Genomic DNA, 273685 nt, shown 5'->3' with positions numbered 1-273685 from the left:
TATGGGACCAGTAATCCCAGTTTCCTTGGCTCTGGGAAAAAATTAAATGAGGCAAACCAGTTCTTTGCAAGGTTTGACAAATTTGATTTTTCTGCTTCCCACAGGAGCATCATCTTATTTCTTGCACAAAGTAGTTCTGAGGACTGCAGCCCAGCTATTGCTATTACTGTTCGACAGAAGTTAAGGTGCCTTAAGGCTAACAAGGCAGCAGCATCACTGAGGATGATAATAACAGGATCAATCAGATGATTAAAGAGGCTGGCTCTGTGATTGGCCTTACCCCAGACTCACTTGAGGTCACTGTAGAAAAGAGAACAAGGGCCAAACTAAAAACAGTTCTGTACTTTGAAGGCCAGACCAAAGCTCATTCAGTGAGTGATGCCTCAGTGTCCTGCTGAATGACTCAGAAGGTCTTTTGTTCCAGCAGCGGTCAGATTTTTTTTAATGAACACTTTTAGATGTGGTTTAGATCCATAGCACCATTCAGCTGTCAACCATGTCTAAATGGCTTTATGAGGTTATTTATTTGTTGTGTACTGTGAATACAATGTCTTTATTGTTTGCTTCAGCTGGTAATCATGTCTCAAATAGCTTTTATGGTGTTATTTATTCACTGTGTCCTGCGAATGCATTGTCTATATTGTTTGTTGTCTGCATGAGTTGATTTGGTGGCAAATGAGTTTCCCCTTTGGGGATTAATAAAGCTGTCTAATCTAATCTACATAATAAAATTTATTACACAAATATACAGAATGAAAGTTTGAACACTAAAAGAAATCAATCCAAATGTAGTTAGGGATACTCTGAGCTAAGAGGCTGACTGTTTAAAGACCAATGGAACCAAAATATATAGCATTCAATATTAAAGTTGCTTTCTGAGATGTTTTAATAAGGTTTAATTTTCATAGCAACATCACTCTCAGTCTAACCACATTAACTGGTAATATCTAAAACACTGTGGAGCACAACACAGAACGAAATAACAGCAGTAACAATGCAGAAACACAGAAAATCAGACTAATTTCCAGGAATTGCCCCAGTGCATGCTGGGTTCCCAATACACCTACTTCATTTTACTGCAATAACATGGTCAGCATTCAGCCAATTATATGAATGCTGATGATTTTTCCTTTATTACTTAAGATAACTTCATCCAGGATTAAAAATCAGTCCTCAAACTGCCTTCAAAGAACCTAATTAGCAATATGAGTTCACAGGATTATTTTAGACTGACTGACTGCATGTTAACCTGAATTAGTTAAGCCACATTTGAAGAACAGGATTGAGGATGGCATTTAAAAAAAAAAAATCCAATATTGTTGTCTATTCTATATTTCTGTTTTTAGCGGCCTTTAACAAAGCCCATTTCCCACAAGCCTTAGGACATTCCAGTTGAACTGGATAATGTAATAGTAAGTGGTAAACTATTCCAAAGTTTAGGGCTAAGACAGAAAATGCTTGGTCTCTCTTTATTTTAAGTCAGGCTCTGGGAACATCCAGTAGACACTGATTAGACTTCATCATAGAGACTTCAAACTTATATTGAATTCTAACCTCTACTGGTAGCCAATGGAGAAATGCATTGGCTATTAAAAGATCCCCTTCAAATGTGCTTTCAATGTTAGCGATGGAGGCCAAAATCCAGTGTTGGACAGTGTTTCCCTGTTGAGTTGTGGTGGAAGTATAGTAACAAAAAGAGGGACTTTGGCATTAAAAAGACTGTAATGTTGAAAGACATCTACTTGATTTGACTCATTTGGACGCTGAAGCTTCATATTAGCTTCAGATAAACTTTTAAATACATTTTTGCATAGAAGGAGGACTGTGGATTTTGTTCCCCATCACTTACATTGTAAGTGCATTATGAAGGGATCTTCTAATGGTCAGTATGAACAGGAGGAATGATTACAGCAAGAAAAACATGTTTCACTGTTCATTTGGGTTCCTGACTGTTGTTTTAAGACAGACTTGTAAAATTGTGAAGCTGCACTACTACCAATACATTATTGATAGCTATGGGTCAAATGACTATGTGAAATGTGTCGCCCATAGTGATGAACCCGCAAAGAATTATCACCAACTCCCCTCAGCTCTCTGGAGTGTTTTAGCATCTTTCAGTTCATTGTTTTGGTTTTACAGCTTGCAGCTTTACTGTTCTCGTTCAGTCTCACAGCTCTCATTATCCTTATTTCCAGCAGCATGCAGCTGTTTTGTTAGCAAAAAAATACATGCTTTAACAAACTAACTGTACACTAAGCAGTTCAGCACCAAATGGCAGTCAGGCAAAATTAGCGATTTACTGATGACCAGTAGTAGAGAATATAGCTCCAGTCATCTTTAGGAGTCAGTGGATACTGCATTAGAAATAAAAGGAGAGTGAATATAAGACTTAAGTTCACCAGATGACCAGAAACACAACTCCAAATGAATTCAAATGTTGCTCTGTTTGTTTGGTGTGTGGCAACACACACTGATGGCATATAAAACATGTCAGGAGAGTTGACAACATGTCAGCATTTACTGTCTGGATTGGCATCTTGGCTAGTATGCCTTTATGACTTCTTCTGTATGTATGACAGTTTATGACACGTTTAGCAGCACTACAGCTCCGGTTGATGAATGTCATTATTTACATATTTTTTAGGTATTGGGTTTCAAATCTAAGTGCTGCACAAATTAAAATTGTAACCTGTGGATGGCACTGGATTGAAAATCAGGGGATCACCAAAGCCACTGCATAAACATATACTATTTTTAATACATAACAGTAACAAATCTGATTTATTCTACTATACAGTACTTGACAAAACAAACTTCATATTCAATGTCAATTTACTTACTTGTTCTGGGGGCTTTTAACCATATCACGTAGTCTCCATTAGCAGTTAGTAATATAATAGAATGATTTTTAATTGGTTGCACTTAAAAAGAAACCTACAACAAAGCAATAACACCCCTGCAGCTAACATTAATTGTAGGACCCAGTGAAGTCCTGATCCATGTCGAAGGACAGCAAAGAATCACAATGATTTAAAATGATTTTCTTTTGAATAACGTTCATGGTTATATGTGTTTATTGCTGGGTTTATGAAAACCACAAATCAATATTACATTTAAGTGTTTATAATTACAGTTTATTGAAGAACACTTATTCAGCCCACCAGTCTACTCTGTCAGTAGACTGGTAGGCTCATTGCCTCAGGATTCATGTTTTTAGGGCCAGTCGAGTCCTGATTGGCTGCAGAGCAGGAAACAAATGAAGCTGAGGTTGAATTAAGCCAAGTTCACAAAGGTTTTTTCAACTCATACAAAATTCAGCTGCCGTAGGTCTTACCGGTATAAGAAAACATCATCACCTCACTCCAATACTTAAATCACTTCATTGGCTTCCCATTCAACAGAAAATTCACTTTAAAAACCTCCTACTGTTTTTTTAAGGCACTAAATGGTTCAGTTCTCCAGTATATTTCTGACCTGCTCACTGACTATACCCCCCTCAGACCTCTCAGGTCTTCAGAGAGTGGCTTTCTGGTTGTACCCAGAATAAAATCATGGGCTGGTAAAAGCTTTATTTAGTTACTGTGGACCTGCCCTCTGGAATGCTCTGCCTGAAGAACTGCAATCTATAAAAACTGTATCTACATTTAAAACTAAGCTCAAAACCTTCCTGTTTCCTCAGGCCTATGAACAGTGTTAGTGTGTGTGTGTGTGTGTGTGTGTGTGTGTGTGTAGGTAGGTATTGTGGGTATGTAAAAATATAAGTTGTTTCTTTATTATTATCGATTTTATCATTGTTATACCAGTGCGTTGCATATGCTCGATGTTTTTGTCTCTTTTTAAATGTAAAGCACATTGAGTTTCTTTGTAATGATATGTGCTCTATAAATAAAACTGCCTTGCCTTTTACACCATTTCTGTATCTCCTCCTCTCTCCTTCTCTGTTGCTCTATCCCTCGTTACTCACACATTCACATTTACACACATTCTTATTCTTTAAACGTGTCAGGCTGGTGCAGTTGGAGACAGAAAATGGCCGGTAATAAAACGGCAGTGGGACTGTCAGTGTTTTTAATGAGCTGTAGTGTCACATAGATCTGGGGGCTTTCGCTGTCCCCTCTGGGAAAGAAGACCTTGTCCTTTAGTTTCACTAGAAACTTTTTAATGAACAAAGAGCTGGAACTTTATTCTCAGGTAAGACTATGGCTTGCTGTACCCTCCCCTCAGGGAAAGTAGAGATCCTTGCAGTAGTAAAAACAGTTTAACCCGTGTTAGAGCACCAATTTCCTTGAATTCTCCAATGGAAATGTGTCAATATATAACATTTATTTCAAAGCAATTGAACTGGATTGAAAGTGCGCTATCTTCAATTCATGACTCCATTTGTGAAGATACTGTACTACTTTCAGAGCAGAACAAATTAACATGTCACTTTCACTTGTGCTCTCTTTAATCGAAAGGAAATGTTGCATGAAGTCAGGCTGCAAGAACTCATTCTATTCCAAATCACCTTCAACAAAATCATGACAAATCAAATCACTCCTACATTACTGATACACTTACATGTAGGATTTTAAGATATATAACCAAACACAGCTCCTAGATTTTCAGGGGCTGAAAATGAATTTTCCCATGCTGAAGGGAGCATTAATGTGTCACACAGTGTCACTGGCAGGCACAGCAAAGGTCCCACGCCTCAACGCCATGAACGCCAGAGGCCTGAGCTATTCTGAGACTGTAGCTGTGTGTTATTTAGCATAGCTATAGCCTGGTGAGACATCTGCAGACACACTTCAATCACTGTGCAGCTACTCTCTAATCCTAATCCTCGCCCCAGTGTGATGCAGACACATTTCCCAAAATATCAGTCATATGCTTTGGGCAGAGACATCTGAAACTGGATCTGGTACAACATCGACCCTTGAGCACCTGGGTCATGCAAAACAAATACTGCATTTCTAATCTTCTGTTGTTGTTGTTGTTGTTGTTGTTGTTTTTTGCAATTTTTGTAGCATTTTCATTGTAGAGACATGGGGCATCCACAAGTCCTGCTGCTTGTCTGTAAATGACTTGGAGCCTGAAGTTATATCACCACAATACCAACTGCTAGTCCTACATTGCATTCAGACAGCATTCAACAAATAAAAACTAAACCATCACGTAAAGACAAATGGACAAATTAAATGCAGTTTTAATTCAAAGACTTATTATAAAACGAGCTGCATGCATGTGTGGAATCACTGTAGCTGCCAATAATATCTCTTGTTCAGAAGCTGATTTAGCTGTTTGACCTGTTGCACGAGACAATTTAATAAGAAGCATCTTACCTTCAGTAACTGTCTCTGTCAGTAGACTGGCAGACATGAAGCAGGGAAGCTGGACAAACTTGTGAAACATGCAGGCAGCACGCCCACATTTATATAGTTCCTGTTGCCATCAGAAGTAATGAGTCAGTTTCAGGGTTTATGCCAACAGTCAACCATCTAAATCTTCCTCTAGATGTTCACTAAAGAAATATCACTACATTATCCCACATTTGAGCTTCTCCTCTCAAGCTAAACCCAGACAGTGAAGAGGATTTTAGTGAACAGGTGAGAGAATGATCAGCTGAGAGCACAGCTAGCTGTGCTAATGCTAGCTAAACTAAACCAAACTAAAATGTCTTTAGTTTTTGTTGTTGCTGTTGTTGTTTTGTTGTCAAAAGACTAAAACTAAATAAAACTAAAACTTAGCTTCAATTTACTTGAATATTCATCAGGGATAACACAGATTAAATAGAATCAATATGAAGTCAATGTGTCAGATTTAGCCAAAACACTAATTTTGTATCTGCAGTCCCTGGGAATGTTAACATTATATATTAAAAGAAATTAAAAAGACATGAGAGCATCGAAGCGATGAATAGAATTTAGCTGGAAGCAGCAGGGAAAGCGTTGCATTGTTCTGACCCCCTTTGACATCACCCTTCTCTGTTTTTATTACAGTTAGGTCACTTCAAGACCTGTTGAACAATTAAAGTTATATCCTGCCATGCTGTTAGTGCTGCTATGTTAGTGCTTGGAGCAACAAAAAAGGTCAATGATTTAACTGACATAAAGTGTGAATCACTCTCTTTTTCTTTTATTCTTTGTTTTTTACTTAAAGAAGACATATTAGGCACATTTCCAGGTCCATATTTTTATTCTACCTTCCAATGAGCCCACTGTGTTCTGATTGTGCAGCTTCCAACTTGAAATTTGATGACTTTTTCTGGAGTGACCCCAACATTAGAAAAATGACCCCCAGGTGACTCAAGTTCAGACAAAATAAAAAAGTATTTCAGACAAAATAAACATTCAAAGGCTATAAAGGTGCTGTAGATGACAATACCCCCAGTTCTGGCTTTGCCTATGAGCGTGCTGCATTGGGTCAGGTCCCCGCGGGTCCCCGCAAAAAAAAAAAGATTCACGGGTGGCATTTTGTCTTAATTTTATTTCCAGGGTTTAGTTCTGGGTAAAACAACGAACATGGATCGTGGGTGTGTTGTATTATAAATATATTAAAATAAAATTTAAAAAAAAAATAATTCAATTTAATGTTTTAATCCTCTGACCTATGCACCACATCAATCCTTTCTGGGTCAGCTGCCAGCTGACTGGCTGATGAGGAGAATACATGACAGCCCACAACTCTTCTTCAAGAGTCCAACATCCAACATCTGGGAGGCTTTTGGTTGGATCGTAGATGGTGAAAATAACCAAATTTCTGGGTTTGCTGCTTGTAAAAAGTGCAAGTGTTGGCTTATGATAGCTGAAAACTGGGTACCTCATCACTGAAGAAGCATACGGCGTCAAGCTGCGCTGCCAATGCCACAGGTACAAAAACAATTGATCACTTCTTCACGAAAAACAGTGATCTTAAAGCAGCCAAAAGGGAAGACAAAGAGATGGTTACCTAACTAGCAGTAAATTTGCCTGCTGTGACATCAGATTGAAACAGTGTGTGGCAATGGTTTCACTGGATTAGCCCAGAGATTGATCAACATTGATGTTCATGCACCAGCACATATTTTAGTGAGAAATCTTAATTTTTGAAACAGTTCTCCTCTCATTCTCATTCATTGATGCTGAATTGACAAGAAGACTGTTGAGATATGGCACCTTTTATCTTAGTGTTAGAGTTATGTGTTTTTGCAGACATGTAAGGAATTGTTAAAATGTTATATTCAAACTGCTAATGTATTTTTTTTAACGTTTTGTCACCACTACAGAAACACCAGGTAACTGATATGATAAAGTTGTCTGACGTTGACTGCTGTTAGTAATTGGTTTGATGAATGATTTACAGTCTAATAATGTATGTTAGTATCGATTACTGATGGTGGCTGATCAGGCTAATTATCAGCTAATTGAATTCAGTTTCTAACAGCAGTATACATTAAATGGTTGCCTTTTGTGTGCATGTTTTTAAACTACTTCCTAATTAAACATGATGTGTTTGATGGTTCTATTAATGACTCCTGATAAAAGGAAAGCTCAGCATTCTTGTTGCCCTTTAGCTTCCCATTTTATAAGTCACATTAATATTTATTCACTCAGAAAAAAAGCTAATATTTCTCTGTATAATATGACCTTATCTTTCTTTCAGCTGCTGTGTGTCTGCAATGTATTTACTGGTTTGGGATTTTATTTGTTTAATTTTCAGATACATTGTCAACGTACATGAATATAATCATAATTACAGTATAACCATATAACTTCAAACATGAGTTTAACACTACAATTTGTCAAAAAAGTACACATTTTATTGGGGATCCTCTCAATTTCCCTGGGACCCACTCATATGAGCACCTGTGGATCCCAGGGACTCACTACATTGAAAACTTATCAACATCACTGGTAGTTTGATTGGTTTTATTTAGCAGCATACTGTATTAAAATGAAATTGAGGTAGAATTGGAATAAAGTTAGGATTATCCTAACATTACAGTATACTGTTCTATACTGCTGTATTGAAGGCTTATTGGCCTGGCCTATTAGGCTTTTCAGTTATTAGGTATTTTATGGCTTGTCGTTGTCATCTTTGTTTTTATCATAAAAAAGGTATCAGGAAATATATTTGTAGTGTTTATAAAGTTGGATAGACCTAATCTTGCTCAAGCAATGGAGGGATTATCTGACATTGAGGTTTCCACGTCCAGTGATAAGTCCACCACTCAGGATGAAGTGGGTGCATACATCGAATTCAAGGCATTGAGGGAGGAGAATTTCAACATTCTCAACTGGTGGAAGGAGCATGCAACAATCTTTCTGAATTTGGCACACATTGCTCATTCAATTCTTTCAAATCTAGCATCAAGTGACGCAAGAAAAAATATTCATTTAAATTGTATTTCCTGATTTACCTTCATTTTAAAATATATTATCTTAATTTCACATATGAAATAGCCTACTTTAAACGTACTGCTGCCTAACCAAATTAAAACAGACTCTGAAATGATCCCATCCCACACTTTTTGAGCCTAAACGATCAATGTAATGTGATCACTATGAGATGTTTCCACAGCACAAAGTTATTATAGGATATGTGGTTTGGAGTCGGGCTGTGGATCTTGTGTTGACAGGTAGGGTCAGATTGCAGAACTAATTGGCTATATGTGGTGGAGGGGTGAGTACGGTATTGCAAATTGCAGGTGCCGGTTGGGGAAATCAGACCCATGCAGACCTCATGGTGCAAGTTTCGGTGCCCAACAGGTTGTAGAAGGTCCAGAAGGAACAAGAGAAAAATGATTTTGAAGAGGAAAAGGTATCTGAAGAAGAATATGGGGAAGAATACAACCCAGAGCACAATGCATTGTCTTCAGATGAAGAAGAAATCCCCCAAGCTGAAAGAGACAGGTTATTTTGCTGTTAGATATATATAATAACATGGTCCTTGTCACCATATGACAACCAGAGCAGGATGGCTGCACAAAATGTCATGAGGATGACCACAGGGCCCACAAGACATGCAGTTGCCAATACCCTGGACATCGCCTCAACATTCTACATGTTCATCACACCAACCATTGAAAAATAATCATCCTGGAGATGACAAATTTGGCAGGTTTCTGTAAATATGGAGACAGCTGGAAAAAGATAAATGAGATTGACCTGCATGCCTACATAAGGCTGCTAATCTTAGCAGGTGTGTATAGGTCCCAAGGCGAGGCTACATCTAGTCTCTGGGATGCAGAGAGTGGAAGGGTGATTTTCTGTACCATTGTGCCACTGAGAGTCTTTCATACTTTCTCAAGAATGCTGCGATTTGATAACCGTGAATCAAGACCTGCAAGACATGTGAGAGACAATGGATGAGTGGATGAGCAACTGGGTATATGTACTTGAGTATATGTATTGTAATATCATAGATTTATGTTATTGTTTTCTGTGACACTGATACTAATTACTGATAATAATGTCCTTTCCAGCAGTTATACACCCAGTAAGCCAGTACAGTGTGGCATCAAGATATAGTGACCTGTGACACACAATCCAGCTACACTTGGAAGATGCAAGTCTACACAGGGAAGCCAACTAGTGGAGGCCCAATGAAGAACCAGGGGATGTGGTTTGTGCTTGATGTTACAGATGGATGAGAGGACACAGTGTCATGTGTGACAATTTCTTCTCTTCTTATAAACTCAGCCAGCAGCTCCTGAAGAGGAAGGTCGCCATGGTTAGCACAGTTAGAAAGAACAAGCCTGAGCTCCCCCCTGCACTCCTCACAACAAGGGGGAAAGAGGCCTTCTCATCAAAGTCTGCCTTCGCCCCCAGCACCACTCTTGTTTCTTACCACCCAAAGAGGAACAAGAACGCGGTCCTCCTGAGCATACTGCACAAAACAGCTGAGATCAGTGATCATCCTGGAATACAACCACAACAAAGGAAACACGGAAAACTTGGACAAGACTAGACAGATTGGGACTTAATGCTGCAGGAGGATGACTGCCTGCTGGCCCCTGGTCTGCCTTTGTGATATGGAACAAGATCAACCCTACCTGCCTGATAAGCAGAACAAGAGGAGGTGTTCCTGGAGAAGCTGAGAGAGGCATTTATAACCCTACACATTCAAAGAAGGAAGTCCCTCCCCCGCACAGCAGCCTCTGCAGCACTTGTGAAAGCTGTTCAGGGGGCTGAATCTTGTCCTGATTCACCTGAGGCTGCAGCTGTGGCAGGCAAGAAGAGGAGATGCCAATTCTGCCCCCCAATGAAGGACTGTAAAACAAATACTATGTGCTGCACATGTGAGAAACACATCTGCAAAGTCCATGCACACACACTTGCATACTGTCCTACAGGTGCTAATTAGACTTGATTGATTTACGCTCTTCACGTTTTTGTTTTGTATGTATTATCTTATTGTATTATTTTTTGTTGTACTTGTTTGTTTTTTACCGTTCATGTCATCTTCTTCAATCCAAGTGTATTTAACTTATTGAAAGTTCTATAATAGTGACACTGTTCTAGATTTAAGACCATCGCCTACTTGACATAAGAATACAAAGTGATATTTAAGCATTTTAAGATGAAACATGTCTTGAAGTTAGCTGTAAATACTCATATTGAGCATTTCTTACTAGTATTAGGAAGTGCTTTTTGTGTCATAATAAGCCATAATGCTCTAGCCTTGTCATCCTCTTCATTTCAATTCAGTTGTATTTAACTTATTGTAAGATCTATTATAGAGATACTATTCTAGATTTAAGACAATCACCTACTTCAAATAATACTGAAAACATGAAAACAAGTCTTGCAGGACTAAATATGCAGTCCTGACAAACCTGTACATAACACGGAGACTTCTTCACTGCAGTGTATGACTGGAGCACCATTCATCACTCCCTCCCTCTCGCCCTCCCTCCCTCCAACCATCCTCTCTCACCACATAACAAGAGTCCCATGGACAGAGGTCTCATTTTACATTGAGTGTTTAAGTTATTCACAACATTTGCATAGAATGAACACCATTTTACACTGGCATTAGTAATATGTATTTTCAGTGTGTATAGAACTGTAACAAAATAATGAAGACAACAGAACATGCCAAATATGTGTAACACTGGGTTTTCTGTGGCTATGAGACAAATTAAAAAGGTCGGATCCAAACATCTGACCATTGTGTCCCTCAGTACACCTACAAAGTGATTAGCATTGTAACATCCAAATTAAGGGTTTTGGGCTAACATCAACGTTTGGCTAACTTGGCTTAATTCCAAACAAGTGTAAATGGCAACGACCATGGATTTCAGTAGCCTAGAATAGAATCTCAGAGAAAGAGAGAGAGAAAGAGAGAGAGAGAGAGAGAGAGAGAGAGAGAGAGAGAGAGAGAGAGAGAGAGATTGTGAGTGTCAAGTTATTGTTGTTACCTTAATTAAACAATTCGACACTGTTTCTATGCTTTGGCAAAATTGCAACTTCACATAGTCCTGCCAGTGCATGTACTGTACAGCAAATGTGACTATATAGTAGAGTTACATACACAAACACACACACACACACACACACACACACACACACACACACACACACACACACACACACACACACACACACACAGAGGAGGTTTGTTAAATGAAGAAATTGTTAAATTGCCAATATGTCTTGTTTCTCTTGTGTCCCAAAAGGATGAAATGTAACTGATCAGTGGTTGTTTTCTCTTTATCTTCAGCTTTTCCATTAGGAATATAATGTTCTTATCCTGTCGCATCTTCCCTAGCTAATGTTTATGTACAGGTACCTAAGATTTGAGCTTTTGATTTATATGCTTGATGCTAATATAAATGTTTATATTTCTCATAAAGACAATGTGTTAATATAAGTTGAGATTTGGTTAAAACTCAATTTGTGGTGTCATGTCATCTTTTAATGAACAACCTCAAGACAGATTTTCCTTTAGAGAGCAGTTGCTTTGTCCTTGCTTTTTAACAAGATTTGAAGATTTATGCAGTATGTCAGAGCACCGAGATATTTGTCATCAACACATATTAATTGGCTTTATGTCACATCCTACTTAAGTTAAATGAAGGGGAAAAAAACACCCCTCAAAGTGACATGACAATAAAAGACTGCTCTGGGTAATCATTTTAAAGCATAATAGCTTCTTGATTTAGACTATTAATCAGTTCGTGGTTTTTACCTTTTCTTTCTTTTTTCTTTGCTTTCACAGATTTTCCCAGAGGTTGAGGCTGCGCCAAACTGACATATTGCAGGATGGGATTGCATGAAGTACATGCACACCATCCAAAATGAGAAAGAAACTGTGAAATGTCTGCATTCATGCAATGAAGAGAAAGAGGAGAAACACAGGACAACTACTTGGTGGTCCTCATGAATTTGTAATGCTAGATGAAAGCAACGTCTGCCACAAACAGAAGGTATTTGTTCTCTTGATGATAGAGTCTGATTTACTACTACTATTTTTATGGAGCTTAGCATAAGTTCAAGCAGGAAGACAGTTTATTATTCATTCATTCTCATTCCTCTCTCTCTCTCTCACACTGCTTCTCCTGCTCTCGTATCAGCTGATTAGGGGCATTACTTTTAGTTAACAAATCTGATTCTGCCACAATTTCCATCAGCCTATCACATCTTAGCTACCAATCCTCTAAACTGTTCCTCTTTTTGCCGTTGTCAGCTGTCATGTAGGATGTATAGGCGGCTTGAGTGTATGGGGGCTTCAGGTGCGCTCGTAAACCACAGAACTATATGCAACATTCAAAATATTACTACCTTATTGCCCTCCTCATTTAAGGATACAGCGTTGCTAAAAGTGTATTCAGTAGGCTATGTAGGCCTATATCAAGTGGATGTATCACTGTTCAAGGCATTCCAGGTAATCCTGGTAAATCATGCATATAACTGGTGCTGGTGTCCTGGTTTATTGGTGTCTCTCAGCTACTTATCACGTTGCTGATCATGGCTAGCATATTCACACTTCTTACAACATCAAGACTTTCATATTCTCATCTTCTATCACGTGTGTATACCCTATCGAGCCTCATGTCACTCTGCTTTTGCTCTATCATGACCCCTCACTTTTCTCTTTTACGTGCATGGGACCTCATACATCAGCTCAATGGTCAAAGGTCTTTCACTCTCGGTCTTTCAGCTTTCAGTGATGAATATGGGTTTTCGGAATGCTAGGCATCAAAGGAGAAAGAAGACTGCCAATTCTCAGACTTTTGAAGAAGCTCCCAATCATCAGAAGACATGTTCGTCTGGGATCTACAATTATCTCCTCTAGGCTCTCTCCTAATTTGTCATTTATCTGCTAAATGATTTTGGTTTTGGTGCATCTTTCTCTAGTATGCTACACTTCATTGCTTTCAACAACAACACAAATACAAAAAAAACCAACAAAAAACAAAACAAAACAAAACTCATGTTCCACCCACTATGTTGTAAATGTATCAAAAATACCTTTGGGTCTATTCTCATAGAAATTTGAGCAAATGAATGGTCCTGAAATAAACTTTTCTGTAAGCGGACTCTAGCTAATTTGGTCACATATCAATTAATGTATGAAGTAACTGATGATTGATTGATTTAACAGTCCTTAACTGATGATCTATTAAATGTGAACTAATCGCATAAAGTCATAGTGACTTGATCATTGATTAATGGTGAGCAACTGGAATTCATGATACATCCTGCATTAATTCATGCATTAAATCATTGTGAGTTATGCATTAGTTTAGCATTACTTAAGTAAGTGATTTTGTTGTTTTAATGACCCAACAATGCAGGTTTATTAGACTCGTGAACATCACAAGTGGAAATACAAACACCGCACAAGGGTAAATTTGTAAATGCAAAGTTGGAACTCACCTCTTTCATTACCGTTTGGGGTGGCACTCCCTTCTGAGGAGCAATCTGGAACTGTCGAGTCACTTGAAACAAATTCATCTGGGTCACTTGGCTGACCTTTGAATATCTCCCATCTGGAGTGGTCTTTTGGAGGGATCTCACGTTTTGCAATCTTTTGTATAGCTGTGAATACATAGTGACCTGTGACAAGACAAATTTAAATAAATCCTCAAATCTCTACTAAAAATGCCAAACATGAATCACTTTGGTTATCAGGTGGATGCATTTCAACACTTACCCATGTATTCTTGTTGTTGTCTCAGTCCTGCAGCATGGTATGGAACAGTACTATTCTCTTTGCCATAGCATCTGAAGTCCTTTGACATTTGGCAGTTGCTCCCTTCACCTTTCTTCTCCAACTCAAAGTATTCTTTTCAGATTTGCTCAAGTTTGGTGTTGTGTGCAACGCGTATTCTGGGAAGAATAACTTCACAACCTTTTCAGGGGTTGTGTACTTGGCAGGACATCCTTTCACAGGAGTAGATGTCTGTGGCAGCGGAGACTCATTAATAGATTCTTCTAATGATTCTTCTCAGCCAGATTCCTGTAAAATAAAAGAAAGTAATTAACTACTGGTAAAAACAAGCAACATTGCATCAGAAGCCAGTTAAACTCTAAAAAAAACTTCTTGAAAGACAAATGATTATTCAGAACAATTTTAAACATGTTGAACAATCTCATAAAATTGCAGCACCACAAAAGTATGAAAAATAGTATGCACACACACCAAATTCATGACCAGGTTTATATGGTGTGGTGTTATGAAAACATGAATTTCTTAAGCTAAATCCACAGAGACATGTATTTTGGAACTGACAAGTTCCATGTCTGAACCACAGCAAGTGAATGGACAGAAACTCCCTAACAAAATAACCTCCAACACACTCATTTTCATGAAACTTGGTTTGTATTAAAAGGGATAGTCCTTGTTGACAGGGTCATTCAATTTTTCCCTTCTCAGTCTAACTGTCATGTAGGCTAATGGCTAGGCTATTCAAAAGTCACAGGAATATTTAGCCTGTTTAACAATCTGAGGCTACATAAACATTGAAACACCTCAAAACAGCCTATTACAATGGGGAATGCTGCTACCAGACGCTAAATAAATTCTCCTGAGTTGTTACAGTTATATAGTCTCAGTAATTTCTATAATAAGCTGAAGCAATGGTTACATTGGTACATATTGTTACATTGTATTATCAATTTTTTATTTTATGATCCTTTAAAGCACACTTTTTTTAGAACAATGTAACCATCATGTCATTAAGTGTTATTTTCTTTGACAGTTCTGCTGTTTCAGTGTACTTCATAAATTTTCATGTTTTAGTTAGTAGCACAATGGAACATATGGTACAAGTTTGTCTATATTGCATAGGAAAGGACACCATCCATTTGAATTAAAGGATGTGGTAAGGACTTTGTAATACCATGGGATTAAACAATGCTTTCTTACACAGTGCAGTTTCAGTTTACTTACTCTGTAAATTGTTAGTAATGTTGCAGAACATACATGATAAAAGTTTGTGTTTATTGCATGGAAAAGGGAATAACCAGCTACAAAGAATATGGTAAAAGTCTGGTAATACCATGGAAACAAACACGACTTACTTTTACAGTACAGTTTCAGTTTACTTACTGAGTAAACTGTCAAAACATTTGGAAAATCTTTGGTTATCTCTAATGTCTTTGGTTATTTCTAATGCCCCCCCCACACCCATCTTCCCCCCAAACACATCACCCCACCACCATTGTCACTCAATGAATATAGCATAAACCTTACTGTTTACAATAAATCTGTGCTATGGCATTGTCAAGATATCAAAATGCAATGAAGACAGCGGTAAATTACAAAAAAGCTGCACAGATCAGAAAGCTGTTGCACCACAGAGATAAGTTAGAACATAATTCTAAGTAAAAACTTAATAGGTACACACTTGACAACAACAAAAACAAAACAGTTGACCTTTTAATAAATACACAATGAAAATGTCTAAAAATAGAATAAAATATATTTTAAAAAGTATATAAATAATTTGAAAATATAAACTTGTGCAATTTTGCAAATACACTAATAAAAACAGCTAAAAGTAGTCCTTCCCTGAGCCAGGATGTGCAACAGACAACCATGTAGCAAAAGCTGATAGTTGTGGGCAGAATATTAAGAGCTTATAGCCTGTATGGCTTGGGGGAAGAAACTCCTTCTCAACCTCTCAGCTCTTGCTTTGAGGGAGTGGATACATCTGCTGGAAGGTAGTTGTGGGTCTTTGATAATCTGGTCTGCTTTGGGTCTACACCACCCAGTGTAGATGTCCCAGAGGGACGGCAGAGTAGTTCCAGTGATGCATTCTGTGCACCTCATCACCCTGTGCAGTGCCTTTTTGTCCTGAGAGGAGCAGTGAATCTAAATGGTTACTTTCTCATCTGAAAAATATTAAAACTTAATAAAGTGACATATTAACAGCCCTATAGCAAAAATTTCAACAGCTTTTCAGCCTAGCTCCACCATTACTGCAGGTGGCTTAGGGCAGCAATACCTCCTCTTCCTTTCATGTTGGACTGAGGGCAGACTGGACGCTACAGTAACTCACTATTGCCCCTGACACAAAAAGTGGTATTACGAGACAGTAAAGGTTGGATGGGGCTGGAGCTAACTGGTTAGCATGCTAACTTCAGTAGATCTCTGCAGCACAATACATATAGGTCTTTGACACAACGTCAAAACTGTTATTTCTTCACATTCTGTTAGTAATTTTAGTTAATTTTGGAATGTTTTAAACTAAAATTCTGGCCAATTCTTACACAGTGAACCTTTAATACAAATACTTGAGTCTGTATAGAATGTAATGCACTCTGTTTTGTGATGTATGAGTTGGGAAAAAACTGTTGACCTTGAGATTTTCCAGTAAAGCAGATTTATTTTCTTAAATCAAGTAAGTATATTTCTTCAAACAAGGTGATCATCTTTTACAAATAAAACAGCAGCTTCGTGAAAACCTTGTGACACGTCAAAAAAGCTTGTTTCATCTGAGATATGACTCAAAACAAGATGTTTTAAAGACTCTCTCACTTAACAAGATATTCATGATGCATTGTCTAAAAACAAATCCCTATATCTCATTGAAATTTTACTTGTTAGGTGATTGTGTCTTATATTAAGTGTAATGAGATATTTTGACTAGAAATAAGACAAATGTATAAGGTAAGATTTTGAGTTTTTGCAGTGTGTGTTGTGAAGTTTTTTTTATTTTTTTGTTAATCAAACTCGCCCACAAACGGAGCAGAACAGGTTGCCTTATTTGGCAATTTTAACAGTGCTGATTATGCTAATGATCTCACGAACACGCTCTTCCTCATGAACATGTGACATTCACCAGGCTGAAATGAGTGATTTACGATAAGAGGGTTTGATGAATTTGACTTGGAACACTCGTATGAAAAAAGTCAGTTTTAGGATAAAAATACCAAAATGTTCTTGCATGAGGCCCAATGCCAATGTAACAATGTGGCTGTGTCCTTATATCACTATAATGAAGCTGCTGAGTGTGATGTTACCATAACCAGTAAGAATGATGGTTGAAGTGTGAAAATATGATCCAGGTTGTAAAAAACTGTTTCCCTGACAGCAAACAAAAAGGTGTGTAATAGCTTTTATGGCAACCAATAATTTGAGAAATGCAAATTAATTATTTAAACTGACATTCTGATTAGATTTAATGGTTGTGTTTGAGTCACGTGTTACAACAGGCAGTTGGAAGCATGCATGTTGCATATGTTGCCAAAGCACTTTGGAAAGAAAGCATTCCTGTTCCCAGTTCTCTCACTTTTTTACAAATCACCTGAAGCCGTTAGTACCAATCATGTGAGCACTCAACTTTGAGATTTAAACATTTGCAATTACTTCAATCAATAATGAACATTCTCCTGGGGGAAAAACGGCATGGTGCTGTGGGAGCAGTGATAATTAATTATGCTGTCATGCATGTATCAAGCTGAGTATGAGAGTGTGTGTATATGTGTGTGCAGGTATTTGACATAAGCACAGAAAGAAATGCCTCGCCACTCAGCATTTATGCTAGCAAAGAAAGCTGATACTGGAAGGGACACAACTTGATTTCAGTGATTTTAACCTGAGCTCTAAGGTGAGCTTCTCCTGTGTGCTGGCAAAAAGAATTCACACAAACATTCTAGAAAAACTCTTTGATGGAAGCAGCTGCAATCAGCTGTGACCATAATTTTGCAAGTGCTTGTTGTGACAGGACTCCAGAAGCTCAATGTAGGCACCAGCACTGTAGGAGGATCTCAAGGTTCCTGTGTAGAACTGACAGACCGACATTGTCATCCCTAGAATTACTCCAGAGCACTGGAGGTTTTTAACCAACCATCCAGAGGATGAATCTTGATTATTTTGGTGATCCCTTGACATTTCTGCCATGAGGCTGATATTTGTGCTTTTAGCTGAAATTTCTCCACCACTATTAGATGAATTGCATGAAATTTGATGCAGCTAGTACCTATATATGTAGTACATACTATTCGACATAGTATACTGTTTTAGTTGTTAGTATGCAAAATAATTTAGCATGTTTTATATGCTTTATACCAACAAGAAGTCAGATGTCAATCAAGCTGCAACTTTGGTCATCTCACTGCCAATATGATGGCACCTGCCTAACCTACCTTAAGTGCATTGATTCTGGTATGGTAAAGAGTTATTATTATATTCTTGTGTCCATAAAGGTATCTGGGAGAATGTGGGTGTGGCAGCCCACAGGATAAAAGGCCAACTCCCAGCATTGTTCAGGCTCTCTCACCTTGACTCATCCCAGCCAGCAGCAGCAGGCTTACACTTCATTGTTCACACATTCACACCTACATTGCTGATGTTACTGACTGACACACTCCATATTTGCAATTATTTCTCCAGTTGTTTACTTTATTATAATAAAAATCTTTAATTTACTGCCATCTGTTCCCACATTTGTCATGGCCCATGACAGCCAATTAAATATCTTGCTTTTTGTGTTTACTTTAAGATTTAACATTGTGTTTTTCTTTTTTATGGGTGTTGAAACCTGTTAATTGTAGTTGTATTATGTTGTTTGTGCAGTGGTGCTATATTCACATAGACACATGAGATTTTTCAGGAAGAAAGCCTGATAAAAATATAGTAATTATTTTTTGGCAATTTTTGCCTTTATTTGACAGTCAGTGAGGTAGGAAACATAGGGAGAGGGAGAGAGGGGTATGACATGCAACAAATCCTCTAGACTGTACTTGGTCATCCTCTGGTTTGGACCCAGGAACTGCGAAATCAGTCCCCGCCTATTCGGACTCCTTTTTATGGTCAAATTCCTGGGGGAATGTGCCAAGTGTGGTATAGATGGAGGGGAGGTTTGTGAAATGTTTGGAGCATATGTTGATTTTGAGCAGTTTAAGATCATGTTCATTTTTCAACATATTTAGTAATATTTTTCCACTGTTGACTTATAATCATTATCTATTGGGTAATAGGTATTTCCTGAAGTAGGAGGAGCTACTGTTTATATAAGGAGGAGTCGGAGCTTCTCCCAGGAGTTCAGACCATGCTGACACAAGCAGGCCACAGTGGCTGTTTACTGCCAGGGGCCCTAAATGGGGCATAGCCCGGTGCAGAGTTGTTTTCTTGTTTGTTTCCTGTAATTCTTTGTCATCTATAAATTGGGAGTAGGGATGCAACAATTATAGATTTTGATGGTATAATTATGGTCTGAGGAAAAATCATGGTTTCACGATTATTTCACGCATTCATTTATTTCACAACACTACGGATAGATAAAATCACGTTTTGCATGTTTTGTTTTGAAGAGAGAGCATATGACAAACTTTGCCAAGGATTCTGCAACAGTGGGTTGAACTGCAGCAGTACCAGGTAGTCTAAAAGGGTTTTGAATGAGTTGCAGCTGATTAGTGGTTTTATTTGGTAAAGCAGTATAAAGGGCATTACAATAATCTAAGCGTGGGGAAAAAAAGGCATGAGTCAGTTTCTTGCATCTTCCAAATAAAGGTAGGGTCTGACTCTTGCGATGTTTCTTAAATGATAGAAAGCTATCTTTAACATCGTTGATATGACCTTTAAAATTCAGTTCAGAGTCGAGGATAACACCCAAGCTTTTTACTTCTGGCTTAATCTGCAGAGCCAGATTTCCAAGCCTGCTTGAAAGTTCTTCTCTCTGTGCAACTGTGTCAATCTTAAGAACTTCTGTTTTGTCTTCATTTAATTTAAGGAAGCTACCACTCATCCTCTGTACAATGCTAGGGAGGCAATTTATCAAAGGATTTAGGGCCTCCTTATCGACTGGCGCTACAGATAAATATAACTGGGTGTCATCTGCATAACAATGAAAATTTACATCGGAAGCATATACAGGGAGGACAGTAGTGAACCAAGAATTTAACCCTAAGGACCACAAAAGAGAAATCACGCTTGTCTGAAAAATGTTCACCAAGGGTAACAAAATAGCTTCTGCCAGTGAGGTAAGCATTAAACTATTTCAGCGCAGTTCCAGAGAGTCTAATCCAACTTTCAGGTCTTTCAAGGATTGAAACATTTTTATTATCTGCGCTCACTCTAAGATCATTTATACTTTTACAAGTGCTGTCTCGGTACTATGTCCTCTTCTAAAACCAGACTGGATTTTTTTTGTGGATTTTGTTGTTTTGCAAGAATGCATCCAACTGTTTAAACACCGGCTTCTCTAAAATCTTACCCAGAAAAGGCAGGTTTGATATGGGCCTAAAATTACTCAAAACAGAAGGGTCAAGAGTATGCTTTTTGAGTAAAGGCCTGACTAGAGCTGTTTTGAGTGTATCTGGGAAGATGCCTGTCTCTAGAGAGCAGTCTACAATGTCAAATACATCGAAGATAAAACTATCTAAAACCTCCTTAAAGAAGAGAGTGGGAATGGCATTGAGGGAGCAAGTGGAGGATTTCAGCTGCATAATGATTTTGATTTTTGGGAGTTCCCCTTCACTAATTTTACAAAAGGAATTAAGATTTCCCCAAGAAGCACTGGCAGGTTTTTGATTGGTAAAATTATTTACAATACTAGCTCGGATATTAGTAATTTTACTTCCGAAGAAAGATGCGAACCCCTTGCATTTTGACTGTGAGGCATGGTGTATTTTTTCACTAAGTTGGGAAGGATTTAAAAGGTGATAGATTGTTGAAAATAAAATTCTGGGGTTGTTTCTACTGTCACTAATAATGAGAAGAGAAATATTCCTGTCTCTCACAGTGTAAAGCTTTGTTATAAACAAAAATGGATTTCATGAGGATCTCTCAGTGGATTGTTAATTTGCTTTTCCTCCAAATTCCCTCTTTAACAGACATGTTCCCTCATTTTTTTCAAGGCCCTTCCTTAACCTGTGATTTCTTTTTGATTTTCTCAGGTGCCATAATGTTGAGAGTTGATCTTAATTTACAGTTAAAGTGGTTTACTTGTTCATGAATTGATGTGATTTCATCAGAGAGAGGCTGGCCCACAAAAGTAATGTTGAAGAATAAGCAGTGTAAGTAGTGATCTGATATATTTATATCAACAATCTTATCAACCACAATGTTCAGCCCCTTAGATATCACTAAATCTAGTGTGTGGCCACAGTTGTGGGTTGGCCAAGCAGTATGTTGTATAAAATCGAAAGAGTCCAAAAGTTGCAAAGAGTCCATAGTATTGCAGTCTGAGACATTATTGATATGCAAATTAAAATCATTCAGTTCATCGTTATAAGAATCCTATCATGCACTATCATTACACTTTAAAAAGAATGGGAAACCATTGTTTAAGTATGTGACAATAGGTACGTGGAGAATAAAGATCTCATTATTTTGTTTTCTCAAATTGTGTCCCATGGTGGTAGTTCCCCTGACAGGTAGAACCTCCATGTTATGCAATACAGCATAGTTTAATCTCTAAATAGGACTTCATATTAATGTGTGAGTGCTTTACTGTGGATATAGAATGAGGTTTTGAAGCCCACATGTTTTTGGCACCCAAACATTTTGCTTATGCAAAAAAAAATTCCTTCCCGTGGTGCTGAGATTAAAAAGGTTCTGGCCCACTGTGGGGATTAAAAGGATTATGTGGTATTCACAATACTTTGATGGTTAAGACAGGCATCATAATAACCTTGTTGTTATGCATGAGTTTTGAAGAGGATATTTTTGATTCAAGGACATCAGCTTGTTCTTGAATTTGCTGCATTTCAAATTCTTATGCATTAGCTGTCAGTGGGAAAGCATACAGCAAGGGACTCATAGTAGGTGTTCCACACTAGAATAGAAGATAATTAAAGAAAACTGTATTCAGAGACTGATTTACAAAAAAACTACTGATTATCTAAAGAAAATTTCGGAGCATTTTCTGACATCTTTTTTATGAAGTTGTATGTCTTTGCTGCATTTAGAGAATCATTTAACATTCTAAAAATGAAATATTTTCTACAGTTGGATCTGTCGATTTGAAAATGTTAAAGGGTGTTTAAGAATGGCTGTATACTTTGTAAAGATGGAAATAACTTCTATAAAATGGGCCTACGTGGTCCGAGTCTTTTATTTCTGTCCAAACCATTTTTGTCTTTCCACCCACTCGCTTCGCTGCTGCATACAGTAGTGCTCCACACATCTGCACTGGCCTTTGATATGAGGCAATATCCATCAGAAACAAATAATATCTTTCTCTCCTAACCGTTTTCACTTAATTCAGTTTTTCAGGGACAAGTGTGGGAAAGCAGGAGAGTGATGCAAACAGGAGCAATATGGCGGAAAAGAGTGTCTGTCATGAAGTGCCCTCTGCACGAGTCTCCAAGGACTTTGGAGGAGATATGGGGGCGTGTTCGGGCCAGTGTGCTCAGTCAATGTGATGATGGCTTATTTCAAAAACCACTCTGACCAGTGATATGCTTTCAGGGTCAGTTTTCCTCAGCAATGTGTGTGAAAGTGAATGCCTTACAACTAAAGTAAATAAAACAGAGATGAGAGCTACTGATGATTTACCGATAACAATGCATTCCTGTTTTAATCCATGCCCAGAGGAGAAACTACTCATGTCTGATTGATTGATGGATCAATGAATTGATACTCCTTGAAACCTCAAAATCAAATTTTGTGGGGATCTGATTATTTTGAATTTATCTGCAGTAGACTGCAAAGTTCATTTGCATGTAATTGTTGAAATGTTTACTCATATTAATGTTTAATATGTCTAATATATTGTAATCATACCATTTAGAGCCTTTAAAAGAAATCTGTGGTCTTTAATGTTTGTTACAACTTCAGGTTTAATTTTAGTGCTTTTGCCATGGGTTGTATCAGTTAGAACTTTCTGCTGAGATCTCAGAATGTGGTGGAAACATTGGTCCAACAGCACATAAAATGTGTAGTCAGACAGGTTGTAAACAAGACAGAAGTTGGTCCCAGCCAGACAGGAACTGGGGACGTTGTGGTTCATGGTCGGATTAACCCCTAGGCCATCAGGGCGCCCCAAGAAGCCAGCAGTTTATCTGCATTACCTAACTTTTTTAGTTTGACCACTTTATTTGGAGGTCAAACTGAAGTTAAGCATACTGATGTCAGTAATAATCTCTTTTTGGACAGGAGAAAAATGTGCTAGAACAGTTACAGTAGCTAAATGAAGGAAGTTGGGCTATAAACTATGATGGATATTTAAAACAAGATGGTTTGAGTAATAAATTTACTGTTTGTCTTTATTTACTCTGCCATATAAGTTTGATCTCCTTCAAATAGTGTTTCCCATAGTCCTGCCTTCTGTTTATGGGGTAAAGGCTTAATTTAGATTTAGGTTAGGTTTTGCAGAAATGACAGGTTGGGGTTAGGGCCAGAGCCGGGTTGGAGTTAAGCATTGCAGAAGATGAAGGGTTGGGGATAGCGCTGAGGTTATGTTAGGGTAAAGCATTGCGGAAGATAACAGATCAGGGTTATGGTTAGTATTACAGAAGATGACAGGTTGGGGTTAGGGTTAAGGTTGGGTTTAATTTTTACAGAAGATGACAGGTTAGTGTTAGGGCTAAGGTTGTGTTGAGTTAAGTTTTGCAGAAGGTGACAGGTTGGGGTTAGGAAACAGGTTTGATTCAAATCAATGAGGAAACAGACTTCACAGCCAGACCAGGCTGAGCCAATGAGCAGGGAGGTCATTTATAGCTACTTTTTCTCTGTGGTGTTGTTGTATAGCTACTGCGATCGATTGGCAGATGATTACATAAAGCTGGTCTGTTTTTATCAGTACCACCAGAGTCCATTGATTGTCATAGGGCCAAAGACAATAATTACATACTGGTCACATAATATTGCTGTGCATTTTTAATCTGTACTGTGATTGAAAAAGTAAACTTTATTTTGTCACAATCTGCAGTTCTTTGGTAAAGAAAAATACATTATATAATGGAATACTGCATTGTTGACAATACTCTTTTGTATTTCAGATTTCAACTCTGACACACAGCAATATATCACCAACACACAAGACAGTATGATCCCTACTCTTTCTGACATATATCAGGGCATAATGATACATTGCAAGCCTACTACCATGTAATGGCATCTTTGTTTACTTTCTCCAAATACTAAGCTGGCCAACCAACAACCAACCCTGAAAAAGAAGCGATTAAGGAGAATGTAGTGGCAGCTAAGCTATTTAATCATACTGTTTTACCCTGATTTCAAGATATTGAGTGGAATACATCCATCTACTACATCTATCCAATCTGATAGCCTGCCAAATACAAAAGACGAGTGCGATAAGGCATAAGATAGAGAGGTGGGATGTGATACACAGTATGTTTCTTAGTGCCAATTAAGGTAGACTCACACCATGGGAAATGACAGGGTAATGTGTCACATTTGATCTGATGTCAGATTGGTGCAGGGATGATGGATCCTGAGCTTGCCCTTATTTTCCTGTCTTTAATATCAACATACCACTCGAACACTATTGCTCTCATGATTTGACCTGGCTGGAGAACACTTCATATGCCAGAGCTACAGACATTCAACTCATAAACAGTGAAAACATAATAGTACAAGGTAATTTTTAGTAAGGTTTTTTTTGCTACTTTATAGCACAGTTGTTTGGTTTTTAGTTTTAGTTATGAAACATTTGGTTTTCACTGACAGATTTGAACCGATAATACAGTTAATCAAGTTTTACCAACAACAGAATTCAAGACAATTAGAACATTCAAAAATGTTTCTCAATTCATTTGCAGACATTTTCTCACCTTTGTTTTGTTTGTTTTGCTGCTGTCTCTATCTGTTGTTCTTCATTTCAGAGCCCTTTTATTGTCTTTTTCTGCTCCCAGTTTTACATCTTTTCTGTCTGTGTGTTTTTCTGTCTGTGTCTGAGCTCTGAATGTAGTCACTGTCATCACTGTGTCTACTGCAGGACTCAAGTTATAACATAAAACAGACACAAACCCAGTTAGCTGTCTGAATGCCTCTCATATTCTTACATATAAAAATTGCTGATAGTTGGAACCTTACAGCACCAGCAAGTTAGAGACTGATTTTGGAGACAGAACCTTTTCTTTTCACAAATTTGAGGGTCAGTAATGCATAAAAAAACCTACAGAAAATATTAAAAACTTGTCAAAGAATAATTTCATGTGAATAACACATTTTTGACTTCTTGGCTATGATTTGATGCATAGCGTCTCTCAGTGAATAGTTTCTCATACCAGAGGGGTATTTAATCAGTGGCTTGTTGCAAGGCTAGTAGAAGTAGGTAAACAGATGATGGTGTTTGGACAACTGAGGGGGCCGTGGCATTTAAATGAAAATGCCAATCAAGCCACATGGACCAGCCATTGTAGCTTATATGTGCTAAGGCTAAGTCCTGATTAAGCAAGAGTAACTGCTCTTTGCTTGGACAAGGGCAGGATTTAAGGACATCTTAAAGGTGTGTGGAGCAAGACAAGCATGGATGGAGGCTGGAACACTGAGTGGGACATGGCACTATCTATCAAACCAGTGGAGCCAGTCAATGTAAATTAGCCTAAGTAGATACAATGTAGATATAAGGCCAGGTCAAGCTGGGGGTAGGATTCAAAGGCAGTTTAAAGGTATGTTAGGTCAGGGCTAGAGAATGGTGCCACATGTCAGAGGGCAACGTAGGCTGATACCCACTACATTCATATTAATAGGTCAAAACATCATTTAATATGAATACTGGGCTTCCATAGGAAAACTCACCCAACTTTTTGCCACATTTAATTATGTGTATTGATAACTGGCTGGCACTGCTTTACTTTCTATTTCCAAAGATGATAGGTAAGGGGGCACAGTGCAAATCATTTTCACAGTGCTCTTTCTAATTTACTTTGACTAACAGTGCAAACTGCCATTTAAACAGCTCACTATCAGTAATTCAGTGGCATTTAAAAACCCACGGGCAGGATAGACTAGGATTCTCTTGAGGGAACAGAAAACAGACAGTCTTTTCATTTTCGGATAAAAATAGATTTACTGTGCAGCAACCATGGTCAAAGCCACATAGCCTGTTTAACAAGTAACCCAAGTGATTTATTTTTTTTAATGGTTTTATGCTTTATACATTCTTATTGGCAGTGTAATTGGCATGACATGAAGTAGTGAGGCAACATTTGGCCATACATTACAGTAGGTTGACATGAGGCACAGGGACATAGAGCTGAAAGAACAGATTTGGTTACTCCAGAAATGTTGGTTTGTGTGATATTAACTAAAAGGACAATATGCACCTCTGGTCCTGAAATCAATGGCAGGAACCATAAAATTCACATCCAAATGTTTCACTAAGAGAAGGAGTCTTAAAGATTTTTTACAGAAATTATAGTGCTTTTTAGCTGTTTTAGATGACAGCCCGGTAATACACACACTAACACATACCAGCAATGAGTAACAGTGAATATATAGTATATGTAATGTATTCCAAAGGATTATTTAAACTGAGTGTGACTTACCTCATAACAACTGGCTATAATAGCAATACACAGGCCAGGTTAGACTACAGAAAGTCATTATATAGGCATAAAAAGCACAATATAACTGAATCAACTGCATCACAAAATACAAAATGTTAGAATGCATAAAGTGCTTGCTCATGGTGGAATTGTTGGGTCTCTGTAAATTAAAGAGTACGGTCTAGACCTGCTCTATGTGAAAAGTGCCCTCAGATGACTTTTGTTGTGATTTGGCACTATATAAATAAAAATTGATTGATTGATAAATGGATTACGAATCTGGTGTATAGCTGTCACAATTATTGTAAATTTAGAGTATATGTACTTGTAAAGCTCTTTGTAACACAACTTTGCAATTAAATTTATAAATAAAGTTTATGATGATGCTTATTGCTAATGATTATTAGGGATGATAGGGATGGCTATGTCACTCAGTTACTTAGTCCACCACAGAATGAAATTTAACTATTGGATGGATTGAGAACTTTTGCACAGACATTCATGGTCCCCATAAGATACAACATATTGACTTTGGTGATCCTCTGACTTTTCATCTAGTGCCACCAGCAGGTTGACATTTTGTTTTTGTATGTGAGTATGTGTGAAATGTGGATGGACTGCCATGAAATTAAGTGCAGACATTCATCTCTCCCTCAGGATGAATTGTAACCCTCTGACTTTTCATCTAGTGCCATCATCTGATTTTAATTTGTCCAATATGTTGGTTTATGACCAAATACCAGCAAAAGATTCCCATCAGCCTCAGCTGTACTTTGTGTTTAGGGCTAATTAACAAATGTTAGCATGCTAACAGGCTAATGGTCTATTGATGAGGGTCTTACTAGTCACACACTTTTGATCATAGTATGACAAAAATAAATTTTAAGTCCCTGCTGCATTAAAAAATGTCTCTCTCTCTGTGCTCACCATTAGTTTGGAGCCAGTCGTGGTTCAGTATGCAACTTACACAAGTGTGATGTGGAAACTTCAGTGCACATACACTGAGAATGGACCTTACAATAAAGTAGGAGATATCTTGTATCCAGCAGCTGAAAGGAAACTATTCCAGTTTAATGTCATTTTAAGGATTTATAACTAGGTAATTGAACTTTAACGTGGGAAAGACATATCACAGTTTATTTTTCCAAGTGTCTTAATGTGGGGGAACTTTAATTCAAACACATCACAGTCTTCATTAGAGAATGGAGTTTGCTCAGTTGTCATGGAGATGGCTCAGTTGTCACATGTTGATGTAGGTGAAAGCTACAAAAAGTGAATTACCTTGTGTTAAGATTATTTGATCAAATTACAGTTTCCAAGGTTAAGAATGAACTCTAACACTCACCTTTATCATATTGTATGTAACCGCATGCGCAATGTCATATTCTCTTATTATTATTCTCTTATTCCAAACTACAAGAATGGTTTTTCTGGGAAATAAATATTTGTGCAAAAATGTATATGGATTAAAACCATTTTAACATTGAGTATGGCAGCTTACAAACTGTGAAATGTGAACTGCTGAGGGGGTAAAAAAAACCCTGCTTTATTCTTCATGTAATTCCTTCAGAGATTACATTGTGCCAACAGGCATACAGAGGATATACTGTATGCTAATGAGTGATCAGAGCACCAATGATTTCAAATGGCTGAGCAGAGGATAGTTTGTGCAGGCTGCCATTTTGACAAAATGAATGTGATCTATTTCCCACTGACTGCTGTATTCAAACACAAAGAAACATTAAAGTGGATTTTCCTGAATATTCAGAACCACAACCTGGCTTGTATTTTCATAGCTTGGCCATTTTTAAATTAACATGATCATACTAATTGTAAAAGTCCCTAGTTTAAATGAGAGAAGTTTAATTATACTATCAAGCAGCATTTTCTTGAAGTCTTTAATATGGCAAGCTGCTCTAAATGTTTCATATACAAGTTAGTGAGCTGCATGACCCCATGGCTGTTCGATGATTTTGCATTGTAAATATTCCCCCTAGGAAAACAAAATGCAAGTGTGTCCGCTATCTATGACTGTGTCCATTTCGGAGTATATCTGGCCTTTTAACTGCTATATATAAATTTGCCTCAGGGGGCTTTACAATCAGCATAGTAATACAACATCCTCTGTCCTTAGACTCTTGATTCAAATAAGGTGAAACTCTCTAAAAAAAAACAACAACCTTTAACTGGGAAAAAAATGGAAGAAACCTCATTCAGGAATAGCAACAGAGGAGTGATTCCTCCTCAGGATGGACAGTCATGCAATAGATGCGTGTACAGAATAGAACAAGAAAGACAAATATATATATGTATATGAAGAATGTGATCAAGAGGACGCCGAGCAGCTTCCAAGTGCCACCAAAACAGAATAATTTACCCTCTAAGAGAGATAACAGAGATAACATCACATAAGAAGCATTTTTGCTTTTGTTTCAACGTCACAATATCCAGGTAACACTGAAGCAGGTAGTAACATAATCAAAGTAACTTTTACCCTCCCTTTGTCTGCCAGTACGACATAGAAGACCGTGCTTCTACCTGCTTGGTCATCATATCCACATTCAACACATTCATCCACAATGTTATGAAAAAATCTACACTTGTCCTACTGATACTGCCACATTATCAAGCCATTTGGTAAAAAACGCAAACATTGCTCTTTGGACCATCCTCAAAGTAACAGTGGGTGCATTTCCATCCAAATGTTTATTCGCATTTTTAATTTGCGCATTAAAAAAACCTGAGTGGAAATGCAGAATATTCAATGCTTGGGTAAGGTGGAAATGTTGGTGTATTGATAAAAGCTAAACATGTCAAAGTGTAATGGAGCCACTTTGCGAATCATGACTGTACATGAAGCATGTGACTCAAACATCGACTGAAGCTTCCACTGGAGAGAATAAATTAGTGGCAGACAAAAAAATCTGTCATATTTCCATCATGTTTTCTACATTCTTTTTCAGCCACTGGATTAAGTACATCATTTTAATTACATTAATTACATTATCGCATTGTGTTGTCTTCTTCTGCAATGGTTTATTGGCCTCTAATTGGAAAATTAGCACCACCTACTGTTTATTCAATTCAATTCAATTCAAATAAGCTTTCTTGGCATGACAGATCAGAAACCTACATTGCCAAAGCAGTACAGAACAATTACTACAGAGCTTATTTCTCTCAGATTATGACAAGATGTAATATGTTTTGCAGCTATTACTGCACATTGACTTTTCTCCCTATATTCAGGATATATATGATTTATTTTTTCAAAGAAAACTTCTCTCAAATCCTTATATTTGTCACAGTATAATAGGAAGTGAGATTCTGTCTCAGCTTCTCCTTTATGACAAAGTGAAGCCAGCCTGGCCTCCCTGGGGAGCCTGTTCTGCCTGCGATGACCTGTTTCTATGGCCAGGCTGTGTCCACTCAGTCTGTACATTGTCAGCATTTTCCTCAGTTTTCTATCAGTCACAGTAGTCAGGTATTCTGCCACCATGTACTCTCTGTTTAGGGTCGAATATAATTCTAATATACTTTGTGATTTGGTGGTTTCGTTCCAATATTTGATATAATTTTCTTTTTGTTTTGAGATGATTTGGTTGGGCCAGATTGTTTTTGGTGTGTGTGGGCAGAGCTTCAGCAGCAGCTGGCAGAGGGGCTCTTTGTTCAACTGGTGGAACTGAAGGGCTTTGTACTGGTGGGACTGGGGGTCGCTAGATTGGAGGTGTTTATAAAATTTGATGGCTCGCTTCTGAATTTTAATTAGTAAAGGGCATTGACCAAGTTCTGCCCTGCAGGCATTATTGGTTGTGTGTCTGTGAACTCTAAGTATGTTTTTGCACAGTTCTGCATGCAGGGCTTCTAGCTGGTGTTTCTCCCATTTTGGGAGGTTTTGGCTGGTAAGTGGAACCCACACTTCACTACCATATAACATTATTGGCTTTACTACTGAATTTAGAATTTTGAGCCAGGTCCTAATTGGAATGTCAATTGGTATTTTTCTTTTGATGGTGTAAAAGGCCCTTCTTGCCTTCTCCTTCAGCTCGTTCACAGCCAGGCCAAAATGTCCTGTGGAACTGATATTCAAGCCTAAATATGTATAATATTTTGTATGCTCAATTTCTATATTTCCTAATGTGAATTTATTTTTCCGGGAGTTCGTTCTTTTTTGAAAAGTCAATATTTTGGTCTTGTTCATATTTACAGTTATGGCCCATGTCTGACTGAACTTGTGGAGGATGTCCAGGCTCTGCTGTAAGCCTCTCTGGAGGGAGACAGGAGAACGAGGTCGTCAGCAAACATCAGACATTTGACCTCTGTGTCCTGCAGAGTCACACCAGGAGCTGTGGATGTTTGCAGTTGTTCTGCAAATGTATTTATATATACGTTAAAAAGGGTTGGGCCCAAGCTGCAACCCTGTTTCATCCCACGGTACTGTTTGTTTATCTCGATAACTCAACTCCTAATATTCATATAACGGCAGTGGATGGAAATGTTCACTAATTTGAATTTTCTTTTGCTGATTTTTTTTAAATCTGTGCTACGTTTGGATGGAAACCTGACTATTGAGCATTTCAGAACTAATGTTGGCTGTAAATTGGACATGGATTTTTGAAAAATGAATAAATGTATTTAGTACATGAAGCAGAAAGTGACAATAAAGACTTTCATTTTGAAATTAATGTTAATGGGATAACTGTAATCTTTTCATCATGTGTTTGGAAACTTTGGGATCACTACAACACTGTATTTGCTCAGGGACACTCACCTAAATAGTCCTTGTCATTGCATTGTAGTTTTTATGTTCATTTTTAACAAGCTCTTGTCCTTAGCTTTCTGCCTCATATTTTCATCACCATAACGGCATTTTGCAATATGTTGTTGCTCACCCTCGTACAATTACTGTGTAATCTCTCATGGCTTTCCCACCTACCTTAAAAATCCAGAACAAAAGTAGCACATTCATCCCATTCATGCTAGTTCATTCACAGTAAATAAGGAGTGACAGGCCAGTGTCATCTCCTGATGAGCATGTAAGAAATTTCATAACCTGTCAGTTAATGAATAAATGTAGACATGGCTTCCAGGGGAGCCGTTCAGTTTGATAAAGAGGAAGACTCACTGCCATGGCTGCAGTTAAAATCTACCAACTGCTAGCTGAAACATCTGCCAGCATCACAGGATTCATAGTGTGGATGGAGGCGGCTTTTACTGTGAGGGCTCCGATTGGACATTGGGATATGAGATGAAACTTTATTGATCTCTGAGGGGGAAAATGGGTTGTTCCAGACGGAAACCAATAGGATGAAGCTAAGAAAAAAATAAATCAGTTATAGTAGACGTTTTATAACACATAAAGGAAGGAAATTCAACATACAGCATCTTTCTTTAGGTATCTGAGAGGTATGGGAGTTTTCTGGCTGAAATTACAATGCTCTCTTTAATCCTTTTCAGTGAAAATAAGATCATCTTGGTTTGTTTTACTTCAGTGGTTATCCAAATCCAAATCCTGCACATTGCAGTAGAGTGTACTATTTCCACTTATATTTGAACAGAAATGAAAGCCAATAAAGGGTGCTTTCTTCTGTTAAAAAATAAACCTTCTAAAGCCAAATTTATAATCTTCTCACCACATTTGATTAAATATACTAAATATGTCTCCTTGGGGGACCCTTATTAGCTTGATTTAACTTCATTATTTAGACTAATATCATGGTTCCATTAGCTGATTTCTGTTTGGGAATGAAGACTATTTAGTTTTGCTTTGCTCTTACTAATCAGTGGCAAAAAATCTCTCCATCCCACTCTGCCAGCTAGTGGTTGCTTGAAGCAGTAAATGACTCTCATCTAGACTGAAGAGAAAAAGGAGAAAAGAGAAAAGAGAAGAAATACGTTGATTTAAGAGTTGTCATTTCTTCCATTAGGCTTCTACCAATGTCAAAACAGAATAGCTGTCAATGAGCACAACACCAGGCTAAAGTGCCACTACCCACTCTAACCTCAATGGGTCCTGACAAGTATTAGGTTTCTGGTTGGGTCTGAGGCATTAGGTCATGTTTGGGTTCGGTTAGTTTTAAATCCTATTTATTACAGAAATGTTCTTTTCCTCTCTCTGAGTGTGGCAGTCCATGTGTTTTCAGCTGCAATAAGTAAATACACAATGCCAAGTGTGAATGGAGAACAATACAGGGTAGCCAATGGTCAGTAATAAATAAGATATAGCTAAAATATGGCTTTTGGGTCAGGCTGAGTCGGTATTATCCAATCCTTATCCTTTAGCTCTAGGGCTGTATTTAGCAAGCTTCTCAGACTAGGAAATCACTCCTTACTGGCCAAAAGTTTAACACATTTTTGGTTCTACTTTTAGGAGTAAAAGCATTTTATCAAATTTCTTAATAAATGACTCTTATCTCAGTCAGTATTTAGGAGATCTCCAGAGGTTTCCTAACCTGTTAGGGGTTGCCAGGAGATGGCCTTTAGGCAGAGATATTGCGTGAGAGGGTATATTGTTTGAATGTAGGTTTCTATCCACCTGTTTTCTGTTAAAATATTGAAATATTGAAAAAAGGTTCTCACACTTGGTTGAAAGGTTGAAAAGTTGGTGTATCAATAAAAGCAAAGTGCAATAGAAACAGACTTCATGACATACATGAAGCATGTGACTTAAACATCCACTGCTCAAGCTTCTACTGAAGCTTCTACTGTTTTTTTTGGCATGGTGGACAGTAATGAATTATAAATGCTTTGTTGTTGAATTTGTAATTAAAACACGGTGCCATAGTTGCTGAATTCACTAAAAAGTGACCCAGAAATTAAAAGTGAAATGATTTACGCTGCTTGCTTCATGCCATTGACATTATTTTTTTCATTGTAATGTGAAATTACTGTGGACACTATATAGTGGATACATTACACATTTTATTTGTATTTATTTATTTGTACATTTATTTTATTTCAGACACAGCCACTACCTATGGGGAAAATGAATATGATTTTTATTTCTGGAACCAGGGTCACCCAAAATAGCTCCTGCCACTTCACAACTCTATTACAGACACTGAATACTTGACAGCTACCAAGAGAAGAGAATTTAGTGGTTTAGTTTTATCACATATCTACTTACTATCAGAAAATCCTGTAGTTTTTAGTTGGTCTCTGTGTGGTTTAGTCTGCACCAAAGTTCGAATGATAGCTTTCACACAAGCTAGATAATACAAACTGGCAAATGAGTTCAAGAAAGGAGATTAATTGCATAATCTATTAATTTATTGTTTGTTTAGTTGCGTAGAATAAAAAAAAATTGAATAATTTGCTGCAATGTATATTTACAGATAACTACACCCTATTTGATTGAAGTTTGCTTGAATCCTGCTGTACAGCCTGTTCCAGAAGAACATAATATTACTTTCCTTTTACAGGTTTGAGCAGTGCAAACTTTAATTCCCCGAAGCGCTGCACCTCTCACACACTCTCATGTTTCCTGACACTCAGGTAGGAAAATGACAATGTTCTCATTGTAATTCCTTGATAGCCGCTGCCTCCTGACAGCTGAGCAGAATCCAGCTCAGACACTAACCCAACAGACATTCATGTGTCTATCCAGTAAGTGCTTGCATGAGAACATCTTCACAAATCAACATGAGGACAGAAGTTTAGACACCCCTGATACGAGAGAACTTAGCAGAACATGCATTTGCACTGGCACACAGCCAGACCAATCAAGACATTTCCATTCTCCTCCTCCTGACTCTATGACAGCCATCACCACCTGTCAGTCTTGATTGCGCAAGTGTCTGAGGCAGAGGCCTCAGCTGCTGGACTCACTTCTCATCTCATCCTGTCTATTAAAGCCTCCCGTCCTCACCTGATGCCCTCGCTCTGCTACTGAAGGACCGATCACAATTACTCCCCAGTGTGCCGGGCATGTCAGCAGAAACAGCCACAACTCTTCACCAAGTCATCATCACTCACATCCAACACACCCAAACAATACCTTACACATATATGCAAAGAGATAGGTACATGTGCACACACACAGAGATACACAGCACGGCTTGCCTGGCAGTGACAGATGATTAGATGCAGTGATGTTTGTTGCCATGGAGACTCAAAAGCCAGGGACCCCAGGTGAGAATGTGATTTTTTGCCAATTTTGAATCTTGGAATACTTTTCTTGAACAGCTACTGTTTCATAAAAACAGGTTTATTTATTAGAATGAAAGAGGGAAATGCACTATTACTGCATCTGCTGAGAGGCAAGAAAAGAGGTACTTGAGGTGGTTTATGACTTTTTTGTTGATTGACTAATTTACAAAAAAGTCATATGAATTTAATTTTCTTCATTTGGAGAGTCTACAGGGTGCTTCAGGTAGAAAACGCAGCCTGAAGTGGCCCTAGTGATTAGAAATACAAACACATGTTCATTGACAGCCATCTGGACTGCATACCTCTACCAACCAGCTTTCTCTCAGCTTTTGCAAGTTGCTCCAGGAAGGACACTCGCTTGTGCTGTAGCCTGAAGCTCTGTTTAGGTCTTTAAGATCTATTTGAAACATAAGTTCTGTCTTTTTATTAGTCCACCACCAAGGCACATCCAAATGATCATTTTCTTACACCATGAAACAAACCCCATGTGACCACATCAGTTCAAAGCTACTCCAGTAATGCCTTTAAATAAGTACTGTGAACTAAAACATGTTTTTTGAGCTGTAAACTAAATTACATGACTGTACTGTGATGAAACACATCGATGCTTTAGTTAATATTGACATTGACACCGAATTTATAAGAACAAGGCTCAACCATTTGCTGTTTAAAATCAGTCTTGAAAAGGCAGGGCCATTGCTGACGTAGAGTCAACCGCTTGGGAGTCCTCTACGTCATGAAATTAATATAAATGGCAGAATGATAACACCCAGCCCTGTGCTCATTTTCAAATATATGCTGATAGACAGAGACAGATTTGGTTTCAGGAATTACCAGCAGCTACAGCTGTGCTGGCCTGCTGAAGGGGGTCTGTCCATCTGCAAAAAAAGAAAAGCTGCTGGCAGCCACAAAAACATCAGAATTCCTCCTTGCATCTTGCCCTGCAGCTCTTCAACTCTCCAGCTTTCTGTTCTTGCAGTTATCAGCTGGTAAAATCTTGTTTAAAAACGTTTAATCACGGTGTAACCGGAGCTCCACGGAAACTGCCTGTCCTCTCTGTGGAGCAGAGCTGTGGAGTAGTGCTGCAGAGCTGTGGTCGCACAGGTTCAGTAACAGCTCCGGTTACACCGCGATTTAATGTTTTAAAAAAGATTTTACCAGTTGATAACCGCAGGAACAGACAACTGGAGAGCTACAAGACAACATGCACAATGACTTCTGGCCCGTTTGAATGTCGTTGCAATGTTTTTGCAATTCTTCCCCTCAGCCCCTTGCATGTTTTTTTTAGCATTTTTCAAAATTATGCAGTGCGTGGAGTTAGGCTCAGACCTGGTAGTGCAGTTACACAGTATGCAGGCACTATCAAAAGGCTCATTACGATCACTATCAAACAGGGTTTGACTTCACTATTTAGTGACTGAACAAGGTCTGTTGGCTGTTTGAACCAAGCAGAAACCTCCGGCGCTGAAAAATGAAGCCAATGCAGAAGTGCCAAAAACTGCAGTTTCTAAAATGACCACTTGAGGCTGACTCCAAAAGTGACCCCATAGACCCCCAAATTTACAGCAGAAATAAACATGTTGACAGCCTGGTACAAAAAACGGTGTTGGTGTCTGTAGCTAATTTGCCCTTTCATGACAACTGTATGGGGGGTGAATTTTTTTTATAACTCACCAATTTACATTTTATCAAGCTGTAAAGTTATGCATAATTAAGGACATGGCCACTTTTAGTGACAGGTTGCTAGCTGCTAGGTGGCTCGTTTCAGCAACTAGGCTTCATTCGGCCTGACTCAGCTCCACCTTTTTGCCCATTTTGGATTAGCTGGGAGTTAGGAGTGAGGAGTGAGGCACTGCCAAGAAGGCGACAGCCGGGGCTGCCTACTTTGAGCTTCAAAACAGCAGTCTATGGTTTGCACTCATCCATTGATTTGCTGCTGCAGAGAGCCTATATCACAAAACAATGCCCTGTACATTGCTGTGCATTAAATACACCACATTATAGTGTGTATACACACAAACAGTAATCAGAATAAACCTGAATGAAATCAAGCATCTTGGAGAAGTTGCCACAGTCCTTCTGTGGATTTAGGTGCTTCAGTTACTTCTGTCTCTTCATGTAATTCCAGACTGACTCCATGATGTTGAGATTAGGGCTCTGAGGGGGCCAAACCATCTGCTGAAGGAGTCCTTTCTTCTTGTTAATGAAAATAGTTCTTTATGAATCTGGCTGGATGTTTGGGCTTGTTGTCATGCTGCAGAATAAATTTAGGACCGATCAGACACCTCCCTGATGGTATTGCATAATGGATAAGAATCTAAAACTTTTGCACACTACTGTATATATGCAGTACCAGTCAAAAGTCTGGACACACTTCCCCATTCACTTGAATAAGAAAGTGTGTCCAAACTTTTGACTGGCACTATATGTATATGGTCCCCAGCTGAAATCACACCACAGACATTGCATTACATGGTATGAATATTAACCACTAGGCTACCAGGAAAAAAGTTGACAAAGTTGGCAGTTGTTTCCTTTTTTGAAAGAGGCCTTTTAACACAGGTAATTAGATGTGAGATGATGATCAGACACTGTATAACTTTTTCACTCAGTATGCTAACAGGAACACAAGAAAAACAACATATTTATAGCATATGCACTGTAGCAACCTGGGTAATTAAATCCATGTTGACATGCATCAGGTCAGTAATCTGATTTCTACCCCTGACCTTATGTTGGAAAAATGGTTCATTTATTTTAAGAGTATTAGTGAAGCAAGATACTGCTTCAGATTTTTTTCAAATGTATTAATTTTTGTCTTCGCATTAAGACTGAGCGTGGTTTGAGGCTACAGTCTCTGTAGTAAGAGAGCACAGCTTTTCCTCACAGAGTGAATTTATCTTATTTTCACTAATAGTCAGTGCTTCAGTAGAATATTAAAAACAAGGATGAATTGCTACATGTTAATGATCTTTCCTTTCTGCCCTCTGTTGTGGTGTTTTACATGCCAGCACTACAGACAATTAGAAACCAGTGGTTACTCATATTCAGTGTGTTTACATGCACTGAACCCCACTCAAAGCTCTATTTTGCTTCTTGTTCCTTCAGTTGGATGTTGAGCTCTTCATTGTGCAGAATGATGTACGTGCAGAGTTTGTTTTCGCATTCATCCGCTGATTTGACATCACAACCAGTTTGGAGCCAATCGTTGTCCAGTACATGCAACTTACACAAGTCGAATGTGGAAACTTGAAGCCTCCAGTGCAGATACAGTGCTGCTTGAAAGTTTGTGAACCCTTTAGAATTTTCTGTATTTCTGCATGAATATGATCTAAAATGTGTTCTGATATTTACACAAGTCCTATAACTAGATAAAGTGAACCTAATTAAACAAATCACACAATTCATTTATTTATTGAGGAAAATGATCCAATCTCACATATTTGTGTGAGGCAAAAGTATGCAAACCCTTGCTTTCAGTAACTGGTGTGACCCCCTTTTCCAGCAATAACTTCAACCAAACATTTCCAGTAACTGCACATCAGCTTGGAGGAATTTTAGCCCCTTCCTCCTTACAGAAAAGTCTCAACTCAAGGATGTTGGTGGGCTTCTCTGAACTGCCTGCTTCAGGTCCTTTCATAGCATTTCTATAGGATTAAGGTCAGGACTTTGACTCTTCCTTTCCTCTGCTCTAACCATTCTTTGGCAGAACAACTTGTGTTTAGGGTCGTTGTCTTACTGCATGACCCACTTTCTGTTGAGCTTCAGTTCACAGACGGATACCTTGGCATTTTCTTATACAATGTGCTGATACAAATCAGAACTCATAACTCCTTCAATGATTGCAAGCTGTCCTGGTTCAGAAGTAGCAAAGCAGCCAAAACCATGATACTACCACCATCATGTTTCACAGATGGGTTAAGGCTCTTATGCTGGAATGCAGTGTTTGTTCTTTGCCAAACAGAACGCTTCTAATTCAAGCCAAAAAGTTTGATTTTGGTCTCATCCATCCACAGAACATTGTTCCAATCACCTTCTGGCTTATCCGTGTGGTCTTGAGTGAACCGTAGACGGCAGCAATGTTCTTTTTGGGGAGAACAGGCTTTTTTCTTTGCAACTCTGCCATGCACACCATTGATGTTCAATGTTCTCCTGATGGTGGACTCATAAATACTGACTGTAGCCACTGCAAGAGAGACCTTTAGTTTCCTAGAAATTACCCTGGGGTCCATTGTGGCCTCCCGGAGTATTACACACCTGGTCTTGGTGTGATTGTGCTGTTTGACCACTCCTGGGGAGGGCAGCAATGGTGTTGGATGTCTTCAATTTGTATATGATCTTCCTGACAGTTGACTGGTGGCGTTAAAACTCTTCAGAAATGGTCTTGTAACCCTTTCCAGCTCGGTGAGCATCAACAACTCTTCTTCTAAGGTCCTCATAAATCTCCTTTGTTTGAGCCATGACACACTTCCACAAACCTGTGTTGTAAAGCTCAGACTTCGATAGTGAAGACGCAGATTCCTCTTCTTTAAGTAAGGCAGGGCCTCCCAGACTCACACTTGATTGTCATCCCATTGACTGAAACACCCAACTCTAATTTCTCCTTCAAATGAACTGATAATCCTAGAGGTTCACATACCATTGCCACACACAAATATGTAACATCGGATCATTTTCCTCAATAAATAAATGAACAAGTGTAAAGTTTTTGTCTCATTTGTTTAACTGATGTCTCTTTATCTAGTTTTAGGACTTGAATGGACATCTGATCACATTTTAGGTCATATTTATGCAGAAATTGAGCAAATTCTAAAGGGTTCACAAACTTTCAAGCAGCACTGTACAGTGATAATTGACTTTTCAGTGTAGGAGACATCAATATGTCCTGCACTGAACAATTGAACTTAACAATATTTGCATATTACAATGCATATACTTGCATATTCTATTTTTGTAGAAAAATCAAATACTAATTATATTCAAAGCAGCAAATCTTAAAATATGCCTAGACTGTAAGCAGATTACTCAGAGAAACCAGGTTATGCAGGTAATCAGAGAAGGTGTTTACACGCACTGTAATAACCTGGTTCTTGTAAATCAGCATACACATGCAGCAGATCAGCTATCCAATTTCTGGTCTACCTCCAACCTTATTTTGGGAGCGTGGCATGCTAATTTTCACTGTATTAGTGATCAACAAACACACACCAAAAAAAGTCAGCAGCATCTTCAGAGTTGGAACAGAAACCTAGGTACCTATATGGAATCCGATTGCTCCAATCCCCTACACCAATTTTGGAATTCAGGTTTCTCATTTACATGACAGTTATGAAATCGTCTTATTGGAGAAAGCTGACTGAAACCCAGTTCCTTAAGTGCATGTAAACCCACTGACTCAGGGTCTGCCCAAGCCTTTTTAGGCTACTATACAGATATGTAACTCTACTCCATCCATAACCCCCATCCTATTACAGGTGTAAAGCAGAAACTGCTTTGGAAAAGCACACACACACACACAGAAAGAAATTAAATATGTAACCACACACCCGCAGAAATTTCAGAAGGGACAATGACTATAAATATCTTACTGTGTTTAACATAATTATAAGTGATAATTGAAAGATCACATCTGTAGTTTACTAATTAGAAATACAATAAGCCGGGTACTGTAAGGAACTATTTAATGTTGTTTTTAATGTGTTTACCTCAAATAAAAATTAAATCAAATTAACTATTCAAATGTACAAATGTACAAAAATAATTAACCTGGCAACCTGTGGAATGCAGTTTTGTTTAAATGGAAAGTAAGAACCATTTAAAATAAGTACAAAAAGTTAAGACATTGTACTTAAATAAATTATCTTTAATTTAACAAAATGACAATGTATGAACAAATGGCTTCACACTTGTTATTTGTAGACTGGAGGCCCTGAGCAGCTTAGTTCAGTTATGCCTCAGGTCAACTATACCTACATCCTGCACATATGGTCATTCCATGCCAAAAGCTATTCAAAATCTCTGCCCTATTAAAGATGAAAGTCTAGATTCACTTAATTTTACCATAAATAGTTTGTGTAGCAAAAGAAAAAACAACTGTAGAAGAAGCCTGAGAGCAAACAGCCTCTTCATGTGCTTACATGCACAACCTGCTTGATGAATATAATCCAGCGGGCTGCACCCTGTGCCCTACAGTCTCTTAATAATTGGAACGATGAGATACTAGAATAGAAAAGCCTCTGCATTCCCTGTCTGCCTTGCTGGTATGAAGTTTTTTTTGGATCGTGCTAAATCTTAATTTGCATGGTCTCCTGTAAAAAAAAACAATATCTTCAGTATAGGTGATGTGTTTATTTTTAGCATCCCTGTTCAGCAGCTTTCCTCCTGTTGTGAATGGTTACTGAATTTCTTCATTTGGTGTATTTTCCCTGTGCAAACATTTACTGAATCCAGACTTGATTGTTTTATCAGAAGACCATTTCAGAGCATGCATACATTCTGGAGAGATATTTATGAAGGTTTTGAACTTAAAGCACCCCTTAAACCTCCTGCTCCTCCTGCCTGTGTACAAACCTCTCATACACAGGCAGGCAGCTGTCACGCGCACAGCGAAAAGATGGTCCAACAAGGCTGATGAGGCTTTGAAGGACTGTTCTCATTCAACTAGGTGGAAGTTTTTTGTGATGCTCATGGGAATGACATTGATAGCCTAACACACTGTATAACAGACTATATCAACTTCTGTGTAGAGAACACTGTACCCACCAGGACTGTACGGTGTTTTTCCAACAACAAACCCTGGATTACTCCTGACATAAAGGCTCTCCTCAAGAAAAAAAGAGGGCCTTTAAGTCAGGAAATAAGGAGGAGCTGAAGAATGTGCAGAGAGCTGAGGAGGAGGGTAAGGGAGGGAAAAAACAGCTACAGGAGGAAGATGGAGGATCAATTGCAGTGGAACAACATCAGGGGAGTCTGGATGGGCCTTAAAACCATATCTGGTTACAAGGAACCCAACTCCCAGCCTGTGGGAGACCAAAAGTGGGTGAATGATCTGACAACTGACCCAGGGCTTTGTGGATTAGTACCAGCAGAACCGCCTCCAGATCAGTGCAGGGAAACCCAAAGAGCTGGTGGTGGACTTATGCAGGTACAAACACTCTCCTCCTGTACCATTGAACATCCAAGGAATGGACATTGAGATGGTGAAATCTTACAAGTACTTGGGTATTTACCTGAATAATAAACTGGACTGGATGGACAACACAAATGCACTGTATAAGAAAGGACAGAGCAGACTCTATCTGCTGAGGAGACTCAGGCCTTTTGGAGTGCAGGAGTTGCTCCTGAGGACCTTTTTTGAATCTATGTTGGCATCAGCCATCCTCTATGGAGTCTTCTGCAGGGGAAGCATCTCAATTGCTGACAGGAAGAGACTTAACAGACTGGTTAGAAGGCCAGCTCTGTCCTGGGATGCCCCCTAAATCCAGTGGAGGTGGTAGAAGAAAGAAGAATGATGGCTAAGCTATCATCCCTGATAGAGAACATGTCCCACTGCATGTAGGACATTCTAGCAGCACTAGGCAGCTCCTTCAGTGACGGTCTGCTTCACTTGTGGTGTGTAAAGGAGAGATACTGCAGGTCTTTCTTTCCTGCTGCCCTCTGACTTTACAATCAACACTGCTCCCAGTAGACTGCACACTACAAAACGGTCAATCTACTCATGCAATATCAATATATACTAAACTGTGCAATACTAAACAGTCAACCGAATGACCAAAAACAAACTGACACACAGAACACTTGAAGGTCTGGGGCTGGTAATCCAGCCCTGTTTGCAATACGGGGATAATGAGACTCTTACACCACTTTTCTAACCAGTATTAACATGTGATTTGTACTGCATTTGGATATCTTTTTTATGGAATGTTTTTAGCTTTCTGTTAGATGGAGAAATGGAGAGAAAGTGGGGGCACAATATGCAATAAAGGTCTTTGGCCTGATTATAAGACAGCTCAAGAGGCTGCGTTGGTGGGGTCCAGTGTAGTTTGAACAAAGCTGAACAGACACTGAGTTTTTATTGATCTTACACATTGTGATTATTCACACTACACATTTTAATTTGCCTGTCTAGACGGCCAGAACCCGTGACTTGAATGCTCATACTGTACATGCTCATGGAACCCCCAGTACGTTTTGTCCATTGACTATTCCAATATATTCAAGTAAGATGGCTAAACAATGTTGATAAAAAGAGAGAAAGGCATCATTACTTTGTACAATTATACTATAATCAAAAAAACAAAAAAGAAAAATCTGGAGCCACAGATGTCTGGAGGATACAGACTGTATCATTGATAAATAGTAAGTAACCCTCCCACTACTGGATTCACCACCAGTTCCAGACATACGTCGGAGCTCTGCTGCACAACCCGTCAAGTCAGAGGACAAGATTCAAGATGAATTTATTATCATTTTACAACACAAGATTGTATAATGAAATGTAGTTTGTAGTCCCTTTATGCTATTCACAAAAACAGAATTTATATAAATGGATTAATAAATAATAAATCATAAAAATGAAACCATTTTTTATATCGGAGTGCAGAGGATGAATTGAGGAGTCTCACAGCCTGAGGAAAGAAGCTGCTCTGTAGTCTGGTGGTACGACAGCAGATACTTCTGTATCTCTTGCCAGACGGCAGCAGGGCTGTGGTTGGGGTGGGTATTGTCTTTTAGTATCCTTTGGGCTCTGTGCAGGCTCCTCACCTCACCAATGTCACTGATGCTCGGTAGATGGGTACCAATGATGTTCTGGGCGGTTTTAATCACCCGCAGCAAAGCCTTGATCAATGCACATCCCATACCAATTTGTGATGTTTCCAGTCAGGATGCTTTCTATTGCTCCTCTGTAAAAGTTAACAGGAACTTGGGACAAGAATTTTGCCTTCTTAAGTTTCCTTAAGAAGTACAGTTGTGTCTGAGCTTTTTTTATTTTTTTACTAGGGTGGAGATGTGTGACGTCCGTGAAAGGCTCTCTGTGATGCTGATACCCAGGAACTTAAAACTGTCCACCTGCTCCACTGATGTCTAAAATCAACAATCAGCTCCTTGGTTTTGTTGAAATTGAGCAGTAGGTTGCTCTCTGCGCACCATTCTGTAAGATTGTTGATTTCCTCCTGATATGAACTCTCATCGTTGTTTGAAATCTGGCCGATGATGGTGGTGTCATCCACAAATGTCACAACGTTCTCTTCATGTCGCGGGATGCAGTCATGCCAGGGAGCTTAAAATTGTCTTTCTTTTCAATTCTGTAGACCAAGTGAGACTTTTTTTTAGTGTTGGGTTTTTGTTTGTTGTTTTGGCCTTGGAGACACTGATGCCTTATTTGCTTCCTTTTCTGCTATGACTTCAGTCAGTTTATCTCTGTTAATCATCCTTTTTTTTTGTCAATAAATGGTATTCCTTGTTACATTTTGAAGGTGTTTCAGCAGCCTTTTCTTGCCTTTTTTTTTTTGGTAAACTAGTTATGTTACTCCTTGTGTTCCCCTAGACATTAGAGGTCTTAACAGGTGTCAGCATGAATAGGAGAGAGCTGAGCACAGGACTAACAACGGAGCCCTCCAGGGCCCCTCAGAGCACTAGAGCAGAGGAGGTGTGACCACCATTCCAAACTGTGTGGTACTCGAGCCCAGACTGCTACGTTTTCCAGTTATATTTAAACTTGAAACATTATTTAGGTGTGGAAAATTCCTGCAGTTAGGACAATATTTATTTGATATATTTCTTTACTTTTTTCCAGCCTTTATCCTTGCCTGTTTAGAGCTGATTGATGAGTTTTTTGAGAATCCTCAGCACCATCCACTTTACGTTATTTTCAAAGAACATGCTGAATATAGGCTAGGTGTGTTGAAAACAGCAGCACTGGTGTGTTTTGTTTCACTGTGTCAAGACGACAGAGAAATTCTTTGCACCTACCTGAGAAATGGAATATAAGTACTTAATGATGATTTATAGTCATGTATTTAGTTAAGGCAGTTTGACTAATTTAGATTTTTTTAAGAGTTGATATAAACTAGGCATAATTGGGTTTCTTTTGGTTTCTATTTTTCTTTTCTTACTTTCTTTACTTTTCTTTTGTGAACACAGATTTGTTTATAAAAATATATTTCATATTTCTTTGTATGATTAAAAAATGAATTCCTTACAGTATATATTGTGGTCTATAGAAATTATTTAGAAGCAATACATGTAATTTTATGATGTATTACTGAATGGTTTAGTACTATGATATATATTCCTACAAAATCGCTTGATGATACACAGGTCATTTAGCTGCACTTAATTGTTGATGCTAATTTAATGATTGTAAAAAAAAAAAAAAAAAACCTAAAGTAACCTTTATGCCTCTCTCTTTCCCTTGGTAGGCCAGCTGTGCGACTTCAGAGTCAATCTGTGTGTGTGTGTGTGTGAGAACCAGAAGCCTGCACTCTGCTCAAGTATGGGCTCTGGCCTGCAACAACAGATAAGCCTCAGACAGCATTTTCAATAGCTCTTCTGGAGCTTTTTCACTATCTCTCTTTAGTGCCAGGTGTCAAGGGATTTTGCACGTATGTTCAACCTGATTTTTAAAATGTTTTTGTTCTGCAAATGTTTCAGGATGAGCAGTCTTTCTGCATAATTAATGTCAAAAAAGGATGGATCAAAAGGATATTAGACATTCTCACTGATTGTTATCATATGTAACAGTTTAACTGTTTAGATGTTACTTAGCTATAATATGTAATTATTCTGCATTAATGTCTAAAATTAAGGTCTAAAAACAACTAGACCTATGTTATATATTTTGTTGAGTTGTGTACTTACATTATCCCAAATGTTTCCAACAATTTTCAAACCCGGAGAAATCAGTAATTTTAATAATCTCTCTACCAAAGAGTATAGTGCACAAGATGCATATGTCGGCGCTGTGTTTGTCCGCTACAATGGTGTCTACCAAAGAGTAACTTACATACATACGAGATAATGCATCGGCGTTGTGGTTGTTCCACAGAAACTGTTATTATTTGACTTCAGTTTTAAGCCACATCTCCCTGATAAATTTTGACCGTTTTTAACTATATAGTTTAGCCGGATGAAGGATTTTAGTCAATGGACGTCTGGATCTTAAGTTATTAGAAATAAACTGGGCAAATGTTGGCAGCATTGGCAGAACAAGTCTTAGCAGCAGCTCAGCTAACAGCCCGTACCGGATGAAGAAACACCGGAGAAACACAGATTTTAAGAAGAAACAGCTTTAATTAGTGTTTTTAGCGATTTTAATCTGCGTGTCTGTTTGTTTTTGGAGAGGAGGAGACCTCTGCAGATAATTCGGCTCCGGGTAGAAACCTGCCCAACGTCTGCATATAAGGTTATAAGAAAAATAAACCGAACAAGTGTTAACAGCTAACAGCTCAGCTAACAGCTCAGCTAACAGCTCAGCTAACAGCTCAGCTAACAGCTCAGCTAACAGCTCAGCTAACAGCTCAGCTAACAGCCCGTACCGGATGTCCGGTGTTCGCCGAACATCGTCGGAGAAACACAGATTTTAAGAAGAAACAGCTTTAATTAGTGTTTTTAGCGATTTTAATCTGCGTGTCTGTTTGTTTTTGGAGAGGAGGAGACCTCTGCAGATAATTCGGCTCCCGGTAGAAACCTGCCGAACGTCTGCATATAACGTTATAAGACAAATAAACCGAACAAGTGTTAACAGCTAACAGCTAAGCTAACAGCCCGTACCGGACGTCCGGTGGTTGCCGAACATCGTCGGAGAAACACTGATTTTATAGGTGAAACTGCTTTATTCAGTGTTTTTACCTGTAATCACCGGGTCCGTTTGTTTTGGAGAAGAGAAGACCTCTGCGGATAATTCGTCTCCCGGTAAAAACATCCTGAACGATGAACACTGGAGTAATCCTCTCCCGGAGACGCTGGTTGTTTAACAATGAAGACAACAACTCCCATGATCCTTTGCTACTTCACACCGTCATCATACTCCGTCTTTTGTTATTGTTTTGATTGAGAGACCCCTAGCGGCTGAAATTACATATTGTACATTTAACAAAACTTGAAATTTTAGTTCTTGAGGGTCAGTAAGTCACCTGTACTATTACACAATTTCAGTTCCCAACATAACTGCAGTTTACAGTGCATTGTGGGAAGCTTAAAATTAGATTAGTTATATAGGTTAGATCCAGATCTAGATGTTCGTAGAATTAAATGAGAAGTATGCATATTTAGGCTGTATGAAAATAAAAAAAAGTAAATAATAAATGTTGCTCATTTTGCATAGTATGATCCTTATAGCTCCAAACCAAATGAGGTGAGTAAAGTTGAAGACTTTGTTCTGTTCTGACTGCTTTTCACTGTCAACTATGAGGTGTTGTCATAAATTTTAGTAGAAGCCACATTCCTTTGAGTTGTTCACTCTCCTCTTTTTTTAATGCACACTAAGTGTCTGAATTTGTCAGAAAATGCTATTAAATGTGTAAATTCTTGACTTGTCTAACCCATGTTAACTTTTATTGTGTTTTAGAACTATTAGTTATTTTTTATATTATGAAATTCAAACTGTGCTTCAAAATTTGTTAATTTTAAGTCACACATATTATTGCATTTGATTTATTAAATATTTACCAGTGTAAGTGTATTATTTAGCCATGGTTTGAAGTTGGAAATGAAGGTTTATTGATTTTAGTCTGTATGTTTATGTGGTTAATCCATATTGCAACGTCAAAGTGTTTTCTCACTGGTTCTCATGATGTGTTAACATTGACGACAGAATGAGTGAGTATTCAATATGCAGGCGCGTAAAATCTTCAAATATTCAAAGTATAGTCTTCAAATATTCAATAGGAATAAAATTATCCCCCTTTTATTTGAGGATCAGTTTTTCTCCCCACATAAAGGAATTAATTAGTAATGCGTTCCCTTGAAAGAGGACCAAGAATCCTTTTTCATTCAAAACACGCCTCCTAGACTATAAAACCTTGACAACTCTGTGTCAGGGCTCTTCTTCTTCTTTTTGGCTTGCTCGCTGGCTTGCTGACCATTTTTGTTTCTTCTGTTTTCTCTCAGCTGTGATGGCTGTCCATGCATTTTGGGCGTTGTCCTTTTTACTCTGACTGAGAGCTGAAAGCTCCAGAAAAAAAGCAAAAGACTGCTAAGATGCCTAAGCCACAAGCCAAGACACACCAGTTGCCATTTGAATAATCTATTATTTTTGTTATCTTCTATTTTTATCATGTAGTTAAATTTTTTTAAAGACTTTTCCAAGGACTCTTCTGATTACCCATTAGTGTAGAGCTCCTTGTATCTAACTCTCCAGCCTGCCGCTGCCCTGAGAATGGGACATCTCCCTGCTGTGGTTGTCCACTACATGGCCTCAGGTAGTGTGAGACTAGATTCATTCTCATGAGAAGCAGTGAACCATAGTTGTTTCACTGAACCTGCTGCAGCCTTCTCATGTGGCTGTTACTCTGGTGACACCAGGATCACTGAGTTTGTTCGCCTTGCTCTGTGCTTTCCAGGAAGTTTGCCCATCATCAAGCCTTTATCACCACTGAAACAGTAGGAAAACCTTCTGTCTCACAGTGGATACAAGAGTTATTCAAAAATTAAATTTTTATTGGCTGTAGTTGGAGTCTAGGTCCCTCATTGCGTTTTTGACTGATAACATTCATTCATTCTGTTGGCAATAACTTGTTAATTTAATTGACCTATTCATCAATGCATTCATTCATCCATTGTGATTACGTATTTTGTTTAGTTTTCCCTCTTCACTCCTATTCCCTGGTAGTTCAATAAATATGTAAGTCATTGTATTTATCTATTCCTGTACAACAGAGATGGAGGTCAATGCATTCACAGTTACATTAAAATAGATATTATAATATTTATTTTATGTATTGTTTTGTGTTTGATCAGAAGAAAAGAGAAGGAAGACTACAAGGCGTATCATTGGCTGTACCAGCGTTTCATTTTTATAGACATAAACTGCAGTGTCAGGTAATATTTTTGGTCCGGCAGTGTAATCATTGTTATTTATATTTATGATCTTGTTAATAGCCTTTTGATGCTGGCATAGCACTATAAGAAAGGATGAAGCTATGGAGACAACAGTAGACTCATTGACAATCTCAAACACCCACAAGTACACACATGCACCAATTTATTCGTTCGCTCCCTACCCTTAGTGCAACACAGTTGTACAATTGCACTGTACGTTGTGAGTGACATATAGATCTACTGTTAGAATGTGTCTGTTATTCACAGATCATGTACAGCACAAGAGGGCTTCAGGGGTTTTGGCTGACAGATGGAAAAAGCATGGAGAAGTTATGATCCTTTCTGAGAAGGTTTGCACAAGTCACAAAAGAGATGACTCCTTCCCATCAGCTTGACCTCGACTTCTTCATTATGGGAGGAGAAAATCAGCTGATTAGGTTTGCCTCCATCTCTGTATTTGCTGAAAAAAATATGCAACCAATGCAGCTTCCAACATTTTCACATGGAATGTTTTTTGAATAACACGTATGTTCTGTTTGGTGATGTGTCATCTGTATACCAAACACAACTTAGGTACAATATATGGAGTTATTATTATAATAAAAGTTCAGGAACAAGACCACGCCCCTCTCTCTCACTAAATTCAATCACCTGCGCCTCACTGATTCAATCATCCATGCATACCTATATATTATTGCATATACTATATATTATATATAAGCGTGTCTAACCCCTTTCTCTCCCGTTCGTCTCAGTTCTCACGCAACCTACAACACACTTGCATCGCAAATGCTTACCTACCGCCCATGCTCCGTGATCCACATTCCTCGGCAACATACCGCCCACGACTAGATCCAGCAATACCAACGTGATATCTCCTTCACCACCACATCCACATGGAACCCTTCTCCTCCAGACACCGCGCTTCTGATCAGCTGGGATCCAGACGCTCCACACGCATCCATGCAATGGCCCACTCGGACGCAGCTCTTTTCCAAGCGATTAACATCTTCAACCGGATGTTTGCTCACCTCCGGCGAGCTCTCAAGGAGACGGTCGTCCCACTCCTACGAAACGATGATAAAGACAAACTTTCCAACTCTATGCAGACTCTACTTCCATCAACTCTCTTGCTGGCAGCTCAAATCCTCCCGCTCTTCCGGATTCATTGTCCGCCGCCGGGCCGACACGCACCGATGATGTCACAACGCCGCCTACTACAACAGAGCGCAGACTTCTTCAGCCCCGGCTGAAGGCCAGGCTGAACTCTGGATACAAATCCCGTTTCGCCGAACCGACAATAAAGCCAGGTTCTTCCTGCTCCTTTCTGCCTCCACTTCCACCACCGCTCCGGACAGCCGCTCACTTCCACCCAACGCCACCCGTACGCTGCACGACAATGACGTCATGATTCTCAGCTTGCAAAGGTTATGCAAGCTGAGAATTTCAGCTATGAAAACATAAGTAAGAATAATGGAGGTAAATATAAGCAAACATTGATTGACCTGCATTATGGTTTACTGAGACAACAAACCCTTGATATCACAACATTGAAAAAAAAAAAAAACGTCATAAGATTGAACTTACATGAGTAGGCTAGCTAGTATTTTTACACCTTCATCTGAAAAGTAGCAGCTAGTGCCTTTTTTTCAGTTTGATGTGGCTATTTTGTAAATAAATTTTATTTAGTATACTACTACTTGGATGTATGGACGTCAACCAGGTGACGCAACCATGACACACATCACTGTTTCAGTGTACAGAGATGACTCATACATAGAAGTACGAGTTAAAATACAATAACTAAATTGACCTCTGAGTCAGTTCAGTTATATCAACATTGACAACTTAGAAAACAACAAACAAGAGCTGGCAGCTAGTGCAGATAGTGAGGGTGATCTTTGATGACATCACTGCATAAAACAGGCTCAACTTTGCAAACCAGTGACTAATCTAATAGATGATGGTAACCTAGTAAAGCCGACCTTAACACTAGTAACGTTACTGTTAAGAATTTGGAACATCCATCGTAAAAGCTAATGTCATGCAGTGCAGTAACATTAGCAGTAAGCTAAGTTAACACTAATGTCAACGCCGATCCATTGCCACTGTAAAACTAGCATTAATGTCATAATTTTAATGTTAATACATGTGTGTAAATACATTTTCTGTACCATAATTGTTTTTTTAATGACAAAATTATGGCAAACTATTTAAACATAGTTTTAGTACTGTTTCCTGCCATGTACTGTGCTTCCTCCCAGTGTGAGTTGAGTTGGACTGAGTCTGTGATGGATGTGGATTCATTTTTATCCTCCTTGCAGTGATCCAGCTTACTGATAGATGGTAACGGCCTACTGAGCCAATTAGGAAGTATGTCAGCTTTGCCTACTTAATTTGCATATTTAGATCACAATGCAGACGAATCAAGATAACAAGAATGCATATTCATACCTGGTGTACATGCAAATGCCACATGATTAGATGTCATTATATAGATAATATACATTATTAAAAATGGAACTGAAAAGCTCAGTATTAGGGCCATTATTGTTTATCTGTGAGGTTTCCAAAATATTTATATATAGACATTTGTTCACAGTGGAAACTGCTTATAGTGATCACGGTTACAGTGATAAACCACTTATCAAAAAGCTCAGGATAGAGTCATTCCTATACAAATGCTGTTTAAATAATTCACTTAATAGTAATCAAGTAGTCTGCTTACAGTGTTCATTTTGAGTCTTTTCATACATGAAAAAATAAGAAAAAGAAATTAAAACTACGGTAATTCTATTTTCTTTTTTTCCCTTACTTCTATGATATGCTCGATTGTAGATTAGCTACAATCACATTTACCAGGTGATGCAATGGTAATTGTTTTAAAAATGCTATGTAGCATGGGATTTTATTGATTATTGATATTTTGATATGAGAATGGATACATGGTTAGTCAATGTGATGTTGCAATTGACAAACCAGTGTCTTATTATTATTATTATTATTTTTTTTTTTGCAGAAATATATTGTGAACATAGTTATTACATATTATATGGAACAAATAGCCATATCACCCAGTTCTGGCATATCATTTCTTCTCATTTGTTTTCTTTCAGGAGATCATCAAGCCCACAATGTGTGCTGACACCACAGAGCCCAGCCCCTCCACCTCAGGCACATCTTCTGTGGCACCCTGTACCTCAACCTCTCCCATGGCTACCCCTAGCCCTCCAACCCCTTCACCCAAAAAGAAGAGGAAGACAATGAAGCTTGATTTAAATATAACTTATCACATAGAAGTATGGGGAAATAACATACAAATACAATTTTCATTGTGGAGAGCCATAAGAATTGTAAATAAACTGCTTACTAGGAACCAACAAATTCACCGTTTGTCAAATTTAAGACTCTAAAATTCAAAGCTTTGGTCGGCTTTAAAATGTTTCAGTTAAAAATGAACTATTACCTGAAAGTATCATAAAGTTGTTTGAAAGGTCAAGCCACGGATGCAGCCTCTGTCTCACTTAGCCTGAAAGGGGTTGTTTTGTGTCTGCTCAATGCCTTTCTCTTCTGATTGGCTAAACTGTTTTCTGAGTGACGCAAGCCCACAGGTCAACCACAGGTAACAGATTGTAGCACACGGAGAGCAGAGGAGAGGAGAGAAACTAGAGCCACCGTAAATCACCTCAAAACAGAGAAGACACTCTCACACTGAGTTGAAATGAAACAAGTGCACATAAACTAGGTAAATAACATAAATAAACATTTTGTTTCTTTCAGGAGGGGCGAGCTGCACCTCCAAGGCAATAGAGGCAAACGCTGAGCATATAGTTGTGAAATCACAACCTTACAGAAGTCCAAATGGCTCATTCAAAGGCTTAGCTTCTGAGTACGGGCTGTGTGCATTTCTGCATGAACTGAGCATTTTGATACTTTCACAGTATTTATTTAAGACCTGGACTTGCTTTATAATCAAAACAGAAATGGAAATCTCCCTTCCTACAATATCTCCCCTTTAAAATGAGAAAAGTTCAATATGATTTGAGAAAATGAGAGCAACATTTGCATGTATGAACTGATTGTGAGGACTAATGCAAAGAAATCACTGTATTTAAGTCAAAGGGGTGAATTTATGGAACAGGTATAGTGAGGAACATTAGCAAAATGTTTAAAAATAATTTACTGAACCAATATAAAAATGAATGATCAGAAAGGAACATTGGCACTCCTTTTTTTGTTCGATGTTTCTTCTTGAAGCCAAATAGGATGTGTTGTATAAAGGGTTGGAACAATATGATGTAGTTTCAGTCTACACCTTTTTCAGACTGTAGGAATCTTTGTCATGTTATTGTGTTGTTTCCAGCTGTGGTATTTGAGTAACTGTATTTTTATGCATGCGCACACACACACACACACACACACACACACACACACACACACATAACCTAATTGTCTCTGTTATTGGTTGCAGGCTGAAATAAATTTCAATTTCAATAATGTATCCTGATACAAATCACATGTTAATGTGACCTTGTTTCCATCAGGTAGAAAGGGATGACCCTTTCTACTCTGACCCTGTCAACATGAACAATCTGAAAATTCATCTGTGATTGCTTTGGTCTTGGACAGCCAGCTCCCAACAGTATTTAGTCTATGAAGCTGATTTAAAAAATACTAAATCAGTTTGTACTTATCTCTCAAATAATATATTATGCAGGTTTTTGTGAGAGCTTCACTTCAGCAACAAAGAAAGTTCTCATGATGACACATCTTGAAAGTCTTTTGGTTAGAATCCCAGCTGTTTTTGACTCTGTTAAAAAGTTAAAACAAGAACAATCTTGACAGCTGTCAAATTTAATTTCTTGAAATGACATTTCTGTAGATGTCAGTGATAAACAAAGATTATTTGGTAGCTTCCAGGGGAATTTTGGTGCTTCAGTTGTGTAAGGAACGTAACATGTACCAGTGGTACTGCAGGCGTCAATCCAGCCCCGGCCCTTTGTCACATGTCATCCACGTCTCTGTTCTGTCCCGCTCCATCATAAACTACCCAACAAAAACAGCAGAAGTACTAGAAAGCAATCTCAATAATGTGCACTTTGACTTGTACAGTGCAGTGAATCAGTGCTAATGCAGGGCTTTTCACTCTGTTTCCTGGACTAATGCCACGACCCTGAGGTCACTGGGAAGTCGTCCAAGTAAATCTCATCTGCACAACTGCTTGTCTTTTTGATTTTCTAATAAACAGACATGCCACCCCCACCCTGTGACACTGGCTTCTTTCACATTTGTGAGGCCAACTGTTCACTGGCTGCCCAGCCCAGTCCAGTCAGATCACCATAATGGTTTGGCTGCAGATGGTGTGGATGTGGCCAGCATGAATTGTTCTCACTGAACTGAGCAAAGTCAGCCCACATATCTGCTTTAGCCAAAAACACTCTGAGCTAATTGATGTGCTAATTTTGATTTCATAGGAGTCAACCCAGTCTCACACCAGTTCATGAAATAGCTTCATGTACATGGACACAAATTTTCCATTTTTTTCGTGACACTTAGCACGACTCTCAAACTCATTTATTGCAGTTGGAAGTATCTTTTGTGCCTGTATCATGTTTTTTTTCTGTCATTCAGGACTCAGGAGCACAGAAGCTGTACTCTTCTTCCTTGTGGGTCTATTGTATTGTGGGTGGTTGACGCGCTCAACTCCTGTTTTGGCTAAAATATCTGATATAAACCAACATCTTTACTTTATTTAACACATATCATCTACATGCAGTGTAATTACTAGTTCAGCTATACTAGATATTTGATATATTTAGTAGATATATCTTTTTACAACCCCAATCCTGAAGAGCTACAACTGTGGTGTAGATTTGTATGAAGCTGCATGGCAAATATTAGTGCTTTTCCTAGAACTGGAAGTTTATACTTAATTGAGAGTACACTGAGCAGTTTAAGGGGATGATAAACACATTTGTGTAATCAGATTTTAAATATCTAATTGTTATATGGGTGAAAGTATTTTTCCCATATTTGACGGTTGTTGACTTTGCTCACATCATAGCTTAGGTCAAGAGCTCTCCATAACAGTTGGTCCCATGTCAAACACAAACACACATAAATGTAATGTTGTGGTGTCACATTCTTTGAATTCATAAATAACCATATATGTTGCCTGCTGAATATGTATAATTACTAATAATAACCTAAAAAAAAAATGAAGAACACTTTTTTTATCTTTTATGAAAAGTGCAAGTTACGAGCAACAGAATGAGTTGATGGGGGAAAATAATATAAATCGTACCACGTGTGCAACTTCCAGACCATTGACCTGTCCCTCCAAAAGTAACTGGCCCATGGGGACATAACTCCGTAACACCCGCCTATATGCTCGCTTTGTGTCAGAACCATAAACTGTATATAAAGATGGATGTCATGACAACTCCCCAGACATGAAGCCAAAACATCTTGATCGCCCCCTGGTGGCTGGCTGCAGTATAGGTTATAAGTCCCGCCCCCTCCATGTCAGTGGATGGGACATGAGCCAAACTAAAAAATCAAAGTACACGTCAAATAAATTTTTCCCAAAGATGGTTTCTGTCATTTCAGGTAGTTCTTATCATGCTAATGTTTGTCCAAGTGCTCATTTTTCTTATAAGTTTGTTTTTATTTGACGAAATAGAAAGGGGGTATTTGATTGACAGCTGTGACAACCGCTCTCAAACCTCCATCAGGCGGCGGAAAGGCTGTGGGGGCGTGTTCCATGGGCCATCTTCCCAACTCTACTGTGGAGACTGTGGCTCCAAACGACGTCACACAAGCAAGATGGCAGCTCCCAGACAGGAGATATTTTGGCTTCACTATTCCATAGCAGTAAGAAGTGGAGATGTGTCGTCCATATTTATATACAGTCAATGGTCAGAACTAAAACTGAAAAATTCAGAACTAAAACTGAAAAATGGAGCAGTAAAACTGAAAAAAGTGACCACAAAAGAAAATCCTGATTAGTGAGAGAAAAGTGGGGAATATCGTTTTATTATAAGTTCTGCTTTTGAGGCCATTCACTTTCAGTTGATTTTTTTTGTGTGATTCTTGGGAGATTTTGTTCAGTTATTATGACACAAATTTAATCTCATATGCCATATGATTTACTGAGTGAGTCACTGACTGGCTGCCACATCTTGGCCAGGTGTCACCACATGTTGCCACTTCCTGTACCTGTCATTTCAAATTAAAAGCCCTTTAGCGTTTCATACACGGTTCAGCCATATACTAGGTTTTGACCTACTCTTATTTAAGACTTTGTTTGGAATTTGTATCTTTAGAATCTGTAATTTCCTGGAACCATTGCTAGTGAAACTTAAGATGAATGGCAGAAATAAGAAAGGACATTAATAAGAGTTCCATTTTACTTTGTATTTAATGATTCTTTGTCCTAACAGAATACTAGAACACTATTTGTATACCTCATATCAGCTGCACATTGAATCGTTCAGTAAGGCTTCTTTAGGCGAGATGTATACACAGGCTTTCACGGGACAATCATTCAGAGAGCAGTGTTTTCACTATCACACATAGAAGGGGATTATCTCGAAAAGAAACAGTGGTAAATAGAACTGTCAAAGGCAAAATATGGGATGCAACTTATCCAGATGGAAATGGTAGTCTGCTTAGTGAAAGTGGTGCAGACTCACCTGAAAATTACTGCTGTTGGGTGTCATGGGGTTGTCTGTTAGTCAATGCATGTCTTATTGAAAGTTGGAGTATTTGTCTTTGGGGAGCTATTCTTGTTCAGGTCAGATGTGCACCACAAGGACACTAAATAAAAATGAGTGTTACTCATCTGTGCTGTTTTTAATCTATTCAGAAATATTCAATACAGTTTTTAGAATCTTAGGGTATTTTCAAACCTAACCTGTTTGGTTCGGTTAAAAAGTCTGGTTTATTTTCCTGTTTATTGCAGCTTGTTAAGACTGGTGTGAATGCTGTCAATCAAACTCTGATGTAGACTGAACAACTGGACTGAGACTCCTCTTTTCAGGTGGTCTCAGTCTAGTTATGAACTATTAACAAAGCAACCTCCATCTGTGTAAGCGATAGACTATACTGATACAAGACCATTTAAGTAACCATGGAAAAATGTAAATGCATGCATACGAACCATGTATTTTATTGTTTAAATCTGAGGACTTCTTGTCTTACAGGAATGTGCAAAATGTTGTCTGAACACCCTCTCAAGGCAAAAATGTTCATACCTGTTTGAAAAGATCACACTAAAGGTGGAGCAGCAAGCTTGCTGTAGTAATCATTTATAAATGGAGATAACAGCACACACTTTGGGACAATCTCCTCAGAGGCATTCCTTCTGTTGCTCTTGATTTTAGTCACAAAAAGTGACAGTAGTTTTTTAAGAGCTAAAAAAGATATTTAGAGAGAAGTTCAGATCATGCTCACTTCTCACCTCTGCACACCTGACTAATCGCTGTGTGAAGTGAATGTGCATGCCAGACTCACAGTCAGTTTAACAAAGTTACAAAAAATGTTGGACACACAAGGGCATAGGTTTGGTTTCAGAAGTCGGGGGGACACACATTATACATAAATATATATCATCTGGCAAATAACCATTTATGATTACACTAGTTATAATGCTTCCCAAAAATGGTAATATACAACTCAAAGGTAGTATTAAACGCAATAAATGTTAATTTCCATCTCTACTACAAAGAATGCAGTTTTTTAGTGCATTATCTTTGATTGATGATCAGTTCTAGCATCTTTTAAGAAAAATCCTCTGTAAATAAAAACTGATTAAATTATTTTTTGACCAGCAACTACCATAGCTTGAGCTGGAGTCAGTGTGGAAGTACCTTAAAGTGCAATGCCACCGACAAGTGCTAGATGCTAGCTCCAATTGACTCCCATTCAAAATATTTTTTTTCAATGAATCAATATGGCCTCAATCTCTAAATTCAGGCCCTTTAATAAGTGTGGTGGTGCTCATTTTGGAAATGATTGCTCCATTAATAAGATTTGAAGACAAATAGTAGCTTTGATGTCTGCCGTGTGGGTGTTGATTGACAGCTATTCAATTCAGTTCAATTCAATTTTATTAAGATAGTGCCAAGTCACAACAAAAGTCATCTTAGGTCACTTTTCAAATAGAGCACGTCTAGACCGTACTCTTTAATTTACAGAGAGACCCAACAATTCCCCCATGAGAAAGCACTTGGCGACAGCGGTAAAGAAAAACTCCCCTTTGATTGACAGTTGGCTCACCTGCTGCTCTCCTTGGCTCTGGGATTTTGTACTGTCACACTAATTCACTAAGTTTAATGTTATTTGATTACGATACCTGCCCTGTTAGTACAATTTAGCTAAAGTAGCTAACATTAGCCCAAGTGTGCAGTACTTGGTGTTCCCAGTAAGTTAGCGTTAGCTTGGGTCTGAGGTAGTGGGGCGTGGGGGAGGTAGGCCTAGTGTCTGGAAGGCTTCCTCACAGGCAGCATACAGTTCTAACAACTTCCACAGAGTATAGGGCAGCATGCATGTTGCCTTATAAGTGAAACACAGGGCAAAAAGCAATTCAGTAAATTAAGTAAAATTTAGTGGAGTAGACACTTGAATTCAGTAAATATGGTAACAACTGAAGGCACTTGAGGGGCATATTAACATTTTGATCAACTCAGCTTCTCCCATCTGGATTTTAGCAGTTATACAGTGAGTTTAGAGGTATTTTAGTAAATGAATCAAACTGAAACTGTAAAAGTGAGGATTTTTAAAAGTGAGGGGGACATGTCCCCCCATCCCCGGTGGAAATTACAACTGGTCCCCCAATTCAGATATCTGAAAAGTATGTTTTTTTTTACTTTTTTGGTAGACCATCTTGAATATTTTTTTTTCCATTTTATCATTCATTTTCATTGAAATAAGTGTGAAGCTGTATTTTTCACCTAATTAGTGTGAATGCTCAGCACTCACGCTATTTTTCTTAAAAGCTTTATTTTATCTTCTTCCGTATATTTTTCAATTTCTAACTACTTCTGCATACTTTCAGCAACAAAAAACATTCAAATAACAAAATGTTCAGCTCTTCAAGGACATTCATACTATTACTGTTCTTCTTTCTAGCATATTCCAGTGATTTTATATAATTTTTTTTTAAATATTAAAATGTATAATCAAAAGTCTACGGGAGGAATGTTTGAATGTTGATATCTTAAAAACTAAAAGTGCTGAAGTATTCAAACTTCAAGGACAGGTGTCCCATGTGGAAACGCCAATAGTACCACCATGTGGTCAGTTATTACATGTTTTACGTTTTGGCTAATAACTCATGAACCATGAGGCAGACCAAAACAATATTTGCACATTATGCTCCTTGCATGATGCTGATAAGATGATGTAAGCCATGCCCATTTGCACCTGGAAAAATGTTCCACCATCACATATTTCATCTAATCCTCATCAAACTTGGTACATACCATATGGTTGGTTGCCAAATTTTTGAAGGCGTGGCCTGATGCATTTAACAGGCCGTAACTCTTCAACGTTAATTTTGATTGCAACCAAATTTGGGAATGTTATACGTACAGCCACACTGCACAAGTGTGTAATATTGATACAATTCTACCCACAGGGGGGTACTACTGTGATATTGTAACATATTTCTACAATTTTGTTGTCTTAAATAAAGTGAAACTTGGTACACAAGTACAGTGAGAATGTATACAGCATATTGAAGCATGGAATTGTGTTATAACTCTGTAGTATTTTGATTTTAGAGTTAAACTTTCACACTGATCACCTATCAATCACAATTTTTCTAGCAAAATCTAAAAACCCACAAACTAGCTCACTCGTTTTTAATTATGCGTCAAATGATTTCTGAATATCGTTCCTGAGCCTATCAAACACTTAAGTGAAGTGATAGGTGATAAGTGATGGAACTGGTATCAGCCATCAACAAACAGTTTTGTGTAAGATTCAGATTACTTATGCTTGCAGGAGGGTTTGGTTGGTTTGGTTAGTTAGTTTGGTGTTACAATGGTCTTCCATCTCAGTTTCTGTCTCTTCTGCCTCCATTTCTTCCTCCTCCTCCCCCTCCTCCTGCTCTACATCCTCTCATGCTGTCAGATGTCTCATCATCAGCCTGTCCCACCTGCTTTCTACTTAGATTAGACAGAGTGGTGCAGGGAAGTGAAGCTGACAGCCAGAGTGAGGAGAATGAGATGAAAAGGAGAGCGGAGGGTTGCCGGCTACAAAACCTTCCTCCCTCGATCCATCTCCCTGCCTCCGATCTCTCACCTTTCCTGCCTCTTTGGTTTCCTGCATGGCTATCTCCTGATAGAAAGCCTTTTCGGTTTTGACATTCAGGATGTCAGAGTGCAGGAATGCAATGCCAGACCTCTTGGTAGAAATTGCAGTCTGTGGTTTGTAGGTTATTCAAGAATCGAATGTTTCTTTTGTGCTGTAACAACTAAAAGTGCAAGAGTACACTTTGTTTTGATTGTAGAAGCAAGACATGAAGCGAGACATGGTCAAGAAATGATGGATGATTTATTATCATACTTAGTTTTACTACTTTCCTCTCAAATGTATCCTCTTATAATAAATGCACACTTAGCAAAGTGCATACATTAGCGGCTATGAGGTATGATAAATGATGATAAACAATCTCCTAAGTGCTACAAGACTACGATGACTACGAGAGAAGAATAGACCGTTATTAACATTTTATTTACAGCCCTCCATCTGTTTCTTTTGTTTCAACACTGCTTTGGTTCCCCAGTGCTGCTGGCTGCTGTAAAACTGTAAAAAGCTTTTAATTACTAAAGCAGAATCAGAGCAGCAGGAGACCACATTACCACTGCAAGCCTCAAAACATGTCTCACATATGAATAAGGTCAATCCCAATGGAATGAAATAGGTACACTGGCAAAAGCTTCAATTCATTTCTGTCAGCCTGTGATCATCATCCTATATCAACCCTGTCTCCTACACAATACTTTGATATGTAGAGCACACTGGGCACACAAAGCACATGATTTTGACACCAGTGACGTGGTGACCAGAGACTTGGGGGCAGCATAATATGCTGAAAAAACAACATTTCCACAGTATATTATCACCGTGTAAAATTATTATGGTGAAAGTGTTTTCCTAGGATTTCACATCAGACATGAGTGTAAGCACTGCTGAAGGGTCCATACTTTTAATCCACACCGACTCCGATTTCCATTACAGCATGGAAGCAGCTGTCCTGTCAGCAGCACACTTCCTGATGAGAGTTGATATTTATTCTTATTTCATTAAAATTAAAGTGTATTTGTTGTGATAGATGGCTAATTTATGATTGTAAATGAAAACACCAGTGTTGACTGTCTTTATCAAAAGTTTTAGCTATTCAGCATTCAGTTGGGGTCATGTTTGTGTCCACCTGATAAATGTAAGTCCAATAATAACTGCTAAATGATTCCCAGTGTTCACCAGCTAGTCTCTAACTGTCCATTTCCAGAGTTTGGTCACTGAATACAGCTGCCTGCTGCAGCTGGAAACATGGTTGATGAGGGCAGATTTTGTGCACCAGGGGCCCTTTTCATCAACTTGGCAACATCCATGCTGCTGTTTGCAACATGTGTCAAAATGAATGCAAGAAAAGAGGATCTCCTTTCATGCAACAGTCCTAAGATTTGAAAATTTAACTGAAATTTGCAAGAAACAGGCTCCTTGATACCAAACCATCAAGCTAAAAGAGGTTAAAAGGCTCCATAGAGCTAAATGATATCTGCAGACTTGGGTGAATATTTTCTGTAGTTTTAAATTCCATTGGAATTTCTTCCATGTCCCCTTTGACCAAGCACTATTAGTAAAGGTATCCATAAAATGATCATGTTTTATTTGCCATGAGTGGATATTGCAGGAAAACAAAAGAAATACATTGCATAGTATAAAACAAATCTATTATGTTGATAAAAAATGCAGTTTTCTATGAACCATTTGGTAATGCAAACACGCTGCATATTTCCTCACCATAATGTTGAGGAAACATGGTTAACTATCTGGATAGAAACGCAATTGAAGCAGACAGCCAAATGAAAGAAACAAATAAGCAAACATGCAATTAGATGACAAGGTAAGTAGGTAAATGGTATCGAAGCATTCAGTCATTAGATGTGTGAATGAAGACATATCCAGGCTTAAAAGCAGTCAAACAGACCTTCAGACACACATGTATGTAGATAAACATACATGAATTCATTCTGGCCATCAGACTGACCAGCGGATGAAAAGGCTTTGAGGCAGTTAGACAGAAAGGTAGGTGAACAGGCATTCAGGCGATCAGACAGATGTTCAGCTGGTCAGGCTGCAGAAATATTGGTATTGATTTCCTCTCTTTGATCCACCCTGTAAACCACATCAAAGGTTCGGCCAATGCCAGAGAGGAGAGAAACAGAAACACAATATTTGTTTGGCCTTTTTCTCCTCTTTCACTTTTTTTTGGTCTCCCCATTCCCCCCTCCTCAAAACCCCTTAATTCCTCCATGACAACCCTCAGCATGTCATTGCATCAGCCCATTTCTGAATTTTGCCTGCCAGGAAATACATGCAGTTAAAGAGAAGGAAAATGCTGCTGTGAGCCAATTAAAGTCCAAGAGTATCCTGTTATTTTTGTTTTGTTTTGTCTCAGTCTGTGAGGTGGTCATGGGTGTGGTATTCTTGCACTGTGCTTTCATGAGATTGTTTTTCCATGAAATATATATATAGCAGTGTGATTTCTTTTTTACTTCTCTCTAATGGTTTCAAACTGTAATTCAAAGATGTCTCACAATTATTTTTCCTTTGACGACTTTCGCTCCATTCTTCGGTCCAGCTTGTCACTCTTTGGTCCACCTGGTCTACCTGTGATGCTTTAGTCCATGATTTTGGGCGTTTTTGAAACTATGTTGATTAGTCCAGTTGAATGAGACTCTCATTGGTTTTCGTCCTTGGTGTGATTCGTTTGGGGAGATCTGAACACAGCAGTGGTACTCAGCTGTGGACCAGAACTACACTCTTTTGAGAAGGTGGTCTCGGTCCAGTCACAAATGATTTCTGGAGCAGTTTGTCTGTGGTGGAAATATGATCCGACCTCAACCTGACACAATCGACAAGCCGTACTCTGAAGAATAGTACTGTATCAGTAACTGCTAATAATTATTATTGATTTGTTTTATTGGGACATCTTATATTGTTTATTTTTTGTCTTTTATTGGTTTATATTTTTATCCTGTTTTAAAGCCATTTTAGTTTAGACTCATGTATTTATTTCTGAAAATGTTATGTAAATATTTTAAGAAATCTCCAATTAGAGGTTTGCTTTATTTTGAATACTGATTTTAGAAAAGGCCACAAACCTGAAAGTGATATTTTCACAGACTGTTGAGTGCTTGTTGTGAATAAGCCGGTATTGTAAACTCTGTTGACAAGTAGCTCCTACCTTGCATGCGTTCACCTTAATTGTATCATTTTATTGTTTTTTAGTGTGTTGAAAAAGGAGGCCAAATCCCTCTTTGCTATCAGCTTTGTTCCCCTTTTGTCTAGATATTTATTTATTCTACCCTGCAGTGTTCCTTTTGTTTTGTATTTTTGTATTGGTTTATCTCATTCTTTCTATTTGCATTTTATGTTAAACATTTGATATTTTATTATGGCAATCTTTGTCATTCTTGTTGACTGAACAAGTTAGAAAATACTTTATTTAACACACATCTCTAACCACATTTTTGGATTTGCCTGTGCTGGTGGGAACCCTCTTGTTTCTGAGACTGAGAAATCAAGTGAGATAATCAGTTTATCTGACAAGTGTATTCTTTGGGTCAGAGTCCAAAGGTGATATAGTTGATCATTTGGCCTGAAACAAGACCTGGTTGAGCCCTCTTTCTGGTTCAGTCACACTTGCAGATAGTTGACTTATGAAGACTTGGGCTAGCTGAGTAACCCAAAATGCGTTTGGCACCAACCAGCAGCAATGGCAGAGATGGTATGATAGGCTATGATAGATTTTGAGCCAGGATAAAAGGTTTTATAATTTTCATCTCAGAACTGCTCTGTCACTTTATTAAGTTCAGATATTTTATTTTCAGGTTGGAAAGTCATCATTTAGATTTTCAGTACCTGGTCAATTTATCCAATTTAGAGTAAAGTGCTAGCTGCTGTGATGACTGACTGGTCTCACCCAGCCATCACTGAAAAACGTCCCGAGATGACTGACTGATCAATGTCCATCATCATCCCAGGAAGAACAGTCTGAACTCTGCAGCCCTTTGGTATTTACCGCTGGCTCTGATGTCTCTAGAGAGTTTTGATATATGATGAATGAATTCCTTTTGGAAGACACATTTTGGTCTCAGAGATGAAATCCAATGTTTGTTGCACATCAGCTTGTCTGAAGATAAAGTGGCCTTTGGGCTCCTTATATGTACAGATATTGCCACATTCCAATAAAAATCAACACATATTAGTAAATAAAAATGGACAGAGGTAGTGCAGTTGATGTTAAATTTGGTTTCATTTTTTAAATATGGTAAATGGACTGTACTTGTATAGCGCCTTTCTAGTCTTCCGACCACTCAAATCGCTTTTTACACTACGAATCACATTCAATCATTCACACACATTCATACGCTGAATGGGTACAGGGGCTACCATGCAAGGTCCCAACCTGCCCATCAGAGGAAACTAACCATTCACACACATTCATACACTGATGGCACAGCCATCAGGAGCAATTTGGGGTTAAGTGTCTTGCCCAAGGACACATCAGCATGTGGACTGGAGGAGCTGGGAATCGAACCGCCAATCTTCCGATTAGTGGACGACCCACTCTACCTCCTGAGCCACATTATACATTATATTATGATTGTTAATGGACAGACTTTAGTCAGGTGTGTTGCAGTAGTGTAATCACAAGAGCTGAGTTGGTGGTGTCAGCAAGAACGCTACAGGAAATGATCATACTGCATCCTCCTGTCCTCATGAGTTTGGGCTCCTGAGTTGAACTTGGCAAGTTTGAACTTGCTGTCCTACGCATTAAGAAAGGCCTACTGAGAGGCGACTTCTCACCTCATGTTTAGTCGTACATTTTGGTTGGCTTGGCTTTTCTCTGTGTGAAAAGAACCAAATTAAGTTTACCAACTCATCCACTGATTCAGACTAGAGAAAACCAACTAGAAGTTTGAATAAATACAGGTTTTCAAAAAAAAAAAAAAAAAGACTTGGTATTATATCAGTGCTGCCTTTTCTAAAAGTCACCCAAGGCTACATGGACCCTCATACTAAATACCAACTCTTCTTAATGTGTGCTCCAAGCAAACTGAAAACATAATCCCTAGCATCCCTTCCTGTGCTAGGCCTACTAACTAACTAACTAACTTTGATTAAGTTGGTTGAACAGTTATTGTGTAGTATAAATCAGAAACTACCAAAATGAACAATAAATCACACATTGCAAATGTTCCTTGAACAGAATAATAAAACTATAACCTGTATAAAGGAACATGTAGACCACATAATGTTTTTTTTTCCAGCTGCCTATTGTAAGAAGGCATGTAAATTGCCAAACCCCTCTGGCTAACACTGTGAGAGCACAGCCATTACTGTGTGACAACTGACAGCTGTGACAGTTGGCCGGGAATTCTGTTGAATGCCAGTAGAAAGTAGGTGAGCCTGGCCAGTCTCACCGTTCCACTTAATTAGTTGTTCCCTGCATTCATGACAATAGAATAAACATGATCCTCCCCTGGGGTGCAACTAATTAGCTCATGTTACTGCCAGCATTTCTTTATGCTTTTTAGCATTACAAGGTTGTCAATTACACACTGAGTGGCAGGTTGAAGAACAAAAATGTCACTGGTTCTAATTCTCAGTTCAGCTGGGAGATCTGGGCAGAAAAACAAAATGAGAAATATTCTCCCTTTTATTGGTGTGGTGCCCCTGATCTAAGCATTTAACCCCCAACTAGTGTGGTTTATGAGGTTCAAAAGCAGGGGTGTAGCTACCATTGAAGACACCGACATCATATGCTTTTGGGTGTTTTGGGTGGGGCATTGGGAGAATTTACATTATACAGTTTAAAGAATTACAACGTTTTGTAGGATGATTCCAGCATTTTCCGATTCAATATTTCACAACCACGGTTTTATTCCTGGTAGTGTGGAGAGGGTTTTGAAACAGTATTTACAGTATTATATTATTTGTAGGAACATAAAATGGCAATGCTTTATTTTACAGGTTTGCAATGTCTTGATAATTGCCCATTAAGTTTTCTTCCTTTGGTTCCGGTATATGGAAACTATCCTGACACAGAGTAATCTGAGTTAGTTCTGTTGGGTTTATAAACAGTAGTTGGATGTCAGAGGAGTTTCGTTGAAGGAAAAGTTCTGTTAAAATAAAACGTGCAGAAAATATAATCATCCGAATGATTAAACAAAACTTTTTAATAGTATTTACATTACAGTAATTAGGAAGAGGTTTTTGCACAAAGAAGGAACAAGACAGCAACCAAAAATCCCTTCAATGAACCGGTGATGCACTGTTCATCAACATATCCCACAAGGACCAATACTTGCTCACATGATTATGAGAAAAGAGTGGAGGAACTGCATAAATAGCAGTAAATTGGCCTAAAAGTACACCATTATTTTGTGCTGAATTCTTTTGCGTTGGAAGCCATGCATTTGTCACAGTGGCAAATCCAAGGGACATATTACATTCCTGATATTGTAAAGCATGATGACTGCATGACTTTCCAGAAAATCACACATCTTTACACACTGCCATGTAAACCTACAGTACAGAGTACCTGGAACCCCCCACTGTGAAATATTGGGTTGAAAGTTCAATTGGTGAATCTGGCATTTCATATATATTTTTTTAGTTTATGAAAAGATTATGTGTGTATGTATAGTATAGTAGCAGTGTGTAATCTATCAAAGTATGAGCAAAGGGGCTTCAAACTGTTATAGATTTATTATGATGTTTAGGTGTGAAGGATATAAAAATAAATATATACCAGACAATAATTTATAAAATGCCCTCAAAGTACTTTTTTAGTAAGGTCGGGTCGAGTATACAGGTTCATAGTATTTAATGACCTTATCAGAGAGTGCATACAGCTTCGGTAAGCTCCAATGGACAAATGTGTCAGTCAGTCACCACCTGCACTGCTTAAAGCTAAACTTTTCCCATCATTTAAAAGGAACGATACTACAGTGCTAAAAACTCACTCAGTACTGTATAACAGTTAGCTTGGTAGCGTATTAAATAGGGGTGTGTATCTCTCGCTCTCACTGGATTCGATACGTATCTAGATACTAGGGATGTGCGGAGAGTCCAGTATTTGTATTTGTATCTGTATTTGAGGAGGCATCAAAATTATTTGTGGAAAAAAGCTAGGAAATTAAAGTGTTACAATAAGTGTTTAAGAATAAACTACCTTACGAAGGAGGTCCCCAAACTGGGTCTCGAACTGGAGTCTCCCAGATCATAGACGACTGTGCTGACTACTGAGCTAAAACTTTACTCTTCACCTCTTTGCAGACAGACCTCTAACTAACAAATATTTTAAAAAATATTTGTATGAAACAAATATTTGTAAAAAAAAAAAAACCCCACTATTTGTGCTTTGCTGAATAATGTATTTGTATTCGGGCACACCCCTGCTAGACACATCATCCACGATCCAATATAAAAACAATACAGTTGAATTTTTAACAATATGATATACTGTGGTACAAAGCCAATTTAACACAATTTGACTGAGCTGCCATTAGGAAATGATATTTTTACTTTTTAAATAATAAATGTGACTAAAATAAACAGTAAATTTCAAACACTAAATCATAAATGCTCCAGGAGAGTATGTCATTTGCCACACCAACAGTGGTAAAGATGGGCAGAAATACACTGGATAACTCTTTAGGCACTAAAATGCTGCTGAATGTGTATTGTTTACCTCAGTCTCTGGGTCAGTGTCATCATCATGTCAAAGGGGGGGAGCTAGGGGTCAGTTGGAAGTAGCATTAGCTGCTAATACTAGCGTTACTTGCATTGTATTGACTTTGAGTAACTTTTCAGTCTGTCAGCATACACGTCGTTTTCATAAATAAGTAGCAGAATGTGAGGTTCCCCGGCATATTTTATAATACCAATGTTTTGAAGACTAAAAAAATTTAAACATCAGGCAGCATAAACATGGTGGGACCAACATTTCTTTCAGGGTGGGAATGTGATGGAGGGTTTGAAGCAGGTGTGTGATTGTGAGCCAGCAGGAGAGGGGCGGGTTTCACACACCAATACAAACACACAGAGGCTATATGTACAGTACAGAGAGAGAGACAGAGAGGAGACTTTGGGATAGTTTTAACAGACATATAGATTTTTTCCCAAATTTTATTCAGAATTTATCAATGTAGCAGTCTCAGACTCTTGTATCAGTGTTCCTAATAGGTATCAGTTAATCTTTATACCCCGAATACTGAAGCAGAGTAGGCAGGAGTGTATATTTCCTGGAGGCATGATGTACCTGTGCAGACCTGGTACCAATCAAACTCAAAACTCACCACACATTTGTTGCTAAGGATGCTGAATCTCTGGCCTCAAGGTAATGTGCAATTCAACACAACAAATACTGAAACTGAGTGACCACAAACAAGATGGAAAGTACAGCATCCATTGTAAAAATCCTGAAGGTAATCTCCTTTTCTGTTGCTGCCCTGAAACATCTAGCAGGGCCACAGCTGCTGTCCTGTTCCCTCCTGTTCCTAATATAAGAACAGATATGCATTCAAGAGAGAGAAAGAGGCAACTACTAGCTTATAAGAAACAAAACTGCATACAAGAGAGAAGAGAGAATTTGTATATATATCTGTAAAGTAGCATACTGCAATATACAAATATATTTACTTGTGTTATTTTGTTATATACTTGTATTACTATTATTACATTAACATGTAAGCAACTTTTCAATGTTATTTTGAACATTATGTACTACTGGGTAGTTTAATAATGCATCGTATGTTATCAGTTTATGTATTTACTATCTAAAATCGGAATCTGCAAATGTAGCAGAGTAGAAACAGAAATAAAAGGCAGCACCGAATGGAAATATTCAAATGAAATACAAGTACCACTTTAGTAAATGATTTTAGTTAAATAAGGGCATCAATAGCAGCCAGTGGAGGAGAGGAAACAAGCACATTTACTCAAGTGTTATGCTTAATTATAGGTATGAGGCACTTGTACTTCACTTGCATTTTATTTCTATTTTATGCAGCTGTTCTACATACTTCTACTATACTTACTGGTTAATTTGCAGGTTCAGATTTTACACACAAACAATATGATCAACGAATAAAATATGATTCATTCTACAAGAGTAACAAAGAAAAGTAAAACTCTGATTGACCTTGTTTTCATGAACAGGATATAAAGAATAACTCAAATATACACTCTGATCACAGGCCTATCAAATCATAATATGACATTGGCTGTTAGAAGGCTGACCAAGAAACGACTAGTTCATCATACCAAGAATGACATAAAATCTGTAAAATCAGGGATTCCAAGAGAACTGATGCAAATGAACTGGGATACAGTCACATACACACATGACTTGAACACCTACTGTGATAATTTTATGACAGCAATTCATGGTTTAATAGACAGATACACCAACATAATGGCGGTAAAAGGAGGTCACTTCCATGGTTTAGTCAAGATATCTGGTAATTAATGAAAAAAATGTGACTTTGCCCTTAAAAGGTTTCTAGTCACAAATACTGACACTGATCGTCTCTTTTACACAGGCCTAACAAACAAAGTTGTCACTGAACTATGCAAGGCTAAGGCTTTAACCAACTCAAACACCCATAAACATCAGAGAATAAAGGAGCTAAGAATGAACAATGAACATATCTCTGATAATGCAAAAATTGCAAATGAGTTCAATGCTTTTTTGTGGAGTCAGTACAGGAGTTTGCAAATAATTAAAAAAAAAAATAAAAAAATCTATTTTACATCAGACGTCAATCTTGAAAAAGTCAACAAAGTCAATCATGATTCTGCACTGACGGAGAAATAAAGAACCCAACTATTTAAGCCAGAAACACACCTCATGAACTTATCAATTAAAACAAGAACTTTCCCTTTCCCAATCTGAACTTGACATGTTATTACAGACCCATTGCCATTCTCCCAGTTGTCTCCAAGATACTGGAAAAAGATACTGCATCAACAACAATTTGGATTCAGACCCAAACATTCTAATGAGACTGCTAACTAATTACTGCTATTTAATTTAAAAAATAAAAGGTCTTTTGGATGAAGGTCATGCTGTGGGAGCAGTCTTCTTAGGCTTGCAAAAGGCTTTCGACACCGTTAACTACAGTGTATTGATATCCAAATTTCACAGAGATAATCAGAGTGTCCTTATCCTATTTCCTTATTTACCTTATAGACATGAAATTAAAGGAAACTTACACTTTCATTAAGATGAAGTGGATAGGTACAGATGTAAAACAAATTGAACCTTGGTTTTGTAACACATCAGTAACTTCAAATAATTGGCTTCATAACTTTAGCAATCACAGGTTCAACCTGGAAATGTATTATGTTGCCCTTAAAACTTAGAGTCCTTCCTGAGTCTATGGACTAGTAGAACTGAAACAGTATCCCATTGGGAAAAAATAGAAGTGTCTTCCAACCACCTGTCTTTAATTAGAAAATGAAATACTGAAAGTTGTCCAGGAGGTTGTGTAGCAGCAGCCGTCAGTTCCTCTCCAATAGTCACAGGGAACAAGCTGTCCCTCTTCATCCGAAGTCTACCTCAGTGCTAACAGGGGAAAATCACATAAGCAGGTGATTTGAGGCTAGTGAGTGCAGACGGTGAGCAACTGGCACTCACAGGCTAACTGCCACAGCTACAATCATCTGAGCTCTTTTTAAGCTCAGTATATACACAGTACTGTGCTCTAGGTTTAATACAAAATACAAACTTTAGCTCATTGTAACTTAAATTATTATATTCATCCAAAACATACATTACTCCCTAAAATAAGGAATAAAATTATGACATTTTAAGCAACATATTCCTTTAACATCTAGCTTAAAACAGCATAAACCATGTGAGTTTACATTCTGGACACAGAGGTAATTTGTACAAACTTTTTGCCAAAGTCTGCCTAGCATGGTGGCTAATTAGTAATTAGCCATTAGGGGTAATTGCCATTGTTTCTGTGAAAGTGCGGGTGATGCAACACCAATACCTGCAGCTGCGACGTGCCTGCGTGACACCTCATTACGTCCAGCATTATATGATACAGACATATTGTATGTTGGTGCCATTCTGTGTGAATGGTGTGAAAAACTAACAGCCCTCTAAGTGGAGATCTTCAATAATATTCTGTTAAATCTGATTTAAAACATCACTTCATAACTTTATAGAGGTACACACCTGTGACTCAGGTGTTAATATTTAATAGTAACCAGTTTTATATCACCTCTCAAATCTAGAGCTCAGTAAATATTAAAAGAATGTGTCCCAGAGCTGGAGCATGTGAGGGGTAATTACAGCTAGACTTGATAACAAAGTGATAATTAAAGTAATAAGGAATTGAGCAGGAACGAGGAAGACATTTCTTGTTTTTGTTTGGTTCATGTTTGAGACTGTGGAAGGTAAAATATACATATATATAAAATTTCATGATGTGATTTACTTTATTTTTTAACTTTTCAAAAATAGAAATGTATTATACACTTACGAAAAAGAGCTTAAATGAACAATATGTACTTTCTGCTGTTAGGGGTCTCTCAATCAAAACAGCATGACGATGGTGCGAAGTAGCATGGGATCATGGGAGTTGTTGTCTTCATTGTTAAACAACCAGTTTCTTCAGGATAGGATTTCTTCAGTGTTCATCATTCAGGATGTTTTTGCTGGGAGCCGAATTATCCGCAGAGGTCTCCTCCTCTCCATAACAAACAGATCTGGTGATTAAAAACACTGAATGAAGCAGTGTCACTTTAAAAATCAGTGTTACTCCGACATCATTCGGTGGACACAGTACATCCAGGAGGGGCTTTGTGTGAGCCGAGCTGCTGCTAACATTTGCTCAGCTTGTTTCTCTGATAACTTAAGATACAGACATTCAGCGGGTTTTTAGATTCAGAAATCCGATGACTAAAATCCTTCATCTGGTTAAAAGATACAGTTAAAAATGACCAAGATCTAAAAAGTTTATCATAGAAATGTGGCTTAAAACTGATTAAAAGTCAATTCATGACCATTTCTGGTGGGCAACCACAACACTGATGTATTACTTTGTATGTGTATACTCTTTGGTAGTCTCCATTGTAGCAGACAAACACAACATCAACGCATCCATCTTGTGCACATATACGCTTCGGTAGAGGGGTATGATGCCATTGACAGGTGACCAAATGAAACAGAGTTTGATTATTGGTGATTGGAAACATTTGGGATAATGTAAGTACACAACTCAACAAAACATATAACATAGATCTATTTATTTTTAGACATTTTAATGCAGAATAGTCACTCATTAAAGCTTTAAACAAAGACACAGAGTAGAAGAAAAATCACACAGAGCCAGCTGTTATCCATGTAATATTTGTATGCCCCTATTGACCTCCTGTTTGTAACTCTTCACAATATTGGAATGCCAGTAATGCCTAAACCACTTTCTTGATATTCATATATTATGTCTATCAGATTTAAAGAGCATACATTTAAAACTCTCTCTCTGTTGGACTGGTGCTCCTTATCAATCAGATATCACTCGCACTTCCAAACAATCCACTCAACATCTCTGTAATCCAACAGAGACACACTTTAGAAAACTGATCAAATCCATAAATACATTTTTATAGCACTGTTTATCCATCACTGACAGCAGAAACAACTGTATGCTGCTGTTGTGAATGTGAGCTCTCAGGGCTCCAAACCAAAGCAGTAAAGTAAGAGAGCTAACACTGCTGTGTCTGAATCAAAGCCTTTATCATCATAGGCACTAAATTTATAAATTTCCAGGGGGTCCCCGATACAGCCCCCATTGCGGAAAAAAAAATCCATGATATGAAACTGACAAGGCACATAAGTAACCTAATCAAAATGAACAAAGCACAGTCACCACTCATGATGATGCCACACTTTAAATACTTTCAAATGCAGTTTTCAGTCAGACTATTATGTAGTTATTTAGTCCTTGTTGGAGATTTGTCAGAATTTTGTCTGGCACAACAGATCAATACAAGCCAGTGACACACTGTACATAACATAGGAAATCATTAGTAAACCTCGCACTGCTCAAGATAATTACGTTTAAATAAAGTGGTATCCTGGATGACTGGTGCAAAAACAGATGGGGAACCCTCAGCCACCTGTGGAGGTGGTGCTCAGTCTCGGTCCTGGAGGATTTTGTTGCTACAAGAGAACTCCAACTTGTATTATAAACTTATGATCTTCAAAAGGTCAAATTGTTAATGGACAGGATGCATTATAATGGCTGCAACTAACTGATGTGAAAGTTATTTTGCGTGTGTTAGAGCCAGTCAGGTCAGACGAGCTGGGCATATGTAATAGGGGTGTGCCCGAATACAAATACATTATTCGGCAAAGCACAAATAGTGGGTTTTATACAAACATTTGTTTCATAAAAATATTTTAAAAATTATTTGTTTTTGGGAAGAAAAAAAAAACATGTCAAATACCAGTTCAAAGGTCGGTTACATCGTTATCTCAGTCTCTCTCTCCTCCGCTCCACTGTCTCATCTATCAGGGGTAAGTCCCAAGGGACTCTCCATAACCTGTTGTCCCCCATCTCCTTTCCACAAAGTTAGGTTGTAAAGAAACAAGCAAAAAAGTGCAAAGCAAGAATCGCCTTTGAAGTTCTTCTTCATGTTACATGGTGTCCCATTTTATGAGTGTATAAATGAGTGTCTGCCTGCAATGAGTTGATAAGTAAAGTTTTAGCTCAGTAGTCAGCGCAGTCATCTATGATCTGGGAGACTCCAGTTCGAGACCTGGTGTGGGGACCTCCTTCGTAAGGTAGTTTACTCATGAACGCTTATTGTAACACTTTAATTTTCTGAAATTAAAAGCGTAATAAATACAAAAACAGGATTTTTAAGCCTCTTTTCACTTTTGTTCGAATACAAATACAAATACAAATAATTTTGCTGCCTCAAGAAATACAGATACAAATACAGATACTGGGCTCTCTGCACATCCCTAATATGTACAGTAAGAAAGAACTGAGTGGTTAAAACCTTAAGGGAGCTGTCAGGACATAATATTTGACATAATATTACGTAATATGTGAGTGAGCACAGGTTTAACTTTCAGTTAAAACTGAGGTGCTCACAATCGGTTGATAGTTGATATGATGCTTTAGTGGTGCAGGTTCCCAAACAAAGTTACAATTAATCAAATCACGATAAACCAACTAACACAGAATGACTACAGGGCTTTTGGGGCCCCTGATGGTCTGGGGCCTCAAGAAAGTTTCTCATTTTATGTTATTGGGTTTATCATCTCATGTGGGTGTTAACAGCTGGATTAGCAGTCAGTGACTTAAAAAAAATAGAGATGATAACATTTTCTCAGGAGAAGAATAAAAACTACCCAACAAGCACAAGTATGTGTGTGTTTCACTATGAAAAGCTGCTCTTAGCATGGATGGATTATGAGAAGATGAGCCCCTGGCAGCACTCATGAGAGGGGATTCCAATTACTTTAAGTGGCCTGTAGCAACAGATCCACACTGACTCTCATTTCCACAATTATTTTACAATATATTACAAGATACTTTATCAAATATTACAGGAAATCATCAAAGGAAACCTGTAAAGCAGAGTATCTCTGTCAATACATTCAAATTGCTTTACTAGTTTTACTTTAGGCTTATTATAACCTATGTAAAGTATATACAGTGCATGTGGGGAAAAATAATATAAAAATAAACATTGGATCAGACTTGGTTTGGGCAGGTCACTATTAAAGGTGAATGTGATCAGGTTCAAAGAAAATAAATATGATCAGTGATCCATCCGTGAGAGCATTTACAAGCTACTGGATGCATGAAGAAGAGGAACAATCTGTTGGTAAAAATAATTGTATCTATTCTCGTGTGTGATTTTGCAACTTTAATTAACTGTGTTTAAATCCAGTGAATTCACATTTTGGCAGCTGTGACATTTAAATTGTAATATTCATAAGCAGCTCTCAGACAGTGACTCAGACTGCTAGTAAATATCTTGGGTGCTCTCTTGTGGTCGCATTAACACAGTACAACTTTCACTTACACTGTGGCCTAAAGTATGTGGACACCCCTATCCGAGGCAGTTTTCCTTTCTGTAGACCTAAGAGGTGTTGCTCAAACCAGGAAAATAGTACTACTACAGCAGTGTGATTCCACCTTTGAGTCAACACTTTTCTGTTGTCCATTCTTGATCCAAAATTGATTTCAGGTTGAGATGCACCCATAATTTCAGGGCTGATATGGATAAGAGATAGTTATTAGTTAGTTGTGGCTGATACAAATGCAATTACTGATGTTATTATAAATAAAGTCCCTCTTTTTGTTACTATACTTCCCCCACAGCTCAACAGGGAAACACTGTCCGAGGAAACACAAAGAGGGTTTTTGATGCCAAAAAGACTGTAAATGAGAGACTGTAAATGTGTCAGAAATCCTCATCCTCCAAATCCTTGCTCAAAACAAAGACTGTGGATTTTGTCCCCCATTACTTACATTGTAAGTGCATCATGAAGGGATCTTCTAATGGTCAGTATTAACAAGAGGAATGATTACATCAAGAAAAACATGTTTCAGTGTTTATTTGGGCATCAGACTGTGAACTGAACTGAAACTATGAATCCATCCTTTAACAAATCAAAAAACACAGGGGACCTGCAACTGACAGAGAACAGAGCACAGGACAGAAAGTCAGAGAGGCAAACATCTCCATTCAGAAGTCAACATTTTTCTCTGCTAAAGAGGAGAGGCACCGTGACTTTCTATCATTCTAGCAAGAAACCACACATGACAGGAACTACTGTTATCTATTTTAAGACATATGGCAACAAACTTGTAGTTTCTTGTGTGTATCACACTTTATTATATGACATTACATTCTCTGACTCATTTGGCCAAAGCAACTTAAACTGAGTGCATCTTTTACATCTTAACACACCAATTCATTACTTCATAACACAATTAAATTTGACATTTTAAGAGGAGTGTGCTAATATGTTACCACTATAATGTTAACTGATGTCACTGCTGCCTGCACTCTTTGATCATAATGGCTGACCTGTACCTAAACTGTGGACAGTTTTTTTTTTTTTTTTCTTTTAGGCTATATTGAGACATTGTACCTGTCTGTCACATAAATATTGTTTAGCAGTGATGTCTTGCTGTTGTTGCATGTTCTTTTTAAATAGCGAGTAAAGGGCAGTAATACAGTTCTGGAAATAGAAGTGATCCTGCCATGCTGGTGTGCTTCTACATCATAGGGAAGCTGGTTTTGAACACATTCAGACATTCAAAATGAACACAGTCACTCTTCTTAAGACACCAGATTTGAACCTGTTAAAGTGGCATACATGTAACTTTACATGTAGGATACTCGGATAAAATTGTTACAACCCATCTGGCTGTCAAAGACTGTGACAATCTTTTTTTAAATATATTTTTAAATCATTTTAAAAGTTAATTACTAAGTACCAGCAATGCCAAACATCCTGAGGACACCAAACCCATCTGGGGTCAGTCGCAACATCATGTTCACACTCTACAACTGAGAATTTTTACTTTTCACATGGTAGAAGTCACTGTGTGTGTGTGTGTGTGTGTGTGTGTGTGTGTGTGTGTGTGTGTGTGTGTGTGTGTGTGTGTGTATATCTGCATGTGTGTGTTTCTCTGCGGTGTATATTTTGTAATTGCTCGCCTGAGGAAGTTATTGAATTGAATTGAATACATCATTATCTCTAAATTAATTCAGCATACTGATGAACTCAGTTCCTGATGAATATATATCTAACTCACTTGTCACTAACTCTGAAGAGACACGAACATTGCTTCTGTAATATGTATTGCAGAAGACAGAGAACTGCTGCTCCATTGAATGTCTTCCTATATGAATTATAAACATGATTAGTGTACAACCTGCTTCATGTCAGGTTGGTATTATCTTCTCCAGCTGGTACCATATTGCCAACATTATCTCAGAATTCCCTGTTCCCCTACAGTGACCATTTCATATTGCTATTTATGTGACAATATTAGGAATATGTGACAGCAGTCATTTCCTTTTTTACCATTAGAGGGCAGAATTGTACACAATATCATTATGTTGTCTCCACATTCTCCAACAACTGAAACACCTTCAGTGTAGTGAAGTGTGTGTGGCATGGACAAATAAAAAGCTATACCTGCTGATTTTTTTTATGATGTAGATAGATAGATAGATAGATAGATAGATAGATAGATAGATAGATAGAATTAGTGGTTTTGCTACCCCACTTTTTATCTTTTAAAAAATAAACTTATCATCATACAGTCCCCACAATCAGGTGATTATATTTAAGCAGCCTATATCAGTGATTGTTGTACTGTTTTCAGCAACTGACAAAAACAAGTAAACATATCACACATTTTGGGACCCACCCTTTGAGGTTCATTTGAACACGCCACTGATCGTTTGCCACAGTATGCTTTGCCTGTCAATCCACACAGGAGTCTGACTGTTTACAAAAGCGAGAAACATAACTTAACTGGAATCATTGACTGAAAATAGAACATAAGTAAAGATAGGTTAGCGTGTGTTGAACGAACCTGCTTGGCCCACTGACTCCAGCCAAACTTTAAATTAGCTAAAAGTAGAATTGTACTGCTGCTGAAATGCAAAACTGTTTTGTGAGTCAGTGTTTGCTAACTTTGCCTGACCATCCACCTAACATTAGTTCGCTGATCGGACAGTATTTGGCTCTTCGCACATGAGCTGGATCAGAGTTGGCTCTTTTAAGTGTAACATAGGCTGCCAACTGTCACACATTGACCGTGAAACTCACATAATTGCTCACATGCTCTTATGCCACATGTCCTTTTTCTCACACAGTGAAAAACAAATTCATAACATGAGATAATGTTCTTAATGCATTCTTGGTTTTCATAATACCCTCAATCTAACTAATCTAGACTAGTGCAGGAGGCTGTTTTTTGAATTAATTCAAGACGTTATGTGGTGTAGAAATGCAGGAAATTTGTTTTAAATTACTTTTGTGTTTTCCGGGGGAGGAACCCCCAGACCCCCCTGCCAATTATGTATCTTTCCAAGTTTGCTCCCCTATTTTAAAACATAACCAGGTGCCCATGTGTATATACAGGGGGTGAATGCAAAAGACATTATCACCTATACAATATTATGCATTCCAAAAGCATCACAACAGAGAGCAGAGAGAGAAAGGAAACACAAGTAGAGAGAGAGGTATGACATGCAACAGACATTCGCAGTTACATGGCATTTAACATTTAACCAGCAGGCTAACAGGGAGTGCCACGTTGAAAGTGCTATTGATTGCTGTAATTTGTTTCTTTTGTCCCTACTGGCTGCAAATAAGTCCCTTCTTAAAGTGATTTCAATGTACAGTAGGAGGTGGGGGACAAAATCCTCAGTCCTCCTCCTGTGAAAAAACACCTTCCAAAGTTCAGACGAAGCAAATATGAGGTTTCAGCAGTCTCGAAGACGCCAACGTGATTTGTCTTGATCAAAGCTGAAATGTATTTGTTTCAACAGACGGAGTTTTTTGTTACTGTCCCTCTACCTTTGCTCAGCAAGCAAAGAGGAAACTTTGTGCAAGTTACAGTCTGTTTAGTACAGTTATGGGACAAAAGAGATTGTGCAATTGAGAGCCTCACTACCTCTGTCACACAGCAGAAGCATTCATTTTATTTATGTGTTTTATAATTGTATTTATATATATTTTGCAGTGACTTGCAGTGTATTTGTATAATGCATGGTTTTATATATTAAGTGTGTTTCTAAATTGCTTTTATGTTTTCTGTGATTGCTTTTACTGCGTGCTTTTAGTTTGTATTTTACTTGCATGTTGACATCCTCCAGCTGGCCATGTGACTGCATTCCCACTAATAATAACCTGCACCTGGTTGAGCTTCTTTTACCCTTGTATAGACATAGGGTGCATACCAAGTCTCTTAAATCCACATTTCCCTCACTTTTGTCTTTTCCTTGTGTCTTAGTCCCTCCCACCGTGGATGCATGCAGAGACGCAAGGAAACCATGTGAGGAGAGAGGAAACAAGGAAATATGTTTTTAGAGACATGAGACGTCCTGTCCTCTGAAGCATCACGTGAAGCAACGTCGGTTTCTGATGACGGCGGCAGCTGATCACAGCTGGACCAGCTGTCAGTCGGCTTTAACAGCTGCACACATGTGCACTGTGTTAATACTAATAAAGGTGCACAGTTATCACTGACAGAGCAGCAGTGTTTTCTCTCTGCAGCCTGTTAGCTGTTTAACAAACACCTGCACATGAATAAAAACCTGCATTCTGTATTTATACTGTGTCCTGCTCAGACACACAAACCATTTCTACTGACAGAACGTGTTTATATCATTTATTAATTATTTAAGTCTGTACTTATTGATATTCTGATTGTGAATTCATTATTTAATAACCCAGAATATGATTAGAGTGTCTCTTGAACACTGGAAATTATTTATTAAGGCTAAATGTTTCAGGGAAAATGGAAATTATGTTACTCATATCAAACCCGACGCTCAGGAATTTTCAGCCTCACATGTGACTGAATGGAAATAACGATAAATGATGTGAAATATAAATGTATTTAAAAAGTGTTTCTAGCTGACAGACAGACTCTCCCTGACTTTAATTTTATCCTTAATGAGAGAAATGACAGATCGTGAAAGGAATATTTCTAATAAATGACGAAAGTTGTTTATGGTTCTTTTGTCGGTCAGTCCGACAATTAATACAGATGTTTAACTAGATGATGAATCGGAAAACAAATAAAATATAAAACTTGGCTGTGATACACTTGAGTTTAATATGTAATCTGTCTCCACTCAGTGATGTTGCGACATATCAGATCAGTCTGATTGGCTGCAGTGTCCAATCAATAACTGATATCCAATAAGGGGGCGTCAACAAAAAGACGTCTGTGAAGGTTGCTCTCGTGTATCCTCGCTCCTCAGAGCAGAAATAAGAGACTTGGGACAGCCCTCAAAATAGAGGACCAGAACAACTTTCTGTTCAAGTGAGGAGTGAGGAAATATCAAACAAGAGACTTGGGATGTAGCTGTAGTTTTTAGCCAATCCAAGTAGAGCGTGTAGTTTGGTGGACCAATGTTGTGACTGGGAGGGAGAATCACACCTCCAGAAATGGGAAGAACAGAGAGAAAGAGGGGAGATGGAGTGCAAAACAACAATACAAATGACTACCGTGTGTCCCGTTTGAGGACAGTGGCCCACTAGGAGACCTGTTGATGTGCCCTACAGAAACTGCCAGTGCAGACCTAAGGACAGTAGTTACGGAACCTTTAAACCTTTTAATTTGTCTTTTAAACAGTTTTCCTTTTTTTTTTTTAGATCTCTTGTAGACAGAGGCTGCCTTTTTACTAATCATTCACTTTGTGTAAGTCAGGCTGTTGAAGCCTCAAACTGAACTTTTGAATTCATTCTTAAACAGAACGATGATTGTGAATTTTGTTGGAAATTGCTTAAATAGAGATTTTTTTGCGGCCAGTATGGACAGAAGCAACAAAAACTCAATGTTCATATGGGCATGTACGTATTGTATTAAGACAAACTTGAAAAAATGTGAGGCAGGCAAATAGCAGCCTGTGGTCCAAAATCTGGCCCTCCAGCTTTTGTTGGGCGGCCAAATATTTTAGTTTTTTTCCCTTTTATAGATTACATCAAATCTTCTTCATAAAACAAGGCTCATCTAAATCCCAAAAAATATGACCTAACATTGAATAGACTTATGAACTCATGATAGATATGATGATAGATCACAAGATATGAATTACATCTCTAATTATTCATCTTATGTTTATGAGTAATTTTTTTTTGCCAAATTAGTGAAAGACAGAGTCACAGCAGCTTAACGTTAATAATAATTGCTGACCCCAGCTTTAAGGAATGTGGTTAGCAACGACCAGGATTAGAACTCTAGTCTGCCACATGAAAGTCACTACTATCTACACCCAGCAGCCACCTGGACCTCCTCTCTCTGCCTCACTACATAAAGGCCACATTACTTGTCACATTGGTGCTGAATGTTAGCAAAGGACATAAATCATGAACTGCAAAATCATCCAGTATGTGTCCTATGGATTTTGGGCTGAACTGAAAACTTAAAAATACAGTGGCTCCAAACCTTCCAACCTACCCCTCTGCTCCACTAGGTGTTCCTGTGTTCTTTGGTTCGTTTACTGGTTTCTCTTTGTTCTGCAGGATCCGGGGCAGGGCGGGGGGTCGTCATCTGCTTCATGAGCCACACCTGGGCCCGGTGTGATTTCTGTATAAAGCACCGTGGCGTGGCTTTTGTTTGCTGACACACATACACACACATCCATACATCACTGATTACTGAATCCCACATTTTTTCCGTTTTCCATTTGTTATTCAAAAATAAATATACTTGTCCACGCTGATAAACTTGTCTGGTCTCCCATATCTGTCGTCCAGGAGCCGGGGTGTGACCGTTTAAATGTAGGTGGACCACAACTGAAAGGATAGACAGTGTTAGGTTAAAATATCCCCCTTTCTGTCCAACTTTCTGGTCACGTTCTACAAAAATTTGTTGGTAAAGTTGTAATTATATACTGTATAAAGAGCATCTGTCATTCAGGCTGACTATTGCTCAATCCTCCCCCTCCTGCATCATCAGAGTGATCTCCAGATTGTCCTGGGATATTCATAGGTTCGGCATCCACATGCAGTCTCTTTACCATCACCAGTCCCAAGACTTCAAGGGGGATTGAGACTTAAATCCTATCATGGTCCTGCATTCTTTGAAGATGATACTTCACAGTCTCGTTACTAAAGGCTTTGTGTGTATCTAGGGTCAGATTAAGCTGTTAGAGGGCTCCTATTTACGCCCAACCTCCTGCCCTCTGTGACCAATCAGTGCTATGCCAGAATACTAACCAACCCCAGTGTCAATGTCAGTGACTAATCAAATTACCACAAACTTTGTCAGACACATTGTTATGAAGGGATACTATGTAAACGCAATATAACCCAAATTGTAAAGATCATAAAACTAGATTTTGACAGGGACCATCCACAAAATTAAAGTCCCCCCTCCAGTCAAAAAGTGTGTTGTTGCTTATGTTTGAGCGTCACTGTGCAGAATTTGTTTTCGCATTCATCTGGTCTCATTTTAATCATCTGATTTAGCATACCTACATCATTTATGTGCATTTATGTGACATCACAGTTAGTTTGGAAGCCAATCATGGTGTAGTATACACATTAACTGCTGGACACAAGGTGTCTCCTACTTAACTGTAAACTTTTGAAATAAACAAAACTGTAAACTTTTAAAATTAATTTACATATTGATAGATTCTGGATTTTTAAGGAGGAGATCTAATTTTAAGGATTTTAACGAGGTAAATGCTTTGAATAAAATTGCCTAATATGGAGTATTTTTATATATCTTAGAACATGTATGGAGGGGAGCTTTAAGTAAAAGACTTGGTTGATTTTATACTTTAGTGGTACAAATTCCCTAAAGAGATTAAATTAATGAAATGAGTAAATCTTATTGTTATACAGGGAACCTAGGACTCTGGGGGGCCCTGTGGGTTTTGGGTCCTTAGGGCAGTTGCCCACCTTGTCCATTTGTACCTCAGTACCTTTTTATTGAGATTTAATAAGAGGCAAAGATCATTACATTACATGCACTGTGGTATATATTATCAGTATATGCAGCACATTAAGTGTTAGTAAAGAAGATAGGTGAATGTATAGCTGTATACATGTATGCAAGATGTGAATGTGAAATAAACATGATACATTCTTGTTTCTTCGTCCTTCAAGCTTGACTGTACTTTTCATTGTTCAGCAGTCCTTAATCTCTTCATGTCTGCCCTTATTCCCCTCTGTGTACTGAAACATATGCCATTTGGTAGACCCTTTTATACACACTGTGAGTGCTTATATTTTTAGTGTTGGAGTTTCCACTGGGAATCTAAGCCTCCTGGCAGGATTACAGCTGCGTTGTCCTCTTTGAGCTACATAAGACTACATGCTTATGAATTATGAATATCAAGAGAATACCCCATATGTACAGAGTGATGTAATCTTGACAATATTTCATTGCTCTCAGTCCTTCATTCCTTCCCTTTATCATATTGCGTCAGCTATATATTGATGTTTGAATTTTAAATTCATATTTCTTTTACAGTGTACATAGTCCGTCATACCTTCTATCCAACTCAGAGCAACTGATATCAGTAACAGCAGAAAATTAAAAAATATATATAGTGCAGGTTTAAATGAATGCAAACAATGGATTAAATGAAAATGTGACAAACCCACAAAGAATGATCAATACAGTCCACCTCGGCTCTGTGAAGCTTTTTAGACTATGCCGTATCATCGTTTTGTTTTTTCAACCCACAACTTTGCTTTCATTCAACTCATTTCCAGCTGTTTTAAACAAGACAACACTACACTTACACTACCTGCCCTGCAGCAAAGTTAGGGACAAGCTGGTGAAGAAAGTGGATCATCAGATATTTTTTGGGGGGAGTTGATGAAGACCAAAACATGTTGGACTTAACATTCATTTGTAATTGTGTGCAATGTTGCTGTATCTGCTGGATGTGTAATTAGAAAAAATTGCCATGAAACTTGGTACAAACACTCATGTCCCCTTCAGGATAAATTGTAATAACTTTTGTAACCTCACAGTTTTGCAGGTATTTGGTCATAAACCAAACACAAATGTTAGTATGTTAACACGCTAAACTGACATGTTGATCATTGTAAATATTATAATTATACATATTATAGCATTGTACTTGTGAGCATGTTGCATGCTGACATTAGCATTCAACCCTCACAGAGCTGCCGTTAGCGTGACTGTTGACACTTAGCCTCCCACTGGGTAGCTGCTATTTCATACATGCTGTTAAATCTGGAATGCATTGTTTCTTTGCACTGCCACATTTACACACCTCTGCTTCTTCATCATGATGTTGTTAGTACACAGTAAAAATATATTCAGTCAATGCCATACTGACATTATTAACTGAAGTGATGAATTTAGACAGGAATAACATATTCAGACAGGTGCATCCTAACTAACCTGCTCAGAATTGGAGAGTATCTGCATGTCAAACTCCAGCTTTAATCTTGTGTGTTTAATCAGGGAGATTGTTAAGAAGGCAGTCCACATATTTTGAGCAAAGACCAAGCTTTTTTTTAGTTTACTTGCTGAGCATCAAGTATGACAACTTGATATGCATATTAATGCACATCAAGTTTTCTTGCAAGTGAGCTGTCTAAGTGAGCAGCGTGCAGGCAAATAGCCCCTTCATCACCTATTGCAAGCACAAATTGCCTCAGCTGTAAGTGTAATCCACCAAGGCTCGGCATCCTCACGCCCTTAAGCCCCTTTGTAATTAGGGTGTTCTCTGATGTGATATGAGATTCTAGTATGGAAACTGTCTCCTTCACTTGCCCGACTGGGTGATAATGATGTAGAATCTTTGTGTAGCCTTTATGTCACCTTTTAGAGGATTTTATTTGCGGTACAGTACTTTGGTGAGGCTGAATTTGGAAGGAGTTCAGTGACCTGGAGAGAATCTTAATTTGCACAGCCTCAATTAAAAAAGAAATGTAGGCAACATATTAAGATTTACATAAAATCTACATATATGCATAAACATGTAAACCACAAATAATCCTTTTTTTTTTTTTTTTTTAACCAGTGCTATTCGACAGCTTCTTCTCATTGCACAACTCACAGCATTCTAATGTCATTTTGGTGATGTTCTCTTCTGTGCAAACATTAAATCCAGGCCTCATTGTTAAATATGTGGTTAAATATATTTATGTCATTCCCACTGGCTGAATTAGTCATACCCACATTTTCTTTGCATGTTGATATTTGTCCATTACTATTTGCTGGTGCAATGGCCCAGTTTCCTCACAGCAAGCATGAGATTACATGTCATCGGGTCTAACCATTTGATTCTATTCTTTCTGTTTTTATTATACTGGCTGTTTGCATCAGACTGATGAACGTTCCTTAATCTCTCCCCACCTTTTGGTTTCCACATCTGCTTCTTTTATGTGATATAGTTTTGTATCGACTCTGCCAGTGACAAACAAATGCTGTGAACGCTAAGGAACCATCTTTTCAAAGGAGTCAATATATTTGTTTATTTGGGGTTTTTTAACTGATGAAAGTATATGTAAATGGAGAAGTTAGGATGACTTTCCAGTAGAGTTATTTAAAGGTAATTTATTGACTTTTCAACTGATCATTTATAAAGTTTTTATTAACTGGCAGCAGTCTCCTGCTCCAGAGAGTTGTTGATAAAAGAGAATGTGAAGTGATGAAAATGTAATTGAAAAACAATATGATGATAAGTCATAAACTGAAAAACAGTGGGGGTATGCATCACACTCACTGAGACCAATTCTGTTTTTGCATCTCAATACAGGATAAAGTGTTTCCTCACCAGGGAAAAGCACACACTTTGATGGGCAGTGCATGCAAATAAAAAGGGTGGCCCCCTTCTGTTGCTCAACTGTAGGGCACATTATGATTACCCAGTTTCTTATCAATGACAATACTGCCAACCTCTTCTCAATGTAAATCTGTTTACTCTAGATGACCACAGTCATCAGTTTGCCCATTACAGTGTTTAGCAACGAGGACAAATATAGTAATATTCAGTCTGCATGAACATTTCTAAAGAAACAATACCACTAAAAACTAAACTAAAGACTTCCTCAAAAGTTATTACACATTATACATTGAGGGTTCAAGGTTATGAATTAAAACACAATGACAACATAAATGAATAGCTCAACCCTTGTTGGGAGTGAATTGCTATGCTTGGTGATTTCAAGCATATCTGGGTCTTGATCTCAACCTCCATCTCAATCTCACTCTTGATCAACAGGTGGATTGATGTGGCATCAGCAGTAGGGATGTGCAGAGATCTCAGTATTTGTATTTGTATCTGTGTTTGTTGAGGCAGCAAAATTATTTGTATTTGTATTTGTATCCGAATAAAAGTGAAAAGAATCTTAAAAATTCTATTTTTTGTATTTATTACGCTTTTAATTTTAAAAAATTAAAGTGTTACAATAAGTGTTCATGAATAAACTACCCTACAAAGGAGGTCCCCACACCAGATCTTGAACTGGAGTCTCCCAGATCATAGACGACTGCGCTGACTACTGAGATAAAACTTTACTCATCGATTCATTGCAGGCAGACCTCTACCTATTTATACACTCATAACACAGAGACAACACACCATGTAACATGTAGTAGAACTTCAAAGCTGATTCTTGCTTTGCACTTTTCATTTATTGCCTATTTTTTACAAACTAACTTTGTGGAAAGGAGAAGGTAAACAACAGGTTATGGAGAGTCCCTTGGGACTTACTCCTGATAGATGTAATAGTGAAGCAGAGGAGAGAGATAATGATGTAACCGACCTGCAAACTGGTATTTGACATGTTTTTTTTTTTTCTTCCCAAAAACAAATAATTTTTAAAATATTTGTATGAAACAAATATTCGTATAAAACCCACTATTTGTGCTTTGCCGAATAATGTATTTGTATTGGGGCACACCCCTAATCAGCAGTAATGCAGGCACTGTACTGGATTCATGCAGAGAAGATTGAGCTCAGTCTGGAGTAGAAGCTCTTGATTTAACAGTTAACCAAAAGAATGATGTTGCAGATACAAACTGCAGTTAGAGAGGTTTGATCTTTTGGAGGCAGGATAAATCTGGATGAAAGAGCACTTGCCCCTCCCTCATCACCACCACTGAGGTGCCTTTGAACAAGACCCTTAACTGGAGCTGTTCGGGTGGAAAAAAAAAATATCAAGAGATTTCTGATTTCCACCTCTACATGACTAATCTTTTCATTCTAATGGCACAATTTTATATTCATAAGTGCAAGTTTACGAGTAAAAATCCAAACTTTGTGTGAACCCTCCCCCTCAAGCTTAAAAAAGTTAAGTTTAGTATATAACATATATCATATGTACTTTGTCTTTGTTCATTGCATTGTGTATGTTTTTGTATATATGTGTTGTTTCAATTCAAGAGACAAAGGAGCTATTGAGGTTATCTTTCTCCCTTACGGAGAGGTGGAGGACGGCAGCAACCATATCCTGCAGGACTGGGTCATTTGGTCTCTGAGGATCTTTGGCTCAGTCATGGGATGTCTGGTGACTCATTTTACTCGTACAGTAAATGTGCAATACACAGTGGCTCTAATCATTTTTTGTGATACAAATAAAAAGTGCTATAATGCTGACAGAATGCACAGGTGAGAGGCTTTGACCTGTGGCTTACAAGTTGAAATGTTATGCGAGTTACTCTTCACTGCAACCTATCCTATTCAAATGTTAATTAGGTGACTCAGCACCTCTATGAGTAACAGCTATATGAGAGTGTTAGGAATCTAAAATTAGCATATTTGCAATGAAACCATAATAAACTTACTAAGCACTAGTACACACTGAAAGCAATTCTCAAATCACAACTGCATATATGTATGGCAAGTCATGAGAAAATCAATTTTCAAAAATCTAAATTTCTAAATTAATAATTCAAATGATTATGCATACATATTGCAATAAAGCTGGTATTTGGGGAGCCTCACATGGGCACCATTCTGTTGGGGCTTGGTTAGGAGCAGGTTTGGTTGTCAGCAATAATTAATGATTATCAAAGCTAATTATTAATTATTAAAATCAATACACATTATTAATAAGAATTGCAGTGGATACAGTCTCAAAAAGGGGTGTTAACTTTAAAAAATGTCAATATCTGAGAGACATTAACATTCATAAGGTGAACAGTGAAAGTTTGAATCTGAGGACTGACCCTCTTAACCAGCCTTTACCACAATATGTATACAAATAATACCAACAGCCAACACCAACAACTTCTCTTTAAGGTATAACAGAGAGAGAGAGAGAGAGAGAGAGAGAGAGGGGGGGGGGGGGTCCGGTCAGAGGATGTGACCGCGGGATTTGAACGGAGACAATGGCTAATGGTGTCTACTAGCTTAACACATCTCTGACAATAAGATAGCTTGGGGACAGAGCTAAGTTCTGCTACCTTGTTATCTGCTCACCAAATGTGTGTGTGTAGGTGTGTGTGTAGGTGCATGTATGTATGTGGTTAATAAAAGGAGAAAGGGGTGGAAACACCAAGAGCAGAGAGAGATCCTAGCAGCTGTGGGGAGACACAATAATTGCTTTTTATCACTCAGAGACGTGTTGAATGGACTGTGATCCGTCCACTGTGGTTGCTAGCCTTTTAACAGATAAAATACAATTTACTGGCTTTGCACATGGTGTCAAACTAACACAAAGCAGGTCCACAAAGCTGGGCAAAACACAAATCAGCTTAGCGTGATAAACACAACCAAAAACAAGCAGGAAACAATAACACTTCCATGGTATTAACAGCAGCAATAACCAGACTCACGGTCAACTTCACAACAACAGCAATAAAGCTTAAAATAACATACACAACCTATCTCTGCCCAGAATTAAGCCTCTTACTTGTGTTGCTTAAGGAATCGAGTAAAGTGTGTTTCAGTCTGTCTTTCGGGTCAGGTTCCGTTCCTTGGGCTCAGATACTGATGGGGGTCGTCTTCTCACTCTGTCTTTCACAGCAGCTGATCCTCAGCGGAGTTGCGGAAGAAACAGTGGAGTCGACTCAGTTGAAGGGTTTATCCTTCTTTTTCAGGAAAGGATGAGAGTATAATGAGTTGCACAGCAGTCTTCTTCAGATCCAACAATGTGCTAAAGAAAATCTCTACTTGTCCAACGAGGTGGAGATAGTGTGGAGGTTACTTCCTATGGGTCTTATCCAATGCGAGCTGAGAGTTTGACTCTGCCAGATTTCACACCTGGGTGTGAGTTGAGCATAGCATGGTGGGAAGTGAAGTCCGTTATGGACTACTATTGTTCGACTTGGCACCGTCTCATAGTTATCAGGTTGTGTGAGTCAGTTTCAGTCAGATTTATGATTGCATGCAAGCCTGCCTTTGTCCCATGGGGCATATGAGGCCAACTGTTAAAAAGCAGCAGCCTCTTTTTTGGGCTTATTCCTCAAACACTCCAATATCTTCCTGGGTTCCGCTGTGGACCATTTAGTTGAATAAACTGATTGTGGACTGGATTTAAAAATGTACCTGGTATTTCAGATGCACAGTGTGAAGAGGAAGTGTCGTCACAAATGACCCTGGCTATGCTGTGACAAATTGAAAAGCGCTGAGGGCTATGATGCAGACTCCTCTTTAAGAGGAACCTGCAGATCTTGTTAGGCACAGAGGTAATGTGTAAAGAAACCCTAATTGGGCACTGGTGACAGCGAGAAAGGAGCCTTTTTGGTCATTAAAAGAAGAAAAGAGGAAGAAACAGAGAGCAAAGTTTGCTATCTTTGTTAACAGATGAACATACCACCCAAAAGGCTGGAAACATGAAGGCAATTTGTCCTCTGAATGAAATGTTAGAGCTGGAACAATTGATATGTGTTGATGAGCTGTGCTACATAAAAGCTCCATCTTCATAAAACGAAAAAAGGAGCCTTGTACTTTTTTTGTTACACACATCACACATGTGCGAGCAAGAAAAAAAAAGCAACAATGGCAACCTAAATGTGATCGTCACAGATCGCGTTGTCGATCTCTCTCATAAGAACAAAGTGCTGCATGATCAAAGGGATGTGGTGGATTAGGTTGGTAGTGAAGTGGGAGAGCACTCACACATACTGAACAGCTACACCGTTCAGAGACAGAGATGAGAGACACAATCCAAGAAACTCAACTGTGCAGGAAATGGACAAAAATTTAAATGTCAGAACAAACAGAAATATGGCAGAAAGGAAAAAAACAAAACAAAAAGGAGAAAAAGCAAAACAGAGAATGGAACATAGTATGTAATTTGGGATAACCTGTCAGCTACAGAATCACATTTGGGAAAAGCATTGAATAATATGGTACAAGGCAAAGAAGCAACCTCATAAATCATGTCTTGATCACAACATGGGCATGACAGGTAACTGTACTAATAAAGACTGGAGTCTGCGTGCAGGAAGATAACTTTGCCCAAAATCCAGAGATAATATGTGGCTGAAGAAGCCTACAGGTACTGTGAAACGCCTCCAATGTAATCATTGCTCAAATGTAACTGAAACAAGAATATTTCTCGATTATTAAAACTGGTAGGACATACAATCAGAGAAACTTTAACATTAATGGATATACTGTATGCATATAATGTATTGACCATGTAAGGGAATTCTATACTGTATGAATGTGATGACCATGTACAGGATTCTTACCATAGCCTCAACACTATAAGAGCCTCTGGGGATATGTGCCTCTTACATAAGAAGGGGATAAATTTGGAATATATGTCTGTATAGGGATGTAGGCGGGGGGTGGGAGAGTGGGGGGTCTAGATGATGTAGATGACACAGAATATCTCACACTTCACACTTTAAAAGGTGTTTTATATATATATATATAAAACAAATTGTGAAAATGTACAGGAATTAATTGTTTTTTTATTGCCAATAAGTGAACAGGTAGTAAGGTAATGTACTTTCTCAGTTGTCTGAAACAGCCTTTGGACTGATTTCTATATAAAGGACTTGGGCTTTTCTGCAAAAATCCAATGGAAGTGACGTTTTTGCGCGCTCCCAAGTGTCTTGCATCTCTTCCGCTAACATCAACAAATGACCAGCATAACGAGACAACAACACAACAAAAACGGTGCTATCCAACTAGAAACACCCTGCAGATAGCACTCCAGCTAATGAAACAGCTAGCTGCCTCCGTCAACCACTACACATTTCATAACAAAACTCCCCTGCAATGACAAGTCGCCCACTCGCGTGCACACACCTCTAAAACATTATGTCCTCAACGAAGGAGCAGAAAACAAGCTCCAGAGAAACAGCAGAACATAGCTTACCCCTTTTGTTTTTCCTGTTGGTAGTCCAAAGGTCGTAATAAGCACACATTTCACAACAAAACCGCAGCATGTTGCTCCCCGACCACAGTTTACTGAGCCTACCTTTCACAATGTCTGCTCTAAAATTGCGATTTCTTTCGGCCTGTTCTTTTCCATTGGCCTACTCCACATCATGTGACTGTCAAGTTTCTGTCTGCTCAAACAAACAAAATGGCTGCCATTCTTTTTATTCTCAGTGGAAAATGGAATATTCTAATATTCATTTTTATTATTTTAATCCTTTTTGATAACATTGCTAGCGAGAAATGTGCATTTTATTTTCATAACCTTCATTTGTTGCTATGGTGGTTGCTTTAGACGCTGCTATCACTGAAACCACATTATTGCATGTTGTTTGAATCATTGTCTTTGTGATTTTAGAGTGCCCTGGGGATGGATTGAATTTGAAATCCAGAATTTGAAGCTTTGCGACTAGCTGACCGGAGGACCCGCTTGGAAGTGTTTTCATCACTGTCACCACAATAAGGTTTTCTTTTAATCATATCTTTAACATTTCTCAACACAAAAACAGGAAAATGTCCTTGATAACTCAACAATATGATAGGTTGATGTTAAGGCCATCAGTTTTAATCATGTCTCCTCTGATTCTGAGAAATAAAGTTTATTTTGTCAGTTTTTATTAGCAGAATGCTAAGGAAGAGCATTATGTTGTGGGCAGATGTGACACATTCCACTACTGTTTTGGGTTATCTGCCATTAGTGGGCTTCATTCCATTTCAAATTGCTGCAACCCGAATCCATACACCACTATCTCTGTAAAAAAAAGGTGTTTTATAGTCTGCAATTGTAAAATGAGAAGTTGCTAATCTACTTTTATATTTCCAAGATATATAAAATAATGTGCGTGCTGCATCAAGTCTTGTACCATGGCCATATAAAAGGAATGAAGACGGGGTTATCAAACTGGACTTAACATTTCACATCCCTCATTTAATCCCTACACTTTTCTCTTTCACATATTTCATCAAACTGGACTTTACATTTCAGGGATAGCAGTGTCCATAGCAACCACCATAGTAACGATCGAAAACCTGCAAGAATCAATATAATAACTGACAAACTAAACATCATATACATTCACTGAACAAAGATTATGAAAATAAAATGCACATTACTTGCTAGAAATGTTATAAAAAAGAATTTTAATGCAGAAACTACCTTGAAGTATTGCATTTTCCACTAAGAATAAAATGAATGGCTGCCATTTTGTTGAGCAGGCAGAAACTTGACAGTCACATGACATGGACACAGGCCAATATAAAAGAAAAGGCCAAAAAGCTGTAGGCATCTCACAATTTTAGAGACGTTATTGTGAAAGTAATAAGTTTTGCGCTGTGAACCAACGTAGCTATTACACATTTTGATGTTAGACTGGGTTGCTTTTTAATCACTCAAGTAAAAGAAACAAGGGAGAAATGACAAAATAATGCTAACCATTACAGGAAATACAGTGCCTGCAGAAATATGGAAATATGAATTCAACTCAAAAGGAACATCATCTGCCCTTGGCGGCACGCCATCTGTATCCAAGGACATCAGTTCCCTCTTGGGAAAAGCTTTTCCGCTGAAGCCTGCCTGGTCTCTTCATCCATTACAAAACTGTCAGAGCACCACAGTGGGAGTGCAACATTGTAAAAGAAAAAAAGACAGTGATTTGATTGGCTAAGATTGATGACTGGACTTTAATATCATCAAAATAATTCTAATTTTATCACTACGAGTCTAACTTCTAATCTGAATACTAAAAAAGGAAATATACCAATTTTACACACCACATGAAGGTTTGTTGGAGGTGTTGGTTTTGACATTTAATGCATACATCCACATAATGTAAGCAGTATGTATGCACCTATATATTATAGAATTACCTGTGAATACATATACTGGGTAAAAGGTAATGTACTATTAATTAACTATTAGTATTATTTTTGCACTGTATGTCATACAATGCATAACTCTAGATCTCCACTGTCCGTTATGTGTTTAGTTTTTTTTTTTTAATTAATTTTTTAAATTTCCCCTGTATTGTTACTTGTTAATTGTACTACTCTAGGCGCCTCTGCAATTGCCCCTCAGGGACATATATAGTAATTTGATTTGAATAGAACTGAATTGGATTCACTTCAAACTGAGGTCATAGAGTGGTGGTCATCTTGCATGCATTAACTTTTTCCCTCCCAAACCTTGTGAAACTGTGTTATAATTTCACATTTTGCCTTATCTAGACCTGAGGGCAGACACACCATCATGTAGTGCAAGGAAGTTTGGGTGTTTTAGAAGTCCAGACTCGAGTATACTGAAACAACCCAATGTATCAAATATTTCAAGTCTTCCAGTGCTGGATGTTGCACTTCTCAGGCTACTATATTGTAGGACACTCTAACCAGATGTGTGTGTATAAAGTGTATAAAGTGGTAGTAAATACATTTATGCTTCATTATCCTCCCAAAATATTAGGCTGTATGCTAAATACAGCTGATATTTTATTAAATCATTTTGTTTTATTTACTTACACATAGCACCAACACAATGATTTATTATTAAGTATTATTTTTACAGTAAATAAAGAAATATCTACCTTATATACTTACAAGAAAAAATAAGAAATGACATAATATATACATTTCAGCCAAACTACAAAACAATTATTAACAGGCACGTGTAACTAAAGTCGTGTAACTATCATATCAACCAAACTGCAGCAGAGAGTATCTCCAAAGTCTGCAAGCACACAGTTTCCAGCAATGTCTGGCCTTTTTGTCAGGGAGCTGTTTTGAAACAATATATTTACAATATACAGATCAGACAGTTTATCCAGATGATTTAAGACATTATTTCGGAAGTAAACTGAAAATGAGCACACATGAAATGTCAACAGTAATCACTTATTGCACAGGACAACAGTTTGTTCAGTTACAAGAAGTACAGTAGGTCAAAAATGAAGCAGGAAGTGGATCTGTAAACTGTAATGAATGTTAATATGGAAAGTTTGGGTAATCATTTTACTGTTCTTTTTTCCCCCCCAAAAAAGTCTGTCTTACCTGGAGATTCATTTAAAACCTGTCTGCCCTTGCTTGTTTCTTGCAGTGTAAAAGATAGTTAAGATAAGATCAACAAACAAACTAAAAAAAATGGTCCATGTTAATATTACTGACAGTTAACAATTATTATAAAGCTCTTTCAGTGTCTGGCATCATTATTGTACACAGTAACAAGATAGTCAAAATAACATTTTCCAGTATGAACATTTAAAAAAAGGAAATTTTGAAGTTGCTGCACTGTGAACATTTGTTACAATGATAATTACGTCTTTCTCCCCTACCCAATGGTGTTTGTGAAGGGAAAAAAAAAGGTTTAAGTTGACATGGCCTAAAAAGTAACTTGGTTCTGATCCCATTTATAGACAAGGTGCAATGACAAACACATTTTCACAATTAAATTATTATTTATTTAATTTATATTTGGCATATTACAAGAGATAATTGATTTATATATATAGAAATCCCTGTATTTTCCCTTCCTTTAAAATATTGTCATATGTTTGATGACTCATCTCGAAATTAGAGGCGTTTAAAAAATTGATCTAATCAAATGTGATTTTGGGCAAGTAGCTAAATGCACCCATCATATAAAACCACATTTGACCACTTGTGCATCATAGTCCCCATAATTATAGCAGGTAGCCGAGTGGCATCATAGGGAGAGGTTTATGTTTGGATATCAGGTGGTAAGAGCTTTCTTTTCATATCTTAAGGAATGTGGCTGAGGTCCACCACAGCTCTATATTACACTAAGCCACATGCACTTTTTAGCGTTCCAGTAAATCTGATTTGATTTAAATCTTTCTTGATATTAAAAAATACACACATATAGCGGGGGAGGAGCTATTTCGGGGCGTCCCTGGTTCTGGAAGTAAAAATCCAGTTCATTTTCCCCATGGACAACACTGGAACTCTTCTACCGCTTGATGAGTACAAAAGATGAACAACTGAGTAAGGAAATATCTGGTACTTTGATAAAAGGTCGAAGGTACAAAACTGAGATGAAACAAGCTCCAGGAGGGCCAGCCTCACAGAAGCAGAACTGGATATGGTGGTATGGAATTCCTCAGACAGACTGTCTCAAACCTGCGGCCTCATTTATAACCGTTGCGTACCAACATTTTGGAGACAGGGGAAATTGGTGATGTTGATGGTTAGGTGGTGAACTGAAGCCAGGTTGTATAATGATTCCTCTCACACATTTAATTTCACTTCCTATGTGATGTCAATTATTGATCCATTTTATCATAAACATTCAAGTCAGTGGTGTTACTCGTGCTTGTGCTACTTGTACTATTCCATAAGCGCCTTTCAATTTTAAAAGATAGCAGCTAACTCAAATCTCAATCTATTACATCTGTAGTTCATTATTGAAGTGCGCTGTCTCACCATCACCATCGAATTCCCAACCCCGAGTGTTGTGTCTATATACAGTAGCTGCTTAACAAAATACCAAGCAGTGAGCTTCAGTGTCAACCCGCTAGTCTATAACCTGAAAGTGTGCAGCAATGCACTTCTTGGCATCTGTCTGACCACTTGATGGTCACGTACACTTTTGGTTTGGATCCTATGAACTGTTTTATAAAGGAGGCCCCCTGATCACTACACATGAATAAGCATATCCATTACACAAACCAAACTATCCAGCTCCCTTTCACCAGTCTCAATAGCCAAAACTAAAAAAATACCACCTAAGTTGTAATAAACCAGAACTATCCTTTAAGCCATAGCTTTTATTTTTCTTGGTGAATTGCAATGAAATGTGATTTAACTTGTGGACTATTCCCATTAGAGGTGATTATATTTTGGCATTGCTATTTCACTATAAGTTTATCATCTTCTGCATCATTCATTATCTATGGAGCAACCACTGATCATGCATAGGAGTGGAGACATTATTTCCTGATTTGTTCATGTTTGCATCTGTGAGTTGGCACACTCACTACACTTCATGAACAAGCCACTTAGGTCAGCAGACTGTCAGATTCTGTTTAATCCTCACAAGACAGAACAAAGCCTGTTGTGTTTGGATTTAATGATGGTTCAGTAGCAATATCTATTTTTACTATAATGCACTGAATCTGGTTTTACATGTTTATGTTTGTCAGTTTCCTTTTCTTTTTGCTCTGCCAGCAGTGATGAAAGAAAATGTGTATCCTCTTTGCCCACCCGACGTCAGCCAAATCCACCAAAGTACATCTTAAAATATCCAACTGACAAATACATCATACCAAAGAAACACTTAGATTTTCTTTCCTTAGGCATGCATGAACATTTTTACCAATGAGACTTTCAGATATCTGACCTCCCCCTTCTGTACTTTGAGGTTAGCCGTTCTCCTCTTGGCATCCAGGGAGTGAGGGAGTGTGTACTTGTGTGTGAAGGATATACCGGATGTGCACTTTTGCACCTGTGCCCATCTAAGCTATTGCATGATGCAGCAGTCTGTTCTCTTCTATTTTTGAATAAGATGTGACAGGACACGTTCAGAATCTGATATCCTGTCTATTTTTGACACACTAAAATAAATAAAATACATTTGCAATGAAGCCTGTGTACCATGAGACTGATTACACCTCTTCTTAGGACTGAGTGGGCATGTACACACTATGCCTGATTGTCTGACCCTGATTAGTTTTGTTGCACCTGTGAGGTTATTTATTTGATTACTCTCATTGGCTCATGAAGTTTGGTGACCTCATATAATTACAACATAGCTCTTCTATCTCATCTTCTTTTAACCTGAACAGGTGTTTAATTTAATGAGTGAAAACATCTGTGGGTGTGAAAAGGACTGTGTAGGGTTGAATGATGTATTGGTAGTCAATTAAATCTTTTATTTCTGCATGAACATAATGATGTAGTTGCTTGTTCTTGATTTTGATATTGATTTTTAAGCTAACTTGGCTATATATCTATTGAAAAATCAGACAGTATAGCTCACATTTATCAAGATACTACATTGATGCTGTACTTGAAAATACTCCATACTTTTAATACAATCATGATATACAGACAGGTGACAAATGAAAGGAAAAACTGGTGCAGGTCTGAATGCTTGACCCCTACATTAAGGGGATCTGGTGGCTCTGTTATGCTGTGGGGGGCATTTTGCTGACATGGTTTGGGTCCACTTGTCTCCTTAGAGGGAAGGATCACTGCAAATCAATACAAAGTTGTTCTGAGTGATCACCTTTATCCTATGATGAAACATTTCTATCCTGATGGGAGTTGTCTCTTCCAGGATGACAATGGCCCAATGCACAAGGCATGAGGGGTCACTGAATGGTTTGATGAGTATGAAAATTATGTGAATCATATGTTATAGCCTTCACAGTCACCAGATCTCAACCCAGTTGAACACCTATGGGAGATTTTGGACTGATGTGTTAGACAACACTCTCCACCACCATCATCAAAACACCAAATGAGAGAATATCTTGATGAAGAAATGTGTTCACCCCTCCAGAAGAGTTCCACAGACTTGTAGAATCAATGCCAAGGCTGAAGAACACCACTCTTCAACTCTGTGTCCATGTGCCGACTGAGTCATTGGTATATTTTTATTTATAAAACCTTTATACAAAAACTATTACTGTAAACAAGGACATCTTCAAATCATTCTCTGCTGTCTGCCCCTAATGAACAGACAGAGACAGGAAAGATGTTTTATGCTCCAGACATAGAAATAGTCTGCAGAGGGAATGCCAGCCTTGTATTTGTTTTTAGCTCATTTTAATCTTATTTGTGTTTGTGATTTTCTCTACAACTCTTGGCATACTTTAGCCTGTCTGCATACTAACACTGTTACCTTGTTTTTATTATTGTTTTGTATCCCTGAGCTTGTGTTGTCCTGTCTACAACTGTTTATGCTACTGTCCTGGTCATACCTCCCTTGCAAAAGAGGTTTTGGACATTAGAAGGACTTCACTGATTGAATAAAATAATTAAACTTGAAAATGAGTGCAGCCCTTTAAAGCCGTAAAAGACAATAATATTTTCTTAACTCTTTAAATTTGAAACAGTCATTTATTAAAAGGCAACATATAAATATACTTTATGAATCATACAGTATACAGTGTCAAGTTGACATGAAAGATCATTTTGCACCAGCATGAATACTGTATACACTGCACTACAGTGGTTTAAAAACTAGTCCATTTTTCGCAACAAACTGGATCTCATTTTGGACCCAAAAGCAGACTAAAGTGGAGGCAAGTGAAGGACAGGAGAGGTGATATAAATAACAAAAAGTTGTAACTTGGTCAATATGCAAGTTTGCTGTCAGCAATAGAAAGATCAGGCAAACAACTCAAAAGGCTTGACAGGCAGCAGATGTCATATGAACACATACATGCAAGCAAAACGAAAAGTGTAGCCTGCTATAGAAACAAGCAATCATTCAATATCTGGCAGAAACAAAGACTCTTAACCAGAATGATCCCTATATGTTAGCCTGTCTCTACACAAGTATGACTTAATATAGAGTGACTCAGTCTTTGTGGAACTCGGTTAAGCTGTTATTTTATACTGTCCTCCTTACACATTCTGTACCATGAGCAGGAGACATCCATCGCCATGGATACTGATAGATGCCTTGCTCATTCAGCCATTGATGAGCAGTACATTTAGTGCATAACTGCAAATGTATAGCATCCCCATAGCAATCAGCATATGCTACAGATGGGTGACAAGTTAAATAAAAAACCTGAATAAATGAGTGGAGAAACATAACAAAAGTAAATGCTTCCACTCAGATGCACTGCATGGTACAATTAAGCGTTTAACATCCAATCATGCTCTGTGGTATGTATAAAAATGCTGAGCAGGCCCAGTTGATTCTGAAGAAGGCAAGAGGAAAAAGATCTAAGTGACTTTGAAAGAGGGTTCATTGTTGGGGCAGGAGCTTCAGTCACAAAGACTGCTCAACTGGCTAGTATTTCAACAGGAACAGTGACTAAAGTGACATCTGCATTTAGATCGATGGGAAAGACATCAGTAAACAGGGTCAGAAATTGTGGTCAACAGTGCACATTTGTTGACCGTGATGCTCGTGCATTGGTGTGATATGTAAGGAAAAACAGGAGAGCAACTCCTCTTGACCCCTACAGTGAGGGGATCTGGTGGCTCTGTTATGCTGTGGGGGGCATTTTGCTGGCATGGTTTGGGTCCACTTGTTCCATTAGAGGGAAGGGTCATTGCAAATCAAGACAAAGTTGTTCTGAGTGATCACCTTTATCCTATGATGAAACATTTCTATCCTGATGGGAGTGGTCTCTTCCAGGATGACAATGCCCCTATCCATAGGACACAAGGGTCACTGAATGGTTTGCACATGGACGAAACAGAAGGTGCATACACACAAAAATTTTCTGGTTTATAACACAGTGCATGCGCACGTCCTTCACCAGTTTCCCTTTATAAATCACAATCAACTCCAAGTGTCCCACCCTTGTAATGCCCATAGTTGCCTATAAATAATCAGTGAAATGCCCCAAATTAATATTCATTCATACCGACTGCATGAAGACAAACAAGGAAAACACTGACAGAATGGCTAAAATAAGACATTTCACAGAATGTGAAATCGAAGTTGTTGTTGGGGAGGTTGAGGCAAGAAAAAATATATTGTTTGGTGCAGTCAGTGTGGGCATTAGAAATACCAAACAGGCTTTAGAGTGGCAGCATGTGGTGGACGCAGTGAATGCTGCTGGTTCAGAAGGTCAGATCCTCTCCGAAATAAAAAAAAGAAGTGATCTGATATAAAAGCAGAGTGTTTGTGCCATGTATAGGGTAAAGGGTACACCGGAGCTCACCCCACTTATGAGCGACTTGCAGGAATTATCGGGGAATCCCTCCTGAGTAGTGACATAGGTGGAGGGAGACACATATATGCAAGACGCACTGGATGACCCTTGTATGTAATTTGTATTCCCTTGTTTTAAAATAGAGTAAACCAAATGCATTCAAGTTATGTTTAAACATTTATTTAAACATTTGTCATTTTACTATTTATAACTGCACACTATATACTGTGTATCCTACTCCTAATCAATATCTTGCACATCTATCCCATTCCCTTCTATTTAATATTTAAAATTTAAACCTGTTAGCTGCTCCTCTCACACATAATATATTTTTACATTTTATACTTTTGTAAATTCATTCTTTTTTATATTATTTTTGGATTACTTATTTTTTTCTGTATTTTTTGTGTATATTTAAGACTGTTGCATGCCACAACACCACCAAGGCAATTGTTTCTGCTGCGAGGTGCGGGCCGGGTGGGGGGCTCGCTGCAAGTATTTAATAACCTCAAGCAGATATCTTTTAATGTAACAGTCTTTTGTGTATTGCCCAATTCTCTCTTTTTGTCATGATCCTTCCACTGTAGCTCTACAGGGAAACACTGTACAGGGGAATAAAATGTGGGAAGCAGTAACTTCATTGATTATTTAAATCTTCAGATACGCCAACAGGACTGGTCAAGATCTAATGTTAATTAGTCATAATTGACAGTGTTTCTCTGTTGAGCTACAGTAGAAGGATCATAACAAAAAGAGAGACTTGGGCACTGTAATATTAAAAGATATCTGCTTGGAGTTATTAAATACCTGCAGTAAACATCCCCCACCCCGCAGCAGAAACAATAAGCACGTTTCCCCATTAAGACAGATGCTGTGCGCATTTACACATGAGGCACAGCAACGTCACTTCATTGATTATCTATCTATCTATTTTTTTTCACTTCAATTCAATTTTATTTATATAGCGCCAAATCACAACAAAAGTCATCTCAGGGCACTTTTCAATTTAATTTACAGAGACCCAACAATTACCCCATGAGCAGCACTTGGCGACAGCAGTAAGGAAAAACTCCCCTTTAATGGGAAGAAACCTCAAGCAGAACCTAGCTGTAGGTGGGCAACCATCTGCCTTGACCGGTGGGGTTCAGAGAGATGGGGGGCACACAGAGAAGCAGAACATCTATCTATCTGTCTATCTAGGCCATAAGCGTAGCCAATGCCAATGTTTTGAGATGCAGTAGGGGCAGAAAATATAGATATAACAATAAATGCGAAAAACAAGTTGGTTTCTGATTTTCGTTTAATTTCTATTCCAATTAGCCATTCGAAGACGAAAACAGGAAAAGCATGTGGATTTCCGTTTTTCTCATTCACAGGAAAATCGGAAAATTAAAATAATGCATTGTATATTTGTTTATCCTGTTATAAAACAAGTTAAACAAAGCTGTGGACGGAGGGTACACCAACAGTGGTGAAACGTTCATAGTTCGTGTCTAAGTTTAACATAATGTTGAAAGTTCAAAACATATAGCATATGAACAAGTTATGGCATGAGATGTATATTGCTTCATGATCATGTTGATCTTTTTCTTTCCTAATCATTTGAGTTTGTTAATGGTGCATCGCTTGGTCGCTTTAAATATTGCCACTGCAAGGAATTGTTGGACGGAATTATCTCCTTTCCTTTTGTAAAGGATGGTCGAGTGTACCTTATGCTAAAGGAGATTACAAAGGAAGCATTAAAGCACCTTTCCTTAAAATTTAGAGAATTCGATCAGCTCTTATCATGGTTGCCACTTAGATACTTCCGGGTCATTTCACTTAGGAACATTCTTAAGCAAAAAAGACTATTCGACCTCAGCCCAGGACTTAAATACAAACTAAACTGACCAGGGGATGAGGTGCAGATGGAACAGGAAAACAGGAAAGACACTGCTAGACTGGGAAAGACACAGGGAGCAGGGCAGAGCTAACGAGCCTAATGCAGGGCAGGTGTGGAGGAAAAGTTTGAAGAGAAAGGCTGGGGACATTTTAAACTTTCAAACATACAACTGAAACCGACGTAAGGAACAACAAAAAATCTGACAGACGGATACTGTTGAATTATTTTAGCATGTTAGATATTTTCAGAACTTACACGTTCTTTCCACCTACAGATTCCCTTTCAATCTATCCATGAATATTGATAGAGGACAGATCAATAAACACAAAGGGCATCTATGGCAATATAAGATCACAACACAGGATGAAACAGTCAGTTCATCCCAATAGTATCTATCCTTCTCCTACTCAGTCCAGACTTAACATTACAAGGAAAAAAACTGAGGGTCTCCGGTAGAGTGGTGGATGATGGCAGCTAAGGAACGCAGAGCCAAACTGGGACAGAACCATAACAGCAGATTGACATGTGTAATCATTTAAATTCAATTGTAAATGCGATTAAGGAATATAATATCCATCTGTGATGCCGACCTGGAGTTCAGAGGAAACGTCTGTACTGATGTTTCCAACAACTTGTAGAATGTCGGATCTTTTCCATGTTCATCTACAGTCAGAGAGGGGCTGCACATAAGTTTATTTGCTACAGCAGGGCAAACTTCATTAACATCACTAACAATGGGGCCCATTTTCAATGTTTAGTAAAAGGAAAATGGTTCTGAATCTGAGACAAACATGTTAAAAAACATTTCATTGAGGGCATACTGTGTACCCCACCACACATTTATATTTAATCAAGTGTAAGGGTCCACTGGACCTGAGGGTAATGAAAGTGCAGAAATTGTAGGTATGAGCAGGTAAAAATGGTAAAAACAGATAGTAAATAAATAATAGATTGCAGCATGTGACGACTCCTACCTTGTCCTTCTATATGCTGTATGTGTGTGTGAGTAAAATTTCTGAACTGTTTTCATCATTCTACAGGGTTTTTCCTGGCTCAGAATGGGCCTTTGGGGGGTGACTATGCGCAGCAGTAATCATGATCGGTCCGCCGCGTACAGTGAAGGCAATTAGTCTGTTACCTTATTTTACAGAAATCTATGTCCTGTTCTTTGTATTTAGCCTGCTGCTGCATTAGTTGGATGTAATGAATGAATGAAAAGAAGAAACGCAGATGAGCAAAATGAAACTAAGAGCATTTGTGTCCACAGTAAATCATCTGTTGAATGTTTTATGTTTATTCATTTGTGCTTTAGGGCGTAACCGCCATGAAACAATCAGAAAATAACGTTTTATTTCTCTCATTCAGTATACCGCAGCTCCTTCTCCTTGCTTGACCACCTTGTGCTATCTCTCTCTCTCTCTCTCTTGCTCATGCTCTCAGCTCGCTTGTGCTATTTCTCTCTTTTTCAGTTGCTGAAATAACAGCATTGGTTGCTGGGTCCTCATTTGATGCTCCAAAATCTAAACAAGGTCAGAATAGGGGCGCCAAGGCAGTTTGAGGCGCCTCCTAATGTTTCCCTGCAATGCATTCAAATCATAAGCGATGCGTTTTCCATCACCCACTGGTTGATCCACCAGAGAGAGTTCGCTTGTGTGCTGTTGTGTACTGCGTTCAGTTTTTTCTAGTCTCTGCTAGCATGATGTCACACTATTTTGATCTGTTTGGATCTCTGGGAGTGAGGTCGAGTGAGGTCCAAAAACACACCTGCAGTTACTACTTATCACCATACGGTGCCACCAAACAGAATGGAGTGAAGGTCCTCGAGATTGTTACTTTAAAAGCAGGTTGCATCTAGCTTAATTGATCTCTGATTTAATACACCACCCAGCGAGCATGCTAAGTGACACAAATCAAACACACCCACAATGTCTGGTGACTAACAGGTGCATGCTGGGTCTGGGCCTTCAGTGAGCTGTCTGAAAACTTTCTGCTGTTTGTGACAATAATCCCTGATGTGACTGCAGAGCCTCATTTATCTCTAAGTGTTAAAAAACTTTGAGGAGCGCAGTGGGACAGTAAGGCTGAGTGGACAGGTTATATGATGCATTGAGAATGAATGAGTTGTACCCAGATTATTGAGGACATTGCAGTGCATGAGACCCACAGAATGATGTTCAGACAGGTGAGAACAATAACAAGCTCACTTACTGTAACTCTTGCCAGAGGAGAACTACAACAACCACTGTGTTTGCCTAGTAACATATTGTTTTGTGTGTGTGTTTGTGTGCAATATGTGGTGTATAAAAACTGCAGTCTCTCTGTTGCTTTAATATGTGTGTCTATTGTTAATTCTATATGAAATGTCAGGCTATTAATTTATGTGGGTGCTGGTTGAGGTGGTGAAATGTACCTCATTGTGGTGGTGATGTCGCTCGCTCTTGTGCATGGTGTAAAAATGAGCTACCCTACAGAGCTAAAATACACCAAACCCAATTTTCTATTTATTAGGGCCCCATGGCCCTTTAAGGTGTAAGCGGTAAAAGCTAATGGATGGATGAAGGACAGTTTATTTTCAGTGCAGTGCACTGCTGTACTGCACAGCAGCATATTGACTGGTGACCTGTCCAGGGTGTACCTGCCTCTCACCCAGTGTCAGCTGAGATTGGCTCCAGCTTCCTCTGGCATCAGTGACCCTCTTGAGGGTAAGCAGTAAAGAAAACGGGTGGATGGATGGACTTTTTTGTTAAAGTCAGCACAGCAATCTTATGAAGTCAGACCTGGTAACATTTTCATGTCACTTTCAACACAACAAGTCTGAACTGAAGGCTGTGAGATGAACGTAAAGGCTGCAGCAGCACAAAATGAAACATGCAGAGAGAATGTGCGTCTTGTTTCACATTCTAAGTAATATTTAAACTTCTCATTCTTCATCTTTTACGCACAAAGACAATAAAAATCTGTTCACTAGACTATGAAAGAGAAAGAGAGCAGATTCTTCTCACATCAGATCAGTCTATAAAAAATATTTTTCCCTCACTGTGCAACCGGGGGAAGAGAGATTCAAAAACCCTCAACAATAATAATCTGACTGGCACTCTGTTTTAAGGAAGCAGTGTTTCCTCAAGATGACAGTTTTTCCAACCTTAACCATGTGCTTTGAGTTGCCTAAACATGACTGAACATATTAATCATCCTTTTGTTTAGTAGGATCACAGACCAAGCTATTATTTGTTATTACTTGCATCACAGATGCAGTGTCTGTGTGTGTGTGTGTGTGTGTGTTTGTGTGTTGTTACCCTACGGTTAGGCTAATTACACCAGTGTGAGTTAAGTACTGTTGCCATGGTTACTTGCAGCTCAATACACCTGGTGCATTAATTTAGAAACTGTTTATATGTGGTAACACAACATGGTTTCAGTAAAGAATAGATAAATGTCAGCCAATCTTTTTTTTTTCACTAAGGTGAGCTTTATGATAAATTGTTACTTTTTCTGTCGTTAATGGAACAAAACTAAAGTGAAATTCACACTGTTATCACTCTGAGCAACAAGTGTATTTTGGCCTTTAGACGTGCTGACAGTCCAGGTTGAATGGATTTGAATGCAGGTCAAGTAATGAAAGTCATGTGTTAAGACAGAGTGTATTTGCTCAGTTCCATCCGTCCACAGCACAGTGCACAATAAGTGCCAAGAGACGACTGTTGACCTGAGCTGCCCACCAGCCACAGCAGCAGGCAGAGTGAACAGGAAGAAAGAAAACAGTGTTCAGATCTGTTCAGGTGTTTGACAGCTGGACTCTATTGTGAACTTGATGAAACTGTCAGTCAGTGTTCAAGGTGGTACATTTGTGACAAGGAGGCTCAGATTACAAACACATCAGTCAGTTTGTTTATTGTTCTGTCATATAGTACATCCCAAAAAATGGTTTTCACTGAGTTGCCATTAGTAGAATCATTGATAATGTTTGACAATCACTCACGATATAATGAACAGTAATGTACCGTTTCTACAAAATACAGTAGAGTACTAGAAAGTCTGAAAAAACAAGAATGACCCTTAACAGCAGGCTGCTGTAACATTTGACGGCACAATGCAGTATTTTCAATTTGGCAATAGTAATAGAGTGAGCTACGTGCAACAATCCATATTCAGTCATCGTTCACCCTCCTTTTCTTGACAAAAAGGTCAGTAACATCATACTGAAAAATTGTCCCATTTAGAGTAAAATAGATGATAAAGCAGCGTATGCTTTAGGGCATGACTACCTTGTGATTGACAAGTCGCTACCAAGTCGCGACTATGTTGGTTAGGTAACATAACCATGGCGTAACCCCAGATTCACAGAGTATAGGCATAGCCATGACTATTTCAGTGTGTTTTCAGTTCATGAAAATTAATTTTAATGTTTTGGTCACCTAGAAAAGTCTTGGTCAGTGTTTGGTTGTACTAAAAGACCCTCTAAGGGCAGCCTATTCAATTGGCAGCCGGTGGTCCACATCTGGCCCAGAAGAAACCTCTGAGTGGCCCAGCAAGCTTGAATTAAATAGGCTATTTTAATAGCAATTTTAATATTTTAATTGTAATTCTATTTTATAAAAATTATTTTTTAATAACAATGTTATTGTGTAGCCTAAATAGTTACAGCACTGCGGCCGTGGTCTAAAATCCGTAAGCAGCCAGGAAACAAAACCAGCATGAGAAACATTTTCTGCCTGTTACAACAGGATCTGAGTTCATTGGGGATGTGAGTTACGCGTGTGCAAGTGGATCTGCCATCTTGGACATCTAGGTACGGCAACACTACTTGGACAAAACACATACTCCTGCCTGACTCAATTGTGTCTGTCAATGTACATCCACTAAAAGTGCTTGTTTTTGCCACTGACAGGCTCAGATTGTTATTATAAGTGACGGACAACATTATGGAAAGGACCATACAGAGAAATAAAATGTTTTTATTTACCTTTTGCTTGATCTAGTCTGTTGGTTATTGTGTCTAACCAAGTCTCGCTCAAGGAGATTGTGTGCAGTGGTGGTAATTATTCATCAAATCATTATTTTTGTAATATTTTTTACTCTGTACATTGGTGGTAATTTTTCATTAAATCACTCTTTTTAAAATAATGTTTTTCTCTATTTGTGCGTGGTGGGGGTAATTATTCATCAAATTATTAAACAAAGGGAAACAGTCTTTTTTGTCCTCTTGTGTCCAGCTCACCAGCTGCTTTAAAGAGATGTGGTGAATACATGATTGATCAGTGTTAATCTAGCTGGGCTTTTTTTTTTTTTGGCCAAGCATTATAAACAGTATCATGGATGTAACCCAGACTCACTCAAAGCAGTGGGTATAGAGGCCATGGAAATGTCTAAGAGGGGAGGAGATAAACTAAAGAAACCGTTACAAATAGAAACATTTTGGATCTTCAAGTTAAGGGCCATTACGAGTCCAGGCCTGAATGAAGAGCTGGATTATATTCCATATCTGTAAATATATTTGTTGTGATGGGATTACCCCTAGGATGACCCCTAGGATTGGTATTTTTTGGTAATGACTTACTGATCACAAAGCAAAGTACAACTGTAACTCCTTTTTTTGGTCTCATGATATGTTCTTGGATCCAAAGAGCACCTGTTTTTGGTGCCTGCATTCGCAAAGTAGCAGTATCTACTGGCATTTGCTCTCACTACTAAATGTTTCTTAGGCAGCTGTGTATTATGTAAAGAATGACGGTGCAACTAAACAAAGTGGAAAGTTTAGTGTAAAACTAAACAGTTACACTACTGTTATGTGTTGGCTTAACATGTACCTTTTCATCAAACTAACATTCAGCAGTTACAATAGAATGCTGGTGTCACTTTCTCGCCAAGTCCCACTATATAGTCAAAATGAATAAAAATTAACAAAATAATAAGCAGGAGAAAGTGGACATGCTTGAAGAATAATGTACAACATCCAAAATAAGTTGCATTGGTTTACAAAGAGCATGTTCATAGTTCAGGACATGTGCATTAAGGGGAATAGCAGATTTACATAATCAGATTGATTTTCACATGTATGAAGTTGTTATTCCTCAGTATATAAATGCATACACTTTGATATACAGTATACAGTATGTTACTACATTTAATTTTCATGTGCATCCAAGAAACTAAGAACATCTGCAAATGTCAAGATTCATTTACTTTAATTTAATAATTTAATTCACTTTCTCTTTTTTGTGGAAATTACAGTGCTTTCCCCTACCTCTTCTGTTAACCTTTTGAAGGTGTCTAGCTTGAGGCCAATAATTAACCTTGAAATATGAAATTATTATCACAAGGTAACAGAGGCAGTGACAGGGAACTGAATGTGAATCATATTTAATTTCCAAACACACCCACTGTTTTCTATTGTCAGTCACACTTGGCAGGTGTTACGGCACGTCAAACCACCTGTTGACTCTGATAATGGATTGATGTTTTGACTGCATCAACACCTGGCCTGATCCCAGCAGCTGTCCAATACTAAGCAGGTCTGATCACAGTTTAATGAAACAGATGATCAGAGAGCAGGTTTTATTGTTAAGCTTTTTACATAGAAAATAATGCAATTAGGCAAAGGCACAATGAACTCACCAGGCCTGTGCAGATACAGCACATGCAAAGATGTCTTGTAAGTGTTTCCCACAGGTCTGAAATATACTTGTGGTGGTAGCCAGCAGAAAGGGCTGACCTGCTGGCACAAAAATGGTCTACTACATGTGACAAACAACAAATACATGTGACCTTTAACACAATATTTTGATTTATTGATTTTGATTAATTCCCCCCCCCCCCCCCCCCCCCCCCCAACCTCCCCACATAATTAAGACATAAAACTCTCTTTAGTGTGTACAAAGATGGCACTGTTTGTCAGAGCACTTAATCTATCAAGGGTTGTAAAAGAAGAGCTCCAGTGCCTGTGCATATGGGAATGGTTCTGGTACTGGTCCATTTATCGATATTCAAGGACATGCAGCCAGGTGCTCCCCTTTCGATTTGTTTCTCAGGTCAGTTTTGATCTGAAAAACAGAAGAAAAACAAACACTTGGCCTAAAATTAACTATACAGAAATTAGATGTAAAATATATTTAGTGCCGAGAGAAAGATAAAATTCACTTACCCTATACATGGTTGAAAAATCTGTTGCGGTTTACACTGAAGACAGGGATGACCAGCCCTGCTGCTGCCAGCAAGGAAAAGCCTATTACTAAAGACAGATTGATTATATCTAGTAAAGAAGTGCTAAGGGTAAGACTTCCTGAAACAGCCTAGTTGGGGTATATTTCTTTCTTCTCCTTCTTTTTTTTTAATCTGTTTATTGGCACTTCCAGTTTTAACATGCACAAATATATATTGAATACTTTTACATAGTAAAGAAGTACAATTGTATGGAAGTCTATGAGAAAATGACCCTAATTCTCACTTGATTTATTACCTCAGTAAACAGTTTCCTAATGAGTTTATGGTCTCAATCGATAGTTTCAAGTCTTCTTCAATACATCATGATGTTTGTTTTGTAAATTATGGTCCCATTTAGAGTAAAACAGATGATAAAGCAGCATATGCTTTAGGGTGTGGCTACATTGTGATTGACAAGTCTTTACCACAGCGACAACACTGGTTAGGTAATGTAACCATGGGGTAACCACTCACTATTTCAGCGTCTTTTCAGTTCATGAAAGTTAATTGTAACATTTTGGTCGCCTGAAAAAGTCTTTTTCAGTGTTTGGTTGTATTACGTCCATTATTTTTTACAGTTTATGGTTACATTAGTTATTATTAAAGTAAATCAGAAAAGGCTTCCAGACTTTCTTGAACTTACCATTATTGCCCCTTAAAGTGAATTTTATATTCTCCAACATAAGATGAAACATGACATCCCTGATCCATCTGACATGGGATGGAGGTTGTGAGCTCTTCCAATTTAAGAGTGTGAGACATGGGGCTAATAAGGTCACCACATCATATTCTTCAGGTCTCACACCAAATATAGTAAATAAAAGATGTGGGTCAATAGTTGTACTGAAAACTTCACTCAAGGAGTTGAATATTACTGGCCAAAATGCACGAAGTGTAGGGCATGTCCAAAACATGTGTAAAAAGGTAGCTGGCGCCTGTTTGCACCAGCCACATGTGGGGTTGATGCTGGGCTAAATCTTGGCCAGTTTAGCTTTGGTAAGGTGGACACGGTGAACAATCTTAAATTGTATATGCCCATATCTCCTGCATGAAAAGAAGTGCACTTGTTCTAAAACTGCCTTTCACAGATTGAGAGAGTTGTGCCAAGATCTTGTTCCCAGAGGGTTCTAAGGCTGGCCACAGGCTGAGGATTTATATTGGCCAGTATATCATAGATATCACAGCTCTTCCTGGGAGCGCTCCTGTTTTTTGGTCCCCTCCAGCTCCTGTTGTCCTCCTCATTTACAATGCTGAAGTCCCCAAGTCCTTCTGGGTCATCCAGGTCCTGGTGATGGCAAGCAAGGAATGATCTGGAGAGTGGAGTCTTGCCTGCTTCCAGAATACTCCTCAGAGTAGCATGTGTGACAAAAAGGACCAAAAAAATGTATTTAAAGACTGTCATCTATATTTTGAGGTGTTGGGCCCTTGTTTCATTATATTATTCCATTATCCTACAGAAGTGACATAATAGTATTGTCAACATAAAAAAACTGAGCCACCCTTTATAGTTAACTTATTTATATATTTTTCATTACCTGAAGAATGTATTACACTCATTTATTTTCCTCTCATATTCACAGTGTTCATTGGCTTTGGTGACAGCTATGTCCGGTGTGGTGCCAAGAGAGATGCAGAGACTATGGGAAGAAGTGTGCCAGATGCCCCTAACATTAGACATGACCATCCCGGGCTATTTTTGAAAGATGGAGTTTAGTGTTATCAGTGAACTGCTTACAGTTGGCAATATTACTGCTTTTGAATTTGGCCTTTAGGACCCATTTTGTTAGACGTAAACATAGCCCTGACTGTCATCGCTAATGTTGAGTCTATTTTTTAGTTTTAAATATTGTCCACCTTTTAGTGTTTTATTAAAACATTTATTTGAGAGTTACTCTATGATAACTTCTAGTTCACATTTCAGTAAATTCTATTTATATTTGCATTCCTTTTGTCTTTAATACTGACTGAAAATTGACTCAAGACATTGTCTTGAAATATCTTGAGAAAGGTCAGAAGACCAAAACGACAAATAATTATGCAGAGTCCATTTCTGTGTGTGCAGGAGTACTTTCACTTTCTACTTCGAGATAACTAAGGCGACTTACACCTAGCAGCAGGGCCTGAGAAGGATTTGAAGAGTGCCTTTTGTTTGCTGCTCTGTTAGAAGTCTAGTTTAAACACAGAACAATGTGACACGTCCAAACAAACCAGTGGGTCAGGTGCTGGATAGAAGGGCTCAAAGTACAAAAAAACAAAGAATTACCTGCAGACTGAATAGTTTTGAGGCCCCTTAGAAGGTATTATTTATTTGCGATATTGCAAACTCTGAGAAGGTGTTCCACAGGCAAATACCCAGGCACAGTAATGAATGGCGTGAAACAGTGAAACTAGATGTCTGCATTTAACCCATCCTAAGTATTAGGAGCAGAGGGCAGCCACTGTACAGCGCCCAGGTACCAACTCCAGTTCTATGCCAGTGCCTTTGGTCAGGGGCACTGACAGGATAATTAACCGAACCTACATGTTTTTAATGGTGGGAGGAAACCGGAGCACCCAAAGGAAACCCACACAAATACAGGGAGAACTTACAAACTCCACATAGAAAGGGCCTTTCCCGGCCAGGAATCAAACCCTGGACCTTCTTGCTGTGACGCAACAGTGCTAGCCACCGAGCCACCATGCCGCCACCCACTGAACCATCATGTCGCCACATCAGCTGATCAAATGCACCTGTGGCAAACAGGTGCATTCTGTCAGCCGATTGTGCATGTTTTTTATTTTGGTTTTTTTAGCCTCACTATATAAGCCTTGCAATACCTGTGCAATACCCACAAGACCTTATCGGAAGTCACAACATTGCAAATAAATGGTAACGCCCAGGGGGCTAACCCAAGGCTAATTAATTAGCTGGTTAGTTGGCTAGTGAATGAGCTAAGCTAACAAGCCAGGTATGGTGACCGCAGGCACTGATACCTGAAATTAATGAATTAAACAAATAATGCTAGAATTTCACTCACTGAAAAAAACTGGAGCACAGACTTCTGGGACAGTACATTAGTACAATCCACCGTATAGCAAGCCATATTGTTTGCGCAATATTTGCACTGAAAATTCTCCAAAAGGCCCCAACACCACAAGTCAGGTTCAGTGACTCAAACATGGACTCGAATTAGCTGAGGTGATGCCTAGCAGACAGCTAGCAGCAAGCTAGCCACCCATGACAGCAACACCTTTCACTCAAAGCAGCCACACCCTTAATTACGCATAGTAAAATGAATTAATAATAAAATCTAAACAGGGGAGTTATATAAAAGTTAACCCCCTGTACAGTTGTCATGAAAGGGTAAATTAGCTATGGAAACCAAAACTGTTTTTTGTACAAGGCTGTTGGGCATTTTAACATGGGGGTATATGGGGACTGACTCGCCCTTGGAGCCAGCCTCAAGTGGCCATTCAAGGAACTGCAGTTTTTGGCACTTCCGCATCAGCTTCACTCTTCAGCCATTTGGCCATTAGGCACTTCCTTGTACTAACCTCCTCTGCAGGAGCAACCAGCATGGCTGGTAATTGTTAAACATTGTTAAGTATAAAATAAATAATATAACACCACAACAGTATTATCAAAATTGGTGAACACACACCTTAACTTTCAAGTCGCTCAGAGTAAGAGTGGTGGTGGTGGATCAGTCACACTGATCCGTTAAACCACAACACCAGGGATTTACCTCCCCAAGAATCATGAATTCCTTAATCTTCTCCTTGAAGATGAATGGCAAGAGGAGGAGTCCACCCCTGAAGTCATGGTCAGGTGTTCCCTTGTACCTGGCGAACGGGGAGCAGGAGCATCCTCTTGGATGGACTGATGTGGAGATATGTCTGCACAGGAAGATGTGGTTAATACCCATGGTTGTGCTGTCTCCTCAGACGCTGGCATTCTCAGTAGTGCTGGGATTGGACTTTGCATTCTTCAGTGGGATGCAAATTGATGTGGTAGGTGGCTCTTACTGGTTTTGTGGGGAGACGGGGAGGTACTTTTTCCAAGCCTGTCACTCCGGCACACCGGAGGGGGAGGGAGCTGGCAACCATGTTGCTCTCTTCTTGGCAAATACCCCAGAGATCATGCAACCTCTCTTGCCAGAAGTATCAGACCTTTTTGAAAAGGCAGTTCAAGGCTTGCACTTGGAAGGGGAAAGGAGAGAGAGGCTTATAGAGATGCTGCAATATAACAACAATGTCTGTACCACCAAGGTTGGGTGCGCTGATTTGCTTAAGCATCAAATATTCCTGACTGAGGATTTGCCTTTAAAACAGAAACCTTACCGTCTCTCTCCACCAAAGCAGAAGTTGTTAAAGGAGCTTCTGGATGAAATGTTGGCAAGTGAAGGTTCTGTGTGGATTACAGAAAACCCAATGCCAGAACTTTTACTGATGCCTATCCCCTTCCTACCATCCAGGAAATCTTTGAGTCCCTTGCTGGAGCTACCATATTCACAGCTCTAGACCTTAATAGTGGATACTGGCAAGTGGAGATGGATCCAAACTCCAGAGCCAAGACCACTTTTATCTGTCCATATGGACTGTACCAGTTTAAGGTAATGCCTTTTGGTCTGAAAAATGCACCAGCCACCCTCCAAAGGCTCATGGACATGGTCTTTGGTGAACTCAAGGGAGACACTTGTTTTGTGTACCTGGATGACATAATCATCTATTCCGACTCCTGGCAACAACATTTCAAGGATGTCCAAGCCATCACTGACAAGCTCTGGGGGGCAGAGCTCACTGTCAATGTGAAGAAGAATAAATTCTTCTGTACCTTCCTGACATTCCTTGGACATGTTGTGTCTTCCCGTTGGGTTCAGGTGGAACAAGAGAAAACACAGGCTGTCCAGAACTTCCCAGTGCAATCCCAAGTGACAGCAACATCAAGAAGAGGGAACACGCGAAGATCGAAAAATACCAAGGGCTGAAAGAGGAGCTAGAAAAGATGTGGAGAGTAAAGGCAACAGTGATGCCAGTGGTCCGACAAACCCATAGAAGCCTGGGAGAGCAGCTGCAATGGCAGGTCTGGCCAACTGACAAATACGCCACTATCTGTGGTATCTTTTGTAATACTACAAAACACATAAGCCAATTTGTATCATGTATGTTATGCTGAATGGACAGGCAACTTCAGCTTTACAAAAGTTTGTGTGTGTGTTTCTTCAGCTTCTGAACACCTCATAATGAGGAGGTCACACTGCTGTGCTCCAGGCAGAATTTTGCTTGCTAAATAATAAATGGAAAATTGTTAAATCAGTAATGTTTGTCACAGTTAATGTCTGGCATGTCAAGTAGCCCTGCTACAAATTTGATATCGGGCACAAACAAACTTGATATCTCCAGGGCCATTTGAATAACTTGCCCCCAGTGATGGGCTGGCAGCGAGCGCCTAGTGCTACTCACAAAGCTTTTGGTGTGAGTGCATAGTTAGCCTAAACTCTGCAACTAAATACCTTATGTAAAAGCTACTGAGCTAAAGGAACTAGAAACATGTGTCACATAACTTTGCAGTATGAGTTAAACCAGGATGACCGAAAAATGTCAAACCTGGATAGATCCCTAATTTGGAAATTCTGCCATTGTGATGTGTATTCATAATTTATACCTGACCCTGAATAAATGCCTAAACTGAACCACAATTATCCCTACTTAACTGAAAAGTTAACATTGTTTGTTTGTTTTTTTCATGCATAAAAATGTCTGATGGAATTATTTTTTTATCTTATTTTTTTTTTAGATTCTAGATGGGATTTAGGTTTGGAAAGGGCTGAAATTAACTTGTTTATAATGTTTTGTTGATCACTTTTTTCCCTGTGTTACAGCTCTTCAAAAAGCGGGTCAAGTTTGGGGAGAAACTGCTCACAGCAGACGACCTGACTTACTTAAAAGGCGTTGACACCAACTTCGTTAGTGATGAGGAAAGTGACGAAGACAAGACGGTGTTTAAATTTGCATCCCCAAAGTGGCGGGCAACGCGGCTGACTAGGGTCATGTCTGCCTGCCAAAAGGCCATTGACAGAAACCTAAAGAAGGCAGTGGAGCCCAGATCCACCCACATATGAAGTAATGCGGGACACTTCTCAAAATGAAACCCCTCTGCCGCAGAGGGCAAATGTTTATATGTGAAAGAGAAAGAGAGCAGCGGGGAGGAGGATGAAGCGTAGGGGAAAGGAAAAATGGAAGGCATTTTAGCAGTTTTAGTTCTTTTACGTCTGTAGCTGCGCATTTGGCCATTGTGTTAGTCAAATTTCTTAAATCTTGTTTATTTAGTGCCCACTGCCTTGTTTTATTTTGTGCAAAATTCTTCACTAATCTGTTGGCTCTTTTTTGTTAGCCTTTGCACAATTTCTGTTTTGTACCTTTATTTAATACAATTAAAGTGGCTTATTTGCAGTCAAGTGGTTTTCAATACGGTCATTTTTAGCTGAATATTCTTCGGATTTCTTCAAAACAGAACACATGTTGATGTATTTCTATTGTTAACAGACAAGACCACTGAATCCTGTCTAAAAAATTCAGAAAACAAATCTGACTGGTTTTAAAGTATGATTACTGGAATATTTATACATATTTATACAATTTCCTGATATTGGATATGACAGATATTGTCAGATATGACTTAAAATCACTTTGGTAATATATTGAAATATCCAGACAGCAGAAATTACTCATGTTCGGACTTCAAACATGGTTACTGGTCATACCTATACAGTTGGACATGCTCCGAACATGAAATCTGTGACTCTCATGATTGGAGAGTATCCACTATGTATATCATCGTATTTGGATCATGTTTTATTCAGGCAATAATATCTCTGGATTCTTGAGGTTTTTGCACAGTGAGCCTATGCATACACCCTCTGATGACGAAATTTACATCACATGGACCCTAGCGGACCCTTGCATACTCGCAGATGTGGAAAGTATAATTTCAGTTTGAGGGGGAGGCTGTTCCAAAGCCAAGGGGCCGTACCAAAAACGCACAGTCACCCTTGGTTTTCAGTCTGGTCAGTGGAACAGCTGAAAGTATTTGATCGGCTGATCTTAGAGTCCTGCCTGGGCTGTAAGGAATTAAATATTCTTTAATATAATCTGAAGCCAGACCATGGACGGCCTTGCAGGTAATTAATAAAATTTTAAAACGTATTCTAAAAGTAATGGACAACTGGTGCAGTGATCCTAAAATTGGAGTGATATGACAGGACCTTCTAGATTTAGCTAATAATCTGGCTGCTGAGTTCTGAATAAATTGCAATTGTGAGTTAAACAGTAGTCCAGTTGTGATGATATAACAGCATGTATGACTTTTTCTGCATCATTGAAATTGAGCATGTGTCTTTGTCTTGGAGATGTTTCTTCATTGATTAAAACAAGCTTGGATGGTAATTCTGGTATGCTGCTCAAAGGATAAGTGGCTATCAAAAGTTACCCCAAGGTTCTTTGCCATGGACTTAATGTTGGTAGTAAGTGAGCCAAGGGAGGACTGTAACTGTATCTGACACTGGTATATGAACGAATCTGGCAGGCACTGAAGTGGTCTCTTTAGCCAACTCTGTCTCCAAGAAATTACATTTATATACTACTAAATGCTTTTTGTTGCCTGGATTATATCCATAAGGTTTTACTGTTTTTTATTTTATTTTTTAGTATGAATGAAACATATTTTTATATCACACTGAAGTTAGAGGTGGGAGGTCGGGGTGGATGGCAGGTGTACAAGAAGCGGGGGTTTGTCGCCAGAGACCGAAGTTCACATCCTGGCTCCCAACTGTGGTCAGGTTTAGGCAATAAAAGCACTTTGGTTAAGGTTAGTGAAAGATCCTGGTTTTAGTTAAATGTTAATGAACACTGTGCTTCCAGTCATTGCAGATTTTTTTTCCCCTAACCTTAAGTACTGCCAGTGCCTAAACATAACCATTAAAATAATACTACCAGTGGATATTGTCATGCAAGATTGGATATTTTGGCTGAAAAAATAAATAAATATGTTGTCAGTAAACATTTTACTCATATGTTCAGTATAAACATTTTTCACAACTTTCATTGTTTTGGGAGTAAAAATAATTTGGGAGGCATTATAAATGTATTATGATTATTATTAAATGCAATTTCTAGGGGAAAGGGTTGCTTCAGTCTATGGGTAACAATTTGGTATGTACTATAAATGAAGTACATATTGGATATAGTCTGGGTAGCAAAGTGTATTGATCTGAAAGTATAATGAAAGCTGTATCCAAAGTTGTCACAGTTGGAAAACAAGGAATTTTAAAAATTCTAATGTTGCTTTAGCTGCCTTCCTTTGCACCACATGGGATTACATGACAATACTCATTTCATTTCCAGACATTTTCTCTCTGTATAAAAAGACACTGCATCAAAAATACACGAGCATCAAAGGTAAAAGTCAAGCAACTTTTTTCTCTACTTGAAAAGGCTTTTGGGAACAAGCAAGACTGATGAAATGTGAACCTCAGCGGGGCTACAAGATCAAGAAAATAAGACATAACTCTGTCTGGTGTGATGAGCAACTGAATCATAACAGTTTAAAAGTGTGTGTTTATTCCCACTCTTTGACTGACTGCACCACACAGCACAATAACTGAGCTGAGAGAGCTCTTCCATCAGGATGTCACTGTGTCTGCTGGGATAAAGCAGGCCACTTCAGGTCAAGAAGCAAAGATACAAATAAAGAGCAAAACAAGTGGAAAGCAAGCTTGGAGAGGTAGATGCAGAAAAATAGCGATATTTGGACAGACACGAGAGAGACAAACAACAGAGAGACAGACAGCAGAAAACACAGAATGATGACTCTCTTGAGGATTTACCAAACATGAAAGGGAAGAAGGAGGAAATGGTGTTCTAGCCTGAGAAAAGGAGTATTTTCTCTCCTTCCTGGGGACTAAATAGCACTCATTTCACTGTGGCATAAAAGGACGCACAACTCAATAAGCACTACCAGGCATATGTGGGAGTTACTAGTACATACAAAGTTGGTAAAGCTGGCTTACAGCACTTACTATTAGATTTTGAATTCTTTGTGATGAATGTTAAGCCATGATTGAATTGTTGTACAAAAAACCTACTATCTTAACTAGTGTTATAACATGTATATTTACATCATTGTAACTGTTGGTTTCTCCTTTATCCATTATATCCATCTATGTTCTTCTTTATTGTCATTTTTCCAACTTCTTGGCTATAATCTTTGTTGTCTATAAAATACACTGTTCTGCCCTGCTGCTGTTACTGCTGTTGTCTGGACTAACCATTCATCTGGCCTCATATGTCAAGACCTGCAAAGGCCTTGGGCTTGTAGGAAATGGTGTCTGTTAAAGGCCACTAAATACATAAATATTAAAGACCCCCTCTAGACATTTATTAAAACATATTACCACATCGAAATAGTTAAAATGGCCTTATTAAAAATCCCAGAATCTACTTTACAAATATGCAAATATTCAAACATCCAACTGTATGAACAAGAGGAAAGACACATTTTTTGAGTGAAAGGGATTTTTAATAAGCCACAATAATTGGCTTGTTATTTTTAAATTACTATGCTAGATGTGTGGAGTAAAACCAGCCTGGTTGCCAGAATAAAACATTGGCATTGTACGTTTCTGCAAACCACAGAAATGTTGAATATCTATGTTTCAACATGTGTGATACGCAGTATATTAACATGTCCAAAACACGTATCATCTCAACATTTCTAGAGTGACATAGTTCACATGCGATCTATATGAACTGACTTTCCTATTAGGAGGAGGAGGGGTTGGTGGATGGTTAGTAAGTTTCTTGGCAGCATGTTGAAAAACAGCAGAGCATGGTTCGAGACCACCTCGAAACCAATGCCTGCTTCCCGTTTCAAGTGACAAAAACGGGTGTTTTTAGCAAGACGTCAGGACATTTGCAAGGAGTAGAAATATTAATATGCTACCTTTGTAGAAATGTTGATATAATATATACTGCACGTGTTGAAACGTATTTGCAGAAACATTTATTGCCAACGTTTTGTTCTGGCGATTGGGTTGACTGTTAAGTAAAGTTATGTACCAAAGCTGAATATCTAGTCATTTGCATTAATTTAAGGTTTTGTAGGGTTCACCAAATGAAATTGAAGATGTTTTAAGACCTTTTTAATAGCACATACCAATAATGTGTGTCACTATCATATCAACCAACGTATTATGATGAAAAACCAGAAAGGACAATATGACCTACAATGATTTATTATCACATACATACATTTTACCAGAACCTCCCAGCAGTATGTAAAAATAATCCCTAAGGATATAATTAAATTCATGTGACCTGGACCAGATAAGGGGCACAAATGGATAGATGAAGTTTTTGCTAAAACCAACACCACTGAGTGGATGAGCTTCCTAGCTACTGTAGCTGCAGTAGTGACAATGTGTGTTACAGGTCTGATGGTGATGGCTGAAACAATCCTCAATCTAAACAATCCTACTTGTAGTTTATACCATAGATGTGCAACAACTCCTTACAGCCCGTGATTGGACACAATTTTAAAAGCAAGAGGAAATATTAAGGAAGTTCAAGAGTTTTTCATACCTGCTAATAGGGGTGCGCAAAAAAATTGATTCACATAAGAATCGCGATTCTATGTCTGCCGATTCAGAATTGATTCAGAAATTCCAAGAATCGATTCACATTTTTCAGTCTTGCCGCAATGCTGTTTTCCATTTTTTTCCTGACATGAGTTAGCTGCTAAATCCCATAGATGGCACAAAGACGCCACATCGGTTTCCACCCGGACCCAAATCTGGGGGCAAGAAGGAATCGAAGGGTGTCATAGAGAGGCTACGAGCAACACTGACGGAAAGACAAATACAACCTGCCCCATTGACAATGAAGGCATTAATTTGAACACATTTTGGCTTTTATTTTCTCGAAGGGCAGAAGGAGCTTGACAAGACGAATGCAATATGCAAGCTTTGCAAAGCGAAGCTGAAGTATTTCAGAAACACTACAAACTTAAGGACTCACGTTGTACGCCATCACCCAGAGATAGCTTTGGAGCAGCAACCCTCAGTGGCAGCAAGCATTCCGGTGAACCAACCCACTCTTCAACAATGTTCTAAACTTCCAGCCAACTCCGAACGGGCAAAGAAAATAACTCCATAGCATATTTCATTTCAAAAGATCTGTGGCGTTGTTGACAATGAAGGCTTTCGGTACATGATGCACACAACTGAGCCCAGGTATATATATACCATCTCGTCGCCTTTTTACTGAGAAAGCGATACCTCAGCTTTACCAAGAGACAAAAGAAATGGAAGCCTTGAAGAAAGCACCGAGAGTAGCTCTAACAACTAGCAACTCAATCATATGTCAGATATACTGCTCACTATATCACTGATGGTTGGCAGCTGGAGTCTCGTGTTTTACAAACCAGAGTGATGCATGAAAGCCACACCGGAGCGAAGATGAATGAGACGTTTCAGACTGTTGCACAGGAATGGGGGCTCCCAACCACCGACATAGTACTAGTTACTGATAACGCTGCTAACATGGTAGCTGCAACACAGTTGGGCAACTTTAAACAAGTGTTTTGCACACACCATCAACCTTGCCGCGCAGAGAGCTCTAAAGCTGCTGCCTATGTTATGACTGCTGGGGAGGATTCAGAGAATCACAGGATTTTTCCACCGCAGTGCCACCGCAAATCATGCCCTTGAGCAGAAACAGAAGCTTTTGGAGCTGCCAGCCCATAAGTTGAAGACGGATGTGGCTACAAGATGGAATAGCGTGTTCGAGATGATAGAAGGGTTCCTCGAGCAGCAGCCAGCCATTTGCGCTCCTCTCCTCTCTCCTCAGGTGAGGAAATGTGAAGCACACCTCTGCACACTTAACGAAACAGATGTCACCAACACAGAAGAAGTAGCTATGTCCCTAAAGCAAATGAAAGAGGCAACAAACATAATGTCTGAGGATAGCACACCAACGTTGTCGGTGATAGCTCCACTGCATGCACAGCTACTCCACGACACAGAAGCAGGCTTCTGTGGTGACACACCAATCGTCCGGGAAATCAAACAGGCGATCCACGAAGATCTGGCCAAGTGTTGTGGAAAAGAATATGCTCCACGCTGCTTCTACCCTGGATCCCAGATTTAAAGCACTGCCTTTCCTCTCCCAAGATGAACAACAGGACATACGCTCCAAGGTGATTGCTGAGGCTGCAGCACTTGAGGTAATTCTTCCATACAAATAAGTGTAAAAAAATATCTGTGCTACATCATAATTGTGTGTGCTTATGCTTAATAACTTATAATACAGGTTTCACAAGCACAACCATATATAATGTCATGTAGTGGGCCACTAGTTTATATATATAAGAGATAAGACACTGAATTTGTAATACAGGATGAGACTTATATGTTGACTGTGTTTTTCCTTTTCTTGTGGTCTTTTCACTGTAGCAGGAGGAGCCTGAGGACCATGCTGAAGAGCCAGATGGTCCAGGCAAAGGCCTAGATGATGATGAAGCAGAAGGCCCTGCCTCCAAAAGAAGAACATCATCTTCTTCACTGGTGAATCTATTGGGCAAGACGTTTGCTGAAGTCAGAATTGTTTTCCCTAAATCTGCCCACACCACAGCTGAGGAGGAGATGAAACAATATCTGGAGGTCCCCCCACTATCACTGTCAGAAGATCCCCTCAGCTGGTGGAGGTCCCACGAGATTGTCTTTCCCCTAATGGCCAAATTGGCTAAGCGCTATCTATGCATCCCTGGTACTAGCATTGCGGCAGAGAGGGTATTCTCATCTGCTGGGGACATAGTAACTGCACAGTGGAGCATGCTCACTCCAGAACATGTAGAGCAGCTTCTGTTTCTACAGAAGAACCTAGACATTTCAGACAGTGGTGGACTTGTGGCTGCAGTAACAATCAATCAGGCAGAGAAATGAACTATGAACTTGTGACACGTGTGCACACACATGTCTGAATGTATGTTTGTCCACGTCCTGTCTGATTCTAAAGCATGTGACCAGACGTGCCAAAACTGAGACTTATAAATGGTCTGGTGTTGACCATACCAGATTGTCACGGTTCCAAAAACTGTTGTCTGCTGAAATTAACAGCTTAAATAGAAATACATTACAGTACATTTTCAGTGTTTTTAAGTTGTTTTTGTTTCAACTCCAGCACCTACTAAAACATTTGTTGGGGATGTGCATTTGTCTACTCCTCTTACCTTGACAGGTTAAACACATTCAAAGAAGATTAACAACTGAATTTAGAGGCAGTGGTTGTGGCCTCTTGTGATTATGATAATTGTTTTCCCAATTCCATTTCGCAGTTGTACACCATCTATTGCACTCTTAAGTCAAAGTGCAGTGTACTTTTAAAAATGTGAAGTAATGAAAAAAAGCCATGTGTTGAATGTGTGATCGAGGAAGTGAAGTAAAGTTAACTTGCCTGTTATATTATTCGGCTACTTCTGATGTTAGCAATTATAATGCAGTATTTCAGATGGAGACCTCTGGCCTTTATTTGAGTCCATACTCCAGGGAAGTTAAGTTCACATTTTAAAAGTCAACCACTAGTTACAGCAATTTACAGCTAAATGAAGCAGGCAGCTATTGTTTGTTTAATTTTGTTATTTAAGTATGAATTACAAAGTTAAAGAATTCAAGTTATTATTTGAAGTTTTGCACTAATTTTATCTTTGCAATCATTTTTAATTTTGTATTAAGTATTCATTTTACCCTTTGTCTCAGGGCTGCCTTAGTGTCCTATTGACTGAGTGGACTAAAGGAAAAATAAAACTTACTCAGGTTGACATTGAGTAGCAAATGGTAACATTTGATTCAGTGTGATTTTTTTTTTCTTTGAGACCTATAAAAGTGTCTACCACAGTCAAATGGAAAGAGTTACTCAAAACAGCAATCTAGAATCAAATCTATGAATGTATTGAATCGAGAATTGATTTTGAATCGTGAATCAAATTGATTTTGAATCGTGAATCGTTTTGAATAGCGAATTGATTGTGAATCGAATCGCCACCCCAAGAAATTGAATCGAATCGAATGGTGAGATTTCCTGAATCGTGCAAACCTACAGCTAATCCTTTTTGATGGAACTGAATTCAATGCCTTTGAAGACATTCCAAATCCTGCAGATATCCTGATTAATACAATGTCAATGTGATTTTGGATGGATGGATTTTGAATGTAATGAAATGTTTTAAATTTACTGTTAATCCACCTGTGGAAATTTTACCACTCTTATTAGCTATAATTCCTCTGGATTTTGGTTTTGACTAAATGGGAGAAATCTAACTAATCTTCAGCTAAGACATCAAGAGTCATGCCTTGTAACCAGAGTTCTGTGAACCAAGGCTCTATGAAGAGCTTATTACAGACTCAAAGCTGCGGAATAAATCTTACAATCCCGACAACAGTCAGTCACCATTCTTGTTGCTAAGTAACAGGTGGTGGCAGCCTTCTCACATAAACTTGTCACAGTGTCAAATAATACAGACACACAGGTCAGTGTGGTGGAAGACCAGACCTGAGAGCATGGCTGGATTACCAACTGAGCACAGTAGACAGCTGCCCCAGGGGTGCCACACGCTCAGGGGCCCCCAGAGTCTCCTGGTTCACCATGTGGCAATAAGTTTGCTGATACTGTATGTGCCACTAAAGCACATTATAAACTGAATGAAAGAAGCTGACAATGGCATTAGTGTGCTATACACCTTCTTCATGGTGGACATTTTGTTTCACAATTTTCATGTGGCCACTGAGAAAGCATCAACATTGTTTCTTTAAATAAAGGACATACAGAATCCTCATCTTGCAGGAACTTCACGTTTCAGTACAATTCAAGGACAGGAGATCAGAAGTCCATGCGGTGCTCAAGACAAAAAGTAGAATTATGAAAACAAATTAAAAAGTCAGGTGAGAGCTGGAATAACATGGTCTCCCTTTTGAACAGTCTTGCTGCAATATTGTGGACCTGCTGAAGTCAAGACAAAGATGCCTGGGAAATAGAGTATAGGGAGTAACAGAGCATCAGAACCAGCTCATCTGTGACTCATAGGAGGAGAAACAAGTGCTGCAGGACAACAACACTGTTATCATCTCCATGTGCTGACTAGAGCTGTAACGTTAATCCATCAATTGGTTAGTCCATTGATAGAAAATCGATTAATTGTTTTGGTCATTTTATTCTAACAAAAATGTCCAAAAAAATGAATGTGTTGTAGCTTCACGATTGTGATAATTTGAAGCTTTTCATTATACAGTACATGATAGCAAATTGAATATCTTTAGATTCTGAACTGTTGACAAAAAAAAAGACATTTGAATTTCAAGTTTGATGCAATCTTTTTCCAGTCTGTTTTTGAGAATCTTTTCTGCTGGTACTGAGGACAATAAATAACAACATGTTCTACTGTTTCCTGTATGTCACAGTACTCACACATACCAGTTGCATCTTTGGCAATTATCACAAGTGTACTGTTAAGACTAGTGTGCCCAAATCTCATCCTTGAGATCACGTCTTCTTTTTCAGTTCTGCTAGTTTCTCTCATTTCTCCTACTGTCTTTTGGATACTGTAGTAATGCCTATTCTATTCCTCCTGATTTGATTATGCTTTTAATTCCAGCCTTAATATACTTTACTGTCATATTTACTTCTAATTTATCAGTTGTGTCTTTTGCATATTTATCTGCCAGTTCGTTTCCCTCGACCCCTCTATGTACTGGAATCCAGATGAATTTCATGATTATTCCTGCTTTGTTAACTCTGAAAACAGTTTGAAGTATTTCCAGCACAATTCCCTGTCTTGCTTCTGAGTGCATATTCTTGACACTGGTTAATGCACCACTTAGAGTCTGAACCTATTAAAACTTTGCTTGGTTTGACGTTTTCTGTCCAACTGAGTGCTAAAAGCATAGCCAACAGTTCCCCTGTAAATACTGACAGGTTGTTGCTCACTCTTTTATTCGACATTACATTTCAATCTGGAATGATGAATGCAACCAATACTCCATTATTGACTGCTTTTGAGGCATCAATGTATATTTCAAGATATATGAATAATGTCCTTCTATGTATCTGCTGACTTGGTTCGTATCTATCTTTTTCTCTTTATTTCATCCTAAAAGGTGCAGGTCAACCACAACCTCCTCTAATAATCAAGGCAGGACAACAGAGAACGGTACAGTGGACTGTACTTGTATAGCGCCTTTCTAGTCTTCCAACCACTCAAAGCGCTTTTTACACTACGAATCACATTCACCTATTCACACACATTCATACGCTGAATGGGTACAGGGGCTACCACAGCCATCAGGGGCAATTTGGGGTTAAGTGTCTTGCCCAAGGACACATCGGCACGTGGACTGGAGGAGCCAGGAATCGAACCTCCGATCTTCCAATTAGTGGACGACCCGCTCTACCTCCTGAGCCACAGCTGCCCCAGCCACAGTGGAACCTAACATCATATCCCTATCCCAGTTCCATTTACTGTGTTTCTATTATCCAACCAAAGCTCTTGATCTGTCATTTTTCTTTCTCTTGGTAAGGCTGTAATGTTTTCTGAGAAGGATGATTTTCCTTATGGCCCTTTAAGTTTACCCGGTATGTTAATGCTAATTGAGTTCTTCTGTTTTCAACAGTGTTTCATTCATTTCCACCTGCAAGGCTGAAACTGGGGTTGTTTTTATGGCACAGCAGAGTCTCAAGGCCTGATATTGAATTGTATCCAACTTCTTTAGTAATGTTTTTGATGCAGACTGATTATGTAGCCATAATCTAGAACTGCCCTGATGAACCCAACATATACGGTCTTCAGAGAAAACCTACTTGCTCCTATGGCAAGTCATTTAAACATTTAATTGAACCACACTCCTATCTGTAATTACATTTTAGATATCCAGAATAGCATTTCTCTTAGTCAAAATTGTATTTTCACTAGTCAGAATGGTAATTAAAAATATCCAAAATAACCACTAGTAACTCTTACTAGTAGAAATTGCATTTCAAGATATCTACAACTTTAATTGTACTAGTCAAAAATACATTTAAGATATCTATAAATCCTTAAAAAGTATAAGTGGCAGTTTAAACATTTAATAGCTAGACTGGATATGTATTGCAGATGTCTGCAATTCAATTCTTCCAAGTCAAAATGAACATTTCAGATATCCACAATGATATTCTTCCAAGGACAAATGATGTCACTTTTGCCATTCATGTGCATTGGGCTTTCAATTTCAGATATCAACGATTACATTTTTGATATCCAGAATGAACATTCTAGATATCTCCCATTTCAGATATCGACAATCCAATTGTTACAATTGAAACTGTGTAAACTGTGTAAATGCTGAGTTTCCAAGCTGTGAAATTCAGGACCTGTTGTCTGTGGGGAGGGGGTGCTGTTGCTCCAGTTGTTTGCTAAGTGAGGGGCTTTTAGTCTATTGAATACTACCGAGAAACAAACTCTTTTTTATCTTTTGAAAGTGCATAATTTATTAGGGCAAGCTTGTTTGTTAATAAGTTTGTCTGCAGTCATGTCACACAATACTAAAGTTAACATTTTGTATTCACAGACAGTACTATCTGACTGCATGCAGTCTGCTGTCTCCCCCCAACCCACATGCATGTACACACACACACACACACACACACACACACACACACACACTGACATTTTCTTGTGTCATTCAACCCTCTCACTGATACACACACACACACACACACATACACATACACACACTTGCTCAGATTAAGCCCACCATGTGTTTCAGGGATTAGGTTGTGCATCCCTAAAGGGGCATGACATACCATCTGTGCAGGGGCTGACCACAGAACACATACACACATGCACTGTTAAGTCTACTCATAATCATTTGGTTGTAGAACACTGTAATTGACTTTGCAGGAAAGACAAAACAACAAAAACATTTCTTTGTCATGATTGCATGCGAAATGCTCACATCACTGCTGCTCTGTATCCAGACATGTGGTTAAAAGTGCTTAAAAAACACATACACAGCAGCAGGGACCCAGTAGCATGGCTTAAGTGTGAGCTCCAGGCTGCTTTGACTTCATTTGTGCTGATGGAGGAGAGCATGTATTTGATTTACTAATGCCTTTGAGAGATTCATAATACCTCTGAACCAACTGTTCTGTAGCATGAATTAATATATACAGTCTATGACAGATGAGCTGTTTTTGTGCTTCACTGTGTGTGTGTGTGTGTGTGTGTGTCTGTATGTTAATATGGGTGTGTTTTAATTAAAAGCCAGTGTATCATTCCCAGACAACTACTGTACAACACTAGCCTCCATCTCCAACTGAGTCTGGACCCAAGTAAGAGAAAGGATTACGCTTAATTAGAAAAAAACAACACACAGTAACAAGTATGTTACAGACAGACAGCTACACTATTAACTTAGAAAACAGAGGCTTTTTAAAACCTGACCTCTGACCTTCCCATTTGCTTACTGCTCATTTGGTGTGTGAGTTTTGTGCGAAAACATAGTGCTTATCACAATGCTTGCATTTGTGTAAAAGTCTGTTTTTGGCCTTGAGAGAGTTTTGATGCTTCCTTTATCACATCAGCTTACTAGGTTGCACCTCTTGCAAATGTTGTTTTGCAAACTGGAGAAAAAGTTAGCCACTTTAAAAGCCAGCATGGTATTTCTTTATTCATTTATTCTGAGATAAGGTCGTTCACAGGAACATATCCAGGGAATCTTTCTGGCAACTAACAATTTTTGTCTGTACCACTGGCACCTAGTTCCAGTTTAAGCTCCTGTCTTCAAAAAAGGTTATGTCAAACTTTTCTGGACCTAATCTGAGTCATTTGCAGTAACATTGGGTATCTTCTAAATCCAATCAGAAGATTATATTTACATAGCAGCACAAGATTCACAATGATTTAATATGTATCTGGCACATTGTAATAACCATTTCTGACACTTCTTTTCATGAGGTACTTAATCCAAATACTGAAGGTCCTGGTTCCAAATTATTATGATGATCAGATTAAATTATAGATTTTAGATTAATGAAAGTTTAATTGGAAAATGTCACTCCTGAAATAGATGTGACAAAATACTCTAAAAAGAAAGGCTGATGAGTGGTAGGTCGCTCAACACTTTTGATAAGTGCCAGATGCTATCCTCCAGCCGGCTTGTTTATTTACATTATATCATCCCAACTGGGACTAATTAAACAAGGATGTTACAAGTTATCTTAAGTTAAAGACCAAAATATCAGTTCAGTGAAAATTACAGTCTCCATGGCGATGTTATTAACACTATCCAATCACATTGTGCGACGAAATATGTCAAAATTCTCCAGGTGCACGACATGAAAGTTAAGTGTCAAGCAACACTTTTTTCTGTTGAAAATATGTCATTTCTGTCAAGTGACACTTATCAAAAGTGTTGAGTGACAGTCCCTGCTGCATCAGCCACCTCCCAGACCACCTCAGCAGACACATTGCAGCACTAGCCATCCCGTGGCCACGGAGCAGCCCATGCTGGGGCGAAAAACACCGATAGACCCCTGCAGAAGCTGGGAAAGTCTGCGGTGCCCAAATGACTGACAGTGGGAGGAAGCGTCACATCAGTGAGGGCTAGGTTCAACACCCCCACCCCGGATGTGCCAGCGGAGTTCACCGCCCCCTCCCACCACTGTTCATGTTCATGTTCACTTTGTGCTGCACGTTAACAGAGTGGATGGACAAAACACTGAGACTGGTTTATTCTTTCCAGTTCCGCCATGTTCCTCCTCTATTCTTGGGCATCAGGGACATAAATCTATCCTCCTAAGAGGAGACAGATTCTCTCCAGGGAGATCCAGGACCTGTTGCTGAAACAGGCTGTCTCGGTTGTTCCCATTTACGACAGACAGAAGGGGTTTTACTCCGCATACTTCCTGCTTCTCAAGAATACGGGAGATTTCAGACCCATTTTGGATCTCTGCATCTTGAACCAGTGCATCGCCTGAAAGACATTAACCATCAGGATTGCTGGAACAGGTTCAACCAGGCAACATTCATCATGCTCTGCCCGATGAATGTCCAGTAGAGGGTAGTGTGAAATAGAACGAAGGTTACGATATTGTAACCCTTGTTCTATAAGCACAGGCGGAGCCCTCTACCTATGGACCCTGCTGCTCCTACGCTGTCTGCTGAGGTGGTTTATGGATGAGAGTGACTAAACTAGACTAGGAGATCATGGGCCTGGAAGGAAAGCTCAGTGCTTGTGCCCTTTTCTATCCATAGCAGGTGGTCTTTTATCCTGTTTGGATGGTTGGCAGAAAGAGAGGCAGAAGGAGCTGGAAGGACTCGTGAGGTTGGAGGACGCATGTGAGCCAAGACACAAAAATAATAAAGAAAAAAAAAAACTTTGTGTTTGGTGTGTGTCACTTACATTGATGTATGTGTGTGCATGTGGGTAATGTTAAGCAGCAGTGGTGGAATAGTATTCTGTGTATCCAGGTGCGGTTAGTCAGTAATGGCGAGTCGGGTGGCTGAGGGGGTTCGGCCAGCTGTAGAATGAATGACAGGGGAGTGTCAGCTGTTAATTTTGCTTCCTTTATCGTTTTCTGGATGGATGAGACACTGCCTTATATACTGTGTGAGACAAGAGTAATTGATAGATGCCTCTTGATTGGCTGGCTATGGACATGCGAATTTCAGTGGGTCCAGTGTTTACAGAATTAGGGTTACAATATCAGAGCCTTCGATATATCAAGTTTGGATACACTCACAATACTTGTAAGTAGACCAATTCATTGTTTGTTTGTGTCTACACATGGGGTTTGTTGACAATAAGAAAAATAGAAATTTCACCTGATGTATCCTTTGACTTTGTTACTTCCACAAGAGAGGTTATGTTTCAGGAATGTTTATTTGTTTGTAGTTAGCAGGATATAAGGATAACAGATTTCAGTAAACTTTAGTGTAAATTTGGCCGGTTGTCAATAAACAAAACAAAACAAACAAACAACTGATCAGGTTCTGATATGTATAGTGCCACCAAATGTATGCACAGTTTGAAAAACCTTCACCAATAAGTGGCACTACAGCAATGTGGTTATTTAAAATATATACCAGCTATATAATACATATCAGTTGACTCATCCTTGTGTGAAGGCTTTATACATATAGGATTTAGGTTTTCTCAAAAAAAAAATTTGATTATCATTATATATTTTGTTAAAGATCTAGATCCAGACACAGATTAAAATTCTCTAAAACGTTTATTTATAAAAATAACATCACAGGACTCTGCAGCCTCAGGGCTGTCGTCAGTGTGTTCTAATTTGCCAGTTGTCCGAGTACTTTATGTACCAAAGTAGAAAAATAAGCTGAAAATAATCACTTAATAGATAATTGCTGCTTTGAAGAGAAATGTCTTGCCTCTCTGCCATGTTCAGTTTCAGTGTTTACCCCTTCACATCTTTTCCAACACTGATTTAAACATCACAGTACAATTTGTTTTCATGTTGCATACAAAAAATGCTCAAATGAAGCTGTAACTCATCAGTCCGTCATTGGTGTAATTTGCCTAATTGTAATTGAAATGAAGCAGTGAAGATATGGATGTACTAGAGGAACCATAGACTGTATATAAAGATAGCCGACATGACAGCTCCCCAAAAGGGAGTCAAAATATATCTATCGTCCCCTGATGGCTGGTTCCTTCCATGTTAGCAGATGGACATGGGTCAAACTAAAAAATCAAAATGTGCATCAAGAACATTTTTCCCAAAGATGGTTTCTGCAATTTTAGGTAGTTCTTATCATGCTGATGCATGTTCAAGTGCTCATTTTTTGATAAGTTTGTTGTTATTTAATGATATAAGAAGGGGGTTTGATGTCATCATTGACATCTGTGATTGACAGCCGTTCTCAAACCTCTGTCTGGAGTGGCAGACGAGCCAAGTGACTGCAGCAGTTTCTGATGGAAGACACTAACGTATGTTTTCATCTGTGATTGACTATCAGCATTTTTAAACCGACATGGAGCTGCTGTTGACAGTTCTTACAGATACTGAAGGGTCTTCTTTTCATTAACTTCAGTAAGTTTATCATTTTTCATCAGCTAACTCGTGTTAGCTAGCTAACTAACCTTAGCCTACTGTAAAACTCACAACCTGGTGGGGCAACAGTTTTTTGTTTATAAATTTGAGTTTGAGTTGGCAAGACCATACTCAATAGGTATTCAACCTACAGAGTCATATTTTAATGAAAATATTAAAATGACCAGTCAGTGGGGTAATACTGTTTTAGAAAAATCTTTGGAATTAACATATAAACTAGACAGTCAAAGGACAGACAGTGACTATGCAGGCTGCTGTGTGACATCTTCACTTTCTAGCTAACTTACCAGACAGGTGAGTTCACATGATTTGGTCACGGTGGGCTACTGAGAACCAGACAGCTGGCCCACACCTCCTTTGGCATTATTTGCTCTCAGTCATGTATCTAGTGATACACTGTATGTGAAGAACAAAAATTTTATGAACTTTAGCTGAGTTTATTGTGAAGTAACATTTATAATCATACAGAACAAAGGAGGAACATGAGATATCTTTTGTGTCTCCGTGGTTCCATGTTGAGCTCGAACTGATCTATGAGTTTAATTTACTCATTTGATTGTATTGTGCAGTACAGAAGATGAAGACACCTCCAGTCTGGACAGTGTGAAAGAAAATTGAATAGTAGGTTATCATTTTATAAATCTTTTGTATATATGTTACAAATGTTTTCAAACTAAGGAGTCAATGTTTGTTATCAACTGAATGTGATGTAATGTCATTGTCATTTTGGGGATACATGTTGGTGAAGAAATCCTACTCCTAGGCTAGTTGAACTCTTGAACCTGTTTCTATCTGAGGGTTGCTTGCTGACCTCTGGGGTTAGCTAGAGATATCTTTGTCTTAAGCCTGCTGTTTTAGAGACCATACGTATTTGTAAGAAGGTGGTTTAGGTACCAGACTGTTTTTAGCTTTGCTTCTGGAGAGGTATAAAGCTGTCTAGTTTGAGTTCACAATCTTTAGAGAAAGGGCTGGCTTTAGGGAAAGGGCCAGCTGAACAACATGTTTTCTCTCCAAAAATACAAGATGATTGTATTTTTGTTTGTGTTTGGACATTTGTATAATTGTAACTGATGATGTGATGGATTGTACAGTGTTTACAACTGCTTCAACAAGTAACAATGTTTAATGCTTTCTTTATGTCTCCATGTGCCTCTTTCTCGAGAAAAAATTTCCACAACAACAGCGGGACCGTCTACTGTCCACTCTGTCACGGTCTTTGAAAGAAATGTAAAGATGAACAAAGGTTTGAACATTCAGATAAATCACAAACATTTATATTTTATTAATGTACTTGTTAGCTGAGCAGACCTGGCTGTGATTCCTCTCTTCTTTTTTCTCAGTATTAATGTGACAAGTTAACCCCAAATTACACATCTAACTGTTTGAATGTAATGTACAGTAACAACATTAAAGCCAATGTAATACAAGTTCAGTAGACTTCTCATTATGAATTATTATTACATTTTTGGTTAATGTGTACACTTGATAATACAGAGAGCATTAGATCATTTTCAGTAAACTGTTACTGTTACAAATAATTTAATTAAATTCATGTTCTCTGCAGGTAGTGTACAATATGAAGGAACAATCACCACATCAGAATTGTATAGAATAAAACTTTATTCAACAAAAAGAGCATTTGAAGGATAATATCCAGCAGGCACAGCCAACCCCAGGATGCCTCTGTCTGAAAGAGACTGTCCTCCCAAGAAAAATGACACAACAGGTCATAATGTCAGTCACCCAAAAACGACCTATAGTTATGTTTGACTGACTTATGCCATCTAGCAGCTGTAGTAATTATGACCAGAGAAGTGGCATAGTTTAGATGATGTCTATATAAATTCACAAATTTCCTCATTTGGAGGTAGTATGTTGGGTGGATGGCTTAACCACAACTTGCAAAAGGTGGACTTTGCCACAGGAAACCGCTGTTCATTTCCTGTTTCCAAATGTGAGTCAGGACTGTTTTTTAAAAATGGTAACAATGATCATCCCCTAACCTTAACCCGATGGTGTTTATTGTTGCTCTGACGATGAAGGTCACCTAAATAACTTTAAGGAAGTAGTAACTTTGACCCACACCACATTTTTCAAACCTTAAAGGGGACCTATTATGCATTTCCTTATTTTCAGTCAAATATATATTGTTACGATGTCGGATGTTCATATCAAACATGGCCAATGAGGTAAATGTATATAGAAGTAATTCCTTTGAGCAAATAGCAGCAGCTTCAGACTGCTCTGGACACTCAATTTCCAATGTGTTTTTCTACTTTCAGCCCGAGACAACATTGGCCGTGATCGATTTCTTTATATGGTCATCTGCTCCATGAACAGTGGGAGTTCACTGCTCCACTCCGCTAACATTATGGTATTTTTCCATTGTTTTGGGGGTAGTCACGCTGAGCTATGACTGGAGTCCAGCTGGCATGCAGTAACTGTTTTCCATTACACAGCAGGGCAAAGTAAAATAAGTAGTTTACTTGTTGGAGGTGTGCTGGTCATCTGCAGCTCTTCATCAAACATTATCATCACTGTGGTTGTTTCTGCCTGTACTATTCCTCCCTGCATTATTTCTAACATATCAGCTGAACTTAGATCTGAAAATATCTCCATATCTTGTTGTGTCAGCGCCGCTAACAAACCTCTGCTAATTCGGTAGGAACACAATTCATTTCCTGTAAATTCTTCACAGTCATTTACACACTTTTAATATAAAGCAGTAAATCAGGAAATGTTGGGTTTTCATCGGCAGTATTTTAACATGACTCTGATATGGCTGCCCATTGGCAGGCTTCCAGAAATCTGGCCAATCAGAACAGATTGGGCTCATCGGGAGGGGGCCTTAAGGTATACAGGTATTGGTTCGTGTTAAGGTAGGCATTTTTGTAATGCCTTGATCAAATGATATTTTGTCATTACACATCAGTTTGCTTAAGAAAATGTAAAAGCAACTGTATGACAGACTTAGCGATCTACACTTAATATTTCGAAAGAAAGTAGCATGATTTGAGCCAATGAGATGTATTCAGTGTTCGCTAAATTAATCTGAGTTTCTAGCATCAAATTGATCTGCATTAACTAGAGTCAACAGGGATGTTGCCATTGTGTTATTAATGTCAGACATTAAAGTGACACCTAATGTAAGATTATATGTACAGTGAGCATAAATATTTCCTTTCTTTGTATTTTATGTGTTATGTATGCTCAACAGGTGAATATGTGTATAAGGACAGTGAATGCAGCTACATTAACATGAATGTTAACTGTTTATTAAATGTCATTATATATTTAGGCAAATAGTTATGCCAAGAATTTGTAAATGCTAGGGCACAAAACCAGAGATAGTGATGAACCCATAATATTGCAGATATTCCTAATAAAAATGGTGAAATTGAATACAACATCTTAAATTAATATAATTATTATTTTTCATCAGTATATTTTAGCCATATTTACACAAATACAAAATGATGGACTTGTGCCTACCAAAAATATGGCGGTGTTAAAAGTGATAATGTGAGGGAATACGCCTGTTTTGTATGCATGTTTTTTTTTTTTTAAGGCATTGAATTCCAGAGGGCTTTCAATGCAGCATGGAGCTTTTTAGACTCAGAGGAGTGACTCAAAGCTCAGGAACACCTAGTGATCTCCTGATAGTGATGGATCACCTTGCTGAAGAAAGGCCTGCACACATGAACTGTGACTGCCCAAAGGATCTTTACCATGAGTGGGACACTGGTTAAGCAGTCATCATGGTGCTTTATATAGGGTCTACAAAACTTGCCTAGAGGGACTTCTTCTTAAACAACCAGCAGCAACATTAATTTATAAGCCTCCTGATGACAATTGGGATCTGCTGCCTGTGAGTGGGGCCTCAGTGCAAAGAAGAGAATTAAATCAGACTGGAGCAGTATAGCTCCAATATACTGTAGATGTCCCCTGCAAACCTTTTTCATTAGTCATGAAAGCCCTTAAGATCTCCAAACCCAGAGGGAGGTGGACAGATAGTTTTCTAAGTCAGAGGCAATTTGTAAGCTAAGTATATCTCCTAATTTCAATGCAAAGGGATTGTGGCTTGTTTCAGTCAAACAGGAAAATGCATAGGTGGAAAATGCCTGTGTTCAGCTATGTATCCTGTTTAAAATAGTAATTCTGCTGCACCCAATGTGGTCAAGCATTGTTTAGAGAATGAAGGAAGCTGGAATCTTCGGCTTTTGCATTTTAAGGTGTCAGTAAGTCTATACCACCTTTTCTCAACTGGTGGTCCATGGTTTTTGCTAGGAACAGATTTTGTTTGGCATGAGTGGATATTGTAGGAAAAACCTAATAAAATACATTGACAGTTAACAATGTGCAGGTATGATCTGGATGAACATTTTGTGACTTGGCAGATATGTTTATTGAAAACTATATATTTATCCCATCAGACATGTGACATCAGATGCATGGACGAGTAAAAAATGTGGCCACTGGACACAGATACTGTATGTTGCACCCCAGCTGCACCAATGTGCTCTGGAACAGTTTCACAAATTATGCATCTTCAAGCTGACTGAACCTCAGCAGCCAGATTTGGTGGTTTTGTTGTATTCCTCTAGAATAAACAACCACAACTGACTGCCTGCTTAGTTTATATTCCAGACAAATTCAACAGGACTTGAACATAGACGTAGACTTGACTGTTTCTATGTTGTTTCAGGTGAGTCATAAATATGACAGTAGCTGTGAATGCTAGTAGTTTCACTCAGATTGGGGGATTCTTTAGGCATGTCATCTTATCACAGTGTGTCTAGTAATGAAAAAAAGGTTGAGAACCACTAAATCATCAAATAATGACTAGCCTATATTTCATATTGGAAAACAAAACTGTTTTTTTTTTCTAGCTCTCCAACCATTCAGGTCATATTTTTGGATCTTGGATCTTCTAGTTGACCTGCTGGAGGTCAAAGACAACAGCTATTCACAGCTGATCCAGATTATATTAAAATCATATAATTTAATAGCTGACAATCCAGTATTCAGTAAACCAGGTTGGTTTATTAACATGATCCCATATCCTACAATATGTGTGAACCAGCTGGACAGGTTGGCATTTGAGAAGAAGTTTGTTGACTACACCATACCAATACCACTGTATTGTCTTCTATTGTTTATGTCAAATATTACTTTAAAGCCATACAATGCTTTTATTGAATGAAACCTACTGTGCATTTGTCCTTCAGTACTTTGTTTTGTATGTATAGTTGGCCTAATTGAAATACAATTTGGAAAACCAGTGTATTGTTATGTTTTTTGTATATTTTCAGCAGTCTGTAACAATTTCTGCAGATGACTCCGGATATAGTACAATGTGAGGTAACATTAAAATAGTAAAAGGCCGTCTAAATATAGTAGTGTTTCAATGTAGTGTTTTATTCCTTTTTGAGGAGTTCCATTTTATGAAAAGGGATTTGCGTGTGTGTGTGTGTCTGTGTTAGTAGTTTGAACAATATCTTAGTAGTAAATAACTAATGAATAATGTATCAATAACAATAATTTGGACATATTCCGTAAGTGTAAACACACACACGCACTTGGTTCGTTTGATTTATTGTGGAGGAGATTGAACAAAGTTTCAAGCTGTCTGATAATTAATATCCATTCTGGTGAGAGCAAATGTACAGGTTGATATGTATAAGTGTCCCTCTGCCCTTTTTTTTTTGACTCGGCCCTTGAGTTGAAAAAATGGCAGAGTGAGATAAGAGAGAGACAAAGTGGAGGTAAGACGGGCAGAGGCAGGGACACCACGGTAGTCTGTCAATGAGATAAAAGCACAGAGGAAAATAGCAGGAGCAACACAAGAGAGAGGTTGGAGTGTTGTGTGTATATAGGTCAGTCAGCAGTGAGGGACATTCATCCATCAAGACTCTATCAAAAATGCAAGAGCTGCAGCTTTTTCTGATTAGCAGTTAGATTAAAGACACATATAGAAAAGCTCTGATCATTTGTCAAACTACCCAGCCGGAGAGACTGAGCTGCATACTGTCAAGTAATGAGGCTGCATGTCATTCGCCACAACACACACACACATTTATAAATATGAAAAAAAAAAATGTAAAAACATAAATAAAAATATAAATATAAAAATGAATATATAAGCAATGACTGCCAGGCCTCCTTGTAAACACACACACACACCAACACAGCATCTCATCACATGTTAAGTCTTTAATTGGTTAAGATGGGAGCCAGATGAGGGTCTTTGTGGCATTGGAGACCCCTGCAGCGTCAAGCTTTAAGATGAGGGAGTGGGAGGGCGGTGCTAATCCACAAGCTAGTCTTTGTGTGTATTTGTTCGTATGTGTGTGTGTGTGTGTGTGTGTTCACCTGCTGCTTGTGTGGCAGCGAATGCATGTCACGTCAGAAGTGTTTCAGTGTGTGCCAGTGTCTTCATACATGTCACACATATATGTTGATTTGGTCTACAATGTGTGTGTTTGTGTGTGTGTGTGTGCGGGGTTATGTTTATTTGTGTGCATAAATGCCATCTTTTTTTTTCTTATGTCTTTTTTTTTCTTTTGTCTTTACTCATACAAAACCACACTTGCGGGTAAAGTCATCCTCTGTTTGTGCTCATATTGTGCTCAGTCAGTGTTTGTGTACTTGGCTGTCATAACAGGCATACTTGTAAGAGCGTGTGTGTGTGCGTGCATGTGTATGTGTGTGTGTGTGTGTGTGTGTGTGTGTGTGTGTGATTAAGTGCTAGGAGAGAGCCCTTCTTGAGAAGCTCAGGGGAAATGCAGTCAGATAGCGTCTCAGCTACAATACAGCGAAAACAGCCGGCAGAGAAACAGACCGTTTGCCTGGAATCTTCACGACTGATACTCTGTCAACAACTCTGAACTATCTTTACCGGGAGGGTTGGATGAGGGGGACTGGGGGTGGGGGGTGGGTGGGGGTTGTGTGGAGGAGGAGGGGGAGGGAACAAGGGAATAAGATAAAATGAAAAGAGAGGGAGAATCAGAGTGAGAGGCTCTGCCAGAGGAAGAGAGAAAAATAAGTTTAGTGACATTTTCAGCAACAGACTGAGGTAAAAGAGTAACAGCCAAACAGAGAGACAAAGAGAATACATTACATTTAAATTATATCTCATCCTATCATATGTATTATTTATTTATTTGATTATCATCATTATTTTTGAATGATTTGCTTTCAACAATTTATTTTTTCTTTTATAATTGTTCAAAATGTTGTAATGTCTTTCATTTGAGACATATGCTTTTGCACTTTCTTTCAAAGAGTGAGATGAGAAGATAAATATCCATGTCCTGTCTGTCTGTTAAGTATAGATCTGTATTTAGGATGTAGTTAGCATAGCTTGGTATAAAAACCAGAAGCAGTGGGAAACAGCTAGCCTGGCTCTGTTCAAAGTTTTAAATCGCTTCTACCAGCAATTGTAAAGCTGACTGACTAATACGTTTTATTTCCTTTGGCTAAGTCAGACATAAACAGTAATATAAAAGCAATACTTTGTGGTTTTAGTAGGAGTATCGTGTCATTTACCTAGCACTTCTATGCAGCTAACAGCATCTTAGCTACAATACAGCAAAACAGCTGGCAGAGCGATAATGCTTAAACGCACAATATGTAATTTCAGCCACTAGGGGTTTCTCAATCAAAACAATAACAAAGGACGGAGTGTGATGACGGTGTGAAGTAGCAAGGGATCATGGGAGTTGTTGTCTTCGTTGTTAAATAACAAGCTCCACTGGGATAGGATTACTCCAGTATTAATCATTCGAGATGTTTTTACCGGGAGCCGAATTACCCGCAGAGATCTCCTCCTCTCCAGAACAAACGGACCCGGAGATTACAGGTAAAAACACTGAATAAAGCTGTTTCACCTAAAAAAATTAGTGTTTCTCCGACGATGTACGGCGACCACCGGACGTCCGGTACGGGCTGTTAGCCGAGCTACTGCTAACTGCTGGTTTCTCCTGGGAGCCGAATTGTCCACAGAGGTCTCCTTCTCTCCAGAAAGAAGCGTACACACAGATTAAAATCGTTAAAATACTAATTAAAGCTGTTTTACCAAAAAAAAAAAATCAGCGTTTCTCCGACGATGTTTGGTGACCACCGGACTTCCTGGAGGGGCTGTTAGCCGAGCTGCTGCTAATGTTTGCCCAGTTTATTTCTCTGGTAACTTAAGATCTAGACATCCAATGACTAAAATCCTTCTTTCGGCTAAAAGATATAGTTAAAAGCAACCTAAATTTATCATGAAAATGTGGCTTAAAATTAAATAAAAGTCAACAGTAACAGTTTCTGTGGAACAACCACAACGCCGATGTATTATCTTGTATGTGTGTAAGTTACTCTTTGGTAGACGCCATCGTAGCGGACAAACAAGCGGAAACAGCTAGCCTGGCTCTGTTCAAAGTTTTAAATCGCTTCTACCAGCAATTGTAAAGCTGACTGACTAATACGTTTTATTTCCTTTGGCTAAGTCAGACATAAACAGTAATATAAAAGCAATACTTTGTGGTTTTAGTAGGAGTATCGTGCCATTTACCTAGCACTTCTATGCAGCTAATAGCACCTTAGCTACAATACAGCAAAACAGCTGGCAGAGCGATAATGCTTAAACGCACAATATGTAATTTCAGCCGCTGGGGGTCTCTCAATCAAAACAATAACAAAGGACGGAGTGTGATGACGGTGTGAAGTAGCAAGGGATCATGGGAGTTGTTGTCTTCGTTGTTAAATAACAAGCTTCACTGGGATAGGATTACTCCAGTATTAATCATTCGAGATGTTTTTACCGGGAGCCGAATTACCCGCAGAGGTCTCCTCCTCTCCAGAACAAACGGACCCGGAGATTACAGGTAAAAACACTGAACATTGAACATTTTCTACAAAAACTTTCTACAAGTCTGAACACATCTTTAGAGTAGTTGATAACAACCATAGGCTGTATATAAAGATGTACAACATGACAGCTCCCCAGTGAAGCCAAAATATCTCTTTCGCCCCCTGGTGGCTGGTTTCAGTATAGGTCATAAACGGGACATGGACCAGACAAGAAAATCAAAGTGCATGTCAAATACATTTTTCCCGAAGATGATTTCTGTCATTTTAGGTAGTTCTTATCACACTGATGTATGTTCAAGTGCTCATTTTCTGATAGATTTGTTTTTAATTAGTTAGCGATGCTATGAAAAGGGAGTGTGACGTCATGATTGACAGCGGTGATTGACAGCCACTCACAAAGCTCCGTCAGACGCAGCAGATGAGCTGAGTGACCACAGCAGTTTCTGATGGAAGACATTAATCTACATTTTCATTGGTGATTCACTACTAGCTATAGCTGGTGGTTACTGGCCGGTTTTGTTGGTTTATCTTCATCGTGGCTCTGGGTTCACTTGTCTCTCGGCAGCTGTCAGTCAAGTTAAAGGGGCGTGTCCTTCGGGCCATCGACCCGCCCCCCTCGACTCTACTGCGCAGACTCTGGTTGCAAATGATGTCACTCAAGCAAGTTGACGGCTCTCATAAATGCAATATTTTGGCTTTCCTTTGCCATTCGTCCATCTTTATATACAGTCTACATGCTATACATGCTAACAACACAACAAGCTAACTGTACCCCCTTGGCTCCAGTCTTTATCCTAAGCTAAACTCTCCCTGACAGCAGCTCAGTAATTAGTATATCATACTGACCATTATGGAAAAAAAAACATTTATGTAAGCCTCCCATTTAGATTTGGAGATATCAGGAATTCCTAACAGCTATGAAATCTTGTTGACAAGAACTACAGAAGTGTCAACAAACTGGTGACAATTTGGCTGCAAAGCTGCCATTGCCAGCAGTTACATCTTCAGAAAATCCAATATTAACGCTAATTGAATCAGTTCAGCTGAATAAAAATGATCTCTACACTGTTTTCTGTATCTGGTTTCACTTTTTAATGAACTGCTACACAAATAGCTAATATAGCTTATTGCACTGCTTTGTTGAATACTCCATTCTGTTGGTCAATTACGCCATTTTACAGTCTATTATTTTCTGAATAGCAGACCGCTGCTATGAATAACTGATCGTTGCTATGGACGCAGTTGTGATCATAGACTCTGGAGGACAATGTCCAGTAATATCAATCCACAGAAAGAAGTAAAAGCACCAACTGCATCTCATTCACGACACCCTACTATCACACAGAGGGCAAAGTGGAGCAAGATCCTGTCCTCCAATCCTAACTTAAGCGATAGGCAGTAGTGATAATAGTATTATTGTTACCAGTTGCAATATTAGTAACAATTGTGTTTCCAGGTGCGTCAACTGCAAAGCCCCAGCAAGAGGGAAACATATAGAAGAACGACAGAAACGTCCTGATCTTAAGAAGGCTACAAAGTTTTAATAGATATTTATGTTGCTATGCACACAGTTCCATTCATAGAATCTAATCTCATTTTTTTAAATAAATAAAATCATTTTTAAATCAATATTTTGTGTCAGATTATTGATTTCTTTAGTAAATAGCCATGTAATAAGCGGGATAATGTAAAGTGAGCACCTGCGTCACCCTGTCGGGGTTAATTTCACAATAATGACCTGCTCGCTGTACATTATCCCTTACATATTTATCTGTTGTGACAGATACAGATACAGATACAAAACTAGCAATGGGGCATCCATCTTGAACTAATGTATGAACGCTCCCAAGTGGTTTTCAGAACTTGCCATTGTGCGGACATGGTGTGAATGCAGCTTTAATGTATAGAAATTTGAAATAGATATTGATCTTCTACTCTTTTCCCATAATGCTAAAGTATTATCTTAAAAATTCTGAATTGTTATACTTACATAGTAAGTCTTGTACAATTTGTTATGACAACGGTTTCCTTAATTAACATTTCTGCCATTGAAGCAAATTGGTATTTGAGAGAGAAATCTAGAGAGTAAACAGCAGGGAGGGATTGGATGGAAGTACATCAAGGGACAGAGAGAGAGAGAGAGAGAGAAAGAAAGAGAGAGAGAGGATGGGAGGGAGGGGGGGGGAGGGGGGTCAAGGGATGTATGATAGAGAAAGAGGCAGAGAGAGGGAGGGACTTAGAGGGAAAGAGAGAGAGAGAGAGCTTAGAGGATACGCAGAGAAGAGAAGAGAGGGCGAGGGGCAGATAGAGCGTGCTTTTTAGTTCAACAGGGTGAGCGGAGAGAGCGGACTCAGCGCAGACAGAGTTAGATGAAATATTTGGACTTAATATACTCAGCAGCAGTACGGAGGGACACTGAGAGGCTTGTGTGAGGTAACTGGCTCTTCTTTTCACTCCTAACACAGCATGTTGATGAGAAAATGTACCAAAGGGCACTGACTCTAACACTCCACATTTATAAAAACCAAGTCTCTTTGGTACACTTCTCTCTCTTAATGATGGTTTATTTCATGTGTTGCCAAGTATCGAGGTTATTCCTGAAGTATTTAACATGAGAGGTGGGACAGTAAGCCGGGGGGGAGGGGGGTTGGGGAGCTTCAGGGTTCTCTTAAATCAATTAAAGAAGTGACAGCTACAGTAGAGGCGCTGCAATCAGGACATGTTGCGCATTCCTAAACAGGAAAGCCTGTTCACTCACTGTGGAAGAACATGCCTGTGTTTTAATCCTGATGACCAGTTTATGATTGTGTGATATGAAGCTTGAAAGCAGTTTGTTCTCAGGAAGTGCAGCCTTCGTTTCGCCGGCTGTAGGGCTTGATAATAGGGTTAGTAGGCAGGAGAAGTTAGAATGCAATGTAGCAGATTAGTTGGTGAGCACACAAAGGTGAAACTCTAGCAGCGTTAAATGAAAGTCAACATTACCTGTTCTCGCAATAACGTCCCCTTAAAGACACATTTCCTTATTTTGTTATAGGACCATACAAAACTCCGATACAACCTCCTAGCTCGGTGTTGATCTTTTAAAGCTCAACTGTGAGCCGTGGTGAGCTTCTTATGGTAACGGTGGGCTGAGAGGAAAATTACGGAATGCATCTTTAAGCTCATACAGTCTTCATGAATAAAGACATTTCCCAATGATGTAATACAAAATCCCTTACATATGTGATAAAGTATAGTCCTAGTAATGTCAGAATAAATGTACATGATGATATTGTTACATTATCTATGTTGATACCTTACTGTGGAGAATAATGTGTCACTTATCTGATTGTATAACATGTATTAATAATCATTACATCAAAAAAAAAGTTATTTATGGAAGGATACTATAATCATTACATACATACACACTTGGAAAATGGCTAACCTGTCAAATAATTATGATACTGTTAGAATATTTGTTGTACATTCACGATATTTATGAGAAGATAATAATAAACATGTACAATGTGAGGCTGCATTTATGGATATGCAGTAAGTATGAATTTCTTCATATAAGAAGGAACTAGAGCTGCAAATTCTCTGATTTCAGCTTCTCAAATGTGAATATTTTCTGGTTTCTTTAGTCTTCTGTGACAGTAAACTAAATATCTTTGGATTGTGGACTGTTGGTCGGGACAAAACAAGATATTTTGAGGGCATCACGTTAGGCTTCGGGAAATATTGATTGACATTTTTCACAATTTTATAGACCAAACAACTAATTGATTGAGAAAATAATCGACAGACCAATCAATAATGAAAATAATCGTTAGCTGCAGCACTAGATGGAACATAATAAATGGATTGGAAGCTGGTTGGGACCTAACTGGAAACAAACAAATCATACAGGAAAAAACAGATGACAGTAAAATCACAAAACATTTGATGATAATTCTTATATTATGTTTGCTTTGTTTTTGATGTCGCACTTAAAACTGCATTAACTGGATTTTTCTGGCACTTGTTTGCAGTGCAAAAAGCTGTAAAGGCTTAAAAGCTGAATGTGTTAGTAACCATCCAGCAGACACAGTTAATATTAGCATTCATTTGAGGTCATGTTTGTTATTCTGCTTTTACTTCTGTACTGTTCTCCACCAACTCCTGAGGGAAATATCTCTATTGCAGCTAAATGCTCCAGTATGTCTCTAACTTTGTCTGTCTGCAGTTTGGGTTGGACAGGAAGTTTACAGTGGCTGCCTGCTGGAAATGAGGTTGATGAGAGCTGTGAGAATGAATCAAAACAGTAAAGTTGCTTTAAAACCAAAACAATGAGCTAAAAGACGCTAAAACATTCATAGAGCTGAGGTGAACTGCAGTATGGTGATAATTTTCTGTCACTACGACAAACCCCTTTCACAATATATGTAGTATTTCTTTTTCCTGTTTTAATATAAAATATCGATTGGTGCAGCTTTAAGTTGGGACATAAAATGTGTTCAACTTAGCATTCATTCATTGTAGCAGGATACAAGTATTCCTCAGATCTTCAATAAATCTTCAAAAGTCAGACAACAAATAATGAAATATCCAAGACTACTCTACACTTACGTAGGTCACTCTACAGACATCTCTCTGATGTTTCAAGCAAAAAATATATTTACTGCAGAAATGAGCTAAAGTAAATAAAATGGAAGCTTTGGAGGAGACAAACAGCTACTCTCGTTATTGAATAACAGTGAATATTCCTCTGAAAGACTCTTGTGATGAGAGATTACTTGAGTTGATGTTGAGATAATAGGGACACGAAATTGTGTCACAAACTCGTGTAGTATATTTTCTAAAAGGCCACTGTGTGAGTGAGAAATGTTCACTTAGCAACTGTGATGAAAAAGCAGTCATGAGACACTTGAACAGCTACAACCACACTGTAAGTAATTTGAATAAATGGGCAATGAAGCAACAAAAACTCCACAAGAGAACTAAATCAACAATAAAGAATGTTTTTGGATATGTTCATGCCAGCAGGATTAAATCAGGGACTGTCACTTGTTTAAATAGAGCTGATATAATTAGGTAACCAACAGAACATTTGTCATTAACTGATAATCTGATAATTGATTAATTACCAAGTACAAATGGCAAACATTCTCTGGTTGTAGCTTCTTAAATGTGATGATTTGCTTCAGTTCTTTATTTTATGTCTTTTTTTTTTCAACATCTTTTTTACTTCCACAGAGTGTACAATAACCAGCATCAATGGATAAATATACAGCATAACTGTACACTGAGTATCCTCATATCCCCCATCCCTTCCCTCCACCCCCATATGCCCAAGTAAACAAAACAAAATAAAAACAAACAAACAAACAAAAAGTATACTGAAGTATATTTTTTGAAATCGCACTTTATACACCTTAGCGTACCTTAGTGTATATATATATAATATATATATACATATACATATACATATACATATATATATATATATATATATATATATATATATATATATATATATATATATAATGAAATTATACTAAAGTTGTGTTAAATTGAAACCACTCAAGTTGTTACAAGTTGTATTCAAGATGTGCTTAAATATAATGAAATTATACTATTGATGTGTTCTTGGTTACTTTTGCCTACCAAAATAGTATATTTTTAAGAAATTCCCTAAAGTACAACCTATGTTTGTAAAAGTCTGAGGTGTGTACTTAAGTATATTTAGATTACACTTACAGCATATCAATGACCACAACACTATAGGCTACATGTAATGAAGGACCAAATACATTGCATGTATACCCTCAGAAAAGATCTAATTGAAAATCTGGCATATCATTTAATAAATAGAAACAAGAGTTTAAATCAAATTCTATTTCCAAAACCGATTTAATAAAGGAATGAATTGAATTCGAGAACAGATGGCATTGCCACAACAGATGCATAAATGTTCTGTCTTTAGTTTTACATCTAGGACAGTTTGATGAATTATTTTTGGAAATTTGGTGCATCTTTACAGGAGTGAGATAGAATTTATGGATAAATCTAAAAATGAACTTCCTTGATTTTGTTACTTGTAAATGATCTTGTAAATCTTTCACAAATGTTTAGCCAGGTATTCTCATCTAAAGCCATCCCTAGATCTTTTTCCCAAATCTTTAATAGAGTTAGGAAAGATGAATGACCTCCTTTAGATAGAATATCAAAAAATTCACTAATTTTACCTTTAATTGTAATTGAATACATTGATATTTCCTCTACTTCAGAGAATCCAGGAGTCAACATATGTTCTTTGATAAGTGAAGGGACAACATCCCGAGTTAGGAATGCAACACTCTGTTCTTAAATCAATGAAGGACTTTCGTTGCAATTTTTCATGAAACAAATCTTTGAATTGTTATACATCTGAGTTTAGCCATTTGCATATATTGATTAATGTAAAGTGTTTGTTCAGATCAGAACATCTTGGGGCAGTTTTCTCTATTTTCTATAATTTCACAGACGGAGCAATTATTTGATTTATTGATTTGATTTCTTTTATTGTTAATGTATGAATTGTACTGGTATACTGTACTTTTGTTTGCATGTTAGATACATTTGTAGTATATTTCTTTGCATTGGTGTATTATATATATATATATATTGTGGTAAGCTAGGGTTTGAAGATGGGAGCAGCTCAATGGACAGCAGATTTGACTTTGACAGCAGCAGGAGGCAACACTGAAATAAACTAATGATATACTCCCATTCAGGGGGAATGACAGCAATTGTGCCTACAACATCACTCACCATCACCACATTTGTTTGTAATAAGTAGTTGTGTAATAATTTCAGAAACAGATGAAAACTTGTAGAACACAAGATAAAATTATAGCAATAATGCAGGAACACACATTAAATTAGACTTATACTGGAAGGCTTTTTTATATTCCTCAGCCTGATTATACTGTAACTACAAGAACACCTATGACAAACAGGGTTGACAGCAGCACACTGAAGGATGGCGTCTTGTCTGAAATGTCTGCATGTGCTAAATAAATTATCAGAAGTGGAGTTCAGTCTTGGACTGAGCTCATTTTTTGTTAGAGAGATGGATATGTCTTTTGCCTGTGTAAAGTTAGAATATAATAAGTGGCTCTGATCTCTAGTGGATAACATCTGGGTCTTGTTTGTAGAATTTAAGAATTTGAGGACTTATACTGACTTACCTCTACATAAGATCAACCTGCTATGAGATTTTGATTCCAGTGTAAAAGTTGGTGTTAACAGATGGATTTGGTTTAAAAGAGACATTATGAATACCAGATGCATTCTTATCATAATGGTCCTTTATGTCTCTTCTGAGAAGGCTTTGCACCAGATTTTGGGACCTGGCTGCATTGATTTGCTCCCATTCAGACACAGAGCATTTGTGATTTAAGCATCAAAATTCATTCTCGACCTTAGAAATATTAGTTTGACCAGATTATCCCAATTTAAGGTCCACTGACTAGCTTTTTCCAGAGCTTCAAGCTCACTCACACAGTCTTCATCAGTGGACGGAGGTTGCTCAGTTGTCTTGGAGATGGATCTGTTGGCATGCAACCCAGTATCTTTGGAATTACATCCATACTGTACAATTATTTTGCACCCCACAATTTATTTATAACATTTAGTGCCAGTGCAGGGAGATGTGTGCCCTTTAAAGTAAAGTAGATGGATGGCCAGGTAGCACATCTGTCCTCCATGCACGAAGACCAGAATTTGCCTCCTGTTTACAAACCTGCACATAACATGTGCCTTTAAAAAAAAAAAAAAAAAAAAAGCCGTAACCACAATCTTTCCTTAACTTAGCAAAGTGTTTTTGCTGTCCAAATCTAACCATACCTTAATGACACTTTATTTGCCACAACCTTTCTCTAGCCTTAATCACAACATAGTTGCCATGCACAGACATCGTAGAAAGAAATAATTACAATCAGGGGTTTGTGGAATCACCTAATACTAATGTTCTTGTCTGGTGGTCTGGTCGACACATGGGAGCTCAATAGCTTCATCTATAGCACTCTTTGGACTTTTCATTTGTGCTGGCTTAAAAAGCTGTTGAAAGCTCCAGACAAAGCTAGTAAGTGGACCTTAAGTTGGGATTGCTACCATTTCCGAGCTCAAGAATGAACTTAGATCCTTAAATAAATGAGAATTGCTAAACGTGCTATAGGTGTGTCACTGTGATAAGGCCTGGCTGTGTTCCAGTTCATCCCAAATATGTTGAATAAAAAAGTGGGAAAAACTAGGGAGACCATTTCTGTAAAGACCAAAACATAAAGTGCTGCCACAGCTGAAAGCACACACTTGTCTAAAATATCATTATATGCTGTAGCAATCAGATGCCCCTTCACTGGAACTGAGGGGTCTAGCGAAACCATAAAAAACAGACCTAGACCAAAAGTATGTGGACAGCAATGTCCACTACTGGCTATGTAATATAACATTAAAGCTAAATAAAGCCTACTTATGCATATTAACATTAATCACTGCCTCTTAACACTGTGAAGTACAGTTTAATGTTGTTGGTTTTACTAAATTTATGCATTTCCTCCACTGTGTTAGTCTGTGGCTGTTTACACCACAGGTCTAATGTCAGATTATTTAAACACTTGTTGACATCTTATTATAAAAGTTGCCCATTTCTAATGCTGTGCAAGAGTAAACAACCACATAACTAAGCAACAACCACAGCCCACACAGTCAAATCACCATCTGCACCGGACACATAGCAGCAGAAATAATGACTAAAGTTATTGCTTATTGATGCATATGTAGAAGCCCGCAATGAATAAATCACATTATAAAGGTGAAGAAGAAACGAGAGGAGCCCTGGTTTCAGCATGGGCTTTAAAATTGCTCCTACTGTTATTGCTGCTACTGCTACTCAGTTCAGAGGGTTGTGTGGATCCTGGTGAGGATGCATGGTGCAATGACCAGAAACATCAGATCTGTGTGTTCAGATGAAAGTTGCATTTGCAGACATCCAAACATAAATGTGGCTTGAAACTGCTCTGAAAATACAAAAGTCAACTATAAAAGTTTTTTTTTTTTTTCCCTTCTTCTAAGTTTATCATTTTGTCTATACTGTATCTGATTTGATTTAAATGAACTCAATGTTATAAGGATTGATATGAACATAATTGAATGATGCCACATGATTAAGAAAATAAGGAAGTAGTAGTAAGAAATAGTGGAAGAGAGGCTGGGGCCGCTAACCCATAATGCACATAGTAATAACATGCAATACATCAGTCAGTACAGTTTGACCTGCGTTGCATTTTAATGTAAAGATTCTGGTCCTGACTTCATGCCCCACTGGAGCAGCCAGATGTGAACAGCAGTGATGTCACTGCTAATTCAGCAGTGTTTGCCCACAGCAACAGATGAACACACAGTTGGTTATTCATAATGGGATTACTGGTGTTAGATAAAGACAGTAGAGCATCACTAATGATAACAGAGTGCAACCTAACAGTGTTATTCAACTTCGGCAGCAGCATCATCCTCTGAGTGCTTGGCCCTGTCACAGGAAAGAGTCAAATCCTCACTGGTTATCTCCTAAAGCTCTGCTGGTTGACTGGAGCTTCAATTGGGGCACCTCCAGGGAAAAACTAAGCCTGGCATAAAGAGGTGGCTTGCATCTTAGCTAACCTCCTTTCAAAGAACACAGCCTGGAAGAATCTAAGCACCAGTGGTAGAATGTAACTAAGTACATTTACTCAAGTACTGTACTTAAGTGCAATTTTGAGGTACTTGTTCTTTACTTGAGTATTTCCATGTGATGCTACTTTATACTTCCACTCCACTACATTTATTTGCTTAAGTTACAGCTTTAGTTACTTTTCAGATGAAGATTTGACACAATGGATAATAAAACAAGCTTTTAAAATACAACACATTGTTGAAGATGAAACCAGTGGTTTCCAATCTTTTTGGCTTTTGATGTCTTACAAAAAGCAGTGTGTAGTTGGGGTCACATTTCACATGTCTATGAGTTGTTAACAGCTCCACCAAATAGTGATTTTTCCCTCTAAACGTCTCACATGCTTTCATTTCAATAAACAACATAACACACAGCAAAAAAAAGGATAAAAACTTTCCAAATGATTCATTATTCACTTCTCTACTGCCCCCCATCAGTGTGCTCAGTATGTTGAAAACTGTATCAATATGAATATTTGTTCTGATTCTCTCTTAATATCACTATAGCCTATGCGACTACATCACTGTCAGGTGCAGGGCCTCACATATATGATATGATATAATATGATAAATATCATTATAATGATGATATAATATAGATAAAACATTGCCACTTCCTTATTGCTGTGGATTATGGGTAATTTTCTGAGCAAAGTCTAGTTGAGGCCCCTTTTGAAATAGTGGATGTGGACAGCCCTCAGCTCTTGCTGACTTTAAGTGTGCGTTCCCAAGAAGTCTTGTCACATCTGAAGTGCAGATGTTTGGATTTAGCGTGGATTTTATTTCTATTTTGAATAATGAAATTAAGCTGGACTCCATTGAAGTAAATTGTATTTTTGTTGCTTTTCAGCCTCCTGCCTACTCTTGGTAGGTCATAAAGAAGTTCACCATCCTTTGGGTGAGTTTTCTTTATTCCTCCCTTTACAGACTACAATCCTTTATGTTGCACAAGATGATACCAACATAATAACTGAAATATTTTTATACCGCCGCACATATGACTTGCAGTCACCATCAGCAAAAAGTTTATCTCATACTGTCTCCATGTTTGATTGTGTAACATTGTCTGCTTTTCACATTTATATTTTAAATGTATTCATTTGGCGGACGCTTTTGTCCAAAGCAATGTACAAATGAGGTAGAATCCAAGCTTGTGTAGATCAAGGAGAAACTACTGAGAATAAGTGCCTTGACATGCAGTTCCACGTCCCACCTGACACAAATGTCCTATTAATTTAAGGTGGAATGCATGCAAGGGGATCTCTGGATTTCTGTTGTTTATAGCAATATAGTGGATCACCTGAAAATGTTTTCATCTCTGTGCCCGTTTAACATCATACTGTCAAATCAAAATGCTTCAACTGTTGTTTGAATATCATTTGAGATGTTTCTAAGTTAGTTGGTGAGGCGTGACGGCTTATCGCTATTAATGTGCATGTTGGGTCCGTTGTCAATGTTACCTGTGCTTGTTTATAGAAGCTGAACACCTGATATTGTCCGAGAAAATATTACATACATACATACATATTACATACATATTACATATTTCTCCAAGTCAAGTCCTGACTTATTCCAAACATTCCAATCACCGCTCCCTGTAAAGGTCTCTACCTCATGTTTTCTGTTCATGCATTTTCTTTTTTATCTTTCTTTTTTTCAGTAAACTAGTCTATTTGTGATGGGTTTTGATATGTGTTAAATTTGCAGTTGAATTTGTTACGGGTTTTTTCTTGGCCGTGTGCATCACGTCATCATTGAAATGTGAATCTTCGCCCTCACAGAGAATCAATTCTACCTGCCAGCTGGAAGCCGGACAAATCAGTGAACCATTTGTATGATGATGTCCTTGCAACATCTCAAATCCCTGAACCACATCAATAACTATTTAAAGCGTTCATGATATAAAATGAAGCAAGATTTGACACACTAGGTGATAATTTTGGAGACAGAAGCCTGTTGCCTTATTTGTCTTGTATAAAATGAACAGAAAAGGCAGATGACCTCGACCAAAAAAAGCCCAGAGGTTCAGGAAAAATCACAGTGGGATGACATCATTTTGGGCAGACACATTCAAACACAAACTCTATTTAAGTGGCAACAAAGTCTACAGTAGCAGGTTAAAAGAGTGGGCCCTTCCCAGATTGATACAGTTCTACCTTGACTGTGGAGAGATAGCGAGCATCTGCCAAATTTTGACGGTGCTGTACACAAGATACAGAAAGCAAAAGGATGAGAAAGTACGCTTTAAAAATAAATCAGAACCTAAGTCTACCATATTCACCATCTTAGTTTAGCATGTTAGCATGATAATAGTTGCTAATTAGCACTAAACACAAAGTGCAGCTGTGCTAATGGGAAGTTAGTTTTGCAGGTATTTGGTTATAAACCATAGAGAGATATTCATCTTGAGGGGAACATGACTGTCTGTACCAAAGTCCATCCATCCAATAGTTTAGTTCATGTTTTAATCTGGACCAAAGTGGTGGACTGACCAACTGACATTGCCTTCCTTTTACACTTTCATGGCCTTCACAATAAATGCATTTTAATATGAAAGCAGTGGAACACCTTTACTGTGAAGCAGGAAGTTTTGACACTGACATTCCTCGTTAGTCAACATTAACCAGGCTTTAGTCAATGTGTGTTTGGTTTATTATTATTATTTTTTTTTTATAAAACTAGATTTTGACATTTTCAACACGTTTTGACAAGAGGTTGTTTCAAAGCATTATTCAATAGATTTTATTACATGATTAACTAAGTTTGATAAAGGAGAAGAGCTCAGAAAATGAGGACTAATGTTACCTAATTAAAGTTTAGCTTAGTTTAGTTTTTGTAATTGGAATCATAAAACACTACAAACGTACTGTTGAGCAGGTCAGTTTAGCTGTGTTAAGAATGGACACTCTTACCTTGTGTCCAGACAGAAAGCAGCAGAAAGCGTTAGCAGCACGTTTAACAGATCAGCAGCAAGTGACTACACAGGATTCGTTCAGGTACATTGTTGAGTGTAGGTCACTTTTTTTTTGGAAGCGCTCAGAGCTCAATACACAATGACTGTAGTTACACGCATAAAAAGAAACAAATACTTCCATGGGCAGTTCAAAACCAGTTTGTTTCATACACACTGAGACCGTGATGACTGAAGCGCCACTACAGACAAAGCACAAATCTTTGGAGCAAACATACCCACTCAAATCCAAACTGAAGGAACAGAGAATAGGAACGATCTAAGAGCCCAATATGATTAATCCACTTTATTTTAGGATGCACATTAATTTAATTTACTTGAAATGAGTAAAGAACATTTATTTACTATTAGAGTACGTATTATTCATAACATCTGTGTATAATAGAATGTTAGTTTCTTTCATATTGTTGGTGTATATACTCATTCACACCTCACATCTACCGTATTAAGTAGTGGCTGGAGGCCAAGCAATCGACCCGGCATGTTTTGAACGGGCACTGCACTGGTTTTAAAAATTGGAAGAAAATAAAGTACTTGTTATCAGCTGAGTTTAGCTATCAGAATCAATACTGGGGGTGAAAAAGTAATTATTTCATGTGTTTGTTTGATTCAGAGCAAAATAAAGGTTTTTATTGCATCATCAGCAACCTTTGTTTAATTCCAAGGTAAAAGTGAGACCCACTCTGCCCTCGAAAGGACACATTTCTGTTGATGTCTCCAGAAATGAATTTGCCTCAGGTGGACTCCAGTCAAATTCTGGAGACATCCTCTTTACCATTAAAAGAAAGCAGAATGGATTAAAATCCTAACTGAGCGTCATACTAATGATTCTGAATTACTGGATGTAGAGGAAGTATTTTTGTCCTCTAAATGTGATGATCTTTCTAGGCTACTGCGTAGACTGAAGGCCCCCCAAAAAAATCAATTTTATATCAACGTTTTGACACAATTTATGTGAAAAAAAGCAAAGCATGAATAAATAAATAAATAAATAAAAAAATCTATCTATATTTCCAGTCAAATTGCTCTTGCGGTCGTGCAGGAAGTGCTGGTGATAGATGGAAATGAATGAGAGTAATATATTGGCAGCATGGAGAGTTTCTGTGTGGCTCCAACTGGGGCAGCTCGCCTTGTTCCACCTCAGTGGAAGATTGATGACTTCTGGGTTTTCTGGGATTTGCACCTGTTTCCACTCCTCTGCCCCACCGACACCACCACCCCCCCCACTGTCTCCCCCCATCTCTCCCCTCCTGTCCTTCCCTCTGCATGCTCTCTCTCTCCTCTCTCTTGACTGTCTTCTGCTCAGGAATTGTATTGTCTGAAAATATTATCCACATAAGTATGTCATCAGTGCACTGAAATGCAGTTTTCATGAACACACAGGAATGTAAGTAAGTTTTAACATTCAAAAACATGTGTGTGTACCTTTTGCATTACACCCCCCATGTAGCATTTATAAGCAGTTTATATCCAATTCTACGACAGAGCAGGACCTTTAATTAGCAGAGGTGTGCACACACAGAGCTCTCCACAATCACAAAACAACCTGTACTCATGTGTTTTGCCTCTTTTTATGTTATAGATGGGAAATAGTAATGTGACTCAGGCAGTGTCTGAAACTTGTTAGATTAATGTCTGAATCTTACAATAATGTTGTTCAGGTGTCATTGAATGTATCTGAGCTTTTGCAGAAACATCAGTACTGATGTTCCGTTTGTTGTCCACAGCTGGCTGTGTGTCACAGCTGGCTGCAGCATCGTACAGCAGCTGAAACAATAAGTGCGTCTCTTAACCGAGAAAGAGGCTGTGCGCATTTTACGCACGTGGCACAGCAGCAGTAACTTCATTAACATTGGATCAATGGGGATCTGACAGTAATTAATGTTCAGTGTTGTGCTACACAAATCAGCTGTTACACACAGATTTCAGGTTTATACAGTGGAATGGTTTGTAATAAAGCAGCACTTGTGGATGAATCCTGAGCTCCATCAGAGCTGTCAGGACATTTTTATTTTTAAGTAGCTGAAAGTCTGAGATAAGCCTGCCACCCCATACCCACCTGATCCCCCCTAATGTATGACTGAAGATTTTGCCCTTGATATCATTCAATATCAATTTGATATCAGTCAAGCCTCACAAGCTTGAAGATGTGAAGAGAGAGAGAGAGACAGACAAAGAGAGAGTGAGGAGTGAGTGTGTGTGCGGTTAACACCAACTATCAAAGACAAGATGCTAATAACTCCACCCTAATTGCGTGTGGCAATTAGCGCTGGTCTTAGTGAATTAGACTGTTTTTGCAGCGAGGATTATTTGCATGTATTTATATTACCTAATTTACATACATACAAATGAAACAGGCGCACCATGATGCTATTTGCTTGGCAGTTTGCAGTTTGCAGTGCATTTCACCCTTTGCGGCTGCTTTGTGAATTACGTTTTGTCACATTTGCACAGGTTTAGCAGCTGCAAAAGCCGTGTGATCCTTTTGTCGAAGTCTTTATTCTTTTGTATTTTTTATCATATTGTTGTAAAACTTTTCCCTGTTTTCTGATCTGATTCCATTCTAATTTGCTGTTGACGTTGTTCAATGCAAACTCACCACTTCCTCCTTGTTGTCTTGAGAATTTTGTCCACAGCACTAATTGCATCAGTGCAGTTAGTCACAACATACTCACCACTCTTCTCTAAAAGTAATGTTGTTTTCATTTAAGAAGTATATCCAGCTGCTTCTCCTTTGCTGTTTTTACAGTTGCTGTTAAGCTGCCATCAGCAAAATTCAAAACTTCCTGCATAGATCTTTCATATTAAAAGAATTCCAGCAGCACAGACGGCATAATTCTTACTTTTCCTGATATGCTTTTAATGTGAAACATCCATATGAAGTGTTGTAAAACTGGTAACACTGACTGAAAAAATGGCAAAGTAGAAGCGCTCTGAATTAATCAGTAAATAAAATCAGTATACGTGTTAAAAAGAAACAGCAGAATGACTGTTGGTATTAGTGATGTACATTATGTTGACATCACCATGTAGACTATTACAGTACCACCACACTTCAATGTTTCTACTGGGCCTTTATTAGGGACCAACCTTTATTTGTTTATGTCAGCTGTTGGCCAATATTTGAATAGGTATGCAGGTATGATATTTAACTATATATATTAAACTACTTATGTATTTGTTAAGTAAAATTTTCCATATTATTATTATTATTATTATTATTATTATTATTATTACATTACAACATAGAAATAACTGTTGTCAAAGCCTGGCTCCTAGGCTGTGAAAAAGATGGAAGACCAGATGAATTTACGAGCTATGAACAAGCATATTTATGTATAAAAAGAATAATAAGGAACGAAGCAAAAGTGGAAGTCAGCAGTCAGTGATGTTAGCATGTATGGATGTGTGAAAATGTCTGCAACATATAAAACAGAGCAACAGTTGTGCCTGCGATGGGAGAGGATAATCTTCCCCTGGGGGGGTGGTGGGTAGCTTTGTATGGAAGACCCAGTGTTGGAGAGTAACTAGTAACATGTAATGGCATTACGTAATTAAATTACAAAATAAAATGTTATTGTAATCCATTACAGTTACTCAGAAAAAATATAATTAAATAACAATTATTAATCAAAATGTTGGTGATTACAAACGGGTTACATCCAAATATTCTTTACGGTAAAAAGCTTATATGTAGAATATAACAATCATTCTGTTGCTTTGCATCTTTTCGCCTTGCCCGGAATCCCTTCTTTTGGCATATTTATGGACAAAGCGGGTCAGCGAAGCCGTTGGGATAAATTTGAGTGCAGCACCATCAAGGGTAGGATGGCTTACCAGGAGCTGTCGCTACATCATGACAGGCTTCACTCATTTGGCAGTATATGCTCAAATTTTGATTTTCGTGTAGGATGACAATCATGTTAACAATACTGAACATACCCGAGTCTGCAGGAACCTGCTGTCCCCTGCATGTCCACTGGACAGGTACATGAGATCTCATCTCCAATACTTTTAAAAGTTTGAGTTTGTTGAGAAACAAAACAGCCCTACATCTAACCACTTCACCTGCGTGTGTGTGTGATCTCACAAGCCAAAAGCTGAAAATAAAGCACTGAATCCATTTAAAACATGTGCTATACATGCACATGATCATAGTAACCAGTATTTTTTCTTTGTTTCTACACTCTCTGTAATTACTCCACTACGCTCCATGCTTTCTTTCTCTCTGTCTCTCTGTTGCACACCATCCTCTCACTGTGCAATGTGTGTTTGTTCTTGCAATATAGTCGCTGGATTGCTGTTATGTGAAGTTGTTTGTTCCCATTTCATCATATTTATATGTTTCATGTCTAACCATGGTGACTATATTTCCTAATAAATATGTCCTTGAAGATTTTCCATGAACATCTTGCAGTCTTTTAGTCTCACAGGCACCTTTTTAAACAAAGTCATGTAGATCATCAGCAAAATGGAAATGGAATGTATTCCTAACATGGCCTGTGCTTTCAGGGATAAAATCAGTTACATCACCAGAGTTGCCATGAGGAATAAATTCATGTTAGCAGTAGTGCTGAAAATGTCTTGTTCTTATTGTGGCTGTCTGTGGAAAAAAAACACCCAACACTGGGCGTTCAGTATAACAAATGCAGAAGCTTTCAGTAAGAGAGCAGTTTATATGAAAACGTCACACACATGCTAGACCATTTAACTGACTTACTTTCATTCCTCGGTGGCTTAACATGACGCCAGTGATGACGAGATTAGCTTCTGTTGAATGCAATGGCAGTGAAAAACAATGGGGTTGCCAATTTTGTACCCAATTAGACACCTGTCCCTGATCACATGCACACAAAGTCCAGAGCTTCTCTAATGTCAAACCAAAATGTCTGGTTGAAGGCTATGCTGGGTCATATCAGGCTTTATGACCATGACTGACTTGTCCTTGAACACAGTCACTGTCATATACAATCAGTTTTAACTGAGTTGATATTCAGTGAACTTTCACTGCACCCCATTTTAATACATGCAATCTTTGTTACACTCTCTGTGTTAATATCTATGTAGGCCCAGTATGTGTGTGGTGTGGTTTTAACAAGTTTTCTTCAGTTGGAGTTTAGATTAAAGGGGACATATTACGCATATTTCCAGGTCTATATTTATATTCTGGGGCTCTAATGGAATATCTTTGCATGATTTACAATTCAAAACTCCTTATTTATCTTATATTGACCCTTTATGCAGCCCCTCAGTTCAGCCTCAGTCTGAAATAGGCCGTTTTAGCCACTGTCTCTTTAAGGCCCGCCTCCTGATGAACCCACTCTGCTCTGATTGGTTAGCTTCCTGAAGCTGTGTCACAGCAGACTTCCTGCCGATCAGAAGGCTACATTAACAAACCATGACACAAACTATAGTAGTAGGATTTCGTTACTTTTTCTTGTTCGTTACTTGAAATGTCAACTTCTCAAATCTATCTGTACATGTTCAAGCCGACATCTGATCTGAAATATGAGAGCAGATTAGGCACACAACACATGGAAGGACCTTAGCAACAACCTTAGCAACCAAGGCTACGGAACAGACAAAACTGTCAAAAACTGTCACAAATGAAGCGTTCAGAACAGGTTGATTGCAGGGAGCATTTCTGCATATGTTAACCTCAAGTTTTGGAACTTTGACCATGTTTGGCATAGATACCCGGCATCATAACAGTACATAAATAACAGAAAACAAGAAAAAACATGATATGTCCCATTTAATTATGTCGTGTATAATAATGTTTACTTTGACATTCGCTAATCAGTTCATGATAGAACGGTGATACTTCTCCAGGCCTTTTTCATACTGTAATGAGGACCAGGATATGGTATACATGGAGAAATAATCAGCTTTCTTCAGAAGAAATCAGCCTGTACTAGCCAGATATCACAAAATCCTTTACATGGACATTTCTGAAATCACAATTGGAAATGAGAGTGAACATCTCACACAGGTTCTTGTAGTGGCATCTTGGTCTACACCTTGTCTGTTTTTATCTGCAGGTTATGCCTGTGAGTCTTTCTCTGTCAGTTTTCTTTGTTGCCACTTCTGACCTGTAGAGCTCTAAGTTCCGCTGAGTGAGGAATCTAACATCAGCCCAGGCCAACAGGCCATGTACAGCATCCTGTACCTGTTTTGTTGACAGCTTTCTCAGTTTTATATTATGTATAATAATCAAGGGCAAATGCTCTGCCAAATATTTATGCCTAAAAAAAGAATACTACACACAGCTGTTTGTGAGACCTTGAACCTCTCTGTCCCTCCAAAGGCTCCTGCACTCATGCTTGTGCTGTATGGTGATTTTATATTAAAACATTCTCAAATTTTTATTACTTTAGCAATAGAAATGAACTGTCACTGCTGTTTTTATCTGTACTAATAATGTCTCAAAGGCAAACCATGCAACTCAGCGTGCATGTTCTGAACACTTTCTTTCTTTTTCCTCTACTACTCCTAGCACGGATACACTATGAAAAATAGTTTTTCTGTCCATGCCAGTAACATACCGTATCTTTTTAGTTTAATTATAACACATAAAAACTGCTTTGAAATTATCCAAAATAGTTAAAAACAGCCAAGTGTCTTCATTTTCAAGAGTTAATTAATTGCACTTCAATAATGACGGCTGCGGGCATAAATATTCAGATTTTTAGTGGACCACTGTTGATCATCATGAAGCTCTGGTAGCTCTGAGTTACTGCGTGCTTCCACCTGACAGAAAAGAGTATACAAGTCTTATTTTCTTATACAAGTCTTATTTTCAAGCCATCTCCTGCTTTCCCAGCAGGATTAGGTGTTGATGCCATTTATTAGTTTTTAAAACAAAGACTCAAATGGGAAAGGAAGCCGTGATATTATGACGTGCTGAAGATGGCCCTATTAGAATGGGGTTTTTTTTGTTTTTTTTAAACACTATCTGACCATATCCAACATACAGTATGTGTGATTTTGCAGAATTTAGCTGCATATTCCTGCTGGGCTTTTCTCCTTTTAATGTATTTTCTCTCAGCTCCATTTTTTCCTCATTCTCTTTTTTTCAGTTGCACTGTCTGTTTTTTCTCCGCACTGAATGTTGTGTTGATGTATACATGCACCTGATGAAAGGCAGAAATCATACTATTAGATTAAAAGCAGGGAGGGGACCTGGTGGTCTACAACTCTGAGTGACCGTAGCTGCCCTGTGCTGTTTTTGCTTTGGTTAACCATTTCATTCTGCATTTTTAACACCTGATACTCTGGGTCAGTGAGTTGGCCAGGATACCAGGTATTCTCCCGGCCTGTGCTGGGCTTGTCCTTTTACAGTAGTTGGACATACTATAGCATCTACCTGGACATGAGCTTTCCCCAAGCTGCTCTGACTGGTGACTGGATTTAGTGTTTCAGTTTGGAATTAATCAATTTGAGCCCCAACACAGACCACAATAATCCTTTTCAAAAGGCCACAGCCGTCAAGTCTCAGTGCATCCAGTCACTGAGCAACAGTAAAATGTCATCAAGTCAATGTGTTTACTCATATCTTTTGTTCATTAATTTTTAAACTGGACCACATTGTTGGATTATGTGTGATATCCTGTGAAGCCAGAAGAGCCACTTCCTGCTGTAAAGAAATCAAATTTGTTATTGGTTGTCACCATCACCGAACTGTCAGTCTAATTGGGTGTAAAAAATAGGCATATTTTATTATATGTCCAACATGCGTGAAGATTTTGTAAAAAGCATATCCTGTATGTCTTATATTATTAGCTGTCCAAATGTTGCTTCATCTCCTCACAGGCATCCTTACAGTAGGTCAGGGTCAGTTAATTCATGCTTGGCCTTAGTGGGACTTTCATCTGAGGAGGTAAAACCGTAGCTGGACAACAATAAGAAAGTCTTTTTAAGGCAATTTCAACTCACAACCATTTGGAAACACATTTGTATGCGAAACAATAAAAACAAGCTCATTTCCCTTACTACTTTGAATAGGTTACAACCTCGTTTTGCCATATAAAAACTAAATGAAAGCTAGGCTAAGTGATCAAATAAAGACATTGCAATCACTATCTGCTGGTACACAGTTTGCTGGGTAAATCTTCAAACTTGACAACTTTTCGATAATTAATTTTTTGCATAATTATTGTACCTTAAAACGTAATAAATAAAGTTTAAAAGAAAAATGCTGTTGTGGCACATGCTGGTTTATAACCTAAGACAAAGACAAAGTCGATGATGCCCTTCAGCCTCTCCTTTTTGTCTTTCTTCTGCTCCACCAGCTGTGCCTTCAACACCTGATGTGTCCCAGAAGTCAGCCTGTTCATGACACTTTTTACACCACCGAGGATACTTTTTTCCTCTTTACGGAACAGCAGTTGAGGACATTGTGACATGTTTTTATTTTCATTTTTCCCCTTTGCTTCAGTTTCTGCTGGGTCCTCAGATATCTTGCTGAGCGTTTAGAAAACAAGCTCCTTCCAAATTTAGGCTCAGGTGTGTGAGAGTTCAAGGACATACTTAGCTTCATTTCTTATTTTGGAGGAGGCCGACTTCTCCCCAACAACCCTCTGACTCAACCTCTTCTTGGTCCTTTGGGTGGCTGAGGGTTTGAAAATAGCCTCAGCTTCTCCTTGAAGGAGGCTTCAAGCCCCTCTCATACTCGACAGCCTCCCACTTCTCTATCCCCTGCTTTATCTTTTTTATCTAACAGACAAATAAACTCATATTGTAATTTAAATTCCAATTTCATCTACCGTCATAGTGTTTACATTTAGTCAGTCAAGTTGCTGTACATTATTCAAAATGACCATCGAAAAATGGTGTATTGATCCGGTCAGAGTAATAAGCCGTAAAGCCCATTGGGAAAGAAGTCAACAAAAACTCCCAAAGAGTATTTTATAAAACATTCAATCACCTAACTTAAGATTCCCTGGCATGCACCTCTAATGGCTGTTTGTTTTGACCTAACCAAGAGTGATGGACCTGTCCCATCGTGGGTCATTTTCAGCTGTTAGGACAATCTAGGGGGTTTAAGAAATTGCTTTTCTTGTAAGTTGACTTATAGCAACCTGTTTAGCTGCGAATATCTCATCATTGCCTGTCACAATTGTTGTGGCTGTTTTTCTGTCACTATTTTTAACCATGGATGGATTAAAAATAACTAGATACCATGTTCCAAGATGGTGCCCCTCTCTGGGAGCACATGCTGAAAACATTTCTCTCTCCATGCTTAGGTTCCCTTAGAGCATGAGCATTAGAGTCAATTCATGGTCAATCAGAACTAGTTTGTACGATGTGTTGGCCACAAACACCTTTCAATGATTATGTCAAGAATGTAAAAAGAGTGCTAGAGAGACAATTTTAAATGCTGGCGACTTTCTTACCTCCACACAGCTGACCAATCACTGCGTGAGGTGGGTGTGAATGTTGGGAAGTTACAGAAATGGTCAGACACACCCCTAATCCAGTGTTCAGGTGTGTGGGGAGGACGTTTCCGAAGCTATTCAACAATCCGACAAGCACTTCTGATGGAGTATACAGGCCCCTATAGAGCATGCCGTGTTGCCAACTATTTTCAATAGAAAGTAGCCAATGCCTGCAAGAAAGGTCAATGGATGTCCCTACAGTACAGGAACGCATTTTAGCATAAGCAGTCTATCAAATGTGGTTGTTCATTAAATGGTTGAAATCTACCCCTTTTAAAATATTTTTTTTATGATATTTGGCTTCATTTTAGAACATTCAATGTATTTTCTGTGTATCTAATGCACAAACGCAGAGCATGTAGCTAGGCACAAAGGATCACAGCTATTAGTGACCGGTAATGGTTTGTCAGGCATCACTACTGCACTTCACCACATCTCAAGAAGGAATCTCTGATTTCTTTAATAATGGCCCCAAAGCCAAACAGCAAAAACCCTTACCCTGCCAGAACACAGTCAACTCCTTACAGGCGGACCCCTGCCACTCAAGCAGCCCTGAGGAGGAGAGATCAGAGCAGTGGCAGTTGCTTGCTAACATCAGTGCTAACATCAATGCCACCCCCCCCCCCCCCCCCCAGATGGTCCTATATCAGCTAATGGGCAAGTCCCAGCCAATTACTCTGTTGATTCTGATTGAAATGTTTTTTGGATTATGTTTCTCGTTGCTGTTCAGGCTCACTTTGGTCTTGGTTTCAATATTTATGTCATGTACATGTTTACTGTAAATTTCAGATCTTTTGTGTGTTTACTGTTTTAAACTTGGTGTGATGGTGGTGGTGGTGCTGGACAATTAGTTATGTAGCTTGCTCCCTGTCTCTCAATTTCATGTCTCACGGGTTACAGGGCGTACAAATTGATTATAGCCTATCATTTAGCAAGTTACATTATTTCTTGTTTTTGTCACAGACCTGGTAGTGTGACATGCTGCGAATGAGAGCAAGAGGATGTCTCTGTGTGTGAGAGGTTTTGGAGTGCAGTCTTTAATGAAAGCCTGTTTGTAAATCACTGCCTACGGCCTGTTCAGAGTTACTCGTTAATGTTTATGGTTGCTGTGTGTGTGAATGTGTGCTATAAAGTTCAAATGCCTTGTTCTATTGTTACCCATATAGCATGGCTGCGGCTCAGTCAACAGTAAATCACTGTCTGTTGTGGTGTAAAATTCTTGTTGGCCATTTTAAGTAATACAAAAATCATGAATATTGCACAGCATTTAATATGACTATCACTATATAAACTTTCTCTCATCATCCCCAACTAGGGATGTCAATGGTCAACCATTAATCGGTTAACCACCAAGAATATTTTTGACCGGATACACATGTCGGTCTATAGATTAATTTGCATACTAGGGTTGGGTACTGATCTTGTTAATTCACATTAAACATGTTGGATCAATTGGTGCCAAATTTTGGGACCTTGTAGGACTGAGAGTGAGCGTAGCACCAAAATAAGTTTTAAAAAGACACTCATACGTCTCAACCCACGGATACAAAGAAATATGATTGATCCATTTTACCAACCTGCACGGTGGCTGGCAGCTAGTTTGCATGGCTAATGTCATTAGCAAAGCCTCGCTGTGCTATGTATAGCCCACAGACCAGTGGTACCCAACCTTTTTAGCGTATGTATCTCTTGGGCTGTTATGCCACGCCGATAGTACCCCCTCACTCATGCGTGTTGATGTTTCTGCTAAACTAGTTCTATTACACTCATATTAAACTTAACAACTGATTAAATGAAAATCATTTGAATGATTCCCCTTTACTACAAAGACATTAACACTTATTGTGAGTGAAAAAAATAATATTGAGACTCACTCAGTAGCAGTTTCAACTCCTTATCATCAGTCACCTGTGCCTTAATGAGACACTTGAGCTTGTTTGTCTTCCGTAAGTTTTGATAGGTCTGGAGGCAGTGTGGCAACAGCTGTTACCAGGCTGTTCTCCACATTCAGTCTGTTCCTCTGCTTGGCTCTGATGAGACCCAAAGCTGAGAAGGTCACTTCACACATATAAGTAGATCCAAAAGGCAAGAGTTCATTCAAAGCACATTTTCCCAACTCAGGATATTCCTTTTCAACATCACACCAAAGCTTTGTCAGCATGTACCATCTTTAGCCCACAGTTGGAGGACAAATCCATCAGATTTTCCTGCAGTCTTGCAGGAAGGCTGCTGCTGTTTTCATTCACACTGAATGGGTTCCTCACCCAGTCCAGTTTTTCTGACTTTGCGTCAGTGTCATGGAAGTACTGGTTGAAATCAGTGTCGAGTTTGGACAGATGTGCTTTCACCATTTTCACCACAGGGCTTCTGTCAACATCAGTGGTAGCAAGATGGGTCTCAAGCAGTGGGAAACAGCTCACATCTCCATCCTCACATTTCCTCCCCCACAATTTGACCTTCTTTATGAATCCATTCACTTTGTCATCCATGTTAATGATATGTGAGTCCTTTCCTTGAAGTGATAGGTTGAGGTCATTCAATTTGGTGAACACATCAGCAAGGTATACCAGACGCACAACGAACTTCGGTGGGAAGTTCAAACAGTCTCAGTAGCGTTTTGCCATGAGACAACCAGTGGACGTCAGTATGCAGTAGTAGCTGCTCGTACTCTGACCCGCTGTCATAACAAAGATTTTGAAACAGCCTGTGATTCATTGGCCTGGACTGAATGAAATTAACCACCTTAACTGCATCATCTAAACAGCACTTAACTCCAGGCTCGTTGTCTTGCTGGTGAGTGCCTCCCGGTGAATAAGACAATGCATCCACTTTATGTCAGTACCCCATTCACTCTCTCTGTCATTGCTGCTGCACCATTGGTGCAAATGTGACTGCAGAATTTCCACTCCAGTTTGTTATCTTTGAAAAAGCTGTCTATAACCTGAAAAATTTCCTCGCCAGTCGTCTTTCCTGTAAGCTTCTTGCAAAACAAAGATGTTGGTTTATTTCCGACACATCTTTATAATGCACAAAGGCCAGGAGCTGAGCCTCTCCACTAACATTCATCCAATTGCAAAGCAAACTGACCTGCTTGTTTCATTTTATTCATCACTTGTCCAACGATATTAATGGACATATTATCAATCTGACAGGACACTGTGTTGTTTGATAATGGAACTGTCTGCTTTCTTGTCAATCATAGTTTCAGCTAAAACTATGGCTGCAGGGAGAATGAGATCTTCGACGATAGAGTGAGGCTTTTTTGACTTAGTCACAAGTAGCAACACAGCATAAGACGCCTCCAATGCTTTGCTTGACACTTGTCGCTTTCCTCAGTGTAGTCTGACTTGACTTGAATTCTGACAGTTTTTGACTGAAGAAATCATCTGTTTTACCAAGACTTTCTGAGTGTTTGGTGGTCTGGTGCCGCTGTAAATGGGCTGGCTTCATTTAATTATTTGTCAGGATTTTGCCGCAAAGAAAACACTGTGGCTGTGGTGGATCCGCGGGCGTACAAGTAAATCCGTACAAAATATATTTTTCACTGAACTGTTGGGTTTGGCCTTTTTTTCCCTTTTGTCACCAGGCTTCCCTAAATCTGAATCTAGAGCGACAGCAACTGGGTGCAGTTTTGATATGCGTGTGGATGTGACCTCTTCACAGAGTAGTGTAACAGTTGACACCTGCTGGGGGGGGACTAGGGGAATGGCGTGCACGTATCATTGTAGGTATAAGCTTGTAAAGTGACTATATGTTTTCTTATCATTTTGGAAATTGATTGTAATCCCCAATCTTCCCATGTACCCCCTGCAAGCTGCTGAAGTACCCCTAGGGTTACGTGTACCCCCGGTTGGGAACCACTGCCATAGACTGTATAAAAATAAGCTGTAGCTGCAATGTCTCCAGTTTAAACAGGTCACAGGTGTGTTTTCAGTGTGAAAGACCTCACGGAGTGGATATAAAGTCACACAGCTGACGGACTGTTAGCCTAGCATGCTAATCCTATGATCTATCTGTAACGTGGGTGTTACTTTGTTATTAGACCATCACCAAGTCGGTGTGCCAAATGATTGAGACCAATATGCTGCCAATCAGTGTGGTAGAGGGTGAGGGATTGAAAGAGCTAGTTCAGTACCTCAAGCCTTAGTATGTTATGCCATCAAGAGCTACTGTGACTAAACGCATTGAAAACACTTTGAGGTGAAGAAGGATGAGCTAAAAGTCAAGCTAATCAGGGCAGACAAGTTATCTCTGATCACCGACTGCTGGACAGCTCTCACAAACAAAAGCTACATCACAACTTTTCTTAAAAATAAACCATTTAATTACTAATTAATGGGTGTCGGTCTATCGAAAGCAAAATTAACCGAAACTGACATCGTTACCCCCAACTCTGACTGACTTCTAGCATCCCTGCTGTCAGGCTTGGGGAAGCAGGAGTGGACCCAAACGCAGAGGCCGGAATGCAGATATGATGAAAAACTCTTTTAATAGTGGATGGTCATGGACAGGTAAACAGAGCTGAACAGAACTAGCAGAAGGAACAACATAAAACAATCCAACAAAGACTGAACAGAAAACCCGAACTTAAAGAAACTGAACTAACAAGGAGATGAGGTGCAGGTGGGGAGATGGGTGGAGAACTCGAGAGGGGAATGAACATACAGGGAGCTGATTGGCTGAGGACACACATGGAGCGGGGCAGGGCTGACGAGGCTAACACAGGGCAGGTGTGGGGAAGACAGCAGGGCAGGGCTAACGAGTCCAAATGCAGGGCAGGTGTGGAGGAGTACATGAACACACAAGGGAAACAGAACAAAAACCCAGAAAACAAACTCAATGCCATCTACACTAACCCATCCAAAACCAACCACAAACACAAACCCAAGCACACAACCCAACAAACTAATGATGCAGTCCTCTAAAACCCACCACCCAAATCATACAAGAAAACCCTTATGAACCGAGGGACTAAACAGACGTGCAAAACCAGGAGATCCCACAGAACACAACATAAGACCAAAAAAACACCCAAAGTCCAGGCAAGATGTGACACCCTGCTACAGTAGATGATTAGACTGCATATCAAAAACACAAACATGAAGTGCCTAACTATCCATCAGTTACCTGTGTTGAGGAATATTGAGGATCATGAAAAAAAAAATTAAAAGGGGAATTTACAGCAAGGGAATAACTGGCTCCTCCAGCTGGCCTCACAGTCTGAATGCTGCTGCAGTCTGTCATGTCAAAGCAGGTATTTAGCTGTACTAAAGACATGGCACTCACTCGTGTCCTAGAGGTACTCTGTCCATCAGTGTCTGTATTATGACAACAGCTGTTATATGTGATGAAATCTATTTTTGTTGGGAAATAGTTGCTTTGTCTTTCATGCTGTTGTGTAGGAGTGTTTTGCAGTATGCGATGGTGTGGAGAAGCCTGAACAGAATCTAAATATAGAATGGAATGAAATATGCAGAGAAAATCAGTGTATGTGCAAATTCTGGGGAGAATTTGCAGTTTGTCTGTTCAAATACACATACACACAAACACACACATAGCACTTCTCTCTGCTTTGTTTTAGCTAAAAAGTTATAAATTGCTGCTGTGGCCTGGTAGGCGGCTGCTGAGCTTGAATCACTGTGACGCTGTCTGGGTCTTTAAAGATCATTTCAGTGGAACTGGGCCTGGATACCCCAGTTTCTAAAACACTGCTCACACACACACACACACACACACACACACACACACATACACACACACACACACACACACACACATGCACAAACTGATGCTCCACTGGAGCACACAAGTATTTCTCTTTGAGTGTTTTACAATCAGTTGTGAAGTGGTAGGTAAAATATACAAACTATGTATGTATGAAAACTGTGTTATTTAATCTTATAGATCATAATAAAAACAAAACAAAACAGAAAAAGGTGGTATAGAAATAATTACGTTCAGTTATTAGAGAATATATTTTCCCCTTCTGAAAGTGTTAATATGATTGAGATTGTGTATGTGTGTATGTATTACATCCCCTAAAGTTGATATTTTATCATAAATAACTTTTTTGTGTCAATCATAAAATTGTCCAATGTATTTGATTGTAATATGGATTTAGATGACTATTTTTAAGAATTCTGCTGGTGATGTGAATGGTGGTATGTATATTCATTTCTTTTCAAAAAAGAAAAAATTACAAGTTCTCTGTTGACCAGATTTTTATGTAATTATTGACACTCCAGGAGCTTCACTCTAGTGTCAGCGACAGGCCTATATGTCATTTTGGCACACAAGACATAATCTAACTGGCACATTGCTCCCGGCAAAATAACTCCTTTCTATTTAATGGCCCAGTGACCTTTCTCCTGCCGCCAACCTCAGGACAAATTTTACATGTTAACCCCACAGCTGGTAATCTTAATCTGATCTTTAATCTGGTCTAATCAAACTCTGGTTGGTTTTTCCCCTTGGTATGATTCCTCACTGAGACCATGGCTGTATATGCAGATGGATGTGGCGAAGTGTGACGTCACCTGTTATTTAATTGGAGCTGGTTTGAAGCCCAGAGTTGCAGCTTCTTCAAATAAGGAGTGTGGGTCGTTGCCTTTCATGCTTTGGAAACACGTCCCACAACCTCGGACCCGAGCACTGCACACCTGGGCTAACATTAGCTACTTTAGCTAAATTATGCTAACCAGGCAGGTAATGTCATCAAATTACATTAGACTTAGTGAAATATTGCGACAATAGTCCGACTCAGTGCAGGTCCCGCAGCTGAGGAGAGCAGCAGGTGAGGCAACTGTCAATCACAGCTGTCAATCAACGCCCACACAGCAGACATCAAAGCTACTATTTGGTTTCAAATCTTATTAATGGAGCAATTTCCAAAATGACCACCAGCACACTTTTGAGAGGGCCTGAATTTAGAGATTGAGACCACAATGACTTGTTGAAAAAGACTTGACACAAATTTTTTGGAGCCAACATCTAGCAGTAGCGTTGCACTTTAAGGTACATCAAAGTCGTGGTAGCTGCTGCTTGACTGAGAAGTTTTATAGGAAGCAGTCTCAGTCTGGTCACAAAGAATCTCTTTGTGGTGTGAGTGTGATCCAACCTCGATCTGACACAACTGCCAGATGTACTCAGATGCAAGTCTGAGCTAAACAGCCAGGTGCGCTTTGCATGCTGGGATGTGGATGAACAACTAACAATGTATGTTGCCTTCTTGATCAGACACAAATGAGAGAATGTTCTCACATGGCTTTTAGTGATGCATTTTGGTTCACTTGAACCTTTTTCTGTGTGAAAAGAAACCAAACCAGATTTACCAACTCATCCACTGATTCAGACCAGAGCAAAGCAACTCTAGGTTTGAAAGCACCCTCAAAATAACAAAATATTCAGTATGTTTTTCTTTCCAACTCTTTGCAGTATTAAGGGGTGTGAACATTGCAGCCTCTTGGGATAAGTAGTCGGGCTTTGCACACAACCTGTGCCTGTCTTCTGTCTTTAAGAATATTCAGTGAAGGTACATCCCAAAGGGTAACATTTGGTGAAGAAAGCCATTGTGTTTACACTGAAAATGTGACATACATAAATTTCTTGGGGTTTTCTCACACACATTTTATTGGGATCACTTTCATACATTCAAATAATCCTCACACTTCATATCATCTTTATATAGCCTACTGGTTATATACTTGTGTGTAGGGTGTGTAGAGTTAGTGAGTGTGTGTGTGGGCAGGTATGTCATTATGGACCACTTAGCACATGGCCAATTGAACTTACAACCACAGCTACTCAATAAACCTGCAAGAAAGTCCTTTTAGACAGCAAACACTCTCGGCAAATTCTATGAATATTTTTTCCCCCCTCAGAATCTATTGAACAGTCCAGATCTTTGTCAGCATTTTCCATGATCCGTTTGAGCACTCGTGGCTGTTGTTTAGAGAGCAAGAGAATGACAAAACATTGAGACAAGAAACTAGAACAGATTGAAATAAAAGGCCAGCAGGCGGCTTATTGCAGCAGTCCACCTCCAGTGAGTCAGATCAGTCTCATTAGAAAGGTTCCACAGAGTTTTTAACCCCTGGAAGTATCTCTGGAGAGCACTTGAGATTCACTTTCACTTTGGCCCTATCATTTGTTGTTTTGGAGATTCTTGTTTCAGAGAGGGAGTGTCCACAAAGTGGACGAAACCCTGTCTCCTAGAGATAACGTGTATATAAATTACAATATAGATCATAGATTTGTGTATATTTCTCATTTCTCCCTGATGGTTTGAATAACTTGCTGCTGTTTTGTTGTGCTGCTCTGTCTTATCTGTCTGTGCACTGTCAGTGTCCTCTTTTCGTGCAGCGACGTTATCAGTTATGAATTTGTTTTTCATTGCATGAGAAAATGGATGTTCAAATGTGCTTTCAGTGTAAGTGATGGGGGCCAAAATCCACAGTGTGTCCACACAGTCATGTAGTGCAAAAATCATTTAAAAGTTGATCTGAAGCTTATATGGGGCTTCAGCAGTCTGAGTTAGTCATATCAAGTGGATATCTGCCACATTTATAGTGTTTCCCTGTTGAGCTGCGGTGGAAGTATAGTAACAAAAAGAGGGACTTTGGCACTAAAAAGACTGTGATGTTGAAAGATATCTACTTGATTTGGCTCATTTGGATGACTGAAGCTTCATATTAGCTTCAGATAAACTTTTAAATACATTGCACATAAGGAGTACTGTGAATTTGTCCCCCATCTTCTAATGGTCAGTATGAACAGGAGGGATGATTACAGCAAGAAAATCATATTTCAGTGTCATTTAGGCACCTGACTATTTTTTTTAGGAGAGACTTAAAACATTGTGAACCTGTCCTTAAATTTACCTGGGAAGTCACAAACATGTTGATACTGATTTCATCATATGGCCATATATGAGAAGGTCCACATGGATGTCCGCATAGGGGTACATGCAACCCAAAATTTGTGACCATGCAAACTATATGCACTGTATTCACCATTTTTGGTCCTAGTCTCATTAAGCGGTCGCACACAATTTTCTTTTTCAACTTTTTCTTGCTGTTCTGCCAGATAAAACAAAGGAAGTCCCCTCCCGCTGTTATGAAGTTATCACCTTGTTCTCTAGTTCCCATCTCTGATGTAGTTTGACCTTATTTGTATCTAGTGAGCTAAAGGATTGAAGAGTGTGTTAGCAGGTGTTGACTACGTTCTTAGTTTCCAGTATGATGCACAATTAATGTATATCTATGACTTTGATTTATTCAGTTTATTACATAGGTCTGGTGTTGTGCTTGCTGTTTCCCTGGTTGAAAAACCAATCATTGTAGGTGGGGTAAGGATGGGATCATCATCTTCCTACACGGTTAGCTAGATAAATAGCTCCATCCCTGAAATATGGGGTCAAAATAATTGCCAGAAAAATGGTGACAAGCATGGATGAATTTGTCGCAGCTGTACAGGTGGTTGGATGTCGACTTATAGAAATAGCAGCGTCCGTGTCAACTGAAAACAATGATGGCAGACCACTTGCTTCTGATTGGTTAGGACAAAGAGAAATCATGAACGCGACTGTGAAATGAAATGAACTGTCAGTAGGTTTTCACAGTAACTTTGCATAATATTTAGCCCACATTTGAATCCCAGTGTCACCTGATGATATTCTCACTTTTGTTTCAAAATGTATTGAATATTTGTGTTGGACTTGCTTCTTATTTTCCACTGTGATGCACAATATATTACCCAGGAGCAACAGTCACTCTTCAGATGAATCTGTGGTGTAAAGGTCATCACAGCAGAACAAAAGAGTGATAACATGTACATGACACTAAAAAAGTGTGTGGCTGCAGGTGTAAGGAGGAATGGGTGATGGGAGAGATGAGGATTGACAATAGTCATTCATCACTTACACACACAAGTAACCACAGTGTAATCTACAATATGAACTGTATAATGAGGGTCATTGACTTCATAGGTGCTATATAAATCATGATAACATCAATAAATCATTACTACATTAAAGTCATTTATGAAATGATTTAATAAACCTTAGTATGTTTTTGTGATATTTCCTTCCTTTTGTTGTCATTTTAGAAAATTAAATCTAAATCTCTTTAGATTGTATTGGTGTTAAGGACATCATATTTTAGAAATTATTATCAACCACTGTTCATGGCCTCCCTGCCGTTCCTCTAATATTTCCCTCCCTGGTTCAAACATCCAAATATGGGATAGTGCTTTGCTCTTCCCTGGGCGTCGCCTCTGATGTGTGATTGACAGGGTCATTAATTAGCTAGTTAGTGTTAAGTGGTGCATAGAATATTACAGGAGACACCTGTCCACTTGGCTGTGAGTTTTCAACATAAAAAGTCCAAGGAACTTATTCAAAGAGGCATTTCTTACAAGCATTCATGCTCCGGCAGCACACGTCAGTAAACAAACTATCCACAGGCTACTCCAGTATCTTCATCAGCTCCTCCACACTGTTTATTAGGTTTGTGTGATGTATTTAGGTTGTTTGCAATATTTATACATGGTCTGTTTAAATAGGATTTGCATATAATTTTGCCTTATTCATGACATTTTTACTAACATATAGATGTGGAAAGAATTGTCATTCAAGGTCATGTGTTCTGTATATCCCAAATTTTTCATATAACACATAACTGATGCATGGAACATGGTCATTGAGCAACTATAAAAGCAGCTATGCATAGCTCTTTATTGGTGGTCTGGCAAGTCTTTTCCTTTGATAAAACTGAAACATATAATTTTGGTCTTACAAGATGATACATAGCTTGGTTGATGAGTTGAAAAGAACTCAACTTCATGTCTAAATTTGTGACAGATTGGCAAATTGATAAGACTGATTAAAATGTTTCCAAGTGCTAAATGAACTTTATTTAAGTTCAAGCAAAGTCAGGCATGTAAGAGATCCCAGTGAGGTTGGTGATTGAAAAGTTAAGTTAAGGATACATATAGAGATAAACAAATAACAATAATGGGTCTTGTAGGTATGAAATACCCCCTGAAAGGATTGGCTGAGTGGTAGAGGAGTAGAGTTTCAAGATTTCAAGTAACAATTACTGGATCACCTGATCCTTTTGCACTACTGCACTCTGCTTAGATTACAATCAATTAAGTCATCTGAATAACCTTTTTAATTAAAACAAGGTGGACTATGTATACATGTTATTCTACGTGCAGGTCAAGGTTCCCCTGCCTCCTACTTCCTGTTTGGCAGTTTGGATATGAAGTGGAGCACATGGAGCACAGCAAACATTTGTGTACTGAAACATAAATGAATACAGCATAGAGACCTGACTAAAATGCAAATAAGAGTGGAGCAATGGTAAGTTAGCCTAAGAGCAAACTATAGTGTCGTCTTGATCGAATGAACTAAAGAATGTGACAGTGTAGTGTATGTTTGGTCAGAGTGCAGCCTGCTCTCTAGAGGGCACGGGTCTGCACTGTGACACCCCCTTTAGGCTTGAAAGGTGGCTCTCAAAACTTTGTAGCTTACTATTTTTGTAGTTGTGATTTTTGTAATGTTCACCCCTGAAGGAGATGAAACAAAGTGTACCAGTGTATTTCAGAATAGAGACCACAGGGCACAGAAATCAATAGCATCCAAGAATAGCTGAATCAATTGGGGCAGCAGAGCACTGTTGCCTCACAACATAAAGATTCAGATCCACTGGGAGTCCACCAGGAAACTGTCTACAGATCTTGGACTACAGGAGGGTTTTTTTCCCCCCGAGTCCAGAAACTGTGAGCAGGTGAAGTAGTGACTGAACCAAATAATACATTATACATTACTAAATGATTTTGCCAAATATGTTTTGGAATAAACTTAATTGCAAAAGCATTTCTTTTAGAATCCTATTTGTCTTTAATGTCTGTAAAGCCCTTTGAATTAACTTGTTGTTTGAAGGTGTCATACAAATATACTTGCCTTGTCCTACTGTACCAGCTTTATAGAGGTAGTTTGCATGAATGGTGAATATACAAGATGCAGGATTTAGACACCGTAGACCAGGGTTCACGTTGTGTATCCTGCAGGTTTTAGTCTACTAAAACACCTTGGTTAGGGAAAGATAATGGATTGGTTATATTTAGATCTGCAGTGATTAGTCGATTAATCGATTTGTTGCCAACTACTAAATTATTATTTAGTATTTGGCACTATTTTGATAATCAACTATTTTGATAATCAATTCATTGTTTTTTAAGAAAGCTATTTCCAAATTCGCTGATTCCAGCTTCACAAATATGAACTTTTTCTGGTTTCTTTGGTCTTCTGTAACAGTCAACTAAATATCTTTGGGTTGTGGACAAAACAAGACATTTGAGGACATCATCTTGGGTTTTGGGTAACAGTGATCAATATTTCTCACCAGTTTTTGATATTTTATGGACCAAGCAACTGATCTATTAATTGTGAAAATAATCCACAGATTAATCAATAATGAAAATCGTTAGTTGCATTAGTTATATTATTGAAAAAGTAATCTTGTGTCTTACTTCAATTCATTGGCTATACAACATATACAGTATATATACAGCTGCCATACATTGTTGAGATCTCTCCAGAATCTTTACCAAGTGCTTTGAGCCTGAATATAATCATAAAAAGATGAACATGCTTCAATTTTTACCAGCAGATGTTGCAGGGGAATATGGAATATATGTCACTGACATATTATTCAATTATGTTGAAAAAAAATCTCAGCTTTTCCAAATGTATTTTCTGTTACAAATGCTAATTTGTATCACTATTTTGATGTTACAAATTAGTATTATATTAGTAATATAATAAATAAAAAAAATAGTCAATCTAGAACTGTGCATTACACTCAGTGAATGCTGGAAGACAGAAAACTGAAAAAGCACTTAAAACTTGCACTTATTCAAAGTGTGAATGAAGGCAGAAGAAGTTTGTGTTCATGGTGATGAAGGAACATGTCACCCAGTGCAGCAGTGTGGCTCATTGATGTGTTTTAATAGTTTTTGGACAACAATGGAGCTCTATGGCACAGAGGAATAAGATATATCAGATTTTGATACACACACACAATACTTGTTAGTAGATCAAATCATTGATGGTTTGTGTATGCACATAAGAATGATATTGAATATTCTCACACTTTAAAGTACATCACTAGTTTTAATGTCTTAAGACAGCAACTTATGATGTGTTTTGACGACAAAAGCTACAATTTAAGGATGTAAGGATCTCCACATGACAAACACATGATAAATTACAAATTTTTGACCAAAGGAACATTTCCTATGACATCAGTCTTTTTGTTGTGGCCAGAAGTGCAACATGCTTGAAGGTTCCAGGTCATAGAACTCTGCAACTGGGTTATCTACTTTGAAGTACCACTCCACTTCCATTTTCCTTTAAATATTATTCTAATACTCAGTGAGAGTTTAGGTTATGTGCCTGACTGGGCGAAAGGCTCTCAGGAGAACTCATACACACACATACACATACACACACCCACATACACTTGCACACCAGGGGCGCTGGCTGGACTTTTAACCATCAGGAGCTGAGCCCAGATTCTTCTCCATCAAAAAAAAATGTTTTTTTTCTTGCATGTGAGGGCTACACATTGCTTAAAATGTGAAAATTGGAGGAGGAAGGAAGGGTTTAGATTTGATTTACCCTGTAATCTACACAAGTATTCCAGCCACGAGGATGTCTCAAACCAAAATGAGCATTAGATACTGACTATCTTTATTACTAGGCCTACATGATAAGAAATACTCAAAACACAGCTACTCAAAGTGAATGAGTAGACTTTCATATTTGGTTGCAAAATCATTGCTGATGGACCTACTTGATATAAACCACCATTCCCACCTCAATGGCTAACACGAGACTAGGCTAGTTTGGTTTCACTAGCCAAGGAGGGGTGCAACTAAGCTATCATTGCTAACGGTTTAGCCAGCCACAGTGCACTGCAAGGTACATCAGCTGTATAGAACCTATGCTCTGCTCGTGTCATGTTCACGTAACTTGGAACTCATACAGACATTTACACACCTTGTCTTCCTGGCTCAGCATGAGAGGATGTTTGTGCCAGTGCTTCAGCTTCAAATCTTTGTATATCCATTTTTTCCTCACACTGTCTGACTGTGTGAGCTGGTACTGTGTGAATTTACAACACTGCCATCTTCTTTAGTGACAAACTGCTCAAAGTGGAGAATTATTTGTGGCTAAAGAAAAAATCTTCAGGGCTACAGTGCTGAATGCCCAGGCCAGGCAACACCCATGTTGCACATGCAGAAGCCTCCCCCAAGAGGCATTTACACCATCTCTTGTTTTAGGAAGCACTGATCCATGACAGCCCGGTTGTGCGATGGTGTGTGGGGCAGCGGAGCGCAGAAATGTCCCTCATGACCTGAAGAAGAATGTGGATTTTGGGAAACATACAGTAGTACTATTCCTCATGACAACTCTGGGGATGTACCTGATTTTCTGTATTCATCACTGATTTTGTTTAGTCAATGCAGGTTCATTTTGTGTACCACCTGACAATCAACAGTACAACAACAACACTGAGATCAGTTTAGGATGGCTGAATAGAGGAAGTGGACCAGCTACACAACACTCACCTCCTCTGGACTGTAGCAAACATGCTGTGCTGTACACAGCTGCTGTTTGTGAACACTTGCAATGAGTGCATCTCTGACTAGAGTCCAGTACAACTACAGCCTGCAGCAGCAAATGGTCAGGGCCTGCTGCCTCTTCCAGTCGATGAGTAAAAGCCTTGATGTGTAGACTGTGACATTTAGATGCAACAGTTTGTATTTCATTCACCAATGGAGAACATAGGAATATGAAATATTTTTGTATTCTTCACAGAAATCTCCAACTTTTTTGCTCATATAACACTTCCAAGTCAGATACAACAAACTCTCTTAACTGCAAAATTAACACAAATTTGTCATAAATAGCTTGTTTGAGCCTGATGAATGTCACCTGTTCATGAGGATGTGAATGTTCATGAGATTTTATTATTGGCATAACAGATGCCTTTGAATTTACCATATAAGACTAAATGTTCTGCTTTGTTTCTGGGCAAGTTTCATTCGCAAAAATGTTGCCAAAGAGCAAAAACAAGAATATCACACTGCTGAGCTTCAAGTTCTGCTGTCAGAAATCAACAGATAAAAACATAACAAATGTATCATTAGCAGTTGGCATATTAGAGGAACTGAAACAATTAGAAAATATGAATCCAGCTGCCAGTGACGTGTCATCATTCACAATCTTGCACCACAACCTCTTAAACAGTTTGTAACAACCTGTGGTGCTGGCTCAAGGTTAACAAGAGCCTTCACAAAAGGCATTGTTATATTATGTTGGATTCCAGTCAACAAAGGTCGGTCAAAAGTCTTTTTCAGTTAAGACAGTCGGGATGTGGAATCCTTTACCCCTGACTTTTAAACATTTTAAATCTAATTTGGAATCATGGCTGAAAGATTCTCAGATCTGCAGTCACTTAGCTCATATACACTGATAATGTGGCCAGCATCAATATTTATCTGGCTGGAAATTTCTCATACTGTTTGCTTGTTTTTAATGATGTTGAGATTACTGATGGTTGGTCCCTAGTTGGGAACTAGTATTGTGTTTCTTTTTTTTTTTTTTTTCTGATGTTTTTATGTTTTCAACATGTAATGTTTTAATTCATCACTGCTGTTATTTTTACTTTGGCAACTTACGAATCACTGGTGGCTTCCACCCAGATGGAAATCAGCTTTAAGCTGTAATATGGTACAAGAAGTGTGTTGCTTATTGTACCTGTTAAATAAATGCAATAAGATTTTATTAGGACATGTGGACAAGCTTGTCAAATACAGTATATGAACACTGGTCTATCACTGATGACTCTGATCACTGATCAAGCTAATATGAAGCTTCAGTCGTCGTCATGGTACCAAAGTCCCTCTTTTTGTTATTATACTTCCACCGCAGCTCAACAGGGAAACACTGTCCGAGGAAACACAAAGAGGGAATTTGATGCTAAAAAGACTGTAAATGTGGCAGATATCCACTTGATATGACTAATTCAGACTGCTGAAGACTCATATAAGCTTCACATCAACTTTTAAATTATTTTGCACAGAATGACTGTGTGGATTTTGTCCTCCATCACTTACATTGAAATCATATTTGAAGGGGATCTTTTAATAGCCAGTATGAACAGGAGGAATGATTACAGCGAAGAAAACCTCTTTCACTGTTCATATGGACACCTGACTGCTGTTTTAAGACACATTTGAGAAATTGTGAACCTGTCCTTTAAGCTGTATAGCCGCTGCATGTGGTGAATGCAAAAGTCCCTGTACAGTTGGACTAAGACGATCAGTTTTTCTCAGCAATGTAGAGAAGAACTAGATAAAAAGAGGCTTTTAAATACTAGGTTCAGTAAATTATTTGTAGTTTTAATGTGATGGACACAATAACATACATATCTGTACAATATAGTTCCAGTGAACAGCCCAGCATCTTTCTTGGTCTTGCCATTGCCAAAAGTATGTATTGGCTAGGTGTTGAACTCTGGTAATTATTGAGTTTAGAAAAATAACAAACACCTCACAGGTGTGCAATGCACAAATACAGTGCAATGCAAAGTAGTTGTATTTATTGCACTGAATAAGCAAACAACCCCTTCATCAACTACTGCATGTGCTAATTCCATGCATCAGCTGTCAGAGTAATCCACCAAGACTGCCAACCTTGCATGCTAAAGCCTTCTTCCTAATTAGGGCCGTGTGATCTGATGTGAGATGCCTGGCTCTTGGCCTGATGTAGTGGTGACAATGACTGCTGCAATGATAGCAGTCATTCAGACTGAGTAAATACCTAACATCACCATCTTGCATAAATTACAATAATGTGGAAGAGTGGGCGCTGTGTCAAGTGTTCACTACAAGTGTGCCACGGAGCAGGTGCATGTTTCCCACTCATAACTATTATGCAGGCAAAGCACTGATGTTTACATATGCATGACAATGACACCCAGATGAATGTATGAAAACAGTTACCATAATTTTGCTGTCACACCTGAGCTCAACCTCTTAGTATCCAATGATTTTACAAAGATTTATTAACAAGTATTCTTGCCTACCAGTTATAATCATAGCTAAAGGGTAAACCATTTTCTACTACTTTAATATTACTTTACCTGCTTCATCTGCTGCTATTTCAGTTTCAACTCCTTCACCCTCCAAAATCCCAGTGCCACTTGTGTCAAGACCCCACTTATGTCTCCCTGGGGGTCTCCAAATCGCTGCTATTCATAGGGTTTATCCACTATAAATTAATGTAGTTGACCACTGCAGTGTCCCTACAAGAGTATTGCATTGCACCTGTGGTGTCTATACTGTCAGTATAAAAATGATTCATACTGTTGTCAGATTATAGTTCACACAGTCAGATTGATGTGGATCACTGGACCTTAGTTGTTTCCTCTAGAATGTATAGCCCTCAGAATAGATACCCACAAATTAGATTTGGCAAAACACAAAGTTAAATCTGTTCCTTAAACCTTTTCCCTTGTGTTTTTGGTTTTGAAAAAGATAGAAAAAAAATACACCACCATCCAAACCTCTCATGCACACTGCTTCGACATGCAGAAATCCAAAGCTTGATAAGCCTGCTGTTCCTAATTATAGTTGCTACGATGGAACTATGATTGGACAATCACTGTTTGGGGGAGAGGTTTGGCAAACAATCAATTAGGTCAAAATTGCACATTTTAATATCATGTTTTTATCACATTTGATAGTGTTTGTATTGATTATTATTACTATGGTTTATGTGGAGACCTGTGTGCCATCAGTAATTTGTGCATAAACTGTACACCTTTTTAAGCTTTTGGGACATTGTACTTTTTCATTAGCCTGATGCTGATCAAAACACGTCGCTCTTATCACCAGTGGTTTATTTTTCTGTCTTGTAATCCATCTTTATTTGTATCTTTTCCTCCAGGTGTGATCAACAGAGAAGACCTGATGAGAAGGTGAAAACAGAACCAGAATAAAGACTTTTTACTCCAAATACTTTAAGGAAACCTCAGCCAATATCAAACCAAGACATTCAATGACTCCTTCAGGAATATAATGCTCTTCAGTATCTCTCACACTTCAGTGAGGACACTACATTGACTTGGACCATATTGAATTTACAACACTTTCCCTGATGCTTGCCTCCAGGGCAAAGCCAGCTTTGGATGCATTTCAGTTTCCAACCTGGAAATAGCCGTTTACTTGCACTTTTCACTACCTTTTTTTAACGATACTCCCTGATGATCACAAGGGAATATGTCACTATACTTTTGGTGGGCTCCTGTTTCCTGTTGGACTACAGCTCCCAAATTCCTCTGCAGGCTCAGCTGCAGAGCAGAACTAAGGGCGGGGTGCCGTCAGCCAGGGGAGGGACAGGAAGTAAGAGTGTGAGGACGTCTTTGGGGGAAGCGATATCATTAGAGGGCAAGATGAGGCTAAGAAGACATGGGAGGTCGAGGGTTCAGAGAATTAAAAGAGGATGGGTGTGGAACCAGTTCTTTGTCCTGGAGGAGTACATGGGCTCTGAACCACAGTATGTTGGAAAGGTACGTAAATATTCACATCTCTCCTTTTGATATTCTACAGGTTTGAAATCTGTCAGCTTTTCTACCAGTTTTAGTTTTAATGCAAAGTACTATTCTGCGCTATATTATTAAGTATCAATCGCCCATTTAAAAGGTAGGTAGAAAAGATAAAGGGTATGTATAACAGCAAAGAACAGTCACTAAGACCTGCTCACAATTAGTCACAGTAAGTCTCATCATATCAGCTTTGAAAAATCACCATGATAAACTTTTAAAAGTAGATTTAATTGGCAGTCAAGTTAATAAGGATCCAACAACAAGGTGAAACAATCAAAAAGCAATAGGATATGTATGATGTATGATATATGTATCAGTATATGATTGCATATATTGATAAATAAAGTAATATTAAGCACAGAGAATTGATGGTTCATGTGTAGGGGTGGCTGCTACTCACTGATTGTAAACACATAACTCTTCTATATTTTTGGTATTGCTGATGTAATTAAGATTTCATATTTATGTGTTTATTTAGGGGGGATTAGCTCTCTCAGCAGAAACACATCTTTTCCACTAAATCTAACAGTTAAACCATTTTCTATAAATGGTCAGTTTCTTGATGTGTCTCTAACTGAAGTGACAATTTTGTGGTAAAATGGGAACAAAACTGCTTGACAATATTTGATTACACTGCCAGAAGTAAAAAATAACTGTTTACTTTAACAACTCAGTTGGCTTCGTGGAATGGCTTAAACCTTTTTTAAATGAACTCAGTCTTTTCACAGTAATCCCACTTTTCTTTCTACCTCTCCAGCTGCTAGAGTATCCCAGTCATGTGGGCTGGTAATTCCACAAAGTTAGAGAGACAGATTAAAAACAAAATGGGCAACAACTGATATAACAGACGCCGATATATCCTGACTTTTAGTTTCTCATACGGGTCAGCTCCAAAAACACTGGATCCTTGGAGCATGTTTTTGTCAAATCCTCCCTGCCTGGTAAACACCCACATCACTGTCACTCAAGTTATTTTCTCAGACTTGAAACAATACAAGTGTTTTCTCAGGATGAGTTGTAGTAACCATGACCAGTGAACTGACCTTCAACTGAAAAAAATAATAACCATAAAATCTCCACATTGTAGGGCTAAATTGTGTAGTTCAGCATAAGTGGAGCTGTAGATCATTTCTTGCACTCCTTACTTAATTATTATTATTCAGTTATTAAAACATAATTATTGACATTCAGACAGGGAATCCTGACTGTTTTCAAACCTTTTTAATCTCCCATTACTTTGGACAGTTTTTGAGTGACAGTGTTTGAGGGGTGAGGGTCAAGCTGAGGGGTCAGTCTTTGTTGTCTGAGTCTCGGTTCTGAAGACTCGATGGATACACTGTTCAGTAACTGAAGACAGCATCGACAGGGAGGAAGTGAGGAAGTCTTGGAGATAAAATAACTGCCAAAAGGGACTCACTTAGGGCAAGGTTTAGATAAGAGTACATCCACAATCACTTTAACAATTGAAAAAAGTGTGTTGAGTGTGCACTGCCAGCCACCACATGCATAGGGATAGCAATAATATAATAATATGGCTTAATGTAAGAATACCTGCTATGCTTAATGTGTTGTGTTGTTGTATGTAAACTTTTCACATTTCAGGCTACCTGCAATGAACCTTTTTTTTCTAAATTTTCTAAAATTAAAAGCGTAATAAAAACAAAATCGGGATTTTTGAGCTTCTTTCCACTTTTATTTGAATACAAATACAAATATAAATAATTTTGCTGCCTCAACAAATATAGATACAAATACATATACTGGGCTCTCTGCACACATCTACATCCCTAATATATATATAAAAAACAATATATACTGAAATCTAGTTTTGTAGTTTAAGTCTCTGTAAATAAATCCTTATCTCAGGAACACTGTCTTTGGCTGAATTAGCTAAGATTGGTGTTCAGTACTGGCATCTTTTGAGTGAAAAAATAAAATTACATATTATCACCTTTATATCAAAATATATAAAGATTTTTCCCCAACAAGCTCCACCAATCAGAGGGTTGTTGTGACCTCAGAAATGAAACCCAAGAAGTTCCAACACGATGAGCGTATCAGCATCAGTGTTTATAGAGATGATGGTGAGTAAATCAAACTGGAACTGTTTATACAAATAGAAACAACATCTGCCCTCCTCACCCGCAATGTAAATTATGCCAGGTGGTGGTGCACCCAGCTGCTCAGCTTGGTAGGATAGGGAAGTGGAGTATAGAGGAGAATGAATTGGCATGATCATTACTTCCACCTCCAGTCAATGCTGTAATATCACTAGATGTCAATTTAGTTAACCTTTAGCTGCAAAACCTGTCGAGTAATCAGGGTGATGGTTCATTTTGACTGCCCTGGATATAACAGGTATATTCTGCAGTGAAAACAATGAAAAATGCTCTGCACAGTGTCACACTTGTGTGTTTGGTGTGAAAGCAGGGTCACGCATAAGACAGCAGCAACAGTAGATGTAGATGGAAAACAGACTGCAGGGACGGTAGGAATAGAATGAATCAATCTCAATTACAACTGATTGTATATTTGCATTCTTAAAAAAACAAGTTTTGGTGATAATGCCTTCAGATTAATGTTTTGTTATAATATCACAGTGATAAATCACTGAAATGAAAGCACAATAACTCATCCATGAGTGAGCATTGTTTGGTAATTGATTTCTTGGTGGAAACAGAGACATGTACAGCCTAAAAGAGCTGGAGTTGGCATTGAGTAGCAACAGAATTTAAAATCACTGCCTTTTCTGGCTTTTGTTAGAAACCAACTTCTTGAAATAAATATTTATATGATCAGCACCATGTTTGATATCTTGTTGAGATCTTTAATATCTCTCAGAAGCAGAAAATAGTGTTTTCTCACCTCTGTCCTTTCTAATCATCCAATCACAAAGGATTCAGTTGTGAGAAGTGCTTTCCCACGCCAACTCCAAATGATGTTCCTGAGAGCATTAAGAGGATCTCAGGATGTCATCAGTTCAACAGACTGAGGTGCCAGCAGCTCTCCCCCAGCCTGCCTGCATTGGTAGTTTGGCAGCAGCTTTTTTTCTGCAGGGGGCCTGAGACCTCCAGCTGGCAGGCAGAGAAGGAGAGAGTATATGTGAGTGTGAAAGAGAGAGGTAAAGAGGGGGATGGAGGCACAGAGAGACCTGCATTTCTGCTGGTAAATCAAATAACCTGGATCTGTGTCAAAAAGATGTCAGCATCAGATGTGGCTCAGGCAAAACAACACACAGAGACCACCATGATAAGTGAATACTGTGATCCTGAAAAACCTGGGCCATGTTCTTCATCTGTGGATAACTGAGTTAGCTTGATTTGATTGCTGGTGATTTGATATAAGCCTGGATTCCTCAGTTCTTCAAACCTGACTAAAACTGAGTAACTGTTGCTGCTCAAACCTGCAAAATACATTCAGTAATATTTACTCACCTGGATCATGATAACTTCACAAGGTGAACCCCATACTAGGGATGTGCAGAGAGCCCAGTATTTGTATTTGTGTCTGTATTTGTTGAGGCAGCAAAATTATTTGTATTTATATTCGAATAAAAGTGGAAAGAGGTTTAAAAATCCTGTTTCTGTTTTTGTTTTTATTACGCTTTTAATTTTAGAAAATTAAAGTGTTACAATAAGTGTTCATGAAGTGTTCCCTTGGGAGTACTTCATTTGTGTCAGTAGTTCAGCTTTATCTCTGGGGAACACCCCCAACTCTGGGAGTGATGTCCAAATTAGGAAATGTGCATCATGTAGCAGGTGGATGTGACTCCCCTCGTTGAGACCTGCTGATAGACGTAACAGATGAGCAGAGGAGAGAGACTGAGATAGTGATGTAACTGACCTGCATGCTGGTATTTAACATGTTTTCTTTTTTTCTTCCCGAAAACAAATAATTTTTAAAATATTTGTATGAAACAAATATTCGTAAAAAAACCCGCTATTTGAGCTTTGCCGAATAACGTATTGACAAATGACTTCTGTCTTATACAATATACTATAGATGGAAGCTATGGGGACTTGGTCAAGACCTTTTGATGTATTTGTCACAATTTAGTTTTAATGATAAATAGGTAAATGCCTACATCATAAAATGGAATATACAGGTGAATCAAATCAGTTCACTTAAAATAAAATAGGCTTTACCAGTATTTTGGTACACAACGTTTCAATTCTATACTATTAGACTAGTGGAACCAAAAACACAACAAGACATTCAAATTAAACAACAGAATAGCTTGTTTGTCTGTGCACTCCAGAATGACAGATAGAATCATTCTGTAATAACGTCACCTAGTCATAATTACTACGGCTGATAGAGGGCGCTGTCACTTGAATGTAAATATTTGTTTTGGGACATTTGGTGAAACGACTGATTTGTCATTTTAATTGGGAGGACAGTCTCAGAAAACATGGTCATTTCATGGAAATTTGTCAGTTTAACTAAAATGTACGAAATATTCACTGCATGCAGTTAATACAATTCTTTATTTTTTGTCAACCATGAGTCTGTTTCATAAAATACAAGGTACCATTTTGGAAGGTTGTCATGGCTCATACAAACATGTTAAATGTGGTTTATCAGCTTTAGGTTCATTTCTACTGTGAAGCTGCAGCAAAAGAGAAAATAAAGAAATGAAAATAAATATGCACTTTTATAACTATCCAATACTACAATTTAGCTCAATGAAAATTAACAAGATCATTTTTGCATCAGCCTGGATAACATAGTTGTATAGGTTCAATATAAATGTGTAATTTTGGTATCCAGAACTTATAAACTGTACCTGATAACTGAGACCATTTGGCATTTTTCATGTTAATCTAAGTTGCTATAATGGCTTAAGAAAGAGCTTCACAGGCTGCAATGGAAAAATTCATTCATACATCTTCAAATATTAATTTCCATGCTACAAAAATGGAAAAGAAGGAATTTGTCAGTTGTTTGGTACTGAGGCAGGCATGGTAACCAGACTGTCCAACAAACAGAACATGAGCATAAAGATGATGATGAAGGTTGTTTAGGTTTATTCTAAATTATAGAAGCTAATCACAGTTTCTCTTATTTCGGAGATTTTTTTCTTCCTGGAATGTTTACTTGTCAAAGCACGGCTGTGCACATTGATTTCAAACACATGTAAAGACTAGATTTTAGCCTTTTAGACCTTCAGGGCAAATGTTTGAAAATCTCAGTTCACAGTTGCAGTTCCTAAAGCCCAAATAGATTGGAAGTTCCACAGAAGCTAAGCTGTTTGGTTGAATCCTTGCATTGCACTTAATTGTGCAGGGCTTTCCTTCTACAAGATGTTATTGGCTTTATTTCATAATATTGAGTGTGGTGATCTTTTGTCAATTTTCATTTAACAATACTATCTTGCATGCAGAGTAACCTGTTATAGTATTATGTTTTCTTTCTCATCACAGAATCAGAGAATGGTTGTCACATTCAGGTGGCAGAAATACAGAGTTTTCATGGAAGGAGGTCTCGTTTAGTAGTTAGAGGTGCAACCAGAGCACAGTGAGTAACTGAGAGACAGACTCATTAGAAAAAAAAAGCTTGGCTGACAATCCATATCCATCTGCGATCCAATCAGACCACTCAGCAACAGGTCAGTTTCTGCTCTCACAATCAAGAAACAGTCTGCCAGGTGCAGGTCAAGCACAGCATCATGATCACTGCAGGCACTCAGTGTGCTTACTGTCCACAGAGCCGTGTTCAGCAGATCAATACTGAAGTATCAATACCTCCAGTGCTGCTGTCTGCTTTTGAGAAATGATTCTCACATAAACATAAATTCTCCAAAAACTTAAATAATTTATTTGTATGAAAATTGAATGTGCATCTGAGGCAGCCCTGTGCCCTGGCAGCATTTATCTTGTTTAATTCACATATAAGTATTTCAGCTCAAATTTAGTGTCAAGTCCAACTCAAAACTTTTTTGAAGTTTTTTTTTTTTTTTTTACAAGGAAATAAATATATAATCGACATATATCTATATCTTTGGTGACACTACTTTTTATTTATTTTCCTACAATGACAGTGCCACTATATTGGTGTTCTCTAAGGGGCATCAATTTTTGCTACCAAATGATGTTGCCACTGTAATGTGATTGGTGCAACAGTGGGGGTGGGCACTAAAACAGTTGGTTACAGTATATCACTTCATTGCAACAGCCACACAGGCTGTTTAGAGCACACTACTCTATCAGTTTGTACCTGCCTGGAGGGCAACCTGCCTGGCTCGATCTGTAAACTCAGCAGTTGTTACTCTGTGACTGAGGTCACAAGACAAGACATACAGTCAGTTAAGAAAGTAAAATTTATTTCTACAGTGACTTTCAAAACTAGAATTACAAGGCGCTTCACAAAATACAATACCATAAAATATAGGTACAATTTCGGCATACATATTTCAACATAGAGAAATTAAATAGCAGATAGCAAACATAAAAAGAACAACATACACAACAAAATGCAATAGAAACAGGGATTTCAAGGAGTGGTCAAACATAAAAAGATATATAAAAAGAACAACATAAAACCATTGAGTATACAATATACAAATGTTATACAAATGTCAGTCTGTACAGGTGTAGTTTTAAAGCTTTTTAAACTTAGGCAGCTGATCTGATGCTGAAGGGGAAGTTACTCCACAGTGTTGGAGCTAAAACAATAAAAGCACGATCTCTTTGTTTTAAGCCTGGACTGTGAAACTTTTAGCAACATTTGGTTCTCTGATCTGATCTCCAGACATACTCCAGCAGCATCCTTACAATCATTCATACATTAAAATACATTTACAATGCCAAATTTTATACACTCAGCAAAACCACTGAGACTAATAAAACTGATAAAATCAGTGAAACCAGAATATTGCACAAGTATTACATGTTTTACCAAGGTACATGCTGATGTTTAAAGGGCTCTGTCACAATGTTCCACCAACATAGCATTTAACTTTCTAAAATTTTAATGCAAGAGGGAACACATTAGTTTTTATGACAGTTCAGTCTACATGTTGTGTGAGCTTTGAAAATCTGGTTATTTTCCATCACAGAAACTGGAACTATGAACAAGAGGTAAATAGGTGCTGAAAACGTGAACTAACATCTAGTGTGAATTAACGTTTTGATGTTAGCAAGTTCTGAGCTTAGCAAGTTAGGCTTATGAGCCTCCACTTTCCAAGTGGAATTGAAATCTATCAGTATTGTAAAAGAATGGGCAGCTTAAATTGCTACTAGTTGAAAAAGAGAAAAAAAGGCCTTGTATCAACATTTGTAGTCTGTAGGCTACAGTCTGACTTTCTTTAGTTAGTAGGACACCACAGAAGTTGACAGTGTGTCTTTTGGTAATACTTTCCCTCAGTTGACAACAGGCCTTTTTCACAGCAGACAGTTAGGAAACACACAGGTGTTACTAATAACACTGACAAATGCTCTGTTCTATCCATGTGTCCCCTTGAGCCAGCTTGCAAAATACTAGCACCCTGCCACTGAAGCAGTTAAACAGAAGTCAACCATTATTAATTGTATTATTTACACCTGTGTTTTTTATAATGTGATGTGTCTGTGAAAAAGGCCTATTGATGCTGTGAGAAACGCCCACCCAGAGTCTTGAAGCTTACACTGTTACAACAATGTTACAAAAACAGTTTTATTCTCCTTTGAAAAATGGAAATACAAACATTATAGCAGCATCATTATAGTTTTTATTTCTTTGTACAAAAGTGAGAAGGATTCTTATTTCAGTTTGAGTCTGAACTGTAAAGATGGTTCTGAGATAGAAAATATCTCACACCCTGGCTAGTTGGGAGCTGTCCGTAGTGCTGAAACTTAGAGAAGCTCCATCCGAAAAGAATGAGGTAGAGATCTGGAACTCCACGTCACAACCAGCTGATAATGAGGTTGCTAAGTGAAAGATACTGATGTGTTTGTTAATGGATGCCTTTTTAATGACTGTATCCCCTAGTTGTTGGGACAGTTTGAGTGAGGCTTTATTTCTTGAACCGTTTTATCCATTATGTATCCTTTGAAGATAACTGATTCTGATACCTTAAACCACTCACTCACACATGATATAATGGCTGAGGTGATGGGATGCGACTTATGTGAATAAAGGCTGTACCACTCTGACCTCCCAATTTTAAATCATGATGTAACGCAGCTGCGTTGTCACATTTGTACGTGTTGCTTCCTGTGTCATCTCTGATTAATTCACCACAAATGTTATGTATACCTCCACTAGCTTCTCTGTCATGGCAAATTAGTCAGATGGCTCACAGATATATCACTATGAATCAATAACGAATTCAGACTCTACAAATACTTAGCTCCACTTTATTTCATAATGAGGCCATTACCAAAATGAGGGGGGCACAAAAGCTGAATTCACTGTGACATGTGCATGAGTTCAGTTGTTAGATGTGATCAGCTGCTGCTGTAACTCATCCTGGTTATTAATTCTCATTTTCTTGACACAGTAAAAAAAAGGCAAAAAAACATGGAGGGAGTGTTCATTTCTTTAAATAAAACATCATTCAAATATAAAACAGTCATAAAAAATATTAAACTGGCTGAGATATCCTAAACTTTAGTCTCTAATATGGGTTAAACTCCAACAACACAGGATCCAACATTTCCCACAATACAACTTCACGACTAGTAAAGTGACCTTGGTGTGTAAAATCAGTGGAGTTTAAGGCCACATAGGAAATTTTAATGGATAAAATGTTTAAAATGCTGCAGTAAAACCTCATAACCCCACTTCAACAACAAGACCAACTGATACCTTTTTTAGATAACAGTCCACCTGTAAATTTAAAGGATAAGTTCACAATTTTTCAGGTCTGCCTTAAAACAATAATCAGGTGCCCATATGATCTTTGTTCATATACTGTATATATTTCATGTACACTCAGTGAGCACTTTACGAGGAACAACTGTGCAATCTAATGCAATCCAACACAACAGCTCTGACATAAATTCTATATTTACAAAGCTTACACAGTTTTTGTTGACATTGTCAGAAAGGTGATAATTCTCATTTATGTTTCTTACTGAGCTTATAGTGGGTGCTGGTGGTGTAGTGGAGTGCATTATATTGAAAAACGTTCCTAATACTTTGTCCACCTCATTAAAATGCATGAGGGAGGCAAAATATTAGGAACACTTTTCAATATAATGCACTCCAGAATACATAAATACATGCATCTAAATACACAAACATCAAATTTTAATGCTAATAAATATGCAGGATTTTTACACTGTTATTATTTTGCTCAAGGATACGTTGGTGGTAGTTGGAAAGGAGAGAGTACTTTTGTTTATACTCTGGCTTCTCTAAGCTCTATAGTCCTTTGTTGGCCTAACTACAGGCTGTAGAGAGAACACGTGAGAGGTCTGAGGAGGCAGTCAGACTGCGTAAGCCAGGCTCCAATCATGCCCAGCCAGAGAGGACTTGTGCCCAGGGGCCCCTGATTAATCTGCTGTTGGTGCTAATAGCAGGGTCACAGCTTGATTATCACCAGAGGAGGCAGGGCTGTGTGGAAGGAGGGGGGGCAGAGGGAATCAGATGACCTCATGCCACTTGTAGTTTCAGTCAGAGCTTTCAGAGCTAAAACCTTGGTTTGGATCCGTGGAGGCAGGCAGGTTTAGAAGCTTACGGCTGAGCAGGAGTCCTGCTGGGACCAAAGGAGCTCCAACTAAACACATGCACGTCTGATTAATTACTCCTAGCTGGTAAACAATGGGAACAAATAAAGGCACCTGTTTTCTTGCGACCTCCAGCATACTACTTATCCCCACAACTCCCTTAAACACTGCATCAAGCCAGAATGTCTACAGACATTTGTGTGGCTAAATCAATGGATAGTATGAAGTTATATAAAGGCCTGTGTGTTCAGAGTTGGTCCAGAGGTTGCTATGGCTTCATTTTTGACCTAAGATTTCCTAAAAATGAATAATGTATAGAGAAAAGCTGAACACAGTTTTACATTAGGCCCTAAACTGTTCACTTTGTTGTTGTGTCAGTAATTTTCAACTTGTAATAAAAAACACTGAGTGCATCTTGCTCAATCTTAGTCAAAGACTGAATTGAATTTGTAAACAATGTTGGGCACATTACTTGAAAAATATGATCACTTACACATTACATATTACTCATTAAAAAGTAATTAGATTACTAATTACTCATCATCAAGTAGCTACATTACTTGTTATTTTACTTCTGATACTCAGTCATCATCTCTGTCAAAGTTGTCCACTAAACAAACACACTCGCATGTTCCAGCCTCTGTGTTAAACACATGTAGAAGAAGAAAAGGAGACATTGTGGTTTAACAAGCAGCCAGTCGACAGTTTGGAGGTATTTACTGACCATCAACAGCTAGCTTAACCTGAGCCGCAGTGACTGCATGCATGTAGCAAGCCAGCTAAGAAGACACAGCATGCAAATAAGTTACCTGGAGATGCATTTCTCCTCTTTTGATGGCAGCTAACCATGTCCCCACACCTCCAGCCCCCACACCAAGCTAGCAGGTACTGTCCCAGTCTGTCCAGTGAACGCACATAGACCAAACTGATATCAACTCTCCACCAAACTACCAGTAAGACAGCAAACAGCTCCAAGTAATGGAGCGTCACTGGGATTACTAACTAAATTGAATTGTAATCCCTTATATTACTCATTAATGAAATAAGGCATAACTTCACTGTAACAAGTTATTAAGTTATACGTTACTGCCCAACGCGGTTCATAAATATAATAAGGCAGCTAATGTTAGCACCCATGGTCATGGTAAAAACTGAAGTCCTCCAACATACAGTCTGCAAGCTTCTCTATATCTAAGTTACATTCATATATAAAGTACTACTGATATGTTTTGTAGAAAAGGTAACACCATCTGGATTGTGTTTTATTTTGGGTATATTTTTGGTGATCAACATTTCTATGACATGTTTAAACTGAACATAGTAAAAAACATTATTGTCAACATAGTTGCTTTATGCAGCACCTCAGTTCAGCCTCTGTCTGAAACAGACCGTTTTAGCTCCTGTCTCTTTAGGGCCCGCCTCCTGAGGAGCCCACTCTGTTCTTATTGGCCTGCTCTTAGAAGCTGGAGGCTATGTAAACAAACGGTAGTAGTAGGATTTTACTTCATTACTCACAATGGCAACTTCTAAAATACATCCAACAAACAATCTTAACAAAAAAGATTACAGAGCAGATGGGCTTTGATGGTCATGTTTGATGAGCTGACGACATCTTGTCTGGAATGTAAAATAAAAACATTGCAAACAAAGTGTTCAGGGCAGCTGAAACCTGGACTTTGTCATACAGGCAGCAATTTTACATATGTTAACCTCAAGTTTTGGAACTTTAACCATGTTTAACATCTGACATCATAACATGATATAAATAACAGAAAATCACAAAAAACATATGTCCCCTTTAACCAAGTGTTTTAATAGCTTCAACTTACAGTAACATATGATGTAAACCTGCAGTGTTGAAGGATAAGGCTGGCAATTTTCTATATTTTTCTTATTCTCTGTAAATCTCATGTTTGGAGCCATACCAACAATGAACTGATCTACTAACAAGTATTGTGTGTGTATCCAAAGCCTGATATATCTTATTCCTCTTTGCTGTAGACCTCTGTTATTTTCCAATAAAAGTATTGAAAACACGTCAGTGAGTCGCAAAGCTGCACTGGTGACATGTTCCTTCATCATGAAGATTACGGTCATGTTAGTTTGTTTAGAAACGGCTCCAAAGACTCATAGCAGTGATCCAGCTTCACTAGTACTTAATCATTCCAATGAACAGTTAACCATTAGCTCCTTATAGACATTCAAATGAGGTAGTTCATCATCATCTTATGACAAAAATGAACATACATCTATATATACGTTTCCCCTCCTTCTCTTTCATCAGTTTTCTACACTGTGCTCCTACAGACTTTATAGTAACTTCAAGTGGCTGAGCACTAAGCTGAATTGTGAGGTGTGTGAGGCAGTGCAAGCAGTGTTTGTATTTACAATAGAAATGCATATATTGGACAGAGCTGTGACAGATTTAACATTCTCTTTCTTTGACACCCATCCAGCTGATGGGGCTCTGGGCAATCACCGACTATGCCTGCACCTAATATTGGTGCTGATAATAAGACAGGCAGAAGTTTAGGCGTAGCAGCTCAGACACCTCATTAGTATTGAGAGGTAACAACTCAATGCTGATGTAATATTAAAGTCCTAGTGAAGTTAGGGGTCTTTAGCCTCTGTACTTTGATGTATTTCCCAGTGAATCGGAATATTTGAGCAGAGTACAGTTACAAGAGGGATTTAAATCAAATCCTTTGCATTTGATTGGACTGTTAAAAGGTGTGTGGGGCTTACAGAGTTAAGCGCGATACAGAGCTGCAGGGAGAAACGGACTGTCGGCTCCACACACACCTTCTTCACCTGTTGTTAGAACAAGATGAGGACGAGGGAGAGATGAATGAATTAGACCTCAGCCATATTATTTTGGAAATTAAAAGAAAGTTTTTGCCTACTGATATCCAAACACACATGTCTTCTATAAATCTCTCTCCATATTGCTCTGTTAGCTACTACAGCCCACAAATGGTGAGGGGTGGTTTAATATGACCAGTGTGGCTAGCTATTTGCCCAAAGTCCCATTTGATTGGATGAACTGTTGTAAACACCCCTGAGTGCAGGATGAATCATCAAACATTTGAAATCGTTTTACAGGAAGAGAAAAGACAGGAATTCTGATGTAAAAATACCATGATACTGATTTTTTGACATATATTTGGAATATAACAAGAGATAAATGAACAATTAACACAGGGACACAGGATTAAAACTGCGAAAATGAATTTTTCAGTTCATGGGGCCTATAACATCTCAAGCATTACAATCTATACACAAGCATCTACATGACTGCTTGAGATGATTTGCTGTTTTGATGGCCCAGCTGTGTGGAGGGAAAAACCTGATGACTGAACATACACAGCTTATTTGAGCACCTCATGCCTCTTATTATGTCTTTTTTATATCTTGAAAACTCAAAACTTAAATGCATCATGAGCTAATACAACCAGTTTCTGTGGAACTGTTTCAGATAAGCAACTATTGATCTTTTAAATGTACACACTCTTCCATTTCCCACCTCCTTCACTCAGGACAAAAATAGCTTTCTACCTCAGAAACATTTTTGAAATCATATTTTCCCTTCCTTTAATAAAGTACAGGTAACATTCTTTAAGAGGGTAATACCTGCAGCTATTACTATGATGTCAATGTAATGCATTTTTGACTTAAAATAAAAAATAAATATAAATGACTTTACTGTGACTTTATTAGGAGCGAACAATGCATTTTGCCTGTAGCTTCTTCAGGTTAGCTCAGCCTGAAGAAGTTACAGGTGAAACATGTTGTTCCTTCCTAATAAAGTCACAGTAAAGTCATTTCAGTGTGTGGTGGTTAATTTTGATCTTCACCTAAGATGGTCCTGTGACCGACCAGCACCTGATTGAAAATGCTGGCTGTGCATGGGGAGTTGTGTTCACTATAAATATAAATAAATTTGCGCTTTAAACTGCATTTCCACACAATAATATAATAATAGTAATGTAACACTGACATACATGAACTTACTTTCATACCACAAAGCTCTGGCTGCCTGGAATGGAAGGAAAAACACACCCCAGAAATCTAAATCTCAACAGCTTGAATTTTAAAATGTCGAGAAAAAATTTCAGTGATTTGCAGTCAGACTCTGCTGGTCCTCTGATGGTCACCTCTGACCTCTGTACATCCTCGCATTTGTCTAGTATATTTTCCTCTGTGAACACTTTGCCCTGCACATGTGATCCAGTCTTTACAAAACTCTAGTGTATTGTTTCCCTTAAAGGTGTGACAGTTTACATTTTTATATACTGAAATATTGCCCAATATAAGAACACCTGCATATACATTTTTTTTTTACATTTTAATACTTATATTGCATACATTATTTTTATCCTTTATTTTTTTCCCCATTTTTCTTACTATTATTGTTATTGTTACTGTTATTTATTGCACACTTGTGTTTTAGCCCAGCCTTAATATGCCACCCTGCATTTCACTGCATATGCTGTTTAAGCATGTAGCAGGTAAGATCTTAATCTTGAATTTTACAATGGACATGCTTTGCTGTCACATAGCATATATAATTTAATCAATCACTCACACCATCAGTCAGAGTAATGTATGCTCAGGTGCAGGCATGGAGCAATGGGGACAATCTCATTTGGACATTGATCGCTAGGGTATAACGTTTACTGGCTAAGAGTGATGGTACAGTATTTCAAAAATGGAAAATAATATTTATCTTTTAAGTGAGGACATGTTTTGAATTATGGGCAGGCGAGATCTTGCAGGAGAGGAATGAGAAGGAGTGAAGGGGTGAAGAAGGCTGTGACGAGTAAAATGTAAAACTCACAGAGTTGTTCTTCCATCGCATACACACTCTTACAGGAGGGGTTACTTTACTATGGGCAGAACAGATGCACTGTGACAGGATACACACCATGGGGAAGTCATGTGCCATACACGCACACACACACACACACACTGACACTACTGAATAACCACGTGGGCACAGGTTGAGGTAAAAGCTCCCTGGATTTCTCTTTTAACCGGTCATCTGTGACAAATAAGGTTGTATCTTCCAGACTGCAAGCCCAGCAGAACTGTATGTGTGCCTGTGTATGTCATAATGAGGGTGTGTAATGTGTGTTCTCCTGCTCAAGAGTAGCTCATGCACCTTTTCAAGGCATCATTATTGACAAGGGTAGGTATTAGTGCCACACTTCTGAGAGAGGTTTAAAGTTAATGTGTTTGTGTGTGGTGGTGGCTTTACAACACTAGGCATCACAAATCAATAGTTTGGTGGTGCATGTAGACAAGCTATAATTAATGTATGATAAATCTCAGGTCAGTCGTTATTTAGGAACACTGCTCACAGTTAGCATGCAGGATAATACTTAAATCTGATTTAGTAATATAGGATTAAAACTTCATTAGTCAATCTCATATGTAAGTGACTCAAAAAGCAATGAGAGGTATCTGAAGGTTAGAACTCACATCACAATTTAAAGGAGAAAATAATAAATGACCCTGCACCCTCTGACTTGAGTGAGCAGATAAATATTGCATACATACACACTAATCTTAGCAGAACTGGTTTCATGTACTGTGTACCTCTTACCTTGTTTAGTTTGGTTCAGTCGAACCCTGGAGTGTTTGTCCCCTTGGTGCGGTTCATTTGGGCAGGTGTGAACACAGCAATCGCACTCAGGTGCAGACCAAAACTAACCGTCAACAAACCGTCCCAGAGTTTGTTTGTAACCGGACCGAGACCACCTCTTCAACAAGGTCTCGGTCCGGTTACAAACAAACTCTGGGACGGTTTGTCGGTCATATGAACATGATCCGACCTAGATCCAACCCAACAGCAGGAAACATTGCTCATTTTTTGGATTAAACTAGCTTCCATAGCCAGCTGAGCTGTGCATTATGCTCCTTCTTCTCTTCAGCTAACTGAAGGTAGCATGTCTTCCTCATGTAACTGATCTGTACACTGGTATTTGACGTGTTTTCTTTTTCTTACGAAAAACAAAAAATTTTAAAATATTTGTGTGAAACTAATATTCGTAAAAAAACCCCACTATATGTGCTTTGCTGAATAACGTATTTGTATAACACCCCATTTCCACTAGGGGTGTATTGTGTAACACCCCTAGTGGAAATGCGGTTCTGTTTACAGAGCTTTGCTAGCTTGTTGTGCTATATAACACAACCTCTTGACTTTTTACTGAAGTTCTTTGAGAAATTTATAATGTAGTTTGTAGTTCTGAAAATTGCGTGTTCATCCTGTTTCTTTGTTTCCTGTTGCAGTTTCAGCTGAGAATGTCAATAACCACCAATTTCCTCATGAGCTCATTAGGACACTAGAGAAGATAAAGATAAATAAAAAAAGAGTAAAGTATTGTATGACTTGCTATCAGTCTCAGAATAAATTTTGGTTTTCCTCTTGGAGTCCTTGCAGCCCTAATTATGCAGGATGACTGTCAAAATGACACAAAATACAACACTATTAGACTGACCCTATACTGGACCTTTGTTAAAATTCTAGCAAAATCAGCACAAATGAAAGATGAATCATAAATATTTTGATTTACCCTGGCTCTTGCATGTTGATTGTCTTCACATCTGTCACCCTTATTTACCTCTGATTTTAAATGAGCTTTATGTGACAATCTCTTTGAAGATATAGTATAGTGTAGGAATGTTTGGAAAGTGATAACAAGGACAAGTCAGTAAACTAACAAGTATCCATGTCTCTACTTAAGTCTTCATACTAACATCCCCCTCAGAACACTGCAGACTTAGCTGCGTGTCTGCAGTTAGCATGGAGACCTGGCATGTTTGTCTCCCAGTGTGAAACTCTTGTGGGCTTTTGAGGCAGAGATATATCACCTCATTGCCCTCATTACATATGTCTGCCTGACCTTTGCAGCGGCACATCCATCTGTCACTGTGGGGCATGACTGCTAAACAAAATGACCACTCCAGAGCATATTGTACAGACATCAGCATTCATCACAAAATATGCATGACTCTTACAGCAAAGTCATGTTCAGTAGGTTCAGAATTGACAATGGCAACATCTATCAAGGAGGTAGAAAATACCTGTAGCTATTCAAAACTCAATAAATGTGATTTTCATTTTAAATATCCCAGCAGTGGAATTACAGTATATTTGTGCCTCATTTAGCACATGATTGGACAGTTCAAGCACAGAATAAGATTTTTTGCAAGCATTTTGTATCACAATTACATCCAATAGAAAAATTGGAGTAGGTAATTTCGGATTGGCTGTTTTGTCTCCAATCCAATATTCCTCCATATTCCTATTGCATCATACACTCAGTGGCTGCTTTATTAGATACACCTTTCTAATACTCGTCAGGGCCCCCCTTTGCCCCAAGAACAGCCTGAATTACTTGTGGTGTGGATTAAACAAGGTGCCGCAAACATCCCTTAGAGATTTGGGTCCATGACATCTGGTGACTGTGGAGGCCACTGGAGTACCATGAACTCAATGTCATGTTGGTGAAACCAACTTGAGGTGGGTAGAATGTAGCCATTAAAAGGTACATAGTCAGCAACAATATCTAGGTAGGCTGTGACATTTAAACCATGGTCAATTAAGAAAATATTCCCCACACAATTACACCACCACTGCCAGCCTGAACTCTTAACACAAGGCAGCATGGATCCATTGATTTATTTTGCTTACTCCAGATTCTGGCCCAACCATCTGCATGTGGCAGCAGAAATTGAGATTTGTTGGACCAGTTGATGTTTTTCAAATTTCAACTGTCCACTGTTCCCACTATAGCCTCAGTTTCCTGTTCTTAGCTGACAGGACTGGTACCTGTCTACTTCAAGTTTGGACATGTTGTGCATTCAGAGATGCTGATCAGTTTAGTGTTAGTGTTTAGTTAGTGTTGCCTTTCTGTCAGCTTGACCTATCATGGCCATTTTTCTTTGACCTCTCTTATTAATGAGGCATTGTAGCCCACAGCACTGCTGCTCACTGGATTTTTTCATGTTTTTTGCACCATTCTCTGTAAACTGTAGAGACTGTTGTGTTTGAAAATCCCAGGAGATACTCAAACTAGCCCATCTGGCACCAACAATACTTCCACTGTCAAAGTCACTGTCTAAGTCATTGTCTATTTTTTGTTTAAGTTATTCCTGTGTAAGAAAGACATGATACTGAGACAGATGCTGTCTATCAGTGGTGCTGAACTGTTTGTCAATCGATGCACATAGAGCACTGTGTGCTGTACTCAGTGCTGAAACATTTGAACACGACTGGCAACCTGTTTTCTTTTTTGTTCTTCAGAACAAACATGTCTCACAAAGTGGCTTCACTGTATGTTTTCTTAGACAGGCTTGCTTGTGTTAGGATAGGATATATCAACTATTTTACAGTTGTGAATTTTAAAACGACTTTATCAGAAAGGCCCCTTGAGAATGCTCCGCTCCCCCCGTGCTGAGAGTCTAGCTCCGCCCCTGGCTGGGACATCAATCCAAAGGCAACTTGATGAATTTATAGACAAACAGCTGTCTTTATTCCAGCTTAGTTACACACTATGTCAGAATATCAGACCTCATTTCTCAAATCCTTCCACACAAGCCTCCTAATCAGTGGTGTCACCTCCCATTATGAATGACTGTAATGAAGAATAGATAAATATAACAGAGTGATTAAAGAATGAGATAAAGTGATGTAAGTTAGTGTAAGAATGATACTGGTGCTCTAATTAGATGAGCATCAGAGCTGCTTTCTGTGTTGATGTGTGATGATTTATTAATGGAGTGATGGATTCCAGTCAGAGCTGGGTCAAATACTGAAAGTAATGCCAAATGTTCATCACATGAAGAGGTAAGATGATATTAGAGTAGTTTACACTTTTATTACCCTAAAATAATATCCAATATATTGTTTAATCACATATTTCTAGTACTGTCTTATCATTTTTAATTACAAATATCATGTTTTCTCTTAAGTGACACTCCATTGTTTTTTTTATTGCAATTATAAAGTTGGGAGACTTAGTAGTGACAGATTAAAGGTAGCCTGTGGAGTTTTGGACCACTATTAGCACTATAGAGCAATGTTTCCATGTTTATATCTTGCACATGCATGAGCAAGGAGGCCATGATACACACATTTCTGCTGCTGGTTTCACGCTACTTCATAGTAATGTATAGTAATGTGACCACAAAGGCAGTGATGAAGAAGACTGTATGTTAGCAAACATAGATGTAAACAGTGCAGGATTTAACATACCACAATATAACTATATCAGCAGAGGTCAAGATATCCTGACTTTTAGGCCCCATTTACATCTGGTATTAACATGTGATCTGTATCTGGATAAATCCTCTGGATAATGACATCTGATCTATGGGTATTTGCATTTACACCTGGTATTAAAATGTTTTCTTGCTGTCTTAATTGTGATCAGATTTCAATATGCAAATTAGCCAGGCAGAGGTGGTGGACTTGTCAACAAACATGGTGCATTCCAGGTCAAGGAAACTGCTGCCACGAGTGGGCATCATTCATTTCTAAATCACTCTTTCAAGACTTCTAGCTACTGCTACTACTTGTAGCTTTTGTGGGTCTTGCTTTAGCTGGCAGGAAGAGGCAGAGCTAGGAGACCTTTAAACTTACTGTGACAGTTTTTTTTTCTTTTTCTAATGAATGTGGTCATGCTGTATAGATTGCATTTACACCTGACTGAGATCCAATCACACGGATTGCATTTTATGCCAGGTGTAAACGGGGTATTAGTCCCTGGTATGGGTTAGGCTCCCCAAAACACTACAATTTTAATACTGCAACGAACAGCATCTTATTTTAGACCCTGCCCAAACTTCACAACCCCAGTTTATAACAGGTTTTCTCTTTATCCAAGACCAAGCCAAGATAACCCTGATGACATCATCTGGGTTGACCTTGACAGGTCGTTCTTTATTAATGGAAACATAAGTTGACAGAATCATCTAAATTCAAGGCCCCCTTATTGCGCCAACATCGAGCTGACCTGTCAGCTCCATGGCAACTAAGCTCAGTTTATTTAGACTTGACAAAACTCCAACTCAACTTTGTTCCTTTAACCTGTAGCAGGGCATTTTACACATATTTTTTTCATTATTGATCTTGTTTTTTTCATTTTATTTAAATTGTTTCATTTGATTGAGTTTAAAGTTTCATCACTGCACATCTAAAGCACCAAGTCACAGGGAGTGCTGCTTGTCTCAGTTACAGTCACAGCTAAATAAACAGGTAATTTTAATACAGTAACACTCAAACTGTGGTTACACATTTCTTGTAAAGGCACTTTCTTTTTTACTGATGTCTGCAATTTGTAATTCCAGATAAAACAGTCTTCAAATAATTCTCACATATTCTAGTTAGATGCACCAGTGGTAATCCACTTATGACTCGGATGTGCCTTATGGATAGGTAATGAGGCCATTCATAATTAAGGTCCGTTGGCAATATAGAAAAACCTGTGACAGATGGCAGTCAAATTAAGGTTTACTGTTATCTTAATTAGTTATTAATTAGTTGTTATGTATTAATATAAAACAAGGATATGAATAGTTTAGATGCATACACAATGTGGCTAACAGTATAATATGTCTATTGTATAAAAAATATGCCATACACAGATGGCTTTCAGTTTTGTAACTGAAATGTAACATGGCCCTTCAGCCTAAATACAAGATATTGCATTGGTGCACTTGTAGGGGTGTGCCCGAGTACAAATACATTATTCGGCAAAGCACAAATAATAGGTTTTTTATGAATATTTGTATCATACAAATATTAAAAAATATTTGTTAGTTAGAGGTCTGTCTGCAATGAGGTGATGAGTAAAGTTTTAGCTCAGGTCTCAGCGCAGTCGTCTATGATCTGGGAGACTCTAGTTCAAGACCCAGTGTGGGGACCTCCTTCATAAGGTAGTTTATTCATGAACACTTTTGTACACATTAATTTTCTAAAAGTAAAAGCGTAATAAAAACAAAAACAAGATTTTTAAGCCTCTTTCCACTTTTATTCGAATACAAATACAAATAATTTTGCTGCCTCAACAAATACAGATACAAATACAAATACTGGGCTTTCTGCACATCCCTATGGTGCAGTTGTCGAAAGTGTTGACAACTGCCATGAGAAAATGTGGGGATACAAGTAACATTTGTCCTAAATGGGCAGGGAGATTTACCTAAACAGGAGGGAGGACAGAAAATGAGCAGTTATGGAAGCTTTTAAGGCTTGCCCACATGCCCACAGGTTTCTTCTTACACCAAATCATTCAGTGCTCATCTGTGTGCTGCAGGGATCTAGAAACAGAACGCATAGTATATTACACAGTGAATAGGAAGTCAGAGCTGGTAAAAAGTCATTCTGCAGTGTTCAGCCTGTTGTTAAGGGGATGGACATTAGTTTAAGAAGGTAAACTTTGATCGATTTAGCTGCTGCTTGAGTCAGACATTACACTTCAGCACAAGTTAAATCTGAAATCAAGCAGTATCAAGTTACATGAGTATGCACGTCACCTATTGTGAGCGTCATCATTTCTGTATAAGACCTACAAGCTTGTGGTAAACAACATATGCACCTTAAATTAGAAAAACAAACACAAAAAAAAACAACGTATGGAAACTGGAAACATCAGGAAAGTAGCATTTTGGCCAGAAGAGATGAAAATGCAAGACGAGAGGAGGGAGAGGAGGCCAGCGACAATAGAAATGGCAGATCAATTGTGCAAATCAACTGTGCAATAAATTGTGTGCATGTATGTTTTACACTTCTATGATTTTATTGTCATCTTAGCTTTTTAGATGCTTTTGGTTTGTCTGAAAGTTGACAAGTGTGAGAAAACCACTGCAAAATCTTTGGTTGTCAACCCAAAGCTGTGTCAAAATTCTGACAATGTCAGAGATTTGGGACCAAATTCTTACAATGCAACTGCTGCTATATCGCAGCCAGATCATACTGGCTTAGGAAACATTGTAAGCACCAGTTCTGAATAAAATAAATAAAGTGCCAGCATTATGGTAAAAGCTCTTTTGTTTTGCATTTTGCTACATTTTCAAAATGTGAGAGTGATGTAGATGGATGATGCAAGTTCCATTCTTTAAAAAAAGAATGTCATAGCACTATAGTAAAAGCACTATAGTGACATACTAGCAAATTAGTCACTATTTGGGATGGAACACAATGAAGTTAAAGAATAGTGGTGAGTATATACCTTAACAAATTGGTTGAAGATGACTCAGCGTAAATGTCAGAGTGTTTTAACAAGAACGTTTCTTTTTCAATTGTAAATGAGTTGATGGGACTGAAGGTAGCTGGATAGTCTACAGCACATTAACCTGGAGTTTGAATGGTTGGTCAAGCTGAGGCAACAAGATGATTTTCAATATTCACCAAAGCTCTTTGTCAGGCTGGTGACTATACAAACTTAAGTCTTCCTTTAACAGTAAAGAGATTTCTGCAGAAGTATATATAGAAGCCAGCCAGCCCTGGAAATGGATACATTCCATGCACAGGACAAATCTCATGCTGACCTAACTGCAGCTAAAACCATCTGTAACAAACTTTTCACTGTGTCCTCCGAACCCCACCGCTGCATGTACGAAGCACATGCTTTCCCCTTTCAAATATATATTAAGCAATTAATATTTCATCATTAATATGAGCTAATGACAGGCTGTGTCACTTTGATTTACCAGCAGTTCTACAGAGACTCTGTAATGTTCAGCCCCTTTATATTGTGTGTTTGGATCACAGTCAGTCTTCCTCAGGTCCTTATTAACTTGCACACCGACATTTCAGCTCCACTGGATCTTCATTAAATTACATCAATATTCAGGTCCTTTCACATCTGTGTTTCGAGCCCACTGGGTCTTGGTCAGTTAGTTGTTAACTTTCATAGCAATGTCTAGACCCCTTTTGGAGAAACATAATGAATTCAATGTTGGGAAGCATCATCTCACTCTGAAAATGAAAATGTTTTTGATCAACTTACTGCGTCTGGTTATGGTATTTTTGTAGATGTAGGCATTTAATTAGTTCATTACATGGGGAATGGCATTGTGTAGTCCAGAAAGTGTACTCTATGATATAGTAATTGCAATATTTCGCCTAAACATTTTACTGTTTAGTCTAAATATGTTGTTTTTTACTTTATGAATGTTATTATTTAGTCTACAAATTGCACTGTTTAGCCTGGAAACAGTTTAGTCTAGATGGGACTATTAGGGACATGAGCTGGGTAAGATGTTAGTATAAATATGAAACCATGGACTCTCTGGTTTAAATCATCCTTCCATTTCTTTAAGGGCTCTGTCTCTGTGCTCAGTCTTATCATCTACAACATATGTACATATTTTGTATATATTTACTTTCCCAACATTGCACAGATATGAAATGAAGTGCAAATCTCCTCGCATGTGGAAACTTCTCTTCTCAGATCTTGACAGCTTCAGTGACTATTTTAGGTCATCTGATGACTGAATGTCAGTTACTGTAGCTCAAGTTGAAATCTTGCAAACTTACCACAACATGGAGAGAAACTCCTTTAGAAATGTCTCCAGCTCAGCGGGGATGCTGAAGTTATCACATAGGAGGGGCAAAGTTGGTTTTCGACACCTACCAGAAACCCGTCATCTGTCTATTCACTACTACAGCTGAGGGATGCATAAAGTTAGGTGCTGAAGGGATGTGAAGCATCTGCACACACATTGATGAAAATGGAATTGGCCGGTTTGCATGCTGAGGAAGGACGTCAGCCTGGAACATTACATTAATAAATCATGTAATTGGAGTGCTGACCTGCTCATGATTTTTACTCTGCATTTGAGGATTCAGCAGCTTGCTGTGGTAAGGGCACATTGATTTATATAGTCAGTATTATTACTGTAATACCTCTCAGGAAAGACGCAGGCACTACAAGACAGAACACATCTGAGCTGTCATTAAATCTTCACTTTGAAATTTTGCAAATATGATGCAGACTATGAGAGGCTGTTAGGGATATTATGTTTATGTACTTGGACCTCTAACATACACATATGAAACCAAACTTATTCACATACTATACTGAAAACTACACACACATAAAAGTGAAATGCTTTTACATACACAACTGAAACGCTCTCATTAAAACTATTGAAAAACTGTCACACATACTAGTAACGAGTGTTCATATACACAGTTAAAATGCTCTCATATAGTATTGTAAAATTGTTTTATATAAACTATTGGAAAGTGTTCACAATTACTATCGAAAAAAAATAATTTTCTAGGATGGCATTTCAGTTATTGTATGAGAGGATGTCACTTAAAACGAAAGGCATTCAGTTGAACCAGAAGGTATATCATGTTGTATTGTGGTAAGTGTAGGATCTAGGGTTTTTGGAGCTTGACTCATACTAGAGACTAAAAATCAGGATATGTTGGCCTCCGCTGCTCCAATTTTGACCATTCCTCTTAATGTCTCTGGTGCCCAAACTTACAATACAAAGTAACTGGAGTACTTTTATAATAGTATGGACTAGGGATGTGCAGAGAGCCCAGTATTTGTATTTGTATCTGTATTTGTTGAGGCAGCAAAATTATTTGTATCTGTATTTGTATTTGAATAAAAGTGGAAAGAGGCTTAAAAATCCTGTTTTTGTTTTTATGACACTTTTAATTTTAGAAAACACAACTGCGCTGATTACTGAACTAAATCTTTACTCATCACCTCATGCAGACAGACCTCTACCTATTTATAAACCCAAAACACAGCGACAGCACACTGTGTAATGTGTAAGGAGGAACTTCAAAGGCAATTATTGCTATGAACTTTTCATCATTGCCTATTTTTTACAACCTAACTTTGTGGAAAGGAGAAGGGGAACAACAGGTCATGGAGAGTCCCTTGGGAGCACTTTGCTTGTGTCAGTAGCTCAGCTTTATCTCTGAGGAATACCCCCAACAAATAATTTTTAAAATATTTGCATGAAACAAATATTCGTATAAAACCCACTATTTGTGCTTTGCCAAATAATGTATTTGTATTCGGGCACACCCCTAGTATGGACTCAGCTCTGCTTGAAGATATACTATCAAAAACAAACAAACAAACATATAAAACAAACAAACAAACAAACAAAAAACCCCCTCCATGTTAATATTCAGGAGTCTGGCTAAAGGTTAAAAAGAATGTGACACTAAAACTAGAAAATTGTACTAAAGGCGTCCTTCTTTGACTAGGTTATGAAATATACCATAAAAATGGTTTTCTGCCTCGATTAAAAAAAAAAAAAGAAAAGCACATGAGTCATAATATGTAAATATTGCTAAATTACATTATTCACTATGAAGGGAAGTTGATTAACATATCACTGATTGTGAAAGAGTTCTACTCTAGTTTCCTCTCTTAGATCTCTCATTCATCTAAAAGCTACTAACTCATTCATTGTAGGTGTTCATTAATTATCAGCCTTATCAGCCATGTTTTAAGAGGCTTTATTATAGACAAGAAATGCTGCATTAATTATTTTTCATATTCACACACTGTCCATGAGAAAAACATACTTATTTAAAAATATTAATTGTTATAATTATTATTTTACTATAGATGATCATATCAAATCAGTGTTTTCTCATAAAAGTATATATTTTTAGTTCTTTTCTCTGCATACATCATGTGTGCACCAACACCATAACATATGGTAATTATTTATATCTGCATATTTAACCTTTTTTTCAGTGACTAGAGCTTTAAGTGGTTTACACATTATTACTGACGCTGACCTGCGATGAATCAAGATTTATTGTGACTGATTGCTGCAGCAAACATGAAATCTATGAGCTATGTAACTTAATGTTCTGTGCCACTTTGTGTGTATTTTCTTCCTGCAGCTCCACTCAGACATGGACCATGGAGACAGTGCTGTGAAGTACACTCTGTCAGGAGAAGGAGCTGGGTCCATCTTCACCATTGATCAAATTACTGGTGATATACATGCATTGGTGGGCCTTGACAGGTCAGTACTCATCAATAATCTTGTAATAATGTCTAAAAGTGCATTCTGTGGCTTCTGATAGAGAAATAGAAAAATTACTGGCAACTATAACCTCAGATTGGTCTACAATGCTGAAATATGACTCACTGAAGGGACTGATAAAGGAATTACAGTATCCGTGATGCACCCTATTTATTACATTTTCCGATACAATGACTGCATGTCAAAGTATACATTTATAGTTTAAGTTAAACCAGAATGTCTAGTTTTGCACTATCTGCGTCAACATTAGAATAGCTGTTACTTTGCTTTGTTAACAAATAGAATCTATATCCTACAGTGCTAACAGCTCCTACCAGCAGCCTTCCAGCTATGAGGATTCTTTTAGAACATTGATTAAGGAAGAAAAAAGACATTTCAGTGTGAATGATATACAGTAGGGTATTCATATTCAAGCACTCTTAGTCATCAGTGTACAGAATTTAGGCTTGGATGTAATGGGAGTAAATGAAGATTTAAAATTGGTCCAGTACAGAACTGCCATTCATGCTAGCATAGCCATCTGCACCATCCAGCAAAAAAACAAAACAAAACAAAAAAAAACCCTCTAACTTTTGCTGCATGTCATCCAGCAACACACTGCACTGGCCAATCAAATACTCTGAGCAATCACAAAATCATGGTAGATGCCCTTGTAATGTAAAGGCATAATTTACCTCAAGATTGTTGTGTGATAATTTCCAGAGTTGTAAAATTCTGTCTTACAGTATTATAAAATTGTGTACAGTGTTGGCATCTGATAAGACTTCAAAATCTTAGATCCATTATTCAATTCCTGGACTTTATTTCATCATCTCACCAGTGCCTGATGTAAACATGCCCCCAACAATGCAGAATACAGTCTGAATGCCCATTAACAGTCCACTGAAGCAACAGGAGTCATATTTAAAGCATTAAAAGCCTTATACATCTAAACAAACACTGAATTATTTTTTTGTAGTTGCCCATCTTTGCTCACTTTTTGTATCCTTTTAACCACAGTAATGCAGGTTTTAGCTTAATAATGAGCAAGTATGTTCTACACCTAACTGTGACTAAGTTACACCATTATCAAGTTATTTCACCAGCTGGTACGACAAAGCTAACATGGCTAGTTGTGAATGTTAATGTCAGTTGATATGATTCCTGTGGACAGCTGTTGTATGATTTGCAAGTTAGCAAGCCAATTAGCTAAAACAATGAGCTAATGGGAAGCAGGTGAAGGCAGATGACAAGTTGTCACCAGGGAGGAATGCAGGCAGGAAACTCACAACACATAGTCATATCTAAATGACCAAATAGCTCCCTGATCAGTGTCTTCCAAAAGGATTGTTCCAACGCCTTTTTTCTAATCTCAATCTTCTATGGTTTGGTTAAGTTGAGGCAACTATATGGTTAAGATTTAGCTCTAGATCACAGTCATGGTTATGATCAGGAAAACATATATAAAAAGATATATAAATAATGTTAACTGACAAAATGTAAAATGAATCAAAGTATCTGGTGTCAAAGTCACATGCTCTATTGAACAAGCCGGCCACCTCTTCTTACCTGTTGTGATGATATTATGTCAGACAGTAACAGACAAAGAAGCTGGAAATTGTACACATGGGTCATTTTAACAGTTTGAACACCAGTGAAAAGTGCCTAAATGTGTGGACACTAGGTGTGTGCCCGAATACAAATACATTATTCGGCAAAGCACAAATAGTGGGTTTTATACGAACATTTGTGTCATACAAATATTTTAAAAAAATATTTGTTGGGGGTGTTCCCCAGAGATAAAGTTGAGCTACTGACACAAGCAAATTGCTCTTAAAGACTCTCCATGAACTGTTGTTCCCCTTCTCCTGTCCACAAAGTTAGGTTGTAAAAAATGGGCAATAAATGAAAAGTGCAAAGTAATAATCGCCTTTGAAGTTCCTCCCTACATGTTACACGGTGTGCTGTCTCTGTGTTATGGGTGTACAAATAGATAGGTCTGGCTGCAATGAGGCGATGAGTTAAGTTTTAGCTCAGTAATCATAATAATTTTCTAAAATTTAAAGTGCAATAAAAACAAAAACACAGATACAAATAATTTTTCTGCCTCAACAAATACAGATACAAATACAAATACATCAGCATTTAAAGCAGCAAAATTTACAGAAAATTAAATTAAATTCAATGGATTTTTTTTGTCTACATGATGTTAGTTAGCTCTTAGTCACCATGGATGTATAGTGTTTTATGCAGCATTGCAGGACCATTTGAATTCCCTATATTGATAATAATAATAACATAGGTAATAGTGAATAGTGTCATACACAGCCACAGAGATGGACAGAGTCAAGGTGTGTTCAGACAACATAAAGCAAATTTTCACCTCACGTCATTCATGCATATTTGACCACTGGTCCATTTGTGTTTATTCACCCCAAACAGCCAAAATACCAGCTGTACATTAGCTGTAAGCTTGCTAGCAGTGGAAGGCACCGACTGTGTCTAAGGGAGAGTGTCTGTGTGTTTGTGTTCAGTTCAACCTCTGACTGAACTCAGAACTCACCAGAGACTCCAGTTCTTGCAGCCATGTGATACACGCAAACTTTTCGACTCACACAGTTGCTTATTCGTGTCGATTTACACTGGCCTGCACAAATTAGCTTCTACTCATGTCTTTGCACTGACTTTGTATGCAATTGCCCCATCTAAATTTCACTTCACATTCTGTGTGAACACACAGTCAAAGGTAGAATAGGAAGGAGTGGAGATGGTGTTCCCATGACGATAAGATGCTAACACACATAGTCTCAACTTCCAGTGTCCTACTGACTAATCTTGACACCTTTGACCCTAATCCACTGAAAACCCATAAATCATTAGCTTTAGTGTGTATGTTAATGCAAGTGTAATATGTGTGAGTATAATTAATTCAGGTTTTCCTGAGTTGGAGAGTTTAAGTTGTAAAATTTGATGTTGATTCTTTGTCTTTAGTTTGTATTTATTGCTCATTCATCCTGGATTACGTGTCCCATCTGTAACACAGGGCAAATAATCAGATTTTCTCTAAAGCTGTGTGTGTTGGCATTAACACAAGCTGTCATCTAACCCATACTGACACCTACATATCATGTAACAGATATCCTAAAGCCTGACTTAGTAATCATCATGTTGTTTGTGTTGCTTGTAAATATTTAAAACAGTGCATTTTATGTGTACATTATGTAATCCTTGGTGTGTTGTAGGGAGGAAAAGTCCTACTACACATTGAAAGCCCAGGCTGTGGACATCGACACAGGTCTTCCTCTGGAGCCAGAGTCTGAGTTCATCATCAAGGTGCAAGACATCAATGACAATGAACCTCGGTTTCTAGATGGACCCTACAGCGCCAGTGTTCCTGAGATGTCTCCAACAGGTAAAACAGGAGACAAGAGGACCAGAGTTCTCACTGTGCTTACATGAAGCCTCCCTTAATATACATACCTTTACATTCTATATATAATCACAGTGTGGGTATTAGATACTAGGGGTGTGCCCGAATACAAAAACATTATTCGGCAAAGTACAAATAATGGGTTTTTTACAAATATTTGTTTCATACAAATATTAAAAAAAAAAAAAATGTTAGTTAGAGGTCTGTCTGCAATGAGGCGATGAGTAAAGTTTTAGCTCAGTAGTCAGTGCAGTTGTTTATGATCTGGGAGACTCCAGTTCAAGACCCAGTGTGGGGACCTCCTTCATAAGGTAGTTTATTTATGAACACTTATTGTAACACTTTAATTTTCTAAAATTAAAAGCATAATAAAAACAAAACAGGATTTTTAAGCCTCTTTCCACTTTTATTTGAATACAAATACAAATACAAATAATTTTGCTGCCTCAACAAATACAGATACAAATACAAATACTGAGCTTTCTGCACATCCCTATTAGATATCATAATCAAAACTGAAATGGACAACACTAGAATCCATCAAGCATTATATATGAACTTGTTTGGTTTTGTCATTCCGGAAATGCCATTTCAATGGAGAATATCAGTAGAAAGAGGTCAATGTACATAAGCCACAAAGTAATAATTGATTGCTGATAGTTCTTAATTCATTAAAAGACGTTTCAACTCTGTCTTAACACAACAGTCAGGTGCTCAAATGAATACTGAAACAGGTGCCACAATCATTCCTCCTGTTCATACTGACCATTAGAAGACCCCTTCATAATGCACTTAAAAGGTAAGTGATGGGGAACTGAAAAAAGACTTATCTCTGGTTATGAGAGTTACAAAAGCACAGGGATTTGACTGAACAGTGTGCAGACTCAACTTTGTTCAGTCAGAGTAGAGTGGTATCTCGCCAGCAGTCTGCAGATATCAGGCTGATGTTTTGTCAAGAAACTCAAATAGCAGGAGCAGATGAATTAGTGAACAGACCTTGCTCCGTGCTGAAACTGATTAATAAACTGGATGTCTGAAGCATCTGGTGCTGAGAGTCAGTAGCTGCGTGGGACAACCTGTATTTTGTACAGTTTTAACAGTGACACGCAGGTGGTGCAGCTCATTTATTATTCTTGTTCAACTTTTGCACATGGTGTCTTAAAACATATCTCATTTCATCCTGCATTTTGCAAGAATTGTGAATCGACCCCAATCTTGAAAAAATAAATGATGATTAAATAATGATAAATTATGATTTTAAACTAGAATTCACAGAGAACTAATAGGTTTTGAAAATGAAAAAGGGTTCTGCTAAGGAGCATAAATAATCTTTGTAATACCCCATATCCACCTGGTATTGACATGTGATCTCTATCTCGATATCTTATTCAATACAATTCAATTTATTTATATAGCATCAAATCACAACAAAAGTCATCTCAGGACACTTTTCACGCGGAGCAGGTCTAGACCATACTCTTTAATTTACAGAGAGGGAGACCCAACATTCCCCCATGAGCAAGCACTTAGCTACAGCGGTAAGGAAAAACTCCCCTTTAACAGGAAGAAACCTCAAGCAGAACCCGGCTCTGTGTAGGCAGCCATCTGCCCTGACTGGTTGGGTTGAGAGAGAGAGAAGAGGTTGGAGGGGGGGACACAGAGAAGCAGAACAGCAACAGCAACAACAACAACAACAACAACAATAGATACATGACTAGCAGCACCCACAGCAGGAACAGCTGCTGAAGGACAGAAGGATGTCAACACGTCAACATGGCCCATCCTGCAGATGAGAAAGCACAATCTGGACAAGGAGTGTAACTCTTTATCATTATGCATCGGCCGGACCACATCTGGATTTGGTTTGGCTCACATTATGATCAGATCTCAGGGAGTTGTAAATGACACCTGTACCGTGTGATCAAAAAAAATCCAGCCATCAAAAAGTTACAGACAAGTCCTTCCTCTGTTCAGAAAAAAATACATTCAGCAACATCACTTCACCTGAACTTAGAGCCATCATGTTTGTTGATAAGTCTGACAGCTCCATTTGTCTAATTTGCATATTGATCACATGTTGATACCAGGTGGAAATGGGGTCAATAGTTTACAGATGTTAGCTCGTTATATTTTGATATTTCTTGAAAGTTGAAAATTCAAAAACGAAAGGCCTGGCTGAGCTAAAGGAAAGATCAGAGAGTCACTGAAAACATCAGCATTCATCCCCTGAGGGCCATGAATATATATATAACTATGGCTATTTTTCAGCAACTTCAACTTCAGCAACAACATGCTTTGAATTCATTATGCTATGATTCACACCCATGGTTTCTTCTCTATAACAACAGCAGCTGAGGCTCATGGGTATTGACGTATTCTTAGCCGTCCTCCAAAATGAAGGACAGAACCTGATTTCTCAAAAACAAAGTTGAAATAATTGAAACTGGTGGTGATAATATAAACCTATAGGATTGTTACATTATCCAGAAGAGTCCTGAGTTTATTGACAATGTCCTTTAAAGAAATAAATCGGAATGGGAATACAGAATGGGGAAAAACACTTCGAGAACGAGCAGCCCCTCCCATTTCACAACTTAATTTTATGGAAATTTAATGGAAATTTCTTGTATGTACTGTATCTTGTACAAAGTTGAAAATTTGACCTGAGAATTATCTTCTGGGAATTCTCAGAACATGTCATGGAAATCAGTTAGCATTATATGTTTGTTTACTAAAGTGTTGGTGTTAGATGAATGGTGAAGTCAACAAAAACATTAGATTTTATCCCTTGGAACATGAATATCTGTTTCAAAGTAAATGTCATCTGGCCAGTATTTGTTGAGATCCTGCTTTGACATGTGTTGGGACAGCTGGTTTAAATGATATCTTGACATCATGTGGCAGGAAAAAATGAAAAACCTATCAAAAAGAAGAATATTTGAGACATTATTCATTTTTAGAATACATTTTGTTGTATAAAGAGTATAAATAAATGTAGTAGTTGTGTAAAGAAATGTTTCCCTGCAACAATTTTTCCTCCAAACACGTGTTTAAAAGTGAGAGGAGCTAGTAAAATGATTTGTCATGTGTTTACTGTTTGTCGGACTAAATGGAACATTAATTGAAATTCATAAACAAAATTTTATTTACTAAGCTTTTTTGGCTCAGCTTGGTTATTAAGATTCACTTTGCTGTGTGCTTGGACATATTAAGTTGTATTTGTCAGCGCACACACACACACACACACACACACAGTGCACTAAGCCAGACTTAGTGGCCCATCTGTCTGCTAAATACCATTACTGAGAGGTAATTTAACTGTCAAGGTCTTTAGACCTTAAGCTGTTAATGCTTCAGCTGAGGCCCGAAGTACTCTGAGAGAACACAAGCTTGACCCCAGTATGTCTGTGTTGCAGTGAAATACAGCAACAAACTGTATAGCGGATTAGCTATGGTAGCAAACAGCACAAGTATCCATATGATAAAAACATAATCCTATCCGTGAGAAGTTGATTGCTAAGAATAGGTGCTGACATTTTTTTTTCCCTTTCAAACATTGTAGCTGCACTATTTTCTGTGGAGTAACAGACTTTTCAAAGAGTTTTTGATATGCTTGGAATCAGTGCTTCATACTGCACATATTCACCTATTTTGTTTGTGTCAAGGCCAATTATATTTACCAGAATATATGCAGTTGAATTTTGTCTGCAGAGCTCTGTGCTATTTCCTAAGAATAGATTACTCAGGATAGATCATTTTTGCAGGTGCTAGTTGGTCTTCTCTTAATTACCATGCAGGTAAAAGCATTTAACCTTCACCTAAAATAAACAGATATATAATCAAAAACATCAGACATCTTCTACTTTCAAATGAAAGTCAATGACGGTTGATGCTTTGACTTTGGATTTGTGATGCCTCTGTGTTACATTTACATGTAGGATAACCTATGATACTATAAATCACATTTGACATTCATTTTGATGTTGAGTCCTACGAGCATACTAGCTATTCACTTTGAAACTTTGTAGAGATGCCCCCTTACTGTTTCAGACCTGTAGCAAACACTGTCACTACAGCTGGCCACAGTAGCTAGGAAGCTCATTGTCTCAGTTATTAAAAATTTGATACCAAACTTCATGACTCCATCAATATTAAATGACATAAATCCATCCTATACAGTAGTTGTCAAGCTTTTCAAGAATTAAGCGTCTGGGGACCATGAATATCTATACAAAATTTAATAACAATAATAATAATAATAATAATGATAATAACAGACTTTATTTATATGCATCTTTCATACAAGAATGCAGCTCAAAGTGCTTTACAATAAAGAAAGTACATTCATAAAAATAGGCATAAAATTAACATAAAAACAGGTATAAAATGCCATAATTAACATAATTAATGTGACATGAGATGGAAAATAAAACCCGTCTTATCTTTATTTATATATTTTTATATTTATTTATATATATATTTTTATGTCAGTGGTGGCAATTTGAGACCATTTATTTATTTATAATAAATCAATCCATGTATACTTATTTATTGGAATTTTCAGAATTTATCAGTGCCTAGGACTGCAACCATGTCCAGAAAAAACAGTTGCCAGACTTTCACTGCTTTTAATTGATCCTATTTGAGCAAATTTACTGCCTACTGACATAAAATAGAATGTATATCACTGGACCCACAGCAACACTGTCCACTCCTGCTGGCTTGTGCTTGCAGCTAATGATTGTGACATTTCTCGGTGGGGACTGGCGATATGTGTGCCTGTGTGGTGTGAAGTGTGACACAGCAGTAATAGTCATCTTGATATTTCTTTTCTCTTGTCTTTATTTGCATATTTGGTATTGGCAATGATTTGTTAAGAGTTTCAGGAAATAAATGTAATGTATGTTAAAAAAAATGTATTCAAACCTCATGAATCATGAAGAATGCGACATTTCTGTGTACCTTCATCTACTGTGGAGTACAAAGCAAAGTCACACCCTTTTGCAGGTGTTGCAAGAGATCATTTTGTCAGGAAAATACAAGTTATTCTAAATCTATTCATGCAGTCACTATTTAACACTAAATAAAGAGGGCATTCTGTGTAAATAGTGGGCCATGTATTATTTTTTTTTGTTCTGTCTGAATTCAGTTGAATGGTAGTTCATATGTTGCATTACAGGGCTATTTGAATCTTCTACACGGGATATAATAGTAACCACTAGAGATTAACACAACAGAATAGGGAACACAACAAGAAGAGGATGGAGTGGAGATGGTGCAGATGTTGCCATGACAATAAAATGCTAACACATGTAAACACTACTTCCAGTGTCTTACTGAGTAACCTTGACACATCTGACCTCAATCAACTGAAAACCCATACATCCTTACCTTTAGTGTGTGTTAATGTAAGTGTAATATATGCGTGTACTGTTAGTTCAGGTTTCCCAGAGGACAAAGGAAGTGACTTTTATTATTTCAAGTTAGATTTGATGTTAATTCTTTGTTGTGAGTTTGTATTTATTGCTCATTCATCCTTGAACCATCTGCAACACATGGCAAATAATCAGATTGTCTCTAAAGCAGTGTTGGCATTAAACACCAGCTGACATCTAACCCATGTGGACACCTCAGCATTATGCAACAGATATCTTAAAGCCAGTTTTAAGGAGAGATTGCCCTGATTATGTCATCAGGGTTTTCTTAGCTTGGTTTTGGAGATTTCACATTTTTAACTGGGAATCATAAACTGGTGGTGTGTACTTTGAAAAATGAGAGCATTTACAAATGCAAGGAGGGTCTAATGAAAGACCCTATCAAGCTGCATTATGGGAGCTGTAGGATGCCTTGTTTTTGCTTGGCCTACACTAAGATCTAAAAGTCAGGATATATCGACCTCTGCTGTTTTGATTTTGACTGTTCTTCTATACTATCTGTCTGTCATAAATCCCCCAGCTTTATGGAAGTGCAATACTATTTTGCTAGAGTAGTAAAACAATAGTAAAAAGCAAAAAAAAAAAAAAAAAACAGAACAACTAGAATAATCCAGAGAATACCATTTAACTTCATAAATTCCACAAGGACGCTGGCGCCCTCAGCCAACATTACTGTTGTTCAGAGGCAGAAGCAGGCTCAGTTTTAAAGCTAGAGTGAAGATAATGTTGGGACGGGCAGTAGTGCGTTTGGTTATTAGCAATAATTCATAATTATCATAGATATCACTCTGTGTGACCTCGTGGTTTGAGGCCCAACAATACTAAGGCACAATCGTGCATGGGGATGGCCATTATATACTTCCATCTTAATGTTCTAAGCTCTTGTACACTCTAAACTTTCAAAACACAATGTTTATCACAGATTTACAACTAGAAAAACTTGACCCACAGTGCTGAGCTGCATCTTGAACTAATATTCAGGTTCTTAGCTTTCACCCCCCACCCCCACCACTTCCCCCAAAAAAGACTAACATGGGTCTATGGTAAGGAGAGGGGGAGTGGAAGAAGTTAAAAAATGGCAAAACAAGTCTGAATGGCACATTATGTTCAGTACTCAGGCATTTTAGACACAACACTTTAACAAGGATGCATTGTTTTGCTGAGAAGAGAAAAAAATAATTATATTTACAGGTTATATAATTATAATTACATAACCTGTGAGTGTGTGTGTGTTTGTCCAGGAACCTATGTGACACAGGTGACTGCCACTGATGCAGATGACCCCACATATGGCAACAGCGCACGAATCGTCTACAGCATTCTTCATGGCCAACCATACTTCTCTGTGGACCCCAAGACAGGTGAGAGGACAGCACATTACAACTTCTATAACAAACCAAAAGTTATTCTTACTATTGTATAACAGATCTGTGACTTTTGAGTGAACCCACAACTCACATTCCCAGCTGTCTCCACTCCCTCCTAAAAAGTGTGAAATTAAACCAGTCATGACACAGTGAGTGGTTCTGGGAGTGAGTTTCTCTTCAGTCCGGCACCTGAATGATAAAGCCAGCACTAAAAGGGACTTAAAGATTTTGCAGTCCTCTAACAGACATCTCAACTGAGCAGTAATCACTTTGAACATGGGGTGTCATGTTTCATTTTTCCTCTGAGGCAGAGTATGCATCACCATCCAGACTCTTTCACTGTGAGGAAAGACCTCACCAAATATTAAGGTATACATCAAAGATTTTATTTTGTTCTGGTGAAAATGTCAAACTGGCAGAAGAGTTTTGGAAGCCATAAACAACTATGACCAGTTGCCTTTTAAAGTTGGGAACAAATAAGAGATAAGAGAGAGAGAAATAAGTCACTGGAAAAGTCTGTGACTTCTTGAACCTTGGTGTTCCTGTTTATAAGTTCTGAAAAATCTAAGTTTATCAGACAAGCATGACATCAATAAAAGCCATTTTTGGGTTGTTGTTTTTTTTGTGTGGTGTGTTTTGATGCAATTCTGTGATGAAACTAACAATAGCCACAGGAAAACATCACTTTGCCAGTGCAAAGCAATTCTTGAACAAAGCTTTAGGTATGTAACATAAAGGTAGCCTAGACAGCCCTCTCGCTTGCCACATCCTCCACCTCCTCTTGGGCATTCCCAGGTCAGATGTGATACATATAGAATCCCTCCAGCGAGTTCTGAGCCTGCTTCAGGGTCTCTTCCCATGTGGATGTGCCAAAAATACCTCCACAAGGGGATATCTTGGAGGCAAACCACATTTCAACACAATGGAGCAGCAGTTCTACTCTGAGCTGCTTCCACATGCCTGAGCTGCTCACCCTCTCTCTCTAAGGTCGAGCCCAGACACCCTGACTTCAATATGAAAATATAATTCACACAGATCTTTTCTGTCTGTGATAAAATACTCTAAACTCAAGGTTCACTTACTAGATTTTTCGGGCCCTTTCGACAATTTCCAGCAGCCCTCTTCAGTGAATGGAATTAACAAGTGTCAGCACAGGACTTTGATCTTGAATTTTGATAGAGATTGTTACTCCTGTATCTAAACCCTGAAGAAGACCCCTCGACTTCAACTGCATCAAAACCTTGAATTCTTTTTAAGACATGGAGGAGAGTGAACTGACCCCCTCTTCACTTCTTCCACCCAAGTGGGGGTCTGACAGCATGACACGGACCTGAATCAGACACTGTGTCAAAACTCTTTGAAAGCCAGATGGCTGATTAAATGAACAACTCGCCTAAGAGCATGAATAACCCTTTGGTTTTTTAACTGGACATTAAGTCAAGAAGAAGAGACTGAATGAATATCCCTCTTCTCTCCTCCTCCCGGGAAGACAGAAGTCAATGTTTTGAAAATAAATTATTGTTAATTTATCATTTTGAGACTGATTAACGTTTCCCCTTCAATAGAAGGAAGGTGCTCTATCAAATGAGGGAAACTACTCTACTTGAATAAGTAGAAAATGTTTTTAGTTGTGTTTCTTGGTGTGCTGAATTTGTGGCTGTGTGTCTGCCTGATTCAGTTCTGCTCTTTCCTCTAGACTGGGTTGCACTAACAAAAATGAATTTAATCTAAGATTAGTTCTAATCAGAGTTTAGCAAAGCAAAACTAGGTTTAAAATGAGTAAATCCAGAATTAAAATTAAGGCAGCTATTGTAAAAGTTAAACCTCCTCAAGTGCTAGTTTAAAGTTAATGCTAGATCACATTTTAAATTGGAGTTTAAAGTTTTGGTGCAACAGAATTAAATTTAATCTAGGTTTAGTGTAAAAAATCAACTGTCATTTAGAGAGGGGTTTAAAATGAATCCTTCTTGATTTTAAGCTAGTCTTAAAGTTTGGTGCAACATAACTTAAAGTTAAACCATGGTTTAACTGGGTTTAAAAATGAATCCTTGTTGGTGCAACCCAGCTCCAGTGTGTTAGTGGATTTTCAAACTCCATGCTAGTTCAGTCCTGATAAGGTGTGTGCCTGAATACAAATACATAACAATACATTGATTTCGTACAAATATTTTAAAAATTATTTGTTTTCGGGAAGAAAAAATAAAACATGTCAAATATCAGCATGCAGGTCGGTTACATCGCTATCTCAGTCTCTCTCTTCTGCTCCGCTGCTACGTCTATCAGCAGGTCTCAAGGAGAGGAGTCACATCCACCCGCTACATGACGCACATTTCCTTATCTGGACATCAGTCCCTGAGTTGGGGGTGTTCCCCAGAGATAAATCTGAGCTATTGACACGTGCAAATGGCTCCAAAGGGACTCACGATAACCTGTTCCCTTTCTCCTTTCCACAAAGTTAGGTTATAAAAAATATGCAGTAAATTAAAAGTGCAAAGCAAGAATCACCTTTGAAGTTCTCTACACGTTACACACTGTGCTGTCTCTGTGTCATGGGTGTATAAATAAGTAGAGGTCTGTCTGCACAATGGGAATACACTTGGTTTAGCTCAGTAGTCCGTGCACTCATCTATGATCTGGGAGACCTGGTGTGGGGACCTCCTTCATAAGATAGTATATTCATAAACACTTACTTTAACACTTTAATATCCTAAAATTAAAAGTGTAATAAAAACAAAAACTGGATGTTTACGCCTTTTTCCACTTTTATTAGACTACAAATACAAGTATAAATGATTTTGCTGCCTCAACAAATAGGCTATAGATACAAATACAAATGCTGGGCTCTCTGCATATCCCTAGTGCTGATTAAAGGCTCCTAACACAGAGAGGTACTAATTAGTCATATGAGCAATAATAGAAGGCTTCAGCTGGTAAAGTACTGCTATGCTTGCCTAATGAAGGCTAGATCCAGAGTCTATATCTGTCTGTCTGTAGAAATCTAAATATCACAAACCATCCCTCTCCACCCCTCCCCCTCTCCCCCTGCAGGAGTGATCAGGACAGCTCTAGCCAACATGGACCGCGAGGTGAAAGAGGAGTACCAGGTTCTCGTCCAGGCCAAAGACATGGGAGGTCAGCTGGGAGGCCTAGCCTCTACCACCACCATCAACATCACCCTCAGTGATGTCAATGACAACCCACCGCGCTTCGCCAAGAGTGAGTGGAACTTTGAACAATGCTGTCTGATGGTTGATGTAGAATGATGAATGAATGCTTGATTGGTTTATCTGTTAGGATGGATTGAGTCAAATCATTCTGCACTTTCTTTTTTAAACTGTATTTAATTTTCTCTCCTTTTACTTCTGTCACTCTCTCAGGTATTTTTCACCTCCGGGTGCCAGAGTCGGCGTCAGTGGGTTCGGCAGTGGGTCGGATTCGAGCCCACGATCTAGACGCTGGCAACAACGCAGAGGTGGATTATTCCATTGTTCCAGGAGATGAAGGCAACATGTTTGACATCGTCTCTAATGGCCAAAGTCAAGAGGGAGTTGTAGTCTTGAAAAAGGTACATTCAGTCATTATGAGCTTTTAACACATACATACACTTTGAAATCTCAAATTTACAGCATATGTGCACTCTTACACTCTGTGTGGGTTAGTAGCAAGAGAGGGAAAGAAAGAGGAGGGAAAGTGACTGGGTGGGGGGGGGGGGGGGAGCGGTTGCTTTGTCCACAGAGCATATGGACAGCAGTCTATAAAGCATGTTGTCTGATTTCTGATTGACAAGCAACTTACTTTCTCACTCATGGTGGCACAAACACATCAGACTGTATAGCGTGGTGAACACAACTAAACAAGGTAAGGGTTAACAGAACAAAGGGACTTGGTGCTCCATCAATTCACACAACAAACAACAGCACTAAAGCTGAAAAACACAAGCAATAAAACTTAAAAAGCTAAAAGCTAACAACACACAATATAACACGGTCTCTGCCCAGACACCTCTTAGTTGGTCACTTCAGAAAGCAAGTATAATGTATGTTTCAGTCCACCTTTCGGGTCCGGCTCAGATGCTGAAGGGGCTTTCCTCTCACTCTATTGGCACGTTTGACGGCAGCTAATCCTTGGCAGGCATTGTAGAGATAACAGCGGAGTCAACTCAGTTAAAGATGAGGAGGTCCTTTCTCCCCTCTGCAGGCAAATTTAGAGCACTGTGTTGCAACAACAGTATCTCTTGGATCAGGTGATTGTGTTCGGGCGAACACAGGGGAAGTCTCAGCTTGTCCAGCAAGGGAGTGTCTTCCAGTCGGTGGGGAAAAAGTAAACGTGCTCCTTTACCAAAGGAGGTAACCTTTAGTAAACTGGCTCACAGAGAAAGCAAAGCTTCCTCTGGGCGAAGTTACAATGGACAGACGATCTTCAATTCACGCAGCCGCTTCTTAAAGGTGCGGTGACATCACAGCTGCGTTACCATGACTGCCGGTGGTGTTGGTGTGTCTCTGCTAATGAGAGATGATTTCACACCAAGGTGCGAACTGAGCAAAGCATGCTGGGAGATGGAGTCCGTTTTGGACTCCTTTTGTTTGACTTGGTGTCCTTCCTTGTTGTATCTTACTATACTTGAGTATCAGGCCCAACAATACTGTATGTTAAATATTAAAAAAGAGCAGTATACCTTTAGATTTTTAGCAATCCTATCTGTAATATCCCATGATACAATGAATAACAAAACAAAAAACAAAAAAAAGCAAAGGCAAGTTTTGCAAACACCAGCATTTTTCATGTGATGTGCTGTCAGTGATCCAAGTGTGGGTGGAATGTGCTGATGTGGCTGTGATCCCAATCATTCTGCCTCTTAACCTTCCATTGACCCAAGCGATTAGACAAGATAATGCTCTACACACTAAAGCATTCAAACACACCCTCATGCACACAAAATAGCCTTCTTTTTGCAGCGTCAGCCGTTGAAACCCCCCTGATGATGGAACATCTATGGTATATATTGGAGGAACAGGAAAGAGAAAAAAAATTAAGGAAGGTGTAGAAAGATGCAGAAGGAACAAAGGATTGGAAGAGAGAAGACAGAGAGGAATGGGAAAAGAAAGGAAAAATTTTCAAGGCCTGTTTTATTATTCCATTTTCTTGGATTTTCTTGTTTTTTGCTAAGTTATTCATTCGTCCCCAATGGAAAACTGAAGTCTTGCATTTCTTTCACTTCAAGGGTAAACTTGAACATGACACTTGCTCCTGGTGAACCACAGCATCCAGTTTCACTAAGTCAGCCTGGTTTTAACTCCTCATAAAGGTTTCAACAGGAAATCAGATCTTAGAGTAGAGCTCCTCCAAAAGAAGTCATCCGAGGACTTGACGAAACTTAAACTCTGTTAAATGCTTCGTCTAGATGGATACCACCTCCTATCACACTCACATACACACCCGGAGAGAAACCATGCACACTGGAAAGCACAATACACGTCACATCACATCAGACAGTTTAGCATCAGAGGGCTGCGGAGGCTTTTATTTCAGACTGTCCTCTAAATCAGAACAGACACGGCAGCTACTTTTTGAGCACGAAACTTTGCCAGCTAGGTCTCTTATTTTAGAAATGAGATAAGCCATAAATTCATGGCCCTCAGTGCTGACATTGTGTCCCTGTCCCCTGCTTAAAAACAAAGAGACAGTTATTGAACATTAAACAGAAGTTGGCTCACCATTATGAAATATTTGACCAAATTGGTCTACAAAACACTGTACATACATTCCTGGAGCATTAAAGGGTATGTCAACAATTTTTCAAGTGTGTCTTAAAATAACAGTCAGGTGTTCATATGAACAGTTTTCCTCGCTGTAATCATTCCTCCTGTTCATACTGGCTACTAAAAGATCCTTCAAATGTGCTTTCAATGTAAGTGATGGAGGCCAAAATCCACAGTGTGTCCACTCAGTCATTTAAAAGATGATGTGAAGCTTATATGAGGCTTCAGCAGTCTGAGTTAGTCATATCAAGTGGATATCTGCCACATTTACAGTCTTTTTAGCATCAAATTCCCTCTTTGTGTTTCCTCAGACAGTGTTTCCCTGTTGAGCTGTGGTGGAAGTATAGTAATAAAAAGAAGGACTTTGGCACTAAAAAGACTGCAATGTTGAAAGATATCTACTTGATTTGACTCATTTGAATTTGAAGCCTGATATTAGCTTCAGATATCTTGAAGATATAGCTAGATAGCTAGTTGATTTAAAGAAATATATCCAAAGATGATATTCCCTCTTCTGCTCTTGTGGATTGATGTTGTTACCTCTTGTTGAGAGGCTTTTCTGAAGATTACTTGAAGGTTATTTTGCAAAATGACCCACTTTTTAGGTCCAAGCTCAAGACGTATTCAGGAGCTAATTTTTGGTGCAGCTATCCTCTCTCTCAAGCCACCACATAAAGACAGACTTACATCACTGAGAAGATACCTGATGCATTTTGTCCCTGGAACACTTTATTGAAAAAAATTCAAGAGACTTACAGAATGAGGACATGAAGCTTTTTCAAGTGTGCTGAACTCTTGAGGAACTTGTTATTTGTAAAATGATTCATAGTTGAAAAGGGAACATTAGTCACTGTTGAAAGCAATTCAGTGAGCAGGGAGACTGCCGAGGTGTACAGGCAGGGTTTGTGATTCAGTGGTTAAGAGCTTTATTTGAATGTTATGTGAATCTTACACGTTTAGGTGAGTCTTCTCTATGTTTTTTTATAATATCTGCCCCTCATTTAACTTGACTTGTGAATCATTAAAGGCATGAAAGGGCACATTTTTCAGGTCCTTAGTCATATGTTCTGGACATGAGTGACAAGAAGACAGCATCGTCCAGGATACATCAGACTGCTTTTCATGATGAAAGAGTGTGGGCACACACTGGACTGATGTTCACGCCTGTTTATGCAGTGATGATGTCTCTGATATGATTGAAGCAGAATCAGTAGTAGTCTACTGAGTTTTGATAACCACCAAAACTCTCACATTTATTTTTCATAACTTATAATTCAACTTTGGGCTTTTATGAAATATGTCCCCTAAATACAGCCTTCCTATTGATGGATGAATTACCATTCTATAAGTATTATTCCAGGTTCAGTAGCAGAGAACACTTTCTTTTGCACCAGGGTGCTACAAAATGTGTCTGAAACAGCCCAGTATCAGGACCTGTATTTATCAAGTGTCTCAATGTAGAAAAACAGTCCTAACTGGACAGAAATTCTCAGTTTTCTTCTACTACTTTTATAACTAGGAAAAGCAGTAAAAGCAATTTATAAACTTTCTTAAGTCAGGAAATGACTCCTATGTGTCCTGAGGTGTCCTAACCTGTTAAGTCCCCAGTCCACTTTTTGCAAGTTAGGATCAAACCAGCTACCCAACCCGCCACCTCCGAACAGGGGAATATCTTTTAGAAGAATGGTTTCCTCAGCCTTGGCATTGATTCTACAGCTTCTGGAGGGATGAACACTGTTCTTCATAAAGATATTCCATCATTTGGTGTTGATGATGGTGGTGGAGAGTGCTGTCTAACATGTCAGTCCAAAATCTCCCATAGGTGTTCAACTGGGTTGACATCTGATGACTATGAAGGCCATAGTATATGATTCACATCATTTTCATACTCATCAAACCATTCAGTGACCCCTCACGCCCTGTGAATTGGGCCATTGTCATCCTGGAAGAGACCACTCCCATCAGGATAGAAATATTTCATCATAGGATAAAGGTGATCTCTCAGAACAACTTTGTATTGATTTGCAGTGATCCTTCCCTCTAAGGAGACAAGTGGACCCAAAACATGCCAGCAAAATGCCCCCAAAAGCATAACAGAGCCACCAGATCTTGTTCTTTTCTTTTGTTATTCTCCTGGCCTCATCCACATGACATATGCAAAGAAAACATTCCCAACATCACTGACAAAGAAAACATTCCCAACATCACTGACAAGTCAATTCCAGGCAATTGGGGAATTATTTAGACATGAGCAGACATGTTACAGACACAGGCTATTAAAATATCAATTTTTTTGTCACCTCCTATTGTCATGTGAAAAGTAGCAGAGTGCAGCTTTAACAGAAACTAATCCCTGAATCCACTACACACCTTCCCTCTCCACTCTCGCTGTTCCTCTCTTCTGTCTGTGGCAAGATGCCAATCAGTTAAATCCTTCCTGGCTCCCTCGCTGCCAATCAGCCCTTTTCCTTTTCCCTTTCCCCTCACTTAACCCTACAAGTCTATGTGTCAGCCAAGTGAAACGCGATTGAATTTTATCGATCCAGGAGAGGTTTAAGCTCTGCCCCTTTTTTAATCATGTCGCTGTGGTCTTCACCAGACAAAAATCAGGTCTGTCAGGAGACACTTAATTTCTCCAGAGCTAGACTATTTGAAACTTCATTATACTGAGATTGTTTTCTACCCTCTCCAATGGATGTATTATAAGAGCTGGATACCAGACCGACATGCCCATTCAGTCTAATAATTAAAACATTAAAACAATAAATTAAAACAATAAAAAATTGCTCAGCAGGCGCATATGCCAAAAAAAAGTTTCTAGCTTCCAGGTCTGTGTCCGTGTTGTGCGGCCCACTGCATATGTGCAGTGGTTTTCACCTGCTGGCCCTGTCCACGAGTTCCCACTTGGCCCATAGACTTTACACTGTGGTGATGTCACAGTTTTTTAAATCACTTTTCTTAGTAAAGTTTTAAAAATTCAAAACCTCCATGGATCAAAAGTTCATAATAGAAAGAGTCATAATTGACCTTGTCTGCAGTTGTAAGTGTCCTGTCAACAGTTTTACAGACGTCTCTTACAATGGTGGTCTATGGGGAAAATGCTATTTGGGCTGCAATACCGCGAGTGACCACTGGAAAAACTGGCTGTGCCCTGTTATAATACATCCATGCCCTCTCCTCATTGTCTCCACCATTATGTTAAGGTATTCTTCTTCTCTAAGAGGATTTGCTCCCTGTAATGAGTTCAGAGGGATAAACACTGGACAAAATGAAAGATTAGAAATGAGACAGGTGAAGGATCCCTAATAGACTGCATATTTTGCTGACTTTGAGTGCTTATAAAAACTTCTTTTCTTCTTTTTCATATTTTACACATATTTAAATAAGTGACAACTAGTCCTACTCTTGTAAGATGGAAGCATGAGAAACAAACTGTTTAGATTATGACATACAAACCAACTACCAATACCCTTTAAAGAAACAGAGTCTATCAGCTTCATCATCATCATCTCCAGCACATCAAAGTGGTGGGGTTGTGCCTTTTTTTATTTCAAACAAGCCAAAGGTGAGAACAATGGAAACAAACAGCACAACTCTTCATGAATGTTGGACTCTTTCATGAATTGGCTGAAGTTATAAGAATTTCCACATGGATTGTTAGTGAAATTAATGTTGTAGTTTCCACCAAGACTCTTGGATCACTGGATTCAGACAGCAGAGTGGACCTGACTTCTTGTGTGCAGGCGGTAGGCTACACATCCTCGTAAAACATCGCACTGAAAAAAAAAAAAAAAGTCAATGTCCGGCCCTCTGTTTTTAGACTTAGATAAGATTTTAGGCTTTTAACAAGCTCCCATATTTTTTATATTTAACACATTTTTATTCCACACTGGAATTCAAAGTAAACTTACTTTTAAATTCAAAGTAACCTGCTGGAGGTTATTTACCTGGACAATTCATTTCTGTGGCATCAAGAGACAATGAAGGTACCACAGTTTCAACACAATACTGTTTCATACTTGCTAAACACTGAATTCACACTCAAATGAGGTACAGTATATGCAGAGTTTGAAACATCTGCTGAAGAGGGAAAGTTTCTCTGTGCACACTGTAAATCTAAGGTAAAGAGGTATATTTTTAAAAGCATGTCTGGAGGGGATATTTAAATCATCACTAACCCTCACACTCAAAGTAAAAATCATACCTCATAGACCAATGAGCCACACAAAAGCAAAACATATGTGTTTTCCATTGCAGTAACTACCCTGGTTGGCAATGGCTACAGTTCATCCAATCTTCAGCTCAACTCAAAATTGTAGTCTCCAGATATCCCGCATGTGAGGCATTTAAGGAGCATCGGTAAATTGTAGCATCTACTGACAGCCTGTGTGTGAGGTGTTTAGGGGATGGGCAGTGTTCTCTCTAGGTGGATATCAGCCTGTTCTGAACAGGCAGGTTTTGAACGGGCACTGTACCAGTTTAATTAGAATAATAGATTAGTTGCCCACTGAAATCAAAATAAGGGCTATTGTTTGCTAGTTCTGCACATCAGATAACGATTGCAAAACCTTTGAATAAACTTTCTCAGGTGCCTTTTCAGACTTTGGGGGATATTTATTAAGGATTTGTGGCCCATTTTTATGCACAAAACAGTCAAATTGCATTTTTCCATATTTACTGAATGGCCGACCGCACTGAGGTTTAACGCTGGTTGCTTAGAAGAAAAGTAGAACCACTGAAATTCATATCCATATCTTCAGCACCTGATTTATCACCTTAGACTGACTAAAGGAGGAAACCAGCATCTGGGAAAAAACAGGTGTAAGATTAGCATGTTTTAGTGGACACACACAGAGGGAGAGAGACTATAGCAGATATAGGGAGAGAAACACAAATTAAAAGATGCATTTTAAAGTTACTTTACTCTCTGCTTAGCACTATGACACAAAACAAAAGAGAAACAATAAAATAACCATTATTCATGCAACGTTACCTTTCTGTTTCTCTCAGTGGCCTCCTTATTTTGTTGACTTTTAATGCCTTCTAGCAGCTCTGGTCCAGTGTGATGTGATTGTAGCAGCCAGTAATTAAGTAGGCTGATTTTTTTTTTTTTATCCATTTACAGAACTTATGTAGTCAAAGGAGTATAGAATTTTAGCAAAATTCATTAAATCACCGACCTTTCTGTTGAGCTGATATCAGGCTATTTAATAATTCATTTAATAATTTAATATTAATTCTCCTTTTTGTGGGATGAATGCACAATATTCAAAGTTCAACAGCCAGCATACAACACTTTCTTTTGCACTTTATTACTTTCCAGACATCAACACGCCTTAAAAGGGCCTGGTATTAGATCTAATTTAGCAGTACTTAATGCAAATCATATGAACTGCAGCTGAACTCATTTACATCTGCAGTCTTAGTAAATACCCCAATAAATTTAAAAAAAAATTGCAGTGATGCAAAATTTTTGTGCCCCTGATGGTAATTTGTAACCAATTAGTAAATATTAAGTGTTGGCAGATCTTGAAATGTTCGATATGACATCATCAAACTCAACTGAGTAATTTTTGCAGCAGCGGTTACATATGTAAACCAAGAGAGGGTGCCTCCAATAACTGTCTGCAATGCTGTCAGTTTTATTGATAGAACTCTCGCTATGACGTGTGGTGTTAACATCTAAATATTTTAGTGTCTTTAATTAGTCGTTAAAGGCAAAAGACACCTAAAAATATAATAACTAAAGTAAAACCATGTGGTCCTTTTCCAGAAATTATTTCCTCTTCATGTATGTCCCAGTATGTTACACACATGCATACAGGCTTAGCTGCATACAAACAAACACATACACACATACTTGTCATCTCCTTTACATTGCAGCCATCAGTGGAGCTGATTGACAGGCATTTTGTGGGAAACGACAATAGCTTTGTTTCCCACAAGGCCATATGGAGTTAGTGGATGAAAGGTAGAGTCATATGTGTGTCTGCGTATGCTGGAAATTATGTGGGCGTGTGTGTGTGTGGTGAATCCCTTCACTCAGTTTTCAAAATATTACCCAGTAGTATTTGTTGCCGATGGCCAGGTGCTCATCTTGAAGTCAAGTCCCCTGCTTGAAGCCAAAACATCAACGTGGTCTCATTGCAGACGTACAGTGCAGCGTACCGGTCGGGCTTAGGAATGTGAATTGGCTTCAGCAGCATGAGACAAACTGAGTTTGATATGTATATGAATGTGTCTTGGTACAGTTCGTGGCTACATTTCCATATCAAAGTGGCTGTCTCCTGCATCTTCCTCCTGCACATTCACAAACAGATAAGCGTGGAGAAGAATGGAAATCGACCCTCCTTTGTGTCCAAATCAATCAGCGAGCAGTGCATTCATCAGAGTGATTGGACATCAATAACCAAATATTCTGCCCTTTGAAGTCTCTAGTGTGAGGAATTAATATATCAAGATGCAGTCGTGGTTGCTATGCAACAATAAGGCAGGTTATCCTGGCATCATGCTTGAAATGCAGAAATGAAAATACTGAACTTCATGTTTGCATGTACGGTATGATTTCTTGGGTCAAGGATTGTTGGTGATAGAGAGGTCAGTTCCAATTCTTTCCTGCATTTTCAAATTGAGTGAAGGCCAATCCTTAATTCAGTATTCAAAAGCATTTCCAAAAAATCTTAGTCTACAGCAATTTGTACAATATGTGACCCACATGTATTTTTTTTATAAGCAGTCTTTCTTTTATTTTCTTTTGTGGACCTGAGGAATACGTTGTGTCTCATAGTCAGCTATTCAAATTGCATTAATATCCTACTTTCTAGCCTATACCTTCTGAACTGCAAGCATTCAAGTTGGCTAGCACTGCAAGACTTGTACAAGACTACTACATAAATGTAAATGTACATTTACAGACTGGTCATTTTACCACAATCCTCAAAACTGCTTTAGTACACCATCTTTTGAAGAAAAGCACTCTAAATGCTTGGAACATGAATAACTTTGTACTTAAATGGGTTTCAAAATGTATATACTTTTAGCATAATAACCTAGACCAGTGGTTCTTAAACTTTTTCACTAATGTACACCCTACATAAAGAGGTACACTACAGCACCATCAGTGTCTGATTGATTTATTAAACAACAACCTTGTAACTGAATAACACTTCAATGCTACATTTCAAATGTTTAGAATTCATCACTAAATTCATAGCATTGGCATTGTAGTTGCATTGAACTGTGTCTCTTTGATTGATGATTTAGTGAGAAACTTGGGCCTGTGCTTCACTGAGGATCTTTGTCATTCTCGGGGGCAGGGAGGTACCTGCAGTGATCAAATTCTCTTCCAGGCACAGTCTGTTTATTTGCTTTGTTTTGATCAGAGTCATTGCAGAAAAGGAGGCCTCACACAAATATATGGATCCAAAGGGTAATAGCTGCTCCAAGCTTTTTTTTCCCAGTTCAGGGTGTTCCTTCTTCACGCACACCCAAAACTGTGTGAGTGGATGTGTCAAACCTCATCTGTAGGCCACGGTCAGATGACACATCAAAGAGTTTTTCCTGATGACTGACAGGAAGCTTTCTTCTGTTTCCTTCAGACAAGACAAATGGGTTTCTCACCCAATCCAGCTGTGCATATTTCTCTTCCATGTGAGGGAAGTAAGAATAAAAACCACCAATCAAGTTGGCCAAATGTCCCTCTATGATTGACTTCACTGGTGTTCTCTCCACATCCTCACTGGATAGGAAAGTAGGTGACATATCCCTCTGCACATGCCCTTTACTCTGCTTTCTTCAGGAAACCATCCACCTTGTCATACAGGTTCAGGATGCTGGTGTCCTTGCCCTGCAGACACACTTCCACTTTGTTCAGTTTACTGAATATATCTACCAGATAACATAGCTTTGCAAACCAGTCGGTGTCCTCAAACAAGGTGGCATGGGGAGATCCGTGCTCTGACTGAAAGGCGCACACTTCACATCGTATTTCTAACAGCCTGTTCAATATTCTCCCTCGAGAGAGCCAGCACACTTCTGTGTGGAATAGCAGTTGTGTGTGTTCAGCTCCATTGTTTTCACAGAGGCGGTGAAACAGTTGCGCATTAAGTGGCTCTGGCTTAATGAAGTTTATTACTTTGGAGCTGTCGTTCAAAACACCATGCAACACAGGACTCATTTTCTTGTACGCCAGTGATTCCCTACGTATGACACAGTGAGTCCACTGCACTTAATTAATTAATTAATTAATTAATAATTTCATTTCGAAGAGCTGCGTCAGTACTGAGACTGGTGCAGGATTTCCAGTTTTGACCGTTTTCGCAGAAGAACGCATTAACAACATTAAACATGTCCTTTCTGGTTGTTTTTCTCCTCCAAACTCTTGCAGAAAAGTATATGTTCACAAATGTCGTCAGTATCAATGTATCTCACGAAAATAATAAGCTGTGCCTTTCCACTGACATCTGTGGATTGATCAAGCTGGAGTTTTCCGACAACTTGATTAACAATGTATGTTCCCATCGTATCTATTCTGCAGCAAACAGTGTCATTTGACAAAGGCACAGTTTTTAATTTATCCACTGCGTTTTTGTCCAGCATAGTCTCGTTCAACACAGCAGTGGCTGGAAGTAGTGGGCCTTTAGCTATGGTGAATGGCTTTAGCTACCAGCAAAGACGCTGCATAAGAAGTCTCGAGTGCTTTGGCTGATGTTGTGTGGAGACTTTTTGCATCTTTCTTGGGATGATCTGATGTCAGAAAGTTTTCTCTTAAAAAATTCTGGTGTCATACTGACATGACATTGATGTTTTGTGCTGAGATGTCATTGGAAGTGCGCTGGCTTCATGGAGCTGTTTGCTAATTTCTCCCTGCAAAATAAGCACATTGCCTCGGGAGGGTTGCAACTTGTTGGGGTAAATCCCATTAAAACATGTTCTTCCTGACACTGACAATATTTTGTTGGCTCTGTTTTTTCTTTCTTTTTCACCTCTTTCTCCTTGTTTTCAGTTGTATTGTTGCTACGTTTTAACCACAAATCCATTTTCTTGATTTTCGTCTGTCAAATCAAAACTGGCTTCCCGCTCACAGTGAACAAACGTCATTGTGAACGTGATTGCATTTGTTGTTTTGGGAAACAACTGCATTGAAAATAGGAATATTGTATATAAAGTGTGGTTTATCAAACTTACATTTACATTTTTATTGAACTTATTATATTATAATTATTTTAGGAATTATGCATGACTGATATTTTTTAAATTAACATTTTAAAAAAATCTCACGTACCCTCTTCAGTACTCCAATGTACCCCTAGAGGTACATGTACCCCCATTTGAGAACCACTGACCTAGAGCAAACTGTCATTTTAAACAGTCATTCACAGGCTTACATAGTTTAGAGTTTTCAGATATTCAGAATGCATTTAGGATGTAATTACTGCACATGTTCTTCCATTTCATTCCTCCATGTCACAGAATTTCTTTATCATTGTGTTTCTGCAGACTCTCGACTATGAAACCAAGAAGTCATACATCTTCAAGGTCGAAGCATCGAATGCACAGCTGGATCCTCGTTTCCTACACCTGGGGCCCTTTAAGGACTCAGCTACAGTCAAGGTGAATGTTCTAGATGTGGACGAGCCTCCCGTCTTCACCAGACCCTCCTACTCTATGGACGTGTATGAGGACACTCCTCCGGGAACCATCATAGGCTCTGTGACGGCTCACGACCTGGACGCCAGCAGCAGCGCCGTCAGGTAAAACCAACAAGTCTGTGGCAACAATATTAACAACACCCTGGTTTGCATCTAAGCATTGTCAAAATATGCAAAAGAACGTGAACACTGTTTTATTAAGATTTGTGGTTTTAGTTTTAATATTTAACAATAATTACTCCTTGCTTTATAAAATAACCTCTCAGAAGGTACTGATTACAGTCCAGGAGGCCATCTTTTAATTTCCAGTCCTGTAGGGTTGGGAATTTTAGATGTGGCCTTGAATAATGCAAGATGAGTTCATTTTCCCACCAGCTCAATTATTCTGCTCTTATGAGCGTGGATTTAACTTGTGCTGCTGTGAAGTATCTTTGTAAGTGGACAGATGTGACCATCCTGTTAATAATTTAACAACACGTATGTGTAGATATAAAAAGAATAGTCCCATAGCTCTGCTGTGATTGGTTGTATTTAAACATGCTCCGGTATCTGAGCTGAAAATCACAGAATCTCTGTGTTACTACGATCACTTCCTTTTACAAACACACCTGTTAAAGTAAAATTATGCAATTACTATGGTTGCGATTATTCTGTGAATCAGTACACAGACCAAACCAAACCTTCATACTGAACCCGATTGAAAGTTCATTCTTGACATTGGACAGAGCATATGACAAAAGAATCTCACCACACTGTCCAAACTTCTACAATTCCATGACGACTTAGAATTTTATGACGAAGATCATGTGATACAAAAGCTCCAAAACAGCTACTACAAATGGACCTCATGGTGAGATTGTTGTTGGTTGTCTACACAGACTACAGGATGTGTAGTCACTGCTTTGCTACATCAGTGCTGTGCTGTACAGATTAAGTGAGTGCATTTTACATATCTGGGTCCTTTGATGATACCACTGTAACTTGTTTCCATCTCATGTGGACTCTTTTCTTTGCAGGTATTCATTGGAATGGCAGACAGAGGCTGACAGCTGTTTTGACATTGACACTGTGGAGGGAACCATTTCCACTAATGAATACCTGGACAGAGAGGCAGCTGTTCAGCACAATATCACTGTGGTGGCAACCAAAGTCAGTAAGTATTCCACAGCAAGAACATCCTGCATCTATAACAAAGCATACACAGCCCAGAACTGATTGTCTTGTGTTTGTTTTTTTACAAATACATACATACACACTAGGGATGTGCCTGAATACAAATACATTATTCGGCAAAGCACAAATAGTGGGTTTTATATGAATATTTGTTTCATACAAATATTTTAAAAATTATTTGTTTTTGGGAAGAAAAAAAAAACATGTTAAATACCAATTCGCAGGTCGGTTACATCGTTATCTCAGTCTCTCTCCTCTGCTCCACTGTTACATCTATCAGGGGTCTCCATAACGTGTTGTTCCCCTTCTCCTCTCCACAAAGTTAGGTTGTAAAAAATAGGCAATAAATGAAAAGTGCAAAGCAAGAATCATCTCTGAAGTTCTTCTATATGTTACATGGTGCACTGTCTCTGTGTTATGGGTGTATAAATAGGTAGAGGTCTGCCTGCAATGAGTCGATGAGTAAAGTTTTAGGTCAGTAGTCAGTGCAGTCGTCTATGATCTGGGAGACTCCAGTTCGAGACCTGGTGTGGGGACCTCCTTCGTAAGGTAGTTTATTCATGAACGCTTATTGTAACACTTTAATTTTCTAAAATTAAAAGCGTAATAAATACAAAAACAGGATTTTTAAGCCTCTTTCCACTTTTATTCAAATACAAATACATATACAAATAATTTTGCTGCCTCAACAAATACAGATACAAATACAAATACTGGGCTCTCTGCACATCCCTAATACACACAAATAGTAGAGATCCCCTGATTTACCTTTCACAGTCATTCAGATGATATCACTGGAGTAATTTTCTTAGACTCAACAAAGCTTCTACAGAGCCACAGAAGACACAACTGATTTCTCAGTATGAACAGTAAACCACATATCTCAGTTTGGGCTTGTATTAAAAACTGGGGACAGTTGGACAGATGTGGACAATTTTATTTATTAAGCTTTACTTTTATTTATTCAGAAAATCTCATTGAGATCAAGATCTCTTTGTAAGAGAGACCTAAGAACAGGTTACATATACGCATGATCACAATTACACAGTTTATTCACATCACAATCACAAAACAATCATCAGACACACTCACAGACACTACTTCAAACAATCACACATTAGAAGAAGAAGAATAGCAGCTAAATTTAAAGTCCCATAGTTACTAGTTAGTTAATTTATGGGAAGTGCAGGCACATACCAACAATTAATTGATCTACTAACAAGTATTGTGTGTGTATCCAAAGCCTGATATATCTTCTTCCTCTGTACAGTAGAGCCATGTTACTGTCCAAAAATGATTAAAAACACACCAATGAGCCTGTCAGGGTTTGAGTACAGACTTGGAGGTGATGGTTAGTGCTCAGGCTTAAATGCAGCAACATTAAATAGTAGTCAGACAAGGCTGGCAGCAGGTCACAAACAGGCAGCAGGTCCAAACACATGTAACAAGCAGCAGGCAGGATAGCTAAGGTACAGTGACAACCAAGGCAACATGAGTGATCTGCCAGAGAGCACATGATAGTGGGCAGATATCATGGAGTGTATATATAAAGATGAATGTAGCGAGGTGTGACGTCACCTGTTGGTTTGCCCAGAGTTATTGCTTATGTTTAGTGCAGTCTTTTCCATATGGAACCAGGAGCTTCCAAGTAAGGAGTACGTGGTGTTGCCTTTGATCCTCTGGAAACACGCCCTGCTACTTCAGACCCAACTATGTTAGCTTACAAGGAACATGGAACTCAGTGTGAGTCCCGGAGCTGAGGAAAGCAGCGCGTGAGCCAACTGTCAATCACAGCTGTCAATAAACACCCACACACATTGACATCAAAGCTACTATAAGTCTTCAAATCTTATTGATGGAGCAATAATTTCCTAAATGACCTTATTTACTTACCACACTTATTACAGGGCCCTAATGACATGTTGAAAAAAATGATTGACTTTGTATATCTAGAGAGAAGTTGAAATTATGAATAGGAATCAGTTGGAGCATCTAGTGGCCATTTGTGGCATTGCACTCAGGCTTCAGCCTCAATATCATGGCAGTTGCCACTTGGCAGGTATATATACGGGTTGTGGCTAATGAGGAATGAGAGGTAGATCTGCAGGAGGGTGTGGAGATCTGGGAATTTCCCAAGAAATGTAGGGGCCTGTAGGAAGTGGCTGACCCATCATTGGTCAAAATGATAGGAAAAAGTCTCTATGATATGTACAGCAGCTCAGTATTACAGCATTTATCAGTAATGTTCTAGTTCTACAGAATATCACCTCCAAACTTAGAAAGCGTAAAAGCAGTAAAAGCAAATACTTTTCACCCCATGCTGATGTCGTCTCGTCGCACATGCCTACAACATCTGTCCATTCCGTAGCCTTGGTTGTTAAGATTGTTGCTAAGGTTTTTCCATTTGTTGCTCATGTTGTCTTCTCTCATATTTCAGATCAGATTTCTGCTCAAACATGCGGATGTATTTGAAAAGTTTCCATCTCAAGTAAAAAACAAGCAAAAGAAGTGAAATCCTACTACTACTGTTTGCTTATGTAGCCGTCAGAAGTTGGCTGAGATTGGCAGCTTCCGGGGGCTAACCCAGTGGTTCTCAAACTTTTTTCAATAATGTATTCCCTTTCAAATATTTTATCAGCCAAGGACACGCTAACCAGCATGAAACATTTTTGGTATAAAAAATGCCTATATAAAGAGGTACAATACAGCACCATCAGTGTCTGATTGATTTATTAAACAACAACCTTGCAACTGAAAAACACTTCAATGCTACATTTCAATTGTTTAGAATCCATCACTAGATTCATACCAAACCAATTTTTTGTCATCATGCAATAACACTAAGAGTAATTTGGTGGCATTGTAGTTGCATTGAACTGCGTCTATTTGATAAGTTACACTTACAATTTAGTGAGAAACTTGGGCCTATGCTTCACTGAGGATCTTTGTCATTCTCAGGGGCAGGGAGGCACCTGCAGTGATCAAACTCTTTTCCAGGCACAGTCTGTTTATTTGCTTTGTTTTGATCAGTTATTGCAGAAAAGGAGGCCTCACACAAATATATATGGATCCAAAGGGTAATAGCTGCTCCGAAGCTTTCGTTCCCAGTTCAGGGTGTTCCTTCTTCACACACACTCAATTATGCATGACTGATATTTTTTAAATTAACATTTAAAAAACAATCTCATGTACCCCCTGCAGCACTCCAACGTACCCTCTAGATATATGAACCCCCATTTGAGAACCACTGGGCTAACCAATCAGAACAGAGTGGGCTCATCAGGAAGAGGGACCTTAGGTCTGCTCTGCTTTCAAGTTAAGCGCTTTGTGTTGCATTTTATGCATGCATTGTGCCATATAAATGAAGTTGTTCATTCTTCTTCTTCTTCTTCTTATTATTATTATTATTATTATTATTATTATTATTATGAAATAAACAGGATCTAAAACAGCTTGTGTCAGACAGCAGCTGAACAAGAGTTAAATAAGAAGTTTTTTTTAACTATAAATCAAAGATATTCCAGTAGAGCCCCCCCCCCCAAAAAAAAAAAAAAAAAAAAAATGTGGACCTTTAAATGTGCAGTATATGTCCCTTTTAGACACACTTCCCAAAATGAGCTTAAGTCTGAAATTCTGGACTTACATGCCTGAGCCCTCCTTTCACATACTTCTGATTATGTAAATGTTCAATTATATAGTTACTGTGGTTTGCTCTCCTTATTTGTGCAGTTTGATCACTTTTAATCCAGTAATTTGGTGTATATTAATGTCTCACAGTCTGAGGATTTGTTGTTTCTATTATCATTCACAGAGCTGCTGCTCCTTGCTGAATTAAAGAGCATTTGTAACCTGGAGCCAGTTCTGTCATCTCACTTAAATATATTCAACATGTAACTTTGATTTGGAAATATTAAAGGACCACATTAGTGTGTTTGTAAGGTTGTAAGGTTCCTTAACTCACGTCAAGGGCAGGTCATCCATTAACTGCAGGGTTGGCAGTTTGATCCCGGGATATGAATCATGCTTTCCTGATCATTTTAAAATTCCAGATAGAGTTTCACAAATGTGTTTTTCTTACCATTACAGGTAGCCACTGGTTTCCACAAGGTGCATCAATCAATGATCACACTCTTGAAACTTGCATCAAGTCTGCATTATTTTATAAGTAGTATAACTGTGGAATGTGGAATATATAATTTAGATGTCATTGTTGAGAAAACATGTCCAGATACAGGTCACAGGTGGAACTTGGGTCTAAAGCTAATGTTGACTTGATGTTCACAGCACTGGATTGGACCAGTGGTGCTCCTGAATGGTAGATTCACCAATGGTGGTGATATAAAGTAAATGTAATTTGTAGTAAATGCAGTAAAACTCAATATCTGAAGTGAATACACAGTTTAACAATTTGTGCACTGAACAGCGTTGATTAAAAACAGGTAGATAATTCATACAAACATACGGGTGACAAATTAAAGGGGAAACCGGTCCAGGTCTTAATGCTTGACCCCTACAGTGAGGGGATCTGGTGGCTCTGTTATGCTGTGGGAGGCATTTTGCTGGCATGGTTTGGGTCCCCTTAGAGGGAAGGGCCACTGCAAATCAATACATAGTTGTTCTGAGTGATCACCTTTATCCTATGATGAAACATTTCTATCCTGATGGGAGTGGTCTCTTCCAGGATGACAATTCCCCAATTCACAGGGCATGAGGGGTCACTGAATGGTTTGATGAGTATGAAAATGATATGAATCATATGCTATGACCTTCACAATCACCAGATCTCAACTCAGTTGAGACACCTATGGGAGATTTTGGACTGATGTGTTAGACAGTGCTCTCCACCACCATCATCAAAACACCAGATGAGGGAATATCTTTTTGAAGAATGGTGTTCATCCCTCCAGAAGAGTTCAGAGACTTGTAGAATCAATGCCAAGGTGTATTAAAGCTGTTCTGACAACCCATGGTGGCCCAACACCTTACTAAGACACTTTATGTTGGTTTTTCCTTTAATTTGTCACCCGTCTTTACATATCCATACATATAGTTAAAAACCTGTAATGACAAACCATTGCAACTATTTGAATCCTGTCACTGTTCCCCTCTCTCCACACGTTTGGTTGGAGTGCAGCTGCAGCTGTATTTACTGTGGTGGAAACTAAATTTAGCACATTTGAGCAAGCAGCTTAAGCCATGCAGACTGTCTGTGCACCATATGATTTCCTCCTGTAAGCTTCTTGAGGAGGCAAAGGGCTGCCGTCACAAATCTGCCAAGTCTCCTCATTAGATAGAGCAACAATATAAATCCTCTAACTCTGTCACAGTCATTTATAAAGTGAAAAACAAGATTTCGACTGTTAAATAGTAGGATGATCCGAAATGATTGGAAAGGATTATCTGACAGGTGCCTGAGATTAGGGTAAAGAAAAGACACACAGCTGGGGATTATGTAAACGTTTGGTGAGTATCCGACTCCATCTAGTGGTCAAAACTGGTGATACATTGAGACAAAACAGCAGCCTCACTTAAATATGACATAAGATGTCAGATTAGGAACTGTACTTTTTGTTTGTTTATCAAACGTAATTTTGACAAGAAGTGAGTAAACTACTTTTAGCTCAGGTCATCTAAAAGTTCCTAAAAGAAAATTCTTTTCTTGACACTTGTAATAAATACTCTTGTACATCTTAGTGTTTGAGTGCATTTATCTGTCTTTTATCTGTCTGTTGGTAAATTTGAAGTTCATATTTGACAATCACAGCTGTAGCCAGAAAAGCTAGACAAATACTAAAGTCATGAGTCCATGTTTTCCAACTCCCCTGTCAAACACTAGGGTCTCCCCTTCAAGCAAAAATGTGTTTTCCTTCTTGATCCTTCAGTTGGATGTTGTTCTCTTCACTTTGCAGATTGATGTATGTGCAGAGTTTGTTTTCACATTCATCTGCCGTGCTCGCCTTAAATCTGAGTTGAAGGCCTGTCTATGAGAGCATGATTTGTGATATCAAAACTAGTTTGGTGCCAATCGTTGTCCAATATTCAACTTACACAAGTGTGATGTGGAAAAGCCTCCAGTGCACAAACACTGAGAATGGACTTTACAGTAGTAGTCATTTTAAGGATTTTAACAAGATAACTGAACTTTTTTGTGTGGCAATACAACATTAGACACAAATGATTACTCAAACTGGAGTATTTTATAGACATGTCTGGAGGGGATCTTTAGTTATTTATCATTTTATTTTCTTTATTTATGCAGTTAACTACTCAATGAGCAAACTTGTCCACTGATGTAAACCAGGGGATGCTTTTGAAAGGTCTGAAAAAGTTAGTAAGTGGACCACGAGTTAAGATATTTTCTGTCAAACTAATTATATTTTTAGAAAATATATTGACAACATTTAATTTTAGTTGTTTCAGAGACTCACCCATACAGTATGTTGTTAATCGTAGAATGTAAATTTCCCCAGGTTGCTAAAACCAACAAAAATCTTGAAAAAATAACCAAGTACATGACTTCAGTGTCCTCAATGATAATAATAAACTTTATTTATATAATTCATGCATAAAATACAACACAAAGTGCTTAACTTAAATGCAGAGACTAATGGCATTTATGATAAAACAATAAAAACACAGAAAATAAAAAGTAAGATTAAATTAAATTAAAACAACAGGATGAGACAAGATAAAAGAACTGTCAGGTAAAAACACTTCAGGAGAAACCAATGGTAAAAAGATTAAAAGTGTTGACAGATTTAATTATTGCTTGTTGCCTGATGGAAAGAAAATTGAAAAACACTGTTGACCCATCAGGTGACAAAAAAATAATTAGTGGGTGGGATGTAATATTTACCATGTCTACTAAAATAACAATGTGAAACAGTTTCAGTGCAGGAAACAAAATGATAGTAAAGGAAATCAGTCCAGTAGTTGTTCAGATATTTTGACTAAAAGGACAGACCAATTATTGGTTTCACTGAAGAATACAAACTTTCTTTTTTCCCCATCTGCCATTGCCACACAGTCTGACATCTTCAGCTCCATTTGTGCTGGAAGAACAGCAGCTTTTTTTCCCAAATGCACCACACTGAACCTTCTTCAACTATGGATTTCAGTTTATGAAATGTCTTCAACTGAAGGCAAACATCTTGATGACTTTGTGTGATTTATGCAGTTTATAAAGAGGTTCATACAGAGAGGTCTATTCCTTGTATTCTTTGGTGTTTCATTTATTTCATAGTAATAATATGTAAAGGCATCATGTCCCAAATGAGTGTTCATTGTGACACCTAATTTTGACTAAAATGTATGTTAAGTCACATTTTAGTCATTTTATCAGTCATTTTATCAGAGAGGGCAATGAAAGACTGATTTTCAGCCTGCTGTTAAGTTACCCTTTACAGCTACAGGAACCTCTGATGTATATAGTTACCATGGTTACAGCTACAGTGACCTCTGATGTCTATAGTTTGTATGGTTAGATGAAACTTAATTTTCAGGGGGTTTTATGCAACATAGTTCCCATTGCGTACACTGTAGCCATCATCTCTGCTGATGTCACACTGACAGACTGTCAGTATGTTCGATAAACACATTGGGCGATGTCACTGAGTGTATAATCATTCATGTCTTCATGTTAACCCTTACAGACAACCCTCTGCTGTCCACCAAAGTGTCAGTGACAGTCAACGTGCTGGATGTGAATGAGTTCCCTCCTGAGCTGGCAGTTCCTTCAGACACCTTCGTCTGTGAAAACTCCAGAATCGGACAGGTAAACTGAGCTGTATCTGCTTCACATTCACATCAGCTGATCTACACTCTCCGGCCACTTTATTAGGAACACCTGTGGAATCTAATGCAATCCAATACAACAGCTATACTTTTACAAAGTTTATAAATTTTCAGTTTTGGTTGACATTGTCAGAAAGGTGATAATTCTACTTTATGTTTATTCTTGAGGTTGTAGTGGGTGCTGGTGGTGTACTGGAGTGCATTATATTGAAAAAATGTTCCTAATATTTTGCTCCCCAATGTATGTTAATGGAATGGACAAGTGTCAACTAAATGTTGTCAGGTGAGGTGTTAGTGCACAGGTCAGTCTGTAGAACACATACCTGTTTTCAAGTCAAAATATTCAGATCCAATATCTAAATATATAACGCCACAATTTTTGGTAATAACTATTCAAATGTGCAGCCTTTTCCCAATACTATGGGGGCACCATCAAAATAAATTACATGTTAAGCTATGATAAAAATGTTTACAGTGACAATACAACTGAAGTTCCTGTTCAGGTCAGAATACAATGAAAGTCAGCTTGGATACATTTCAGATGTATGACTGTGTATCCATGAAGCATCTGGTACTAGTTTAGAGGCCTGCGCAATGTTGACATACTACTACTACTACTACTACTACAACTAATACTAATACTAATACCAATACCAATACTAATACTAATACTAATACTAATAATAGTGAAAAGCAAATTAAATCCATCTTTCCTCTGTCATCTCATTATTTGAGATGACAGAAGAGGATTGTTTCTCATAATTAGATTTATTCATAATTATGTAGTCTAATAATTCTTGTAATTATGGGACTTTTCTGGTAATTATATGCTAGTAAATCCTAATTGAGAAAGGGAAGTCATAACTTCCAGATAAGCCCTCCATTTTTTTTCTTTGGTGCATGCAATGCTCTTACATAGTATGAAACCAATAACTAAAAAAAAGATTGAAAGATTAGAAAAATATTTTCCCACCCATGGTTTACCTTCTCCTGAAATTAATCATCTCTGCAACACCATTTATAGAGTTTATGTTTCATGTTTTTATGTTTATGTTTTTTTTATTGTTTATGTTATTGTGTTAAGGTGATTTTATAATTTATATTTGAGGTTGCAACTAATGATTGCCTTAATTATTGATTAATCAGTTATTGTCTTGATGAATTAATTAGTTGTTTGGTCTATAAAATGTCAGAAAATGGTTAAAACTGTTAAACAGTGTTTCCCAAAGCCCAAGCTGACATTCTAAAACGTCTTGTTTTGTCCACAATCCAACGATATTCAGTTTACTGTCATAGAGAACTAAAGAAACCAGAAATTATTCACATTCAAGAAGCTGGAATCAGAGAATTTGAACATTTCTTCTTGAAAAATCAATTATCAGAATTGCTGGTGATTAATTTTCTGTGGATTGACTAATTGATCAATTGAGTATTGTTACAGCTCCAATAAGATTGTCAGTGATGTTGCATCAGATACCACTTTCATGCACAAAGCTCTTATTTATGATTTTTCTTTTCAATATATTTTTGAGGCCAATACCATTATTGATACTTGAGGTTTTTATTTTTCATACATAAGAAAAAAAGATTTGCGATAAAGGTCCTTTAAATGTGGTTATTAAAAGGATATGACTATAAAATAAACATATAGTATATATTAAAATATATAAATGAATATATAATTACTGGACAGGACATATTTAAATACATAAGTAAATAGTCTTTATGATCATCCCACAACTCCAAGAAGCTAGATGGGTTTTATGATCAACATAGTCTTAAAATGTTGGGAATCAGTCAGTCTGAATCATCTGAATGGTCTGTGATAGCATTTCATCTTACAATATACTAACAAAGCAATTGGACACATTCTATTTTTCTTTCCAATACAATCATAAAAGATGATTTTTCTTATTCCAAACTCTCTGTTGTGAGATTCCCCATAAACAGTGTAGTCTACATATCTGACACTACAGTGTACTTTGGCCCAAAAAGATGACTCTAAAACATGTCAGTCAGAGATGGAACTTCCTGTTCAGCCAGCTGGTGGATTTAGAAGGCAAGTCAAGCTAATGGCATATTTCATTGACTGAGACAATTCAAATTGTCCAACATAATGCACGAAAACATTAGGTAAATGAAGTCTGATATACATATTAAATGTGGATGTGAGATGGATAATGATGACTGCTTAAAGTTCAGTCAAAAGAGTGGAGAATGATATGTTTTTGAATTGGATTTAAAGAAAGTCAGGCTGCACAGTACCATCACAGTCTTCTACTAGTGGCTACTCGCTCAATGCCACCACCTGAGTAGTGAGGAGGGGAAAATGTTACTCTTTAACTTTCCTTCCTGACATTTTCCAAGCCATAAGGGATTTGAACTAGCAGCTTTTTAGTCACAACTTAAAGCTGGAGTGTGAGACTTTTATACATAAATGAACGTCCTCGCCAAATGAGTTAACAATGCTGATTAAGCCTATCACTGCCAGGCCAATGTCTCTGTATGTCACAGTATACAGTTTTAAAAATCTGGTGTCTGTGGCGACATTCCCATGCTGGCACTCCTGTAGTGTTGCGTTTTACGTCAACATTGATTGGTTTGCCAGAGCTGAAGGGAGCCCATAGAGCATGCACACCAGAGACTTCTGTCAGCCAAGCTAACTAACTTCCAGTTTAGCCCTCGGCTAACTTGACTATATAACTATTTACTCTCACTGCCTGAAGGGGGAGACAAAAGTTCTGCTCTGCAGGTTTAAGCCAGCAACTTTTTTTCTCAAGCATACATTCTAACTGTTTGTAATGATACATCTGTCGGTTCTGTTGCTGTTCGCTGATTACATGCACTAAGCAGGTTCTCTGTTCGGTCCCTTACCAGGTGATCCAGACGGTCAGTGCTGTGGACAAAGACCTTCCTCCTGTTGGCCAGAGGTTCTTCTTTAAGTCCCCCAAAGAGCTCCGCAACAGAAACTTCACTGTTCGAGATTTTGGAAGTAAGAAAGGGGACAGGGTGTGAGTGAGACGGATGTTTTTGAATTTTTAAGTATTTATTTCATCATTGTCCCATCAAAGCATGTGTCGGCTGCTGAGCCTTGATGTGTGCAGTAATAATTTATCCTGTCTCACTAAATTAGATCAGTGGGTTTACAGGCGAACTTTGGGATCACCATGGTAACAAATACTGCCCAGTCCTGGTGGTTGACACAGTTCTCTGTCCTCTCTCTTCTGGCTATAATGTTACAGTCAGTTTTCTGAGTTTACCACAGTATTTGACCATCTGCCTGCCTTCTGTCTTGGCTCCTATCATCACAGTGCTGATTATTAATATTCATTTTTAACAGCATTTCTATTGTTAGTGTGTGATAATAATAATAATAATAATAATAATAATAATAATAATAATAATAATAATAATCAGAGGTTATAATATTTGGTTTCAGAGTGAAAACATTGAAGTTGAGTCTCCTGAGCCCAGCTGAGCTGGTGATGATGAGGTGGTTGGATTCCTGAGTTCACTTGAGAATGCGGGTTCAAAATTTGCACACTTTATAATGAGAAAGGCTATTAACATTATCACTGTGTGCATGTTAGCATGCTGGTGTTAGCATTTAGCTAACACACAAAAAACAGCCTTTAGAGCTGCTAGCATGGTTGTAGAGTCTCAGTCTTACATGACTTTTTGCTAACAAATAAAAGAAATGAAAAGATTAAATAAAAGATTGATGCTGATTGAAATTGTGTTTTTTCTCGAAATACACAAAATAAAGTTAGCTTTTGACTTAGCTTAGACTGGAGTGAATAAGAAATCATTAGTGATGACAACAAAGCCATTGAAAATGACATGTTTTGTGTCTCCACCACAAAGTAGCACAACCTACCAGACTAACATGGAAACTGCTTATAGTGATCACGGTTACAGGGATCAACCACTTATATGGATCAAAAAGCGTGGGACAGAATCATTCCTGTACAAATGCTGCTTAAATAATTTGCTTATAGTAATCAAGTAGTCTGCTTACAGTGTTAATTTTGTGTCTTTTTATACATGAAAACATATGGAAAAAACATTTTAAATTATATTTTCTTTTTACCTTACTCCCATAATACACATTTATTGGCTGCGACACTGTTATCAGGTATCTGGTATCAGCGTACCTCCACAGGATTGTATGGAGGTGCAGGGTGTGGCCGACATGAAACAATCAGAAAACAACATTTTCTTCCTCTCATTCACCGTCTTTCTGTCCTCATCCACTCTCTAGCTCGCTTGACCACTGCTTCTCTCTCTCTCTCTCTCTCTCTCTCTCTCTGTCTCTCATCTTCTTAAAAATGTGCCGGGAAGCCGTCAGCAAAGCATACCTTTACTTTTAACATTATCAAAGAAAGAGAAATGTCCTCCCCTCTTCCTAGTAACGTTTTAGTCTCCCCTCATGTCAGGGTTGTACAGCGTTACAGGTTGCGTTTCTCCAAAAGTTGATTCTGGTTCAACTTTCTCGCTGCAGCGCCCCTGCGGCCCTCACCCCCGCAGCCTCAACACACAATGCACAACCAGTCTGCTTCGGGCTGAGAGGCTGGTGCTGCATGCACATTGAAATCATGACGGTAAAAAGAAAAGGAAAAGTCATTTTCTCTCAATGAAAAACATAGTCTCCTTGAAGCTTATGGCAAACAGCCAAAAACGAGCTGACGATGCAGCAGTGAAACAACAATCGTTTAAACAGCTGTTCTGTATTTTGAAACAGTCAATAAAATTCAGTAAATGGCAAAGCTGTCCATTTCATTACTTTATATTCATGTAATAAATATACAAATGTCAATTAGATGGTAATCTGCATGAAAAATGATGAAAAAGAAAAAAAAATCGGTTGTAATAATCATCCGCTTATAGTGATCAATTTGACCTGGATGGAAGTGATCATTATAAGTGGTTTCCACTGTATCAGCAGAGCCTTTAATCAGACATTAGTGGGAGACTGGATTAACATCATCACCTAACATCATTATAATGCTCATGCAAAGACATTTTTGAAGCAATATAAAGACGCTATTCTTAAACAGACAAAACCAACCGATAAAAATCATCATCATTTTCGAATAATTACCTGAGTGAGCACCGTGTCAGTTCTCATTCTTAACATGCTGCTAGAGACAATATATAGTGTCTCTCTCTCTCTCTCTCTCTCTCTCACACAGTGATTTACTTCATTGGTGAACGACCACCATGAATTTGGACTTATTGCTTCATTCTGTTTTAATGCAGTGTCTTAATGTATTTAGAAATATTTTAGTATTGGACAGTTTTTGTCCACAATTTAAATATAATGGTTCAGTTCCAGTGCTTGAAGTTGTGTGTGTGCTCTGTTTGATTGATTTGATTTGATTTGAAAATAATCTGATGTTTTGCAGAATCTTTCAATATCAGCAGTCTTTCTGGTGACAGGGTTGTCCTTCAAATGCAGTTTAACTACTACGGAACTAGGGAAAAAGAACACATGAGGAAAATGGTCCAGATGAGATACATTCTTCCCTGTGATGAGATACATTCTTCCCTGTCATCTCTGGATACATGTTTAATGTTGTTGTTCAATGTTTAATGAGCATTTAATGTTAATATGCACAAATAAGCTCAGACCCTGGGTGGGTCTTCTTACATATGCATCCATTAAGTCACACATTTCTAGAACATACCTACACACAGAGAAATAATGCTGATTTTTCAGTGGTTACATCATTAACAAGTTCTTATTGTTTTAGCAATAAGAAAACACTTCTCCTACATCCCCCCCCCTCCCACTGAATGAAGAGTGTGTGCCTCTGTCCATCCGTTGCTGTGGGATGATCAGCTTCAACATATCCTCCCCTGACATTTCCTGCTTTCCCCTGCAACACCTCACCAACAAACACTGTTATATTTTTGTATGTTCGTACCTGTACAGTCAGCATCACGTCTGATTGAGACAGACACAGAAGCCTGCAGCCACCAAGGGGAACTGGAGCGTATGTGTGTGTGTGTGTGTGTGTATATGTGTGTGTGTATGTGTGTGTGTGTGTGTGTGTAACAGGAACAAGGTGCCTTAATGGTCTCTACCTTGTCAGGCTACATCTCCATCCAGCTGGGTGAGAATGGATCTTTTCTGACAAACACATGCACGCACACACACGTCATGCTGAAAAAGTGTCTAAAGCTGTAGTTTGGGGGAAAGGAACATCTTTTTCTTTTTAAACATTTTGCTCTCTGTATAAGGTGCAGTTCCTCATTTTGCTCCAGTATAAAATATTAAAGACATCATACAGGCTCCTGTGTGTTGTGTAACAAGAAGTGTACCACAGGAAGGAAGCTCTTTTATATCACACTCAAAGACACCAGTTTCTGATACGCTGCTTCATCTCTGATATTTTGGAGGACAGCATTTTGCTTAATTATCTTTTTTTCAGGAATGAATGTTTTTAAGTCCTTCGGGGAAAAAAAAACCCCAACAAAGAATACTAACAGTCTACAACCATGCTAGCAGCTCTGTGAGGCTGTGCTCACATTTGCTAATTAGCACAAAGTACAAAGTAACTGGAATGTCATTAGTTTTGCAGGTATTTGGTCATAGACCAAAGTATTAGACAAAATGAAATTTTTACCAGATGATGGCACTAGATGAAAAGTCAATGTTTTACAATTCATCTTGAGGGGAACATGAATGTGTGAACCAAATTTCATGTCAATTCATCCAGAAATTTCACTCTGAACTAAAAATGTCAACCTTGTGTTGATGCTAGAGGAAAAGTCAGGGAATCACCAATAAGATTCAATCTGCAGGGAACGCAAATGCCAAACTTTTATGGCAACACTTCCAATAGTTCACTCTGAACAAAAACATATTAACATCTTGGTGAGTTTATCCAATATTTTTTGAGATATTTCAGTCTAGAGCAAACTGCTGGACTGGACTAATAAAGCAGCCAACACTGCCATCCATCTAGTCACACTACAAAAGAGAAATAACCTGAGCACAGTTAAAGGTCATGCATACTTTGTGTGTTTGAAGGATTGAAAGGTATATTCACAAGGGGGCAGATCAGGGCCATGAAGCAGCTCCTGATATCCTGACATATTGCTTCCATGGTCCATGAGCTTAACTTCATCTTTTGGACATGGACTAACCCATGCACAAGTCAACACATATGTAAAACTATATGTATAACTATATATGCCCTCAAACAGGAAATATATTTGAAACCTGACTGCTGTTCTTTGGAATGTGCAACATTTCATCTTGTCATAGGATGTTTAACATGTTATGTTCCCTGCTACTGTATAAGGATTAAAGCCTCTAGCATTTTACAATTTCCAACTTTGGTTGTATCAAAAAAGCCACAGTGCCAGACAGCAATGCACACCAATCCACTGAATGATGGATCTGATGGATGGGCTGAAAGCAGCACACAAACTGCACCAGTTTTGACCAGAGTCATTTTACTACAAACAAAACCTGATGCCATCAGAATAATTGAAATAATGAAATGATGCTACTATTATATAAAAATCCTACATTGACATAAAATGTAAAAAATATTGTGATGCAATTTGTGGTATTTTTTGTGCAATTTGTGGTAATTATTTTGCATTAAAACAGTGTATAAGAATTTTGCTAGAATTGGCATTCCTTCTTGGTGATCCCATTTTCTAGTTCTAAATGCCTTTTAAACTTCTGTCTTATGCTACATGTGTCTAACTCCTGGTTCTTCATTTAGAGTCAGTGTTACTGTAGCATTAATTCATTTTAAAGGACAAGGCAGGTGATATCCCATATAGCCAATTTTTCCCAGTGGTCACGCACAGTATTGCAGCGAAAAATCCCCCTGCGGCCGAAAAAGCATTTTCCCCATAGACAACCATTGTAAAAGGGACGTCTGTAAAACTGTTGACAGGACACCTCAAACTGCAAACAATGTCAATTATGACTCTTTCTATTATGAACTTTTGATCCATGGAGGTTTTACATTTATAAAATTTGCCTCGAGCCGAGAAAAGCAATTTAAACATCCGTAACATCATCACAATGTAAAGTCTAGGGGCCGAGCAGGAACTCGCAGGCGGGGGGAAACACTACTGTGCATATTCAGTGGGCCGCACAACGCAGAAGCAAACTCAGAAGTTAGAAACTTTTTTGGCGTATGTGCCAGCCGAGCAATTCCTGTAGGACTGAATGGGCGCCATTTTTAGTCTTGTATCCAGCTCTTATAATACATCCATGGGATGGACTAACACTAACTGTTGATCTTAGCCTTTTAATGGGGTGTGTTAACAGTAAGAAAAAAATAGAATTAATGCCAGCCTTGTCCTTCAGTTTCTTCTAATGCAATTTGTAATGTATTTTTGAAGGTGAAAAGACTTCATTTATGTTTCTGTTACTTGCATTCAGCATTCTGTGTATGCATTTTGTTGGAAAATATTTAAGGTTTGATCAGGTTTCTCAAATGTTGGCATGATGGCAGCCAGTCACTGAATGTATTTAGTATATTGTCATTGATGTGATGCCATTTTCTGTCGCTTTCCAGACAACACCGCCGGCATAGTGACCCGGCGCTCAGGCTTCCAGCGACGGCTGCAGGACGTCTATGTTCTTCCTGTTCTGGTTGAAGACAGTGGTTATCCCGCCCAGAGCAGCACAGCTACCCTCACCATCCGAGTGTGTTCCTGCGAGGCTGGAGGCTCGCTGCTCACCTGCTCTGCAGAGGCCATCTTCCTGCCTGTGGGTCTCAGCACTGGAGCCTTGATGGCTATTCTGCTCTGTGTAGCTCTGCTGATAGGTACGTCTTCCGTATATGACATGACTGCAACATAGTGATATATAGAAACAACCAAAACACTCTCACAGCCAGCCCAGTATTTTATACATTTGGCAGTTTTGCACATTTCGAAATAACAACTGAGCTTTATTCCAACAAGCATAATAGTGATTTCTATAGTATTAATGAGTATATTTCCCTGCAGACTGCTACCCTGGCTGTGAATGGGTCATAAAGCATTCTGGTCATGTCTGTGCTAATAAAATCATCTTCTGGTTATGAAGACCCACTAAAAAGCTTTAGAAAAAGCCTGTTAGGGATGCAACTAACAACATGTTTTCAATAGCAATTTTCCATCGATGATTAATCTCTCAAAAATGGTGAAAAATGCCTGTCAGAGTTTCCCACAGCACAAGGTGGTGTCATCAAATGTCTTGTTTTGTCTGACCAACACTTTAAAACCCAAAGATATTCAGTTTTAAATGATATCAAACAACAAACAAAAAAAAAAAAATTACAAAAACAACCACAACAAAAAAAGCCTAATTGATTATAAAATTGTTCAAAAATTTCTTTTGATTATCAACTTCATCATTTCAGCACTGTATCTGGGTTCTACCAGGCTTGTGGTTCATGCCTGCTTTCAAAGGCACATCTTCAACACAAGTTGAGACATATTTAAACTTCACTCATAATCCCACAAATCACTGCTTCAACCCAGAACCCTTCTGAACATCTTGTTTTTGCTGACTTCGAAGGTTTAACTTCTCACCTTGCTTCCGTGTACTCCGTTATGTGTCAGTACACCATGACATCACTGTTGGATGTTACAGGTGCAAAACAGCACACTTCTTATGACAACGATCAATGATTGTGAACTTGTGCACACATGCACAAGCCTGATATTGTCTCCCTGTCAGTCAGTCATAAATGTAATACACTCTTAATATAAGCCTGCAGCTGATGATGATAAGGAGATGCACTTTGTCAATGAATGAGTGTTTGTGATGCAACACTAGAGGGCACCAGCAACCTATGACAAGAGTCGAATTCTCACAGGGAGGTGCTGAAGTACACTCAGAGAGGCTGGTCCTCGCTTACTTCTTTTTCCCCCCTCCTATCATTTCATTTCATTTCTGCTCCTTTTACAGAGAATTATAGTTACATAACCACCTGTCCATGCATGGAGAAAACAAGCAATGCAACATGCATACAGATCTCATTGTGTGCCTGAGTGTGTGTGTGTGTGTGTGTATCTCATAAGGCACATGTGTGTACGTGTGTAACATTACAGATAAAGCAGAAATGAAATGAAAGCTGTATGAAAGGAGCTGTTTATCCTGCCCTCAGAACTGACTCATCCCCAATCAAGAGAGATGCATGTAGGTCTTTGTCTATGTGTGTGTGTGTGTGTGTGTGTGTGTGTGTTTGTGTGACTGATAGCATGTCAGGGAAGAATCGCAGCCTCCTGAGGGCATTGTGCCTTCTTTATTGGTGTCCTCTGTAAAGAGGGAGGATAGCTGAAAGAAGACATAAAGGAAAAGCTGGGAGGATGGGCTAATAGCTGCTAACACATAACATCCACCTTTTTCTCATGCCAGAGAGAGAGACTTCCACATATACGTCATGATGGCAATGTAGCACTTTGCTGTAGAGGCTTGGACGCAGCTGTGAAGGCATCCTGACATGTTATTAATTTATCTAATATTACTATCTAATCTGACGTTGTGTGTAAAAATTGCATGTTTAAAAGGAGTATGTTTTGTCAAAGATTATTACCTACAATGGAGCCTGACTAAATTAACTCAAATGTACAGATTGGGGTGTGTTATGCTTATGTTATGTGTTAGGAGCGACCTATCGAGGTCTGGTAACCGCACTTCTTTCTAACTCCACACCGATTTTATTCATTTTCAAACTTGTAGTCTTCAGCCCCAACTGATGCTGATGCAAGTGACATCACTTGAGGCAATATATCAGATTTCATACAGCTCCCTCAGGAGACATAAAAGGCTTTATATTCTGCAACTTTCATGCAGTAGTACTCAAACTGACTTTGATGTGTAAAATCATTGGAGATCCCCTTTAATCTGTTGAATGTTTTTTTTTTTTTATGACTAATTAATTGTTTAGTCAAGAAAATGTCAGAAAACAGAGACAAATGCCATCCCAATTCCCAGAGCCCACAATAATATATTCAAATTGCTTGTTCCAATAGTCCAAAACAAAAATATATATTCAGTTTGCAGTGATATACAACAGACCTAAAAAGATGATTAACAACAACAATTATCAAACTAATTTGATAAATGTTTCTGTCGTATAATGCTGGTTAAAATGGCTGCAGCTTTTTCAGTGACAGCTGTTGAAGTTACAATAATCCAATTATCAAACTTGTTTGATAATTGTTGTTGACTTATTTTCTGGCACTCAATTAATCTATTAATCAACTAATTATGTCAGCTCTAGAATAAAGTTTTGACATGCTCAGTGTCTCCATAAGAGTGGAATTATTGTTATATGTGCTAAAATCCTGTTGAATACAAAACATTTAACTTGGTCAAAAATGACATAAAAGAATTGAAAATAATGTTTAAAGGAAGGATTTAAGAAACTCCTCAGGCTGGCAGTTAAAGCTGAGGGTAAAAGCCGATTAAGTCACCTTTGTTTTTTGGCTGGATTTAGAAAGGTGCTCTCCAAGAATCTCAGGCTTATAAAGGCTCAAAAGGTCTTTGGGGCCAAAATTTGCAGACCCTCAAGGACTAGCAGCATGGTATTATAAGCAATGGCAAAGTTATCAGGAAAGCGTTGGTAACTTTCTGTTTCTGTCTTATAATGTTGGTTAAAATGGCTGCAGCTCCTTCAGTGACAGCTGTTGGAGTTACAATAATCCAAGAGTAAAGAACTGAGGCATACATGACCTTTTCCAGATCAACAGAGATGAGGCGAAGTTGAATTTTCGATGGTCTTTATTAGCTTGAGGTAACATGACTTTTTATACTTGGTTCACTACAGCTTGGGTCATATTTTAATAGCGTTGGCCCTCATTTAAGACAGCTAAAGCTGAAAGTCAGTAATAAGGCAGTAAAACTGTGCACACACAACAATACGGCAATGATAGAAAGTCAAATGTAAGGCAGGAAGTGAATGGTGATGAATGTTTTACAACCGTTTGGGTCATAACTTCACTTTTCACCTTTCTTCTAAATATGTCTGATTGTCTGAGTGCTCCTGTTTTGTTTGTTGTTGCATTTTGGTTTCCTGATATCAGGAATTAACTACAATAAATCTTACTTTTACTGAGGAATGATGGTCAATAGTGATACATAAAGTGAAATGAACAGTAACATTAAACCTTTATGGATGCCAGACATTGATGGTAAAGAAGTTACCTGGGTTTTTGGATACACATTCAGGCAGTCATATAGAGTAGAAATACAATATGAATGGTTACACACATAATCTTAAAGATAAATGTTTTTGATCTGAATCAAAACTGACCTAATCCAAAAATGACCTGAAGACAGTCAGACTAGTTCCAAATCAAGCCTTTCTTTTAGAATCATGTTTACATACTTCTAAATAGCAACGGCAAATACATTTTGAAGGAAAGAAAATGTAGCTCTCTCAAAATAAGGAGAAAATGTTGTAAAATCAGACAGACTTCAAAAAAAAATTTTCAGCAAAATATCCGATATGGTAATATATCTATTCATAGAACATCATTAAATGTTTTCATGGTTATGTTTGCTCGCTAGCAGTACTTAAGGTTAAAGGTTAAAGGATAGGTTCACAAAAAAGCCTGTCCTAAAACAACAGTCAAGTGTCCATATGGACAGTGAAAGAGGTTTTCACTGTCCATATGGACACTGTGCTTTCAATGTGAGTGATGGAGGCCAAAATCCACAGTGTGTCCACACAGTCATTTAAAAGTTGATGTGAAGCTTATATGAGGCTTCAGCAGTCTGAGTTAGTCATATCAAGTGGATATCTGACACATTTATAGTCTGTTTAGCGGTGGGGTTGCTGAGGGTGCCTGAGCACCTGTCCTTTGCCCCTTGATGTCTAACGTGCCCTTTTGTATTTTATGTTTAGTTTCACGCAGACTGTCCATCCCTTTACAGCTGTTAGTGGCTCAGACTCACTTCCTATTGCACTATCTGTTGTATCTTCTAGGAGCGCTCTTTTTGTTTTCTGTTTGAACATTGTATCCTTGTATGAGACACGGAGACAGCTGTTACTGTTAACAACGTGCGACCAACAATCCACCATCAGCTGCTGCTACACTGGTGTTAAAACAAATGAATCGTCCATGCTGAAGCCAGCAGGCAGACTGGAGCCGCTTTCATGAGACAGACGGACGAATCAGAGTTCAGAGGATCATATATGACATTAACTGACATGTGCGGCATCAAATAATAATGTGTTTGACAAGAGACAACAAAGTAATTAGCTAGCAAAAACTCTTCAGTGGAGCTAAAGTTTATTAAATTGACAAAAGTGTTGTTTTAACTGTCCAGTTCATCTGCTGCTGCTTTACTTCACAGTTATGTTAATGTAACTTGATAGTTTGGATAGCTTGACTGCTGATGCATTCTCATTGTGTTGTTTGTCCACAACTGCTGTAATGAACACTATACAAGTTCAAGTTCTGCTTCATGCTCTGTCAGACTTTTTAAAGGAAGGCTTTTTATATTTTCAGTGAGTGAAGGAATCAGGAGAGAGGAGACAGAAGTAAGGAAGAATCGCAAGATGTAATGACATTGAAAGAAAAACAAGGAGAAAGTAAAGAACTGATTCAAGATTGAAAGAAAAAGTTTAAGGAAGAAATTAAAGAGTACGGTCTAGACTTGATCTATGTGAAAAGTGCCCTGAGATGACTTTTGTTGTGATTTGGCGCTATATAAATAAAACTGAATTGAATTAAACTGAATTGAAAAAGAGAAGGTCATCATATACTTCCATCATAATGTTCTAAGCCCTTATACACTCTAAACTTTCAATATTTGAACAGGCGCCTAACCAAAACACAATGTTCATTACAGATTTATTACTAGAAAAACCTGACACACAGTGCTGAACTGCATTTCAAATTAATTTTCAGGCTCCCAGCTTTCAGATGATGTATATCACTTCTATGTGGCATACACTGTTGACCTGCTATCTCCCCCTAAACATCCCCTGTTCCCCCCAAAAAATGGGTTTATGGTCGGGGGGCAGGCGTGGAAGAAGTTAATACAGGTACTAACACTATACAGCGACTCTATTGACACAATGTTTTCTTCAGCTGTTAAAAGGCTGTTGACCTCAATAACTGTACCTTCACAAAATACATGAGACACCAACAAAAAAACCTAAATCTATTTCTATTATTTTCCCATTCCTGATAAAAAAAGTATGTTTGGAAACAAGTGAAAATGACACATCCCAGCTCAGTGGATGTTTCTTGTTGTTTAAAACCTTGAAGAACATCTTCTTTTAAGGAAAAGTAGAAGTAACAGAAAAATCCTGTATATATCAGTAAAAATCCAGTGGGAAATAATCACAATTCATTTTGTTCTCATTTTGGTTGGGGAAGTGTATATTAAAGAATCAATTTAAAAATCCAACATCCAATAAAGTATTTCAGCCAAAACATGATCTAAAATATAACAAATGGTGTCCAAGGATTTATACATATTATGCTACTGTGTTGCTTGGAGCCATTAAATATAGATCTCAGAATGTTTTCTTACTTTTGCAGAAACAAAGATCTAAATTAGAATAAATGAAGAAATGGCAGCCATGTGCTGCTTGCACCTAACTTGTGTGGTTTCTTTTAAGACAAGACTATATAGCTGTGTGGTTTTCTCAAACTGTCTCTTGCACTACTTTTGAACTCTGCCTCTTCATTATTTTTAGCCGTATTTTATAGTCTTTAGAGATTCTCCCCTTTCCATCCCAGTTGTTGTATGCCTTGTAGTTCTACCAAATTTCTTTGTAATTATGGGATTTGAAGAGATACATGTCTTTAAAGGAGCAGCCTTTTCACCACTCTGGGTTTGTTTGTTTTTGAACGCAAGTTGTTTTATATGCTGTTCAGTCAAACATTATGAACTGAGTCCTTCAGCCAAAAATACTTGAAACCTTGGGGTGATGCTGCCATTCATTAACCCTTACAATGAAAAAACCTCAGTCCTCACAGTTTGTAGTCCATACTGTGGCCATTATGGTTCTCAGCTCTCAGTGTGCCTCATCCAGCCTGCAGAGAATGTTGCCTTTGGCTGTGTGATGTTTAATAGGTGCCAACAGAGCACACACACACACACACACACACACACACACACACAATGTCTCCCTCCAATTTCATCACATGGGGGACAATGAAACAATATAATGTGGTGTGTTCTAAGATTCCATGTTACATTCAGTTTGAATGTGGGTTGCTATAATTCACCAGGTTATGTTGGCGTATAGTGTTTTAAAATCTTGGTCCACGTGCTCCTTTTTAACTTTGAGCACCTGCCCGTCTAAACGTCTCTGCACAGCTCTGCGTTTTAGCATCAAATTCCCTCTTTGTGTTTCCTCGGACAGTGTTTCCCTGTTCAGCGCACAGCGCAAAGCATCTTAGTCTCACAATAACGGCTCTAAAATAGTGAGATGCCAACATTTTTTTGGACTATTTTTTTCTACTAGCCTGCATCCACATCATGTGACTATGCTCAGTGGAAAATGCAATACTTTAAGAAAGTTTCTGCATTAAAATGTATTTTGATAACATTTCTAGCGAGAAATGTGCATTTTATTTTCATAAGCTTCGCTCAGTGAATGTATATGATGTTTAGTTTGTCAGTTATTACAAATATTTTTTCAGGCTTTCTATCGTTTCTATGGTGATTGCTAAGGACGCTAATATCCTTGAAACCATGTAGTTGCATGTTGTTTGAATGGCTGTTTTTGCATTGTGTAGTTATCTGAGCTGCTATGTTATTTGTGTTATTTTATGTAGCTGTTTGATGATGTTCTTTCAATAAAAACATAGATTTTAGAGCCCCAGGGATGAATTGAATTTGAAATCCAGAATTTGAAGCTTTGCAATTAGCTGACTGGAGGACCCGTCACTGTCACCATGTTAAGGGTTTTTTTTGTGATATCTTTGACATTTCTCAACACAAAAACATGAAAGTGTCCTTAATAACTCTTCAATAACAAAAGGGGCTACAGACATGGGACCAACTGTTGTAGAGAGCTCTTGACCTCAGCTATCATGTGAGTATAGTAAACAATGGGGTGCGCTGTCAGATATGGGTAAAATATGGTTACAATTAATTTTCACCTATTTAACAATTAGTAAAGTCTGATTACACAAATGTGTTTATTTCGGCAAGAAAATCCTATTTCAATGTTCATTTGGGCATCTGACTATTGTTTTAAGACGGACTTGAAAAACTGTGAACCCGTCCTTTAAGTTTTAACGTGGTTAGGGTTTAATACAAAAAAAAAAAGTGTTTTTGTTGTCCAAACCAAGCACACACAGGACTCAAGATGTGAACCTTGGTCTTCAGTCCTCAAGGTGCAGTGTTTTGTACGCCCGCCATCCATCTTGACCTTCTCCTTGCGACTTACCGCAGTATATAAATGTAGCATTACATTAATTCAAAACATTCTGCCTGTAAACACAATCCAGGCAGCAATTACATTTGCTGACGCAACGTAATTAGGAAAACAATTTAGTAGTATATAAACGTAATTTCTAGGAGACAGAGTTGGTCCAAATAGACCCAGTGCTGCAAAAGCGAAGAGCAGCAATCATGTCATTTTTCTTGAGAGTTCATCTGGATCCACTCAGGTAGCAGACATACTGTACTGGAACCAATTAGAGTGCATATATTTTGGGACCTGCCAGACTTGAGTCCCAGGTCAAGTCAAGACCTGAGTGGAGCTGTGAAAAGGGTGAGTGGGAGGTGCAGATTCTACTCTCTATGGTCCCAGCATGAATCCAAGAATTATATATAGAAAATTGATTTAACCCGTTACTACTTCACAAAAACAGGAGGCTTTACTTGATAAACTGTATTTTGGGCAATGCTGGAAGTGTTTCAACATTGCTGCATTTGATTCACGGTAAGCTGCAGATCAGTTCTGTTTCATAGTCTGCCCTATTTCTCACTTCAATTTGGCTAGGAAGGAAGGTGCTGTATGTTTGTCTCTTGTGTCAAAAAGTAGTTCTCTGCTACATTACAGCCTGGAGAGATTTCAGTAATTTACCAAGCCAACAACTCCACCTCCTACTCCTCTTCTCTCAACTCTAAATAAATCCTCCTCTAATGCTTACACAGCGTTATTCTCCCACCTGCACTAGGGTACAGTATTGCTGCTGATCCTGCTAAATCGCAACCAAATATATGATTTTGGCGAGTTTGTCTATATTGTCCCTTTTGTGTAAATGTCTTGCACTTGTAAAACTATTTAGTGACACGCTCCAACAAACTGAATGCTGGCTTTAACCTGAATCACAAAGGAAGCCAATAAACAGCACAGGTTTTCAGAGCATGGATTTTTCACTGACAGATTGCAGACCGTGTGTCCTCTCTCCCTTTGAATTCCCCTCTGACCCACTGTAGCGCCTCTGTTATTATTTCTGGAACCATGTTCTTTCCTTTTCACTATCCTCAGTTGTACCATACTGTAAGTTTTTCTCTCCTCCAGCAGCGAGCATTTCACACACACAAAAAAAAACCCTGATGCAGACACAAGATGGTTTTCTATTAAGTCTCCCAAAGAGCTGAACATGCTGAAACATCAATGCACTGCAGTACATACCAGCAGCCCCCATTAACCCGGCCCCTAGCCTACACTATGACCTTGTTTAGTTTCTATAGCACATACCCCAGGGGATGTTGTTTTTCCTTCTCTGTGCACTGATCTGCTTCACAGATCAGACGATTGGTTTTCTAATGGAGTGCGGGTGGGGGGAGGGAGGGTGGCAGTTCTGGTATGTGGTCGCCATTACACCACATCTGCATGCAGAGCTTCCAATAAGGACTTTCAGCAGCAGATGGGGGAAGATATCGTATACGGATTGTAGGATCTTTGATTATTGACCATCTGGCTTCAGTCCAATACACATTCTTCTTCAATTTGTGTTGCCATAGTCATACTTTAAGATGGAAGCAAAATGTATTCTAGGGTACTCAATTCACTATAGCAACCTTGTCATACTCACATGACATAATCTTACTTGTGAAGCATGAAAAATATCTTTTAAATATGCTCAATATCTTTGGTGAATGGTAAGTGTTAACCAGGATAAAACACAAACAGTACGATTTAATTACTGCAACTTTTACTGTTAATTTTTGTTTAACAGTGCTGTCAAAGGCCCCATTTGAGACTGTCCTCCCAAGAAAAATGACACAATAGGTCATAATGTCAGTCGCCCAAAAACAACATTCTAATTATGGGCCAGAGCAGTGGTGCAGTTCAGATGACTTATATAAAAGTTGATCATTTTCTTCATTCAGAGGAGGAGGAGAGGTGGATGGAGGCATTTACCCAACAGTGGACCTTGCCAGTGGACACCACTGTTCGTTTCCTGTTTCCAACTGCTAGTTGGGGAAGTTTTTTAACAAGACCAGGTCAAAACTTAGAATATGGCTGGACTGTGTATTAAACACTAGAGCACTTTTAATTTGTATGTTGCCTGATTAACATCAGACATTAACATTGCAGCATTTTTAAGATGTTTGTCTTTATGTAAGTTTATGTTTATTTATTTGTATAGCACCTCTCATATAGTAGTTGTAACTCAAGGTGTGGTACACATAAGAAAAACAAATACTTAAAATAACATTTTGGATGTAGACTATATGGTGCTGTTGTAAGAAGGTTTGGGTTAAGATTTAGGGTATTTTTTATATGTTTTACATATTATTTCACTTACACACAACCCTAATATAGTTTTAATGCAGCAGGCCTGGACTGGCCATCGGGATACTGGGACAATTCCCGGTGGCTTGCCTGATTCGTCTGCTGATTGGCCAGTGTTTGTCAGGCCAGTGTCAAAATGCAAAATTATTTAGGTAAATCACAGCAAAAACAACACAGCACAGCCACATCCATTCAGATCTGTAGGCATGCATTCCCTCCCTCCCTTTCATTGCTTTTGACCTGATGGTAAGATCCGTGCCTATCGTGACATCTGATTGGTCCAACGCACTTACCCTCCTGCATCAATAAGTCTATGCACAACACACAATTATGCAGAGTTTTCCTGTCATTATAAGACGCAGCACCTACGCTGAATGAACAGAAAAAAACACTATGCATCTCTACCACACGTTTTGGTGTCATTTACGGTCCCATTAGCTTCTCTGTCCTCTTCTCTGCTCCCTGGGGCTCAGCTTCTCACACACACACACACACAGACACACACACAAACACACACACACACACACACACACACACATACACAGCGGACAGCAGAGAGGTGGATGCAGTGAACCAGGTGAAGTGAAGATAACGTGTAACTCAAGTTAATGATAACTTGACACTTGACAAATGCAATAAAACCTTTGCGATTAAAAAGCCAATAAGTACTTATTTTCATCTGCTTTGCTCTCAGACTCCCATCTACCACTGGTATGTTTTACACAACAACAGTGCACTGGTTAGGCAAATAGTGAATTGTTAAGAACAAGCTAAAACAAAAGCTGTCTGTATGAACCCGAACTGAGCAGTTTGTAACTTAATGTTATATTAAAACTAGTCAAATTCTTGTAAACTGAGCTATTGGCTGAGACAAACCAGCCCCTCCTCCCTCTACCAGCTGTACCTGCACGCAGTGAATCACATCAGCAGAAGAGGGAGAACAGACAGGATGTTCTTCATTCTCTCTCAATTTCACTCAGTATTTTGATGTCAGTGATATTATTTATTCTACTGACATGTTCGATTTCTTTCCATTGAGATATTATTGAGTTAACATAGTGACTGTTGTAAATGTTACTGTTGCTGCTCTAGAAACAATGTTTTGTTATATTTAAAACGTGAATCAATTCTAATCATGATCTGAATGTATTCTTTTTTTTAAATCATTTTTTAAAAACTCAAGTGATTAGTAATGAAAAAGAGTATTGATAAAGAACTGGACCGATAAGAGTATAGATAAGATAACCATACGTGTTCCTACAGCTGGTTAGTGACTTCACACTGACTATAGGTGTCAGGCACACAGTGCACCATAAAATATATCTAATTCTTTTATAAATATTGAAATAATAGTCCAAAATGATGAGAAAATGCATAATTTTTAGTCAAATCAAATTTTCTCTTGCTGTGTTGCTGACTATTATTCTGCTTGTAACCTAATTTGATGATTTCAGTCAGTTTAATGCTGTAGTTGTGGTGTTAATGCTGCTGTGAATGGGAGATGAAATGAGGGCACCTTTGTGAAGCTGTGCAGAAACTTAATTGTGTGCATTTATTTAAAAAACAGTCTACATATTATGAAGATAAATAATAATCATGCAGATTTATGTCTTGGTCCAGATTCATTTCTGTTTGAGTCCGGATCCGGACCGGAGTCTGCCTATCAAGTATCCCTGGTCTAGATGAGATTCCCGGCCTGAATTTTTGTCCCAGTCCAGTCCTGTAATGCAGTAACTAGGAACTATCAAGTTAATCATTAATGCTGAGTGTAATTGACCCCAACACACTGTGTTTGATGTGTGTAAAGTTTGCATTCGTAAATGTATTTGTTATATTGGTTTTATTTTATTTACCATAAACACAGAAGTGTTTTATTTTGAAAAGATACTAGATGCATGTAACATGGACATTGACAGTATGTAACCCTGGCGACAGCGTGTAAATGTCACACAACAGTCTCCTTCAGTAAGTAATGGTGGCACTATTCTCATGTGAAGAAAAATATTAAAACTCAATAAAGTGACATATTAACAGTCCAAGGATACAGCAAAAAATACAACAGCTTAATCTCTGCTATTGCTGCTTGCCGTTGGTTGGTGCGAAATACATTCTGGGATACTTAGCTTCAGCAGCCTTCAGCTGATTAATGATCTAACTTCATCACTCAGTCATTGACTCACTCATTCAATCAGTGCCAGACTTTCGCGTGTGTAGAGCTGGCCCTGCTGTTGCAGTCCAGTCAAAAAACATAACTACTATCGTCCCCTAACCTTGGCTCTTTGGTATTACTGTAGCCATGAAGGTGAAGATGGCCTAACTTTAAGGAAGTAGTAACTTTAACCCACACCACACCTGCTTGTCTAACCTTAACAAAGTGATCATTTGAAACCAAATCCTGCGGCTATCTTTCCCTAAACCTAGCCAAGTGTTTTTTCTGCATAAACCTACCGGACCATAAGCATAGTTGTCACACCATAAAACATCATTTTGTGTAACAGATTTGATGCTCATAAAGGCACCAGATTAGAAAACGCTCCTATGTGTCTTCTTCATGTTCTGGAGTCACATGGTCAAATGACATATTTGGTTGTTTAATTTGGAGGACTTGTTGCCCCATTTACAACATTTACATAAAGAGTTTAGACACTTTCATTAACTCAGACACATACATATACGTCTCTGTTGGCCAGATCACAAACCTGATTGCAATCCATCTTGTTTTTCCTGGACTGTGTAAATTAGGGTCAGTTCTACTCCAGTCCAGAGGAGGGTGGTAATGTACCTGAAGCTGTTTGGTAACTGCCAAAACATCCAAAGAAGAAAAACTTCTGCACTTTGAATTTTAGTTTCAACAGTTAGCTATGACTGTGTAGTTGAAATCACTGGAGCTGCTTTTCTCTTGTTGCTTTAAGAAGAGAAGAGGAACAGTGGAGGATTCAAGTGTAATTTCAATGTGACCTCAGCTGCCATTATCACAGGGGAAAGATCCTGTACAGGCTACTTTCAAAGAGCGCTTACTGATGAAATTATAGTTGGAAGGAGTAAAGATTACGTATGTATCTAGGGCAGATGAATGCATTTACACCTTTTTAACATCTGGTTAGAATGTTTTCAAACCATCCCCAGAGCAGATTTCAATCTGGCTTGAATGCTTCTCTGATGCATTTACTCTGAGCTTTTTAGAGATCTCCAATGTGCTCAAGACTTGTAAATGTTGTCATGTACTGACCAATCTAAGTGGTTAGATTTTATATTAGATAAGCATGTAACTTTTAAGGAAAGTATTAGTGTTTTAGTTTGGATCAGAGCTGAGCAAAGTCAGACTATGTCAGAATGTAGGATTCTACACTTACATACAACTATATAAGTCATGTGTGTGTCCTGTCCTGTCCATGAACATGTGAATTGTAACACAGTCCATTACACAGCTATTCAGTGGATTGTGGGAGTTCATAAGCTTTCACCCGTCATGATATGGAACAGGAACCTCCAGACATGTGAACTTATCTTATTAGTCTTATCTTATCTTATCAAAGCAGAACATGTTAATTGTAATATTCATTATGCCTGTTGCAAATGCTTGCTGGTGTACAGGGAAAGTTGGTCTGTTGACATTTGGTGCAGAGTAAATACAGAGTAGAGCCTTATGTAAAGCAGAATTTCATCAAAAGTCCAAATAGAAACAGACAAGTTCAATGTTCAGGTCTCCCTGAAGAGAAAAGGCTTTGTGTGTTTGTTGAGTGATTGAAGTTAAATTGCTCATGATAATTCAAGGGATGTACGTTTTCTTTCATTTCTGATAAGTTCCCCTACTTGGATGATCACTAAAGATTTGAATTGTGTTTTAGGAATTTGTAAAGCTTTGGACAGAAAAGAGACAGAAGTTCTTTGTTTGCTGTTTAATAGACATAAGATGTTACACTCATGTCTGATGCATGTTTCACCACTGTAACTGCAACTGGTGAGCAGTTATTAGCCCTCAATCAGCTCATATGTTTGTCGGCCGTTAGTTTGATTGAATGAGGTCAAGATTTAAGAATTTCTCATTTAATGATTTAGCACTGCCAGCCTTCAACTTCTGCACCCACTTGCAGATTCTTTTTTTTCCTGAGTATTCCTCTGCTCTCTGCATTTCTTATGACAGGAAGAAGATAGAAATTATGCATATCAACAAGGAGAAAACGCTGTGTGCTAAAAATATTGACTAAAATGACCAAGAAAGCACAAACTATGTAATTACTCAAGATACATCTACCCTTAAAAATGCAGGAGGTTACAACAGAATATCAGGTTAGCATATCAAATGCAGTTTCTCTGTTTTTAAATGTCTGATAGGGCTGATGTGTATTCCAGTCAGCAACAGCAGTGGTGGTGTCAGCCATGTGGAACAGAGGAGGCCTCGCAGGGCAGTTTAAACTCATTGATTATCTGGTTAAAGCAGCTGCCTTTGTTTTCCTGCTGCTATTGATTATATAGCAGGAGACAGGATAAGCAGTGTACAAATAAATTTGGTGGTTATCAAAAGTGGAAGAGAGGATGAGTGAGTGAACAAATTAAAGGTGAAGAAATAAATCAGGACAGACAAAAGGATGTAGACTTAATACACCTCCAGCAGCCTTTGTGGTCTGGGTGGACATAATTAAATCCCCATGTGTAAAATTTGTAAGTGATTATTCAAATTATGTTGAAGGCAGAGGTTTTTGTCTTGGTGAAATTGGTGCAGTATTTGCATTTTTTTCTGTCTGCAACAATGGCTGTTTTGATACTACCAATTTGGGCCACAAAAGTTTAAAGAATCTACAAAAAGTGGCAAAAAAGCAATAGCTAGACTGTCCTCCCAAGAAAAACATCAGGATCAGTTGCTCATACATACACAATAGGGATGTGCAGAAAGCCCGGTATTTGTATTTGTATAAAAATGGAAAGAGGCTTAAAAATCCTATTTTTGCTTTGATTACGCTTTTAATTTAAGAAAATTAAAGTGTTACAATAAGTGTTCATAAATAAACCTTTATATATATTTATATATATATATATATATATATATATATATATATATATATATATACCTTACGAAGGAGGTCCCCACACCAGGTCTTGAACCGGAGTCTCCCAGATCATAGACAACTATGCTGACTACTGAGCTACAACTTTACTCACCACCTCATTGCAGACAGACCTGTAACTAACAAATATTTTTAAAAAAATTTGTATGAAACAAATATTTGTAAAAAAACCCACTATTTGTGGTGACAAATTAAAGGAAAAACTTTGTGTAGTCATGGCTGTAGCGTTAACATAGAAAGTGCGTTGGCTGAGTCACATCACAATGATCACTTGAGCAACACAGCCTGTCTGACAGCCTGTGACAGGCTTCTATGGTTATGCTGGGTGTGCCAGCTTGAGATTTAGATGGCACAGGCACATCCGGGCACACCCATGGCTACACGGGTGGTGCACATCACTCTCAATTTAAAGATGCACTTATCATTATAAACACTGGAGACAGCCACAGAAACTGCTCCACTCACTGTAAAAATAACTACTGATCTCATAATACATCCATTGCCTGTATGTGTCTTGTTAAGTGCAGCACCATATTTCTTCCCTTTCCTCCAACACTCCATTTCCTGCTCTGTTACATTAAAATAACTATACTGTAAAGGCCTGACAGAAAATGTACTACTACTGTGACTCATTCCCAAAAGGTTTTGAAATCCTACTACTATAGTTTATTTCTTTGTTTGTTGATGTAGTGTCTGGAGTCAGCCGAAGTCGCCGGTGGGCAGCTTCCAAGAGCTGGCCTATCAGAACAGAGTGAGCTCATTGGGAGGGGGGCCTTAAACACACAGGAGCTAAAATGGCCTGTTTCAGACAGAGGCTGAAAGATAAATATTATAGTTTTTGCACTGTAAATCATGCAAAGATATTCCAGTAGAGCCCCAGAATATGAATATAGACCTCGAAATGTGCAGAATACGTCCCCTTTAAAGCTATAATATGTAATTATTCCACATGAAAATGTCTTAAAACAACTAGACCTATGTTATATATTTTGTTGAGTTGTGTACTTACATTATGCCAAATGTTCCCAATAATTTTCAAACCCCCAGAAATCTGTAATTTTAATCAAGGTAACAGTCTGTTTCATTTGGTCGCCTGTCAATGCCGTCACACCCCTCTACCAAAGAGTATATGTGCACAAGATGCATGTGTCAGTTTTGTGGTTTTCCACCAGATACTGTTATGAATTGAATGAATTTTATTCAGTTTTGGAAGGCAGAGACAAATGATGTAGTCCTGCTGATGGGTGTGTCAAATCAGAAAACACTTCTGTGTGTCATTCTGGAGTGCGTGGACCAACAACTTATATTGTCTTTTAATTTGGAGGACTTGATGACAATGTCAGGTGACTGACAGTTGGAGTTTCTCCTGGTTGAATCATCAGTACAGAAAATAAGCAAATGCATCATAAAATGTCTGGTTTGGTTTAATAAAACTTGCGGACTTAAAAACTTGCAGAGAAAACGACTTCCAATTTCATTTTGGTACAAAACATCAAATCATCAAGCTGTAGTTGTGTGCACTATTAACAGTGAACTGAAGGCAAAACCCTCAGTAAAACATTCAGCAGCTTAAATCAGTTCACTTTGAAGTTTGGGTCCATTTAAGATGTATTCTGCTACTGTAGAGTGGGTTGTACACAAGACAGAACATTTTGACTTTGCTAGTTTTGATTCGAGACCGGCTTTTTCTCCATAGATGCAGCAACTGAGACTCATGGGTATTGTAATATGAAGAGCTTTTTGTCATACCAAACTGACAGAACAAAAAACATAATTTGTTTGTCATTAATGTCATCCACTCCTTTATTTGTGGAGCAGGTGTATTTTTGCAGTGGTATTAAAACATTCTAATTTCTGTGACTAATCCCCACCATTATTAAAGACGACTATATTTCTACAATAGTTTAATATGTGACCAACATGCAGTATATATACTTTTATTCTCACAACGTTGTCCTTATACATTCCTGATAGCTGAATGAAAAGCCTACTTTTGTCATATAGACTTGCTGTGTATTGGTTTATATACTGACCTTTAAATCCATGCAGCACAGGCTTGATGAGAAGAAGATGAGCAGTTCACTGATGTGGTAGTTTTGAAACTAATCCACAGCTCTGTGTGTTGTGTGTTGCTCTGCACTCTGCATCTGACACACACAGCAGTCTCTAAAGCAGCCCTCTGTTCTCGCTAATCCATTTGTGTGCCTTTTCTTTGATGGCTGGTTCAAAAATCGGCCTGAGACACAACACAGAAGCTGGTTTGTGTTGTCCTGCGAGGGGAACAGAAAAGTTCAGTAAAGCAAAGCAGAAACATTCACATTGCACAGGAACTTTTTTTTGTTTGTTTGTTTTACGCAATTTTGACCCCTTTTGCACACAATATGGAAAATCTAATTCCCTAGACACCTAACCTACTATTGACCAAAGGGGAGGTTTGGTCCAACATTTGCTAAGTGACATGTTTGGCCATCTTTGCCAGGGTGAACAACTAGATGTCACTAGTGTAGCAAGAACAAACTCCACAACTATCTTCCCACCAATAAACACAACCAATTGTATTCATCCAAATGCACTGGTGGAAGAAGTATACAGATCCTTTACTCAAGGGAGCGCCTGTTAGCCAAATGGTTACTGTGCATGCCCCCTAACCATAATGTCCCTGGTTCAGTTCCAGGCAATGACCCTTGTGGCATGCCATACCCATCTCTCTGCCCTTGTTTCCTGTCTGCCTCTTCACAATCCCCTATCCAACAAGGGCAAAAATGCCCCAAAAAATTCTGTTTTCATATCCTGTTATGATGTCAGATGTTAAACATGGTCAAAGTTCCAAAATGTGAGGTGAACATATGTAGAAATGCTTCTTGTGAGTCAAAAGCCTCCATCTGCTCTGAACACTTCATTTGCAACGTTTTTTCTATCTTGCTGACAAGCTGACGTTAGCTCGTCACGCATGCCTATTAACAGCTGTCCGTTCCATAGCCTTGGTTGTTGCTAAGGTTTTTCCATGTAATGTTTGCATTGTCTACTCCCATATGTTGGATCGGATTTCTGCTTGAACATGTATGGATAGATTTGAGAAGTTGACATTTTGGGTAAAGAACGAGAAAAGGTTTTGAAATCCTACTACTATAGTTTATTTCTTTGTTTGTTGACGTAGTCTCTGGGGGGCAGCTTCCAAGAGCTGGCCTATCAGAATAGAGTGGGCTCATTGGGAGGTGGGCCTTAAACACACAGGAGCTAAAATGGCCTGTTTCAGACAGAGGCTGAACTGAGAGGCTGCATAAGGGGTCAGTATAAGATAAATATAAGAGTTTTTGAACTGTAAATCATGCAAAGATATTCCAGTTGAGCCCCAGAATATAAATATAGACCTGGGAATGTGCAGAATACATCCCCTTTAAGTACCAAAGTGTTCTAAGAGATCAGTGGATAATAAGATTGTTTTAGACCTTACTACTGACTTCTAGTTACTATTGATTTTCTTTTACTACATTTTATGATGAGAACATGTTACTTGCCATTTCCTAACAATTTAAAGCTGCACTAATCAATACTTTTATATAAATAATAGATTAATTGATTCACTTGTAGTGATGAACCCACAGATAATTATTACCAACTCCCCTCAGCTCAAGTGTTTTAATGTCCTTAAACTCATTGAGTTTCTTAAACTCAAGAAACTTTACAGTTTGATTTATTCTCACAGCTCTCATTTACCTCATCTCCAGCAATTTTCACCAGAAAAAGCTGTGATAAATCCTGCTGTACCCACACTACCTGAAGCACCAAGCATCTGACAGACACAGTTAGACACTAGCTAATGAACATAATGAGAGAAAAATATCTGAAAACCTTTAATTGACTAAAATCATGAATCAGGTTCAGTAGCCAATCATGATTACTCATCAGTTCCATTCTTTTTTTGGTTTGGGGGTGAATTGTATATTCATCTAGGGGAGGAGGAACTACTGTGTTGAATCAATATGTGTTGCATGACTCTATGACTTCATATGAAGCAATATCAGACTTAAAAAATAAAAACAAATTTATTTCCTCATTTGAAATATTCAGAAATAATTTATTAAGCTTGTTGAATGTGAATATAGCCCTGTGGCTGGTGGAGCACCACCCATGCCAGGGCTGTATGGGCTGGCAGCCACTGTTCCACTGACAAGTAAAGCCCAAAGCAAAATTACCCTGCATTTAATTAAACACATTAAAAGACAAAACTAAACTAAAAAAAAACAAGGGTTTCTGTTGTTTAATTTATTATTTGACCTAACAAACTATACTTAAATCCCTTTGATTTTTTCAAAATTATTATTTTTTACTATTATTCCTGCAGATGCTTTTTCTCGATCATTTATGTGCACATAATTATACTGGAGAGTAAAAACAAAAAAACATTTTTTCTTCAAAGCTAAGTTTGGTAATGTGTTTAAATAAATGAATCATCATTATATTCATTATACTCATTCAACCTCTCCATATGTATATTTTAGAGAGTTTTGTCACATCTGTTTGGTTGAAAATGCCAGCAGCTAACTTCATCACTTTACATTACATAACCCAGTCGCTTGATGACAGGATATGTTTGTGTATATGGTGTCTGTGGGAAAATAGCATGACTACAAGAATTCTGCTAAGAATTAAACTGTTCAGAAATATGAAGATTTAGCTATCTGCTGTGTATTAATGTCAGAATGAGCATGCATTGACAGGTAACTAAACACAGCAGGCCTTTGGTGAGCAAACCAGGACAGGAGTGTGAGTGTTCTCAGTGTTTTGTGTCTGTAGATTTGAGAGAACAGCAGGGTTTCCTCTGCTCGCCATCTTCAAAGCTGCTACCACTCAGTTTTGGCAGTTTATATCTCTCACATGCAGACTTCAACTGAGAGCAGAGCAAATTACCCTGCATCTGACCTGGGAGTGAGGTGTAACCCTGTTAGACCCTGGCATCAGGATACTTCACGACATCAGCTTTTTCATTTGTCTACTGACATAAAACACATTATACAACCACTGGATTTAACCAGGTGTTCCTTTTCAATCAGAAAGTGTTAACCCAACATTGTTAGCGAACCAACATTCTCAGTGTCAAGTCCTCAGCCTGCCAAAAGAACTTGAGAAAACTGAGAGCACTGTTTGACACACAAAATCAAGTGTTGTTTTCTGCTTTTGCACTCCGGAACCTTTCCCTGTGTGCTGTCATACTGATCACAAAAGGTACATATTTATTGAGAAAGTGGTCGGTTACTTGTTTACACAATGTTTGCCAAAGAACACGCTACTCACTAGCTTGCAAACATTTACTATTCCACTGTGATGTTACACAATTTTGTTACCAACAAAATCCACAGTCACTGTTCACCTTTTGAGATAATTGTGGATTCTGTCCCCCATCAGAGAAGCTCTGTTAGAAAGGGATCACTGCACAGATAGCTGGGAGAGAAGGAATGATAACAGCAACCAATAAATCTTTCAGCTTACATATGAGTGAGTGTTTTATTAAGACAGGCTTACTAACATTATTAATAAACTTGTAGAGCTGTGGGGAGAACAAAAAAGAAAGGTGAACAAGGTTGAGATTAATGCAAAACTCATTACAGGGAGGGAGAATTTTAGAGTCACTGTTTATAGGATTTAAATATTAATGACACCAGTGTCCCACAGTAGTCATGTCAAAAAAGAACATCAGAAAATCATTATTCTTGAAATATATTTGGGCGCAAACACTCTTGTATAACATCAATTAGTGTTAAATGATGTGAAATACAATAGAATTGGTGCTGAAATAGCGTGAGATCAATGCAATCGTATCAATTCACCACATTTTTAAAATGACAATTTACACAATGTTTTTGTTTTTTTTAATCACCATTGTTTTAATAAAAAAGTAAAATAAAAACCCCACTATCTGCCTCTGGCTGCAAATGTGTGCTGCTGCGTGTTCACATTGTGTACTCTGCATCTCCAGACAACAATATGATTTTGTGAAGAATTGTTTCCATTTGTTGAACGATTGTGGTCATTCTTCAGTGTGATTGGCTCAGCTGTTTCAGAATTTTTAGAAAAATTACATGATTGGCTGAGAGTGTATTTATTAATCACCACACCCTCTGATCTATATTCACCTTCACACAGCCCGTTTGCACTTTGCACTGCCACGCATGCATGGACCTAAATAGCAGGAGCGCTTGGAGACGCCCAAGCAGTCCATGTGCTAATTGTCCTTGTTGTAATCAGAACCTTTTAAAATATGATATCATTACATAACAAATTTTACATAGCTTTGATAAACATCCAGTTGGATCTGACACAAAGACAAGTCAGAGTGAAAATAAGAAAGAAGAGAAAGAGACTGGACTAATCCATCACCTTATTATCTTTATGTCTTACAGTTATGGCTGCATTATACATGAGCCAGAGGCGCCACAAAGAGAAAGAGACTCTGATGACATCGAAAGAGGACATCCGTGATAATGTCATTCACTATGATGATGAGGGCGGCGGCGAGGAGGACACTCACGCCTTCGACATGGGCACCCTGCGCAACACACATTCACAGCGCACCAGCATTCACAGCAGCACCTCCAAGAAGGAGAAAAACGGCTACGGCGATGGGGTTCTGTTGCATCTCAACAGTCGCTATGATGACATCAGGTCACCTGACATCCATCGTCAAACAGCCAGTGTCATTGCCACCGTGAAAAACGAGCTGCCACCTGCTCACCGTCACAGGGTGACTGAAGGTGATGCTGAAATGATCAGGGAGTTCATCGAACAGCGGCTGGAGGAGAGCCAGCAGGGTTACACGGTGCCGCCCTATGATTCGCTGGCCACCTACGCCTATGAAGGCGACGGCTCAGTGGCTGGCTCGCTCAGCTCTATAGAGGAGTCATGGGTAATTGACAATACAGGGGATTTTAGTTCCCTTGGAGATTGGGGACAGCCTTTCAAAACACTGGCTAGCATCCTTGACAGACAGCCGCCTAATCTGTCTGAGCAGAGCTGAGAGGAAGTTGGACAGACAGCAGAGAGACTTTGGGTGGCCACGTGGAACGTAGTTTATATTTCTAGACCTGTTTTTACTGTGACAGGCACTGGCTAGAATGATGTGCGGACTTTTTTAGGAAAGTGAGGTAGAGCTGTGGACAGGTTAGCTGGAGAGCATAGAATCTAGCTACAGAACCAAGAAAGGTAAACTCGATAGCTCCTCAAAGTGCCTGAGGTACTATATGTTTACATGTGTTTTAATTCATGTTACTTAATAAAAACATCTTCAACTGACAGTTTGATTTTGATATCATATTCTTTTTTTTTATCAAAGCATTTCTCCTGACAGCGATTCAACCAGAAGATTCAATCATTCTTTTTAGCTACACTTGTGTTGGCAATGTTGTCTGTTGGTTCATCTCTTTAGATGTGTCACTTTTTTAGTTCAGTTCTTTACAACCATTGGATGGATTGTCATGGCCTTAAATGTCATCATCAGGTCAAAATTTTACTAAATATCTGATAAACGAATAACATTCCCACCAGCTTTACTTTGTGTTTAGTGCTAATTAGTAATCTTAGCATTAAACCCACTAAACATCAGCATGTTAGCATTGTCATCATGAGAATATTAGCATGCTGGCTTTAGCCTCACAGAGCTGCTAGCCTGGCTTAGACTTGTGTCTTATTTCACACCAGTGGAGGACACAAACAAAAACTAACTCAAAGACATTTAGAGATAAAATTATCTTTTCAAAAACTGATATATACACTTAATACTCTCACTACACTTTATTTGCTCAGCACCAAACACACAGTTAGAGACTAACTAGTGAACATAACGAAGCATTCAGTAGCTAAAGAGAAAGATATGAGAGACCAAATGACTCTATCACAGATAAGTTACCACATTACATTAATATTACAAGGTCAACTACAAAACATTACTGAAATATACAGCAAGGCCTCTTAACCACTAGGCCAGTGGTTCCTGACCTTGTTTGTCTGATGTACCCCACAGCCCTGTCAGATGAACTCAAATGCCCCTTCATCATACCTCCATTCACCTTCCAAATATGTTAATTTGAACTGATTTTAAACTGGACAATGGTGGAAGAAGAATTCAGATCCTTTAGTAAAGTAAAAGTACCAATACTACTGTATAAAGATACTCCATTACAAGCAAAAGTCCTAAGTAAAAGTATGTAAGTATTATCAGCTAAATTTACTTAAGTAAAATTTAAGTACTAAAAGTAACCCATTTTCCACAAAATCAGTCCCTATATACAGTACCAGTCAAAACGTTTGGACACACTTTCTTATTTGAGTGAATGGGAAGGTGTGTCCAAACTTTTGACTGGTACTGTATGCTAAATATTATATTTTAATATTGTAATTAAATTACATTATTATATCATTAAATGAAATTACTGAAGCATCAGTGTTAGAGCAGCATGCTACTGTTGTAGCTACTGGACGTGGAGCTAGTTT

The 273685-nt window shown here is 38.4% G+C and overlaps 2 protein-coding genes and 1 long non-coding RNA gene across 7 annotated transcripts; all 3 read left to right on the top strand.

The window, feature by feature from the left end:
• The first annotated feature begins 47043 nt into the window (after nucleotides 1-47043).
• Nucleotides 47044-54320, top strand: LOC121909471. Of its 3 annotated transcripts, none has more exons than XR_006099456.1 (4): nucleotides 47044-49058; nucleotides 49326-49495; nucleotides 49814-50522; nucleotides 52175-54320. It is a non-coding gene; the product is annotated as an uncharacterized LOC121909471 (long non-coding RNA). The 3 variants fall into 3 exon arrangements; XR_006099455.1 differs by having other exon boundaries at nucleotides 49814-50537; XR_006099457.1 differs by lacking the exon at nucleotides 49814-50522.
• Nucleotides 54321-120961: 66641 nt separating this feature from the next.
• LOC121909127 (E3 SUMO-protein ligase ZBED1-like) lies at nucleotides 120962-123073 on the top strand. The gene is made up of 2 exons (XM_042429550.1): nucleotides 120962-121617; nucleotides 121847-123073. The coding sequence occupies exons 1-2, from the start codon at nucleotides 121393-121395 to the stop codon at nucleotides 122333-122335; spliced, it is 714 nt and encodes a 237-aa protein (XP_042285484.1). The 5' UTR covers nucleotides 120962-121392; the 3' UTR covers nucleotides 122336-123073.
• A 16254-nt stretch (nucleotides 123074-139327) lies between these two features.
• On the top strand, nucleotides 139328-272488 carry LOC121908968 (cadherin-12-like). Of its 3 annotated transcripts, none has more exons than XM_042429300.1 (14): nucleotides 139328-139362; nucleotides 150922-150969; nucleotides 180502-181123; nucleotides 206711-206835; nucleotides 210078-210247; nucleotides 216942-217061; nucleotides 220116-220283; nucleotides 220445-220632; nucleotides 232325-232578; nucleotides 233493-233629; nucleotides 241302-241423; nucleotides 244321-244435; nucleotides 249993-250244; nucleotides 271600-272488. In XM_042429300.1, the coding sequence occupies exons 3-14, from the start codon at nucleotides 180818-180820 to the stop codon at nucleotides 272211-272213; spliced, it is 2571 nt and encodes an 856-aa protein (XP_042285234.1). In that variant the 5' UTR covers nucleotides 139328-139362; nucleotides 150922-150969; nucleotides 180502-180817; the 3' UTR covers nucleotides 272214-272488. The 3 variants fall into 3 exon arrangements, with proteins under 3 accessions (XP_042285234.1, XP_042285236.1, XP_042285235.1); XM_042429301.1 differs by lacking the exon at nucleotides 139328-139362 and adding an exon at nucleotides 142676-142790; XM_042429302.1 differs by lacking the exons at nucleotides 249993-250244; nucleotides 271600-272488 and adding an exon at nucleotides 244883-245011.
• Nucleotides 272489-273685: the final 1197 nt, after the last annotated feature.

The sequence above is a fragment of the Thunnus maccoyii genome, chromosome 12 (assembly GCF_910596095.1).
Source record: "Thunnus maccoyii chromosome 12, fThuMac1.1, whole genome shotgun sequence".
Lineage (NCBI taxonomy): Eukaryota > Metazoa > Chordata > Actinopteri > Scombriformes > Scombridae > Thunnus > Thunnus maccoyii.
Note: the sequence above shows the minus strand (reverse complement) of the source record. Positions and strands in the feature narration are given on the sequence as shown.

Coding starts and splice junctions, on each gene's coding strand:
- LOC121909127 (XM_042429550.1), top strand. CDS start 121,393: ATGCACAGCTACTCCACGACACAGAAGCAGGCTTCTGTGGTGACACAC. Junction 121,618..121,846: donor CTGAGGCTGCAGCACTTGAG/GTAATTCTTCCA, acceptor TTTTCACTGTAG/CAGGAGGAGCCTGAGGACCA.
- LOC121908968 (XM_042429300.1), top strand. CDS start 180,818: ATGATCACAAGGGAATATGTCACTATACTTTTGGTGGGCTCCTGTTTC. Junction 217,062..220,115: donor CTCTGTGGACCCCAAGACAG/GTGAGAGGACAG, acceptor CTCCCCCTGCAG/GAGTGATCAGGACAGCTCTA. Junction 220,633..232,324: donor GAGTTGTAGTCTTGAAAAAG/GTACATTCAGTC, acceptor GTGTTTCTGCAG/ACTCTCGACTATGAAACCAA.